Source organism: Rhamphochromis sp. 'chilingali' (assembly GCF_963969265.1).
Source record: "Rhamphochromis sp. 'chilingali' genome assembly, chromosome: 10".
Lineage (NCBI taxonomy): Eukaryota > Metazoa > Chordata > Actinopteri > Cichliformes > Cichlidae > Rhamphochromis > Rhamphochromis sp. 'chilingali'.
In genome coordinates, this window is record NC_137937.1 from 5811454 (window position 1) to 6099811 (window position 288358).

The 288358-nt window shown below is 42.6% G+C and overlaps 7 protein-coding genes and 1 long non-coding RNA gene across 18 annotated transcripts; 5 read left to right on the top strand and 3 right to left on the bottom strand.

Annotated features, from left to right (window-relative positions):
* Positions 1-9944: 9944 nt before the first annotated feature.
* Positions 9945-124170, top strand: sema4c (sema domain, immunoglobulin domain (Ig), transmembrane domain (TM) and short cytoplasmic domain, (semaphorin) 4C). Of its 2 annotated transcripts, XM_080893068.1 has the most exons (18): positions 9945-10569; positions 20981-21136; positions 45867-46001; positions 64442-64645; positions 88212-88366; positions 97373-97435; positions 100227-100325; positions 100672-100768; positions 101278-101397; positions 102946-103097; positions 106767-106942; positions 109373-109517; positions 109938-110151; positions 113675-113790; positions 116282-116439; positions 117583-117674; positions 117925-120501; positions 122931-124170. In XM_080893068.1, the coding sequence occupies exons 4-17, from the start codon at positions 64522-64524 to the stop codon at positions 118818-118820; spliced, it is 2607 nt and encodes an 868-aa protein (XP_080749194.1). In that variant the 5' UTR covers positions 9945-10569; positions 20981-21136; positions 45867-46001; positions 64442-64521; the 3' UTR covers positions 118821-120501; positions 122931-124170. The 2 variants fall into 2 exon arrangements, with proteins under 2 accessions (XP_080749194.1, XP_080749193.1); XM_080893067.1 differs by lacking the exon at positions 20981-21136.
* Positions 74738-81077, bottom strand: LOC308403895 (uncharacterized protein; the record flags this gene model as incomplete). Its single annotated transcript, XM_080893692.1, has 2 exons — positions 79915-81077; positions 74738-79845 (listed from the first exon to the last, which is right to left on the bottom strand). Exons 1-2 carry the CDS (start codon positions 80570-80572, stop codon positions 74738-74740), a joined length of 5766 nt encoding a protein of 1921 aa, XP_080749818.1. The 5' UTR covers positions 80573-81077.
* An 871-nt stretch (positions 124171-125041) lies between the features above and the next one.
* LOC308404656 lies at positions 125042-130354 on the bottom strand. The gene is made up of 3 exons (XR_013973171.1): positions 130162-130354; positions 126351-126461; positions 125042-125245 (listed from the first exon to the last, which is right to left on the bottom strand). It is a non-coding gene; the product is annotated as an uncharacterized lncRNA (long non-coding RNA).
* A 123-nt stretch (positions 130355-130477) lies between these two features.
* Positions 130478-163370, top strand: cdca2 (cell division cycle associated 2). Of its 2 annotated transcripts, none has more exons than XM_080893229.1 (14): positions 130478-130840; positions 131320-131512; positions 131654-131790; positions 140621-140786; positions 141218-141372; positions 145508-145637; positions 149103-149425; positions 150299-150350; positions 150457-150531; positions 150950-151086; positions 151231-151293; positions 151573-151644; positions 158153-158318; positions 158500-163370. In XM_080893229.1, the coding sequence occupies exons 2-14, from the start codon at positions 131320-131322 to the stop codon at positions 159381-159383; spliced, it is 2553 nt and encodes an 850-aa protein (XP_080749355.1). In that variant the 5' UTR covers positions 130478-130840; the 3' UTR covers positions 159384-163370. The 2 variants fall into 2 exon arrangements, with proteins under 2 accessions (XP_080749355.1, XP_080749356.1); XM_080893230.1 differs by having other exon boundaries at positions 130480-130840; positions 158153-158312; positions 158500-163365.
* Positions 163371-173569: 10199 nt separating this feature from the next.
* Positions 173570-179231, bottom strand: LOC308404087 (uncharacterized protein). Of its 3 annotated transcripts, XM_080893933.1 has the most exons (6): positions 178144-179231; positions 178019-178063; positions 177342-177445; positions 177001-177153; positions 175224-175316; positions 173570-175089 (listed from the first exon to the last, which is right to left on the bottom strand). In XM_080893933.1, the coding sequence occupies exons 3-6, from the start codon at positions 177396-177398 to the stop codon at positions 175057-175059; spliced, it is 336 nt and encodes a 111-aa protein (XP_080750059.1). In that variant the 5' UTR covers positions 177399-177445; positions 178019-178063; positions 178144-179231; the 3' UTR covers positions 173570-175056. The 3 variants fall into 3 exon arrangements, 1 of the variants encoding a protein (XP_080750059.1); XR_013973059.1 differs by lacking the exon at positions 178144-179231 and having other exon boundaries at positions 173570-175076; positions 178019-178067; XR_013973060.1 differs by lacking the exon at positions 178144-179231 and having other exon boundaries at positions 173570-175080; positions 178019-178067.
* Positions 179232-182696: 3465 nt separating this feature from the next.
* Positions 182697-222220, top strand: kat6a (K(lysine) acetyltransferase 6A). Of its 4 annotated transcripts, none has more exons than XM_080893926.1 (17): positions 182697-182849; positions 184251-185714; positions 199800-199908; positions 201405-201520; positions 201964-202045; positions 202330-202444; positions 203157-203470; positions 205140-205252; positions 207747-207862; positions 208415-208556; positions 211043-211204; positions 211905-211998; positions 212167-212398; positions 214403-214613; positions 214704-215375; positions 215517-215778; positions 216465-222220. In XM_080893926.1, exons 2-17 carry the CDS (start codon positions 185016-185018, stop codon positions 219785-219787), a joined length of 6762 nt encoding a protein of 2253 aa, XP_080750052.1. In that variant the 5' UTR covers positions 182697-182849; positions 184251-185015; the 3' UTR covers positions 219788-222220. The 4 variants fall into 4 exon arrangements, with proteins under 4 accessions (XP_080750052.1, XP_080750055.1, XP_080750054.1 ...); XM_080893929.1 differs by having other exon boundaries at positions 215520-215778; XM_080893928.1 differs by lacking the exon at positions 182697-182849 and adding an exon at positions 182876-182968.
* Positions 222221-225437: 3217 nt separating this feature from the next.
* On the top strand, positions 225438-231954 carry ap3m2 (adaptor related protein complex 3 subunit mu 2). Its single transcript, XM_080893932.1, has 9 exons — positions 225438-225587; positions 226285-226569; positions 226665-226836; positions 227050-227187; positions 227605-227690; positions 229435-229568; positions 229885-230092; positions 230250-230394; positions 231025-231954. The coding sequence occupies exons 2-9, from the start codon at positions 226297-226299 to the stop codon at positions 231123-231125; spliced, it is 1257 nt and encodes a 418-aa protein (XP_080750058.1). The 5' UTR covers positions 225438-225587; positions 226285-226296; the 3' UTR covers positions 231126-231954.
* Positions 231955-233594: 1640 nt separating this feature from the next.
* tet3 (tet methylcytosine dioxygenase 3) lies at positions 233595-283909 on the top strand. 4 transcript variants are annotated; one of them, XM_080892888.1, is made up of 12 exons: positions 233595-233819; positions 236193-236987; positions 249498-249557; positions 264914-267848; positions 270604-270694; positions 273902-273995; positions 275329-275537; positions 276484-276634; positions 276827-276916; positions 277160-277297; positions 277418-277772; positions 277917-283909. In XM_080892888.1, exons 2-12 carry the CDS (start codon positions 236613-236615, stop codon positions 279713-279715), a joined length of 6297 nt encoding a protein of 2098 aa, XP_080749014.1. In that variant the 5' UTR covers positions 233595-233819; positions 236193-236612; the 3' UTR covers positions 279716-283909. The 4 variants fall into 4 exon arrangements, with proteins under 4 accessions (XP_080749014.1, XP_080749015.1, XP_080749016.1 ...); XM_080892889.1 differs by lacking the exon at positions 249498-249557; XM_080892890.1 differs by lacking the exons at positions 233595-233819; positions 236193-236987 and adding an exon at positions 243299-248718.
* Positions 283910-288358: the final 4449 nt, after the last annotated feature.

The window sequence follows — 288358 nt, forward strand, 5'->3', positions numbered from 1 at the left end:
AAAACGATTCCTTTCTACTTAAGATGATAAATCCCATAAAGAGAGAAAGAAAAGCGGCGAGGTGATCTATGCAGATATCTGAATTAAGCTGAGATCCAGTGCTGATTTATAGGCTCGGAGACTTTGCGAAATTAAGTGAAAGAAACTCAGGGCTGAACCAGTGGTTTATCTCTGCCATCGAGCTGATCTATCACCCCCCTGACATTAAAGAAAATTAAGCTCCTTTCTTGTGTGGAGAAAAACCCACTCCTGAACTGAAAAACTTTTCTTTAAGGAAAACAGAGCCCAGTTCTTTTCTAATCAAATGCCACGGTTGTTACTCAAGGTTCGATCAAAAAAGATGATGCGCGTTTATAAGCTAATGAAAAGCAATTTGTGGGCCGATTTTTTTTCTTTCCATTCTAAAAATGCCGAGATTAAAACCTCGCTTGTCGCTTCGTATCTCCACTTAATGAATATACAAGTTGAATGAAATGATGTTATGTTGAGCTGTAATTTCCTTATTCTGTCAGGGGGAAAGGAGGGAGCTTCTCATCATATAGGGCATGCTTTAATACACTCATCTCAATAGATATTAACCACCGGGCGACTACCAAAGGCAATGAAACATTTGGGGCCATCCATTTCAGATGAAGACGGGAGATTTCTCCACTTGGTTCCACAAATGTTTACCCATGAAATTGTAATGAGATGAAATGTGACAGATCAGCAGCGGCTGAAAGCGGTTTTCTGTCAAAAAGCTAACGTTGCGAAAAGATCTTTAGATTGATTATGACAACTCTGGCTCTCTGTCGTTTAGAATCAAGCCGCCACCGCCCGGTGTTAAACCCATTCATTACTTTTCATTTCAATCTCTTTATGATCTACCTGATAGTCTAACACCCTAATCCTAATCTGAGGTCAATATCCATCATTTCATTTGAAGTATAAAGTACCGAGACTTGAACAAGCCCACAGTGGGGTTCTACATTTACACCTTGCGTCTTTCGGCGTCTATTTGCAAGCGAGAGAGAGAAAGGACACTGAAAAGTTGCGACTACCTCTGTCCTACAGAAAAGCTTGTACTAGTGAGACCAAAAGGTTACTCGCGGTAATTGAGGTAGCTGCTCAAAATTACTGTTTCCCAGCTCTAAATTTAAGCCAAAGTAAACCTAATGTCTTACTGTGATGAAAAAGTCCAAGCAGAGCAAAGAGAGGAAAAAAAGAGAGCAGAGGCTCATGGGACCTGACCTGTGCTCTGCCTCGTAATGAGACTTTACCCCACTTTCTCACTGCCGGGACCCGCTTTCTACTTTTGCCAGACAGTATTCCTGTTGCTTGCGTGTCACTCATATTACCTCTGTACCAACAGCGCTAGGACGTGTAAGGTCTAGAAGTGGAGCAACAGTGATTTAGCATTTTGAATCCATCGGTTAACAATACAAAGGAAGCTGTTTTTTTCTTGTTCTTTTGGCCCTGCCTCGAAGCTGAAGCTCTTTAGGGTTTAGTTTCCATCAATACCGGTAAAATCTCTTCTCTGTTGTTGCCGGGGAAAGATTGACCTGAATTGTGAATCACTAGAGTTAATCCCTCCTACGTTTACTATATGAAGAGCTGGATTTCATGAGCCAGGCCCATACACACCGTCCTGTGCGGATTAAGCTACACTCTCCTTTTGATTCACGTCTGAGTGTCAAGTGTAGATATTCCATGTCTTTCTTTTGAATCAGTTCTTCAGGCTAGCAAGAAAATTCGCACAAAAGGATCAATTTAATGATAAGTAACAAAGAAATTGTAAAGCGTAACCAGATGAAGAAAGGCAAAACACAATGACGATGCATTAAAAATGTACAGAGTAAATTAGAAAGGTAACAGGAGCAAGTGTTGGGATAAGACACCGATGTGCAGTAGCAAATCTTGAAGTATGAGAAGCCACAGAAGGAGCTGGTTATGGATGTAGGTGGTAGGAGGAGTTGCTCATGAGGGCCATCACTGAATTTACCCATTACCTCTCTTTTATGGAGCTGAACAGTTCTGACTGTTGCTGAAATGGTGCTGCCCCAGCGAGACCACAACATCCTAGAAAAGTATCAAGAGTCCCCCTGTAATTTCCAGAAGACCTTTGGGTGCTTTAACACTTAATCTATTTGGTTCGGCTGGGTTAGTGTGAAAGCTATAATTTGTACTCCTGTGCAAAGCAAACAACAGGAATCCACTGGCCAGACAGCTTTATATCTTTTTGGGCAGATTTTTTCTCATTTCCTGACTGATCCACACTGTTGTTGTGATATCGGTGCTGTTTTATTATCTTTCCCCCATAAAGACAACATTTGACGTTCTCCCCTGGACCATTAATGTTGATTTTTGTGACACCTCAGTCTGATTGTTGTTTCACAACCATTAGAATAGTTTCTGGGGGTTTTCCGAGGGTCGCTGCGTGGATGGAAACCGCCCTCACTAACTTCTGATGCAAACCCAGTCATTTTGTTCTGTTGTCCTCAACAGCTCTCCTACAGTAACTGCCTGTCTCCTGAAACTGTGCTGGGAGACACAGCAAACATGGCAATAGCACATTTTGATGTTCCATCCTTCAGGAGTTGGAGTACCTGTGCAACCTCTGTAGGGTCCAGGTATCACGTCATGCTACCAGTAGTGACACTGACACTGGTCAAATGCAAAACTGTAAAACCATTCCTGTTTCAGGGGTTGTTTTATTGTTGCCTCTCTAGTGCACCTGTTGTTAATTGCATTAACACCAAAGCAGCTGAAACTGATTAACAACCCCCTCTGCTACTTAACCAACCAGATCAATATCCCGCAGGTTTAACTGACTTGATGCTGTACTCCGATTAAGGAGCATTACTTCCAATTTTTCTGTCCCTTATACAATGTAAGCCTGGAAGCAATACGCCAAAACGTTGCCTGAGTAGACGTCCAGCAAATCAAATTCTAGTTAACATGCCTGTAGTAATATTATCCAGTGAAAAATTCAACGTAGCCCAGAAAGAAGCAGCGATCCCCAACTCCCGGGCCACGGATCGGTACCAGTCCGTGAATCATTTTCCCTTGATCTTTTCAAGTGTGTTATGAATAAATCTTCTTTTTTTGGTACCGGTACTGGTTTTATTTTGTTGTATTCATCCACGACACCTTAAAGGCCACTCTGTGAAAATATTGTCGGACATAAACTGGTCCATGGCACAAAAAAGGTTGGGGACACTTTTTTTTACTTTGGAAGGAGAAAGTCCTACATTAGCACTCTTCTCCACTAAGCAATGACCTCAGGATTTATTCTCTAAATGGAAGCCACTGTGTTGTGGAAGATGGGGGGAAAAAACATAAAGCCTAGATATCCCCTTGTGCTGTAAATAATCATGTCTGGCCCACAGCCCTGTAGTCTTAGATGCTCTACTGTGGTCTGTAGTCTGCAGTACTCAGTCATCCATATAGAGGGTTAACTCTCTGGAGTGTGAGGCGCACACATTTAACAAACCTTTGATTTATTTCCAGACTTTTATGGCTGAGATGAGCTATTGAAGCTATTCTGAATGATAGTACAAATCTGCATCTTTTTATCATCTCATATTAATTTCTCTGAAGAAGAAAAAAAAACACATGCCACTGCAGTGCGGCAGTTACTTGCACATCCTTGTTATTGTTTATCAGATGCTGTGAAAATCAGAGTAAGCGAGAGCTCCTGACTCGCTATCAGCCGCTATCTTTCTTTGCCGCTCTGTCAGCCATTAGCTTGTAATTTATGCTTTCACACTCTCGGGGCCGTATGCTTAAAGCGATGGCATTGGCATACGCGAGAAAGTTTTTGCTTTCATTATGTTGACGGCTGTACATTGATAAACAGAAACGCAGCCAAATTGAGTGCTCCTCCACGCCCACCACAGGTGTTCGAACAAAAAAAGAGGGAATAAAAGGCTCCCATTGGGGTGGAGGTGTGAATTAAACTCCGGCACAGTTTAGCTTGAAATGTGATACATTTTTAAAGGTTGGAGAAAAAGAAAGAATGAAAGCAAGAAAGAGAGAGCCAGACAGGCTCTGAACGTGCTCCCGTGACAGACAGCTCAGACACCTATATCTGACCATGTAAGTGCAAAAACTAAAGCTAGAGAATGAATATAACAGTAATATATGATCAAACACTAAAGCCGGAGCTGCTGCTTTGACACATTTAAAGATTTTAAGCGTAGCAGAAATTCCTCAGCATTGTCAGAGCAGAAGCATGGGCTTCTAAAGTAAGATATGAATGGCTTTTGCAGGCCCGGAGGGTCATAAAACTGGCTCAGCATATAGGAAATTGAATAAGAGAACAAGTAAAAACTCACATGAAGTTGTTCACTATACTGAAACTCCCAGAGAGTGGAGAGAACACCGGCAACAAATTGAACTCGAGGTCAGCGCAGGGAACTTCATACTTGACTGCCTCTTCACATAATACATCTGAAGTCTATTTAATCCAACTTTGGGTCCAAATAATCCGTGCAAATTCATTTTCATCACAGTCCCTTTTTTTCATTTTGAAGTGTTATTGACTGGCGGAGGCGTAAAAAATACAGTGGAAGGTCAAGGTCTGCTTGGGATTGCTTGTTTGCGAGTGGCTTCTCTTTTCATTTAAATTCCTTGAAGGCCACGCTCGCCATCCCAAGAACAACTTCCCTGCACAAAACCCACATTTTTTTTCTTTTCCAAGAGTCTCTTGATGTGGCCTGAGGCCGTGCTACTTCTCCTTTTCATCAGCGTGCTGTTTTTAACACACTTGCCGTACGAGAGTCTGACTCCAAATTAGTGTCCTAAATCCAAACTCATTAACTCTCAAGCCAAACAAATGTGTGCCAGATCGTCTGCAACCCGATGTGTGTTTGAGATTACGAGCACTATAATTCAGCCCTGTTTATTTGGTAATCTGTCTGCGCGAGGATTTGGGCAAAACGGTGCAGGACGTGGAACCATCTGTAGAAGTTGCAGAGGGGTTAGCATGGCCGAGAGGTTTACAGTTTTTACAGTAAGGCAAATATATTCCTGCAGTAATGGAACGATGGTTTTCTAGCAGCCTAGTCTTTGTTTACTTATTTATGCTGGGGTCAAAAGGACCCACGGTGTCTTGAACAGGTAGGAAAAACACAGAGATAAAAAATAATATGCAATACTTTCTGTGCTAATCCTCAGAGATTATCATTCTAATATTCGCCTTTTAATCTCCTTTTAAGTCTTTTTTTAGATTATTGTCCAGTCTTGTGTGTTTGTTCATGCTGCTCAGGATCATTTTCCTAATATCAGATATTTTATATCTTAAAAAGCGTGGCTGAAATTAGCAGCCTATGTGTATTTGTACCAGAACATCTGGATTTAGGCATAAAGGGGAACCTGCAGGACACAGGTCTCATTGGCTGTGATTCTGCATGGTTACTGGTGTTTGCATGCTCTGCATCACAACTGTTTCTCTGATCTAAGTGCTGCTTGTTTTATTCATTCAGTTCAGTCTGCAATAATGTGATTTTCTATCAACAAATTTGCAATAGGCGGCAAGAGATTGGCATTTTCCACTGATTTACCGCAGTTAATGGCTGTATTATTACTAACAATTTCCACAAAAGTGACAGTTTGACCTCACTCAGTTGCAGACCAATTGCAGACTCACTTTCTTATCTTCACCTTGATGCATCGTAGGTGCTTGGAACTTGCAACTTCAAAGCAGTCTTTTCAGAGGCAACGAGATCGCAAGTTCATTGTTCGTCACTGCAATAACAAACAATTGGAGTAGGTAAGTTATTTCATAGTAATTATATTAACCAACATGCTAAAATTCATCAGATTGCTTAAAAAATACAATGAATGCAACAGAAGGGTAAAGCCTTATCCGAAAACAGTGATTATTAAAAAAAAAAAAAAAAAGAACAGACAGGAAGAAAGGAAATGTCAGCATGCTCAACTAGATGAAATATTTGTAGCAGTATTTCCCAATGGCTTTGACTCCATCCATTCGCTTCCGCTTCAGGGTCGCGGGGGGCGCTGGAGCCTATCCCAGCTGTCATAGGGCGAAAGGCGGGGTACACCCTGGACAGGTCGCCAGTCTGTCGCAGGGCTAACACATAGGGACAGACAACCATTCGCACTCACATTCACACCTAGTGGCAATTTGGCTTTGACTCATTCAGAGTAATTTCTTCTTATCAGTTGTTAAGTGATGATCAACACTGTTTCTGGGTCCTGCGTTGGCAGAGGCTCTTATTTTTCAATGTGCTGCAGTGCTGTATTTCTTGTTTTTGGATTAGGCTTCAGACCTAAAAGAAGCTTAAAAACTATTCAATTGTCATTCTACTTTTGTACAGCTTTTTATTAATGCTATTCGCATAAACTTAAATTCATAGTACAGTGATTCATGCTTTTAAATTTCGCTAATCTTACCAATACAACAAACCCTAAAAATCTAATTAGAGTAGCAGCCAACACAACAGACCAAAGCCAACCAAGTGCACAACATCACATATTGGATATGGCTCAGAAAAATGTGCAATTCATCTGTAGTCTCACATTTATGAACAGAAATGTCATGAAAACTTGCACAAAACAGGGTCAAGTAGATGCGACAACAAAAACCAAACCAGCCTCCAAAAAGACATAACCAAAAAAAAAAACTGATGGGAAAATATCAAGAAATAGTTTTCCTCCCAATCTGAAGGTAACTCTGCATTTCCCCTGTTGTCAAACAAAATGGCCCCAGCTTCGGCTCCAGTATGATGATAGATGTACATGCGTGCAAGTCCTCTCAGTCCTTTGTCAGTCATCGTACTCCTGAGATATGCATTCAAGCATCAAACAAGGGAAGAGTGCTCAGCACCGGCAGTAGATATGGGCAGATGTCACTAATGACAGCCCCCATGGCTCAAGCTACACATCCTGACACTAGCAGCCCTGCAACTTTTGCAGACTCTCAGCAGAATCTTAACCGCTCAGTGATAGCTGTCATTTCTTTAAAAAGCCTGAAAAACTAAAATAAATCAAAGAGTGTCATTTTTCTACCGTATGATGAGACCCTGTCCCAAAAACTCATTGTACTGTCAAATAAAAGAATTCAATTTGTTGAATATGTCACCTGTGCTGCTGTCTTCGTATTAGCCTAAAGCTAAAATACCTATGTAGCTAGCTGCAACGTCACATAAAGTACTTCAACTAGCCTAACTTCACGATGCCTCCAAAAACCTACGATTATATAGCTTTTTATCTTTATGTCTGAAATTACAGTCGAAGTGTATTTTTTTTGTTTTTTAGAGATACTTCTAGCACAGTGGTTAGCACTGTTGCCTCACAGTGGTAACTATGTGGAGTTTGCATATTCTCCCCGTGTTTGCGTGGTTTCTCTCCAGGTACTCCGGCTTCCTCCTACAGTCCAAAAACATGCATTTAGTGGTTTTAGGTTAATTGGGAACTCTAAATTGCCCAAAGGTGTGAATGTGAGTGTGAATGTTTGTCTGTGTCTATGTGTTAGCCCTGCGACAGACTGACCTGTCGCCCTAAGATAGCTGGGATAGGATAGGTTCAAGCCCACCCGCAAACCTGACAGGGATAAGCAATAGAGGATGGATGGATGGATAGAAATGCTTCAGCCAGAATATCACATCATTTTCAGATGTCAGCTAGCTAGCGTGCTTACTGCTAACTTCTACCTCTGCCCATTCTCATAAATCCTGTTTCCCATAGGCGATCTTGATTGTAAGACCTGTGAGAACAAAAACATGATGATTACTTTAGTATTGTTGCAAAAAATCTGGACTATTTTTAAGCCTAAGTGTATGTTTCCGTTTAGAAGTTAAAGATTATTTCTGCCCTAAAATCACCAATTACATCAACTGATACTATTTGATAGAAACTCCTTTGTATTTGAAAGACATGGCTTCAGATTTTCATTACGAAAAATGTAGGATTCTGTTTTGGGAGCGCCACTCACACAGCAGAGACTGCTGCTTTGATTAAAGTGATTCAGAGTAGTTTTGTTTTTCAAGAGCTGTACGGTGGAGCGTGCTGGCACTTTTGCCCCACATATAGCACATGCACCTCGTGGTCGGCTTTCTGTGTAGAGTTTTGATTGTTCTCCCGTGGGTTTCTTCTATAACTCTGGCTTTCACCCACATTGAAAGGACATGCTTGTTAAAGGGCATCCACACGTGAAGAGATTTGCTCATCATATATTGCTTTCTAGCTGATAGCTGGCTGTCAGAACATTCAAGGCTATGGTTGCCTAGGTAACCCTCTTCTGTATTTTCTACATTGCCACATGTCAATCAACAGCATTGTTCACTCTTGTTTGTAGTTACTTCAGTCGCTCGCTTCAAAGTTGAGAAAAGTTTATCTTGGGACCTGTTTGTTTCACATCGCCAAGTGGTTATTTCGCTTTGTTGTTTGAAATTGCTAATTTATTACAGCTACTGTGTGGACGCCGCTTTAGAACACCTGTTGATTGCAAATTGCTCATAGGTATGGATGTGAGAGTGTGTGGTCGCTAGCCTCGCTGTGATAATCAGCATAGTGACACCAGATTTACCAGTACGTCACAGGACAGAAATGGACTTGTGACCTTAGCAGTCCACCAAATGGACTACCAACCTAAACCTAAATTGCCCATATTGTAAATGTGAGTGTGAATGGTTGTCTGTCTCTCTGTGTTAGCCCTGCGACAGACTGGAGATCTGTCCAAGGTGTACCCCACATCTCACCCAATGGCACCTGGGATAGGTTCCAGCCCTCAGTGACCCTAAACTGGGTAAGTGAGGGTAAGGCTTTCAAATTAGCTAAACATGAATGACGAAGGACTTTAACTCATATCGGAGGGAATAATGTTGCGTTTACTAGTAAAAGAATCCAAGACTTACCCCACTTAATATCATACTTAATATATCTGTCTTCTTCTGCTGAGACTGAGCATTTATTATAACGGCAGCAGATGAGCAGCATTTTGAGTTTTGAGAGCAATCAATAAGCGCATCATTAAAATGTGCAGAGGAGATGCAGACTACAAAATCTTAGAAAACTAAGATTAATGTTTCTTTATTTTCATGAGACGATTAGAGAATGAATACAAAAAAATAAACATTTGTTACAGACTTCATCTGACAACAAGTTTAGTAACTTTATTAAAGGAAATAATAATTATAATGCCGCATTAACATCTGCTTAAGAGATGTTAAACAGTGCCGTGCGATACTGCAAATTTTGTTTGATTTAGGATTCATCAACAATTTGCAAATTCTGAAAAAAAATTTTAATGACCATAGTTTAATAACTATGATTTTTACTTTCCACAATACTTAGTTAACACAACAAAACAAACCTTTCAGCTTTTCATGTTTTGAAACTGGGATTTTTTTTTTTTTTGAGACCTGGAATGTTTCTAAAACACTTTGGGTTGTTTTCATTTGCGCTGTTCACTTTTAATAAAGTAGATGTGACAGTCAACACAAAAAGGTTCAGACCTTTTTCATTGTTTATTATTGAGATGTATTTTTTAATTCCCGGAAAGTAATAATTAACACAACTGTGCACAACGTATCCTAGTACCAGTCCGATTCCAAGACCAGTGTTGATATCACTGCTATCATATTTGGATCCCACCTCTTATGCTAAGCTTGGTGGTCAGTGGCGTACCACCACCCAAGTCCTGGGTGTCAGATGTATGGAGTCGGAGGTATAAAGGGACTTTGACCTCAGGTTGGGGCAGACTTATTTTAAAAAGAAAGAAAGAAAGAAAGAAAGAAAGAAAGAAAGAAAGAAAGAAAGAAAGAAACGTGCATGTTCTACAGTAAATCTAATGACTGCCGGGGGGTCCTCTGCTGTTGACCCTTGTTCTGAGGGGCTAATGGGCGGAGACCTGTTTGTGTGCTTCTTTGGGTTTTTTATTTTTTATTTTTTTAAATCCTCTCAGGTCCCTGCTGTGATGCGTACTGCAGAAGTAGGCTGGGGGCGCACACACGCTGCAGCGCCACGCACCCCTCACACACACTCCCATATACATCATTTCCATTGGACATTGGCACAGAGACGCAGCGCGACGACCACTCTGACATATCTGCTTGGTACGGACTGCCGAAACTTCTGAGACAGGGAGGCGGGTAGATCCTTTTAGCTGGTCCCAGATAGTGGATTCAATCCACGCTCTCGTTTCTTTCTTTGCTTTTTCCCCTTTCCTCCTCATTTTCTCCTCCTCCTCCTCCTCGTCTTCGCCTGGTTTCGTGTTACAAAGCCCAGGGAGGGAGTTGCGCGGAGAGCCAGTTCTGTGTGAAAAACTGAATGACAGGATCATATGGCTTGATTTGCCTTATAGTCCAAACATTTTTAGGAGGAAAAAAAGGCATAGGGGACACGAGAGGAACTGCGAGAGAGAGCATCAGAAATTGATGAGGATGTGGAATAATTTATAACTCAAATTCAAAAACAAACGTGAGATAACGGAGAAAGCAGAGAGAGAGAGAAACAGAGAGGCAGAAACGGATACTGGCTCCAGTCGTCAGAGAAGGACGGAGAGCGGGGAGGAAAAGCGCAGGACGCATTGCCCGTGATCATCAGCACCATCACCGTAATAATAAGGTAAGTGTGCGCTCGTTATTTCTCGGCAATATTGCTTCCAGCGCTGTGAGGCGGCTGGATTTTAACACACTAACGAAGCAAGCAGAGGCAGAAAACATCCCAAACCCCGGAGCGTCCGAATCTCCAACTGTTGCCAAGAAGCCCACGTTTTTTTTTAATTTCTTCCTAAAACAGCACCATCTAAGGTGCAGTGCGTTTGTATAGACAGATGATTTGGGGTGTTTTGGGTTGCCAGTTTTGGGGCTCAATGCGATGCAACTTTATCCCCTTTTCGCGCTGTGTAAACACAGCGCACTGCGGTCAGGGGCAGTTGGAAGGGAATCAACTCCGGGCTTTTTTCTACTGTATTTCTGTGCATCTACTGTAATGTGCTGCCGCTGCACCTCCACAATCACAGCCCGGCAATGCTACCGTGCAGCAAAAACGCACAACGTGAAGCTGACCTCTCGGTGTATACTGGTGCAGCAGTCTGAGAATGATCTCTTTTGTGTCTGCCTGTATTTCAGGCTCTTAAGTTCTGAGCGAGTCTGGTGCCTGACAAGACAAACTTTTAGGCACCTTCTTTTGCTTGGTAGTGCTTTTTTCCGCCTCTAATAACATCAATACAGATCCCCCTCGTAATCCTCACTCACTGTGGCCGCTGTCGTCTTCCTGCGAAGGGAAACTGCTTTGTAGATTTCAAAGTTTTCTGCACTTGTGCACATGTGTGGATTTTAGATTTGTGAAGAGGTTTTAAGTTTCAGATGCCAAGAAAGAAAGAAAGAAAGAAAGAAAGAAAGAAAGAAAGAAAGAAAGAAAGAAAGAAAGAAAGAAAGAAAGAAAGAAAGAACGGAGTCCCTTTAACTGCTGCCTGTATCCCTCAGTTAATACTCAAAAATGAAGCTCTTATGGTGACAATAATCCACTGGTTTGAGATATTACTTTGGAGTGGTTTCCTCCTTGTTCTTCTTTCCCTCTCTTTCTTTTTTCCTTTGCCTTAATGAAGTAAGTATTAGCTTCACTTGAGTGATTATTGTAATTACTGAGGAGGAGGAGGGTTGGAAGGTGGAAGGAGGGGCGTGTGTCCACACTGGACAGTGAGGAAGTGAGGGTTGGTGTAAAGAGGTGGTAGTTTAGAAGAAGGAAGGAAGGGTGTTGGATTGGGGGTCCCTGCAAAGGGCTGTTGCCATGTGGGACAGAGGAGATAGGTTTTTAGTAGTGATATCATACTTGAGGATCTGTTTTCTGACTGTGATATTTGTGTAACTGTCACAGGAGACTCCCTTTCCCTGTACCACAGGTGGGCGGGTGGCTTCTGCAGGTCTCTGTGCGTCCGCTTGTGTCACTGTGTCATTTGCAAAGATTAATGGAAGCAATAAGCGAGTAGAAATCAGAGTTAGCAAGTTGACATTTGCCGTGCAGAGGGATGTAGCAGTGGATAAGCCTGCCAAAATTCAATTCACCCACCTTTTAATTTGGTATAAATCAAGTTCACAGACTTTGAGGGGGAAAAAAGAAAAGTAGACACATAATCCTCACTAAAGGCACGCGCAGTATTGCACAGATTATTCGGCAGTGAAGCGGGTTACAAGGAGAGATCTTTCAAAACCAATTTAGTTGTTGAAGGATTCCTCCTGACATCTGCATTATTCCCAGGCTAAAAAAACAAACTTAAAAATCCACTTTTATCCAGGGTGTTCGCAACAATGACACACACTCTGTCGCTCTCTCTCTCTCTCTCTCACACACACACACACACACACACACACACACACACACACACACACACACACACACACACACACACTGTAGCCCTCTCGCCCCAGATGTTAATGCCTCTATTGAGAGAGCCACAGGACTCCTGCCGACTCAATCTCTTCATTGTTGGACAGACAATGGACTCCACATCCTGACAGCCAGCCTCCTTCCTATATCCCCCTCATGCACTCCTAAAGCTGCTCCTCATACACATGCAGTGAAATGGCACACAGTCATCCAGGCTGATAGCGCACACATGTAAATGGCAATGCCTCTACAGGCACGTGCCCAGCTTCATTTTATGTTTTCATAAAAGCTTGACTGATGTGGAAAGTCTCCTACTGTTTGTGTGTGTGTTCCCGTCTTGTCTGGGTTTCATGCCATCCATGCTGGTCCCCTCTATTCCAAGGTTTTGCAACTGATTCGCTTTGACTGATGTGAGTGTTTTGTTTACAGAATGAAAAAAATGCTTGTTAAAGTTTCTTAAGAGGCGCATTGCAGCATTAGCCCCAAAGTTCTTAAATGTCCCATCGGAAAACTGCAACAAAGAACAAATCACAGGCAGTTTCCACACGTGGGGGTCAACACTGCGTCATAGACCATACGTCGTGACAGAGGCAGATGCCTCCTGTCTGCTCTGTGCCCGCCCGTTTGCGTGCGTTTAATCGTCACCCCAGTGTCACATGCATCACGTCAGCGCGACATGTACTGCAGCCCACAACCAAGCAGCTGAACACAGTAAAATGCAACAATGATGGGATCATTGCTGATTATGTAACTCATTTTGCATACGGGAACACACAGAGCCTGTGTTCACGCCGGCTGTGGTGTATCACGAAGGTATGGATCTGAATCCGCTCATCATAATTTCCTTGGAGGCTCTGTGTCTTTTGCAGAGCAACAGTTGATGTGCCAGCTTCCCACAGTAGGCTTTTTTCTTTCTTTTTTTTCAAAACGTCCTTTCATCCCAGGACCGATTTAGTCTATCTGCTTTTCTTTGCTTAAAAAAAAAAAGGATCTCACAGAAACAGATTTTGTTTTGTTTCTTCTGTTTCACACTGGTCTGTATTTCCTGCTGAGGTGCAAAGAGTTCACATTTCGAGCTATGCCCTCTGTGTTCTAATGCAGCTCAAACATAATCGCACTGATTCTGTGGGGGGTTTTTAGAGCTCCTCGGTGTATGTGTGTGTGTTAAACAGAGATATGGTTCATGGGAGGCCAGATGCAAGGTCCGGAGAGCTGAAGCAGATGGGTCGTGTGTGTGTGAGGGGAACAACGTGTTGCAAGTATGGGCTGGAAAGGCTGATGTTTAGAGAAGGTGTTTAAAGGAACACTGTGGCAAATGTGTCAGGGTTCAGGTTCAAAGTGATATAAACCTTATGCTGTATGGATAAGACAGTGTGTGTGTGTGTGTGTGTGTGTGTGTGTGTGTGTGTGTGTGTGTGTGTGTGTGTGTGTGTGTGTGTGTGTGTGTGTGTGTGTGTGTGTGTGTGTGCGCGCGCAAGATGTGCCTTCATGTTCCTAAGAGTAACATCACACACATGAAACTCAAACATTAACATAGTGTTACACATTAGCATGTCATTAGCACATTAATCACAAACGCTGAGCGCCTTTAATTAAACCCGGTCACATTTTATGCATTTTTTGTTGTTGTCTAATGCATATGTCTAAAATTATTTACTTCTGCTCTTACACCCTGCCTTTCCCCTGTTTTGAGTCTATAAGTACTGCTAGATGAAGTGCACTACAAGTGCCCAGCTGGTGCACTCATTACAACTAAAAAACTGAAAGAACAACGCTATGTTCCTCTTTGGCATCCATTCTGGACATTTGGAGGAAGGGAGGGGACTACTATAAAATAATGAATTGCCTATATAATAAATTGAATGTGTTGCAAAAACTTGTTTTGTTGTTCCATTTCTAAACTAAATACTAGATTAAATATTCAAATCCCATAAAGCACCTCATTGGTTTTTGCAGTTAAGCATGCCGTGTGAAAACCAAACAGAACTTTGGATTTCTTTACTTTGCACATTTGCATTTCTTCCTAATGTGAATGCATTACCGTTGAAAGACACTAAGAAAACACACAAGCATGTTAGTTGTCTCAGCAAATTCTGACGTTTCTTAAAACTGACGTGGTCGTCATTTATTGTCCAAGTACTACAGATGGCACTCTTCCTGTAACGCAGAGCACAAATTGTGCTCATGCTGAATGGTACACACACCACTGCACAACCTCCAGCCTCCGTCTCAGTTGCTTTAAGGCCTGCTGAGAAGTTTCCGTTAGGCAGCAAGGACGGATCCGGGGGGGTTTTGGCTGCGGCTGTGATTGCAGTTGTTCCGAGAGGAGAAGCTTTTTCTGTTCTGCAACTTACCCTTCCCTTTGAGCTTTTTCTTTTTCTCTCTCGCTCTCATCCTCTATCTCTCTTGCCCACTTACGCTCACATACACCCCCTCCACTCGTTTCGGCTCAACTCGAGTTGCATGATGAGGTCATTTTTGCATTGCCAAAGTGTAAACCCTTACCACTTATATAGCTCGACTTTAATTGAACAGACAAGTGCACATTCAGTCTACTGTGAATGAAAACTATGCTAGGATACTAGGGTAATCCTTTTTTGTGGCTCTAATAGTTGTGCCAGTACCTTGAATGCCCCGGGAGCAGCTGTTATAGATGTTCCTTTCATCTCTCCAAATCAATTCAGGTAAATTAAATGAAGTCTTACTGACATTATTGTCAAAAAATTAACAATATTGCCAAAAATTCACTACGCTCAGAATACAGAGTACAAAGGAGTAATAAATACATGTCACCCTCTGTGAATGATGCAGCCAGCCCCCCTCCCCCCATCATCCTTTGGGGCAATCAATAAATAAATAAGCCCTAAGGGACGAAAAGTGTTTCCAGGAAAGTCAGACTAGTGGAAAATCCAATATGGAGCAGAATGTTGGTCCTGGAGGCAAATATGTGCAGCTAGTATAGCTGTCTGCACCAGATTTTCATTATTTTTACAATATAGAAGTTTTGTTTATCAAAGCTTTTCATCCTGACCTGAAATCACACCCCCCCCCCCCCCCCCCCCCCCCCGGCTTTGATCAATGCAGTTTTAAAGATGTCAGAATGCAGTGCAGTCATCACGCAGATCTAATTACTGTTGTCTGACACAAATGAATGAACAGAACCTTTGTGTCGTAGCTCCCTGCTATGACACAAAGGTTTGCCCCTTCTTTTTTTCTTTCACCACAAGTAAACACCCCTTTTCAGGACTTGCTCGGAGAGTTACTCGAGGCTTTTAGAGGAGTTCGGTGGAGTTTCTCTTGGTAGCTCGAGTCCTCTGCATTATTTATGCTGGGCAGAATGGAGGTGGAGGAGAGCCCTGACCTGCTTGTTTGTTACCAGCTGACCACTACTGGCCATCTGGTGCCTGCTAGCTACGCTATTTGTGTTTGTATCTAACAATAACTGGGTCCAAGTTTTTATGTAAAACAGGACACTTGGAGTTAGAAGGTTAAATTGAGTTTTGCTTACTTGAGATACAGAACAAATACATATGCATATATATAACATAGTACGTTTGGCGGACAGCAACAGAGGAGTGTGCATCTCTCTTTTAAAGATTATTTAAAAGAATAGTGTGAAAGTTGTGAGGCTGAATTCAGCAGATATTTCTGCAAGTTCGATCACTTTCTTGCTGAGATTTGATAGGATGCAGACCTAAAAGATCATATAGTGATGACAAGGTGGTACACATTTGAAAAGAATAAAACAAAATCTACTTCTGTAGCTCAATAGAGTCGCCAAACGTTTCACAAATCCATTTTTACGGTGAAACTTGTCGTAATATATCAGCGCACTTTCCCCCCGCTTCCTTAATGAGGGGCTACAGGAACAACAGCCCGGAGTTCACAGATAAAAACTGAACAGCTGATATTTTTTATGACAGCTTGAAGCTACAGTTGTTGATGCAGTGCCGCAACGTGCTACACAAACACATTTAATCAACAGCCGCAATCCCGAGAACAGCTGTATTTCTCAGATGGTCACAGGAAATAGTCGAGCCATGGCCAAGAGTGGCACCACTGAGTGTGGAAACGTCTTTCTCCTGCCTTTCGTTGGGAACGTCTTCAAATCAGGTTGTTTTGCTACGTCACATTTGAAGAGGAAGATTATTCAACTAATGGTAAATTCCTCTCTTGTTACTTATCTAATCATATAGTGTGCACACATTCATTTTACCCTCAGCTTTACTGATAAAACAAGAACATTTGGAGATTAAATGTTGAGAATAATCTCAGCCTAATGACTTCACAGAAATAAAGACAAATGTGTTATTGTGTGTGTTGCACTAGAATATTTAAGGACAGTGAATAAAAGGGTACCATGAGCTCCTGTAGCGGGGTTATCTGTTCCCTGTCTTCATCCATCTCTTCATCCCTTCTTCCCTCTCCGATTTTGTCCTTTCTCTTTTTGATTTATGCTCGTCTTCCTCCCTCACACTTTCTTTTACTTCTTCTTCTCATTCTCTCAGGCCTCATTTCTAGCCTCTGTGGTTTTGTCCTGCTTGGTCTCTCCTGCCTACTCTCCTTTCTGTATCTCTTCAGTCCTCTCCATATCTTCGGCCTGTCAAGACTCAGGATTCGCTTGCTGAAAAAGCTGGAAATATCACAACTGTTGAAATTCCTTTTCATCTTTGGTTTGCAGTGCAGGCCACTCAGTATAAATGTGAAAGCATCTGATTTACAAACATAGCTGCGGCACAGTTTAACTATGATCAGAGAAGAATGAACACTTGCTATTTAGACTTAAACTCATCATGGCTGATATACAATCACAGACACTTTATTAGGTACGCCTTGCTAGTATTGAGTTAGACCCATTTAACTGCTGTAACTGTTCGTAGCATTGATTCAACAAGGCTCTGGAAACATTCCTCAGAGATTGTGATCCGCATTGACGTGATAGCATCACACAGTTGCTGCAGATTTGTTGGCTGCACATCCTTGATGCGAATCATCCATTCCACCACATTCCAAAGTATTTGATACTAAGGGGCCCAAAGTTGGCCAAGAAAATATCCCCCACACCATTACACCATCACCAGTAGCCTGAATCATTGATACAAGGCGGGATGGAGCCACACTTTAATGGTGTTTACACCAAATTCTGACCTCTTTTTTTGGACCATTCTCTGTAATCCCTACAGATGTTTGTATGGAAAAAAACAGATCAATCAGCACTTTCTGAAATACTTTGGCACCAACACCCATGCTACTTAAAGCACTTAAATCAACCTTTCTTCCCTATTCTGATGCTAAGCTTGAACTCATCAGGTGGCCTGGACCATAGCCACATGACGTGCTGGTTGTGATTGGATGGTAAGATATTTGCATCAGCAAGCAGTTGAACGTGTGTACCAAATTTCACTTTACAAGCAACTGTACAATGACAATAAAAGTTCTAAAAGTTCTAAGTTCTAATGAAGTGGCCTGTGAATGTATATTTATCGGTACATTAGTAAAGTGTGTAGCCTAAATTGCATAAAGAAAAATCTGAAATTACAAAAATACAATTTTCAGTCAGTCAATTTCACACAGTTTTATAAAGCCATAGATTGTGAGCAGAATCACTTGCTAAAGTGCTGTGGAACAGTAAAACTACAGCTGTTGATGTTTGACCTGAGTAAATAACAAAAACCACAGAGTCCACCTCTCTAATCCTGAACTGAACTCTTAGCTTAGATTAGATGAAAATCTAGAAACTAACGCAATTAGCCTGGTCTAGTCCGAAAGTTAAACAATGCTTTGTTTTACCTTTATAGCTTTGTTATAATTTATATATTAGCTTTTTGTTCAGAGCAAAACACAGAAAGCTGATGGGATTTGGAGGCTTCTGACTAAGCTAGGCTAACTGTTTCCTGCTAAGCTAAGTTTACGGACTTCTTGACTCTTTTACTACTTTCTATAAAATATGCATTGAAGATTAAAGTGAGAAACCACAAATCAGCTTGATAAAATAATTTAGCTAATAATTTATCATCATTTTCACAACTATTAAAGTGCCCTATAGCAAGTTTCAAACCGCACAACAGATACCATCTTGGCAGCCATTTTGTTTGTGTTTGAGTGCTGAACTTCCTTTTCCTGTTCTGTAGCTTATCTAGCAATGTAGACTATATTTTCGAAACAGCAACGCTTGTTGTTTAGGACAAAACTACAGCAAGTCCAGCTGAAGTAAGAAATGTTATGACACTTTGTTGTTATAGCAGTTGGCAAAGACGATAACCACTGGGTCAAGAACTGTGATTCTGACATGAGAGTGGAGTGGTTGTTTCTGATCTTCTCAGCTAACTCTTGGCATGAAAGCAAACACTTCTTTTGCCTCATGTTGATGTATTTCTTTAATTGCTGTTCGCATCTATAATTATAGTAGGCTACATAAATCAATACCAATCCATTTGCACTGCTTCTGGGTTTCCTATTTGTTTTTTTCATCTCCCGAGTCGAAGAGGGGCTCAGGGTAAGAAATCTCCATTATATTTGATACTTATTTAGTAATTTCCTTTTCAGATAGCAGATGGACCCATCTATCCTATCTGATGCTGCTTATTGGGTCTGCCCATGCTTGGCTGAGGCTGAAATTGTAAAGCTGGATTGGGGAAGAGATAGTAATATGCTCAGCCAAAACAAAAACCTTGTCCGTAAGCCAACTGTGTTTCGGGGGCACCGTGTAGATTGTTTTGCATGTTTCCTGAGGCCCCCAACTTGCACGTTAGTCAGCCGTTTGTTATTTTGCTTGTTCCAAGTCAGCAAATGCATTCTGGCTCAGTTGACTGGGCGATGTGTTGTGCAGAGAGGACCACTGGAGTTGTTCCCTTCTTTTGTTATTCAGGTCTTGGTGATACGTCAGTCCTGCTCTGAGCCATTGTGTATACGGAGGTTCCCATTGTTTACTGTCAGTTGCAGCATTGCTATGTGTGTGTGCATGGAGTATGCATATTCAGCTGCTTCTTGCCGTTTTCATTCATTATTTTGTCCTGGATAGTCTATGTAAATGTGTCCAGGCCAGCAGCAGAAGATAACAGTTAAAGTACTGGCTCAAACCCTGCATAACTAAGACTGTGTGTATGGGAATAATGATCCAGATGCAGTGCAGTAGGGGGTGTGTAAAGGAAAGTAGGCCCCTACCCTCCTCTTCCCCCGTGCTAACCAGAGCATGGTAGTTTGTTTTTATGACAGCCTTTTTTTGGCATTGTTCTGGTCGGATAGAGCTCGCCTTTCCTACCGTGGGACCGGCCGTTAGTGCAGGAAGTGCTGGGAGGGCACAACTTGAATGCACACACACACATGCTGGATTGCAGGCTACAGCACTCGCAACCCCTCCCAAGCTATCGCCCCACACTCACGCATAAAGTTTTGAAAGGACAATAAAAAAAGTTGCCCTGCGGCTCGTCGGCTGGTAAGCTGCAGCTTATCCAGGAAGGAGCTGCAGCCAGGCTAATGGCCTCTCTCCAGGGTAGGCTCTACAGAAGGGCCAGTGGAGGCTTATCGGCAGCAGGAGGGCCCCTACATGACTGCTCTCTGAGATCTCCACTGAGCTTGTGTGTGGGAGTAGCTTAGCTTTCGTAGCTAGAAGGAGGGTGAGCGCTATTCTGCTTTATTTCCTCCTGTGATTGTCTTGGGTTAGCTCGGCCTGTAGGAAAATTAGTTACTTATTACCATTCTCAGGTGAAAATACAGGTGTTTACCCAGTGTAGCACTTCTAAATTCAAAGATAACTATCCAACCTTATTGAAAAGTCAAGGTAGACTTCTACTAACCAAGCATTTCTTTCACATACTACAGGAAACTTTTGGTCAGTGCAAAGAGGATGGAAGGCAGTGTGTGCGCCATACTGTTCAAATGCCTACACATCTGTGGTTTATATCTTTGCCTTAATTGGAGACGTCTCAGTAAGGAGTCAGCGTGATTTGTAGAAAACAATGTAATGTGCGATGAAGAGGAGTGAGATGACTTGCCCCCTGTCTGACTAATCACATTTTGCCTCATGGATCTCAGCGTGACGTATCTACCTTGATCCACGTCCATGAATCACCGATCTCTTTCTTCATCTGTTGTGACTGAAATTAGACAACGGCACAGTCTTCATACCAGCTGCTAATACTGCAACAGAGAGGTATCATGTCACAAGTACCATCTAAAAGATTTATTAAACAAGAGCCGTGAAGAAAGAGGCAATGCAGGGAGTGAATCATTCATGCATATGCTAAACTCACTGTTTAACCAGTAAATGCAATGATATCTAACACTGTTCCACATGCAGTTAGCTTAAAAACCGGGACACATCCTCATAACGTTTGCTGATCATGAAGACGGCTTCAGTCTTCTCCTCTTAAGACTCCTGTTGAGCTTCTTTCATTCACTTTTTCCACACTTAGCTTATCTCAGGCCATGCTATGGTTCTTGTTAGCACCTTAATGGTCTCACCTGAAATCTAGCACTAAATCCTCCTTTGAGTCTGTCTGTATGAGCAGCTGCAGACACAATAGCCCCTATTGTTGAGGGGCAATTCTGGACTGGCCCCTCTCGCCTACCCCCTGTCCTGCTGCAGACTCACCTCTGACCCGCAGGCTGGTTGCGCTCTCACCCATCTCCCGCTGCTCTTTTCCAGTCCACTGCTCTCTGCATGAAGCCTGACTCGTTTGAAGAAAGAGATGGAAAGAAAGGAAGATGCTCAGTGGGACGAGGCCTCAATAATACGACAGAAAGAAGATAAGAGGAGAGGGATTTCGACTGGGATGAATACAAGAGGAAAGGTTGGCAAGAGGTAAAAAAAAATAGAGAAATGTGTTCAGGTTGCCAGGTTTGGTCAACTCTTAGAGAGAGACGGCAATTGGAAAAGCAAAAAGGAAGCCGGCTTGCCCAGACAACGGCCCTGAGAAACCAAGATAAGAGCTGACCAGCAGTCAACAATTACACTATCAATTTCCAGTCTGGCTTTTGCCTTCTCACTCTCTTTTTCAAGCTTACCACTCTTTTTTTTATTTCTCGGTACTGTCTCCTATTCTCTTCCCGCCCCTGTTGTCTCCACTCTTTGTGTGTTTTTCAACGATCTCTCTATGAGGATCCATTCATTATCACAGAGATAAACTCTTTTATCTTGTGTTTGGAGAAATAAATAAAAACTCTTTCTTGAAATATTTAATCAACTACTGAAGTTATGGATAGTTTTGAGGCATTTATAGCACATATCAAGTAGTTCAGCATGTGAAGCTATATAAGTTTAGCTGAACAATTAGCTACAGTTTAGAAAAACAGTGGTTGGAGACCGTGGCCCGGCCAAAATTATTGCGACTGTGTGAAATCTTACTGCCTCTGAAATAGCTGCTTTGAAAGCGGACGCCAGGTCTGTGATGACTCGTAGTCAATTACCGTCTTCAAACTGACGTTAGTGTGTCAGAGATAACGGTAAAATGGCGATAAGATGGAGTCGGTCTCCAATCAGTCTGTGATTAAATGGGGTCGGGCGGGCAATTACATGCTATCTGTTTATGATAATACGCTAGTTAACTGTGGTAAATTAGCAAAAGTCTCAAATCTGTTGTGTCTTCAGATTTGTCATTGTCTACATACACAGAAATTCACATTAAAGAGACTTTCATATTAACTACTGACAGACAAACAGAAACTCATCCACAGATATCGCGCTGTAGTTTTCCCAGACAAGAGGAGTTTGCTGTCTTATTGTTATTCTAGTGTGACTGACTCTAAAATTTGAGAGGTGCTACTTTACATAAAACAGGACTTTTACTTTTGGTAATTAACATAAATTGCGTCTCTTCAAATGTTATGTTGGAACGATCAAAGCTTTGTGACCCTGTAATTTCTTAATAATCCCTGACTGTATAAAACACTATTCAGAGCTAATACAACACTAAATTTTCACCCACCAGAACCTCTTGACCTCTTGACTTCTCGGATCAGCTTCACCTCAAAACAGACCATTTTATTTTTCAGAGGCTCAAAAATGCACCAACATCCCAAATAGGGTCCAAAAGTCCAGTTAAATTAATTAAATTAGCAGAAATAAGCCCTAGTGACAGTAATCAACTACAGCTACCCCTGTCAGCACAGCCATCAATCAGAGTCATGTCTAACTTAAGCTTTAACAAAATCCAAAAGGGTAACTTATAAATAGGTTATACCCTGTTCAGCCTTTATCAAGGCAGAATTAAGCTACAAATATCAAAGTAGTTTTTTTGGACTAGACTGTAACACATGTTCTGACTATGGCCATTTTAACATGGGAGCCCAGAGGGAGTGACGGCCTCCTGTGGCTGTTTGCAGAACTGATTTTTTTGCCACTTATGTTTGATCGGCTTTTCAGAGGTTGCTGCCTGATAAAAAATGTTGTTTTTTAATTGTTGTTGTTAAATAAGTGTTTGATGTTGTGGAAAATTAGAAGCAGTTTGTTATCTGAACATTGCACGAGGCTTCAACAGTAACATTATCAAAATCAAGCAAGCCTCTTCCTAGTTTTGTGTTTCCTCCTTGAGGCGCATTGCAGAGACACATCCTGGTAGTCTTGCATACGATGTTTACCAAGATAAACCTTAAAGGAAATCTATTCTGATAGTTATTACTTGCTACTTTTATTTGAGGGAAGAAGGTGAATACTATACTACTTGTGCTTTCAGCGCTCCTTCAAACAGTCCGTCGAGTACCGAAGGCCAGGTGTTTTCTGTCAATTGCTCACAATCTCACCTTCGCCAGCACATTCACACATTAACTGCCAAATGTGCGCATTTGCTCGCACACTTTTGCATGCTCAGTTTATCTTCCAGTGTTATTTTCTTTTCTTTCCCGTACCTATTAGGCAAAGTCTTTTTTAGGAACGCCAGGGAGGAGAGAACAGCTAACTCTTTATTATGATTTTTTTGCCTGAGGTTAGACCAGCCAGGGTGCACACGCACCCTCTCACGCACACACAAATCACGCAGAGGCGCACACACAGATAAACGCGGCAGCCCTCTGATTCAACACTTCAAAAAATCAATAATGTCTGTTTTGAAAAAGCCTTAAAGCTAATGCAAAGAGACGGCGAGGGAGTGAAGGGGGGTGCTGATGAACCCCAACAACAGGCACTTACAGCAGGCTTACTCTGCCTCTGTCTTGCTTGCTTTCTCTGCTGATTCTCGATAGATAGATAGATAGATAGATAGATAGATAGATAGATAGATAGATAGATAGATAGATAGATAGATAGATAGATAGATAGATAGATAGATAGATAGATAGATAGATAGATAGATAGATAGATAGATTGACAGTCCATCCCTCTATCCATCCTGTCCTCTCATATCTTTGTGGCCGAACAGCTCTGATTTGTGTACCAGGATTAAAATCCTCAAATTTGTCTTTCACTCCCTGTGGGAGAGGACTGTGCTTTTTAATTAATTGATTTTGAAATGAAGTTAGCTGCTGTGTCTGTCTGTGTGTGCGTGCACTGACGTGTCTGTCTGCGCGGCGGGTCTCTGTGTGGTTTCGGCTGAGTGTGTCAGAGTGTGTCCCCGATGCTTAGCTTGGTAAAGGAGGGGTGGGGTTGTGGGTTTTGCTGAGCGTGTGTCTGTATTTTTCTCGTTGCCTTTGTTGGAGAAGCTGCCGTAATAGATATCTAAATCTCCATCCGAAAGTGCAAAAACTATAATTTGTGTTTCTGTAGGCCTCATGTGTGTGTTTAGTTTAGTTTCTTTACAATTTGTTTTTCAAATTAATTGACAGCATGTGTGGATTGCTGTGGTTTGGCCGTTAGGTAAGGCAGATTCTCCTTGTCTTTCACATGTGTTTATGCTATCCTCAGGTGCTGGCTATAGCCTATGAATTATATATAAGAGCTTCAGTTGTACTCTTGGTTCTCAATCATACACTGAGGACCTTACCATAAAAGCTCAGTGGTTCCCTTTGCTTATTGGTCTGACTGCATCCATATGAGCACAAGCTCAAGTACTGAAAAGCGTCTTTCCTGCTGCAGTAGGTGTCATCGGGTCCGCACTATGGCATGACACATGACAGACTCACAAGGCTGGTAAACAGCCTCATCGCAGTGACTCAGAAAAGTCTACTTCTGATCAATCTGTTCTGCAGATTCTTCACCAAAACCAGATTCAGAATTAATGCTACACCCATTTTACTCATGGCTGCGGCCCTCTGGTTACTCATGAGCAGGAACTGCTTATGAGCCCCTTTTAACGTGAGCGCCTTTGCATTTGTTCACACTTTTTCATGAACGACAACCTGTGTGAGAGCCGTCACGGTGCTCTGTGTGTTTCTGACTTTTGTCACGCGCAGCTGGGCGGACGCGCTCGAATGCTTTGTCCATGAGCTGCTGCAGCGTTGTACGCCTGCCGTATTATGCGGCGCACACAAAGGTGCGTTCACCGTCGCAGCATGTTGCCACTGCGCTGGCAGCACATGGGGATTGTGCCGCTGATCAGTGGGGTTGCTTTGTGCATCACAGTGGCAGTGGTGGATCTGCTGCTTGCTGTCAAACCCACACCGTCTGTCGCAGTGTGTGCGTGTCTGTGTGTATTTCTGGTAATGTTTTTGTCAGCTTGTCTGCGTGTGGGTCTTTGTGTCTGAATATATGTGAGTGTGCATCTTTGTCTCTTTGTGAGCGGATGTGTGGATGTTTGTCTCTGATCCTGTGTATGTGCGTAAAGGCTGTAATTTTAGTGTTACTATTTATTATTATTATTATTATTACTATTAATTATACTAGCGCTATCTCCATATCATGTGTCTGTATTTGTGTATGTGTTAGCACAGTTACATGCATGATAGACAGATCTCCTGCTAGACTTTATTAACAGCATTTACTACAATCTCTGCTGGGTTTGTCTGAGTGAGATTAAGATGTGGGCACATGCTCACACATGCACACGGGGGGCTGGGGGCATCCATTGTAAAATCTTTGAAAACATGGGTTGCAGCATTCCAACACATTCACACGCACTCATCACACTGATCTCACATATTCTTGTTCTGTCATAATGTGCCACACTTCCCACACTTTAAAAAACCCATCACAAACAGGCAGTTTGTAATTAGTATGAAGGCTTTTTGAAGCATGCTGTGTGCTTCTCTTTTGTGGGCTGTTTCATTCACTATGAAATACCTTTGACTCAGAAACTCAAACACCTGGGAAAGTGCGCCTTAGTGTTGATACCAGACTACAAAGACATCAGGGTGTATCGCTGTCACTGTGAGTGGGTGAGTGTGTTTGCTGCATTTTGCAGTACCAGCAGCTGGAACCAATCGATTCGTCTTGCAGAAGGAATTGTTTGATTCTTTATCATTTAATTTATGTGAATAGTCTGCATTCAGTCATGAAACAAGCACTTCACTAGTAAATGATAAAATTAGCTTTTTTTTATATATACTTAAACTAACAGAAAAATCATGATGCAAAAGGAATCACCACAACAGCTGCCAGCACCAGGCGTCAATAGACCAAATAGGCAATATTAAAGTTCAGTGCAACAGCTCAGAAGCTTAATTAAAAAGACAAACTCAGGTTAAATTACTAGCTTCTGGAATGGCCTCAGGCACACAGGCCTAGACACCAATCAGCAATCACCTGGCAAACTCAGGCAACCAAAGGAAACCCATTCAAAAACCAACCCGCCAACCAAACGCCAATCCAAGCGGTTGGTGAGATGATGATGGAGGATGCTGGCTGCTGCTGGGTGAAACGTGGGTGCTGCACCAAAAACCTAGTTAACAGTGGACACCAGCAGATTGACTTGCCTGCAATAATCAATATTTACTCTCCAAGCTTTAGTGCAACTGGGAAAAAAACTGGAGTCAAACTGGAAACAGAGAAATTTCACCTTCAAAGTAAAAGTCGTGGCTTTTGAAATGTGTTGGCTTCTGTATTAAGATACTACTTTTACTTTGAAGGTAGACATTCTTTGTTTCCAGTTTGTGATGCACTTGTTACAGTTTTAGTATTTATTGGCAAGTAGTTTTCAAATTTTTACAAAGAATCCAGCATCTGCCATACAATCTACTGTAAACTGTGGCAACCTGCTAGGGTCCAAAGCAATAGCAAGATGGTTTTCAGTACAGGACTGTGCAGATCTATGCAACCAGTTACATGCTAGCAACTGTAACCTCCAGAAATCACTCACACTCAGTTGGGGAATACCATTTTCCCCTCATGACTGATCATTATGTCATAGCCATATGTTAGCCTAGTTTTGTTAGTGTCATTTAACTGGGCATTTCTTTAAATTCTTTTTTCTCAGAGCACATTTGTGTTGGTGTGAACAACATGTGTGCAAACATGAGGTGAATAATAGCAGTTAAGAACCTTTATGTGCAGTGTGTATTGATATGCTAAGTATGTACTTGTGTTGCTTAATGCTAGTTAATGCTGAGTTTGTTTATTGAAAGATGAATTTTCAAATAAAGAGTGAACTGAACATAAATCATTTTAATAAAGCTTTTCATTCAATCATTAAATAATGCTATTCATCAGTTCTTTAAAAAAATTATAGGAATTAAATCCTTTCCTGTAAGGTCAATATAGAGACATTACTGTGGCTTTAGAAACACACCCTAACTAAATAAATAATCCAACTCAAGTACAAGCATATGCAAAGGTTGCCATTCTTATGATAACTAAGAATGTGTTGAGGTGTGATCTTTTCTGAAGCTTGTAAAACTGAAGCGTATTGTTTTTTTAGTAAGATACAAACTAATATATATTACCATCATATCTTTACTCTAAAATCTTTTTCTCTTGGTGGATAAAAAATGATCAAGAAGTACTTCTCAGTTTGTAAAATAACTGCTAGCTAAAACTAGCTAATTTTTCAGCCATTGTAGATGTTGTTTTTTTTTATTCAGTATGCTAAGCTAGGTGAAAGGCTACATGCTAAACAAATTTGTACTTTTTAGTTTGGGAAAACAATAAACAAAAATGTTGAACCATTTTTACTTTGACATGGCTCATCATTTTTTAATTGCGACTCTTACTCTTCACAAAATAAAAACATCCATCTAAAAGGAAACCTGTGGTTTAATTGCATGAACATGAACACTGATAATTACAGATATTTAGAGATAGGTGGACTAATCAACCAGTATATGTGTTTTGTCTTTTGTTTTTTCATCTTTAAAGCAGAGCCACGTGTTTCCTTATTTTCTATCTTTATGTTAAGTTTACCTAGCTTGTCGTCTGGCTTTAGCTTCGTATTTAGCATGCAGACATGAGAGCGGTATCAATCTCAAGATTCTGGCAAGAATGCAAATAACTGTGTTTCCCAGAGTGTGGAATTATGACTTCAAAGAAAAGTGGCCCAACAGAGACAGAGATGCAGTGGCAGGCAGCTAAATAGATTGGAAAAGAGGAGGCTGAGAGAAAGTCAGAATATGGGAGAGGGAGGAAAAAAGACAATGGAGGTTGAAATGAAGAAAGGTTATAGAGGGAGAACAGGAGCCTGAGAAGTGTCTGAGATGATGAAAGACAGTCAGAAAAAGTGTGATAGAGTGATGGAGACAAAAATAGGAAAGCAACGAATACGGCAGATAAAAAATGGAGTGGCAGAATGTGTGATTGTTGTGGCCAGAAAGTCTCTGACTTCTGCTTGGTGACCACAGTCCTCGTCTGCACTTCATTTATTGTTAGTCTTTATTTGATTTTTTTTATACTGCTGTCATTTTCCCCACTCCCTGTTTGCCACCCAGACACCCTGCCGCTTTTGTTTTTCCATTGCAGCAATAAAATGGCCTAGTTCTCGTCTCTTGCCTTGACTTGTAGCACCAGTGAATGCTTTTTTTCGAGGGCTTGCTGAACTGTACTTTCTAGTAATTTTGTAATCTGTGTTTATTTTGTAAGAGCAGTTGATTGAAGTGCTGTGGTTTGTTGTTTAGATTTTACTGTTGCAACTATTTACCTCAGTGGCCTTCATGTTTTAAATGAGGAGAATGCAGACAGTGCTTTTGAATTTCTCAGCATGGGCCTAAATTATCATAAAAACAGAATGACAGATTTCTCTTAAATTTGACGCATCCTTTTAAGCAGGCCAGTTTGTATTTACATGCTGCCAGTCTGTCTCAACATGCTGCCCGACACTGGCGTTGGTTGTGTGGAGATGTGGCTTCCATTGCAGACTGAGAACATTTTTTCCCCCCATTTTAAATTGACTGCTGAGCCTTTGATTCGAGGGCTGACAGCATGTTTCAGGCTACCAATGAGCTTCACATTTCTCCGCATAAAGGTTTGTTTATGTTGATATTATTCAAAATGGTCTGCAATTTGTGACAGTTGATGGAAAGTTGAAAAAGCTTCCCAGTGACAAAGCCGCATGCGATGACAGTTTGCATGAATAAATTACAGGTTCTAGATCCTGAACTTTATGTCTGGGTTAGAATTAGATGAAGACGATTTTATTGAGCCTCATCTGTTATTGTGATGTAGGTGAAGTAATGATCTATTTTCTACAGCTTCTAGGCTGTCAGCCTGTTAAACCCAAGCTGCAGTTCCTCTAGTGGCCACACGAAGCTGGATCCAAAGCGAGTCAGTTTCTATAAATTCCCAACTATACAGCAAAAGCAAACAGTCTCTGGGATTGTGTTACACTTTTCAACAGTTTCACTCTTATAAATAGAGAGTGTTTGGTAAGTGTTTGCAGAGTGTTTGACTCAGTTTCCAGGGTATTCGGTTGTAGTATCTGGTACCAGGTACTTTTTGGTACCTACTTCAGTGTGTGAATGTGTGTTTGAAAATGTGGATGACTGAATGTAGTGTAAAGCGCTTTTGGGTCCATAGGGACTAAGTAAAGCGTTATACAAATACAGGCCATTTACATATAGGCGATCCATAAATGTGTCGTCAGCAGACTTCATGCTACCAATTGGTTAGTCAGTGGCGCCCCTGACTCAAGTCATGAGAGGGACTCAGTTACGAAAGCCAAAACCACCATTGGGGCAATTTTGCAGATCAATTTTTCATGGCTACCAGTGGTTGCAAGATAAAAACTGACCAGGCTTTGAGGCTTTTGTGACCAAGGCCTGAGTTAAAGTTAAGTGCAAAGCCGCTTTGATTGCTAGGCTAGGTAAGAAGCACTAGCCAGTTGCTATTAGTAGGCCTTACTTGGTGCTAATTCATATCACTGAACTAGCCTGAATGCCTTTACATGTTGGTAGTTGATGAATTAGCACTAATTAACAAATATGTTTGTCTGCACCTTGCACTCAAACTGTAAGGTTTGCTAACCAAATTAGCTAGCTCCACCCTCGCTTCCCAAAACGGCCATTCCTGACTCCAGAAAATGAATGCGGCAACAGCCAGAATATGTTGAGCCTCCATAACGTGGTGTTGTGCTGTATGCAGTAAAACCCTATAGTCAAACTTCCCATAAGGCATTGCAAACCCACCTTAAAAAATGTGGTTTGTATGATCTTTCCTTATCACACATCTAAAGGCCACGTCTCAAAGTTGATGAGAACAAATTGAATCCTGGTTGTTCTTTTGTAGTCTAACTCAAAAATCCATGAACCACAATTATCTGGCAAAAGTACCGACTAACACAATAAACATCCAAATTTACGAATTCAAATCAAACGTTGTCTTCCTTTCCCTTACCCTAATCAACTGAAGAGATTTAATCTTACAGTGTTACAGGCAATGCATTCAGCATTCAGCATCGAACGGCAAGCATTTAACAGGTTGCATTACATTTTAACGCAGTTTCTCGCTTTCCATTACCGCACCATTGATTCCGGTTAGGTTCGCATTCGAAATGGATCAAATGTGAGTGAGTCAAGGGTTTGGGTGGAGAGTTTCATCTCGACTCCCCCTGCTCCTGACAGTTTAAAGCACATCGAGCAATCGGCTCCGGGCTCTGTGATCTCATGACGAGGTCATATAATCCTCATTGGTCACGGTGTCTGGGCCTGCAGTTGTTTACTGTTTAGCGACTGTGAATGTTGTTTAGCATGATACACCTACAAGCCTCCCTCAACAGCATCAACTACTTTATCCTGTCAGAGCGCACCAGAAAGTGAGCCCTCGTTGTAGAAACGCGGACGTCTCTGTGCTTTTAAAAGGGTTGAGCGATGTAACTCATACCAACAGCTCAGCTTGCTTTGGACCAGCTGGCAGCATTCGTGTTTGTACCCTCCCTGTCTTTGCCATGTCTCCACTCCGTTGCATCCAAAAGAAGCACAAATACCATAAAACAGCTTTGCTGAGGTGGAAAAAGAAATTGCTTTTGAACCGAACGTTAAATGCAGCCTAACCAGAGCGAATGGTGAAATTTGCCAGCTGTTCTGAATTTACAGAGCAAGACGATCTGCTGAGGTTGAAATGTGTCACATGCTCCGTTCCCAAGCTCCCTTGACGATCTAGTGTGACTTATAATTTATCTTGTCACAGAGTGTACATCTTGTAACGGTTTTTTTCACTCTAGCAAAATGATACAGCTCACCAGTGAATAAACATATACCCAGTTCATAAAGCTTTCATGCGTTTGTTTTTCCTGAGCTTCGCTGTAGTAAACACGCTGTTATATAAGTCACTCCTTGTGAAAGATGTTCTGGAACGAGCACAGTCATTATTTTAGTGGAGGGGTGGGGGGGCTTTTTACCACAGGCATGATCACTTGTTCATAATTGCATCGTGGACAACAAAAAAATATTATTTGTTTGTATATACAGTTCACATTTACAGAGTAAAGCTGTCACTAGACTACCAAGCATTACAACCAGTCATTTACCTCACAGAACACCTCCACGTCCCTATTAGTTGAAACTGATTACATGGCTAATTAACATGTTATTACAGGTGCACAAACACACACACATATATATATACACACAAGCTGTTTACACCAACATAAAATCTGCTTTTATTTTGACAAAAATGGGCAAAACAGACAGTTTCCCCACAAAGCAAACATATCATTAGCATTCCTGCACTTAGCTACAGTGCTGGAACAGATTGCACATAAATTGTACTCGGGTCAAACTAGTAAGGCTGCATTTAGATGCAGCTGACATCTTCATATGCTGTCAGTTTAATGGAACGCAGTGCATGTCTTAAAGGGGCTTTGCTAATGCCGAGAGCTCAATAACATTTCCTAGTGTGTTGTACACGGAGAAGACAGAACCACGACTTGATCTCAGAACCGTCACACCCCAAATTGTGACCACAACTGTGGATAGAAAGCCATCAAACAAGCATCCATGTGCGCTATGTTTAGAGTGGCCTCAGCACTCCATGCCAAACAAGATCCCTGCTGTTGCAGAGTCGGCCTCTACATGACGTATAAATGATGGATGCATCTACCATCACATAGTGTTTTGGTTAATGAAGGCCATTGTGAAGCTCAGACAGACTTTGTCTCAGCAAATCATCATAATCTTTATAATGATGATTCACAAAATAACATGAATTACATCAAAAAAGTAGAGAATGAAACCATAAACGTATCAGGAAGTGCACAGACATTTACCCAAGATTTCTGTGTAATTAGACATTTTTTAAACCATCTTTTGTATACAGTCTACAGGGAGTGCAGAATTATTAGGCAAGTTGTATTTTTGAGGAATAATTTTATTATTGAACAACAACCATGTTCTCAATGAACCCAAAAAACTCATTAATATCAAAGCTGAATGTTTTTGGAAGTAGTTTTTAGTTTGTTTTTAGTTTTAGCTATTTTAGGGGGATATCTGTGTGTGCAGGTGACTATTACTGTGCATAATTATTAGGCAACTTAACAAAAAACAAATATATACCCATTACAATTATTTATTTTTACCAGTGACACCAATATAACATCTCCACATTCACAGATATACATTTCTGACATTCAAAAACAAAACAAAAACAAATCAGCGACCAATATAGCCACCTTTCTTTGCAAGGACACTCAAAAGCCTGCCATCCATGGATTCTGTCAGTGTTTTGATCTGTTCACCATCAACATTGCGTGCAGCAGCAACCACAGCCTCCCAGACACTGTTCAGAGAGGTGTACTGTTTTCCCTCCTTGTAAATCTCACATTTGATGATGGACCACAGGTTCTCAATGGGGTTCAGATCAGGTGAACAAGGAGGCCATGTCATTAGTTTTTCTTCTTTTATACCCTTTCTTGCCAGCCACGCTGTGGAGTACTTGGACGTGTGTGATGGAGCATTGTCCTGCATGAAAATCATGTTTTTCTTGAAGGATGCAGACTTCTTCCTGTACAACTGCTTGAAGGTGTCTTCCAGAAACTGGCAGTAGGACTGGGAGTTGAGCTTGACTCCATCCTCAACCCGAAAAGGCCCCACAAGCTCATCTTTGATGATACCAGCCCAAACCAGTACTCCACCTCCACCTTGCTGGCGTCTGAGTCGGACTGGAGCTCTCTGCCCTTTACCAATCCAGCCACGGGCCCATCCATCTGGCCCATCAAGACTCACTCTCATTTCATCAGTCCATAAAACCTTAGAAAAACCAGTCTTGAGATATTTCTTGGCCCAGTCTTGACGTTTCAGCTTGTGTGTCTTGTTCAGTGGTGGTCGTCTTTCAGCCTTTCTTACCTTGGCCATGTCTCTGAGTATTGCACACCTTGTGCTTTTGGGCACTCCAGTGATGTTGCAGCTCTGAAATATGGCCAAACTGGTGGCAAGTGGCATCTTGGCAGCTGCACGCTTGACTTTTCTCAGTTCATGGGCAGTTATTTTGCGCCTTGGTTTTTCCACACGCTTCTTGCGACCCTGTTGACTATTTTGAATGAAACGCTTGATTTTTCGATGATCACGCTTCAGAAGCTTTACAATTTTGAGACTGCTGCATCCCTCTGCAAGATATCTCACTATTTTTGACTTTTCTGAGCCCGTCAAGTCCTTCTTTTGACCCATTTTGCCAAAGGAAAGGACGTTGCCTAATAATTATGCACACCTGATATAGGGTGTTGATGTCATTAGACCACACCCTTTCTCATTACAGAGATGCACATCACCTAATATGCTTAATTGGTAGTAGGCTTTCGAGCCTATACAGCTTGGAGTAAGACAACATGCATGAAGAGGATGATGTGGACAAAATACTCATTTGCCTAATAATTCTGCACTCCCTGTATAACCCAGGGTCACAGAGCACTCCAGTAAATTGAGTAAAATCTCAAGGTGAGTGAATAAATGTTTCAGACATCACCTATGCTCACCGGCATTCTGCAAATATAGACAACTGAAAGTTATTGAATACGAATTTCTAAGGGAAGTGAGCTTGATTCTGTTTATATAAAAGTTACAAATTTTGATCTGCAGTTGGATAGTTCAAAGAATTTGGGCCCAACTAATTGAACTACTGCTTCTTTGGATTTAAAGCTTCTAGATGAGCCGGCTCAGGGATGTGATTATGAGCTGCAATGGTTGCCACCCTTCAAGAAGTATCCTGTGCAAGGTGTGGTCCTGCCTGCTGAGACCACAGAGCCGATACAAGGAACTGACATCCCTCATGGCCTTGTAACAACTAAGAATGGGAAACCTGTCTTGACTGTATTTCGTGCTTTCACGTGTTCCTGCAGCAGCACGCTTGCTCCTGCTTTGAATTCCTGCTAACAAACAAAAGATATACACCTGCTTTGATGCTATTACCCAGAATTCTTATGCTCAGAGTTGCAGCCTTTATTCTCCCATCAAGAGCCCCGCAGAGCACAGGACTCACTACACACAAAGACGGGGATACGCAGATACATACGCGTAGAAAACATATTCTTGGCTTTGTTCACCTGCTTTCCTCATTCCCTCCAAGCTACGTGAAATATCGCAGTTTTATCAGAGCCCATGGCTCGTTGGCATCAGGATAGGAGTTTTAGGGAACAAAAGCACTTGGTCAGGGTTAGGAAAAGTTAAGGGTATGGTCTAGAATACACCTTTTCCACAATTTTAACCCTACATGTGGAAGTCGAATGCTAAAAGGGTACCATTGTGGTGTCAAGGAAATTCTCAACAAGCACCCAAATGCAAGACTGGAGTGACACTGGGCTGCTCCTCCTCCCTCAGGCACGTCTTGCAGAGAACCATCCCTCTCCTCTCCTGTCAGGGGGAACAAATGAGCCGGGGCATGTTTCTTATGTGTGTGTTTGTGTGCGTGTGTGTAAGGCTAAACTTCCTGTCTGTTTGGTCTTCCTCTCTGTAGTTGCTTCCTCCCCAAAACATATACACACAAACACACACACACCTGCTCCGCACTGTTACCCCCTGACAGATCACTGACATGCTGCCTCTAGGCCATCCTGCAGTGTGTATGCGTGTGTGTGTGTGTGTGTGTGTGTGTGTGTGTGTGTGTGTGTGTGTGTGTGTGTGTGTGTGTGTGTGTGTGTGCGTGCATCTGTGTGCATGCGTGTGTGGTTACAGACACCCTCCCACTGAGCCAGTCTGGCAATTGCCATTTCTCAAGGAGCTAAGGAAGGGAGGGAGCATGGAGTAAGGATGGAGGGAGGGCGAAGGCCTTGATGTGAGTGTGTTTGTTGTCAGAGGGTTTATTAATAAAGATGACCTCAGCCTGTGCTGCACAGAGGGTGTGTGTGTGTGTTTTTTCTTTTCTTTCCGTCTTTCGTTCCTCCTTCTTTGTGACTCTTAAAATAATTATTATTTTGAGGGGGGAAAAAAAGGATTCATGTGTTTATGTATGTGTTTCTGCACCTTCTCGTGCCAGCTTTATCCCTCCTCTTTGTGATCCCGCGGTGGTTGCACTCTGCTTATTTGGACTCATAATGCGTCTTTGCCATCTTTTGCGTGCATGCTAGCTCATCTGTGTACGTCTGTGTGTGGGTGTCTGTGTGTGGGTGGGCATAACAGGGATAATCCTTCTTGATATGACTCCTTTGTGTCTCAGCGTCCGTGGATGTGATTACGTGCTTCATTATGTCGGGCTAACAGGTTGAGTCCTCTGCGTGTGCGCGCGCGCGTGTGCAGACGTCAGTCACCTGCTGTGTGTGCAAGGAAGAACAGATGTCCTCGAAAGAATAGAAGGATGAGTAACTTCCTTCAAAGTGCAGGGCATTCCTGGCTGAAATCACTCTGTAAATCGAGCTCTGTAAGTCAGTTAAGGTTCAGTTCACTCAAATTGCAAAAGCACGTCTCTCCTGGTTGCAACAGACCATTCTGACTGGAGTCATTGTGCCTGTTATTTTGGATATTTCTTAGTCCTAACTACTTTCTAGCAATGAAATAGTCTCTATGTAAAGCCTGTTGGCTTTTGACAGTGTTTCTGTTGCGTTCTGTTGAACACTGTATTTCGGTGGGGGGGTGCAGAGTTTTATCTGTCAGCTAAACCTGTCTCCATTCCTATCTTTAGCTTTCTTGATGTTTTCTGACAGTCCCCTCTAGGTTTAGCTCCAGCATCCACACAGTGATACAGAAGTGTGTACAACTGCTGCCGTCTGACCTAATTGGCTCCAACAAGCACTCAAAAACTTTTAAACAGAGACCACTGCAGAAAGTGCGAAACATCCTCTGCACGTATTTTAGTTTTATGATATCTTTTTAAGGTAACAGAATGACTCCCACTGAGCATTCCCAGGCATGCGTTCAACGCGTTTATTTTAGTTTGTCTGCAAGGCCTGCCAAGCTGAGCAAAACTTGGAATTGCAGCATGGAAGAAGGAAGAACTTTGTAAATGTTAGTCTGGATCTCTATCTTTAAAATTGCAAAATTGGGCACTGGCCTTGCAGGGGGATGCACCGTTCTAGTTGATTGTGTCTTCCTGTGTTGATGTGGTGTGGCTGCTTCGTTTGGACAGGATTCAAACCAAGTCTGGCGTGGACTAACGTACGGCTGCACTGCAGGAGCAGTTGTAAACTGCTCAAAAGAAACTTTTACTCAAGGTAAATGACAAAATTGGTTCCTTTATGATCAGTTTAAGATACCATTAAAGATTAATACAGAACTCTAAGAAATGTATGAAGTCAGGTTAGGTTGAGTTGGTGTTTTCAGTGGTTGAGGGTGATCTAATTTGTTTAGCTGTCGAGCCAGCCCATGTGTCTCTCCCAGAGGGCTGAAGCCGGCGCTTGAGTGGGACAGCCTGGCAAGCAGTGGGTCCTTTGGGGCAATGTGGTTACCAAGGAGGGAGATGGCGGAGCTCATTTTGCCCTCTGTCTGCCCTGCCACAATGAACACTGGGGCCATTAGGGACGGCGTTGTCCTGCAGCCCGGGAGAGCCACCAAATGAGATAATGCTCTGAGCTCACGCTTTTACTACCACCTACACACTACACATGCAGGTATGCACATGTGCACAAATTAGGCAAGCACAAACAAATAAGATCCAGTGGGATGCACTGCACGTAGGACCATATAGACACACACACACACATATGAGTAGATGCATGAATTGATCCTCGCTCACATATATTACTCTTTGACCTCCCTCTCTGTCAATAATCCTCCACCCATGTAGGCAGCCCCGGCTATTTGCTATTTCAGCTGCAGCAGCCAGTTACATTTTGTTGGACAGACGGCGGCAGAAGCAGTGAGAGGAAAGCTAATGAAACAGGATATCCCTACCTCTGGTTATTCCACAGGAGAAGAACAAGGAAAATCACACATGCTTTGACCTTGAATGAGTCTATAAAATCACAGAGTGTGCTGAAGACCACTGCGTGTTTACCCAGTTTACTTATTCAGTGCCAGGCGCCGTTTTTCTGCCCTGTACTCCCCCGTAATAGGTCCCCGTCAGTAATTCAGGCATTGAGACATAACACTAAGTCATCCAGCGAGGTTTCAAGCGCACATAAACTCAGTGAAATTACATAGGGGGGATAAAACTTTGCTTTTAATGGATGCCTCTCTTCTTATCGACACCCATGCATGTCTGATTATAAAGACGCTTTTCTCGAAATGTTGACGTAAAAGGTTGTGAAACTTTGCATAAATGAGCCACAGCTGAGGAGGCAGTGTGTGTGTGTGTAGGTATCTAATGATTGCAGAGGACTACAAAGGGAAATGATGGGATCAAAGCGAGAACAAGAAAAAAAGAGTCTCTTTATTTTTTCTGTTTTCTCCTTCTAACCCCTATTTTTATTTATTCATTAATTATCCAAACTACTTTGCATTAATCTTGGTAAATTGGGCTCATTCAAAAAAAAAAAAAACGTTTTATTACACAGTGATCCAGTGAATCAGGCTACTCAGTGACCCCCCTCTCTCACTAAGGAGGCAAGTGGAACAAAACCAAGCCAGCAAAAAGCTCCATACAGTGGAGGCCATCACTGAACTGATAACTCTCCTCCACATTCCTGAGAGCTGCAACACAAAAGGGGGAATCTGATTACTCTAAACACTAAAATATGTCTAAAACTGAAAGTTAGTTTTGATTTAAAGGTCGTGAATATCTTTTAAACTATATATCACCATATATACTGTCAGCAAATGATCACGTTTCTGCACAGCTATAACAACAACAGCTGGTTAGAAGCTCGCTTCATGACAGCTAACGTTAGACTCGAGTGCTCTTAAAATCCCAGCTTCCTTGCGCTAAACAGTTTGATGACATTCTTACATTATATGAGATTTTATTTACTAATTGCCCAAGTTTGACAATGTCAAACAATGACATTTTAAAGAAAGTTTCAGTGAAAGCAGCATAAATAGCACCTAACTGAGGCTAACAGCAGTTTACAGAGGTTAACAGTAACTAATTGGGGCTAACAACCACTAACAAAGGCTAACAGAGGCAGCAGGAAAAACAGCAGAGTTTGGTGCCAGAAAGTTCAGGATAGCCTCTAAAAGTCACCTCAGTTTGGATGCTTTACACCGGGCATGCTGAGGTAAACAATGGACTCACAGGCTTCACTTGTTAAGTTACATACAGGCATGTAACATGTGGAATTGTCGTGTTTATTAACTTACAGATGGTAAAAATCGCTCTATGTGTGACAATGTTCGCACTATGTTACATAAGCTACAACTATCATAATAAGATTTTCAACTACCTTAAATTGTAGTACATATAAAACGACGAAGTCATTGTTAGCTCCTACCTGTCATGTTTCATGTCTGTGTGGGTCGGTTATCAAGTTCGTGTCATGTCTGCGTCTTGTCATGTTTATATGTTACGTTTTTGGGTTGGTATTATTAGTTAGGATTCAGTTGAGTTTCATTCTAGTTTCGTTTCTACTATAACTTCTAATTTAGAAGTATCTCTTTGTGCTCCATGTTTCATCTCCAAATTCCCTTTTCCCTCTATATGTTCTACAGTGTTCGCGCTCCTCGTGAGTTCACCGTGTCCACATGTTAGTCTGTCATATGTTTCATGTTGTCAAGCCGGTGTTGTCAGGTCTGCGCCTCTCCATATTTCCCGTTTTATTTTGAAATGCTTGTTTCCGTGTTCCTTGTGCTTAGTATTACTTTTCCCTGTCGTGGCATGATGTTCAATTGTGTCAGCTGTTTCCCCATGTGTTCCCACTTTCCCTAATCTCCTCTGTGTGTATTTAGTTTGTGTGCTTTCTTGCAGTCTTCGTCAGGTCGTCTGTGTTACCTCCCTCCACGTCATGTCATGTCATAGTAGTCATAGTCATCTTAGTCATCATAATCATCATAGTTATCACGGTTGTCATAGCTGATTCATAGTTTTTCGTAGTTCCCACAGTTAGCTCTCGCCCCTATCAGCCAGAATAAACGGCTCGCTTTTTGTTTAACCCCAATTTCATCTCCTTCTGTGTCCACACTTGGTTTCTCCGTTTCAAACTCTCGCACAGTCAGCTCCCGCTAACCGTGACACATACTGAGTAGTACTTAAATGAAAGTATTAAGGTACTCATGGTACTGTAACTATTCAAAACACCTGACTAGTTACTGTCACTGAGTGACTGCCATGACTTCTTATCATTATATAATGTAGTCGTTTCCAAACCTTCAGAAAACATGTAGGAACAACATTGGACTGATGAAAAGAAGCTTCCACCGTGGTTTTTAGCTGCTAAATGCTCCACAATGTCCCCCCATTAGTTGCTAAGTGTCTAGATACCTGCTGTGCTGAAAGGGCACATTTGGATTTATTAAAGCTCTTTCATTTTTTCCTAAAATCTTACTAATGTATGAATGAATCAAAACAGTGACATTACAGGCTGTCAAACCAAAGCAAATGGCTGATTGATGCTAAAACGTTATAACTCTCTAAAATATGAATTAATGCAGCATAGCATTTAAGACAAGTTAGGGATATTTAAAAAAAAACGTGACTTTTAAGAGGCAGTATTTAGGAAAGATTGGTCTTGGCATCAAGATAACCTTTTTACTTGCTGTTTTTTCTATTATGGCTCTTTTTTTTAGCATTTCCATTCAGATAGAGCATTTAATGAGATGGAAAAGCTGACTTGCGACTTGACACCCGTAAACTGTGCTCAGTGAGGAAAGAAGAGATCTTGGAGTCAGAGTGGTCCAGGGAAAAGCTGTGCATGGAACGTTGCAAGTTTTATCAGAGGGCGCCTTAGCAGGACAGATTTGTTTGGCTTTACTCCTTAGTGAGACAAATATTGGGATGAATCTCCTCTCTGCTCTGGGCCCTGTTGTGAAAAGGCCAGGGCCCAAGCCAGGGCTTTACCATCACATCCTCCCACTTATGTAAACAGATGTCTCATACACACACAAACATGCATGCTCGCACTCAGAAACCTCTCACCCAACACACTCACCCCAGTCATTTTAAAGGGCTTTCCCAGAAATACAGTTATACTAATTCCAGTGAATGAAATCCTTTGCCTAAAAGGATGAGTTCATCCCTTTTATTTGTGTGGGAATACGAAGCGCTGCGTTGTGGAATACATCGACAAATGGGGGCATTTTTCTCTCTCAGTGTGTCTCTTCTTCAGTTTTGCTCGCACACCAGGTGCTGCTCAGTATTTTGTGTCCACTGTGGCTCTTGTGGGTTCTGGCACAGTGAGAATAACAATCACAGCTCCTCGGTTCAAACCGATATCAGTTGCCAAAAGCACCGACGCAGATGCCGCTCTTCACACAGGAAATGAGAGGATGATAGTGGAAGGGTCCCACTTCACTGGAAAAAGAAAATCACAATTACCATCACTTTATCTGTCAACACCAACAAATGTGGGGAGGGGGTGTCACAATGCAGAGACAACAGGAGGTGGAGCCGCTCGTTTGGGCACCGGGCTGATGCGTTCTGGTCGACTGCAGAGCGAAAGCCTTTGATAGCATCTGCGCTGTGGGCTGCAGTTACAAAGTTCAGAGCTGGCAGAGCTTTATTTTTTCTGAAAAGTTAGAGCAGTCATGAAATATAAATAGCAGAAATATGGTTTGGTTTCCACAACAATGGGCACGGTCGTTTTCCATTTCTTATCTCTGAGAGTGTAGAGAAATGAGATGCTTTAAATTTCAATTATTGTTGCTTTCTAGTGCTTAGCAATCTGTTGCATGTTTTTAACCAGTATGTGTGGAATGCTGAACGCTTCTCACCCTGCATCCTGAGCTTGATTCTGCCAGAAGTTCCTTCATGTTAAAAGGGAGTTTTTCCTTCCCACTGTCACCACATGCTTGCTCACAGGAGGTCATTTCATTGTTTTCTTGGTCTGTACCTTAAAATATTTGGCACTGTCATTGTCATTTGCAGCTATATAAATGAACTATAATTGAATTACATGGTAGCCAACTTACAGAAACGGTGTGAAGCAGTGGGCAGCAGTGTGTAGGGACGGTATCTTGCTGAGGGGTACCTCAGGTTAGCTGTTCAGTGGATTCAAACCCCCAACCCTCCGATCATGGGGCCACCATTCGACCTACTGAGCTATTCCTGCCCCTAAAATAAGCCTGTGCTCCAGGTGAGGCTCGAACTCACAACCTCAGCATCTCTCTGCAGGTTACTGTCTTATAAGTACCACGCGCTGACCGATTGCGCCACTGGAGCTTACGTAAATACCCACTAATCAGTGCTAAGAGCAGAAATATATTTCAACATCTTGGATATCCGCTGTACCACAAAGCAATTCCCCCAAAAGGCACCAGCAACACAGTCAAATACAGTCAAAAAGTCCAGATCAGTAAGTCAAAGTACAGGAAGTGAGGCCTTGGTAGTCCTATCAGTCAAAGCGACCATGACCCTAATTTTTAAACCTCAGCAAAATCCAAATGGGCGAGTTATTATATACTAAAATTACTCACCGAAGAGTTGTTGTGACCATGGAGACAAGGCTTTAAATGTGCCTTTTGTTGCTGTAAAATCGAGCACCAGCCTTAAGTGGAACTGCAGCTCCACATAGGCTTAATTTTTTAGCCCTCCAGGTCGTCGCTTCATTGAGACACTATGATTACCTGGTATTTTGAAAGCATTAGGAATCCATTAAGTATTCGTCTCTGATGACCTTTACCTAAATGTAAGTGGCATCGTGATCCAGCTAAAGGGATTTTTCACACTTTATGAACCCACAAAATGTTTCTAATAATTGCTTATAACCGATCTCTATAGCCATAAGATACATCTTACAAGACTGATATCAATTTCAAAATGCTACATTAGCCACCTATGCAAAGATGCCATTATTACTCTTTAAAGCCACGTGTCTGTTAAACCTTGTAACGGGAATAGTAAGACAGAGCAGACGCAATATTTCACATAAAGGACGAAGCACGGGGAAGATAAATGCAGTGTCTGCTGTATCAGTCATTTCTATGGTACTCTGAATAATCAATGCTTCAGTTGAGTATGGAGGAATGACTCTCACGAGAGATCTCTGTATGAATTGACCGCCGTGTAGTGATGCTGATAATGGCTTCGGCGAATTGCGTCCATCTTTAATTTTAGCTTGTAAATCACAACCTGCAAGTAATGGGCTGCACTTAGAGAGGTCAGAGTTTATGTGTAAATCATTCTGGAGGACAAAGCTTGTGGTGTGAAGCTTTGCAGCTCTTTTTTTCCCCCGAAGGATATTTTTTTCTGATAGTGGGGGTTGGCAGTAGGCGTTCACAGCTCAGATCTAGCTCTGACCTTGGCCAGATGTCCACCAACACCGATACGTATGTGCGTGCACGCGTTTGTGTGTACGCCCTTCGTCTGCCAGGTTTTCGGAGAGTGCTTGCATCTAATAGGGAATGGCAGGCATTTTGTTGGGCTTTATTGCCACATGCCTCTTCCAATCCTGCCACTGATTAGAGCTGCCATTACTGGCACACCAACGTGAACGCGCGCTCTTACAAGGCAGACGTTGGCACACGCTCAAAGCTCTGGCCTTTGCATGTGATTAGCATCCCATTGCGTTGTCTTGTGCGGCGATCAAACGGAGCACGGAGTTGTGCTCTTGTCGAGGCCGATCGGGGGAAGTGACGGGTACGATGTCGCTCCACTTTTATTCAACTCATCAGGGTGCTGCCAGCTTAGACAATGTCAAATTTGCAGCTAAGCAATTAGAGGCCCAGGCTGTCACAATTGAGCTTGATGGGGAAAACTCATTGTGGTGGCATGCAGGCAAACACGTGAACACAGATACAGGTGCTGGCACACACAGACGCGATACATCCACCCACATGCGCACAAGTACATAGTGTATGTATATTTACAATAAGCATGCAGGCGATTAGCAGGTGTAAACTGTTAGTCATTGCTGATTCACAAGCAGCTGGCTGGCTTCCACACAGCCACTCACTGTGCTGCCTGTCAAATACACAGGCAGCCAGCGGCTTGAGGTGTGTGTCCATGTGTATGCGTGTGCAGATGTTCTTGAAATCCTGCTATTTAGCCAGACCTCCTCCTCCACTCCTCTTCCTCCTAGTTTTTGGCCTCACGTGTGCATATGTGTGTGTGAGTGTGCTTTAGTTAATGTGTAGATGTTTTTGCACATTTATGTCTGTGTGGACTTGCAGGGATTTGGCTGCTGCTTTCTCCTGGATGAAGCCAGTGGAAAGCTGAGGTCTGGATGACTTACTTATTTAGGAAAAATACACCAGAGATGGACAGCGTGCTGCTGTGCTGTCACATAATCACATGTGCATGGGTTTGAATTCATCCTGCTCTGTAGGTAACAGAGCCAGTGACCTTAGTAGCAATGCTATATTTCATTTTGGAGATTTTTTTCTCCCCCCAATAACAGCTAAAGTGATTCTGCTGCTGTTACGGTTTCAACAGACTGGTTCAGTCCCAGGTGGAGGCGCTCACCAGAGGGTTAAATGCTCTACCAGAAGCAGTCGACACACATATACGCACAGAAATGCTCATATGGCGGATTACTCAGTGGCGTGAGGTTTCCGATTAAGTCTAAATTTGCACATTCAATCAACCTAACTTGATTTTAAAGGACCTGCCATCAAACAGAGTTTTGGACTTATCCCTAACTTGCTTCTTTACTTCCTTGAAACCATCAGAAGAGTTTCATCCTGTCTTTGGGTGTTCTCCTCCTTAACAAAGTCATGTCAGTAGCAGGTTTCATATCTTCACCGGCCAACAAAAAAACATGAAGGATTCCATTCATCTTTATGGTTTAAGAAGATTCTCCTACTTATTATACGTATAATAATCAACTGGGTAGCTTTAAAAGTGTCTTTGAACGAAGATTACAACACGGTTGATTTTTTGGTCATGAAAGGTTTTAGAGTTCTGCTTTTACATAAGAGCATTCACAGTCTCAAGGTTGTCACAATATTACCATAAATTTGCCAAAAAGTTTAAATTTGAGAAGTTTCTCGAAGATTGACTTTTTCCCTTTTGGGGGAGTTATGCCAAGGTTCTGTGCAGTTTAATTTTTGTATGTGTGTGTGTGTGTTTGGTTCAATAAAGTTTGATGAACATCACAACTTTTCCAGTCGATACAGTGGAGCACAGTATTCATCGAGTGTAGCAGAGTTTTCAGTTTCTAGTTTATTGACAGTAGGGAATGAAGTATGATGGTGTCAGAGGTTTGGGCCTTGGCTTTGTGTGCTCCCTCTTTGTAACACTAGCCGGCCCATACGCTACTGACAGCATCTGCTTGGCCCTTGGCGCCCTCATTGTGATTAGTGAGCCATTGATGTTGACATGAATCTCAGCTTCTGCTCACACACACACACACAAATCGCGGCACGCACTGGCGAAGGCGCTGTAGTCAGTTATGTGATCTGCACTATGAACTATGGGAACCTGTGAATGTGAGCCTCGAGGGATCAGGGGCGTGTGTGTGTGTGTGTGGCTTTATTTTTCATGTCTAAGATCTTGTGATCAAAACCAGAAAAGCCTTGCAATAAAATTGAGTCAAGCAATTATCTCTGTGCATGGAACTTAGCTCCAAGCCTAATCTTCATACTCACTTCATACTGTTCATATGAAGGAGCATTCAGTGGTACAGTGTAAAGCAGACTGCTCAAATTTATTCTGTTTCTTGCAAAGCTCGCTGTTGTGAGCTCACGTCTGGGCTCAGCTTCTGTTAAGTTATTTATTACTCTATATCTCTTTCAGCATTTTCTATTTGTGTATGTGAAACCTGTATGTTTGTGATAATGACTGCTTAAAGTAAAGGTAAAGTTAGAGATGCTTAGCATTTGCCTCTTTTTGTAGCATATTTGCTTGTTTGGAACATTCATTTGTAAAATCTTTTAATAGAAAACTGCAAGAGACTTTATTTGTTTTGGAAAATTTACCTGTTTAGGATGTGGCCAGTGGAGCCCAACCATTTTACCAGTGGACTGATATTATTGGCTCATTTTAGTTACTTGCTGACCTGTCAGTATCATCACTTGTAAGTGCCAAATAATTAAACATTTAAAAAGTACAGAAGAGATCAAAGAAACACCCTTCAACTATGTTGTGAGTTTCAACGTTGCCTAATTTGTCCACCAGGGGGCAGTCTGCAACTTCCCTGGTGGCAACATATGTCACACAACAATGAATAAATAAGTAACTATACACATGTCAGAAAAATCTGTTAGTGTTGTGTATGTCTGAAAGAAAAAGAAATATTGGATATTATATACTAAGATTGAATATTTTGAATATTAATGTTATCACATTATTGTCACTATCAGTCTTAAAAATCCTATATTTGAAGCCTAAATCTGGTGATTAAAACAAAACCCTTACAGGAAGTTACAGAGTAAGTTACGGTTACGAAGGATAGTGTGTAAAATGTACTACATTGTCATGCTGGCTCTCTGTTGTGGTTTACTAGCATGTTTCCGCTTGTGTTAGCTTGTCTTCAAGAGTAGGTAACTAACTAGGCCTAAACTTCAGTTTCCAAAACCACAAATTTCACACACAAAAACCACCAAGTGGCACATATTTGTTTGATCAGGATTTTCATGTTTCATGTACGTGGATGTGCAGGTAGGAAGTATATTTACAGTTTTGAATGTGTGTGTGTGTGTGTGTGTGTGTGTGTGTGTGTGTGTGTGTGTGTGTGTGTGTGTGTGTGTGTGTGTGTGTGTGTGTGTGTGTGTGTGGAGACCTCTAATTATGTGCAGTAGCAGGTCTTGTCTGACAGAGACATTAAAATTATTAAAGCTGACCTGTCAGTCTCACATATCCACCCCCAACATCCAGCACTGCCACTCATTACATCTCTCCTCTTCTTCTCCTTTAGCCCAATGTGACCTTCATGTGCGACGTCTGTCTCTAGTCAACATTCACAACGAAGACAAGACAGAGCAAAAAAAACATCTGAAGGAGAGATTACGACGAGAGCACACGGACGCGCGAGGGAGGAGAAGAAAAACAAGTAAGAAAGTAAAAACAGAACAAAGGGTGGAGAAGAAAAACACAGTGGCATCTTTTTCTATCTCTCACTGACAGCATGAATCAGAGAATAGAACAGGAGGAGGAATGGGGGGCATGTAAAATGAGCGAGGAATCAAAAGAAATAAGAAAGTGAATATAAGCAGAAAAAGCAAAACCATGCGGGGGGGAGGGTAGCAGTTGTCAAAACAGGACGTGGAAATTACAACCATTTTCAGGAACTCCCAGAAAGAAATTATTCTGCAGCGAGACAAAGAAAATGGAGAAAATGTATGACAGAGGAGAAAAAGAAAGGTGACCAAAAAAGAAAGAAAAAGGTGAATTTAGGCAGGATATTGGATTTCAGATTTCAAAGCATTTTGTTAAGAAAGACACTGAAGGTCACGTCTGTAACAAAGTGTATCTGTGTACGTGTGCGCGTAGCGTTTGCAGCTTGTCCTGACTGTGTATGTGCAAGTGGAAGGAAAGACGGCCATATTTATCTGAAAGTCGAAAAGTGGAAAACAAAGGGAGAAAAGAAAGAGAAGGAGAAAAGAGAAATGGATGATTGAATCTGACAAGCTGTGCACAGATTTTAAAGGTTAAGTTTACTGAAGATAGCTTTTATCGTTATTTCCGTCTTCTGAGGCTGAATGCAACAAAGCACAAGGTTGGAATTTCTGCCTTAGTAATTTTAGTTTGTTTTGCTCTGAAATCTGAGTGTTCCAGCATTTTAAAATCAGATGAGAGAAGTTGATGAAACTTCACAGATCTTTGTTGGGTTTCAATTTTTAAAATGTAAAGTTGTTTTAAAGCGCTCACAACAATCGTAGAGGTACAATCGCATACTAATACGATCGCTTCGGTATCACTTCTCAGGCTACAAACGGGCTGCCATGATCATCTGATTAGTGGAAGTTTTGTTGGGGGTGTTAGACGGCATGGGCCAAAAGATTTAGCTGTGTGCTCCACTGGGAACATCTTTAGGGAAAAGTAAGCAAGCAATAACGTAAATATACTGGGAACAGGACAATTGAAGTAATTGGACCCAGATGACCACAATAAGGCCACTCTTTTGGCTCTTAGTTCAGAATAAAGTGATGGATTAATAAAGAAATATATTAGCTTATCTTAGCATACAAGACAAAAACAGTAGCAGTTGGTAGCCTAGCAAAAATATTTCCTAATTGTAGCTGTAAAGCATGTTAAATAACTAAGCAGTTCTCTTTGGCTCGTTTGCATATTATGGTGCTGCAGTTGAGTATCATCAGTGTAATCAGGGTATGAACATTAGATGGCTGCTCTTCCATTCATAGAACCCAGGGTTATTTCTGTAACCACCTCACTGTGCTCTGTTTACTTCTGAAAGCAAAACCCGTGCCCTTGTCATAGAACACTGGATGTCACTATGTGCGTGTGTTTGTGTTTCAGTGGGTGGCCACCTCTTGTCTGATGTGTGTAAGATGAAGGGCTCTCTCATTTACAATCAGTTGTCAGCTTGATCGAGCGAGTGAGAGGCACAGCAGACTCGAGTAAATTGCCTCCGATAAAAAAAGTAATTTGTATCCCAACTTGCTCTTCCCAGAATTTAGACACGCACTAGCCAAAGAGGGAACTTGTTTAAACATGCACATATGCACTTGTATACCTTGATATCAACCAGGTAATGTGTACTCATAAACACAGAGCTGTGAGTAATCAGCCCAGGGCAACGTTCCTCTTTTCTTTTTTTTTTGTCTTCTGCAGGTTTCTTTCCTGCACTGTCGCGTCTCGCTTATCCCTTGTTCTCTCTAATAATTCTGGTGCTCCCTCTCTTTCTACCTATCACTCTCACAGTGTGTGTTTATCTCTGTGAGGATATTGGTTGCCGATCATAAATAGCTTTTTCTCTGACAGCGTGCCATCACAGGCCGAGTGAGCTGGGGGGAGTAGGGGGGTAGCAGAGGTGGGGAGAAGAGAGATTGAAAGAGCGATAGAAGGAGGAAGAGGAGAAAAATGCATGCAACGTGCAGGCAGAGGTTATGCACATCATGCCAGCCTGACAGGTGTCGGGTATGCACAGATAAATGTGTTGTGCTTAAATGCAAACACCCACAACACAAACCTGCTCCCTGAGCCACGTGTAGGACACCACAATAAATTCAATGAACACTGAACTGATTTTTTTTAATACAACAAAGCCGGCCTTTACCGAAAAACAGGCCTACGTTCGGCTACCTCCTCTTTAATTTGCTGCTCATGCTATTTGCAATTAACGCAGACTCAGCACTTTTCTGTGTTAAACTGTTACACCGATAAATTTGCTGTAATGACATTTCCTCCCTACGAATTCCATCAGTACGGCAAGAGTCATGTCGTACTCATTTCTCTTTGCTTACAGAAATCCCCTTTTGATTCGCTTGTTTTGTCCAATCCTTTCCAATTTCCAGCTCAACACTTCCTGCAGAAATGTTTCACGTTGATAGCCCTCCAGCATTTACTGTAAAGACATGTAATCCTTTCTTGGTATGCTTTTAATGAGAAGGATCTGCAGGAAATCTTAGGTCCTTAATGGGACTAAAGAAAACAAAATAGAAAGCATTGGAATTCATTAGTGGATAGTTAAAGGAATAGCTTGACATTTTGAGCAATAAGCTAAATAAAGCCACTGTCCTTAGCACAGGAGAAATACATAGAAATGGGGAAAGGGTTATTCTGGCTTTGTCCACTGTTAATAAAAATCACATACTCGTGCTTAGCATGACTTAGAATGGCGCCCGTCAGCTGCAAAGCGATGCATCATATTATACAATACACTTTACATAATGAGGAGGTTCGGCCTCATTATATAAAGGCGAATGTGTCTTTTTTCACACACAGCTTAAAGTAAAACGCTAACTACTAATTAATTCCAACTGCTTCTGCTTTTATGTTACTTTCTTTTTTATCTCGACACTTTTCACAACAAAGCTTCACGTTAAAAGCTTTTGCACTAGCCTAAAGAGTGTTGGCTTTTGAACGGCTCTGTTGGTTTTTAATATGAGAACAATCTTTGAAGTGGACCCGTTTTGCTTTGTCTCTTTTTCTGTCACATGCGTCCTATTACACTGGCAGATGCTCATGTGGACAAAATTTTAAACAGTGAGGTAAGTTCAGACTGCTCTAAACATTCGATTTCCGACAGTTTTTTTCTGTTTTTGGCTCTGTTTTATGTCACAGAGAGAGGATAGCCTAGACGTGCTATTCAAACCTTCTGTTTGCAAGGGACAGCCAGTCAGAGGGGTGCAGGATGTAGGATAACTGAGGGTCTAAAGCAAACACAAATTTGCAAATGTACAAGAATAAAAATACAGAGCCTCTTTAAGAAGTGTTGAGTTTAACTGCAGTGTATATGCAACTGCATTTTTACTGCAACTGCAGAATTTAGTAGGAAATTTCTCATTATTTATCCAAACTTTACTTTTGTCCTTCATTTATGCCAGCCACAACTATGATCTACCCATCTATTTTCGTAACTGCTTGTCCAACCTTTCAAACACACATATACACCTGCAGCGATTTTGGAATCAATTAACGGACGCAGGAAGGACATGCAAATGCAGACAGCCGCAGCTGATAAGCAGGATTAAAATTCAAACCTTCTTTCTGTGAGGCCATGCTGGTAGCCTCCGCACAATCACGCCGACCCCGCCGTGCTTGTTATTTGGACGTTTATATGACGCGGTCATTGGTTATATTCAGACAGGCGAGAGATGAATCTTGCCCAAATGCCCTGTCACACACACTTTTACACACACTCGCACGCAGGTTCCCCTCCATCAAGTTTGATGAGTGTGAACCCGCTGCATCTGGCATTCCTCTGTCCTCTCTCTCCACGCCGCAGCAGTCCGTGTCTCTCTATTGATCCCAGCTTATCTTCCCGTAAACCTGGACCTCGTTTCTCCCCTCCTCCCATCTCCTCGCTTCACCACCTCCTACCCCTCCTTCCTCCTCATTGCTATCGATCAGCCCGTGTGTTCAACAAAATAGAGAGCAGGCTGTGGTTAATGCAGTGCTGGGCCGGAGGGGCTCTGCACGAGACTCGTGTATCGCCTTTCTCTCCTAATGGTTCCAATCAGGCTCTAATAGACCCTGGATTAGCCCATCAAGGCCCACTACTCTCTTCTCACTCTTCTCACCTTTCACTCATCCTTCCTTCTCATAAATAAATCTCTGTCTCCGCTACATGTCTGCCAGGTGCATTTTTAGCTGATGACTGTTGATTTCGCTAACCGATCCGATAGCTTTTGCTTCTGCTGAGTGTGCACACGCTTCTTCCAAAATGTCCTGCTTTGCATTTTTTACAGTAATGCTCATTCATTCCTGGGAGCTGCCCGGAAGAACCACAGTTTGCTAAGTTTAGCCATTGGGAACTGCCCAGTACCAAAAGCTGCCTTTCATTATCCCTTCTTTCAGTCGCTGAACATACTGTGTCTCTAGCTGGGTTAAGTGCATTTCTCAAGGGTACCTTCATTGTTGTGGATTCGGGGAAAAGAGTCTCTTAACATTTGTTGTTTTTCAGTCAGCAATTTAAATGGAATGACAAGTAGAACTAAAGTATGACACACTAGATGCTAGCATTACCTTTAACTAGCAGAGAGTTTGATAGTTTTTGACATTTGTTGTGGCAGGTATGTAAGAAAAACAAAGACTTCTAGGAACAGCTTTAAGCTCCTGTTAATTTTGTTTTGTAAAAACTTGGATTATGTCATTAAATTGTCATTTAAATCAGTCCTGACTAGGGATGGGTACCGGTGTCCGGTGCCATGATGGCACCGGTTCTGACATAAACGGTAGTAACCAGACCGAAAAGCAGCGCACATTTCGGTGCTTTATTTCGGTGCTTTTTTTTCCTGAGCTGTGATACACTTCTAGCCAATCATTTTACGTTTCCGAGGATAGTAGGCGGGCCCAGGTACGTATGTTCTTTTAGAGCAGAGATACAGATTAAAAATGCCCAAGGCGAAGCGGTCAAAGTCTGGCTGTACTTCACAGCAAAATATGCAAACTCAGCAGCCTGCAACAAGTGCTTTAAGCTGATACTGTGATACTGTCAAAGGAGGTAACTCCTCAAATCCGATGAAACACCTGGCGACGCATAGCGTTTTTTTAAAAGCCGAGAAATGCGCCGTATTTGATAGCTTGCTGCGAGACCTCACACCGAGCGCATCTACTGCGGGTGGGTTGCCTGTTATCGGACCCCGGAGTTAGCAACATCCCCCAAAAACACGAAGAGGAGAGTCCTGGCCCCTAGCCCTGCCAGTGTAGCAGAAATGATGAGGATGATGATGCAGCAGCAGCCGTTCTTCTCTGCGTGAGTAGCTTAATGTTGTTCGTGTGTAATTTACGTTGAGTAGGCTAACCACGTTATTACATTAATGCAGGTAAGGTGAACTAGCAAACATCATCATAGCTACATGCGGCTGTCTTCTTGTTTGATGGCAGATACTCCCTTCACCCTGGCCAAAAAGGCTCAAATGACCAAAGAAAAAGTGGAAAACAGCTGAACATGAGAGGTTTTTGGACAAAGTTTGTGTTTTTTCCATTGATTAAGCACTGCTTCCAGCCAAGAGTGATACCATATATGCCCCATAGCTGCAGAAAAGGCTAACATTGTTACCTTTTTACAAAAAACCAGCTGAACATGAGAGGTTTTTGGACCAATTTTGTGTTCTCCATTCTTTAAGCACCGGTTTGAGCACCGTTTGAGCACCGGCACCGTTTCAAAAGTACCGATTTGGCACCGGTATCGGATAAAACCTAAACGATACCCATCCCTAGTCCTGACAGTCAGTCAGACCATATATTGGCTGATATTAGCTATTTACTGATATATCAGAATTAACATTTATAAAAACCAAGTACAATATAGAAAAGATGGGAGATACACCCTTCAACCAGTGTTAATGTTACACAGTTTTTACAACATTTGGAGCTGGCTGTGACAGATGACTGCCCCTCCCTGAGCCTGGTTCTGCTGGAGGTTTCTTCTTCTTTACCATATAATATAAAGCCCCTTGAGGCAACTGTTGTTGTAATTTGGCCCTAAAAATACAATTGAATTGAATTGATTTGAATTGAATTGAACTCGACAAAGGTCATGTGTTTTCATGCCTCCATCAACTAAAAGCAATGTAAACTGTGTATTTTCCTCTCTCTGTGATGTTTATGGACCAGTTTTGGTGCTGAAATCTGTAAAAGGTCTGATGTTTGTCCTGTGTGCTATAAAAAGCCTGTTTGACATTTATAACCATTTTTCTAGAGAAGCAGCTTTGTGGCTTTGGTGAGAAAGAGGCTAAAAGATGACATCTCATGACAAATGTTTTTTTTCCCCTCTCTCTGCTGTTTAGGACATTCTCCAATCATGTATTTGTTTATTAGGGCAACTCAATAAAGAGTAGACATGCACCCAGTAGTGGTCTTGTGTATGCCTATCTATGCCATGCATTCAGACTTCTGACATAAATTCTAGAAAAAGTAGCTATACAGAAAAATGACCACAGTTAGCGTTTGACATGCAGCTGGCAATTTTAGATGTCAACAACAAAAAAAGAAAAACAAATTTAAATCCCAGAGAAGAGAACTTATCATAAACCTAAACGTTTACACAACAGTCGTGTCTCACCCGTTCAGTCCTAGACAAATATCGTCTGTCATTCCACTTATCTCTCCGTCAGTGTCCACCCTCCCCACCTCCCACCACCGCAGAGATGTGTGAGCCGCTCGTATAGGAGTCCAGCTAGGTGCAACCTTTATGCCCTATGGCACCTCACTGGGATCCAGGGCTCTGGGCTCAGCATGAACTGCTGAACTCTTCCCGAAAGTACAGACCTGAGGAGAAGGGAGAGGACAGAGAGAGTGGGAGGGAAAGCAAAGGAGTGCTACTGGACAATTAGCCCCCCTAGGAGCATAGTAGGTGGTTCCCCCAAGCTAGAATACACTGAGAGTATTTCAGCAAGTGGCAGCCAGAGAGAAGGGGAGACAGTGTGTGTGTGTGTGTTTCTGTGTGTGTGTCATGCACGTAGTGTAGTTTGCATTCATATGCCCCGCAGTTGTTGTTCTGAAATGAGACAGAACATCGGGTGCCCACAGGCATAAATACGACCATTTCTATTATTCAGAGCTGATTACAGCGCGGAATCATACAGCGGTGAATACTTTTTAATGAGCTCTGAAATACAACAGAGAAAGTTTATCAGATTTTTTGTTTGTCTGAATCTGGCTGGCAGGGAACAACGAGCCTATTTGCCTGAGTGATTTGATTAGTGCGCTGGTGTGTGAGGAGCAGGTTGCAACATATGTGAGTGGTAACTCTGAAATAAATGAATGTGCGCAACTGCGGGAGTACTTAACGACACGTGATAAATCATCCCTGTTATTGTTTTGTATGTGCGTACAGCACCTGTGTTTATTGGGCACATGAATTCATGCGTTGGAATACACGTGTGCTTTCCATTTCAAGAAGTACGTAGATATATACAAAAAAAAAACAAGTCCTAAATTGTTTCTTTGTGTCCACGTTTGTTTCAGCCTTCTATTCACAAACCAGTCCACCACCTTGAGCAAGGCGGATTGACCTGTGACCAAACAGTAATCGTGGACGAGTGTGCTCACACTTTTGTATGACAGGTCAGACTGCACTATCCCAGCATCCCCTGGGCCTGCACACAGGGCAGGCAGGTCACGGCAGGGCAGAGTGCACGTGGATTTTACCGTTTCCTCGCTGCAGTCATGTGTGCTCGTCAGAAACAACACAGCCGGGCTGTCAGCACAAGGTCATCCAGAGAAAAAAAGGAGAGAGAGAGAGTTAGATGGAGAGGCTGGGAGAGAGAAAAACAGACAGTGTGTCTGCCCGTGCATAAATAACCTGGTTATTGTTGACTAATCACATTTCTTAAATGTCATGTAAATTAAAAACCTAGTTTCAGGTTAAAGGATTACAATAAATCTCTTACCGACCTAGTTGCACACTGAAAATAGCTAGAGCACGCAGTGCTACTTAAACAGACAGCCAACAGATCAATACACCCACAACCGAGGCAAACGGTAGATAAACTTTAAACTGTCGTTTTAGATTTCAAGTTCATGTTTAGTTGACCATTTTTGATATAATTTTCTTAATCGATGGGTTGACCAGAAAGCTGGAGGAGCAAAGAGCCTTCAGCTTAACAATAGACTATATAAATGTGCTAATATATTCAATTGAATTCAGTTTTATTTATATAGTGCCAAATCAGAACAACAATCACTTCAATGTCCTAAAGACCCTACAATCGAGAGACAAAACCTCAACAGTCATATGACTCCCTTATGAGACAACGCTTAGCGACAGCGGGAAGGAAAAACTCCCTTTTAACAGGAAGAAACCTCTGGTAGAACCAGACTCAGTGAGGGGCAGCTAGGTGTTCTGTAAATGGAATAAGTGTTGTCAGTCTTATTTATGCCTGGCATGAGCATTTTGGTGGACCAGCAGATTTAGCTTCATTTAGCCAGCAGGGCCCGCCTCCTCTAGTCCTTGAATAAGTCAGGTGACACTGGAGCTGGATGGGAAAAGGTCCCATTTGCCATACTCTATGACCTCAATAAACACTTAGTGGTTTATTGAATAGAACATGATGTTCGTTTGGTAAATAATGGCCCAGGTGGGAGTCGAGAAAAAGAAGAAAAAACAGTATACGCTTTGTGACACGCCCGGATGGCTACAGCAAAACTGATCTAACCAGGTTTCACACCAGGGCTTCTTCCATTAGTGTAACATTCAACACGTCTTTTATGTACAGTCTATGCGAGGGGTAGGCAACTCCAGGCCTCGAGTGGCGGTGTCCGGCAGGTTTCAGATGTGTCCTTCATCCAACACAGCTGATTCAAATGGCTAAATGACCTCCTCAACATGTCTTGTAGTTCTCCAGAGGCCTGGTAATGAACTAATCATTTGATTCAGGTGTGTTGACCCAGGGTGATATATAAAACCTGCAGGATACCGGCACCTGAGGCCTGGAGTTGCCCATCCCTGTTCTATGCCATCAGTTTTCCTGTAGCACATCTTTGTCAACCCCAGCTGGATTGTTTTTCCTTATCTTTGCATTCACCCGGATTAATATATCACTTTTAAAGTGTAGTCCAGCTGTGCTATACAAGTACATACATTTTTTTTCTTGAATTTTATGATCTTGACAAGGTTTGCTCATTTTATGGATTTTACCACAGAAGCTGACGCAGTGATGCAATTAACTGTTTTAGTGATTGGTCGGGATTAAACTCTGGACCTCAAGGGCACAGGGTGGAGTACCGGTGATTAAAGACATTTATATGCAGTGAAAACTCCCCACTATAATTTAAACTTGAGATGTTGTCTTAGGTTGGTTGCCATCTCCTTGAGGGAGATAATGATTGCTGCAAAGGGATTTCATAGATTCAGTCAGATACCCCTCAAAATATATTTGATACAGCTACTGTGTTAGCATACAATTGCCTATTTAAACATCCTGCAGACACGGAGGAGCATTAGCATTCATTTGAAGTTGTAGCTGTCACTTCATGAATATCCAATATTCACTTTCCTTCTAGCTGTTGTTTATTTTCTATCTTCTTCAGTGAAATATCTGAAGCCGTAGCTGCTAAATCATTCACTGCTACCTGCTGTGGATGGCAACAAAGCTGATAAGACGGGTGAGCCTCAATTAAAACATTAAAGCTGCAAGCCCTGAAAGCAAAACAATTAGCTAAAAGATGCTAAAATGCCTCCAAAGCTGAGGGGGGAACTGCAGCTCCTGTGACAGGTCTCCATGAGTTCATTAGGATGGTAATCCCTTCCAAATGCATGTATCTGTTTGAGCCATTGTTGATCTAAAATATTTAGTCTTGCAGCTTTAATTTGTGATCGGGAGCTTTTCCAGCATGTTAAAATGATTGAGCTCAATTTACCTTTGATTTTTTTTTTTTTTATATTTGCAACAGTTACATCACGTGACCGACTCGAATCAGGGTTCAGGTGTTGTCACGGCTTGCACTGAGAAATCTGTAGGTGTTAAATGGCCACGCTCAATCCCCAAGTCTTTCGTCCACAGTCTGCTTCCATCAACCGTGTATACGCTGTCGCAGACCAAAGGCACAGATGGTCCTGCTGTCGTCAGCGTCTGCACGTCAGCGCATCTGGTTTCATCTCGCCTTGTCCTCCTCTTCTATCAGTTCCTCGGGTCTGAGCAGGTGTTTGGCCCGCAGTCAGAGTCCAAATCAGATCCATTTCATCTGTAATCAGCTGGAGCCCCTGGCACTGATGGAAGAGATCAGAGGGCCGATTAAAAAATTATAAGCCGACCACGCCTGACCAGCCGACCATGACACGGACAAGGCGGCAAAACAGAACGGGGGGGGCAAGTTTGTGCCAATGAGGGGGAGCTACAGGAGGGATGAAAGGAAAGATAGAGTTTTGAAGGCTGGCAAAATCTCCCAGGGGAGGGACATGAAAGAGCAGGGCTCTGGGGGAAGTAAGCAGTGATGGAGGCTAAGATGTTACTCTGTGATCTCACAGGATTCGTGTGTGTTTGTGTGTTTTTTTTATTCCATCAAGTGGAAAGAGGTCATTTAAAGTCAAATGCGTTGCTCAGTTCTGCTTCAAATTGGGGTAATTACAATGGGAAGTAAATTCCAATCACCATGTGAAAAGAAAGTTAATGACATTAACTTGATGTTTTTGAACTGCTTGATGCCCCAACGCTGTTTAGCAAATCATTAATTGTGAGAAAATTGTGGCAAATCATGTTCTCAGGTGCATGAAAACTGATGGGTGGCTCACATACGGATGACAGCTGCTTTAAAGGAGCTCAAATAGCGTTTAGGAGCCGTTCACAAGGTATTGGATGTATCAGAAAGACCATCACCATTCAGATACACACACACACACACACACACACACACACACACATTAAGTCACTATGTGGAGCTGATCAAATCCCCATTTGATTATCTTTCATCTGTGCCAGCTCGACAACAGCAGTCTGCCTAGGCTGTCAGCACACACACACACACACACACACACACACACAACTGAAAACACACAGCTGTTTATTGTGCGCTGGTCAGCATAAAGAGACTCAGCACACTTATTTGTTTACACCTATTCACTGATATGCTAGTTATTCTGTCACTTAAATGAAGGCTTGCTCATGCTTGATATTGCTTTAAAGCGTATATGCAAACCAGAAGGGCTCTCATACACACATACACACGCACACACACTCTACCTGCTTTAAGTGACCACCTGCGTCTGTGTACTCTCAGATGGAGAGTGCACATGGAGTGGGAATGTGTGTGTGTGTTTTACAGTCAGTGTCTACTCCATTAGTGCCACACTCTGAGTGAAATCACTGCATCAGATGTGTTAGGTCCAGCTCTCTGGACTGGATCTAGCTTCTCACCGTACTTCCATAGAGCAGTGGGGTCTCCCACCCCCTTCCTCCAAAGTCCGGTTGCACACATGGCTCTAGAGGACTGAGATAAAATAGCAAACAAGTCCATGACTTCCTTCCCCACAAGTCATCAATTTTGCAGGTTCACTGAAACATGATATATTTCTTTTTTGCTTTGTTTTTATAACCGTTTTGCTCAGGACTTAAGCTCCATACTTTAAAATCTTTCCTTTGATGTATCACCACAACATTTAAACTCCAGGCATTTAACTAAAGCTTTACTTTAAGAAATGATTTTAGACCATTAAAAAAATGTTTTTAATCGACCTGTGTTTTTAAAGGCTGGTGTTTAATCAAAAGGTTTTAGCAGAAAAAAATAATTTATGACAGCTTCCTCTAAGGCTCCCTGTTGTATTCACAGAGTTTAAAACACCATTATGAACCCTTTAGAATGCTTTTTAAATCATAAAAATGAAATAAGGTGATCTCATGTAAAAAACTAAATCATGTCCAAAAAAAAAGTTATTTTGGGGAAAAAAATATTTTAATTTGATGTCTTTGGGAGCTCGATCTGAACATAACTGAAGCTGAACTGACCCATAAATGAAATTATTCCTCTTTTAGGAAACATCTGCCAGCTGTTAGAAATAGAAATTCCTTCTTTGAATAGTCCGAGCCACAACATCAATGAACGTTTAAAGTCTATTACTTGAATCTGTTTGCCATAAAATAATTTTATTGCCAAGCATTTTCTCACATTCAGCTAAATGATATAGCACCAGTTCAAAGTGGCCCTAAAATGTTAAGAGAGCTCTCCAATGATTGGCTGTTTCCCAGTCAGAAAACGCAGTGAACAGGAAGAACTCTCTTTTAACCTCCAGCAGAACCAGGTAGGCGTAGCCATCAGATCAGTTGGGGCTTTGAAGGGAAAGAGAAGAGAGAGATAGCGAACAACACACAGGACAAACAGAGTCTATAAGAGAATAAAGAAGGGAGTGCAGGAAATGTGCAAAGTGCATCAATAAATTGTGTTTTTCTATATTCAGGTGTGGTGCACTGCCTGATACTCCCCTGTTTAAAGACACTGGCAGTCTATGTTATGTTCCATAATGACTGGAAGTGATAATTCCCAGTCATTATGCAACATAACATAGATGCCATTTTCAATAAAATTGTGTTTATGCAAGTAGCACTTAATGTCATTGTCAGCTTGCTATCACGTCAACAGCGGCACTATAAACATGTGGAGCTCTGAAGGTGTTTATTTTGTGTTTGCTGGTTAGCTCTAATCACAAGCAATAGCTGAGACTTATAGAAATGTAATTGTTTTTGCTGGTATTCATTCATACAAGCTGCACATCAAGGAAGCACTTCCTCCCTACTGTGACAGAGCACTTCCTCACAGGGGATCATCTGATCTGTCCCTTATGTTGTAGGTCCTTTACTATGAAGTATCTTGAGATGACTGTTTGTGTGACCTGGCGCTACATAAAAAACTGAAATAAAACTGTAAAAAAAAAATCTTAAAACCTGATATAAAGCAAATTATTTGTTTGCAGAATAATTTCAGGTATTATTTTGTTATTTCTAGTAATCATTGCTATAGCCAAATTAACTCTAAGGTATTGTTTTATGTTGGTTTCGTTACTGGATTTCATTGTTTCAGTGTTCTCGTGCTCTTGATGTTTTAAAGACCAACCTACTAAGACTGTTTTGGTACCAGGAAACATCCTTTTTGAATGTTGATAAGCCTTTGCAGGCACAAAAAAACGAAAAAGAAGCCCACACATCTGACCATTAATGCATCAGCACTGCTCCAGCTTCCTGCTATGATGATTTCAAAGTGAAGAGAACGTAGCATAAAAGTCCTTGAGTCGGTCTTAACTCCCTTCGTCCATGAGGTGTGAAATCGTTTGATCCAGCTTGTTACCATTTTGGTGAAAAAGCCTTTATGTAGCTGTGAGAATTTTCATTTGTGTGTGTGTTTTTTTAAATGCTGTTGGAGCAATAAAAAGTGCAGACAAAGGGGAGGGTACAAGGTTGGAGTTGAGAAGCAGGAAGGAAGGAAGGAAGGAAGGAAGGAAGGAAGGGAGCTGACGGTAGCTTCTGCGATAGTTTTGAATGAAGGCAGAATGAAGGATGGGGGCTGTCCTATAGTATATCCTGTCTGTGTGAGTCTGTGTGTACTTGTCTGTGTTTGCGCATGGGTGGGGTAGTGGGGGTTAAATAACATTAAGTGTGTGCTTGTGTCTGGATGGAGGGCGGTGGGCGATGTTGGCTTTAAGTAGCGTGCAAAAAGGTCAGAGGTTGGGGTTAAAAGTCAAACAATGCCTGGAAAGACTAGCAATCAGTTGGGGCAGGAAAAAGCTGCCAGGAAAGGGTAGGTGGGTAAAATGAAGGGCAGGAAGAGGAAAATGGGGAAAAGAGATAAAGTGTTCTAAGAGGACGGAGGAGGGCTGACGTTCACACACTTCGAAGTATCAGAGCTATGTAGCTTCTCCCTACAGGGGCTCATCTTACCTCTAAGCACACTCGAAAAACACACAGAAACAAAAATACAGACACGAAGATAAAACAGACCCATGCAGGAGCTCTGTAACCTAATCAGAACATGTGGCCTATTTCTCTGTATGTTTTAATGAGCCCTCCATTGTGGAGCGCTGACTGATATTATTAAGCTGCCGTGTCTCAGCTCATTAGCTAAACCAGGCTCAACAACAACACCAGCAGCTAAAAGATGATTTGATACCGCCTGCAGAGTTATGCGACACCACAGGACCTTAAAGAGGTCGTGGGGAGAGGCAGAGCAAGTGAGTTAATTCGGTCACTGGGAATGAGTCGGACTAAATCTTGCTTCCTATGACACAAAAAATAAGAACAGCACAGAACAGGCAGAGTTCAACCACCCCTTTTGTAAAGCTTCCCACAAATTAGCCTGGAATATTCAGTGTTTCTTCAGTCGTCATCAATACTGTATAGACAACACTGCTGCAGGTGCATATTTTACCATTTGTTCTCACTTATGAGAATGCTTTGGTTTTCTTTGTATTATATGGTTTTTATTAGAGCACTTAAATCATTCAAATACATTGATGTGTGGGATAGATTAGTATGACTTGATGATATCTCACTTAACTAAGTAAACTGGAAGAAAAGACCAAGGTGTCTATTCATTACATAAAACCTGTTACATCCAATGAAACGTCCCAGATATCTTGTTTGATAAGGCGTCTCTAAAGCTTCCCACAGCCTCGAGCAAACACGCACGAAACCCCAAACTAAACATAATGCTAAGCTTTGCCATAGAACCAAGTCCCCACAATCAAACAATCCCGTGTGTTGGTGTACATTGAGGTTAAAGCACCCATCTAACACAATAAACATGACCACACACACAGAGACACACTTCTCAAAAGCATGTCTGACCTTTTGCGAGCAATTTTTAGAGATGTATTATGGGTATTGTAGTATCAGTTAATGCTATATTGTACATTCCACTTTAAAGATGTTTGCACTTGACTGCTCTTGAAACTAGTTCTTCAAAGTGACTGTTATAAGTTCACACAAAGGGTGATATAAATATATTATATTTTACTTTTTTATATTATTATATGATATATATATATATATACTTTTACAAGTCAATAATGACAAAGTCTGTGTGATGCCGTTTTAAAATTTGAATAAAAATATTAGAATGGATGGTATGTATTTATTAAGTTGATAATGATTATTTTTCACTATAATATAATATAATAACAACAAATTTGGACAAAAAAGTTCTCCAGGAAGATGTTTTGACCATGAGAATTTGAGAAAATTAATCTGTGATAGTATAAATGCAAAAATTAGGCATTACCATTAAAAAAATTATTGGTAAATTTATGCTCAAATTTTTGTAACTGTACAGGCACTCTGCATGTCTGCACTCACCGAAGCCGAGCTGCTTACCCGACACAGGGGCCGGGAGAGTGCAAACACTGCTGGGATACAGTTCAGAGATTCTTTGCTGGGCCAGCTCTGAAAAACAACAATACAAGATGAGACGGTTTATTTTGATATATGAAAATTGAAATCTCTTTACTTCTCTGGTGTTGACTTGACTTAATGCTGTCACGTGTTCCAAAACTAGAAAAGAACACATGTGACGTAAATAATTAGTTACATTTGACCTTTTTAGCTTTATTTGATAGACTTAGTGAAGAATAGACAGGAAATCGAGGGCAGACATGCGCAAAGGGCTGTGGCTCGAGTTCAAACCCAGGCCGGCCGCTCTTGGTCATAGGCCACGTGGTCGCCCGCTCAACTCACTGAGCTAAACCAGCATCCTGTTAGATTTTCTTTTTGAAGATTCCAAAATATTGAGTTGTTTTTTGTTCATCTTTTTTAGGGACACTGAACTGTTACGACTCCATGTTGTTAGTTTGTCAGACAATCATGTGATCATATTTGCACTGATTGCCTTGGAAGCTTAACCATGTGACAAGTTCTTCCTTCGAGGATGAATTGCAGTGTGCACTTCTGCTTTCTACTGCAAACACTACACAAGCTAAAAGACGGTTTTACCTTACTGGCAATATTTTCTATGCTAAACAGTTCCGTTGTTGAAATAGCAGAGAAGATTAAAGAGGAGATGATCAAAAAAAGACGTGACAGACAAAGGGGGAGGGAAAAGAGAGTAAGGTATACAGAAATTTTAAGCTTTTCTGCAGACAGACGAGACAGCTTTGAATCCCTCTTCATCATCTCGCTCTGTTCCTCCTCGTTCCCCCTCTGTAGTATTTACATGCTGCTTCTTCGCTTAATCCAGCCTTCGGGATGTCTACTTCACTTCGTTACCTCTCAGCCTGGAGATGAGGGAGATTTTTTTTTTGTCTTCTTCTTTCTCCATTTCTCTACCGCCATCTCAATCTCTTCTCTGCTCACTCAAGCGTTGGCTACACCAAAGCCTCCAGCATCGATCCAATAAATCTGGTAGCCCTGCCATGGCAAAGCTCGGAGAGCCCGCACCCCAACCTAGCATTTGAGCACGCTCAATTAAAGGCGTGTTAATTGAGAAGGCTGGTGTGGGGGTATCTCTTTTTTATACTTTTAAAAAGTGTAATCAATAACTGTCACACTGGGCAGACGTGAGCTTACACACTCAAACCGCACACACACATACAAACACACACACAGATCTCTAAATCTTAATTACCTCCCCTGCCAATCCCCTAAATAGACCAAATATTTGTTTGCCAGCACTGGAATGTATTATTCACACGTGGGAATAGATGTGGGCAAAGGAGTAAAACTGCGTGCTAAGCACACTAAGGTGGTTTCTGCCTTTGTGCTGGGTTAAAGTTTGACATTTTGCACCTGTTTAAAAGTCAATTGGATCCCTTCTCCAATAAGCACGCATCATCAAAAGCACCATTTTGCTCGCTGATGCACAGCTGCAGCAGGTGCAGAGGGGGAAGCTTACAGATGGTTTGCGCGCATTTGTCTGTGTGTGGAAGTTCTGTATATTTCAGCTGCTGTCCAGCACATAAAAATGACATTTAGAGTTGTTCCCAAGAGTCTCCCAAATAATCACAAACAGGTAAAGAAATAGTAAACAAGAGAAAAAAATGTTAACGAATACTGTGAAGAGAGTATTTTGTACGCTTTTCTTGAGACCTTTGTGTGTTTCAAAGAGGTTGTGCAACCCAGTTTCCAGCTTCATAATTGGTATCTGATGCTTTAGAAAATTTTGTAACCTTTTAAAACACGTTCCCCTTTTGTCAGTTTTCTTTTTCCTGCCAGCTTCTTCTGCTGCTTATTGTGTGTACAACCTTATGAACAAAATCAATGTACTAGTTTTCAACCTCAGCAGAGCCACAGAGATCAGGGTGCAGCCAACCTGAAGCTATTGCAGGTTTTGGCCTAAGACGTGGCAGGAAGACACAATGTGCAGCCTTTTCTGAGAAGAAATGTTTCTATTTCTTATATATACATGCTTTTTTCTTTTCTTAATAATTTCCATTCACTCTGTTTTATTCTGCAAAATACCCACACAAAGATCACACAACTTTAATAAAGTATAAGTGTGACCAGATCGAGTAGTGAGATTTTCTTTCTTCCAAAAGTTGATTAATTGTTTGAACTCTAAGCCAACAAATCAGTCAAAAAGAGCTTGTCTCTTAATCTTTAGCTTCCTGAGTTTGTGTATTATTTAATAATTTGGTGCTAGACCGATTTACACATTCATTTGGTATTACCGTGGGTTTAACACCCTCCAGGCATACAAAACCAGAGTTTGAAGTGTGTGGTGTTAATGTGAAATAGCTCATGTATCAATCCTACCTGCAGCATCATAACAAGTCAATCACCAGGCACCATTATTGGACTGTAATGCTACGTCCTAGCCGCACACTCGATGTTCATTATGTATAAGCCAATTCATTTACAACACAGTGCTATTGGATTGTCCTTGTCTCGACATTCATTTCCCACCACATTGGCGTTTGATGCGTTGCCAGCACCAGTTAACTTTGATAACTCAGCCCCGGCTTAATATACTGCCGCTGAATTGGCTTGACAAGAGTTTAGCGATAAGCTTTTTCTGAGCTTTCTGAGTGGCGATAGCTGGATTATCACTCGGAGCGAGGGAGAGGCAGGAAAAAACTTTGCTGCTAACCTTCCTGGCCAAAAGTCATTAAAATGTTTAGTTTGTTTATGTTGGCAGACAGGCACAAACAGGGGCACGTACAGCGATTAAAACTATGTCCTTGTAGGCTTTAACGATTTGCATAACTCACTCCTCTTTTGCATTATTGTGGATTTTGATGACAGTGTTCAAATATATTCTGCATCTTTTCAAAATGAGACATTTATCTTTCAGAGCGGCTTGAGTGTGTGAACTCTTTTGTGTGGCTTTTTGAAAAATGCACATGTTGTAAATACTGCTCTGACAAAATTGTTTCTGATAAGCAGCTAAGCCAATAAAATGAAGTGAATTGCTGCCTCCAGCTGATGTGATTTTTTTCTTTTGCTCCAGGCACGCTGCCAGGAGCTGGGCCGTTCTCTCAAGTTGCTCTGATCGACTGATTGATCCCTCGATCCATCGCTCAGCGCCAAATGGGAGCTCCCATAGGAGGTATGTGGGGGACGAAGGTCCTCCTCCTGGTGTTTCTGGTCGGATGGGAGAAATCGCTGGGCCTCAACTGGAACCCGATCCCGCGCAAGACTGTTCGAAATCAAGGTGAGCGATCAGTGAATTAAGAGCTGATAGTTTGTAATAGGGATGGAGTACCGTAAGTTATAATTTTGGGATGACATACTGACATATTGTCTTCAGGCCAAGGAGGGACCCATGGGTGGGCCCAGTGAGAGAGTACTAAAGCTTATGTGCCTCCAAGTGGAAACAATCACATGTACTGGGATTTTTTATTTACTTTTTTTTTTCAGTTTTACAATCAAGCTTTAGCATAGGTTGTTTTTTTCACCTGATATCTTCACACACACAAGTGATAGTGTTGATAAACTATATACTGTGAATACTAAAGCCTCGACCTGGGTGTTTTCACCATTTTCATCTTTGTATTTTGAAACTGTATGTGATGAACAAGGCGTGGATCTGACCCTAAGGACACAACAGACGTCACAGACATCTAGTCACAGATCACCTCCTGCTTGCTTTTAGAAAGAATTCAGGTTTAAGACAAATCAACCTGACTTTTCGGATTCATCTACACTTTTATACAAAGTTGCTGACAGTATGCACTCACAGATACCATAAATATCCCTGCCCTACAGGCACTATAAGTTCCTCCAAATTGAATTCTCTGCATTCCTTCAAAGATCAGCCCTGTTAAGACAAGCCATTACTAGGGATGGGTACCAGTATCTGGTGCTATTATGGCACCGGTTCTGACATAATCGGTAGTAACCAGACCGAAAAGCAGCACACATTTCGGTGCTTTATTTCGGTGCTTTTTTTTCCTGAGATGTCATACACTTTGGATTCTAGCCAATCATTTTACCTTTCCGAGGATAGTAGGTGGGCCCAGGTACGTACGTTCTTTCAAAGCAGAGATACAGATTAAAAATGCCCAAGGCGAAGCGGTCAAATTCTGGCTATATTTCACAGCAAAAGATGCAAACTCAGCAGCCTGCAACAAGTGCTTTAAGGTGATACTGTGCAAAGGAGGTAACTCCTCGAATCCGATGAAACACCTGGCGACGCATAGTGTTTTTTTTAAAAGCCGAGAAATGCACCGTATTTGATAGCTTGCTGCGAGACCTCACACCGTGCACATCTACTGCGGGTGTGGTGCCTGTTATCGGACACGGAGCAACATCCCCCAAAAACCCGAAGAGGAGAGTCCTGGCCCCTAGCCCTGCCAGTGTTGCAGAAATGATGACGGATGATGGCAGCAGCAGCCGTTCTTCTCTGCGTGAGTCGCTTAATGTTGTTCGTGTGTAATTTACGTTCAGTAGGCTAACCACGTTATTACATTAATGCATGTAAGGTGAACTAGCAAACATCATCATAGCTACATGCGGCTGTCTTCTTGTTTGATGGCAGATACTCCCTTCACCCTGGCCAAAAAGGCTAAAATGACCAAAGAAAAAGTGGAAAACAGCTAAACATGAGAGGTTTTTGGACAAAATTGGTGTTTTTTCCATTGATTAAGCACTGCTTCCAGCCAAGAGTGATACCATAAATCCCCTATAGCTGCAGAAAAGGCTAACATTGTTATCTTTTTACAAAAAAACAGCCAAGAGGTTTGTGGGCCAATTTTGTGTTCTCCATTCTTTAAGCACCGGCATCGTTTCAAAAGTACCGATTTGGTACTGGTATCGGATAAATCCTAAATGATACCCATCCCTAGCCACTTCTGGCCAGTGTTACAGAAGGTGATACATTTACACATCCCTGATATTATATCCACTGACTGAATCCTCTAAAAGAAATGTTTCATTTTTATGCGGTCTTCTGACCGAGCCAATAAGGTCGATTTATTAGACTGATAGATCAGTCACTGAAATGACTTATTTGGTCAGGCATCGGATACAAAACCAATAATTGGACAGATGTATTCCATAACAACAATCAGGAGGATTTCTCCGTTATATCAGAGGTGGAGGTTTTCTGAGATAAGGCCCACATCGACCCTCAGTGAAACAATGCATCAGTATAATCCTAGCGCTCAGCTGAATTTGCACCATTTATCTCAGCTCTCCTCTGCAGCCAAACCCAGCTTTCTTCACTGAACAATGCCAATTGTTGCGAGCTAAGAAATAGTCTTTTTTTTTTATCCCTCCAGGGAGAAGAGCTGCCTCACTCTCTTGGGGATTAGGGAAATACTATAAAGAGAAGTGGGGGGGAAAAAAGCTGTGAAAAAGTATATTTTCTCACCTCTCTGTTCCACCTATCCCACCTTTCATCCCATATCTCTCGCTCCCTTTCTCTCTCTTCCTGCTCTTTCTTTTTTGCCTTTTATCCCTCCCCTCCCCTCTTTTGCTTTGTGTGCCGCGGCTCATCGTATGAACCTGAAATGCTCTTATGGCGTTTTCACAAACAGCTTCGATTTCAGCCGCTCTCGAGGAGAATGGTGCGCACGGCGGTAGCGGCAGCGGCGAAGGAGCGTGGGGATATTTCAAAAGCTTCTTTCACAGCCGCTATCACTCCCATTCTCCTTTTCTTTTTTTTTCTATATCCTTACAACAGCTCATCACTGGCGTTTTTGGTGTAATGTAAGGACAGAGAAGATGGGGGGAAAAAACAATCAGCAGGGTGTTGATAGTTTGTGGTGAAATGCTCCGTTTTGACAAAGTGAAGCCAGCGCTGGCACAGAGCAGCACAGATCTCTGCTGCTGCACTCTAGCCGGCACACACGAAGACACACCAGACAGGGGAAACGGGGACAAGGAATAAATAACCCTTTTTTTGCATTTTTCCTTTTTAGAAAAAAAGTGTGTTGAAAGACAACTCCCGTGGTTTCTCGTGCAGCTTCGCTTTCATATCGGGAGTGCCTCTGTCATAAAAGTCATCATAAAAATCTCATCATGAAACATAGGAGAAAGGCAGATCGCGTCACGTCATCTCTGATTTGAGTGTGGCTCTCACGTGCAGTGAGATTCTTGATGCAAAATGAGTTGCATTGGAAACAAGCAGGATTATCATACCTGTTGACAGATTTCTTCGCTTGGCAAGAGAGGGGAAGGAAAAAAATGAGATTTTCAGGCCCTGCTACTGGGTTAAATGACTTATATGGATGGATTCTTGCTACAGTGCTGAGAAGGAGATAGGAGAGAAATGGGGGGGGGATACAGCTGCAGAAAGAGGGAACGATGGATTGGAGTGGAGAGACAAAATGAAAAGAGAGGGAGAGAGAGGGGAGGTATAATGGAAAGAAAGCAGGAAAGTGAGCGAGAGACTGGGGAGAGAGGCCAGTCAGTAACTGCCTTAAAAGGGCAGAAAGTAGCTTCAGAGGATAGACAGAGAGAGAGGAAAACACAGACGCAAACTGCCGGCCGTTCACCCAGCAATTCACATTGCACCTAACCATCTCTGCGAAGCATCCATGTGAGCGCGTGTGCGTGTTAGACAGACACAAGAAGACGGGCGATGATAAAAGAAGACGGAAGGAAAATATAGAGCGACGGAGGGCCGTTCTGTTTATACGTATTTGTTTGGAGGGAGATGTCCGTGTGTGTGTGTGTGTGTGTGTGTGTGTGTGTGTGTGTGTGTGTGTGTGTGTGTGTGTGTGTGTGTGTGTGTGTGTGTGTGTAGTTGTGAATCTGCCTATCTAATCTCCCCTTGTTTATACGTGTGTGTATACTGCTTGGTTGACAGTCTGAGGGATTTGGAGCTTTTAGGTGGTATAGGAGGGGTGTGTGTGTGTGTGTGTGTGTGTGTGTGTGTGTGTGTGTGTGTGTGTGTGTGTGTGTGTGTGTGTGTGTGTGTGTGTGTGCTGCTGAGTGAGTTGGGTTATGGTAGGGGAGAGATGGTTGAAGAGATAATATTTACCCCCACCCCCCTCACACACCCTGCAATTAAACGAGGCTTACACGGGGTTGCAGGAGAAGAAAAGCAAACATCCTCTCTCTGTGTCTCGCTATCTCCCCTCTTCTTCTTCTATTTTTTCTTCCCCTCTTATATTTTTTTTTAAAGTCACATGTTGACATTTGAAATTTTAGGCCTGTTGTTATTCCTCACCAGCCACTCGCCACATTAGTGGAGGGGGGGAAAAGAAATCACTGTTGGCTTCTAATGAGACATTTTATGTACACACATTATGTATGGCCCTCGTGGAGCTGCTAATGAGTGCTGAAAATTTACATACTTTACATTTTTCGCTCATATTTTCTCATTCTGCACCCTGATGTAGTGCATGTGTCTTGATTTCTTTTTCCCTTTTATACGGATAATATTTCACATTTATGTTCATATTGTACAAGTTGCTCATTCATCCTTTTTCGCAAAAGGTTTTCTTACCCATGAATACTGAGATGCTGTCTGCTTTTTCTACTTTTTGACTTACCCATTAGGCACTAGAAGCCCGCTGGTTCCCGGAGGACCTAATTTGTTAACAATGGGTCAAACTAATTCTCTAGTAGTAGTTTGTAGCAAACTAGGGGTAAAATAAAATAGGGTTAGATTGTGCATTTTTGGGATGGAGGGGGACATCTAATTGTTTGGGGGTGGGGGGTCTAATATAATAGGGTCTTTTCCTTTAAAATATAAGTGTGTCTCAGGGTGTATGCTCTTGTGATTTGGTGCAATTAAAATTGAAATTGACCCTGCTGTTGCCAGAGGTGTTTAACAAATTTAAATGAAAGACTCCTACAAACAGCTGGAAGGAACAAACACAGTTTTAGCTCATGATATATTGTCAGTTTTAATAAAGAGCTTAATGGAATACAGTTCAACAATAGCACTGGAGTCTGTGAACAGGGCAGCTTAATTTAGCTGCACTGGTGCACTGCACTAGCCTATATGAATAATGAAAAGTAGCAGCTTTTTCCTCTCTGCTACAGTTCCCTGTCACTCTGTGCTCACGCTGGGCTTAAATGTGGTGATGAAAAAAAGGTTTGGGGAACACAGCAAGTCTTTCCAAGTGCAACAACTTTTGCACAGGTGTCTCACTGTAGGTGGCATTTGTACAAATAACGGTAAAGAGCGAAATGATGTGCGGTGGTAGTGCAAATGGCAGAAAAGCCAGAAACCAAATATAGGGTTTATTTTAAATTAACCTTCCCGTAGCGTCTATAAGGTAGTGGAAGTATATTGAAATGAATGTGCTGTTCTCTTAATTCAAAACAAGCAACTGTTTTTTGATTTTGTCAAGTTGACATTAACCCAGGTCTACACATCTGTTAGGGTCATGTCACCAGGCGAGCGTTTTTTGTGGGATTTCTTGGCAACATTCTGCCCGCCTTGCTACTTAATCTTACAAGTGGAACAGATTTCAGATATCTGTTGTCTGTGCGCCTCAAATCTGACCTTGTCCTTCTTTTTGCACCTGCTTTTTTGGATTCGATTGGATTGTAGTATCCATTATGTTGCTTTAAGCTACTACTTTCACACACTTAACCTGACCAATTTCCATTGACCACAGAAAATGCTTTAGCTGAAAACACCACCGTCTGTCCCAGTCCTTACTGACTTTCTCTGCTGAACACCATATTTTATTCCATGGCTTTAGCTTTCACATACGCTCATACACAACCACACATAAACTTCTCAGCCCCAGCCCAATGACAGAGGCCGGTAAGCCAGAAATCTGACAAAACACAGCTGTACAGAAAGAAAGAAGGAAAGAAAGAAAGAAGTTGTAGAATCTAAGCCCTTACAAATTTGATATTATGCTTGAAAACCTAGCGAGCTTTGATGCTGAAAATGAGCCCTGCATCTTTAAAGAAAGGCCAAAGCAAATGTACGCCTCTTGATTTAAGAAAAGAAAGATTGGGAAAAAACACACATACACTCTGTAGAAGCAGATTGGAAAAGGGCTGGGCCTCTGACCTCCAGAAACCTCTCTCTTCTCTCTCTCAACCTTCTTTCTTCTTTACCCTCCTTCTTTCTGTTTCTCTGCCTTATCTCCTCAAACCCTCCAATTACAGTAATGAGTGGTTGAGAGCGAGGGAGAGGAGGAGGCAGAGAGAGGCTGTGCGTGACTGGGAGGATAGATGGTGGGGGGACAAAAGTGGGAGGGAATGGAAGGAGGAGATTCATCATAGCTTTTTATCTGCTTGAGTGCCAGTCATCCACTGACCCTGTGCTGATTGGTCGGTGAAGATTAACAGCCGGGACCAAATGTCGAGACCTGCGCTGCTCTCTGTTGTCGTTCTGACTTCGTGAGGGCTGATGTGGGGGCAAGTGGGCATGTGCATTAAAATGAAAATGCCAGTCTGAGGGTACTCTTATCCAAAGGACCTTTTTTTTGCAGCAGTGAGGGACGCAAACTGTATGCAACGGTTTTAGATTATGAAGAATGACGCACAACACCTCACGGGTTGTTTAAGCAGTCGATTTGATTGCTTTCTTCTTTCATGGCCTGCCAACTGATGGGGTTAAAGTGGCACATGCTCATATTAAATATTCCTATTGTGTTTCACACAATGAGGTCAGTGTATGTACAGATAATGCGTTTGAGGTCAAGTTTTCTGAAAATCTTGTGGATGTAATGACTCAAGAAGAAACATCAAGTAGGAGGCTGAGGGAGGACAACGACTAGTATTTTTTTCTATTTTTGCATCTATATGATGTCACTGAGAACAGATATCGCTAATATGGTCATCTCTGGCACCTCTAGCTCCCCCGTCCTTATCCTCAGATCTTTATTTTGCGATTATCACTTAGTAAGAAAGTTGTAGGGAAGGGGAGAGCAGATAAAATGCTTCTCTCAGACTGTGGATGAACTGATGGGAAGGTTCACTGAAACCCAACGTAAGACACATAAGGAATATTTTGAACTGTAAAATCAAGCGAGGCTGTTCAAGCACAGTCCATTAATAAAAATATGGAGCATAGAAGGTCCACTTCTACACAGCTGCACTGTGATTAAATGAGTAGAAAAATGCTTGAACTAAGTACTACATAATGATACTCGTCAGAAATGTCAGAACTGGAATGTGCTGTCACTGAGGTGGCTGAATGTTAATACTACAGTCAGCAAGACTCTGAGCAGCAAATTCCTGAATAGAATTTGCCACTGAATTGAAAATGAATAGACACAAGAGGACAAACGCATACACTCAGACCACTGGTGTCTGTCTAAACCAGATTTAACTGCATACAGCAGCGGCCCCCAACCCCCGGGCCTCGGACCGGTACCGGGCCGCGAGAGTTGAGGCTCAGGTTTGAAATGTATGGTTTTCAGGGTTTTTATCGGTTTTCAGCGTTTTTCCTGGGTCTTTTCACGTGTGTTAGGAATAAATCTTCTTTTTTTCGGTTCCGCGACACCTTAAAGGCCCGTACGTGAAAATATTGTCGGGCATAAACCGGTCTGTGGCGCAAAAAAGGTTGGGGACCGCTGGCGTACAGCATGAGGACACATTTTCACTGTAGTTCTCCATAGTCTTTGTGTCTTTTGTTGTGAAATCACTGCAGGTTGTGGCCTTTAAAATCCCGAATTCCATTCCACTCCACAGGCTCCCTTGTATCTCTCTGTGTGTGTCATCAACACAGCATTGTGCACAAAGCGGCCCGGCTCACCACAGCTGGTGCCCGTCACTCTAAGGCTCATACATGCTGAACCATGACGCATGGAAAAACTGTACTCTTGACTTCAACCGGTTCTTGATTTGTTCTGCTTGTTGTGGATTGCAGTGGCGACACCCCACCGAGCTAGGCTGTTCACCACCACCGCCGTCGCCCCCACCTCTTCCTTTCATCTTGCCTCGTCATCCCCCCTGAAAACCAACCCCCACCCCCAATGGGCTCACTTCTTCTTGTGTTAATCCACTTTTACCACTTCCTCCCCTCCCACTCCATCACGCTCTCTTCCAATTCTCCTGAATTGAGCGCTCTATAGGCGTGACTGTTTATCAAAAGCGGCAACAATAAAGCTTTTACAGAAAACAGATGCTACAAACAAGGATTTACACGTGGAAACAAGAAATGTATCACCTTAAAACCTGTCCCTTTATTTGGTATTATTTTGCTTTGTTCAGCATCGAGTCGGTCCTGACATGAATTCCAATGAAACTCGCTCAGTGTTAATGAGCCCTAAATAACAATAGGTAGATTCAGCTAGTAAGGGTATGCATATCTTTCCCTTTAATGTCTCTGTCTTTCTTCATGCTCTCATTCTGTCGTACACCTGCCTTCCTTGTGAACTTCTGTTGAGCAGACGAAGCTTTGCTGTGTGCGTGCGTGCATGTGTGTGTGTCTTTGTCAGAGCAGTGTTGTTTTTATTCTTTCAAAAAGGGTGCCTGCTCTTATGGAGGTCTGTGCACACGCTAGGGTCTATCTGGATGATTGTGTGGGGGCGCTGAGCGGCGTCTCTCCCTCCTCTGTCTGTCTTGTCTCTGCCTCTCATTCGCCGTTTTGTCGCTGCTTCAAAGCGCCCCCTAAAATAGGCCTTTAATCACAGTTTAGTGTGCAAGTGGCTAGGCGGTTGGAAGCTATAAGAAGAGGCTGGGTGTATTTATAGCAGACAGTGAGAGGAAGGCTGGAAGGCTGGTGGAAGCTGACCGCAGTGGCGAGTCCCGGACTGAGAGCTTTTCACCCGGCCATGAAGCAACAGGCGCTCCCCGTGTCCCGCCTCTTCAATGGAGCTCTGTTTGGACTAACTTGGCTTGATTTAGATTAGGGAGGGTGGTGAAGCTTTGACCTGACCGTGACATGTCCTAGTGAGTCGTGCACATTCATACACACATATGATGGGTCTAAATGAAAGCAAGTACACACACAGCTCACATTTGCATACAGAATGAAATGCAGTCACATCTTGATTTCTTTCAGCATTTGGTTTAAGTTCATCTGTGTTACTTGATCAAAGAAGACATTTTTGTCCTTGTTTTTGTATCCAAAGAAACAATAACATGCTATGTTTAAGAGATGGCTTTTGATCTGCTAAACTTTTATGACGTGAAAGTAAACAAATGAAAGCGTTTCATCCTTGACAAGGTTTTCCTCTCGCACGCTGCACTGTGCCATCCACTTGATAGTTTTGCAGAACACTCCAGTCGTTTTATGTGGGTTGTGTGAAATGCCTCTGTTTCGGTGCATTCAAGGACACGCTGACACATCTGTGCAACACAGCTCAACGTTGTGGCGTTGTACTGATCCGGGTAGGCTTATTTAAACGCACAAACATTCGTTTCTTGAGTTGTACGTACGTGTAATGCGCCGATTGGTCACATGTAAAAGAGAGCTGCAACGAGATCAGTTTAATGTCTTTTCTTTGTAAACTTGGCTCAGGTCCAAAAGTAAGCAAATCAATATAGATTGACTAATATTTGTTAATATATTAGTGTCAGGATATGTAACGATAAATCAATAAACTGTGGAGGTAAACACAGACGACACGAGAGCTCTCACTTCTCACGCCAACTTTGTTCTTGACCTAACAACAACTGACTACATCGCGCCACAAAACTCAGCAACACACTTCCTGTACACTGGGTATGAGTGGAGCCCTCCAGTGGTCCACCACGAAACCAATGAATCATTTAAAAATTAAAGATGATTTGAAGAGAGAAATACACTAGAATGTGTCCACTAGAGGGCACTCTGCAACTTGCTGGTTGTTGTATTTGTGGTTTGTTTGGAAAACCACATGTAATGGGCTAAGTTTCCATTCAGCTTAAACACTCCCAAGAAAATCTCCAGGACTCAGACGATTGGATTCCAGAAGTTTTTACTGGGCACTTTTTGTGAAACTGTAAACACAATACAATGAAATATACTGTAAACACAATACAATGAAATATATGAAATGTATTATAGATGCAATAAGCTCAAAGCATCTGGCTAATTATCACAGCTTGACAGCCTAGCCGCATAGCTTATATGAGACACAATAAAGTTAACCGAATAACAGACAACGGTTCAAAACGCTTCACCGCTTAATTGTACAAAATGAATTATACTCACAGACTATGCCTTAGCGAAGAGAAAAGGATTAATCCTGTAACGGCGGTTGAATGAGCCCACACGCTAATATCCCGAGTCACACAGTAGATTCACTTTCTGACTCTCAGCGTAAACTGCTCTCGTGTTGTCATGGTTACGAAAATACACACACCGCTCTAAGCTACGATAGCGAGATAAAGAGAACACAAAGAACACATTTCTGGGGGCATAACACTCCCCGCTTGGGGTCTTTAAGAGCCCACATCAATTGGCAGAGTCAGACTTTGGAGAAAGAAGCAGAACTACTTCTGTAATGGGACGAGAGAATCCTCTTCTATTTCCATCTTTAACGACCTCCACTTCGACTCTCCGGACCAGACCGTCCTTCCCTGGAAAGGCTTTCGTGATGATGCCCATGGGCCACTCATTTCTCTCTGCCCGATCATCCTTTAAGAGAACTACGTCCCCTTCTTGAAGATTCGGCTGTTTCCCTTGCCACTTGTGTCGAAGTTGCAGTGTTTTGAGGTATTCACGCCTCCATCTGTTCCAAAACATGTCTGCCAGGCCCTGAACTTGTTTCCACTCCTCCCTGAAGAGATCTGCTTCCTCGAACTTGCCTGACGGCAAAGGAGGCGCGGAGCCTGTTTTGAGAGTCAGGAGCATGGCTGGTGTGAGGATGCAGGGCGACTCGGGGTCGGATGACACTGGAATGATCGGCCTTGCGTTCATAATTGCTGCTACCTCGGCCATAAGCGTGGTCAGAACCTCGTGCGTCAGGCGAGACTTTCTCTGTTCAAGCAGCATGCAGTCCAAGATACGGCGGGCAATGCCGATCATCCTCTCCCATGCGCCACCCATATGGGATGCATGGGGTGGGTTAAACACCCAGGTGCAGCTCTGTTTACTGAGGTACTTCTCCACCCTGTCGAACCCTGAGTTTTCCTTGTCCATCCACAGCTCACGGGAAGCGCCGACGAAGTTAGTTCCGCAGTCCGAGCGTATCTGCTTCGCGGGGCCCCTGACCGCAAAGAATCTCCTCAAGGCGTTAATAAAGCTGCTGGCACTCATGGCTTCGATCACCTCAATGTGCACTGCCCTGGAACACATACACGAGAACATCACCGCCCATCGCTTGGAGTTTGAAACTCCTCCTCTTGTGCGGCGTGAAACGATGCCCCACGGTCCAAAGACATCGACACCTATGTAGGTGAAGGGAGGTGCTACTTGTAACCGTTCTGCCGGCAGGGCTGCCATCCGTTGATGTTCGGCCTTCCCTCGCAGCTTCTTACAAGTGATGCATCCGTAGAGCAGACTGCTGATACAGCGTTTGGCTCCCACGAGCCAAAAACCTGCGGCCCGAACGGCACCTTCAGTAAGATGTCTCCCCTGGTGTTTTACTGCTTCGTGATAGTGGGACACAAGCAGAGTTGCGAGGTGATGCCGGCCAGGAATGATGATGGGATGAGTCTCGTTCATGCCTAAGCCTGACTGCTCGATCCGACCTCCTACCCTGAGTAGTCGATCCTGGTCCATAATGGGATGCAATCTCCACAAGCTGCTGGAAGATGGTATGTCGACTCCAGAACCGATACACTTGAGCTCTTCCGCGTAGCACTCACCCTGGACACTCTTTACGATGCACACTTTGGCTTTCAGCAGCTCCTCTTCTGTAGGACGACAGATGTGCCAGCCTCGACATTCGCCCTGCGTCGAGCGAGCGAAGGAGCTAGCTACGTGGATCAAATGTGCGATGGCTGCATGGAGTGTGCTGAACTTGGAGAAGAGTTCAAAGCGTTGAGGGCGTACCACGCCTTTAGCAACATGGGTGAGTTTCGTTGTCACCTGTGGACGCACTTCGGCATCGATGTCGGGGTCGACAAGATTGTACGTCTCTTGAAGCTCGGATGGATGCCCTGATGCGTCGCAAAGAAAGGCTGGTCCTTTGAGCCATGGTGTACTGCTGAGCAGGGCTGATGCTACAGCTCTTGACCCAACGTCAGCTGGGTTAAGATGCGTTGGAACGTACTTCCACTGGCCGGGACAGGGTGACTGAAGGATACGTTGGACCCTATTGTGTACGTAGACATAAAATCTCCTTGACTGGTTATGGATGTATCCCAGTACGACCTTACTGTCTGTGTAGTAGGTGATGTTGTCATACGTTGTGTCCATCTCTGCGACTATCATCTCGGCGATCTCGACGGCGAGCACAGCAGCACAAAGTTCAAGTCTAGGGACAGTTAGGCTAGGTTGGGGAGCCAACTTCGATTTCCCAAAGACAAACCCAATCTCAGTTTGTCCCTGCTTGCCAGTTACCCTGATGTAGGCTACGGCCGCTATTGCTCTGACGGATGCGTCGGCAAAGACGCAGAGTTCTCTCCTTAGGGCTCCTGTGGTGGAGAGGGACGTATAAGGCCGTGGTATTTGGAGCCCCTCCAGGTCTTGAAGAGACTGTTTCCATCTAGTCCACTCGGTCTCCATGTCTTTGGGAAGGGGTGCGTCCCAATCTTCCGCTTGCAAGGTGAGTTCTCTTAGGATCCGTCTTCCATCAACTGTGATGGGTGCTAGAAACCCTAGGGGGTCGTATAGACTGTTCACGGTCGAGAGTACCCCTCTGCGGGTGAACGGCTTCTGATCGATCTCGATCTGGAACGTGAAAGTGTCCGTGCGCATGTTCCAGAACAGTCCCAGGCTACGCTGGATAGGCAGATCATCGATGGAGAGATCCAGGCCATTGAAATCCTGAGAGCGATCCTGGGAGGGGAATGCTCTGATGACCGCGGAACAATTTGATGCAACCTTGTGCAGCCTGAGGTTGGAAGCCGCGAGCATCTTCTGCGCTCGCTGGAGAACTGCGATGCCTTCTTCCTCTGTACTGAAAGACTTTAAGGCATCGTCGACGTAGAAATCGCGGTCGACGAATCTCCTAGCATCGCTGCCGTAGTCGGCCTCTGCTGCCTTAGCCGCCCGCCGCAGGCAATACACTGCGACGGCAGGCGAGGGGCTGTTACCAAAGAGATGCACCCGCATCCTGTAATCCACGACGTCAGAGGTAGGGTCATTGTCTCTATACCACAGGAAGCGGAGAAAATCCCGGTGGTCTTCTTTCACGATGAAGCAGTGGAACATGTGCTCGATGTCGGCGGTGATCGCAACCTGTTCCTTCCTAAACCTCATAAGAACACCTAGTAGGCTGTTATTAAGATCGGGACCACTGAGTAAGACATCGTTGAGCGATACTCCCTCATAGGATGCACTGCTGTCGAAGACCACGCGGATCTTGTCCGGCTTCCGGGGGTGGTACACGCCGAACAGGGGCAAGTACCAACGCTCCTGACCGGGTTGCAAGGGAGGGGCAGCTTCTGCGTGCGCCTTCTTGAGCGTCTTCTCCATAAACTCTAGGAAGTCGGCTTTCATCCGTGGTCGTTTTTCCAGTGAGCGCCGAAGTGAGACGAGGCGTTCGAGAGCCTGTTTCCTGTTGTTAGGGAGTCGCTGCCTCGGTGACCTAAACGGCAAAGGTGCGACCCAACTGTTGGAGCTGTCTTGGCAACACTCGGCTTCCATTATCCTTAGAAACTCCAAATCTTCCCTGGATGGAGCAAGTTTGTGGTCGTTGGGAGTGCGAGCGAAGACGGTTTGCCCCAAATTGTCTCCGATTAGCGTCGTCGGGGTTCGCGCTGGATGTTGTTGATAGTCACGTGCTTGTTCAAACACCTCTGTTACTTTCATCTGGTTGTTACATGGCTGGAGATGGCTTGTACGACCGTTCCCTAGAACGGCTGTTTTGTAGCTTCTCACCTCCGGTGGTCTGTGAGCACCTCCGAGGCACACGTCTCCGACGATGACCCATCCCAGGTCAAGCCTTTGGGCGAAGGGAGCATCTCCTGGGCCGCTTATTTGCTCTCGGACCTTGTGGACCCGTAAGATATCTCTGCCCAGTAAGAGAAGAATGCTGGCGTCTGGGTCCGGAGGTGGTATCTTGTCAGCGATGCGTTTTAGGTGGGTATGATGATAGGCCACACCGGGGGTGGGAATCTCCGCGCGGATGTTGGGAATTTGGTTACACTCGAGGAGTGTAGGCAGAGAGATACTCAGTTTCTCGTCCAACGGCTCTACGGTGTAGCCGCTGGCTCTCCTTCCTGATGTCTCCGTACGTCCCGCGCAGGTCTTTAGTGTGTATGAGTACGAGCGCCCGGGGATCTTGAAGGCTTCGAAGAACTCTGACCGCGCGAGGGAGCGATTACTCTGCTCATCCAATATAGCGTACATTCTCTTGGCTTCCTCTCTTCGTCCGTTTGGGAACACCCTGACGAGACAGATCTTAGCACACGCTCTAGCACTCAGACCTTCCCCACATACCTGTGTGCACGTTGCGTTGACCTCCTGGTTATCAGCTTTGTCCTCCTCCCCGCTATCCTCTGAGATGGAGGGGAACGATTTAGATTTCCAGGTAGGTGGGTGAGGGTGGAGGGCTGTCACGTGGGCAGCGCTACCACACTCGGTGCATGTTATCTTGGCTGTGCAGTTCTTTGCAAAGTGTTCTGTTGACGAGCAACAGCGAAAGCAGACGTAGTGTTCTTTCAGAAGCTGTTTGCGATCATCTAAGCTCTTCTCGCGGAAACCTCTGCATTTCCTCAGAGGATGGGGTTTTTTGTGCAGGGGGCAATGTTTATTCGGGTCAATACGTTCCCTGCTTTCCTTAGACTCGAACTTGGCAGTGCCTGAGACTTGTGTTTTGTGGGTGTGAACGGACGTCTTCGTGGGCCTCTCCCATTTATTCATTCTCTCGTTTGGGGGGCTTGGCGTGAAGAGGTTGAAACTTGGGTCCGTACGTGCTTTCGCCTCGGTGCGGATGAAGTTCACCAACACGGAGAAAGGTGGGAAGCTGACGAAATGTTCTTGTTTGTATCTCGTCCCGTGGTATAGCCACTTTTCTTGTATGCTGTATGGAAGTTTCTCGATGATGGGCTTAATTCCTCTGGAGGTATCCAAGTACGACATGCCCGCGAGGTAGCCATCTTCTTTAGCGGCTTGTAGCTCTGACAACAGGTCGGCTAGATCCCGGAGTCTCCGTGGATCTTTTGTCGTGAGCTTTGGGAAGCTTTCTAGTTTGCTGAACAGAGCTTGTTCGACGGCTTCTGGGGAGCCATATAGTTCGTCGAGGCGCCCCCATGCTGAGCACAGTCCAATAGTTGGATTCCTGATGTTGACCGTTTTTATTCTTCTTACCTGCTCTGTTGACTCCTTTCCCAGGTGTCTGGTTAGGAGGTCGAGTTCTTCTGCAGCAGACAGGTCTAGATTGGCAATGGCGTTCTGGAATGATGTTTTCCAGGCCCAATAGTTTATTGGCTGGTCGTCATATGCGGTGAGACCTGAAGTCACCAAGTGGTTACGAGCGAGATATTTGATGAGGTCAGTGGTTGTAGAATGGTCGTAATCACCTCCGTAGAGTGTCCCGTGGATGGGCTGATGCGTGGGAAACGTAGAATCTCGTTTGGGGTTCTGCTGTAGGAGTGGAGTTGGAGGGGGGTAGAAGGGTGACTTGGAGCTCTGTCGTGTTGGTGCGTCGCTTCTCCAGGGGCCCTGAAGAGCTTGGTGTGGCGTAATAGCAGCAGGAGCGGCAGCTTGGGTCTGAGCCGCGTTATGCGGGTGAGTGACTGGCTGAGAAGGGGGAAGGTTATTTTCTGTAGCCGATAGACCCTTGGCGCTCAGGCTGGCCTGTTCGGAGACAAAGGCGGCTACGCGCTGGTCTTTGACAGACTGGCGGACCAGGCTGTTAACTTCGCTGCGTACTTCGAGACCCATATCCTGCAGACCAGCTACTAGGGAGTTCGCCTCAGCAACGGCGGCATCCCTTTCTTTTTCATCGATTAGTGCGTCGAGGCTGGCTTGAATACGTGCTTGCTCCACTTTAAGCTCGATTTCTCTTTTTGAATGTGCCGCTCTAGCTTGCGCGGCTTCAGCCTTTGCTTTTGCCATGGCAATGGCTATGCTGATTTTTGAGCCAGACGATGTACCAGATGAGCGACTGCTCCTTGAGCGCACACACTCTGACTGGTTGTCTCCATTTCCTTTGTCAGCATTGCTACGTTGTGACATTGCGTGTCGTTGGGTCTCCAGTATCGGGAGATGTCGGCTGCGGCGAAGTTTTCCGAGGCTATATTGGAGGCTGCTTATCTCTCGATAATGAGTAGCTCCGTACAGCGGCGATCCTCGTATCCCTATTAGCTGCGTTGCAGTCTTTTCACTGTAATGGGCTAAGTTTCCATTCAGCTTAAACACTCCCAAGAAAATCTCCAGGACTCAGACGATTGGATTCCAGAAGTTTTTACTGGGCACTTTTTGTGAAACTGTAAACACAATACAATGAAATATACTGTAAACACAATACAATGAAATATATGAAATGTATTATAGATGCAATAAGCTCAAAGCATCTGGCTAATTATCACAGCTTGACAGCCTAGCCGCATAGCTTATATGAGACACAATAAAGTTAACCGAATAACAGACAACGGTTCAAAACGCTTCACCGCTTAATTGTACAAAATGAATTATACTCACAGACTATGCCTTAGCGAAGAGAAAAGGATTAATCCTGTAACGGCGGTTGAATGAGCCCACACGCTAATATCCCGAGTCACACAGTAGATTCACTTTCTGACTCTCAGCGTAAACTGCTCTCGTGTTGTCATGGTTACGAAAATACACACACCGCTCTAAGCTACGATAGCGAGATAAAGAGAACACAAAGAACACATTTCTGGGGGCATAACACCACAAACACAACAATCAGCTGATCCCAGTAAGGTCAAGTGATCCATGACATAACTTTTAACTGCATTGTTACATGATATTAGTAAGGTCTCAAAAATAACTGCACATAAATGTTTGAGAACTCTGTTTATGTTTTCTGTGTCTGAAAGACGAAAAATATCCGCTGATATATCAGGTTTTAAATCACCAAATATCGGTCTTAAATTTCCTCGTTCGATCAGGCACTAGTCTAAAAACTGCAAAACCTTTGTTTGACATCTAAAGTCATCAAATCACTGTTTTGCAGATTTTGTTTTCAGATGATTTTTCATCAACTGAATTGATTTCAAGGTTCAAGATCTTTCGAAGTTCAGTTTCTAGCAGCACTGTTCAGGCTCTCTGGCTTTCTGTTTGTTCTTTTGTTTGTATTGCTCCCCTGCCTGTTAAACTCATTACACCTCCCCTCATGTTTGCTCCTCATTTCTTATTTGCACTCTTTTATTTTCACTTCTCTTCTGCTCCCTGTGATTGTTTTATCCAGGCATCAAAGGCCTTGTAATTTAACCCAAACCGCCCTCAGACATACACACAATCACCAGGTCCTTAAAATGATGGAAAAATCTGAAAATAGTCTAAGTGTCAGGCTTTAAATAACATTCAGTCTAAAGAACAGTGAGTTCTTTTCAGAGAAGAAAGACGCCTTTCTGTATGCCGTGTGTACAAAATACTTCCTTCAGGATTTTTCTGATCGTGTAGATGGAGTTTTTTTTCCCGTCCCATTGACACACACAGAGATGAACCATACCACCTGTGGACAAGTCTTGTGTTTGTTGTCAACAAACCCTCTCTCTTATGAGGTTGCGACCTCCAGCCACACACGCACCCCACAGGTAGCCTCAGGGTGCCACAGTGCAGTGTAAGGTGGAAAGCGCACGTGCCCACATCGCCTCTTAATGACAGAGCCGCTGATCACTTCAAACAGGCCACTCGGAGCAAAACTTTCCATCTGTTGGTGGAGGGATGTTGAAGTCACTGAGCAGGTACCCTGGAGAGCTGTTTGGGACTTTGAACGCATGTGTGTGTGTGCAAGTGCAATGTCTTTTACTGTGTTTATTCACTGTGGGTGCATGTTTACGCGCGCACTGATTTGTGTTGCCAAGAACCTTCACACAAATGTGTGTGTGTATGTGTACCTCAGTACACATGTCAGCTCTGGAGTTTTTTTGCCCAGCCGTGTGGAACACAGCAGATGTGTTCAGCTCTCCCCCGAGAAAGCCTCCTCCGCTCTCTCCCTCTCTCTCCTCTCACTCTCATCTAGCCCGTTCATCCGCACATACCCCCCAATGTTTATACGCCACTGCTCTTCAGATAATAAGCTGACTTCACTACTTATCCCCTTCCTTCCTTTGGTTATATCTTCACTCCTCCCTTCCATCTCTCTGTACCCTTCAAAACATGTTACGACTTGGGATTTCTTTAAGCTGAACTTGTCCAAATTAAAGGCTTTCAGTGGTCTAAGATGGTCCAAATGCTGCTTTAAAATTGGTTTGTTAGACCTTGGAGGTTTAAAAACCTGGTATATTTGCTATGTTTTTGCATCTGTTTTGCCCCTACAGCAAATAAAGACATACATAACTTAATTCAAGGGTCTGAAGCTCACACTCAAAGTACTTTAACTATGATCAATGGACAATAATCTATTTTGTCTTTTAGAAATCTGTTGCAGGTGTGTGCACCAGTTATTAGAGTGCATTTTTGCCCCAGAGCCCCTCAATGATCAAATCATACTTTTTTGTGCATTACCAAAATGGGTTTTCAAGCAATGGATTTGCTGTTCAGTAAGCAGGGACATGCAGACAAATCTAACTCTTCCATGCAAACCGCATCAATCAATGCAACCAAAGCAATCACAAGGAAGTTCTTGGTGCAGCTCCTTTGGCAGCCAGGTTCACCTAGTGATAGGCGGTTACCCGGAGATCACTGACTGCCCTCTAGGTCACGTGTGAATGGGGCCTTAGCAATTGATTTTACAGCAACTACCTGCAGCTAATTGCAAGCAGTCAGGGAGTAGCGCCCAGTAGTTACCAGGCCGTCACTTTCTAGTTCATATAATCTGGTGATGGTAATGGTAGAAACTGATGTGCTGGGGTTCATTGAATTAGCTTTAACCAAAAGAAAAACCCCAGACACATGGTTCCTTACATAAATGCTAGTTAGATAGTTAAGAAATCTAGAATAGTTGAGGTGTAATGAGACTATTTTCAATCACTGTGCCAGATTTCACAACGTTCCTGTCTAGGATGTAGCTGCAGGATGACTATATCCCAACAACAACAGTGACATGTTGAGCAAAGTGTGCAGTTGTCAGTATGTATTCCTTATTACTGTCACGGCAGCTGTTAAACCATTAATTCAGCTGCTCTCCTGTCTTCAATCATCACTGGGTTTCAGCAGGGATGCATTCACAGGTCAGCACATCTCCTTTTAGAGCAACACATTTCTTGTGAAACTCACAGAATCAGAGCCAACCAAGATGTGGAACACTGCCTCAATATGTTTGAGATGAAGGAGAAGAGATCAAAGTCTGTGCAAAGCAGGACAATGTGTCACCAGTTGGCTGTAACAATGCATTTTTTGGAAATTGTCTTAGGTAACAAAGCAATCTTGGGCCAGGGGCGAGGTTAAATGGTTGTTAGGGATGTTCCCTTGTCCTTGTTCTGCTTAACTGTAGTGCCAGCATTATTGTGTTTTTGGTATCAAGTGGTCATAGAGAATAGAAAAAAGGCTTTGAACCTTAAAAGCAAGGGCATTGTAAGGATTAAATAGTTTACACTCTCAAGCTTACAAAATGTCTCCTTTTTTTTTCTTTTTTAACTTCGCTTTCTCGTCTCGCACACACAAACCCGCTCACACATGGCGTGCTCCTTCAACCAGAACAGGCTTCTCCTTGTATATAAGTCTATTTAGTCCCAAGTAGGCCACAGCATCACATGAGCAGTTAGTCACACCATAAATCACACACCGGTTTCTGATGCTCCCTCCCTGGATTTCAGCTGCTATTTTCAGTTGAAGCGGGGGGGGAAAGGCGAAAATGTGAAAATACTGGTGGCATAGAAAACAAAAAAAAAGAAATATCCTTATTCAGTATATGAGATCACATTACGTGCGGGCGCTGGCTGTCGTCGCCTCGCATTTTGCACACATTCTATCAGCCTGGATAAAGCGAGAGAGGGGAGGAGCAGGAGAACAAGGTGACACTACAAGCAACACGAGTGTGGATAATGAAAACTAAACACCATCCTTTTTCTCTTTCCTCTCGTCTCTGTCTCAGCTTTCCCTTCTGCTCTGCACCACTAGTTTGTCTGTATGCTTGTCGGGGGATTTGAATGGTGTGCGCGCGCATGTGTGTGTGTATATGTGGGTGCGTGTATGTAGGCATGTGTGTGTGTGCGTCTGAGAGCGAACAGCAAAACAGTAGCTGTGCCTTTTTAAAAATTTTATGGAAAAAAAGTCGACTGTAGCTATTTCTCCGCAGATGGGAGCTCGGAGAGAACATTTTGTGATTTTTGTCATAATCTTTCTGTGATTGTTTGTGTCAGCCTGTGAGCAGCAAAAAAAGACAAACAACCCCAAATTGCAAGTAATCCACAACAAATTAAACAATCCTGGAATGAATCAAATCAGTTCAGCTATTTCATGTCAAAGGATGATAGCTTGAGTTGACAAGAGCTAAGTAATATTTTGTCATTTTAATCAAATTACAGCAGTAGTTGCAGGAACAGCTGAGAAAGAAAACCAGCCTTGTGTTGTAGAAGGGATTCTAATGGCCAGCAGGGGGTGACTTGTATAGAAGAATAGAAGAAAAAGAGTCTGACTTGAGACGTTATTTCCTGATTAGTTATGTTTTCAGTCGCTAGTTTTGTGTCTTCAATACAGATTTAATGCAGAATAAAAGGTGGTTAACCTCTGATGACTTGGACGCACTTAACGGTTAGGATCACGGCGATGACGTAGACCTGAGAGGGTTAATGACAAGTCCAAGCACTCACCTACGTCTTTTATTTTCAAAGAACCACGAGCAAAATGTTCAATGCGAGGCTTCAAGACAGTAGTCCACAATGACGCTTTTTTCACATACAGTCCATGAACTAAGTATGAAGAACATATAAGCACATTAGACCAGCGGTCTCCAACCTTTTTTGCAGGACGGACCAGTTTAATGTCAGACAATATTTTCACGGACAGGCCTTTATGGTGTTGCAGATAAATACAACAAAATAAAATGATACGACCAAGACAAAAACTGTGGTATTTTGTAAATATAATAGTAAACACAAATTCACTGTGTGTAACTTTATTAGCAGCGTCCTCGTGAAATGCGCCAACAACATTGAGCGTAACGTCCTCCTTTCTGCCCCTTAATGCTCTCTGGTCGCTATGGTAACGCGTAAATATTTCTTTCAAAATAAGACACACAACTACAACACGGTAAAAGACCCAGGGAAACCGAGCCAACGATAAAATCCCTGAAAACCTTAAATTTCACACCCGAGCCTCAACTCTCGCGGCCCGGTACCAAACAACTCACGGACCGGTATCGGTCTGTGGCCCGGGGGTTGGGGACTGCTGCATTAGATTGATTATATAACCATGTAGCGCTACTTTCAGCTGCTCTTTTATTTACAAGGGGCACCACAGCAGGTGCCTCCACATGTTTGACACAATCCCAAAAGCTTTTACGTCTCCTCCCCAGATCAAACCAGGCAAATGCGTAAACCACTACACTATGGAGCCACTTCACAGAGTGTGCTACAAGGACCATAACTAGAATTCCCATATTATGCGTTCGTACAGTTTCCTCTGACTGACAGGTTGTACTCTATTTCTTTGATTATAGGTGCAGCACTCAATTTACAAAAGCCCTTTGTGTTTAGACCAGAACTGAGTTCAGAACAAGGGCAGAGTCCTGCAAAAGCAACTTAGTAACAGTACTGTTTACCAAACTTCTTGTGTCAGACCATTTATTTCTCCTATTTCCAAGGTAATGGTAAAAGCAGAGCGCCGTTTGTCAGAAAGATTATTCAAAAATGTCATTAGGCTTTCTGGAGAGATGAGCTGTGCAAATATTAGATGCATATCCGAATCTCTTTCTTTACAGCAATATTTCATTAGTCTGTTAGATTGCGCTCTCCAAGTCGCCTTTTCACACATGTGGATGGTTGGGGTACACTACCAACACTGCCAGCTCGGCATGGAGTGCACTGTAGCACAAAAGTCAATGTGAAAAGTTTCTAATTGTCCCTCAGCATCATAATGTCGAGATGTAGCTCTGTTAAAGCAATGTTATAATAATGTAAGGTTCTGCCATCAAAAATAAATAAGCCACTGCGTCTTCACTTCCTCAAGTTCTAGGAGTGAATGTTCTCTCTAGCAGCTGACAGCAAAACTTTTGTTGTGCTGTGCAAAGTTAGACGTATGGCTTTGGCAAGTATATAAAAAGCAGACTGCTTTGAGGGGTTTGCAGACCTTTTACACGTGCAAAAAGCTGTATAAACAAAGCATTATATGGGCTCGTAAAGCCTTGCATTAAAATGTGATCTACGTGTGGGAGTGCAAGAGTCCAATCGCGCTTTCATTTGCATTTTCCATTTGAAATAATAATGCCAACAGGTCCAACTTTAAATCCCTGTATTGTTGTGTACTGCTGCTCTGTATAGCCTGGATTACTCTGCTCCTTTTCAAAGAATGAGGATTTTTTTTTCTTCTTCTTCTTGTAATACTGCAATGCTGAGTTTATAAGTGCTTTAACAATCTCTGGCCTAAAAGCTGTGTTAAATTGAGGCTAAACACAATTTAAGTTGTTTTCCAAAACAAGATTAGTCGATTTTCTCAATTTGAAAACTACCTCTCCTAATGGAATTTTTATTGAACAAGTGTATGAATACAAACATCTCGGCTTCTGGCTCATAGCAAACGCACTTTTAAAACTTGCATTAAAGCGCCGGCTGATTGAAGCCGTTGAAAGTTAGTTGCGATTCTGCAGATTGTGCACTCTTTCAGTCTTTATATCAGCCCTAGATCAATCATCTGCATTCATTGATATGCTCCCTTTAAAAGCTCTAGATTTTGGAAAACTGTGCTATTAGATTCATAATGTTTGGGTGTAATGGTACACACCCATGCACTCTTCATCAAAACAAGGGCTGGTCTGAGAGAGCATCATTGCCTCTTGTTTATTTGCACAGCTTTTCTAAATAGACGCCGGCCTTATCTCGCTGCTGACATGTAGATCTGGAACTTATCAGCCTTTCCCCGAAGACACGGCTTCTGCTCCAGGTTCTCAAAGTAAATACAGAGCTTGGGAAGCTTTCTGTGCAGTGCTCCATCGTGCAGGAATAATTTACAGGAGATCTTCGAGCTAGATATTGTGGGTAGTCTCAGCAAACTCTTCAAGACCTGACGTGTCTGACCTCCTTCCTAACTTCAGCTGTGTTGTTTTAATTAAAATCTTTGTCAGTTAAACTAAATCTTGGGGGGGGGGGGGGGGGGGGGGGGGTATTTTTATGATGCCACAAAAACAGAGCCCAGACCAGTCGACGTGCAGTTCATTCTCAGACCATTTTAATGAATATAAACCGAAAAGTATGTATCAACTTTTTGTTTAGTGACACCAAAAAAACCTCTCATGGCACAGGCAGCACTCTGTTGGGTAGCATTTAATGGCTGTGTGCTGGCACAACACGAAATCTTAGCAAAAGGATGTGGGAGAGATGAATCGTGGTGGATGACACTAATCTATAGGCGGTGGAGTGGGTGAGGCTTGGAGGTGCGAATGAGCTGAGACATCAACAAATTTCACGAAGGAGAGTGTGAAATGTTCCTCTCAGGTGTTATTCATCTGTCAACAGATCAGCCAAAAGAAATGCAGCTATGCGTTATCATGTGATGTAATGCACCGATGTCTCTGTGTCCCCTGATCCAGATGTGTTGGACAGCATGGCCAGGTTTAGCGTGCCGGGAGTGTTCAACTACAGCATGCTGACTCTGTCTGACCACGAGAGGGTCTTGTACGTCGGAGCACGGGAGGCTTTGTTCGCCTTGGACCCCAATGACATTAGCAGACAGCTAAGGCCACAGGTAAAGCGCACATAAGCACATGAACGCACTTTAAAAGCTTTTTTTCTGACAGTGAAAGAGATACAAATACATTACAGTTCAATAAGGACAAGGAAGGATTTCAAGAAAAATAATTACCACCCGACTGCCACTGCAAACACCCACGCATTCTCAAACTCTTTTGTAGAAATGCAACAAATTAAATGATAACACATAAGATTTAATATCACACTGCTTCATGATGGACAGTTCAGGAACAAAAAACATCCTCCGCACGACTTGGTACAGAGTGCCGCAGAGATAAACACACATTTCAAATACTTAATTTAAACAGACCAAATTCAATTATGATATCATGTGTGATAGAATTATTATAGAAAGTCTTTAAAAATTATGAAGGTTCAGCTTGGATGAACAGGGAAGAAAACATTAAACATAATCTCTGCCTGTGCCACACTTTTTTGAAGTCTGTTAACTAACAGAATGACCTTATTCTATTCTTTTTTCCTTTTGGACTCAATGACATTTGAGAGCACATACTCTGGACATACTCTGGCAGGCAATCAAAGGACTTTATAGTACAATAACAAAGTCGACTGAGTAATACTAGTTGTTGGGTCTTTTGTCAGTCTGGCCTGTATTTTTTCTTAACACTGCAGGCCACATTGAAGCTTAGATTGTAAAAATTGCCACGCAAATGAATACATTCTCAAAATGTAATAATCCTCGAAGGGCCAAGAATATAATAAAATATATTAAGAGCTGTGTGCTTCCAGTGTGTCAACATTTCAATAAAGAAACTGTGTTGCCTTAGTATTGGCCCACATGTATTTTTTAAGCTTTTTTTTTTTTTTTTTTGAAAGAGCAGGAAACAGCATACCATTGTATTAGCATCAGTCAGTTCCATTTATGGACCAGTTCACCTTGTTCTGGCAATTTAGAGCCCACTTCCACACAGTAAACTTATTACACTGCTCTTAATTTGTGAATAACTGATCCCATTGGCTATGTAGAGCCAAAGACCGAATTTATACTAAAACATAAGCATGCAAGATAAGTACAAGGAGATTTTAAAAAGCATGATCCTAATTCAAACAGGAACTTGAACATAATGCTGTACAGATAAAAGTATGATAGATTATAAAGTTGTAAGACTCTTGCTGCTCTTTGCTAATGCTAGCTTATCAGGTAGCATAGCTATCCTTACCAAAGTATATTGATGCTACAGCATTGCACTTCACATTGTACAGAGTAGGTGGTTAACAAAAAGTGTATTAATGGTAACTTTGTCATAAAAATGATTTTATGACAAAGTTAGCTTTAATATTGGCTGAAGGTCTGGTGATATGTGTGTTTAGCTAGCAGTTATTTTAGTTAAGCTAGCTAGCTAGAAAAAAAGAAGAATTTTAGCTCTATAGATCCCTCAGCTGAGTTAAGCCTTAAAAAATACAATAAAATATCTTCAGACTGGTACAGTCATAAATAAGAGCCATCTTGGCAAATTTTAAAAATGGTCTTTATAAAATTAAAGCTCTAATTATTTTGTAATCATGATTTACAGTTGTTTTGCAAGGTTATTCAACTAGTCTTATTTTGAAATTTGCACACAGCAATGCTGTAAGTAAGCTGCCAGATATTAAGATGATAATGTGTGCAGCTATTGCCTCCAATATTTCACTTCTATCAGCACAAACATATCCACTGTGAATTTGTGGGAGTAGACAGGCACTCGCACACATCCTTGCCCAGGCTTTGGTCCTGTTCCTCAGAGTTCGTGGTGCACTCATTCAGTCTTGTTTTTTTTTACCATCCTCGTTTTAATTTGTGGATCTTGTTTTTCTGCAAAGCACTCTGGGGTAAACCTGTTTCTTTAAAGCGCTCTATAAATACCCTTGACTTGACCTGACACGCAAACACTTGCACACAGAGAGATGCTAAACCCTCAAAGGCTCAATCTGGGTTTGCTTTGTTCCCTCAATAATTGGTCCATATTGCGATCAATACAATTACAGCAATGCAATGAAGGTGTAGTGAGCAGCCTGCAGCGGTTTGGGGATTGCTATCTGATTTACTGCTGTAATGAGCAATTATTGGATGCGCACACATACCCACACAGACTGACAGACCCTGGCTCAGCCGCAGGCTGTTTGAGTGAGGGTTATGAGTCTTACAGTAATGATAAGATCACCTGTTGTCATCCCCCAGTGTGCAATGTAGACGGAAGAAGCCAAGTCAGAAAAATAACTGAACAGGGACGAGGGAATAGTCCAGCCCCTCTGTCACCACCTGCCCATCACTCTCTCACCCCCTCCTTTCTTTGCTTTAACTGCTTCTCTTTTATTTCTTTGCTGCTGTCTGTCTTTCTTCCCTGGATATTTTCTAGGGATGTTTTTCTCAGCATTTAGACTTTCTCAAGACAAGCAGCTCCCATCTGTGTTTGAAGTGCTTTCTTCTGCATTATTTAGTTATTTTCTTTTCCCGTGATGACTGTGGATTATTTCATTGAATAATTTTCTTTCATGAATTTCAGTCAGTTCCATTTATGGACCAGTTCACCTTGTTCTGGCAATTTAGAGCCCACTTCCACACAGTAAACTTATTACACTGCTCTTAATTTGTGAATAACTGACCCCATTGGTACGTTACATGATGTGACATTTGCAGATCCACACGCCTTTGCTCAAAATAGTTTAACCAATATTTTTCTGTTACTTGCGAACCACTTCTGTTTTCGCGGGTTTGCTAATGGCCAAAGCACCGGTAGCGTTATTTGTGCTGACGTAATGGCCGATAACTACCAGAGCATTTCAAAATGCTGAAACTAAGTGGCCCTGTAATAGTGCTATTTCCCAAAATAAATGGGTTTTTTTGTTGTATTATAACCACACTGTAAAAAAAACTGTAGGATCTTTCGAAAGAAACTTTTTTTTAAGTTGATAAACTTGTCTAAGGCTCTGCTCATATGGTGTGTGTCTTGGACTGTAAAACAGAGCAGGTACTCTGTCATTAAATAGTCTATGATAAACTGCCAGAAATTGCGGCATACAGGATTTTGACTGAATTGGCACAATTTCAAAGGCTATGTGAAAGGAAACCTCGTTGTTCAATTGAATAGAAAGCAGTCTGGTATATTTTTGAATTATGTCTTGAGATCATTATGAGGTGCTTCCACGTGTCATTTAGCCAGTCTTTTGCACCCATGTGATACAGTCAGAATGGACAAACCTAAGCAGTGCATCCAATATTCAATGAGACCACACCTCTCAGACCACATTCAGAGCATGTGGCCAAATTCTTTCTGCACTGTGTACATCAGCGATCCCCAACCTTTTTTGCACCACGGACTGGTTTATGTCCGGCCTTAAAGGTGTCGTGGATAAATACAACAAAATAAAACCAGTACTGGTACAAAAAAATAGAATATTTATTCATAACACACAGGAAAAGACCCAGGGAAACTGAGTTAACGATAAAAATGAGGATGCTAAAAACCGATAAAAATCCTGTAAACCATAAATTTGACACCCGAGCCTCAACTGTCACGCCCCGGTACCAAAGGACTCACGAACCGGTACGGTTGGGGAACGCTGGTCTACATGGATGTGTCCTGGCCAATGTTCCCTCTAATTTTTCATGTGTCTGAGCGAACACACAAACTCCCTGAGCGATCCCTTGGACCACTGTGAGCGACATCAGACGTGTGCACTGTGGTCACGTCACCATCTAATCCATCCAAGTTACATGGTTTATTAAAATAATCAAATTACAGCATTTACATTTCTGTTAGTCTACTTTTAATTAACTGCTTTAGCCCACTTACAATGAAAATGTAAAAAAACCTAGTCATTGACCTGTGCAGTACGTTAACACTATTGGAAGTAAAAATAACTTGAACTTTTGAGCCTAAAATGATGACAGAGGTCAGTAATTTGCACCAGAGGTACACTTCAACTGTGAGAGACAGAATGTGAAAGAAAAATCCATGAATCCACATGGTAGGATTTGTAAAGAATTTATTCGTAAATCAGGGTGGAAAATAAGTATTTGGTCAATAACAAAAATACAACTCAATACTTTGTAACATAACCTTTGTTGGCAATAACAGAGGTCAAACGTTTACTATAGGTCTTTACCAGGTTTGCACACACACAGTAGCTGGTATTTTGGCCCATTCCTCCATGCAGATCTTTTCGAGAGCAGTGATGTTTTGGGGCTGTCGCCGAGCAACACGGACTTTCAACTCCCGCCACAGATTTTCTATGGGGTTGAGGTCTGGAGACTGGCTAGGCCACTCCAGGACTTTCAAATGCTTCTTACGGAGCCACTCCTTTGTTGCCCGGGCGGTGTGTTTTGGATCATTGTCATGTTAGAAGACCCAGCCTCGTTTCATCTTCAAAGTTCTCACTGATGGAAGGAGGTTTTGGCTCAAAATCTCACGATACATGGCCCCATTCATTCTGTCCTTAACACGGATCAGTCGTCCTGTCCCCTTGGCAGAAAAACAGCCCCATAGCATGATGTTTCCACCCCCATGCTTCACAGTAGGTATGGTGTTCTTGGGATGCAACTCAGTATTCTTCTTCCTCCAAACACGACGAGTTGAGTTTATACCAAAAAGTTCTACTTTGGTTTCATCTGACCACATGACATTCTCCCAATCCTCTGCTGTATCATCCATGTGCTCTCTGGCAAACTTCAGACGGGCCTGGACATGCACTGGCTTCAGCAGCGGAACACGTCTGGCACTGCGGGATTTGATTCCCTGCCGTTGTAGTGTGTTACTGATGGTGACCTTTGTTACTTTGGTCCCAGCTCTCTGCAGGTCATTCACCAGGTCCCCCCGTGTGGTTCTGGGATCTTTGCTCACCGTTCTCATCATCATTTTGACCCCACGGGATGAGATCTTGCGTGGAGCCCCAGATCGAGAGAGATTATCAGTGGTCTTGTATGTCTTCCATTTTCTGATGATTGCTCCCACAGTTGATTTTTTCACACCAAGCTGCTTGCCTATTGTAGATTCACTCTTCCCAGTCTGGTGCAGGTCTACAATACTTTTCCTGGTGTCCTTCGAAAGCTCTTTGGTCTTGGCCATGGCGGAGTTTGGAGTCTGACTGTTTGAGGCTGTGGACAGGTGTCTTTTATACAGATGATGAGTTCAAACAGGTGCCATTCATACAGGTAACGAGTGGGGGACAGAAAAGCTTCTTACAGAAGACGTTACAGGTCTGTGAGAGCCAGAGATTTTCCTTGTTTGAGGTGACCAAATACTTATTTTCCACCCTAATTTACGAATAAATTCTTTACAAATCCTACCATGTGGATTCATGGATTTTTTTTTCACATTCTGTCTCTCACAGTTGAAGTGTACCTCTGGTGCAAATTACTGACCTCTGTCATCATTTTAAGTGGGGGAACTTGCACAATCGGTGGCTGACTAAATACTTTTTTGCCCCACTGTATACATATATATATCTATATATATATATATATATATATATATATATATATATATATATATATATATATATATATATATATATATATATAAGCTCTGACTTGTATTATGAGTATGAGGTCTGGTAGCTGCAAAGTTGTTGATTTTTTTAATGTAGCCAATGCGCTTTTAAACAAACATTTCAAACTATTTACAGAACAATCAGCTGTTCTGCATTAAATTTGATGCCACACAAATTATTTGTGCCACTCCAAAAGATAATTTCTGTCCACTATGAGATAAAGGAGAACAACAGCCTGATACCTGCAGTCCTGACAACAGGAGATGTATCACTCCTGTAACACCTGTAACATTCAGCAGTCGCCTCATTGTTCTGACACACACAACAAAACTATTGACTACAATACACACTCACTTCACAAGATTTGCGCTAAATGTCTCAAATCTCTCACATCTCAAAACACCACCGTCACTCCTAAAACTTCCCCCCGTTTCTTAACAACTAGATGCCACGTTGCCATATAATTTTTTCATTGGTCGACATGGACGAATATGAAAGGGTGGGTTTTTGGTTTTGTTTTTGCTCACAGGCGGAGAGTGCTTTCGAGCATTTTCCTTATAAAACGCTGTTTTTACCGTTTCTTCCCGCAGTAAATATAAACAACGATAAAATTCAGGAAGAAAACCAAACATTGCATATATTTTTATCATAACTCTGGTTTTACGTGGCCTATCAACACAAAATCAAAACTGGTATAAAGTCCACACTTTTTCCATCAATTGTTCCGTCTCTCCTGCTCACATCTCCAATGGTTGTACACGTTGTCATTAACTTTGCTTCACTCCACATCAGCCACGCCGCTTTGCTAGCTAAAACACCAGTGTCGGCACAAACGGACGCTGTCATAGCCTGTCAACCACGTTGATTAGCTGCGTTGATACGAATGTGAATCGCATTATTGGCTGGACTATGGGATAAGGTGGCATCGTTCTAATCCCATACGGGAGCAGCCAGTCACTTACTGACTAACACCGCAAAACAGAATTGTTAAAGTATTAATTTTAATTTCAATTCAGGTTAGATTTTTTTTTTTTGTGCGCAACGCAGATTTTCTGTGCGCAGAGACGTGCACAGCTTAGAGGGAACATTGGTCCTGGCCAAACTGAAGGTTGGTCCTACACAACTCAAACTGTTGACATTGAATCAAAAGCAGGGGCGACAGGATAGGAACAAAAGCTGTTTTGTTTTCTGCAGAAATAATGGCTGTACCACAGCATTAACATATAGATGACTTTACTGATAACAGATCATTAAAAGCACCCAAATCAACTGCCAGATTTTTTTTTATTATTTTCAATTATGAAACATCACATCCTTCCACCGCTCAGTTCACAGCTGGTCATGTTTTTGCTGGACATCACCGATTTACATGTTTTTGTTATAGTCAGTAAGGCTGTTATAGTTAATGACAGTTATTAACTGACCTTATATCCAAATATCGCCGTTTGTATGCAGCTATTCAACCAAATCTTTAGTTGTCCAATTTTTTTAAATGACTCTCTTGAAGCTGTATCATAGTTTTAAATAAACCAATTCATATTTTAGGATATTATTAGACATTCATTTTGCATAAGGCTGCCGGCCAGCTGTGCAAGGCAAAATAAAACGCTTTGAAGGGAATGATTGTGTAGCCCGCGTGCATATTCACCGACACAGGTTGTAGGACTTATAATAGCACGTCGGTGTGGGCCCGCATCTTAAATGGAGGTAACAGGTCAGTTCCAGTAATGTGCTATGCAGTTGCGGGGGAGGACAGGTTTGGAAAATTTGACCCATGCAGGACACAAGTATTTGGTCTTTGCAGACTGAAATGATGTAAGTTCTACATTTATTTGCATATAGAGTGGGGAAATGAAATCCAATCAAAAGTGGCCACTCAAGACACATGTGGAGATGCATTCTAATGCCAGGTGTGAACTGGTGTGCTTGGAGCTGTCCGCTTTGATCAGATCTCCCAAGATGCATGTTAATGCCAATTCTGAACAGGGTTTTAAAAGCTGCTGCACATCATTAAGGCAGTGCATTAATGTGATTTAGATAGGGTTTGTCTTTATAAGCCATTAGGTATTGGTGCTGAGGGTAGCTAGTACTACCATCTGAATGTATAGTTATTCTAATATTTAATGTGTTAGGGGGAATTGCAAAAAATTCTTGGGATGACTGGTGACTAATGAGGACTGGATAGGAAGCAACACTAAGCTGCTGGACTGGTTCATTTTAGTTGGTCTTTCTTTAGTTAAAGCTGCAGATCCTACAGGTGATATTTCATAGTCACTGATCTTGATGATTATTCACTTATTAAACCTTGACCACTGGAGCTCTATCATCTGCCTAGTGAACACAGAATATTCAATAAGGGCTACTAACACCAAAGTACATTTGTGAAACCAATAAAGAAACATACTTTTTTACCATTAAAAGCCACTATTGCTTTAACTTGTATCTCATTTTTAAACAGCAGTCTATCTATGCGTGTGTTTATATGGCAAAAACCCAGTTTGACTGCTGTTGGTTCAAATCCAGTCGAGTAAATCAGTTTAATTTTGAATATGCTGCTGCTCTCTGCCTGTAATGACTGGTATAATTATTTTTAATGGTGTGGAAACCTCTTAGTAAACAGAGTTCATACTCTGGATTTGTGTCCACAAAGCAAAGTTCAGCCACGTGTTACAGTTTCAAAAAAGTAGCTACTGTAAATAATTACCGACATTTATTTGTTAAACAGTAAGTATGGACGTATAAAGTGTGAAAGAATGTGCATGTTTCCTTTTTTTATTTGCTTCCCCCCTACATTTTTACCAAAAAAATGTACCTTTTGGAGGATAAAAGCCCACAGCTAGACAGGTAGTTTGTACAAGTGCATTAAATTTGAACCTTTTTCAGTCTGTCTTTGATCCTTTAAACAATGCTACAATCATCAGAGAATTGTTCCGCAGTAAGGACCTCACGGCTTCCTACCTAACACAAATCGCGTGTTTGATCGGGCAGGAACACGACTGCCAGGGAAAGAACCCCGTGGCTTTTCTCTGCACCGCCTGGGCAGCTCAGTTGGTGGATTGTTTTAATTAACTTTACTGTATCTTTAGCTCAGAACTAGTGTAATACATCTTTCTGAACTAGGCCTTTCTTAGCATCCAAGTGCATCTACTCTCATTAGTTCTTGGTAGAGATCATCTTTGAGATTTGTACATTTTGAACTATACTGTATTTGTCAAATATACTGCTTTTGTGAGATGGTGGTTGTTGCTATAGTTACTGCAGCTAGTGGTTAAGAATACAGAGCCCAGTGGCTGAGTTAGACAAAATGGCAAAAAAGGAAAGGACTGTTTTTTGCGGTACTGTGTCTCGGTGTGCACCTTATTAGAGACAAGTGAGGCAATTTCTTTCCCTATTTACAGCATGCAGTATGTACACAGTATATTACATACAGATAGACAGCACACTTACAGCTATATTACTTGTGGGCAAAAGGCAAATAACATCATTCCATCTGTTTCTTTCCTTTCTCCAGATTGACTGGCCAGCTCCGCAGGACAAGAAGAGGGAATGTGTTGCCAAGGGCAAAAACAACCAGGTAATGTAGAACTCAGTTGACGTGGCTGTTGGGGTTACCTGCCTTGCTCAAGGGCAGCGCAGCAGTAGTTTCTAAGACAATCATTTCTAAGAGCATGAAAACATTACTCACTCCTCTACTCACTCAATTACAGTTTATCAAACCGGTCTGGGATTTCAGACTGGAAAGCTTCCAGTCATTACATTAGCACACAGAGAACGTGCATCTTCCAGACAGGGTCAGCAACTTTTAAGGTGGTTCAGTGTGTGTGTTTTACGTTAAGCAACAAAAGAGATACTGAAGTCTTTCTCCAACAATGATGGAATGTTATGAAAAATTGGTTGCACTGCAAGGCAACCTGCTTTTATATAACCCATTTTACAATTATGTTATAACAAACACAAGTAAATAAAACACATTTTGTTTTTTGTCAAGGGTTGAATAAAAAGATTAACAGTAATCCTGTATCTGTGTGGGAAAGTTACAGTACATGTAAACAGCAGCTGTTTAGCTTAGCCTAACACTAACAGAGGAAGTGGAGGGAAACAGCTGACATGATGCTATCTACTATTGTGTAACTGTGATTTTACATGGGTTATTTCTTACGTTACTAAGCAACCCAGTATATAACATGTCTGTGGTTTATTTCATATGAATTAAGTAGGCAACAAACAGCTAGCGTGTTGGCTAGCTAGCTGTAGAGGAGCTAACAGGTTGTTTCCAGGCTATAAATATGACAAGCTATGCTCACCTCTGGCTGGCCATACCTTTATATTGATGAAGACAGACAGACTGCAAACCACTGTAAAGCAATTTTTGTTGTTCTTGTTGTTGTTTTCAAGAGGGTGGAGTGCTAGCAAGGTAAATTCATCAACTCTATAATTGTACTGCACAGATCCCAGCAAGTGCCTAATAGCCTAGCACACAAAAAATACTAGATTTTCCATTCACCACAACTGGAGCACAGGCAGATCATTTCAATTAAAAATGTAGGAAGGTCATGCTGAAGGGTGCAGCCACCTTTGTCAGCATCCACCTGTTTGTAAAACTGTCCAGACACCTTAAAATGTAAACATTTAAGGCTTTTAGACAACTTAAAAAGGTGTATTAAAAAACAATACTATGTACAGTTGTTATGCAGAAGGAATTACTTTAAAAAGAGCATCAATTTTTGTACCAAACTGAAAGATTGTAAGTATTTTTCCATCTGTTATAAAACTGGGCAACCTTGGAGCTATGGAGAAACTTCCAAGTGGCCACTAAAGGAACTGCAGTTTGGGGTTTTTTTTACTTTTCTTTTTTATTTGCTTCTTCAGTCCCCAAGGTTTTCCATTATAGCGTTGTCTTCTTACCTATTTCTTAGCAAAAAGCTATTTTTAATACATGTATTTTTTCTTGATATGACATATAAAAGATGTAACACAGTAATCCCAAACAAACCTCAATAGGTCTTTTGGTTTTGAAAATTTTGTTACAATTATATTCAGCACTGTAATAATACTAAAATTCAGCATCCTCCAGTTCTCACCACCAGTTATGGTACATTTGTAAACTGTGTAAATTGGTCCCTGCTAGCTCTGCACTTTAGTCTCAGCAAAAACCTCTCACTGCTTAGGAAGCATGATCTGCAAGAAGTCATGTTAAATATTTTATAGAAGCACACAGCGCTTTTTGAAATAAAGCTAAAGCTTCTCTTGATCATTCGTAACTTTTGATGGGGTTTAAAGGAGTAAGGGCGTAATAGTTCACTGGAGTGCAATAGCAGCAGCAGTAGCACTTCTTTAACTAAAACGGCCTCCAACTGAAGTAAAAAAAAAAAAAGAAGAAAAAAAGATATTTTTATATGCTTAGAAATTAGTGCAACTGGAGATTTAAAAAGACTCAAGCAATTTTAAATATTCATTAGAACCTAATGCATACTCAAACTTTACCTTCTGAAGATCGAAAACTCCTCTTTCCATAGTATGCTGTGCTGTGATGGGGAGAGCTGTAAACATTCCTTTTGTTCTTCATCTTTTATTCTGCTGATCTACTATCTACTATAAAAATATCTCACAGTGCTTTCATGTGTTAATTTACTTACTACGTAGGAATCACCATATGGCATTTAAAAATGCCTGTTGTTACATTTAATTGGTTTTCTTTTTATGTAGCATTGTAGTTTGATGGAGGACTATCTGCCAGACACATCTCATGCTACATCAGCGACCGCATTGAGCTGAAAACCTAAATTTAAAAACATCACATTGCTCATATTACTGCCTCGAGACAGAGATATTGTTTTGAAGCTCGTTGGAGGGCAAGATAAACTTGGTGTACTGATTTATTTACTACAGTAGAATGACTCATGTGTGAGCGTCTGTTTCCATTTCCATTCAAAGAGCTTTATTCTTCGTCACAGTGCAGACAATAACGGGCACTTCCCATGAATGATTCTGATATTTAGACACATATTTTTTAAATGTATCGGCATCTTTCTCATTTACTTTAATGATTCTGTTGTTTCACCACCTTGAGTGTATCCTAAATTGGGCACTGGACTGTCACGTTTATATTGACTGATATCAAAGTAAATCATCAAAGTAAATGTAGGCTGATTTTGCACCTTCTTAATACATGAATTTATCTGGAAGCATTTTCAAGTTTGGTGAGGATCCAGAAGAATTCACAGCAAAGCTTTGGAGTAAAGCTAAATCTCAGAGGATGTGTTAAGTATTCTGAAAGTCTTTGTGGTGGAATAGGTTTCTCCCCTTAGCCGAGGATAAAACTGCTCCGATTGCCTTGAAAATAACTCCTCGTCACTCTCTCACAGACCGAGTGTTTCAACTACATCCGTTTCCTCCAGAGCTACAACCACACGCTCCTCTACACCTGCGGCACCTACGCCTTCCAGCCCAAATGCACTTACGTGGTAAGTACACGTGTAGCTCCGTAGATAGCAAGTCACAGCGAGCCTGTGCTGACAGGTGTCTACTTGAGATTTCTGCCACCTGACCTGAGGCAAAGACCACTGTGTGACAAAATAAAAATAAATGCAATGGAAAATAAGCATCTCAGGCAAAGGTTAGCCCAACGTGTGAAGGCCCGTGCGCGTACACGTGCACGCATATCGTGTGACATTGATGCAACAAGACAACATGGCGAGCTGTGAAGATCTGGTCCTTGCAACGGACAGACAGACCTTGCAGCTGTGCAATGTAGGTCAATACGTACTGATGATCCTCATTATGTGCGTGTGAATCTTTGCACGTTTGCAGAATGCAGATTCTTTTACCCTCAACGCTGCAGCCCTGGAAGATGGGAAGGGAAAATGCCCGTATGATCCCGCCAAGGGGCACACTGGCCTTATAGTGGGTAAGTATAGCCATGTATATATTCATGTGTGAGGAATAGTAGTAAAAGTTTTTGGATCTTTCTGAACGGATTTAGGATTGTTAAAGAATCACTTTATGCCAAAAAGCAAGACAAATCCCTAGGTGGAAATTCATTGACTTCTATTATCAACAAAAACACACAGTCAGCTTCTGTTGTTCCATCTCAGCAGTTTGTATACTGAAGGTAACAGCCCCGCAGTTTTTACAGCTCTAAAAGAAGCATTAAATGTCCATCAAATCTCGACAAACTGCTCATGCAGAATTTCCCATCTGTTTTCTCGCCATACTGTTGCTCTGAGAGTCCAAAAGTCCAGTTTAACTTGCACGCTGCATTCCCTTCACTCCGGACAGCTTCAGTGAACCTACAGGCGCCCATTCACCGTCCTGCATTTGTGTTTCCCAGCTGAACCACTGACCCTCTCCCATTGTAAGCCGGTACAATAGTCACTAAAAAAGAATGAAACTAAAGCTTGCATTTTGTTGGTACAGATAAGGAGCTGTACTCGGCAACACTCAACAACTTCCTGGGTACAGAGCCAGTCATTCTGAGAAACCTGGGCCAACAGCATTACAGCATGAAGAGCGAATACTTGCCTGCTTGGCTCAATGGTAAGATTTTCTTTTTTTTTAATGAACACATAAGGCAAAGAAGAAAGAAATTATGAGCCCAAAGCTGAAGAGGAAAGACAGGGTGGGACGAAAAAGAGAATAGCAGGAGCAAAAGTCTTTTGTCCTGGGAGATTCTCACATGGATCCGGCTGCTGAACGATGCTTCAGATATTTAGCAAATTCTAAATAAATTCTAATATACCAGAAAATATTACATTTTCTGTTAAAAGTCAAGCCATAATCTGTAAATTAAGGCTGTAAATAAAAATGTGGAACAACTGAGGCCAAATATAAAACACAATAAAGATGAACTACACAACAGGTTTCTGCACACTGTTAGTCTGTTAGTCTTGTAGGTAGTTATTTATATATGTGTAAGAAACCCGCTTTTCATCCTGTGTGAATCAATCCCAGCTGCTGTGTTCAGAAGAAAGATGAAGAAAAATGTCAAGTCATGCATACTTTTGTTTGAATTAAACTATAATATTCAGTCTTTTTCCCCCAAGTTACAACATTACTGACAAATTAAACTTGTATTCCATTTTTTAAAAATCACAATAGAGGGAGATAACATTCACTTCCTTTTAACAGAGTTTCATAAAAAAAAGAGCAGGAAACATGCAAAAGAACAAGAGAAAGAGAACTGAGTTGCAGGAAATGAAGACCGCGCCTGGGCTGCAGCGAAGGACGTTATCTCTTGAGGGGGGGCTGAGTGGGGGGAGAGGAGCCAGGCACTTGGACAGAATTGAAGAAGAGAGGAGAGGATGAAATCACAGCAGGAAAAAATATGTGATGGAAAGACAGATATGAGGATTGCTGATGAAAAGATTGAGGGACTGATGAGGGGAACGGAGGAGGGAGAGAGGGAAGAGGAACATACAGCTGAGGCAGGCCTTTGGACTGATATGTCCATTCATTATTCATGCTAATACAGAGCTTTTATTAAAAAGCCGACCTGCAAGGAAGCAAGCCTCATCTTAATTTAAGCAATTCTGACCAGCCTAAAAGCATTTAATTGGCCTGGGTTTCAGCTGAGAGTTGTAGTGCACTGTGATGATTTAAAAGGCGGCTTCAGAGGCTTTAATACTGAAAACACCAGTCCATCTGGGGAACCACGGTGTCCTTGCAATTTAAAAAAATACACGTTTGCATAAAAATTGTAGAATTGAAAGCCTCCAGCAGCTCGAGTCCAAAACTGTCTGTATCTGCTGTTGCACATTCAGAACCTAATGAGGAGTACAATCTGAGAAACAGAACGGTGTCTAGAGAAAGTAAAAACACGCATGCACGCAAACACACACACACACAGAAAATGGACCATTAACAAAAAGGTAGAGACACAGAGAGTAAAAATGGCCAAGAAGAAGAAGAGCGATGACAGAAAATGACAGAAGACAAAGAGGTGAGAAAGGGTGTCAGGGAATGAAATAGAGGTGTCAAGCTTTTGTGCTTACACCTGTTTTTGTTGTGATTCAGTCCTGCAGGGCGAGGCTGTCTCCGTGTTTCCATGTAAATATCTGATTCTGATTGTGTGTGTTGCATGTGCAGAGCCTGACTTTGTGGGCTCAGCCCTGGTGAGGGAGAGCAGCGGCAGTAAAGAGGGCGACGACGACAAGATCTACTTCTTCTTTACCGAGCGAGCCATGGAGCTGGATTGCGACACCGAGCCCAACGTGGCCAGGGTGGCTCGCGTCTGCAAGGTAACGCCTGACGCAGCGGATAATCAAAACGGATCCCAGAACAGATTCAATTAAGAATCTCCTAGTAGCGCCTTAACCTGGCACCTGTGGGCGTTTATTAATTGGGAAAAACACAAACTCATTCAAACAGTAATCAATCTGTAAGTGCACAGGGACGGATTTGACTGCAGAATTGTAGTTTCATGCACACTTGACTGGAAATCAGCTGTTTTCCATTTTCTCCAGCTGTTTTGGCAGCTGTTTCTGAGCACTTAATAATGTGAGGCAGCACTTGCTAACAGTTACAGGCTTCAGCTGGAGGCGCCCATATAAGGAAGCAACCAACAGAATTGATTGAAATGATAAACAGCATATAGAGTAAATACATCGACTATGCAGAGTTTTCCTTATAGGTACAAATTGGAAAGTAAGTCTCTCCTGGTTGTTCACTCAGATGCATTAGCAACTCGCCACTCCTCCTAGCAAAGCAGTGATGAAAGATTTATACCTCCACAATACCCTTAACCCAACCTTGTCAAATAAAGAGTAGTGGTCAAATCTCATCAATGACTCCACAGCAGCTCATGTTGTCATTGGTGCAGCATTTAAACTGATAATTAATTATGATTAAATTTATGTAATAAAACCTGTTCACATTGATTTTGTCATTAGTTGCCTTTACCAAGGACTATACTCACAAACTACAATGAGCCTGAAGGTAACAGCGCATGGATCAGTGTTAGATATATTGCTAACATTAGCTAATTAGCGCTTGTCTTTGCTTTGATAATGAAGAATTTCTTGTCACAGTGTCACAGAATTAGTGACTCAGATAGACCACTTTCTCGGGTATATATCTGCAATTGCTCATTAATGACAATTATCTAGTCAGCTAGTCACATTGGAGCAATTCAGCGCATTCAGGCATGTTGGCATGGCCGAGACGACCTGCTGAAGTTCAATTTGAGCATCAGAATGGAGAAGAAGGATGATTTAGGTAACTCTAAGCATGGCGTGGTTGCTGCAGCGAGACCGGGTGGTCTGAGCATGTCCATCCCTTTACGACCACAGTGTCTCAAAATCCAAATGGCCACCTTTGGGATGTGGTGGAGATTCTCATCATGGATGTGCAGCCGAAAACTTTGCAGCAACTGTGTGATGCTGTCGTGTCAACAAAGAATGTTTCCAGTATCTTGTCGTTGAAGAGTTAGGGCAGTTCTGAGTGCAGAAGGGGCTCCAACCAAGTACTACTAAGGTATAACTAATAGAGTATCTGGAGAATAAGTATTTGGCTGCCTGTTTTTTTTTTATATGCTTTCATCCCGATGGCGCTGTGTTTGTATCACAAGACCTAAACATTATAAAAGAAGAAGTGAGTCAGAACTGCCTTTGTAATGACTAAAAACCAGAGTGGATGCTGTATGAAGATCACAAGTGCCCAGATTTTGCAGTTTGTTCACATATCTGTTTATCTTCTAGAACTGCTTTCACAACACAAAACTGAGCGCACACAAATGAGTAGCGAGATAACGTGGGAACCACATCTGTTCACTTAAATGAACTTTTTCTTTAGAGGCTTAAAAGCTCAGTAGCAATCATAAAACCTCCAGCTCAAGCATCAAGAGCACATTTAGTCAATGCCAAACCTCCCAAGCAACCGGCATACAAGTTTGAATTAAACAGCATTGCTCTGTTCATGTGCATTTGAAGTTTTCATGATCATATGAACATGTTCTGCTATAAAAATACTGAAAAAACCCACAACGTCTGCACAAAGCCAGCTGTCGCGTGTTTTTGTAACAAGAGCAACAGAACTTCAGCTCACTGCCAGTTTACTAACAATGTGCTACACCGAGACAGTTGCACTGACATAGATGTATTTGGTAATTAATGCATTAATTTGCTTAATGAATGGCCTCATTAGGACAACTGATTAGGTTTGATACACCACAGTGATTATGGCCAGACACAGACAGAGGTGATTTCTGCTATGAGGCGAGTCGACGAGAGTTGAGACGTTCAGTTACCGTTACAGAAGTAGAGTGTCACGTTACACTTACTTATGCTGCCATGTAATCTTAGCATCTTTTAAACCAGGCAAACTATAAAAGCTGGAGACAGATTGCTAATAGTCGATGGAGATGTATGTAATTTAGTGTTGAATATATGCTCTGGTTTATGGGAAGCGCCCTTTAATGTCTGCGAGGATGAACAATAAAGCTCTCTGAATGAAATTAGAAACAGATGCTGTTACATGATGTGTACTACAGCAATGAATAATTCAGCACATTCTGCTTATACCCCTATTACAGCAGGAGCACAATATCTATGTCTCATTGCTATAAAATGAGCATTTTTGTGTTTTCCTTTTTCTTTTTTTCACATCTGCAATCACTGAGGACAATAAAAATGAGAGGAATGAGGCAAATGCGTCTCTTTTGTGCCCACAGAGCAATACAGAAATAGACCGCTCGTCAATATAGATTCCATTTTTATTGTAAAAGTTAATATTGTTAGTGCCTTTATCTTCAATTTTCTCGGGTAGACCTGAACGTCTCAGGCTATAAAAGCTCTTTCAGATCCTTTTTTCAACATGACAGAAGCTCAGTCAGCCAACTGATGCGAAAAAAATTTCGTATGTATATTCAGAGTAATTACAGTGTATTTACCCGGATGATATTTGGCTTTTGTGGGGTGAAGGCGAGGCCAATGAAATGCAGAATTCGTGGCAGCCTAACAGGAAGGAGAGAGAGAGGCCAGCCAGCTCAAAGCGAGCCACACAATACTTTGTCACGGTAGAGTTTTGGTGTGTCTAAGAACTAAAACGTATTCAGTGTTGTGTGTGTAACAGTGGGCACCATTTGGTAACCATGGCGATACTTCTACATTCAGCATGTGACTGTGGGGCTTTTACCCGGATAAGAAAGCAGAGGGCTGCTGTGTTGGTATCCTCTGTTAAGATCGTTAAATAGACACAGTAATCATCCCACAGTATTTCCACTGCTTCTGCAGACTTGTTATTAATTATCATGTACAATCGCTTAATAACAATCAATAGGAGTCGTTTCTTGATAAGCTGCTGGAGCCATCAGAGAACCTGCGTACATACAGGGAGTGCTATACTAAAGTAAAGAAGTAAAGTTTAGTATTTAAAACTAAAATTCAAGAATATATATATTTTTTATTTCAAACAGTTAAAAAAAACAACTCTTTGGTTTTAATCAGCTACTTGATTAAATATCAAGTGGAAACTGAAAAATCCTCTCTGAACATGTTTTAAAACGATTAAAAATAAAGTACTCTCTTTCATCGGATCAGGTCAGATCGAGTCTTTTAATCTTTGAATCTTTGAATTTCTATTAAGAAAAGAAATGCCATTGTCGGTGTACGTGCACTGAAGTTTTCACATCACATCAGCTGGATCTGAACTAGGCAAAGCAAGTATGCTGTCACAAAGTGACTGCAGTGCTTAGTCTTCTTAAAACGAGATTAAATGTTTCTTGCTTCAGAAAACGAATATGAAATCCGTCCACTGGTCCCAAACCTTGCTGTTATTCGTATTAAGTCGTATTTATGTTTATATTAAAGTGTTACTGAATGCAAACGGTGGGTTAAAAAAATAAGCATTAAAAAAATCCTAAAATAATAATCGTTAGTCATAAATAAGATTTGATTTGTGCTCTCTCTCAGGGCGATCTGGGTGGAACCAGGACCCTGCAGAAGAAGTGGACCACCTTCCAGAAAGCCCGGCTGGAGTGCTCCCTCCCAGAGCGTCACGTCTATTTCAACAACCTGAGAGCCGTCTTCACCCTGCCGGGGCAGGACTGGCGGGGGACCACCTTCTACGGCATCTTCCACGCTCAGTGGTAAGTCGGAACGACAGCGGTGCAAAAGAGACCGCAGACATCACTTTGTTTCAAACTAAAACCCAAATAGATGTAAGTTAATTGCCACATATGCTATCAGCTGTCATCTGCCAACCTGTCAGCCTCTTACTCAAACCAATGGTCACTCTGAGAGGATGGCTCTAATTATGTACTTTGCGTGATTAGGTATTTCCTGCGTAATGAGGCCTTTAGCTGACATTAATGTGAGTTACTTTGAGAGAATACGAGTTGAGTGTCCCTGAAAATGTTTTACTGCTTTTATTAGAGATTAAACGTCTCGTGGTTTTAATTTAGCTTTGAACAATGGTGGGTGCATTTTCCAAACATATTACATCAGCTTGTCGAGCATTCATTTTCACGGCAAGACAAAGGTCTTTAAAATCATGCATGACTCCAAAGTGATCGGTCCAATCAAAGTATTTATATATCTTGTTTTAGCAACTGCTTTATTTTATAGGAGCAGAAATCCACCCTGAGTAAATCAGATGTCTCGTGAACACACCGTGCTGTTGTCCACTCGCTGCTGTTCCATTTCAAACACAGTGGGATGAAAATTAAGTCATTTTGAGCGCAATAATTAAACTACAAACTGTTAATTAAAAGGGTGTTGACAGTCATGATTCAGCTGTGAGAAGTTACTCCAGCATTATTAGCGGAGTAAAGACGGCTGTTTGTTGGGCATCACGGCAGCGTGTTAATGAGCTACTAATCAACAAAGAAACTGGAGCGAGGGCGGAAGGTTGTCCTCAGAAAGTTGGAAACGTTCTCTGTCTCCAGGCAGCGCCCTTAGATGTGAGTCTTTTGTGCTCTTCAGTAAGATATCATATCGCAAACTGAACCGGCTTTGAACTTCCAGCTTTGTTTCTTGCTCGGAGTTCCTTCTGCTGCTTGAAAAGAAAAAAAGAGCCTAATCCCCTCGTTCTTTCTGTGTGTGACTTGCTGGGGTTTCCTTAAAGCCCCCTGGCTTTGATAGAGATAACATTAAGATAATTGGACATTATGTAAATGATGACTCGGGAGCTCAAGCCATAATGTGACTGAATAGGGCTGCGTTTTAACTCGCTAAGACATCGGCGCTGTCCTTTGGTTGTGACGTTGACCTTATAAACCCGCAGCTCTGTCACACATTAACAGGAGGAGCACTGTTCTGAAATGGAAGAGGACATCATATGACTTCATGAACTCGGCCTTTCAGAAAACAAAACACACATTGCAAAGAAAAAATGGAGAGAGCGTTTAAAGCTAAATAGCAATAGCTGTAAATTCGGACTTTGCTACTTTTCTGACTTGCTCAAACTTGCTCTGCATCTAAAGGTCAAAGGTCACTCTTTCGAGGATGCCGATGTTCACATTTTGGACAGAGACGACAGATGGTTTGAAAGAGGAGTGAAAGAAGCCGTCTATGTCCACTGTGAACGACCATCTTTGAACAGAGGGCGGGGCTTACAACACCAACTGTCTGCCATCTATAATCCAGTTTTGAGATCCCTTCTCTGGCGCCTTAACGCCCACTCGCACCCTGGGTCATTTGACCTCAGTAAATCGCATCATAGGGTGGGGCCAGGTTTCACAGCGGGTTCACCCAAAACCTTTGATTGTGGCCATGTCCACACTAATACGTTTTTGTTTGGAAACGCATGTTTTTCGCTCCGTTTTTGCCTTCCGTCCACACTGAGACGGCGTTTTTGGTCAAAGAAAACGCAGCGTTTTGAAAAACCTCTCCACAGCGGATACATTTGAAAACGCCGTTTTCACGTCGCAGTGTGGACCGCGACACCCGGAGCCTTTTTGAAAACGATGACGTATTCTAGTCAAATGATGCAGTCATGTGACCAATTTTGAGAGTTTGAGAGTGGAATTAAAAAACGAGTGGAGGGGGTAGTTTCATTCCGGTGAATGAGCATGGAAATTAAAGATATTCGTGAGATATCAAGTAAAAGTATAATTTAATGTGTCTGTGTCAGACGTCAATACCCAATTTGAGTCCCACTTGGATGTCTGAAAATGTGTTGGGGAAAAAAAAAATTTTGAAGAGCTCCCGAATCCCCGACCTCACCATTAAATGAAATGCATTTCCTGAGTCACGGCACTAATTGATGGATTTCACTGGCGTATGAAGGAACCCTCGTACATGTGCATCAATTTGTGCCTCACCATGGAAACAGTGGAGATGTGTCAACAAATCAGTTTTAGACCATACATTTAATATCTATTTACTACATTGTGATTACCGGGAGGGTCGTTTAAAAGCAGCACGCTTCACTGCCTGGTATTTTTGGATTCTGCTATTTTTAAACGTACATGTTCACATCCTGTTGAGTGTGTCTCGCTGACTTGTACGACAGGTAATTTGTCTCGATTATTACTGCCACACATCACCGATTCCCCCATGTTGCTGCCATGTTCCAGGGGTGACGTGGACGTGTCAGCTGTGTGTCAGTACCAGATAAGTAACGTGAAGGAGGTGTTCAAAGGGTCCTACAAGGAGTACAGAGAGGCGTCCCAGAGGTGGGGACGCTACACGGGTTCTGTCCCCACACCGCGGCCGGGATCGGTAAGAAACTGCCCATGTCAATGTTTAAATTTTTGATCAAGTTGTAGACAGCTTCACAGAGCAGGAAAATAGTCCCTATGGGATAGTTAAGGAGGGAGGGAAAATGGGTGATGTGGCGTAGCTTGGAGGCCAAGGACATAATGATCCAGCGCCACAGGAAAGGAAGGAGAGGAAGGGGTGTTAGCAGGCGGAGGTGAGAGCCAGTGCGAAGCAAAACTGAAGAAGAGGAAGGGGTGGAGGGAGGGCACTGGTTTGTAAGCCAGTTAACCGTGCCAACCTGTATCAGCTGCAGCTAAGAAGTTTCCTCCTCTTCCTCTTTCTCCTTCCTGGCCCTCTTACTTTCTCCTCATATCCTTCTCCCTTCCTTTCCCCGCTTCATTTCCCTCCCCTGTCCCTCCTTCTTTTCTCTCTTTACTGCAGTGTATAACCAACTCAGACAGGGAGAACGGCTACAACAGCTCCCTGCAGCTGCCTGACGCCACGCTCAACTTTGCCAAGAAGCACCCTCTGATGGAGGACAAAGCTCTGGGCCGCCTCCTGCTGCTCACCAAGGGCGTCAACTTCACGAGGCTGGCGGTGGATCGTGTCAGCGCCCTGGACCAGAGGCCGTACAACATGCTCTTCATCGGCACAGGTAATGAATCATGATGCTGGCATGGGTGTTTGGCTAAAACACTGATGTTTTTATTGGGGGGAAAACGCATCACCAATCGTGTACACTCCCTCCTCAGAGCCTATTCCCACTGCTCAACTGTTTACACTGCACACACTTCTCCCATCCCTGGCACTTCAACATGAAAACTCTGATTGCTTCCATTGCTACACTTAAACTGAAGCAATAATTCAAGTCTTTTAATGCCCCCTACCCCTCCAGCGACTTCTCGGCTGCTTTCAGCGCTTCCACTTCAACTGTCACTTCAGCTAATTTTTGCTCTTTAACTAACGGCCCGAATGCTGTGACATTTCAACTGCAGTCGCTGCTTCCATTCCCACTGACACGACTATTCACAGCTCGCCGCCCGTCTCCGCTCACTGCGGCGCTAGAGACCAAGAGAGCATCTTGCTCTGGAGCTTCAAAAAGAAAAAAGGCGATAAAGTTGAATCATCGTCTTTAAGCAGACTGCACAGTGTTCATGATTTATGATGTTTCTGTTATTTTTTTGACCCCCATCTGTAGAGATGGGGTGTTCTCAGCGGGCCGGTGAAAATATATGACATGTATAGAGTGTTTGTCATAGAGATAAGAGCTTACGGGCCGTGGCAGCACAGAGGAACAGGTACTGGCATAAGGTACGGTAGCACGAAAACAACATGCCATCTGGCCAGACTTTAGCTGAGTTTCAATTAGGGGCTAGATTTGCATGCTGAGATCCGTCTTCATGCATCAAAGGAAACGTCTACACACCCGCGACTTAATTAATATCTCCAGTCAGTAGCCATTGGGCCCATACGCAGGTGTCCTGTTTTGGATCAGAAATCAGCCCGCCCTCCCGGAGCCTTAATCCTGGATAATACACATCTAATAGCGGATTCCAGGGAATGTGAATTTGAATGCAGCCCATCTCATGAATGGAAAGACTCCCCTACTTATCATTCAGATCACTGCAGAGACAGAGTGACTGGGACAACACTGACAGTGTGACAACAGCGGACTCGGGGCTTCTCTGCTGGCAGGCGGTGAGGCCAGCCCGGACACACACATGGCCGCTGCTGCTGCGACACAAACACACACACGCGCGGGCGCTAGCACCTTACTAATGGACACACACAGATATGCACACTCACACTCTCTGAGGCAAGTGCAGTCATCCCCGCTTGTCGTGCTTCACGGCACAAACTCAACGGGGCCCTTGGCAGACGTGCGCTCGCAGTGCCAATTGGGCTGCGGGCTTGATTAGCTATTAGCGACGGCATAGCGACAGCTGATGTGAAAAAAAAGAGACAGAGAGAGAGAGAGAGGAGGAGAAGTGCTTGACAACACTGTTTTTAAACGGGGGGGAAAACAGGCTGTGGGATTGAGGGATTAGCCGACACTGGTCTGTGACGGCGTGAGAGGCGAGTGCGGTGATATGCCTTCTGCTTGCTATGCCTGTATGTGTATTTCCATCTCTCAAGCCCCCCTCTGGCTGCTGGGTTAGCTTTTCGCATTATCTGTGACAGTCTCGTAATCAAGAGGACCACAGAAGAAAGCGCATGTCAGCACGTAACACACACACGCACGCACACACACACACACACACACACACATCAAGGTCACCCCACCAGCTGTGCCTGAAATACCTTTCATCACCAGGGATCTAAACTTGTTCACAATGCCCTACATGAAAGGAGCACAGGATCTCCTCTTCCTCTTCCTCCAGCATCAGCTCCCCACACACCACTTAAAAAAAATAAAATAAAACCTCTTCAAATGCTGTTACCCGAGGTGTTGAAGGGCCAGGAGCACCTCCAGTCTTTTAAATTCATCTGTAGTTTGTTGCTGAGCTGGAGCTCAGTACGGCAGATGGATGTTCCAGCAAGAAGATTTCCTTTTCGTGACCTTTTCAATCACAAATTGATGTCGATGAAAACGATTGATGACACTCTGGCTTTGCGCATTAGTGATGCACGTTTTTCTGTTAGAGGGAACTTTCTACTCGTCTTCTGTTGCTTTTTTTTCCAGCCAATATTTTTAAATTTAAAATTTAAAGCCTGCATATATCTTAAGGTTTTCAAAAAAAATGTTCTGCACAGCCTTTGCACCAAACACCAAACCAAACAGATTTGCACGACAGCTTTGCACCTGCAGGTTCACATGCTAGCTAACACCAAATTGGACCAAACTGAAAGCTGATGCTGAAGGCAGGCAATCTCGTGAGGGAGAGGTGTGGGACTGAGAACTTCATTACTGAGTGAAAAGAGAGGCCCGTGTATCCATTTGCTGCGAGACAGTATCAGTTCTCAAAGAATATATTTGTGTCAGGTTTTTTCTTACACAGTCTACACAATAGCAGACAGGAAACAGGCAGAAAGTTACTCAACTGGAAAGAAGCATACCTCAGAATCGAAGTGTTTAAACCAGAACTACAGGAGGCTGTAAAAGCAGCCGAAACAATTATGATACTTCCAACATCTCCATGAAAAAAATAAAAAGGGGACGTTGCAATATAACAGCCTTATGATCGCGTACTTTGTAGTTAAAAGTGTAGTTAAAGTGCACAATTTTGTTGACTGGTCAACAAAACCTTCACATGCGCAAAGTTACACTTGAAGATAATGCAGGCCTTGCATTTTGTATTCAGTTAAAGCATGTCGGTATTGTATACATGTCTGACCCTTGGCGTGATGCTGATGTGTGGCCCGTAGCGAAGCTGGCCTTGTTTTGAGTCACACCAGGAAAAGCCCAGGTGTAATTAATAACACCACTTAGAGCTGCACTGAGGTCAGCTGCTCCATTTACGGCCTCTCTCCATTTGTATACCGGCTCTTCAGCACATCATAGGGGCAAGGACATATGATCAGTGGTGTTAGTTTAGTTTTACCTGTTTTGGGGGGGGGGGTTTCTTGCCACAGCAAGAAAAAAAATGCCATAAAACCTTAACTGTTGCCTTGCTAGCTTTTCAGACACTCAGCATGAACCAGGAGCAGTTGAGCAACACACTCACTGTGTCTTTGGCAATCAATAGTTCATGAAAAAAGTGTTTGCTGCATAGGTTATATTTTTGCAGCTTGTGCTTTAATATTTAAATTGTTGGCACCAAAGGAGTGCCTGTACATTATCATATTTCATCATTAATATTTAAATGAGCTCCTGTGCGTGTATGTGTGTGTGTGAATATATTAGGATGTCAAATGTTGTGCAGTCACAGGTGATTGTGTGCTGATCATTAATATTTAAACTGATGGCTATGCAGTGACAGGTGCATGGGGTAATTTACTGTAACATATCGCTATGGTACAAATGAACTGGAGCGCTGGCGCAGGTTTATTTTTGTAAATATTTGCCAAAATTGTATGATTTATATTTAAATTCCCTGCTTTGCTGTCAAAGGTGTGCTGGGTGTTCTGTGTTGCAACAAAAGTGCACCAAAGTAAACTCGATTGAAAACTGCCATGTGAATAGGACAGAAGTAAAGTGAGCTCAAATCTTCTTCGTCTTCTTCCTCTCTGTGCTGCAGCGGAGGGCTGGCTGCAGAGGGTGGTGATCCTGGGTTCAGAGGCCCACGTGATAGAGGAGATCCAGCTGTTTGAAACGGCCCAGCCAGTCGACAGCCTGACCATCTCCCACGCCAAGGTAAGAAAACAACAACAGGATGTGTTTCAGTTGTTGCTGTTTTTACACGTGAACGTCCATTCACACAGCCCAGAGAGACCGCTGACATGTGAAGTGAAGAAAAGGGATGAACTCACGCCAAATCACAACAACAGTTTCCTCAATGTGCTTTATATTGTAAGATAAAGACCCTACAATCACACAGAGAAAACAGGGAAAATCCCAACAACCATGGCAACTGTTTGTGGGTGAGATATATTAACAAGGGAACACTTTGTCTTCTAAGTTAACGTGTTAGAAGCAGGAAAAAAGGTGCAAGTTTAAAGATTTGAGTTTGACAAGGGTCAGACTGTGATGGCTGCCCGACTGGGATGAAACATCTCCAGAACTGCAGCTTTTGTGAGGTATCTATCCAAATGGCTCACTGATAGACACGGGGAGCAAAGGCCGGCGCCTGTGGTCCAATCCAACAGACGAGCTACTGCAATTCAAGTTGCAGAAAACTGATGGAAAGACATCAGTATGCACAATGCACCACACTTTGTTGTGTATGGGGCTGCATGGCCAAAGAGCAGTCACGGTGCCCATGAAACCCAAACTAGGAATAAAACAGCACATCTTGACCATCTCTGGCTTAGCTGTGTCCAGTCCTACTTAAACCCTTAAAAATAAAAGAGTTACTAAATGCTGTGCAGTCATATTTATGTTAGCGATAGCCGCTCACACTGTGAAACTGTGTTTCCTGCAAGGCATTCACAGTACTACACTCGTGTTGCACGCATGAAACATGCTGGTAGTTTGAGTGTTGCTCGAAGCATCTGACACCTTCCTCAGCCCCAAGCCGTTAACTCATCGGTATGTGAAGTGGGCGTTAATATTAATGTAGGATACAGCCCCTTAATTGGAAAGGTGTGGAGGAAAAATGTTTTTAGGTGTTGCCACATGCCGCGCGCTCGCTGGAACACGCTGACACCTCGAATCGCTCCGGTGCCCCTTTAAAACACTCGGCTTTCATTTAGTTCAGACTCAGATTTAGATTAAAAACATGCCTTCAAGGACCAGTGTGTTGGATGCAGTAGCACAAATGAAAGACAGTATTCACAGTTAGTATTCAGTCCACCTGTAGCTTCCTTTTCTGTCTCTTTAGAATCTCTTCATATCGTATCAATTAGCATCTCTGAATTAAAATGGAAAAAGCAAAAAAATAAATTCTAAATTTTGCCGATACAGCAGCAACCAAAATGAGGACACGACCTATGCAAACTACTCTTTGATCATTATCCTTGTTTATGGAGTTGTTCTCTAAGCCTGCCTTATGATGTCCTTCAACAAGGCAACAACTTCATAACAAGCATTTGAATAAAGTCGTATAATGGCCCTATTTTTTAAATAGCTTATTGGTAAGCTGTTGTATAAAGTAGAAAACACTCCAGCAATTTACACAATATATGTTGTCACTTTGATTTGTGGGACAGCGTTCCCAAAGGAGGGGAAAAAAGGATGCACAGAAGCATCTTTCCATAGCATTGATAGATTTCAACCTGCTCTAACTGTGGCTCCCATGCACATATTTCTGTGTTTCACCACAACCAGGGAGTGTGTCCTCTGCTTCAGAGCAGGCTGCTATGTCTTCACAGTATCCCCGAATGGACCAAGCAGAAAGACTCTAGCAGCGCCTTTAGCGAAGTGACGTCTACATTTGGTTCTGTTGCACACTTGGAAAGCAGGTGTCTCGATACATAAAGAAAGTCAGAACAGACCACATTTAATTCACCTCATCTTTTACTCTACTATTTGAATTTGAACTTTCATCTGTTTCCATGGCACCACACACTCCTAGGTGTATTGTTTTCTGTCTTTGCGAGAGATGAGAAATCTTAATGGTCTCTTGGGGATGGGGGCTACAAAGTTCCTTTTTGTTTTGGGAATCTCCTGTCTGGTTGCTCTCTCTTCGTGTGATCACATTCCTTCAGTGTGCTTTTTGAATCTGCTTTCCCTCTTTGTTGTCTCATCATTTGCTCATTGGTATCCAGTGGAGGCAGTGCTGCTTTGTCTTGTGATGATTTGTTGCCTGATGAATCTGAAAGTCTCTTCCCAAATAACAGTCATTCCAATCCTTCACCACAGCGGGGAATTGAACCCTTGGCCCTTCTGTTTTCTCGGCTTCTCTGAGCTGTCATCGGAGCCTGTGTGCTGACGGCTGCTGTGTCCCCGCAGCTCTACAGCAGCGCGTCCGTCGATCGATGGCCTTCCGACAGGGCGTTCCCTAAAGCTTCGTGCTTATCTCATTAATGCTGGCTTAGCTGCGATCAGACATTTTATAACAGCATTTTGCGAAAAGAGTGCAAACCAGATTGGATTTGGAGGGGGGGGGTCAGTGTTATTGTAATTGAGAGTGATTATCCCATTATCTCCTCTAACCCCTAACTGAGTCACTCTCTCCCTCTCTCTCTGTTTATCTTTCTTCTGGATCTGGACTTTGTCTTCTTCTTCTCTTTCTGCCTCTCTGTAGAAGTACTTGTACATCGGATCTCGTTCTGAGGTTCTCCAGCTGCCCTTGGCCAACTGCAGCCGCTATCAGTCTCAGCCAGACTGTCTGCTCGCCCGGGATCCCTACTGCGCCTGGGACAGCGAGGGTAGGGCCTGCGTCCGCATCGACCTCCACCGAGGGTGAGACTAGTACCTATGTACACCCATCCATCCACACTATACTGAAAAAATTATTTGCTTTAAAGGAATCTGCTGATGTACAAATGTTAGACAAGCATCTGAATCACCCCTGAAACAAAATGTACCCCTTTAACTGTTTCACTAATTGGAATATTCCAGTGCCTGATTTCATTTATCCAATCATCATTATCTAATGATGATTGGATCTATCTTCCACTTCACTGCTCTAAATTATAATTAATAAGGAAAACTATCATATCTTTTTTCCACTGATTCATCTCAACAGCACCGCCAGTCCAGTCAACTAGTGACATGGCTCTAATTTACGCTCTTAAGAAAAGTTCAAGCTGGTTATATCCCTTTGTGACGAGTCGGTACGGCATCTGACACCAGCCAGTTACACTTCCTCTCATCTCAGCTCGCCTCGGGTACTCGTGTCGTGTTAAGTCTGTGTTTGTCCCAGATTTGCAAGTGTGTCTCTGCGCACCTTGCAAATCATCTCCTCTCATCAGGAATCTGTCAAGGAACCGGCAGCTAAAAAGTCTCCAGAGACTCAAAAACTGCTTAGTAATCATGCATCACAGTAACTGTGAGTCGGCAAAAGAACTCAGTGTATATGAACTCAACAGAACTATAAAGAACTTTGTTTTTATGATGTGGTTGAGTTTGCTTGCACTGATTTCTTTTATTTAATCATCACGTCTTTAGTTAAAGAAACTTGGAAATAACGATACAGGGCTCTAATGACTGCTGCCTTTTTACATCCTTTAGTGTTTTTGACACTGATCGATCTAGAAATAAAAAAAATAAAAATAAAAACTACTACGAATCCTATTACTACAGAGATTCCTTCATTTGCCAGTGAAATGCATAAATCCTATAAAGTAAAATTTTTAGACTTTCAGCCTGAAGCTGTGAGGTAACCTTGGCTTTCTGTACTGTTACAGTTTTATTTTATTTCTACTGAAATATCTGTCTGATTAAATGCATTTTGTTGTTAAAGTGTTGGAAAAACTATTTTTCTGTGCATTTTTTATTGATTCCCCTTATTCTGTGCATGTTTCTTCCGCTACTAAAATGTTCTCGGTTCCTTATTGCAACATTATTAATCTTCCTCTCTGCTTTCTGCCCTCTTCTCTCCAGGTCCACCTCCTCCCTCTCACAGGACCTCATGCTGGAGAGGTTCAACCGGGGAAAAGCCAAGTTTGATAAGCCGGTTTCCATCCCCAGCCCTGGTGAGTGTGGCGCTGACACCTCTCTAGTGGCCCCTTGTGGGAATTGATTGTCAGTGTAGGAGCAAATCAGCAGCAAGTAAAGGGAATGGACTCAGCGAGTACATTTGAACTGAGCTGAATAAATTGAATTAAGCACAGGAGAGCTGGCTAGTGCAGAATATGAAATGGATTTATTATGGACGACACTTAACCCCCACTCTTGTCTCCTCTTCCCTGCACCCTCTGCCCCTCCTCCACCTCTCCTACGCAGAGCACTCCCGTCTCAGGAACGTCACCGTTGTGGTGGGCTCTGACATGGTGCTGCCCTGCCAGCTGGTCTCCAACTTGGCTCAGCCTTGTTGGGTTCTCAACGACCGTGAGCTTCAGCTGGGTGATCCGGAGGCAGGAGGGCCGCGCTTCGACCGGACCCTCAAAGCTCTCATCATCCCTGAAGCGGGCCAGTTGCAAGCGGGCCGCTACATCTGCTACTCTGAGGAGCAGGGAGTCAAGTTTCAGACAGAACGCTACCAGGTGGCAGTGGTAGCCAGCGCTCCAGTCTTCATGGAAGCACGGGCTCCGGACAGCAGCATGGGCCTCTTCTGGGTGCTGGTCATCACGCTCGGAGCAGCGTGCCTGCTGCTTCTCGTCGTAGCTCTGTACCTGCGCAGGAGGCTGAAGCTGGCCCTGGGAAAGGGAGTAGACATGAAGCCTCTCGAGAGCACCCTCGTATACCCCATCACCCTGCCTAAGGAGCCGCCCACCTTTGTGCCTAGCAAGATGCCCACGGATGAAGACCGCTTCTGGGAGACAGGTGCCAACTACTATTATTCAGACGGCTCCCTGAAGATCGTTCCCGGTCATGCCCTGGGGCCCAACAGTGTCAGCAGCACGGCGTCGCCCAGCGCCATACCCGGCCAGCCCATCCACTCCCCCAGCCGTCTCAGCCTCACAAACATCAGAGGCTCCGGTAGCAACGGCTACATCCGCCTCAACCTGAGCACAGCAGGGGAGGAAAGGGCTAGCGGGACTGGTGCTGGGGGAGGTGGGCTGGGAGGCCTCGGCATGGGTGGGAACGACTACTCCAGCCCCTTCAAGGAAGAGCTGAGACGCACCCTGCAGCAGAGAAGCGTGCTACCCGACGCCAACCCGGAGGAGTCGTCGGTGTAGGCCCGTCCTCCTCCGTCTCCGTTCCCCGAGTTTGAAAAAAAAACAACAACCAACCTACCTCTGTCCTTTCGAGGATGCCTGCTCTCTCTCTCTCTCTCTCTCTCTCTCTTGCAACAACATGCTGTCAATTCCCCCGCGCTCTCTCTCACTCCCTCTTTCTCGCTCCACCAATGGCTGTTTGGCTCACTGTAGACATTTATAGCACACAGCATGTTAAATATACACACTCATACACTGTGTTCGAGCGACATGAACTCTTCTAATTATTGTGTTTTGGACAACATGCAGTCATGGTTGTGGCTTTTTCTGCTTCCACTGTGAAACCGCCACTTGTGTACATTGTGTATTTAAGAAGAAAAAAAAAAGACGAACGCAGGGGAGAACACCTCGAGCACGGAAATCAAACAAATGGCGTTACCTGTTCTCAGAAGGGCACATTTCTTCTACAAAGAGCGGACCAAGCGAAGCGTTTTGCCCCAGTTCTCAAACCACTTGACAAACGACAAGGACAACTAACTGGAAATATTGAACTGATTCTCTGTCTTTCTGCTCCTTTGAGACTTTTACAGCTTACTGCACTTAAAGACTGGAAGCGTGTCTTCCCTTTTTTTGTATTAGTGAGCCGAGAGTGTGCGAGCAGTTGAAAAAAAGCCTAATCTCTAAGCAAGACGACAATCATGTCCCCGAGCTTTGTACGGGATGGAAAGGAGAGAGGAGAGAGAGAGAAAGACAAAGAGAAGAAATTCAATGGAAAAAGACGTTTTTTAAATATTTTTTGTTGAATGAAGGACAGTCTCTCGAGACAGTTTGTATTTTCGCCCCTTCCACACCTTGTATTTACCACCCGAGAAAGACTTCGATCTCTTCCTTTTTGATTTGATGTGATGACCGTTGCTTTGAATTAAGACATTTCTCGTTATTCGTTTGCTCTGGAAATACGGCAGTGTTCAAATAGTCATCGGCGACTAACGGCTCCCCACTTTTGAATGACAATGCGAGGAAAAGCTCCTGGCGTTACATTACTCCTCGCACGGCCCTGCATGGCGACCTTCAAACACACCTTCAAGTCCACTATACTTCAAGTGCACTCCATATGACATTTATTAAGAGTCACAGAGTGTGACAGATAGGTGTTTTGGTTGCACTTTTTTTTTCTGTGGAAGCTTGTGCAAAGGCTATTTGCATTCAGCTCATAGCAGCTGAGCAGTAATTGCACACTTGATTTCAAATCGAAGTTGACGTGAAGACATTTGGCACGGAGAATGTAGCTGAGCCCTCGCTGTTGCGACCGCTGTGGATGTCTCAATAAGTGCTTTATATTCGATGTATTTGGTGAGGGTGGTAACTTGCACTGCCAAGAAAGAAACTACCCCTCCCACACACACTTTTACACACACACACACAGACACACTCACAGTCCTCTGAATCCCAACCATCCTGGACTACAGTGTGTTTGTGATGGATCCTTAAACCCCCTTGAAACCCCTCTCCCTGTTACCGACGCCCAGAGACGGACCCGGAGCTACTGTGGACTTATACAGACGGAGAATAATGTAAAACATGACGACATGAAGAGAACACACACACACACTCATACATACAGTGTTGATGGACAGACTGAATGAACCTGTACCGACAAACACGTGGCTCCAGACAGAAAGTGGCCAGAAACCAGTGAAAGGTATTGTTGCACTTAATTAAATCCATGAAAGCAGATTTAAGAAATGTCATAGCCATAAACGATTTCCAGTTCAGAGTTTTAGCACTTGCTGCTGCTCAGTGTAGTGTTGCAAATTATTTAGTTTATTTATTTGGCTTCTCTGACACTTCGGTTGCCCAGAGTGTCTCTTAAAGGAGTAATTCAACATTTTGGGAAATTCACTTAAGGTGCTTTCAAACATGCTCTCCTTACTATTAAAGAAGCCCTGTTATACTGTTTTCCCAAAGCAGTGCTTATATTCATGAATTCTACTGAAGTAACTTTTGATGATTCACAGTTCAAAGTCCTTATTTATCTCAAACTGCTTTATACTCCTTCACATTTTCCCAAACAGTCATGTAGGCTGGTTTGGAGATGGGCCAGTTCTGGCCCCCGGGCTTTACGTTTGACACCCGTGTCTTTTATATACACTGACTAAGTGTGGACGTGTTTAACATGAGCACCCACCATAGTAACAGTATTCCTGTGACCAAAAACACTGAAAAGTACAGTAATCTTCACTGTTTACTTATGGTGAAAGTCTAAACACACAAGATCACCTCACAACCGTGTACCAATCTAAGAGATTGATGAACCCAATATGGTCACTGTCTGAAAAGGGTTTTATTAAATAACTGAGATACCGCTTTCACATCTGTCTGTTAATTATGATGCTGAAAGCAGGCCAACTGTAAATACACAAATGCCAAGTGCAGCCCAAAAATATGAAACTGGAACATCTTGAGCTTGAATCTGTTTTACACTTTCTTTGACAGAAAGTTAATAATGCATTAAAGGCCAAACTAGTTATTTCTTTACTGAACTGATGGATCTAGCTACCATGATGGTTCTCACCAGTTTGCAAACACATTTTGCTAACTTTTTTAAGAAATGTGATTAGCTGTTAAATTTTTGGAAAGTGCTAACAATGCTAATGCTGACTAATGCTAATCAAGCTACATTTGTAGATTTTATATCCAAGCACAGGCACACAGACTCCTGTACTACACAGTAGACCAATACGTGGCACCAACACCACAAACTCATTTAAGAGGTTTGGTGACTCGAATTAGCAGAAGTGAGGCCTAGAAAACAGCAGCTAGCTACAGGCCTTAACAAAATCCCAATAGATGAGTTATGAATAGCTTTAGACCCTCTACAGTTGTTGTCATGGGAGAGTCTATACTCAGAGGTCAAAAACTTTTTTTATATCCTTAGAGGAAATGCACTTTAGCACTGGCTTTGTTTTTCCAGTGCAAAGTTTGCCACTTAGCCTTTGAGATAAACAAAACTGACCAAAAAGTTGGGAAATTCTTGTAAGCATGAGCGCAGTCAGTCTGCTTTGTGATAAATAAAGCACAACTTCTGTTATGGGTTTCATAATTGCCTCAAAGCAAACAACTGAACTTCCACTGCTAAAGTTGTAAACAGTAATAGTCCATTAGCAAAGACCATTTTAACAGACGTCACAGGTGTTACTGGCCACATTAATTAACAACCCGTACCCGAATAGAACAGATCCTTTAATTAGTTTAATTAGTAACAACTGTACTTAGTTTCTATTTCATGCCAAATATTTCAAGACCAATGTCATAGTATGACTACAGTATAAGAATAGTTACCGACCTGAGGCCCGGCCTGGTTTAGCCCAATAAGCAGCTATTCATCATTTATCATGAGATTTGGTTCTCATGTAGTGACTTTTCTTTAACTTTACTGGACGCCACTAGCGCCATCATCATGTAAAAATTTGCATATGTCCAATGTCAAAAAGGTCTATCCATCCCATTTTACCAGCTTGTGTGTTTTTTTCCCATCAAAGCTGTCCTTGTGTGCTCTTTTATGCAAGTCTTGAAGTGCAGGTGCACCTGAAAAGCTTTCTCCCTGGCAAAAGATAAGAAAGGGGGCCACACACAGCCTGAAGCTTGTGGCAAGAGCATTTTATTAAAGAGAAAATCCTCCAGTGTGACAGCCATCAAAATAAGCTGACCCAAGGAAGGTCTTCCTGCCTAAAATCTCTGTTTCAAAACCTCTGCTGTACTTGCAAGTTTGAGGGTCTTTTCATTTCAGCCTCCTGCTCAGAATAGACAACTAACTACATAACTACATATCATTAATCGTTGGAAGTTTTCATATCCCATAAGTTTTAGCACGAAGCCAAAGCTCATATTATCATATTATTGAATTTTCCAAAAGATCGCGTTGCCCAAAATACGATGTGTTCCACGCTGATGTAATGATGTCCAAAAAAAATATTCTGACATACTTTCTGTTCCACTTCCAAGCAAACTTTGAAGCATAGCCAACAATAGATCAGATCGTGGCAAAGTCATATTGTGCATAACTTTTTTAGCTGTTTGCTGTTACTCACTCTACATGTTTTTGTCCTCCCTTTGTGCTCTGTCCATCAGGGGGTGGCTTTTATTTTTGGGACATGTCTGTCGGGACCAGCGGAGCACAGCAAGAAAGAAGGGGACGGACAAAAAAATGTGTTTTTGCCCCTCTGTGTACAGAGCCTTGAGAGAGATGTAGAATATTAATATGATCCCAAGGTTGAAGAGGTAGTCGACCATCAGCACTCCATCCTAGTGTTGCATGATTCTCTGCAAGTGGACTGTACATCTTTGATATGATCATCCTTGTACATCATTTTGTTTGATCATTTTTGGACTTTTACAGACACTAATATTGTGCAACACTAATGCTCTCTTTGAAAAAAGAAAAGAAAAAATATTTCTGGTTTTATGGCTCAAGAGTTGTACAGGATTTCATTGCTGCATTTCAACATGTTTACCTTTTCTAAGCCTCTTCACCTTTTGGAAAAGCCAAAGTAGACTGCAATTGCTTTTGTTCTTGTTGAAATATTGATTTAATTCAATTGCAGATTGATATTTAAGTATCAGCAGTCCGTCCAGTTTGCTGAATTGAGCTGATATCTGCGACCTTTCATATTTTATCTACAGCTTAATTTCCCCCGGAGCAAAATGAAAAAGAAGACTTGAGACTGATGAACTTCCTGTTTACATGTCAGTCATTTATCTGCTGAATTTCTTATCTCCTAACTTAATGAAAGACTGAATGATGTACCAAAACTATTATTTAATTTTTTAGCTCCTGAAAGCCAAATAAATAGTGGTGGATCAGGAGCAGATCTGTGATTAAAAACAATATGTCAACATTATAGTATTAAATTCCCAAAAGCCAAAAGCTAAGAACACATTATCTCTTTACACTGGTACTTGGTTATGTCTTAATATTTCTCCTTTTTTTTAACAATTAGAATTTTATTTAATATAACATGTTGCAAAAACTAAAAAGATAACAGGTCTCAGGCTTGGAAAAAAATGCATGTGTAGTGTATTTTATGTACATTTCTTCACTTCCAGTGCATTTGTCTGCTTGTAATATTTTCTCTCACACGAGGCTTTAAGTTCTGCTGTTTTCATGCTTTATCATTTGGATTATTCTGTTACCACCCAAGGTTTAGTTTGTCCCATTTTTGCTTTTCTGTTATTGGTTTATTATGTTTGTTTTTAAAGTATGTTAAGTAACTTATTTCATTTGTAAAAACATGTTGATATTTATTACCATTGTACATATGTCCTTATTTTTTATATGTGTATAGACATACACAAATAAAGATAGAGATCTACTGGAGGTGTGCGAGCTGGTTTGTTGGGTGGGGAGGGTCAATTACAAAAACCTTTATTAAGTAGCATCTAATGTACATTTTCTGTTTTCTTACGCTTTTTTTATGAACATATCCTACATCAGCCATTCCCAGACTTGAGAGTGCTTTGGCCCATTTAAAAACCAGGAAATCCCATGTGGCCCACCCAATCTTTAATCTTCACTCTTATCAACATAAAACAGAGTGAGAGAGTGATTCCACGAACATTTTGATTAAAAAAACATATCACAAGCTGTTGACTATAAATTGCTAATGATACCCAGTTATATGCAAAGTGTGAAGGCCAATGTGTGGCCCACCTGCCACTGGGACACTTACATACATAAACAGTTGCATAAATAAATGCATAACTGTACATACTTGTGAGTAATTTCAATCTGAATTTCTGTTATTACTGCAGCCTACCTATAATACTTTCAACCCACATTTTGGGGATCACTGCACTGGATAATCCTCGTTTCTAAGAGAGACTGACCAGTTTTTCCAACCTGAACAGCATGATCCAGAATAAATAACTGGATCAATAAAGCTCTCAAGGAAGTGAAGTGTTTAAAGAGGTTGTTTTGCCTGCAGATGCATGACAGGAAGTCTTTTGTGAGTACAGATATCCCCTGCCAGTGACCATTAGAAAAATGCAGGTTTAAGGGTCTTCCATGTTAACTTTACTTGTCAGACCCAGGAGCTATGCTCATACAGTCTATAGTTGGATTTAAAAAGTAACTGTAGTTGGAAGAAGGTGCAACAAACCCCATCAAGAGGAATATTAGACCATGTTTACAATTCAATTCAATTTTATTTATATAGCGCCAAATCACAACAACATTAGCCTCGTAAGGAAGACCCTACAATAATACATACAGAGAAATATAACCAACAATCATATGACCCCCTATGAGGAAGCACTATGGCGACAGTGGGAAGGGAAAACTCCCTTTTATCAGGAAGAAACCTCCAGCGGAACCAGGCTCAGGGAGGGGCGGGGCCATCTGCTGCGACTGGTTGGGGTGAGAGAAGGAAAACAGGATAAAAGACATGCTGTGGAAGAGAGACAGAGAAGAGATTAATAACAAGTGTGATTCAGCAGAGAGGTCGACTGACACATGTTGAGTGAGAAAGGTGACTGAAAGGAAATGACAAGCTGCAACATACAGCAGAAGTACTGAGTATCACAGTAAGCGTATATAGCAACACATCCTACCAGAAATGTATGGTTTAGTTATTATTTAACTACTGAGTAACTATTGTATTACTACAATCTAAAGTATGACTACAAAACTGAGTGGAAAATCTGAACATTTCAACAAGATGGGGTAATTGTTTATGCACCAGATAAGGAATCGGACTACTTCTTTAATACACCATCCGTACACTGAGTCTGTCATCCCAGCACCATGCTGTGAAATTATATGAATGAAGAAGAAAAAGATGGAGGGCCAAGAACATGTTTGCATAGAAAAGTTCCTGTCTTAGGTTTGTTATTTTGGACAAGGAATAACAGTAGACTGTCAGAGACATAAAATAAAAAGGAATGGGGACGAGAAGGTTTAAGGCAGCAAGCAGTTAGTTTATGAGCACTGGCACAGTCACTTACTTTACTTACAAATTTGGATGCGATCCTGTGAGTAGCAAAGTACACCCCAAAATTCAAATGCTTGTAGAACTTTAGCAGCAGAGTTGGCAAAAGTACACATCAGTAATTAAGTAGAAGTACAATAAAATTATATTAGTACATGGGAATACAAACTTAATTTTAGTCTACATTTTATTTCTAATACATGTACTCAACTTGAATCACTTAATAAGAACTTGAGCAGAGAAAAAGAAGAATTTTTAAAAGGAGCTATATTTTCTGTGGATACACTGTAGAGAGTCATTTGGCTCCACACCTAAACCAAGAACTGGGTACAGTCAGGGGTTAAAGTGGGATTCAATAGTTAGGGAAACCCTAAAGTCGCTTACAGAGTGGAGAAAAGAGTCACATCTCACAATGATTTTTATTGAGGGTCCTAGAAGATTTTCTTAATGTACAGGTCATGATCAGCTGACCTGTGCAGACACAGTGTGCAACAAACTGCACACAAACAGTTTGTGTGTTTGCTGATATTTGTTGAGTTAAAAAGAAAATTGCATTTGAAATTACCTTCCACGTTACTCCTTTCATGCTTGCTCCTATTCTGTAGGGCCAGCTAGATGCAGAAGTACCATAGACTTGACATCATCGTCCTGTTGCATGACCTAATTTGGGCTTTAGCTGTTGAACAGATGACCTCACATTAGACTCACATTAGGAGTTCACGGTCAACTCAATGACTGCAAGTTGCACATATCGTGTGGTTGCAAAACAAGCCCAACTCTTTGCCCCTCCACCATCATGCTTGACAGTTGGTATGAGGTGTTTTATTTTGATATGCACTGTTTGGTTTTCTTCAGATGTGGGGGTATGCACTGTGGCTAATCATCTTGATTTTGGTCTTGTCCCCTCAAAGGACATTGCTTCAGAAATCTAGTGGTTTGTTCAACTTTCAAACCTATGCTGTGCTGCTATGTCATTTCTCTTGCTAAGCATTCCAAACAAGCCATAGTTTAGTCTTTTTGTAATTGCACTGGCGTCCACTCCTGGGAAGATTGTGGCATTGTGTTAATAAACAACTGAAACCTCCAGATCTGCAAACTGCTCAAATATCTGCTTTTGTAGAGATGCTCACACTTGCTGAAGATCAGTTAATCAAATGCATTTGTACCTAGATGCTATTTAACCTCTTAAGCAATAAGAATGTACTTAGTTTTCCACAGAGCTGTGAAAACATTCTTCTTGACATGACATTTATTATACTAAAAAACACAAAATGCATAGATTGTTGCTGAATTTGCATAAAAGATCAATTTAGATTCTTTGACAGCCAAAATTCTGTGTTGTGTCTTTACTGCTCTTATTTGGGGTTTTTGTGCGTATCCTGATTTTTCAGTTGACACTGAATTTGCAACTAAAACAGCTTTAACTCTTCTAGGAAGGCTTTCCACAATGTTTAGGAGTGTGTTTATGGGAATTTCTGACCATTCTTGCAGAAGCAAATTTGTGAGGTGAGAAACTGGACAAGTAGGCCTGGCTCCACTCTAATTCATTGCATAGTTCTCGCAGTTTTGACCTCAGTCAAGTTTTTAAAGACCTTGCTTTGTACACAGGTGTGATGTTGGAACCGGAAGGAGCCGTTCCCCAAACTGTTCCCACAATCAGGAAAATGAAATTGTCAAAAAATGTCTTGGTACAGTGGGGCAAAAAAGTATTTAGTCAGCCACCGATTGTGCAAGTTCCCCCACTTAAAATGATGACAGAGGTCAGTAATTTGCACCAGAGGTACACTTCAACTGTGAGAGACAGAATGTGAAAGAAAAATCCATGAATTCACATGGTAGGATTTGTAAAGAATTTATTCGTAAATCAGGGTGGAAAATAAGTATTTGGTCAATAACAAAAATACAACTCAATACTTTGTAACATAACCTTTGTTGGCAATAACAGAGGTCAAACGTTTACTATAGGTCTTTACCAGGTTTGCACACACAGTAGCTGGTATTTTGGCCCATTCCTCCATGCAGATCTTCTCGAGAGCAGTGATTTTTTAGGGCTGTCGCCGAGCAACACGGACTTTCAACTCCCACCACAGATTTTCTATGGGGTTGAGGTCTGGAGACTGGCTAGGCCACTCCAGGACTTTCAAATGCTTCTTACGGAGCCACTCCTTTGTTGCCCGGGCGGTGTGTTTTGGATCATTGTCATGTTGGAAGACCCAGCCTCGTTTCATCTTCAAAGTTCTCACTGATGGAAGGAGGTTTTGGCTCAAAATCTCACGATACATGGCCCCATTCATTCTGTCCTTAACACGGATCAGTCGTCCTGTCCCCTTGGCAGAAAAACAGCCCCATAGCATGATGTTTCCACCCCCATGCTTCACAGTAGGTATGGTGTTCTTGGGATGCAACTCAGTATTCTTCTTCCTCCAAACACGACGAGTTGAGTTTATACCAAAAAGTTCTACTTTGGTTTCATCTGACCACATGACATTCTCCCAATCCTCTGCTGTATCATCCATGTGCTCTCTGGCAAACTTCAGACGGGCCTGGACATGCACTGGCTTCAGCAGCGGAACACGTCTGGCACTGCGGGATTTGATTCCCTGCCGTTGTAGTGTGTTACTGATGGTGACCTTTGTTACTTTGGTCCCAGCTCTCTGCAGGTCATTCACCAGGTCCCCCCGTGTGGTTCTGGGATCTTTGCTCACCGTTCTCATGATCATTTTGACCCCACGGGATGAGATCTTGCGTGGAGCCCCAGATCGAGGGAGATTATCAGTGGTCTTGTATGTCTTCCATTTTCTGATGATTGCTCCCACAGTTGATTTTTTCACACCAAGCTGCTTGCCTATTGTAGATTCACTCTTCCCAGTCTGGTGCAGGTCTACAATACTTTTCCTGGTGTCCTTCGAAAGCTCTTTGGTCTTGGCCATGGCGGAGTTTGGAGTCTGACTGTTTGAGGCTGTGGACAGGTGTCTTTTATACAGATGATGAGTTCAAACAGGTGCCATTCATACAGGTAACGAGTGGGGGACAGAAAAGCTTCTTACAGAAGACGTTACAGGTCTGTGAGAGCCAGAGATTTTCCTTGTTTGAGGTGACCAAATACTTATTTTCCACCCTGATTTACGAATAAATTCTTTACAAATCCTACCATGTGAATTCATGGATTTTTTTTACACATTCTGTCTCTCACAGTTGAAGTGTACCTCTGGTGCAAATTACTGACCTCTGTCATCATTTTAAGTGGGGGAACTTGCACAATCGGTGGCTGACTAAATACTTTTTTGCCCCACTGTATGCTGAAGCATTAAGGGCTCCTTTCACTGCCACTAAGCCCATCTCCCGATAAACAACCGCACATCATAAAACCCCATCCACCAAATTTTACACCAAACCCAGACTCTTTCATCGTAGTGCAAAAGAAAGACATAATTTGTCGCTCCAGAGAACACTTTTCCACTGCCTTAGAGTCCATTGATGTCGTGCTTTACACCATGGCATCCAACGCTTTGCAGTGCACTTGGTGATGTAAGGTTTGGGTGCAGCTGCTTGGTCATGGAAACCCATTCCATGAAGCTTTCCACACACTGTTCTTGAGCTTATCTGAGGGCCACATTTACTTTGGAGGCCAGTAGTGACTGACTCTGCAGAAAGGCGGTGACCTGTGCGCAATATGTGCTTTAGCATCCGCTAAAGTGTTTGGAACACCTGAATTCAGTTTGGATGGATGACTGAATGCTTTTGGAAATATAGTGTGGTTCTTGCCCTATCCTGTGCTGCACAAAAACAACAGTGAAGCTTCCCTCTGACTTGTACAGCCTTTCCTGGTGTCAGCAGAAGAAGGCACATGCTTCATGTGGTCGGCAGTCCCAGCTGTAGAAAGAGGCTCAAAGTTCCATCTGATCTCAGTGTACTCAGCTGCACCACAGACTCTCAAACCTCACAAAAGGAGGAGCCCTGTGTGTGTTTGAGATTGTTTGTGTGTGGGTAGGGTTTACAGAGCTTTTCAGCAGTAGACCACTGTTCACCCACCTGTTTGGGGTTATATATTTGTTTAGGCTTACCGAGCCTTCTTTTAAACCATTATAAAACACAAAAAATGTGTTAATATATAAAAAAAAATGCATTAAATATTGCTTTTCCCACTGTGGCATTCATTTTGGGGTTTTGTTTTAATTTTTTGGTGGAGTGTAAATGTAAATGAAAGCTTTGTGGTCAATTTACTACAATTTTACAATTTAACTGTGAAAAGATGAGCAGCCTGTGTACCGTGCTTCATTTTCTGACTCAAAGCCCACATCTTTATCACATGTGTGACAATAAATAAGCAATTTTCAAGAAGAAAATGCTAAAAGCACAGGAGCCTGTCTACTTACAGAGTGGATATTTAAATTTGAGAGAGATCCAGTTAAGTTCCAGCAGCTGGGCTTCAGAGCACCCAACAGCAGATGTGGCCTTGCAGAGTTGAGGGAGTACAGCAAGAACGCTGTTAAAAAAATAAATAAAATGAAAATGAATAATAAAAAAACAAGTTCTTTTTTCCTAGGCAACAAACAAGTGTTTGCTTCGTAAAATAAACGTTTTTAATAGCAACCCTATTTTCTCTGTTGACGTTAGACAGTCACGTGGTATCTCTCTTTCATTTCAATTGGCCAATTCATATTAAACGAGTTCCGGCCGCTTTCAAAGTGCTTGAAAATACGGAAGTTAGTTAGGCCTCTACACTTTGTCAGTTGTTACCAATATTTTTTCTATATTTTTTTTAACTGAGTCATTTTTATTCATATTTTAAATTTCCCAGCAATATACTTAAAAATAAAATATATAACTGCAGTCACGAACGTTGCTGACAATTTCGCGGAGGGATCTATACGCGGTCTCTGGCTCTGGTGTGGAGGGGGATTTGAATCACCTTCTGCTCTTTTTTTTGAAAGTCTTTTTATATTGTTATAAACGTCCGTTAAGACTGTTGTGTTCTTTTTATAACATAAAAGACCCGAGTGTTCTTTTATATATTTTTTAACGAGAGACAACCAAAGTATCTAAATCCACAAGGTAAGATTTTAAACTTGTTGTCACTGTAGTGACACCGCCGCTGCTACTACTGTTAGCCAGCGACGAGTAAAGTCTTCACAAACTAACGTTTTTCGTGTGGGTTTAATATTTTGTTGCCCGTTGCTAGTGCTAAACCAGGGAGATAGGAATGTAAGCGCAGCTACCCGCCGCTCCTGACCGTTTCTAGTTCTTTACTCATTACACGCTGTTACTGTGGAGCGTGTGCAAATGCTCCTGAGTAAATCTTCATGTGTTTGTCTGTGTTAGCATGCCCCTGGAGGGATTTCTTTTTGTAACGGGTGAAATCCTGTTCTCAGCACTCGTCTAAAAGCACGCGTTCCATCAGAAATCATTTGTTATGGAAATGCATGCGACTTAGTCGCGTGCTTTTGTTATCCATGTTTCCTCTAGGACCTTCTACCTGTCCTTGTGGTTCTCTTGCACTTCATTTATAAGTCGTGCTTATGTTCTCATTGCAGATGGCTACAGCAGAGCTCAGCACTGTCTCCTGTGAGGGTGATCAGGAGGGAGCTGTGTCGCCTCCCTCAGTAGAGGACACCCCCTCAGTTTTAAATCAAACCTCAGCCCCCCTGAATTTTTCTGAGCTCACCCCAAGTCAGTTTGGCATCTCTGTGCAGAGTTTTACCCCAGCAGCATCATCAAATCGCAAAGGTGAGAGAGGACGGTTCGTTATTTGGCTGCAGCTGCTGTTGCTTTTAAACTGGTGGAGAGCAAGTAAAGGTGTCCAGAGCAGGTTATATGGACTTGATTGAGTGTTAGTCTAGCACCAAGCCTCTCTCTCTCTCCTGACAGATAAGTCTCGTCTAGCACAGCTGAAAGCCAGGCGGAGGTCCAGTGTTGGCGTCCGGGGCTCCCCAGAGACAAATTCTCTCATCTGCTTCATGGCACAACAGAAGAGGAAGACTCCACCGGCATCCCAAACTCCAGAGGTGAGATGCTTCTCGGGTTGCAAATCTGGCATCTGTCATATCCTATTAGAGTGCCAGACAGTTGTTCAGACTGCTCTGGCTTTCAGTTGGCTGGGATCAGTATGGAAACTGACATAGATTACTGGTACAGTGCACAACTGTACAACATGCTTTGTCTGTCGTCCTTTATGAGACGCACATGAAAATTGTCACAGCCGCTGCTGCATACATACTGACGTACCTATAAAAGCTGGAATAGCAGCACAGTTGTGTTATTTTGCCTCTGTACATAATCACATTTTCAGATTTCAGTGTTGGTGAGCCTGTCCCAGCTGTCACAGGGTAAGAGCCAGGGTACACCCTGCACACTGTGGACTAACTCACGGATAACCATTCAGGGCTCGCAAAATTTCAAAATCCCTGGTAGCCCTTCGGGCAGGGACTCTTCAGTTTTTTGTAGCCCAAAATAAATTTAAGTAGCCCGAATAAAAAAGAGAGCAATTTTTTTGATTGATGTTTTGTTTCCTGTTTTGTTTCCTTTACAATATTATACATTAAAGAATAATATTGTAACAGAAAACAAAACATTAATCAAAAAATTGTTGAAACACAAATTACAACATTGTATAAAAATTACAGTCATCAACTCAAATACTTGGTTCTAATTGAACAGAAATTTCTATGAACTTGTAAGAACTGTGTAGGACATGAATCAGTCTGTGTCAGATCCTGAATTTGAAATTTCCACTGAAGTCACGGGTAAGAGGCAAGTGGAACCAAGATCGAGGCCATTTGCTTTTTGAAGTTTGCAAAGACTGCCAAATTGTGCCAGTGGTAGTTCACTCTTTGCAACATAGTACGCTGTTCTAAACAGATTTTTCAGGTTTATTTTTAGTATGTTTTTTGCAATTGGTGTTTGTTCTGGGAAAGATATTGCAGACTGAGCAATAATGCATTTCTTGCATTTCTCATGGGTTCTAATGGGGGCCTTTCTTAAAATGACTGGTCCCAGTAACAAAGGCGCTTGTCGACTCAGAAATCGAGGGAAAACCAACAACACACCCGGAAGAACATTATGTTATTTACACGGGTGCACATAAGTGGTCCGCATGTGCGCATTCGCTGTCAAAATAAAAGACGCGCACCAGATAAGAAGTTGCAACGCGCGTTTGCGTCCATATAAAAGGCACTGTTGTTGTCCGCTAGAGTGGGATTTTCACGGCACATTCCACACCACATCTCTGTGCGTTCATCATTTGTTTGAAGCCAGCTCACCTCCTGCAACCACTTTCCCGAGAATACGTGCTTCTTTTGTGGTTCGGACTCCTTCTGACATTTGTTTGGAGGTGGAGGAACACCAAAGTAATTGCTTAAAGGAGCTTCTTTGACATCTTTAAGAGTTCTAAACAAATGTCTGTCCTCCTCCTGAAAATCTTATGTATGCAAACACGCTTTGCAACTTCTTATCTTGTGCGTGCTTTTTATTTTGACAGCGAATGCGCACCTGCGGACCACTTATGTTCAGCCCTGGTTATTTAGCTCGTCATATTGCAGCCACAGAAATTCTTTTGTCCATGAAACCATAAAGCTGCACTTTCTTTTTGCCTTATAGTCTGATTTGTCATAACTTTTCCGTTTTGCGGTCACTTCTTCACCCTGACCTGTCTTATTTGGCTCAGCAGAACTGAAATGTATATCCTGCTGCTTTTACACACACACTCACATAACACTCAGCGATTCTCTGCGCGATCAACCTCTCACATGTTTAAGCTGCGGGAGATTTCACTTGTCATGTTTGCATAGTAAGCTAATGATCGATAAGACGATGTCAGAGGAATTGGTGCGCAAATTATCATCACTCACAGATCAGTGCTGTCGCTCTCTATACACAGTTCGCACGATTGCAAAGTGAAAGCAAAAAACAAGCGCAAATTCAAACGCGATTTCAATATGTCACATATTGACAGTGGCTCACCGATGCCAATGACATAATTACCCAGCTACATTTTCGAAAGAATGCAAAAGCATTGACATATATTTTTCCTTCCTATGACAGCCCGACGGGCAGGGCAGAGATGGATTTTGGTAGCCCGACTGGAAAAATTGCTAGCCCCAGGACGTCGGGTTAGCGATTTTGCAAGCCCTGCCATTCATACTGACTAGAGATGGCACGATACCACTTTTTTATGTCCGATACCGAAATCATAAATTTGGATATCTGCCGATACCGATATGAATCCGATATAGTGTGTTGTTGTTTTTTGTTTTGTTTTTTTATCAACAAAACATTTTTGTTTAATATATTGCTGCATTTTGTATACGTTCATACTCAAGTTTAAATAAACAAAAACACTAAAGCTATTCTGTTATACCTGTATGTATAAAAAAAAAAAAAAAAAATACACTGCACCCAAAATGTTTCATAGTTCAGCAAAACTGATCAATCTAATGAACTTAAACTTACTCAATCCTTCCTATTCTGGTGTTTTAAAGAGTACTTAGCAGAAATATCAAGCAACCTAACTAATAGGGTTGCAAACTCCCAGCAAAAAAAAAAAATGGGGAACCACCCCCCATCCTCCACCTCATGATGCTTAATCAACATAATCAACTTTAATTTGATGCAGTGTGAAAACAAAATGCACAGAAATAAATTATTTTTCAAGAATAATTAAATAGATTCAACTAGGGCTGCACGATTTTGCATAAAATGAGAATCACGATTTTTTTGGCTTAGAATTGAGGTCACGATTCTCTCACGATTCTCTTTTCCAATATAAATATTTATTGCACTTATTAACTGCACATCAACTTCGTAACAGTTGAGACTGAACATAAAAACAATAAATAAACATAAAAACAACAAATGTCTCACGTTTTGTGGTTGCCGCAAAATGTTGTACTGCTTGAAATTCCGTCTCCACCGTTGCTCGACACTGCGTGTATAGAGCAGGTAGTGCAACAATAGAAAAATAGTTGCGGGACAGCACTGTGTAGCATTTGTCTAGGGTGTTGATCATTTTCCTAAATCCCTCGTTTTGCACAGTGTTGATGGGAGCCATATCTTTGGTCAGGTGATAAGTAATAGCCTCTGTAATTTCTTTGTGCCTGCGGAAGTTCAGCGTGTATAGGGAAGCGCTGTATAAGGTTCCCGTTATTGATGTTTGGGTGGTTGACCAAGACGGATTTTCTCCTGTCACTTTCTCGTCATCCCTGACGTGCTCTCCGTTGTTTTTTCCCTGCTAATTTTAGCATCACACGGCACAGCTTCTATATCACGTGGTATAAGGCTCCGCCCTTGTCATTTGTTGAGCAGGAAGAGTGAGCGCTTGTTTTCATGCAGATTACATCCCGGATCAAAATGCGGTACAATCGTCGTCATCTTTTTTTCTTTTTTTTTTTTTTTTAATTTATTTTTTTAAATCGTTGTCATTTGGAAATGAGATCGCACATAAGTATGAATCGAGATCGCGATTTTCTAACGATTAATCGTGCAGCCCTAGATTCAACATCTTTCTTCAACAGAACTGCAGACTGCACAGGTGGTACCTTCCCAAAGGAGAAAGTATTATAGCTTACTAGGGTATATTAGACTTAACAGTTACTATATACAGTAATGGACTTCTATATATTTTACATCAGATTAAAACTTTGGGTGTAAGATTCAGATAATTATTTATTAAAAGCTCGACATTTTAAATGAGAATAAGAAAGAAAAGTATGTCTTTGTGCCCCCTTTTCCCTGTTCATGCCCTATCAGCCCCCCTGGCTAAACTTTGCTAGATCCGCCCCTGCAAAGTTACCAGCCGTCAGCTACATAGAAAAGGATCCTGGTGTAGAAAGTAATATTAAATAAATCCTAACAACAGCTTATCAAGCTTAAACGTGCTGCTGTTGTTCATCCACTGGTTTCCTCTTTCTGGCGCGAAGTGGGCCAAAAACAAACAAGAGAGACGGACTCGCGACAGAAAAGCCGATCAGCTGATCATTAATCAGTTTCACGATTGAAGTAGCAGCAAGAAGAGGCAGTCGCTCCATATATCGGTTGTTAAGCTTAACGTGGGAATGCTTTACAAACATTCAGAGATGAACTTACACACTTGCTTTACTTCTCTCTGAGATAACTTCATTGGAGATGAAATGCTGGTTTGGAAGCGAGGCTACAAATACACACAGCCGCTCTATCACGTGAGCACACTGCTCCGACGTGCTACGGTTATGAGCCGAGTTACGCCGTGTCACAAGTTTTGTGAGGTGCTTTCGTGATATTTAATGGATCGGATTACATTTTTTATTTCTCTCCGATATCCAATCCAGTAATTTACATCAGTATCGGACCGATATGTAATATTGGATCGGTCCATCTATCACACTGACATGGACAGAACCAACAAAGGTAGAACCTGCAGACTCTACACAGAGAGCCTCCCAGTTGGAAGATTCTTGCTCTGAGAGTGCTCACAAGTGCATTTGGTCTTTCTGAGAATGTAGCAAACTGCTGATTTGCTGCTCATAAAGTTTCTTCTCTCTCCCTGTTAAGTGTGTTCTGGTTTTTGCTTTCTACCTCGTTCACTTGCGTTGACAACTGTTTGATTACATATTGGAATTTCCAATGAACAGTTGCCAAATTCAGATTCAATGAACTCTAGACTTTGTTAACATAAAATGATCCTGTCAGTTGTTTGCCTTGTAAATCTCATAGCCTGAGTAAAAGGATGGATTATGTTAAATTGTTATTAAACCTCTAATGTAAACATTTAGTTTAACTAAAGCATTAAGGTCTGCGCTTCAGTCAGCTCTAGACTGCTCCATTTTAAATCCACCGTGGGGATGTCCAGAAGCAAAATTATGAAACCTGTGTCCTTGTCCAAAAATATGTAGGCCTGACTGCATGTGAACGCTTACATCTGGATTATGCCTACTGTTGTCTCCTGCATGAATAGCAGTGCGTTTTTTAAAAGTGCTGCCAGTGCATGCCAGCCTTTGGTGTCATTTCAGCTTGTCGTGCACCTCTTCATTACCTCCTCAACTTAGGTTTCCCATTTGGAGCAGTCCCAGCAACCCTGAATTAACAGTCCAAGATGGCAGTAGTGACTTTAAACCCTAGGAAAGCTGTAAAACTCTTAGTTTCATAAGATAACATCAAACGGATAGTTTCGCAAACTTGACAGTGTGATAATGAGATACATAAAGCCTTTTAAGCTTTACAGTTGCTAAACATTTACTTTACAGCTTACACTTGTTCCTCTTTTATCTGTAATTCATGTTTTATTTTAATTATTGAAATTGTTAACAAATCCTATCTGAGCCCCTTTAAACACACATTGTTAAACTTCGCATAAGCTTCAGTTAAAATAAATCAGTGACCTGCGGGAATACAGGCAGACAACACAAGAAGTACAGTTGCTTATGTAGGTGTTTGTATACTTTTTTTTTTTTTGTGCTGCACTAAGCTGCTGTATGCAGCGATGATCAGCTTTTGAAGTACCCTGAAAGTTAATATTGACAGTAGCTTTGTGCATCAACGTTAGCTTAATGCAGTAAATGAACAGAGCAGAACATAAACATGACAGAGCTCCTGCTGTGAGAGTGCCGTTTGAATGACAGAATGACTTCTGGCAAAAGGTGTTAAATAAAGCAGAGTTTCGTACAAGATATTACTGTCACAGTGAAAAGCTCCGCAGCCCGCCAGATGTGAATGATTGACACAGAAACTGTACCGCATTTGTAGTTCTACCTCCCTGTGTTGTACACTATAGAGCGTGAAAACTTCAATCTAAACACAAGTTGAGGAAATCTCTGAACTCTGATTAACAGCATGTGTCTTTGTGGCAGCATCTTTACTTATGTTTGACCTTTAAAAATGTTTAAGGTAATACGGTGAGCAGTATTATTCAGTCAGTCATACATCACATTTATCACATTTCTTTGCTTGTGTAATAAAAATAGCAGTGTGATGAAAAACAGTGAATAATAAGCCCTTTTCAGAAGATATTTAAATAGCATTGCTGGTTTGAGCTGTCAAGAGACGTTTGTGTCATTGAGACATATGTAGAAAACCAAACATTACTCATGCTTTTATTTAAGCAGTCTATGACTGTTTTAGCATCATATCATGCTGTAGAGAGTACAATTTGCAGAAAGGGCCAGATTTTCTTACTGCATCAGCTGTCTGTGCAGTGCCAGAGCTTGGGCTCTTCTGTTCTGTAGTTCTGCATATTTCTGGCCCTCATTACATTTAAATATGAAGCTTTGAAGAGAGGGGAAGAATCATTGCCCGCTATATGGCGCATGCAAGCCGTGGATACATAACAGACAGAAAACACAATTTTGAGTGTTTCGGGGCTCCTTTAATATGACTATACTACAAGGATGTGGTCCATAATGAAAACTGCAGAGAGCACAAAAGCTGCTTTTCTTTATGTGTTTGTTTGGATTTTAACTGTCTCTCATGCCTGATCTGTTACATAAAGTGCATCAAAATACTGCTATTTGACCTGAAGCATGTTAAAGAAAGTGACTCTTCAGGTCTCACTGGATGTAACTCAGCCGCCTGAGATTCATATTCCTTGGGGGGTTTTTTTGTTTTTTTAATGCTTAGCTACTGCCAGACAGAGTATGCAGAAACAACAAACAAAAGCCTCCCACTGGATATTACTGTTCATAACTATCAGAAATGGGTTATAGCTGCAGACCTGTTGAGCATCAAGTCATGTCAGTAATGCCACAGAACAAAACTGAGACAGAATGTTCGAGGAGGAGTATTAGTGTCACTAACATAGAAGTTCATGTGTATTCAGCTAGCTTGGCAGAACATCTGAAAACATGTTGTTTTGGTCCTTTTTACACTGTTGGGATTGTAACTAATTGAAGATGGATTACAAAAATATTGATTCTGTTGGTGGTTATACAGTCAATCAAATAAACACAAGGTGATTTCCACTTGTCCTTGGTTATGGGACAGTGTGTGATCTGTGTGCATTTCTTGGGGATAAAGTTTAGTTTCAAAGCAATATGTTAGTGAGGCTGATGAATTACAGATGAATGGCATCACTGAAAATAAATACGTTCACTATGAATTTAAATTATTTTCTGCAGCTTTCCTCGGGCATCAGTCTCTCTCTTTGTGTATTTTATATTGTTTATCCTTCTCCACGACCTGTTGCTCCTGACTGAAGTAGGCAGCGTTTGATTGGTCCATTTTATCCCCCCCCCAAAAAAACCATTAGATGCCTGCAAAGCAGAAAGCCTGGGTTAAAAAGGAAAGTTAATAGATGCCGTTATGATACGGATTATCTCTGTATCATAACATATTGGGATTCTAGGTTTTGTCGAGCCGCCTAATGCATTGAAATCCCAACTTTGGCAAGCTCACTTTGTTGTATGCGCTTCTGTGTTTTCAAAACTCCTGTTAACATCGACTGACACGTCTACAAAATAAGGATTTTTCTCCGGCGTGGATCATTCTTCTCAGCATGATCTGAACCACAGTCTGCCATGTCTCAGCTTTTTGGAGCGTTTTTCAGTTTAGTAGACAGCAGACACCCTCCGAGTGTGACTTAGTTGTATATAGTATTTGTATTTGTATTCTATTTTTATCTTATTGTATATTTATTTTATTTTATTCTACTGTATATAGTATTTTATTTTATTCTATTCTGTACAGCTGTGTACTGTATTTATTCTTATTGTATTCTAATTTTTGCCTCATAACTTTTGCACTGTCCACTTCCTGCTGTGACAAAACAAATTTCCCACGTGTGGGACTAATAAAGGTTATCTTATCTTATCTTATCTTACTCATGTTTAGTTACGTTTGTTGCAGTTTGGTTGCAAAAATGTTGCTTGTCAACAACACAACTGTAGATCAGCCTGTTACTCTAATTATTAAAAGCTGAGAAATACACAAAGGGTTTTGAATAATGCACATTTATATGGAAAGGGCTTTTAAATGCAACACTTCTGTCTCAGCTCACCTGTCTTTAAAGTCAGCTTTTAAGAAATGTTCATAAATGCAGTAAATGACAAATTAAATGGAAAAAATGGCACAGAGTGTCTTAGTAATGTTGGTATTCCTCCAAAAGAGCTTCAGTCCACATTGGCATTGATTGTACAAGTGTTCATCAAACCATTCAGTGAGCCTTCATCCCCTGTGGACGGAGGCACTATCGGTGTAAAAAAACGCCACTCTCAGGAAAGAAATGTTTCATCATCACGCTGAACAACTTTGTACTGATTGGCATTGATCTTTCCTCTGAGGGCAGCAATGGACTCAAACTATGTCAACAAAATACCCCCTACAGGATAACATCTCACTGTTCAGGACTCCCCTTTAATTTATTTAGTTTACTTAACTTTTACATTTGGATGTAGCTTATTTGCTCGTTTGTGCATCGCTTTGTACCTGATAGTTGGTCAGTAATCGGCATTAAAGGCTCCAGTTGCCTAGGTAACGCTCCAAATTATTTACCACCCTTGCATATGTTAGTTAATGGTATCATTCACTCTCACTGGGAGGCACTTGGATCGATTACTTCAAAATGCTGAAGGTTTAACTTGCGGCCCATCCAGTTTACATCACCAGCAATTCTTTCACCGACCACTGCTTACAGTTTCACGTTCAGTGGTCTCTGGTTGCACCGTTGCTGTTGTGGATGCCCCTTCATTGTGACTTCCCTGTGAGATTATGTTCGGTGAAGTAAACCGTAACACTTGCGGATTGTGTAGATAAAAAATCTGCATGATAGATGTGCTGCCACTCTGTAATACCACTTTTGTAATTTCAGAAGTCTCTGGCCTGTCAATGCACATCACTGAGCAGATATGTTTATTTTGCTGTATCAACTCTCAGCTTGTCAGAAGTAGCCCCTTCCTTCCCCGGGTCGCCTCCACGCTGAGGCAGAAGATGGCTTCCTTCCAGAGCCTGATGGATGTGGAGGAGAATGATGCCTGTGATCCGGTGCCAGCGCAGGACAGCAACACTGGAGGATGCATCAAGACAAGAGATTATCTGTCTGGTGAGGCTGCCTCATTGCCACAGGATTAATAGTTTCATTTTTCATTGAGGATCCATGCCAGAAGGATTTCTTTATGATGTCTAGAGGCATCGTTCATAAAGCAGTGGATTAATGCGCTGCACCGTATAAGCCTGACTGTGACAACATCTTACAGCAGGGATCTCCTCTGAGCTTGGTCATCTTCTTAAATGGGCCCAGTTTCTAAGCTGTTTGTTACTGAAGTGAGACTTTATCTCTATTCCTCTGATCAAAGGTGTTTGTTTGTTTTTTCCTTTTTTGTACCCCAAGCTGTGTTTTTATCATATATTATTTGAAATTTGATATTTTCTTTTCATTTAACTTAGATGCTCCCAAGTCCCATTTGTTTTTCTGTTTATGTAATATGCCTTTTTTGATTGATGTTTTTTTTTTTTTTTTTTTTTCACTCTCAGATGGGAACAGCCATGATGGAGGGAAGGAGAACGACCCTCCAATGATGCCTACACCCAGCAAGAGGAGGCGCACCAGCAGCCCCCCCGAAGGCTGCAGTGTGGAGATTAGAGAGGCCAGCATGCCTACCCTCTCCTCCACTTTGATGGAGCAGGAGGTACACCGACTCACTCTGACTCACTCACTTAACTGACTGCTGTAAATAATTTAGCTAAAAGGTTTTTACCTCTGTGTGCCTGGCTCCCATTGAAGCCGTCGATTATTTTTAACGCCTTTATGAACGGTAGATCTCAGGGCCAAACAGGATTTTTTTTTTTTCCTTTTTTGACTACAAGCTTCCAAAAGGAGAAATAAACCAAAGAGCACTTTGATGCGAAATATGTTTGAGAAAACACTGCCAGTTAAAAAAATTTTCTCCCTACACTAGACAAAACACTTCACAACTCCACAACTTTATTAGTGCAAAAAAAAAAAAAGACATCAATGTATTTTCACTTAAACAAGCAGCTGTTTTTTATGTGCATTAAAGTTATATAAAAATGTAACAGTGCAAATTTCTTGCTGACAGTTTAACCGAAAGGCATTTCCAGCTGAAACTGGCCGACATATCCTCAGCATAACCATGTATAATATCCACAAAACTTAAAAAGAGGTTATACACACACAACACGGTAATATTATGTTGAAGCACAGTACGTATCACTCCGCGAGGCTCCTGCCTACGATAGCCGTTATGCTTCGACAATTCATCAAGCGGTGCGGCTTCTTAGCTTAGCAAAGTCGCACTAAAACATTTGACAGATTTTCGAGTGCCGTGTACATAAAATTGTTTCGAGGTCAGTAAACACAACCAGAATTCATACATAAGGCACACGGGATTATAAGGCGCACTGTCGATTTTCAGAAAAATCAAAGGATTGATTTTAAGTGTGCCGTATTTTCCAAAAAACACGGTAATAACGACGGCCCGCTAGCATGCTCTACCAAAAATAGTGCTTTGTTGTATATCTGACGGACGAACGCTAAACCAGTTCCACACTAGAGCAGGGCGATATGGCCAAAAATATTTATCACGATATATATTTGAAAATTTGCGATAACGATATAACCGACGATATAATTGATGCGAGACAAAATACAACTCCACAACATTACTAGCGCAAAAAGACAACCTTCCATTTATTTTCACTTAAACAAGAAGCTGGTTTTTATGTACATTAAAGCTTTATAAAAATGTAACAGTGCAAATGCAAATTCCTTGCTGAAAGTTTAACCAAAAGGCATTTCCAGTAGAAATGGGCTGACATATCCTGAGCATAACCATGTATAATATCCACTGAAGTTAAAAAGAGGTGCTTTGCAACATTAAACTGCAGTGTGCAGTACGCATTTTTCGGACCATAAGGTGCACGGGATTATAAGGCACATTAAGCGAAACAAAGCAGTCAGATAAATCAAACTTTATTAAACTCATTCTTCTTGCTTCCTCCACTTCTGTACCATTGATTCATTAATGTTGAATTCTCTGGCAGCTGCTCTATTCCCATGTTGTTGCAGTATATTAATGACTAACCTCGTATTGTGGATGGATTATCTCAGTTGTTCTCCTGACTGAAGTTTGGTCCGTTTACAGCATCCTGCCATGCGATTGCATTTGTCTCTAACCATGAAGAACCTTCACGTTAACTTTTATAAGTGGAAAAGTGTTAGTGTTCGTCCTCCAGCTTCACTGTTTATGTTATGCTAACATAGCTGTGTCGCTAGCGATCACGTAGCACATCATTATATACCAGCTAGCCCAACTTCAGTAACCCTACAAACGTCAATGCTGTTTAGTTTCCTGTCTTCATTTATGTTGGAAGTGATAGCAGAGCTGCACGTTTGATTTTTTTCAGAAATCTCTCCGTCAGAACGTGCTATATCATGCTTAGGTAACTAGCGAAACTAGCGAGCTAACTTCCGCTAGCTTCCTGCTAACTTCTAACTCCGTTAAATGTAATAACTTTTGTTTTCATGGATGCCTGGAAGTTAAACTTCATAGTTACACCTGGTAAAGCAGCAATGCTGATCGTTTTATTAAAGATGAAAGAATTTAGACAGTTTTTAACTCTAAGTGATGCTGCAGTGTTGTTTGACCTGAAGAATACGGAGTTTAGGACCCAGATTACTCCCAGATTTAAGAGCATCTTAGTCCGACAAATATGACAATAACAACGGCCGCTTGCATGTTCTGCAAAAAAATGTGCTTTGTCGTGTATCTGACGGACAAACACCAAACCAGTTCCACATCACTGAAGTTGCACCATTTTTACAAACCAATTCTGGTTCATCTGTTTCACTCAACAATCGGCCATGTGCGTATGAAAACAAAGGCACTGCGCATGCGCGTTTTACTCCCATTCTATCGCAATATTTCATTTTCCTATCGTTGCCTAACATTATACCGGTATTACCGTGAACGGTATAATATGGCCCAGCCCTATTCCACACCACTGAAGTTGCAGCATTTTTACAAACCAATTCTGGTTCATCCGTTTTATTCAACTATCCGCTTTTGCTCTTCTCATTCTCTGCTATGCTTTTCCCGCCATGTGCGTATGTAAACAAAGGCACTGCGCATGCACGTTTTACCCATATTCTATCGCGAGATTTCATTTTCTTATCGTTGCCCAACATACCGGTATTACCGTGAACGGTATGATATGGCCCAGCCATAGCTGCAGTCACACAGATGACTGTACCACAAAACAAGATTAATGGGTTAGCGAGATATGTCAAGCTTAAAGTTAGTTTTCAGTGTCACCAAGACACAGACTTTGTTGTGGTACCCTTGATTTCCCACTGGGATTTCAGGTTTTGTAGAGCCAGCTAAAACAAGGAAAGTCTGAATATATCAAAGTTGCTTTATAGCACACCCCTCTGGTGATAACTGGGCAGATGAATTCGGTATACACTGGTCCATCTAACAGCCCAGCACTGTGCAGCTCATTTGGCTTTCTGAAGAAAACTGCACAACTAGCAGCCTTGCTATCAGTGGCTTGTTCTATTAACAGATGAAAGCAGGTTCTTAATGAGGTCAGTTGACAAAGTATGAAAGAGTCTGGAGGTACTGTGGTGAACATTACACTGACTACAACATCATCCAGCATGTACAGTTTGGCAGTGGGCCAGTGATGGTCTGTAACTGTTTAGAATGAAAGTTAAATCCTCAGGCTTTATGAGTCAGTCGCTACAGAACTCCAAACTTCATGTGGGAGGCCTTCAGATTGGCTCAAGAACAGTTCATAGAGAGCTTCATGGAATAAGTTTCCATGTCTGCATTGACCCAAGTGTAAAGTTTGGACGGGGGGGGGAATCATCGTGTGGGGCTGTTTTTCAGGAGCTGAGCTCGGCAGCTTACTTCTAGTTAAACTCTTAATGCTTCAGCATACCAAGACATTTTGGATGATTTCATGCTGTGCGAACAGTTTGGGCGTGTCCTGTTCCAACTTGACTGTGCACCAGCACAATGACACAACATGGATAAGTGAGTTTGGTGTGGAAGAACTTGGCTGGCCTGCACAGAACCCAACCTTAACCCAACAGAACACCTTGGGGTGAATTAGAGCTGAGACTGTGAGCCAGACCTTCAGTGTTTGACGTGCTTCTGGAAGAATGGTCAAAATTCCCATAAACACACTCATAAACCTTGTGAAACGCCTTCACAGAAGAGTCGAAGCTGTTATAGCTGCAAAAGGTTGACCAACATCAAATTAAGTCGTATGGATTAGGAATGGGATGTTACTGAAGTTAATATGCATATCAAGGCAGACTAGTGAATGCTTTTGGCAATATAGTATGTGTCAGTATTTCAGCTTAAATATTTTGATCTGATGTGTTGATGGTTGTTGTCAAGCTAGGAAACAGAAAATAAGCCCAGTTTTTAGAAATGTTACTATTCTGTTGTTCGGAGTCCTTTTCACACTCGTGTCCTCTTGTTTGTGCTTTCATATAAGGTAGAACATTCTCGGTTATGCCTTCTGATCTTTTCCAAGTGATTTTTGGGGCTATTCATGATAACTGAGCAATTCCTGCTCTCATCAGAAGTGTCTGCAAAAAAAGATATTTAAAGGATGCCTGCTGTGAACTGATTAGATGAAATGATTATGGTTGTTCTGTGCTCCAGTGTCCTTCTGGATTTTATGTACAAAAAATTATGCTAGTCTTGGCTAAAATGCAAATATCTGTTCTCTGTGTTCTGTCCTTGTCCTTGAACTACAGAATGAAAGCTCTCATGTGTGCTCTCTTAATAGGATGAGGTCTTTGAACTCCAAAGCCTCAGCCGACCACCTCCTGATGATCCTGCAGCCGTTTCGCCACCGCAGCGTTCCTCCCCCTTCCGCATCCCCTCACTCCCTTTGTTGCCGGAGATGAAGCCCACAGGTGAGCACATGTCGCTCTCTGTGGCCTTGTTAGAGTAACTGACCTTTTATCTTGGTTTAGCCTTTGAGGCTCGATGCACAGTGGCTTGCTCCAGTGTAGCCAAAGGTTCCGCTTGGCTGAATTGGTGCATATTCAGCGAAGAAGTCGATGTTCGTTTGAGTTGCCGTAGTGAAGAACATCATGCATGTATTTAGCAATAAGCAGTTTAGAGCGTTGGTGAATTAATTTTTTTAAAAAAAGAGAAAAAAAAGGCCAATATGGTCTGATATAAGGCTGCCACGATTAGTCGATTAAAATCGTCGACGCGTCGTTTGAAGCTTTGTAAGATCCCAAATGACGCAGGAATAAGTAGCAGGATTTAAGAGTGTAATAACGGACTGAAACAGAAGATGGCAGCACTGCATGTACAAGGATGCCAACTGCCGTTAAACCCCGAAGAAGAAGCAGCTGTGTCCCAGAATTCATAGCGCAGCCCAGCTCAGTTTCCAACAATGGCGGCAGCTAGTTAGTTTTAATATTACTCTTATTATTCTTTCTGGGTCACAAAATAAATGTTTAACATATTTTCAGGCAAGAATGTAGCTGTGGAAACCTCAAATATCTGCTCAGTTTATCAAGACACCACATATTTTCAAAAGCGCTCCGACGTTTTCGGAGACGTCTGTTACCCACTAGCTCGATATCTAGCCGGGGTTTAACGCTCACTAGAGCCGGTGAGAACACCGGACTCCCGGCAAATCGTTTTCAAACCCACCGCCGTCTTTCGCTACTCAGGTTAAGCATGATATATAAGTCACTTAGATAACTTCAAAATGTTATTGTTTGGCTTTTTTTAGTATTTTATTTGTTCCTGAGTAAATCGGTTTGGCTGAGAAATAAAGTTATAGTTTTTACACAGCTGAATAAACGTCAAGCAGACAGCTGATTATCAAAAGTGTGAGATGCTCGAGAATATACTCCGGTGTCCTGTTATATTTTAGATAGCAGACGGCTGAGTTTATTAAACTTCACTGAAACAACCTGCATATTTCATTAAAATGTAATAAACTATCATCTTGTCTTTATTTTTAGTTAGCACATACCGTAAAAACACTTCAAGCTAGAGCTGGGCGATATAAGATTTTTTTTCATATCACGATATGTTTTTTTTTTTTCATTTCAGGCGATAACGATATCTATCACGATATAAGCCAAATAACTATATTTGTAAGATTTAAATGTGCCGTTGCTCACAAGTAAAATGTGAAATAATCAGCAGCTTGTTTTTATTTAAATATTTATTTCCCATAATAAGTTCAACAGGGTAGATGTACTTAAGGAACATGAGACTTTTTCAGATAAATAAAGGCAAATATTGCAAACTACACAAAAGGCAGCCGCTAAAGCGTTTAAGTTTCAAAATAGAACAAATGAAACAGACTAAATTGTCAATTCCACTTAGAAACAAAATATTAATTCTAAAAATAAATCTTAGTTTGTTTTACAGAAGAACAGACAAAACTGACTAACTTTTGTCAATATCAAATAAACTGAGAACTAAAAGGAAATTCTCAATCTCTCCTTGTTGTATAGCTTAGCTTTTCAAACAGTTTTAACAGTTACTTTAGTCTGACAAAAGCCGAATGACGAATTAGCGCTTCCAGTCAGAGACTGAGGCTACGTCCACACGTACACGGGTGTTTTTGAAAACTGAGATTTTCCGTTTTCGTTTTAAAAAATAATCCCGTCCACACATAAAGGGAGAAATGAAGGAAAACGCTGCTATGAACATGCCAAAGCAGCAGGTGGCGCTAGATTCCTAACCGTGCAGAAATGTTGGCCAATCAGAAGTCTAGAAGCCTCGGTGGGAAAAAGTAAACAAAGCTGGGGCATAGAAGCAGAACCGAGTCATATGTGTGGAGGGACAGTAACTGTGTGTATATGTAAGCATTTAAACACTGCAGAGAGTAGAATTAACAGTAACAGTATTGTAGAAATTCATTTCACCGAAACAATAACGTGGCGCACAGTGTGACGTCAAACAAATGCGCACACCTTGGACGCTGCGTTTTCTCCGTTTTTCTAGTCCACACGTAAATGCAAAAACGAAGTTTTCAAAAATATCCACCCTGGCCGGAGTTTTTAAAAATCTTTGTTTTCAGTGACCAAAAACGCCGTTTACGTGTGGACGAAAGGTGCAAACGCATAGAAAAATCTGCGTTTTCAAAATACCCGGGTACGTGTGGACGTAGCGCATGCACCAGTTTATTGTATTTCCAGACTTGCTTTCGGCACAATTTACAGTGCACGCTACTCTGTTTTTTGTCAGACTTGAAATAGCCGAAATACCTTCACACTACGGAACTTCTATGGCTCTTCCGTTCGACAATCTCTCCGGCGTTGGAACCATCATCTGTTTTCTCTTCGGTCACGCTCGGTTGATTTTTCTAGTCGGCACACTCATTTCCTCCATTACCCGCTGGCTGCTTCCCAAACAAACACACGTGCGGCTTGGCACTTGTGCTGTACGTAACAAGTCACGCGACGTGACGCTGCGGCTGTGATTGGTTCGGCTCTGCGTTACTTAATTTGGATTGGCTGTTCTTTTTTTTTTTCTTTTTTTTTTTTTAAAGAGGACTAGCGGCAAGGTCTATCGCGATAGCTTAATTTTTCTATCGAGGAAAAGTTATATCGCGATACATATCGTTATCGTTCTATCGCCCAGCTCTACTTCAAGCTGTAAGCTAATGATAGTTATATAAGAGCAGATGCTGCTGGTGCAATAAGCTGTACGTTTTACGTCCAATAGATGCACGTTCTGATTAGTCGACTATCAGAATAATCGTTTGTGGCAGCCCTAGTCTGATAACAGTTGTGTGATGTGTCTTGCTGCACCAAACACCCACTTCTATTTGTAAATACCAGATCAGAATGTACTGATTCCAAATACACAACTTTAAAAAAATGTTTTCTCATTTTGTCATCATGCACATCTTTTTTTTTTTTTTTTTTTTCTTCTTCTTCTTCTTTAAACAGTAACTTCGACAGTCTTATACCGACACTGGCTACGTACACGCACGCACGCACGCACGTCTGGTTTGCTATCCTTGTGGGGACATCCCATTGACATAATGCTTTCCCTACCTGCTTAGCCTAACCCTAACATCAAAAATGAATGCCTAACCCTTACCCTAAACCTAACAATAACCTAATTGTAACTCTGACACGAAGACCTGGATTTTGGTGGATTGGATTGTCATGTTGATAAACAAATTTTCAGCCCTACAAATATACAAACTATGCCGGTCTGACTTTTTTCCTCTATCAAAAACCTTAATTCAGTGTTTATTCACGTTTCAGATGATGTTTAGACAAAACAAGGCTAATCTATAATATCTCAAAGTCTCTCTTGGTGTTTATTACACAATGACTCCTGGAGAAAAGAAAGTACATTTTTGTGCATTGTATGGATTTTCTATCTTGCAGGAGAGGAAGAGTCCAACGGGACACCCACAACGATGACAAAGAAGAAGAAACGTGTGCGTTTTGGAGGTCCCCTCTCTCCTGAGTTTTTCGATAAGAACCTGCCTCCGAGCACCCCGTTACAAAAGGGAGGCACACCGGCCCGACCACAAACTCCTGGTGGGAGCTTACACCTTCGTTCAGTGCTGAAGACACCGCAGAGTGAATCCAAGACACCCGAATGTCGGCCCGACTTCAGCAGCCCGACTGCGTTTGGTGCTTCTCCTACACTCACAATGCCTTGCAAGTCCAGAATGCACTCTGAGGGAGACGAAGAGGAGGGAAAGGTAGATGAGATTAAACTGTGTTGCCAGTATGATGATTACACTTTACATGTAATAAAATCTTAGTTACAAAACATTAACATTTTCCAATGACATCAGCTACAAACAGGCTTTCCACAAGATAATTTGTTCGTCTGTTTGTAACCGCCCTGTTATCTATTATTGTTACATCCTGTGAGGACGTGGGAGTGTGTGGGCGTGGTGTTGTCCTCTCCTCTTCCTCCTTTCTTGTCCCTCCCCTTGTCTCTCTCTACCCCACCTGCTGCTCATCTGCCCTCGTTTACCACCAATTACCTTCCAGAGGTGAAATAAGCTGGAGGAGAGCAGTGTGGGTGTGAGTGAGTGAGTGACCGACCCACCCACCCACCCACCGTGCGTGGCTTGTTGCGAGTAACTCAACTGGGCAGTGGTTTTGCTTAAGTGACGGCGGCCTCCATTTCTTGGTTTGGCCTGCCTGGTTATTGCTAATAGCAGCGTTGCTGTCTTTTTCTGTTGAAGCCTTATAGTTGTTTTCTTAGTTGAAGCGGTCACCATCTCTTTGGGTTGGCCTGTCTGATTTATCATTAAAGCAGCGTTGCGGTCTCCTTCTTTTGTTACTGCTTATATGATTATTGGGTTAATTAATTATAATAGATTTATTTTGTGTTAAACACCTCTGCCTGGTGTCCTTTTCATTTCAACCCGGATCCAACTGTTACTGTCCCCCACCCTCTTCGCCTTGCTTTCATGTGGGGGCGTAACAATTATTGTCTGCTACCTGCTGCTGTTAGCTCTTGTCTGTTCTCTGCAAGGCTCAGGATATGACCCACGATCTGGTCTTGATTATAAATATTAGTCATCAGTAAATAATACTGCTTTTCTATTTTCTGGTCCTAGATTGTTTTCCCTTCGGTGGAGGAGATTGGCTCTGCTGTGGCGAGTGATACAGGTTGATTACAGTTTATTGACCCTGAGAGAGATGGCTTATTGTCTCCAGTGGAATGCAATTCAGCTCTGATACGATAACAGCTTTCTTTCATTTGTTTCATTTTCAGAATGGGCGTGGGATGCCCAGCCATTGAATTTAAACAGTGCCTTCTACGAGGAGTCTCTCTCTCAGCTTCTGACAGGTAAACAGCTGTCATAGCTTTTTTTCTTTTAATTGTCACTTAGCTTCCTGTCCTCATCGATCTACTTCTGTAACCTCTATTTCTCCAGCAAATCTGAGTACACCAGCGTAAAAGACCTTGTTGTGTGGAGCTGAATCACGTCAGGATTTTTATTTTTACATCATATTAAGAAATTAAGCCGCCTTCTGCCTCTCTAATTATAAAAGAAAGATTAAAACAATCAGAGAAGTCAGAATGAGAGGCATCCTTAAACCTCCTCCTGTTGGTTTAAAAGCTGCACAGTTCCTTTTGTCAGTTGGACTGTATTAATTTGTGTGAATCATTTTTCCACGCTAATCAGCCGAGTTGTTATAATCAGTTATTGCTATAATCTCAAACAGAAGTCTTTTCAGCTGTAATACTGTAGGTTTTCCCCCAGAGTCTGACACCAACCCCAGCACAACCTCCCAGATGGATGACCAGTCTGAGCCTGACTCCCTGCCAGAGAAGGAGAAGCAACCAGACGCTGGAGTTGGAGGTCCAACTGCAGCCCGATCCAGCAACAGAAGGAGAAAGGTCTGCCACATTTAAGAATTTTTTTTCCTTCAAATTCTAGGATACATCTCTGTGAGCTCATGGGAATGTTAAACAAAATACTCTACCAAAATAATTTATTACCATCCTCTAGAGAATTTTATTCTGTGCAATTTTCTCTTGCAGTCAGCACCAAAACAAGGACTTGGAAGCGAACCTCAAGCTTGCTCCAGCAGCCGAAAGAGGAAGGTATGCTGTTCCCATAAACTGCATGATTCACGTGTACAAATGTCCATTTAGAAGCAAAGATGGCCTTTTTTTTCTTTTCTTAATCATTTGGAGGTCATAACATGTTCCAATCTAATCTACTGTTTAATTCTGCTGGATGTGAGCTTAATCACATTTAAGGACTTGTGTGTGTGTGTGTGTGTGTGTGTGTGTGTGTGTGTGTGTGTGTGTGTGTGTGAGAGAGAGAGAGAGTGTGTGTCTATATAATATATCCTGGGGTAAACGTTTCTGTTCCCCCAGCTGCCAGAAGAGAGTGAACCTGTGAAGAGGTCGGCACGGTCTGCTGCCAAGTTGGCCTCTGGGAAGATGAAGGTGAGTTGGATGAGTGTGCTTGTTTGATTTCTCCTTCCATCACTTCACTGAGGGCTTTGCAGAATTGTCTTTTTACAAGCTGTCATGTAGAAGATGGCTACACAATCTGACTATGACTTAAGGTCATAGTGAGTATGTATTCATGTTAATATGGCCCATATAGAGCTGCAAATAGCACATCTGTGATATCATGTATAGTGGTAATGCTGATCCTTATTCATAAAGTTGTGCATGAGTGGAGAGTCAACACTGCTGTCACAGATAATTACACAAAGAAGTTTGATGAGACAAAGTGAGATTGTTTGTGCTTTATATCGTAGTGGTGAGGTGTATATTGTGGCACAGAACCAGAGGAGACGTTACGGTTTGATCTGACTATGCAAATTTCCACACCATGAAGGTACTTTAATAATGGGTTCTACAAGGACCTGTTATAGCATATTGTTAGGTTTGGATTTTAAAGCTGGCAGCAAAGCAACTTACACAGGGTGAAATGTTTCTGCTGATTAATAGAAGTGGAATACCATGAAACCATATGGATCCATTTATGTAGTATTCGGCTACACACAGTGAAGGGTTTTGCTTATGCAGCCCACACGGACATACATGTACAGTGTATACTGGTGGGAATAACACTCCATAGGTCAAATCTGGATTGGTGTAAAGGTTTGCATGAACAACACTTTTTATGTTATGCCATCCTCCAGTTACCTCGGGAGTGGGATGTTAGAATTCCAAGTTGGTGTGTACCAATAGGAAAATTGGAAAAGCATGAAAAAAAGGAATTCATCTATATCAAGCAATACAGCATAATACTTAATGTAAGAACAACGCTGAGGACATTCATGGATAGACTCTTATCCATGAATCCAAGATACTGCCGCCCTTTTGGATCGTTAACTCTGGGTTTTTGGGATTGTTCCGACTTCCAGATCAGGACATTCAAATTGGGGCAGCGTTCCAGATGAAAATTCTGTCTAGGACCTTTGTGTGATATGTCATCCTAATCCTGTATTGTTAGCATCGGTAAACTGATAAGCTTTTATCACTTTTTCAGCATCCGGGTTCCTTAACTGTTACATTAAGATTAATGTTATTGGGTTTATATTCTTATTTCACTATTGTACTGAGAACCTACTGAACCATGACCTCGCATCTGAGATAGGGCTGGGTGATATATCGATATATTTTTATACGAGATAAGATGTGACAATATCCTTAATATCGATATAGTATATGTTACGTTATAATTATACTTGTGGAGCCACAAGTTTGCCTCTCTTTTGTCCACTTTTGTCTCTACGCAACATTACTCCGCCTCGCCTCTCTCCTTCACTGAACACAACTCCTCCCCCATCGCTTCACCTGCAGGCAGCGACAAAATGGACGCGGCAAATCTCTGCTAACGAGTTACTGCGCATCGCCCCGTGCGTGAGGCTGGACGGTGTCAACGAGCTAACCAAGCTAATGACCTAACCACTCTGGGCTGCACGGCCTAAAATTCTTTCATTTTCTCAAAAGTTGACAGCGCGCCTTATGTATGAATTTTGGTTGTGCTTGATGACCGCGAACCGATTTTAGTACGACTTTGCTAAGCTACGGAGCTGCACCGCTTGATGGATTGTCGGAGCATTACGGCTACCGAGGAGCCTCGCGGAGTGATACGTACTGTGCTTCAACGTAATATTACCGTATTGTGTGTATAAGGACCATAAATGGCACCTGTTCAGAGTCATGGTTACGAAGCGGATTTCAAACTCCAGGCTGTCAGTCACGCAGTAAAACTCGGGAACAGAGCAGCTGTGAAATCTGTCTCTTTGTTATTATGCTCAGCGTCTTTGTTTACATTTTGACTGCACAATTGTGAGCTTTTTGTTATACACAAAAACAACATTGTTTTAGTTTATTTATGGAGCATAATTTATTTTTGAGTAATTTTTTTTCATGTACATCTATGCTGTATGTTAATAAAAGTGCCTGTGTGACATCTGGGAAACAGCTTTAACTAAGAACTCTTTTTGTTCTTACTTTATGGCTTAAAAAAATATCGAGATATATATCTTATATCGCCATCCAGCTAAAAATTATAGAGATATGAATTTTGGGTCATCGCCCAGCCCTAATCTGAGATATGTATCAAGCGTGACTAGGGCTGCTCAATTAATCGAATTTTAATCACGATTACGATCTGGGCTTTCAACGATCATTAAAAATGACTGAGCAGATTATTAGCCCCTCCCTCGTGCTTTACTCTCGCGCTGCTCCGTGTGGCAAATCCAGCACACCTCTCTGCATTTCGAACACGTTTCACAACAATTAAGAGCAGCCAGTGTTGCCAACTTAGCGACTTTGTCGCTATATTTAGCGAGTTTTCAGACCCCCTTAGCGACTTTTTTTCTAAAAAGCGACTAGCGACAAATCTGGCGACTTTTTCTGGTATTATTGGAGACTTATTTATGACGACTTTTTGACGTGAAAACGCGTATCGCTCTCTCAACAAGCAGCGGGTGCTGCCGTGGGCACCTCACCCGTGCCAAAGCTCTCCCAGGCGGAGGATAGTCCTCCCCCGCTGTTATCAGGGCAGGAGATGTTCACACCTATGCGTCCAAAGGGCAAATGAATCACGCATGAGTGAAGCCGCTGCTCCCGCACTGACTGTAACGCAGTCAGTTCTTCTTTTACTGTTATGCTGTTTTGTGGATCACAAGGTTTAAAACTACTTATAAACAAACACTCTCACACACAAAGTAACTCCACCAGAGCGCCAATTTCGGGTCACTTTTGCCAGTCCAGGCCCAGATAAAGGAGCAGGGTTGGAATTGTGACATTAAAAAACAATAATTGCTAAAAGAAATTTAATTTGTAGTTCTAAATAAATTCTAACTGCATTTAGGACGTTTTTTACTCACTTTATGTCTCTTCCACGATGTTATTTCTCTCTCCAACAACGTAGGTTACAATTACATTAGCATGACCAATTATACAAATTAGGCGGTGACGTCATTTGGCGACTTCTAGCGACTTTTAGGACAGCCAATAGCGATTTTCCTTACTGAGGAGTTGGCAACACGGAGAGCAGCGGTCCCCAACCTTTTTTGCGCCACGGACCGGTTTATGCCCGACAATATTTTCATGGACCGGCCTTTAAGGTGTCGCGGATAAATACAACAAAATAAAACTAGTACCAGTACCGAAAAAAAGAAAATTTATTCATAACACGTGAAAAGACCAAGGAAAACTGAGTAAACGATAACAAAATAACGCTGAAAACCGATAAAAACCCTGAAAACTATACATTTCACACCTGAGCCTCAACTCTCGCGGCCCGGTACCAAACGACTCACGGACCGGTACCGGTCCGAGGCCCGGGGGTTGGGGACCGCTGATTAAGAGGACCCGAGGGAAGCTCGGAAAGCTAAGCAGAAGTTATTTGGAGAGGAGAGTGACTGCTGTTGGTTGAAAAGAGAGGTAAAAAACTTCAGTGGTGTGGAAACATTATGGGTTCGCGGAGTCAGACGTGGATCAAGTAGACATAGTGTGTAAACTTTGCTACAGTGTCGTAGCTGCACCACAGAGCAACACTGCAACGTTCACTAAACAGATGTTTACATTTTTCATTTATTTTTTATATTGCAAACATTTGCACTGTTATCAGTATTTGCACACTATTTTATGACAATCTTTAAAGTCATTATTCAATACATTGTTATTGTTAAATAAATATCGTCAAATAATCGAGATCTCAATTTCAGTGAAAATAATCGTGATTATTATTTTTGCCATAATCGAGCAGCCCTAAGCGTGACTTTTGTGTACTGTTGGGGATAGACCAGATGAATAGACAGATCACAACCTTTTTAGTCTTTCAATCATAGAAAAATTTGGAGATGATCTGTGTTTTTGTTGTCAAGAGATCCTGTTTTAAAACAAACAAAAAAACAACACAATAGTTGATCCATCCAGTTTTTTTTTTATCCACTCAACTGTAAAACGATGGTGAGTGTACTGTCGTCACCCTGCCGGGCGGGCAGGCAGGCAGCATAGACACGCAAATTTGTTAATGCAATAACTTAAGAATGAGGCAACATAGAAGTTTCACATTTGGGACAGGTTTGATTCCTGGTAACCTCAAGGTTAGAGCTTTCTGAAAATCATGTGAATGCGATAACTGAAATGAGGCAACATACAATTTTGAAATTGGTACTATTGACTAGTTTCACACTTAGTCAATAGTACTAGGAGGCTGAGGGGTAACACTGCCAGCCACCGGTAATTTCTGGCATGTCTGTACACAGCAGACCCAAACTAATTTCCACGATTATTAAATACCTACCTCATTAAACAGCTCACAAACATATACATCACTACCTTTTTCTTTTTTTTTTCTTTTTTTAATTCAAGGAAATGTGATGGTATTTACAACATCCATGTATTCACAGTGAGTAGGGTAGGAAGTCACAATAGGGCAGAAGGAAAAGGAAACAAAGCACAGAATAAGATAAAACATTGACAAAACCACTGTAATCATGTGTTTGCCGACTGGACACGTACTGCAGTTGACTATGTGGAAGCATTTGTGTGACAGTGATTTATTTTTAAACATACATGCTCTTACTAGACTTTTTCCCCAACACACTATGATCACCTAACATCCACATGTCACTTTTCTATTTTCTTTTCCCTATTCTTCCCATTTTCAGTACTTTAGTTGAATGTGCATTACATTTTCATGTGTCAACACTTCACTAGTGCAAAGCATAAAAAAGGTAGGATAAGTGAAATGGGTTTAGCCCAGGGCAGGTCAAGCACACAGGGTCCTGATAGCTGTCTAGACTGAAGCTCACATTACTGCAGTCCACTTACTGAGTGTGCAGTGCCCAGCTCATGTCCACGGGATCCATCATTTCCACACTTCCTGTTCATCGTCTGTGTAACGGGTCTAGTATTCTGGCAGCATCGTGTCAGATCGGATGCTTGAAGTAAAATATCTGTGTTTGGTTTAAACCAGCCGGTGGAACTAAAATGAGGACAGATTAAGCAACTCAATGTCTTCTTTCTCACCTCGCATGTTTTCACAAACATATCCCAAAGAAAGTTGGCAAACAAGCCATCATGTTGTTTTCAGTTTGAAAGCCCACGTGAGGCGTTCGCCCAGTCAGATGCAGCCCAGTGTTTACACGGTTATGAGAGAGAGAGCTGCTGTCGAACACTGAATGGCTGCAAAGTGTCCAGTCCTGGGAAGCGGGGAGAACCCTCACAGGCAAAATAAAAAATTTCCCCCTTAGACACAAACTGTAGCCGTACTTTAGGTTTGTTTTTTTCTTCATAGATTAATGCTCCCAGTCAGGACTGTATTTAAAGCTCTGTGTTCAGATCTGTCAAACAACTTCTTCAGTTACACTCTCAGGCTGTGCGATATGATGAAATATATCGGATGACAGAATTAGAACATCTATCGTTTCATATTATACGCTATAATTTGTCTCGTGGTGTCGCAAAATACAGTTTATTTTTTTCATTGTTTCGATGGTCACAATGTGGATGCAGCCACGAAGAATACCAGCATGGCCAGTGAAGATTATACAGAACCAGTTAGCACCAAACAGAGGGACCTGGTTAATTATGAAAGGTCTGACAAGGACCAGAAAAATGTATCATGCAAATTATGCTCAAACCGGTTCCCACCACAGACTCAAACACACACAAACCTCGTCTACCACCTACGCAAGAATCACGTGAAAGAGTATGGAGAGAGTTTACGGATGAGAAGCAAAAAAGAGCCGTCAGGTGCTCAAAATAAAACTTAGACTCAAATGTTAGAACGGGCTTTTCTCCGCAGCACGCCGTGTAATGAATACAAAGAAAAGGGCAGCTGTTATAACTTATATCTAAAAATATATAGCTTCATGCATTGGTCAAAACACTCGACTCCAGGTACACGACGCCCAGCTGAAAACACTTCACACAAGTTTAGTTGCCTGAGATTCACAGAATTTACACACATTGCACTTTTTTGTGATATATATCGTTATCGGGATGTGAGATTTTGGTCATATCGGGCAGCCCTATTACACTCCATGAAATGCAGACAGCTGATGAAAATGAAAGTGCTGTCTGACTACAAGACACACTGATGAGCACAAAGTGTCACCGAAGCAGAATCGTAAGAATCGGAGGATGAAGCAGATTATTACTCCTGCAGGGATTCAGTTTTCCATCTTAAAGGTTTTATATCCATAACACACATTTGCCCAAGAGCATGAGTGAACATTCTCCAGCAGTTTCTTTAACTTTGAGCTAATTGATAAAATATTTTCAGCTTTTTTTCAATTTTATGTTTGTGTTTATAAAATATGTTTGTGCATTAGATAATCATTGTATTATTAATGAAATGTGCAAGATCGAAACACTCTGCATACCATATCAGAGGTGGATACTTGCCAGCTTTAACGCTTCTGCAGGCTTGTCAATGCAGAAATTTCTAACACTGCAGTTTGTTGGTCCCCAGATGACCTCCAGCACAACGCGTCGATGGAACAAGGACGTAGACCGCTCGCTGTACGGCTCACGTGAATATGCCTCCAAGAACCCCGCCCTGAGTCCCATCACCGAGAGGCTGTCCTTCATCAGTCAGTCTCCAACAGCACAGGAGACTCCTTCAATCAGCTGTAAGGGTAAAAAAAAGGAAAAGAAAGTTGCCAGTGTGTGATTTAACCTGTGGTTGGAGACGGTATCAATGTCTGGATGTCAAACTTTATTTTAGTTCCTAAAAAATGAGAACCTTTGGATTCAGGGGAAACCAGTGGAAACATTTTTTTCCTGAGATTTTTCTTTTGTCCTCATTTTTCTTCACAGCTCCAGATCAGGAAACCCAGCTGAATCCTGAAGTAACTAATGAAACTCAAGTGATACACGACCTCGCTGTGACAAATGCCTCAGAAACCACTGTAGAAGTTTCTGTCACATCGCCCAGCTTGAGTGAAAAAAGTGCCGGGCAGGACAGCAGGCTGTTGGGGGTGAGGGTCAGAGGAAGACGACTGAAGAAAAGGAAGGTCAGTGTCGCTGACAGTGACCTGACCAGAGGAGAGACAGAGCAGCAGCTCTATGAAGAGCAAACCACTACAAGCCTTGAGCTATCAACGAGAACCCCTTCTGTACATGAAGAGAGACAAGAAGACACTGTTGAACTTTGTGCCCAGACCTCTGCAGATACACCCTGCACAGAGTCAGAATATCCCGTGAGTGCACATGTACCTACTTTAGACTGCCTGAACAGCACAGAGCCAGCACACGGGAAAGCCAAGCATGGCAGGAGGAGCTCTGTAAGCAGCTCAGTGACAGCGGAGCAGGAGAACTATGTAAAGAAGCACCAAACCAGCTGTGAAGAGGAGGAGGAAAGACAGGGAGACCGAGCAGCAAGCTCACAGGAAAACATCCAGTCAAGCTCTGATAGCCAGGAAGAGGGGGAAACGGCTCATGTGGACCTTGCTCCCTGGCAAGCTGACTTTAATTTTGAGGATGTGTTTAAACCAGTTTGCACTAGAGGGCAGCGCTCAGTGCGGCGCAGCCTGAGAAACCAGAGCAACGCTGAGAACAGCAGCAGTGCAGGACTCACCTGGCTGCCTCGTACCTCTCCCGAGTCCAGCAAAGAGACCCGCAGGAGGACCCGGGGCCGTCGGCTCAGTGCTGCTCTGCCCAGCCAACCGTCACTCCCTGAGGAGGCAGGAGATGCCTCCTGAGATCATTTACCTAACTTAATGAACTGAGATTACACTTAGCTAAAACATTGATTTTTTTTTTTTCTTTTGTTTCTTTCTCTGTGAATTATTAGAGATGACCAGCAATTTGTGAGTGGTTTCCCTCCAGTAACTAAGCTAGTCAATATGCTGAGAGCTCAATCATCTCTGCTGACCACCTAATCAATATCGTGGCACTCGGCTGGTAATCACAGTGCATCTTCAGTCTGCCTCTACAAAGTCACTGGATCAGGAAATGAAGTCAATATCTGCTCCTGAGGCTGGATGAAGATGGCTGTGTCGCATTCACCAAATGTGTCAGCCAAAGGCAGGCGGGCTTTACACAGAGAACTTAAATGAATGTGCTCAAGTAATTCTGCTTAATTGTGATTGGTGGTTGTTGTTGTTTGTTTTTTAATAATCTAAACAGTTGTGGTTATTGAAAAGCAGATGCTTGTAAGGTACAGTTTGAACCTTACAAGCATCTGCTTCTAACTAAATATATTGCCTCCATGTAAAGATGGCACATTAGAACAAACTGTGTTCATTTAAAAGGATGCTTTAGATTCATTTAGAGCAAATTAATCCAGATAATAAAGCAGCCGCTTGTCTCCACAAACGTGACGTTCCAGCTGTGTGTGGTCACTCGAGTTCAAGTGCAGCAGCTTTCCCTTTAGCATAAACCGTCCTGTTCTGTATTTTAAACATGGCCAAATGCCTGAAAGTAAATTGACCTCTAACCTCCACCCAAGTTCCAGCGGTTATTGATTTTTAAAATCTGTTGCTCAGTACCGGCTCCATCCATCTGTCACAGAGGGCAGTAACAAATTGAGTTTCAGATTCAGTTCACATAGGAAAATTGGCTCGCAGAATGATGCATGACTGTAATCTATCCATCACTGAGTAATTGACTGCCTCCTTTTACATCAAGTCAGTCACTTGGCTGAAGGACGACAGAGGTTTTTGGCCCCACTAGTGATCTGCCAAGGCCTTTTTCTGCTCTCTATTCCCACCGGAAGACAGATGGACAAAATCATAAACCCACTAATGTGATGTTGTGTGGCTGCAGTGGGGCCACACTGCCATCTGGTGGCACTCTTGCAGAATTGCTGCTTATTGATGTGCCGCTCCTGGGAGGGTGCGTCAGGAAATGATGCTACTGTCAAGAGTGGGAATAATATAAATGTGTGGAAGTTCAACTTTATGGATGGCTGCTACTGCTTGGAGAGAGAAAAAACACACAGACTAGGCTCGTGTGTGTGTGTGCGTTTTTCTGCTCGACTGTGACACTGTGTGTTTGTCTGCTCTTGTCTCTTTTAAAACTTGTATCATCTTTGTAAATGTGCAGTTTATAGAGTTGAAGCCAAACTGCTGCACCTCTATAATATGAGTGGGTGTTGGGTGTGTTGTCTGTGAGAGAGAGCGCGGGAGAGTGTGTGTACGTGAAGGGTGTGAAGCCCCTGTCCCTGGCAGACGGGCATACTGAAGGCGGCTTAACACAAGAACAATGGGGTCCTTTGACCAAAACGACACCCCCAAGACATGTGGCCTCCTGTCACCGTGGCAACCCCCCATGGGACAGAGCAGGATGACAGCTGGAGAGGAGGACTTACAAAAATGGAGTCCATTTCTTTCCACTGAAGCTCTCCCGGCTCTATATCTTTTCCCCTCTTCCCCGGGCCTCCTCTACACTTTGGCCCTGGTCAATGCAGGATACATCTCATTTTACAGCTCCGTGTGATTGACCTTACAGGCTTCACTTGCCACCTACAAATCCTCCAGAGGGAAAAATAAATAAATTAAGAATCAGCGCCAACAATAAATCAGCTCTTTATTGGCTCTCATTACTGTCCGTAATAAGAGCGCATTGAGCGTCGCAGACAAATACGCGGCTGAGCCACAAGATTTCACACTCGCTCTGCTCTTGATTTTACGCCTCATTTTAAAACGGATGATCACTTTCTGTACGAGCACAAAGAGACATAATCAGTTATTTGTACTTCCAGATTTAGAGACCTTGGTCTTTCAATTAGTTAATTAGTAACTGAATGGTATTAAGTTGTCCCGCTGCCTGTGGCCTTTCTGCGCTCTGTGCTGCGAGCCTTCTATTATTGATGTTCAGAGGCACGATCTGTAAGCCATACACAGCTCTCCTATGGAGCTGAAGACAGCAGGAGGAGGGCGACAAAACAAAAGGCAGGACAACAGCAAGAGACCCTCGAGCTACTCTGTTTGGTTTGCTGTCCCAGTGTGTCTGCATGCTGCGACTGGCTCAAACCTGTTTAAGAAAGCTGCCTCTACACACAGACGAGAGGGCGGGCGTAGTATAAATTCTTCATGCCTAATCTAGGAATCCAATACTGGGAACATACTAGGACATCGTAATCGGTCATTTAGTGCTGCTACTTTAAAGCAGCCTTGGATTAAAGTTGGGCTCAGAAATTTTAACAGTGGAGCTTTCAATTTAATTTCCCTTTTAGTCTTAAGACTAGGGTTAATCCATGTGTGGGAAAGTGTCTGCACAATTACAGCTGTGACTAACAATTGGGTAATCTGTCTCATCCCCCCCAAAAGTGTCCATAATCATAAAGAGAGCGTTTACTTTTTTCATAATTCCTGTTTCCATAATGGTTGATCCAACGTTATGGACAGCTATTTTTAATGCAAATATACATTTGTAGTGTTCATATTTACAGAAAGCAGGGAAAGAAACATTAAAACTATTTTTCCATTAAGATGCCAAATGCATTTCTTTATTTTCATTCCTGAACAGAAACATTAGTTGTTGAATGTTATGCTTGATTCATTTCTGACTTCTAAGAGAAGTCCATAGTGTTTTTTTTCTGGTATAAAAAATGTGATTTAAGTCATTTTTAGTTTTAATGTTTTTGACAGATTTCTCAAATAGTTTTGTTTTCTTGTTTTTATGACAAGTGGTCTAATAAATCAGTTAAGCACATATATACACATGCATATAGTGCTTTTCTACTCTAATCTGGTTAGAAACACAGCTAAGCTGCAAGAGTTGCTAATCCTTAATCTTTCTCAAATTGGAGAAGCTCGCAACTTCCTGCAGTCTACTCTGGCTGCCCAACCAAGCTGGCCACAGCCTCGGGCAGAGAGGTAACCAATGCGTAATAGCCAATATAAATGGGGTGCAGGTGTGCATTTTAGTACCGGTTAAGTTAATTAAAAAGAATCTTTGCACATGTGAATGCTTGGGGAAAAAAAACGCTCAAATCTACAAACAACATCAGCAATGTTATCTGTGTCGTTCTAACTGTTTGTAGTCGAGTCTGATGTCTTTATTTTCTTCCAGAAGCCTGCTGTGTGTTAGGGGTGTGATGGGGAATACCCAATTAGACAGCAAACGTGGGTGCCCGTGTCATTGTTTCCAAACGTGTTTCTATTCATTCACACTAAAATGCAGTAAATTCTCCTGTAGTGCTTCTCACACACTGGAGTTGTCTGGATGTTAGGCATGAATGTAGGAAAGATCTGAGTTCTAAAAGAAATATGCACGGCCCTGTGGAGGTCTTTCACATAGATGAGAGACGGGGAGAGCACCCCAGCAGTCAGGTCACTGACATGTATGACAGCCCACTAAGTTTGTCTAAAGGCACCTGAACAACTCGGACCATGAGAAAGCTCTATTGGAACAGATGTGAGTGGTAATGCACGTGTAAGCAAAGCTGTGTAACTAGTTAAAGATTCAAAACTACACGCAATGAAACGGCGAGCAAGGGAAGAGTACCAAAGCAGCATTAGAGAGGTTGCCGTTGTGCCAGGAGAAATTAAAGGAGAGGAAGTAAACGATGCGTCCAGCATTATGTGTGTTGACGAAACAGAGCTCTGCCGTCGCATACCTGCGCAAATCCTGACTGTCTGAACTCGATTTATTCTCGAGTGCTACAAACGAGAAAAACCCCGGGTGTTCAGATGAAGAACAGAGGCGCTCACTCGAATGTTAATTCTTCAAACGCGCTTTAAAAAAAATCTAACAGGCTCCATTTGATTGATGTTTGATGATCTTTGTGTTGTAATCAGAAAGATTTCATCATCTTGTAGGGAAGATGATTAAATTCATTTTTCACCTCAAAATTCTACACACAATACCTCATGATGACAAGGTGAAAAGTTCTTGTAAGTTTATTAAACAAAACTACAATATTTCCATTGATCATCTATCAGATGCTTCTGCTACTTAAGTGAAGTCCACCTGTGGTAAATTCAGTTGACTGGATGTGAGCCCAATAAGCACACAACTGTCTACATAAGGGCCCATCGTTAACGGTGCATGTCAGAGTACAAACCAAGCTGTGCAGTCCAAGGAACTGTCTGTAGACCTATGAGACAGGATTGTATCAAGGCACGGATTTGAGGAAGGGTACAGGAAAAGTTTCTGCATAATTGAGGGTCCCAGTGAGCACAGTGGTCTCCATCATCTGCAAATAGAAGAGGTTTGAAGCCACCAGGACTCTTCTTAAAGTCTCTAGACTCTTCTGAGCTAACGGGGTAGAGTGGGCTTAATCGAGATGCTTGGCCTGAATGCCAAGCGTCGGATCTGCGGGAAACGAGGCATCGCTCATCTCCTGGCCTGCTACAATGAAGCATGGTGGGATGCAGGGACTGAGAGACTAGTCAGGGTCAAGGGAAAGATGAATGCAGCAGAGACATCCTTAATGATAACCTGCCCTAGAGCACTATGGACCCCTGACTTGAACAGGAACCTGAACATCTCTGGAAAGTTCCATGGGTTCCACAACTCACGACAACACTTACATCATTAGTTCTTTCTTTTTTTTTTTTATACTGTAGTTATGTTTGAAGTGTTTTTAGGTAAGGAAAATTATACCTAATAAATTAAATTATACCTTAAATTATAAAATGTTATAAAGCACTATCCAAAGACATGTGTTTAGCAGACTGTGTTTTTCAACAGGTGTTTTGAAATATAATCATTTAAAAAACAGGAAAACAGTTTTCCAGGGAGAATTTCACACATGCTGTAACACACAGTGGCAGACGCTTGGAAACCTTAAAATAACTAGTGTACAAATTGCCTGCTCAGGTGTGTTACTCCTTAACAGAGCACATTCAAGACCATTTCTTTTTTTGTTTGTTTTTTTTGGCTTGCTAACATCCACACTCACACTTTGGCAGTGTCCAGCATTTTACAACAAAATGTAAGTCATAGTACAAGGATAGGTGTGTATAGCTATTTGCACTTAGCCCCCTCTGTGTACTAATCTACTCACTAAAGCCCTTCTCAGTGCAGGAGGCGACCCAGATCAAGATCTGCTGTGGCTGGCTCCTCTGTGAGAAATGGGCATGGCTGACACATGTCAGCCGTGATAAATGAGCAGGTGTTTAGGTCAGTGTTAAGTAAATGGAGTCATTATTGATGACCTCAGAGCCCCCCTGTGTGTTGCCAGTATCAGTGATGACTTCCAGGCGCCACGCTGCAGTACAAGGGGACACTGTGTTGTGATTCTGGGGGTCAGGTGAGGACTCGCTGCCTCGGGGAACACACTGCACTGTCTACCACAGTAGCCTGGACCGATGACCTCAAAGAAGGAAGCTCACCAGAACTGGAGCACTCGGGCGGCCTCTGTGCAGACTGTTTGTGACTTGAACCTGCGATGGTTGTCTCAAAACTTACTTTCTTCTTCTGTTGTCCCGTGGGAGCGGGCAACTGGGTTTGTGTCACCACTCAGTGGAGCTCCAGTGCCACAAGTCACTGATCTGTCATAGTGTTACATGAAGTGCATGAAACACATACATGGTATTATCAGCAGGCAGCTGCCCTCAAAGAGACAATCTGGAGATGACTGTATGTCAATAAAACCCAATTTTCATCACCTTACTCAACTTCAAACCCATTAAAAATCTATTAACTATGGTTAAAATCCAGGTCTGTGCAGGAAACCAACCTTTTTTAAGTCAGTAAATATGTATAATGTACAATCATTCCACCCTGGAAAAAGACAAGTTCAGAGAAATCATTTTAAAAAATGACCATGAAACTTAAGCCCATGATGAGTGGATGGACAATTTTGACCACAACTGTATATCAGCACCTTCTATGCTGCCAAATAGCAACAACCATAACCGTCCTTTTTTGAGTCATGATAAAGGCTTTTTCCATGTTTTCATGGATTATTTTTAGTGGGTTGCTGGTGCTGCAGCAATCCACATTCACTTCCATCTTGACCAATAACCGCACATATCTACACTGAAGTAGAAGCTTAAAAAAAGATGCACAAAATGACGTTGTAGGAGGTTTGGTCCCTAGTTCCTGCAGTCAAGGCAAGGCAAGTTTATTTGTATAGCACAATTCAACAACAAGGTGATTCAAAGTGCTTTACAGAGACATTAGAAACAAGAACAAATAAAAAGCATGATTTAAAATTGAATAAAACAAGCAAATAAACTAACTAACTAATTAACAAACAAACAAACAAACAACAGTATATAAACTGTTCAGACTGCTTCCATCAGGAAGGAGGTTCTGCAGCATCCGGTCCCGTACCAGCAGACTGAGAGACAGCTTTTTCCATCAGGCCATCAGACTGCTGAACACGTCATAGACACCTCAGCTTCACTACTGGAACTTTAACATTATGCACTCCATACTGTATATAAATGCCACTTGTTTTGCACATATTCAACTCTGTATATTTTATATATTTTATTATTATTATTATTATTATTATTATTTTATTTTATTTTTTTACTATTTAATTTGTAAAAATGTGTATACACACACACACACACACACGTAGGAAAATATTTAGTATACACATCCAGAAATGCATACACTATTATATATTGTACATATATTTATTAGTTTCAGGTTGGCCATTCTTGTATTTTGCTCGTTTGTGTTGTTGTGTTTGCACATCTCTGTTGCTTGTGGGGCTCGCACACAAGAATTTCACTCGCATGTGCTGTGCCAGTGTGCCTGCACATGTGATGTGACAATAAAAAGTGATTTGTGATTTGATTTGTATATAAAATCAAAACAGATAAAATCAGAACAGTAGATAAAATCAGTAGTTAAATGTAAGTTTTGAAATTTAAGCTTAAAGTGTGGATTTGGTGCTTTATTCAAATGCAGCTGAGAACAGGTGAGTCTTCAACCTGGATTTAAATAAACTGAGTGTTTCAGCTGATCTGAGGCTTTCTGGGAGTTTGTTCCAGATATAAGGAGCATAAAAGCTGAATGCAGCTTCTCCGTGTCTGGTTCTGACTCTGGGAACTGATAAAAGACCGGATCCAGATGACCTGAGGGATCTGGATGGTTCATACTGGGTCAGGAGGTCATTGATGTATGTGAAGACGCACAGAAATACAATGTTTTCCTTCAAAAGTTACAAGAACTTCAGAAGTTCCATATCCACTAATTAGCACGGACACCTTCATTTAGTGATGCCACATGATGAAAAAGTAGTGACATTAAAAAAATGTTTGATTAATTCTAAGCTGTCCAACCCAAATTTCATGGCCATCTATCCTCAAGTTATTGAAATATTCCACTGTCAGCACAAGTTGAAACATGAGAGGATCAAAGGCAGTCTAATTTGCAATAAATTGTAATAAGACTAAATTAAAAGAAATGTGACAGTGGATTGACTGGTCCAGACTAATAAGATTTAATCGTTGTCATCAACAGGGCCTTGATGCTAGCATAACAGTATCATAGACTCCATGTAGCCATCATGACATAAGCCACTGCTATGAAAAGTCCCATTGTGATGTTTCAGTATTTGCCGATGCAATCATGGACTAAATGTTGGGTCTAGCTACTTACCATTCACACCAATATGCTTCTATGCAATCTGACTTCTTTTTTCTTTTTTTTTAATCAGACGAGTCGCCCCCTGCTGGCCATCAATAAGAATATACACTGGAAGAGTCCAGTTTTGCAGTCTGCGTGCAACAATCTATAACGAAGCCAAGAACCTTCGAACTCCGAAAAGCCACTTGAAACGCATCCCACATTAAGTATCCCGAAAACCTGTTCAACACGAGTTTGCACGCTGCTCTGTCGCTGCCGATACTGCGGGCAGGAAACGTGCATGTGGAAAACCTGGATGGATGAGACACGATATTATCATCACTCTCCACTGCTGTCTCTCTCCATATGAAAAACACAGCAAGCCCTCTGTCACTGTCACCTGCGTGAGATACCGCCATCCAGAAGGACTCAGAGTATTTATCAGCTCCGGCACGATGAGTGTAAGCACGCCACGTTATTATACGTCTCTCAGGATAATCTGTGACTTTCATTTACATCGATATGATTACATAACACGCTCCATCTGTTGCTTGTTGCTAGCACATGGGGGAGACAAACATGCATAGCTTTACACAGAGAGGAATCTAATTATTCAATTAGGGACTGTATTGAATGACTAACTGATTCACTGCAGTTTACATAATGACAACACAGATCACTACTGCCTCTGTAATGCAATTTAGTACTACTGTGGAGGGCTCATCATTCATGGGAATGTAGTCTTCTTCTTCTTCTTTTTTTTCCTGGCTTCCATTACCGTGCAGTAATCTGAGAGTGGCAATATATACTGCATTGATTAAATCAAGAAATCACACATCGTTAGCGTTCACTCGCCCATTAACCAACGTATGCCTTTTGACATAAATCTCAGCCCTGGCTCTTAATGAAATTGATTGAAAAGGCTCTTCATGTTCCGGTGTGAGAAAAAGCTTGTTGTGCAAGTAAACGATCAAAAAAGAAGGAAAAAGTGGGGGCGGCGTGGAGGTGGGGGGGAAGTAGACAAAGCCTGCTGAGCTCCTGAGGTTAGGACCCCCCCACCCACCAGGCCCACAGGAATGCATGTGCGTGTGAGAGTCCTGGAGGCTGTATTGTTGTCTGTGGTGCATCTTGCTCTGCAAACACTGTGGCTCCGACTTGGGAAGGAGCCTATAATGTGGGAGGTCTGGATACCAAACGGCCAAACATGGCATCATGTGATATCATTTCTTTTTGTTGTGTGCAAGCGGAGAAACCCTCTGTGGTGCAGTTATTTAGTTACAAATGAACTTCTCTCCTAGGAAGAAATGGCTTTGATGCTGTCATAAAAACCTCTCGAACAAACAGACACTAAGGCTGGACCGGCGCTATCACCCGTCTTTTAATTATCTTTGTTCCGATCTTCACCGTTTCCACTTTTATTGCCTTTTGATTGCATTTACACAGATTTCTATTTGCTTTGCTGTCGAGACCTGTGTGCCGTGTTGGGGTTTTTCTGTTTGCCAAAGTCTGAGAATTAGGCTGCCGTACTGCCATCCAGAGCATTAGGGTATAATAAAGCAACACAATGGCTCATGTTACCAGAGATGTAATCAGGATGGAAAATAAAAACTTTTTAAAAAAAAAACACAATAACACTGGGGTTGAATAGAAGTCAAAAAATACAAAATGGAATAAGCTTGAAAACCCTGAAATGGAAAATGAGCAAAGCCATTTAAAAGAGAAGTTTTGACACTTGCAGAAATATTGTTATGTTTCCAAAACATTACATTTATCTCATGTGTTCAGGATGAAGCCGCAGCATGTCGTAGATGGTTACATGCTTAAATATTTCCAGGATTCTCAGAGGCTTTCTTTTACTTTTAGATTCTGTTTTGTTTTTGCAAAAGCAACACATAGTCTTTTAAATAGTGAGCTGTTTTTTGATTGGTTAAGGCACTGGTAGCTGTTTGCCTCTGTTTTCAGTCAGCATCATATAAACAACATACACATCAGTGTTCCCAAGTGAACAGTGTGTTTCCCGAAATGTTGAAATGGCCCATTAACAAACCAGAGTCTTTAGGCCTAGATGATCTCCGATAATAAGTAAGTCTGCTCTTAGTCCATTTATTTTTATTTTTCAAAAGCTGTATGTAAAAGATGGACAGGGCTTTGGGGTCTAAGTGTTTTAAACTGCAGTCTTACTAATGGCCAGCAGGGAGGGTGACTCCTCTTGTTGCAAAAGCAGTCAGAATGTACTGTACATGCAATAAACACTTGAGTTGAACTGTTGGTCTCAGTTGCTTGGTTTCAGGTCTTACTATTAAGCTGTGGTTATTTTGGTATCTGCAATCCCAACTTGGAATAAAACGAACATTAAAGGTTTGCCATTCTTGTGGCCGGGCTCCTTGTTGATTGAAAAGTTGCTCCTGCGTGAGATGTGTTGGTGGTCTGTCACAGCAAACCATACATTCATCTTTTATATACAGTCTATGCTTCTGTTGTTGACCCTGGTTCTACTTCAACCCACGCACATTTTTAGCCTGCATAAGATGCTTTCCAGCATACAAGACCAAACACAAACAATCCTGCCGTTATAACTTTATCTGATATATTTGCTAGATGACAGAAAAAGGAATTTCACGTAACAGCCTCTCGAGATTTATCTACAATATTTAAATAGACTTCCTTTTTGCATTTGGAATATCCTGCAAAGCAATTTTTAGCACATAAAAAAAGTTTATCTTGTCTTCTGATGAACCACAAACTAACCCAGACTACATTTTTATTCCACTGAGTGTGAGATATTTGAAAGTTTGACTCTGTTTTTGAGACTGTGCTGGTTTTAATAATCACATTTTGTCACTTGCTTGTCAGTTGTCTCGCTTGAGATTCTTTATGACACACCTTGATGAAGTCAGCACTGTCTCCCCTGTCTGAAAAACAGCTTCAAGAAAAGTTTTGACTTTGGCTTTTGACTCCTGCCTCTAAAAGTAAGAAACTGCTACCGTGACTGGATCCTCCTCTGCTCTATTTAACAGTGGTAAAGTGAGAGCTATTTGTGCATGTTAATGGCCTTGTCAGAAGCCCGTTCCTCACATCTACATGCACTTAAAACGACAGTTAACCACAGCAGAACAATTGATTTCTCAAACAGCGTAGTCCTCTACATTTTCCTCCCTGTCTCTCTGCTGCTTATGTCTGACATACAAGTGTACTTTTCGGCACTCTCGGGCACTTCTGAGTTTGAGTGAAGGAGATGGGGTTTGTGGGAGATTTCAGACAGCAAGAGTTGGAGTTAGGGGAGTTGGGGGGTGGGTGTCTGGCTTAACTTTGAGCTCAGCGCTCACAAGCTGTACTTCACCTTCCAGCTGCTCTCCGAGCCTTTGGATTCAAGGGAGAAAGCAGGGGAAAAGGGGGAGGGCGGGAGGAAAGAGGAGGGGTTTTGGGCTGGGTGGCGATGTTGGTGGGGGTTAGTTGGACGGGTGGGGGCACGCTCTTGGGCGTACAGGCCCTGGAAATTTCCGTTGTATGTTTCACTTCTTTTCAGGATGGGAGGGGTTTGGAATTAGACTTTGGGTGTGGGGGGGGGGGGGGGGGGGGGGGTGAAATGGTTGCATTGGGGTCTGGGGACTTGGCAACCAGCCAGCCACAGCAGGAAGCTTTTGCTAGTTTCACACAGACAAAAAAAAAAAAAAGTGGTCCTGGACACTGGCCGGCTATCTGAGCACAGCGCTCCAGTCATCACCCGAAAAACAGGAACTCATAAATGCAGCCTGCTCGGATGGTGGCACAGGCTGACTGCTGTTTAACGCCACAATCCACATTCAAATTTCTTATTATATACAGTAAAAGGCACGAGCACAGGGACGAGAGAAGAGTGAGCAACTAACTCAAGCCATCGTTTGATAATGTCCAGGTTTGTTGGGTTCATTCATTTGCCTTAAACACACCTGACTTTTCCATGACTTTTAAATACTTACACATCAAGAGGCCTTGATTAGTTGGAAAAAATGTAATTCAAGCTGGACTCGATATGTAAACATCCTTATTTACCCAAACTAAACAGGCTTTTAATCAGAGAAACTATTTTAATTGGATTTCTCCATAATGGTTCTGACATGTAACTGCAAGAGTATTTCAAATAAAGAAAAAAAAATACTCACAGGCTGCGTGGACGACACACAGTTCAAAATCTGATAACAAAAACAGCAGCAGCAATAAAACAAGCGCTGTAGCTGTACCACGAGTTTTTTTTCATAACCACGGGGATGCCGTCGGTTTATTTGGCTTGGCAAATGTCCAGCTTTTAAACCAGAGGCAGGAAGAAGTGAAGCAGAGCAAAGAGCCAGCAGGCCCGACAGCAGGCATTCAGAGCAGAAGGTGCTGCTGTGCATCAGGTGGAGGAGATGTGCACGTTTCTCTGTGTGTGTGTGTATGTGTGTGAGAGAGAGAGAGGACAGGGAAGGGGAGGGTTGCAGGGGGCAGGTGGACACTGGTTCGGCTTGCTGGGGGCTCAGGCCTCACTAGCAGGTGGATGCTCGGAGAATAGAATTTTTTTTTAAGGGAGGGATTAGGGGGATGAAAGGAAGCTAAGGATTACTGGCCTCCTTTTCTGCACCAAAGATGGAAAACGAGCCAAGGGTGTCATACTACAACATCCATTTGCTGGTCGGAGCAAAAGCTGCTACACAGTGCCAAATGTCCACTATAGAAATGACGGTTGCTGCATCCACAAACACCAGATAAAACTGCACAATACATGAATAGATAACCACGATCATGAAATGCTGCTTTTATGGGGTTTGTGTGAAAAACCCTTTCTAGATGGGAAGCAGTGATTTTGTCCCAGACAATCCCAGATGCTCACTTGTGGAAGTTGTTGGCTCCTAGATTAAATGGGAGATGTTACGTTCTATATTTTTATCTCTTTGCATGATCTGCAGTTTAAAATATTCCTCATTCCAGCTTTCTTCTGAATGGCTACTCTTTGTGAACAAGCGATAGGATGTAGAGGCTTCTGTGATCACGGAGAACGTGACCATATAAGGACATCCACGCTTATCAACGTCACAAAGATTTAAGAGTAGAAAAAAACGTCTGAATTCTGAGCTTTTGGCACACAGTACGGTGGCCGTGAGAGGTCAAACGTACTCCAATTTAAAAAAAAAACACCAGCAAAAAAATAAATGCTATGCTAAATGCTAGATAAAAAGCACACAAAACACAACAGATGTTGAATAAAACAAAACAGAAAGAGGAGGAAAAGACATCAGCAAGCACGAGAGCAGAAGTGATGAGCTAACAGTGAACAGCTAATAGCAGTTAGCAACACGTTAATAAAGTGTCTGCAGTATTACGTGAAATGTGTATTTTAAAAAGAATATTTACTTGCATCTTTTTCTCCCTCACAACACTAAAGAATCCTCAGCTGATTTTAAGCGCGTCTCGGTGCAATTTTTTACATGTTTTGGTTTTAGGTCACTTCATCAGCTGTTCCGTCACCTTAATAGAATAGAATAGAATAGAATTCAACTTTATTGTCATTGCACATGCACAGGTACAGGGCAACAAAATGCAGTTTGCATCCATCCAGAAGTGCTTTAGTGATATAGATATATTACAATATATATTAGCAATAGTATAGATATGTAAGTATATTACAGAAATGGGTCTATTATGGTATGTTATAATGTACACGGTATGAAGTATGTTGTGAATGTTCTTTAACTATAAGTATGTACAGGCTGTAGTGAGTACAAGCTATGTACAGGATATGAGCAGGATATAAATATGAAAAACTATACAGAATATGAAATAAATAACTTTACAGAAATCTGAGATATACAGTTATACAGAAATGGGAACTATGCAAGTTGTAAACAGTTGTAGGATTAAAGATTATCGAATGTACAGAATGATTATTTACACAGAGCTATACAGTAGTGCAGTTAAGATAAGTGAGGGTGTGGATAGTTTCTACAGAGGCTATATAAAGTGCTAGTGGTTGTGAGTGGTGGTTCAGTCCATGTTATTATTGTGTGTTTGAGGGTACACTTGTCCATTGTGGGTGTGTGTATGTTCAGTCCATGTGTTAACGTGGGTCAGATGTCAGGAGGCAGAGTTCAGGAGTCTGACAGCTGTGGGGAAGAAGCTGTTCCGGTACCTGGTGGTCTTAGTCCGGAGGCTCCTGTAGCGCCTCCCAGAGGGCAGGAGGGTGAAGAGTCCATGTGATGGGTGACTGGGGTCTTTGATGATCTTCCCAGCCCTTTTCAGACACCGCTTCCTGTAGATGTAGGTGTAGGTGCTCCCTTCCTTCCCCATCTCCAGCTGCCTCCCTCTTCCCGCTCCTCCACAACCACCCACACATGCAGGACCTTGGAGTAGGGGTATGTCACCAGGGTGCAGAGGAGGCCACCCCCCCTGTCCCCTTCTGGCTGCCTCTGCCTCAATTTTATCCCACAACTTAGACATTCACATTACTCACACTCTCATTACACATACATATAGGATCTTGGGGGTGGGCACGATACACGGAATCCAAAGTACCATCAGGGTGTACACCTCACCCCTGGCGTCGTTGCCCACCTCTCAATGTTAAATACACTCTAAGAAATAAAATGTTGTATTTACTCCACCCAGTTATGTCAACCGGTTCCACACAACTGGGTTAGTGAAATATAAAATGTATGATATATTTAATTTGAACAAGAAATTTTAAGTAGATCTGATAACATTTGGATAATTAAATGCAAATCAAAAGAATCATGTTGTATTAGCTGAATATCATAATGTTGATCTAACTAACCTTGTTGATTTAAATTGAGAAGACTAAATAAAACCTACTCAACCAAAACAAGCTCTACTTACTTTAAGAAATAACATGTTGTATTTACTCCACCCAGTTATGTCAACCGGTTCCACACAACTGGGTTAGTGAAATATAAAATGTATGATATATTTAATTTGAACAACAAATTTTAAGTAAATCTGATAAATCTACTCACCCAAAACACGCTCTACTGAAACTATAGGATTAAATCACTTTAACAGAATTGCAACTTATTCTATTTAAGTTTGTAAATTAAAAAAATTGAACACCAGTTTATTCAGTTAACCTAACTTTAATAACACTTTGTGTAAAACTTGTTGAAGCACACTTTGAGCAATTCAAATGCTTCTAGATCTTTTTTCCTAAACAATCTTTACATATATTCAAGTGCATTTTAAGTGCAGGAAGACAAGATAAAGAATGTCATGTTAAACTGAAATGATTAAAACTGGAAAGTGTTGTGATTCCAACATTTTTAACATTAACATGACTTAATGTAAACTTGATTGGGCTACAATGAAAAGCCCACAATACAGCCCTGCAAACAGCTGGTAGAAATTACTTTAGTGTCATTTTTGTCCATATTTACAAAAATAACCTTTGCTTCAAAACTTAAACTGAAGTCCAAAGTTAGGAGCAGTCTTTTTCAGTGTAGTTGGATGTTGGTAAAGGTTCAAGAACAAAGAACGCAGAAAAGTGAAAGGCCTTGCAGAAGTTCTTGTGGCAATTCAAACTGAACAGTTTATGAAGTGCAAGGAGAAGGGTTCGAGAACCTTAAAGTTCAGTGTCCTCTATAGTTCAGTGCAGGCTGTTTCACTCAAGCAGTTTGTTTTTCAGAACCTGCACCTTCATGGATAGGTTGTTCCCATCCAACTCCATCAGCACCTTCTGAAGAAATTCAAATGTGTATTTCAGGTGCTTTGGGTAGCTCAGATTTAGACTGTAGATTAATCCAAGCAGGAGGGCACAACCCTTTGCCACATCACTAAGAGCTTGCAGCACAGTGCATCCTTTACGATGACACCAATGTCCTCAGGTGTATCTGCAGAGTTTGCTCCTTCATGTCTGAACAACATAGACTCCCAAAGTCAGCTTCTCTGTTTCTCTGCTTGCTCCAAGATCCACATAAATAAAAATAAAAGAAAAAGATAAGTTAATTGCGTACATATACATATGGACAAGTAAGTCCACCTTCCATTTCCAATCCCAAATTAAAAAAAGGAAAATAGCTGATAATTTTCCTTTTTTAACTTACCAAGAATTCCTTGAACAGGTCATCTGGCTTTTCATTTAAGTAGAGACAGACAGCTTTCAGAATGCATTCCCGTCGAACATCAATGCTGGGATTCTGGTGGAGATAAGAACTCAATATGAGGGAAGTTTCCTATTTTGGTTCCTTTCAACCTCTTTACAAAACAAAGTCAAAAATATTAACACATAATCCAGATAAGTGATTAAGCAATGTTTCATAACTCACATCAGTGACGTGCAGTGAGGTTCATGATTGGTAAGGCACTGACTCCTCTGAGTCAGATAAACAAATATATGAACTCAAAAATCGAAGCTTTTCAATTTTGACATTACGTGAAAGCTTTCATTTTTGCTTTAATAAATTCTAGATTGTTCAACAATATATTTAATAATTGTGCCCCTAAAAATATTCAAATTAAATAGAAGATTAGAACTGGGCAATATGGACTTAAAATCCTATCATGACATTTTGTGGTATTTTTTGCGATAACAATAAGTCTGTGAAGGTTCTCAGTCATCCAGGTCATCGTAGTCTAAGGCGCTTGGAAAGAAAAGTGAAGCTTCTTCAGTGAAGAAGCTTCTCGGATGAGAGATGAAACGTCTTCAAGCAACTTAAAGAAGTCCAGACGCTTTTCTTTCCAAGCTTCTTAACAATAAGAGTTACAATAAAAGATCATAATAGTATTTTTGCCTATAAATCTATCAATGCAGCCTCACAAATACAAATACTGCAAATTAAACTTAGCAAATGTGCTATTTAGACAAACCAGCAGTTATTTATCTTGTTGAATTGATAATAAGTTTGACATTAATGGAAGTAATAGTCTCAACTAAATTATCATATATTTTTTTAGAGGTTTGAAAGCAGTCTATCATTTTAATCACATAGGACGTGTTTTATCACAATATTGATAAGCGATGCAATAAGTGCCCAGCCCTACAGAAGATGCATTAAAATTTATTTAGGTTTGGTGTGTCTCATTTTTTGTGTGTAGTAAATAAATTGGTCAAATGACCTGGAAACAATTATATAAAAATCATTCATTTTACATCAATTTATTAATTTATAAATAGGAGATGCATTAAAATAAAATTGGTGCGTCTCATTGCTTAGGACTGATTTGGTGTCAATTTGTCCTTTGTGAAATTTACTGATGCTCCCTAAGAGTGCTGCTTTATCCACTGTGTCAATGGCGCTCTCAGTGTAATGTGATTACACTGTGAATCCTTATACATGTTGCCTTTAGGGTTCAGCACTGCCCTCCATCAGCCTTACTCCATGCATTTTTGCAGCACATTTATGACCAATAACATTAAACATGTAACACAGATTCGTCAAATACATTAGGTAGTCTGCAAGTCATCATCTGTATTACATGTGTAATCAAACATGTACGTTGGCAATTTAGAGAAACAGCAGTGGGATTGCGCATGTGTGTGTCTGTGGTGAGACACAGCATCATCATTGCCTCCTCTCAGCGTTTTACCTTGTATTTGAACAGAAAATCCGTAATGACAGCAATTTTGACCATAAAAATATTGAAATCACACAGAAAGCAAATTAAAAATCTAGTGTACAAATTGAATTTCTCTTTTGTTAGTATTTTACTTCTCATTAAGGTGCCTCACTTGACTGCATGTCACTGATTCACATGTATCTACAAAATATTCAAATTTACACATATTCAGTTGAAAAAAAATTCTGATTAATGACAGACACAGAAGTTGAAGAAGCATTCAAATAATTTCAGAGCTCAATCAAGGTCAACTAAAATACATACCCTATCCATGGCTGCCATGATTAAGTTGATATTGCGTTTAGCTGTTCCCCCCTTCTTTTTGAACACTCTAAGGTGGTCAGCGTAGTGGTCCAGCTTGGCCATGAAAGTCGACAACAAAGGGACCATGGTGATGCGGGCGAACTCCGCAACAACCTGAAACATATTAAAAATTACAACTAGAGAGTATTCTCTATTAATTTGATTAGAGGCCACATGCAAGAATGTTACAACTTTCAGTCAAACATTTTGTATCTTTTAAAATTAACAATTTACAGTACTTTGTTCTTCAAATACAAGTTCTTATGAAAATGACTTCCAATAACAAAGTTAGTAAGAATTACCTCAGTCTCTGAAAACAGGGCAGGCCATCTGTTTTTGACCTCTGCAATGAATGGCATGTCTTTGATGATTTCCTGTCTTCGGTAGCGATGATAGCCAATGGAAACTGATACAAGGAGTTAAATGGATTATATATAACAGTATTACACATTATTCTGCACTTCAATGACAACAGATGAACGCATGTCTTATACTTTACAAATCAAAATGTTAATCGCTTAAATCCCTGCGTTTGACACTAAACCAGAAATCAACATGGAGTCGAATTCTTTCAAACAATGTAGCAAGTTAATTGAGGCACATTTCTAAAATACACTATACATTCATTTCATTCTTCAAACTACAGGATCGCTGGCGCTCCCGGTGGTCATTACTGATGTCAGGGAGCAGGTGCGGTAGATGTTGGGAGTAATTTTAAAACTGTCGGTCTTAGTAGGCAAGTCTCACCTTAACAGGAATCGCAAAAGATTTTGGAAAATTACACCGAAGCAGGTTCAACAATATTTGTTAAATGTCTTCATACTTCTAACACGTGAGAGAGGTATACAAACTAGAGTGTTAAAAAATTTACCAGGCATCATTTGTTTAAAAAAAATGCAAAAGTATTCCCGAAAGTGTCAGATGTTTATCAGTTAGTATACATTAATCAAATTTGTCATCCTTAAATTGTTGTACTTACCAAATAATCCTCAGATGGCGATGGATTCTATCCAGGATACTAAGCATATCGTTAGCTTCATAGCATAATTGCCTAAGTCATTTGACTAAGTCAATGACTTAGGCACTTATGCTATGAAGCTAACGATATGCAAGTCTCAGTTGAAAATGGCGGATGATCAAACTTCCACACTGCACATGTGCAAACTTAGAAGTATGGAGAGCCTATTAGGACAATCCTCTTTAAATTAAAGTGCTCTTCATTTTAAATGAACTTTTTACGTTGGATTTAATTTACTGCATTTTGTTGTATTGAAATCTTATGTTGTTAATTAAATTCAAAACAACATACTTGTGTTTAAAGTTAAAAATCAATTGGTGGCATTAGTTTTAACATAAAACATTTACATAATGCTACCAACATCAGTGTGTCATTTCTTAGAGTGTACACGTAGACATTGAGGGCTAGCAGGAGGGACCATGCGCTTACCTGCTGCTCTCTGGCAGGTAGCTCCATGCCCTCCTGGGTTTTAAATGCACCTTAGAACACATATGCATCAACACTACAATGAGCGGGTGGAGGGAGGTTTGGAGTCTTCTCTCACCCCCGTTCTCTGCGACCTGCTGGAGCGGGGGGGCTAGGAGGAGGAGTTGGCCGTCCGACTGCGGTCTGGAGTGTGGGGCCTCCCTGCTGCTGCGGAGTCGGGGCAGTCTGCCTCCCCCCACCGCAGGGAAAAGGGTAACACCACCTGGGTCTGGGTGCAGTTTCCCCCTCCAGGGGTAAGGGCACCTAGACCCGGTTTGTAGAGTACGCTTGGGGAGTGTGATCGTGTGTACAGCGTCTCTTTATGTCTGTCTCCACGTTGGTTGAGTGTGGAGTAAGTGCATATGAGAGCATTGGGGGGGGGGGGGGATGGATGTTTGTATATGTGTGTGCCTGTATTTCTGTGTCTATATGTCAGGTTGGGTGTCAGGCGCCACCTCTCTGGGGACATCTCAGGCCCTCCAAGGTTTGGAGGCCTATCTCCCCCTACCACCACTTCCCTGCCAGTGGCGGACTCCCTCAGACATCGGTGCGTTGGTGGTTCTTTGTGTCCGGGGATGGGCGTCCAGGTACACACCGGCTCACTCCTTGGCGGCCGCTTATCGGGGCCTGGAGCCTGGGGCTCGCTCGGGCCACTTCGGAGGTGGGGTGCCCCCGGCCTCTCGGCCTGGGGCTCGGTCACTCAGGCACGGCTGGCTGCCGGCGGAGCTCACGGGCGCGTCACTGCAACTCCCCCTGGCTTCTGCTCCGCGGCTGCTGAGTGAGCCCTCATCTGGGACTCTCCTCAGCTCTTTCTGGGACAGTGGCGCGGCTGCCCCTCTGTTGGTCTTCCTTGGTCTCTTGTGTTCTGGGGGCCTCTGGATGTCTGGAGTTTTGATCTCCTCCATACCTGCTTCATGCCCTGGAGGACGGGGCTGTGGCCCCCCCACACCCTCTAGCAGATCATTACATGAAGGAACCTTTTAAAAAAAACAAAAACAAGCGCGTCCATGCTCACAGGTGTACACATGGGTGATCACACCCACAAACTACACCCTTTTTGGCTCCTACCTCAAAGCACACTGTGTTCTGTTGATCTTATGTGCTGCACAATAATGTTTAACATTTAGTATTTACTGTCATATTCCCATATATCATTGTGATGTTGTTTATTCTATTACTCTTGTTCTCTTCTGCTTGTTTTCTTTTTTCTTTCTCAGCAGGTGAACCAGGTGATCGATATATGCATTTTTTTTCTTTTTTTTTTTTTCTGCTCATTCTGTTGGTTTTTGTCTTTTGCCCTTCTCCCCCGTCCCTCTTCTCAGCTGTTTCTCTTTCCCTCTTTCTTTCTCCCCTTCTTTCCCCCAGTCAAGTCTGTCCCGTATTCAGCAAGTGAAAATAAAATAAACAATAAAAGGTGAATCAAATGGACCATTACGGCAAGGCTGGGATGGTCAATTTGGTAAAGTAAATCCGTTGGGCATCTTTCTTTGCCTTTAGACAACAATTCTGATGGCAAAAGAGCCAAACGGGACAGGCAAAAAAAATAAATAAAGGTGTAGGTGCTCCGGCGATGCGCTGGGCAGTTTTCACGACCCTCTGCAACGCCTTCCGGTCCGAGGCAGAGCAGTTCCTGTACCAGACTGTTATACAGTTGGTCAGGTTGCTCTCGATGGTGCAACGATAGAAGTTCACCAGGATGTCTGAGGACAGGTGGTTCTTCCTCAGAGTCCACAAGAAGAATAGGCGCTGGTGAGCCTTCTTGACCAGCTTGGAGCAGTTGGTCGTCCAGGTGAGATCCTCGGAGATGTGGACTCCCAGGAACTTGAAGCTGCTCACACGCTCCACAGCCGTCCCCTTAATGTGGATGGGTGGATGTGGGTCAGCATTCCTCCTGTAGTCCACGATGAGCTCCTTGGTCTTCTCGGTGTTAAGCAGCAGGTTGTTTCTGTCACACCACTCAGCCAGACGATCCACCTTAATGTCTCCCCAAAAACATTTCTGCTCTGTCTCTATGTCTCTTGAGTTTTTTTTCTCCTACTTAAGTTGTGTTTTATTGTTTCTATTTCTTTTTTCTTTTTTTTATTCAGCTTCCGTACTGTTTTGTGTGCTTTTGCAGCATTTTTCAGTTTTTGCTGGAGTTTTCTGAAGTTGCCGTGCATTCGAGCTCTCGGGGCCACCATCAACCTAATTCAATTTTGTTTATATAGCACCGAATCACAACAACAGTTGCCTCAAGGCGCTTTATATTGTCAGGTAAAGACCTTACAATAATACACTGTAGGCATAATAGGTCCACTTTAAACACTGCGTTTAATTAATTATCTAAGTCAATTTGCAATAATTTTCTGCCCTACTTCTTGTCTGTTAGCTGGTCAATCCACTACTAATCTAATAAAGATGAGTATATGCCAACAAAAATGTGTGTAAATACAGTTTTAGATCCTTTAAATATCCCGTCTCGCACTCCTCCACTTCCCCCAGATGACAGTTATAAAATAGGTAAAACTTCAGCTCAGTTTATGTAACTGAATCAATTATGATCTTACCAAAATTACAATAGGGTGGCTCCCTACTCCTCCACTCCGTGCCCCACCCTGATTAGTTTTCTCCTGTTGCTGTGTGTTGGTGAACATGGCCTCTGCTGTGGATCATGGTACACAACATTATTTATTCATGGCTGGGAACGATAGATGCAGTGCAGGCTCCTCCTGAGTATTGTCCATCTGTTAGCTGGCCTACTGTACACAGTAATATAATGTGAGTCCTCAGGAGGCACGTGCTAATAGCAGCTCATGTGTTAACGCATCACACTATTTATCTTTGCAATAACACTACTGTTAATTACAATTAGTTGGTGATTTATTTGTCCCTGAAGGAGTGCGGGGAAAACAGCCAGTAAAATGTGACCTTACTGGGTTTTATTTGATCACCGCTGCACTGCTGGGGGTTCGCTCTCTCGCAGGACACCTCTAACATGGGAAAACATCAGGTCTAATTGCTCCCCTATAAGACACTGTCTCTGAGGACTGCTGTACACATCATTTTACACAAAGCTGCAGATAATTTAATTTCCACCCAGGGAGCTCTCGGCATTAGACTGCTGCCAGATTTCAAACACAAGTAACCTCCCGTGTCATGATGGTTGTGAAATTGAAGCAGCAAAAATCCGATTTCATCTACTGACTGATTTTCTTATGAATAAGGAAAGGGTTCTGCTTAGATTGTTCAAACTTCCCCGTGGCGCATTTAGAAATTATTATTACATGATTAGTAGTCTCTCTCTCCTGTCATTTTCTGCAACATACTATAAGTTTAAACACCCATGACTCGCACACATTCGCTTTAAAATTAAGCACAGTGTGGATTCGAGCACACAGAGAGCGATACCTTTAGACAAAGTTGCTTCCACCTGTCACCAGATGCCATAGTTGATGTGACTCTGAGAGCTGCACAAGCCCTGCTTTGGCCAAACGTGGATATAAAATAAAGGTGTTAGACTCGGTGTGTCATTTAATCAAACGTAACAAAGTGGGATGGCCGCAGAGACTTTACATTAACCGCTTCCTTTGCTGGAGAGATAATTCTGTGTTTCACAGTCTGATGAGCGATGCATCACTAAGACTACACTGCACAGGCAGATAATAACATGCTTTATCATGTACTGTAATACTCCAGATAGCTCCACACGGCAACATCTGATCACCTCTGGGGGGAGAAAAAAAATCTGGCTCAATTTCCATCTTCAGTTTAAAACACACACGGCTTCCACAATAGACTGCAATGTGGAGGAGTGTCTCACTTTGATCTTTAAATACCCTCTAACGTTAAGACACGCTCATTGGCTTTGATTTTTTTTTTTTTTTTTTTACAACTGCCAGGCAAAATACAGACGCTCCCTTGAATCTCCTCCTGTGTAGCTGTAGTACAGCAGAGAATGCGTGAACACCTATCCTCTTTTTATTTTTTTCCCTCCTCCAACACAACCACCACCATCTGTCCCTTTCTTCCATTTCATGTGCTCAAGCAATATCCACACCCCTCTCATAGCAACAGCACGCCGCCGCCGCCCCCGCACCTTGCAGTGAATTTTTCTTTTTTTCTTTTTGCTCCGTCCCCTGGATCTTCGCCTCGCACCATGCAGACGGTCCCTGGGCCCTGCCTGACTGTTCAGTCTTCCCCCCTCCCCCACCAGCCGTGCTCCTGTTTCACTCAAAGATGGCGTCGGCTCTAGAGCCCCTGGTCTCTGGCTGCATTTTTTGGGCTTGTTGTTGTCTTCGTTTCGCACGGTTTTGGCACCTTCTCCTCGGCGGCTCGATACCAAATTCCGGTGAGTAGCAGCGGAAGCCGGATGGGAGGATACGAGATTTTCTCCGCGGTCCGCTTTGCCCGAGCTTCCCTCCGAAACCAGAACCGGACCATCTCTGGCTTTCTGGGGAACCGCGAGAGGTAGAAGGGGAGAGGGGTACGGAGGGGATGGTGATCGCGGATGTGGGTGGGGGGTATAGAGGGGAGGGAGGGGGGCGAACAGAGGCCTAGCTTTACTCCGTTTTAGCGGCCTTGTCTTCACGGCACCGCAGGCTGTAGCGTTACGTGGGAGGGCGGTTAGCGGAGGGAGAAAGTCAGCGAGGTGCGGACCACTGGTAGGGATGCGTCTACGCGGGCAGAGCCTGCTCGCCCATGCCGAAGATTGAGAGCTAGGCCGCGGAACCAGCACTGCTGCAGAACCACCCGCTAAGACCATCTTAAATATTGCACTTGCCCGCTAGCCGAGATGGCCGTCTGCAAGTTGCATTGTGCCTCATACAAGGCCGCGATCTCACGTTAGTATCTGAGTGACATTCATGGGGAGAATATTCGCAGTGTTTGCTGTGGTGTGATGCTTTGTATTGTCAGAAATCCCAGGTCCATGCGGAAATGTTTGGTTTTTCTCTCGCTCTTCTGTGGTGGAGCGCTGGCTACCCCCCCAGTTTCACGCTGTTTACGTTTCAGGTTAGCGAGTAACATTAGTAACAGAGATCGTAACGCTAGCTTGTTGGCTAGCTTCTCACGTTAGCTTGCTACACAACAGCAGTAAGCGGGAAGGCTTGTTGTCAGATACTTTGCAGCCTGACATAATATGTGAGTAAACAGAACGACAGGAAACGGTTTGGCCATGCGACTGTTAATCTGGCTTTGATTATTAGCTAGCCTCGCGGCTAATGTTTGCTAACAGCTTTGACTGTAACATGTTTACGTTAGCAACCCAGCTAGCCAAGCTGTCAACTCTGTAGTGCACTTTTGAGGATGGGGTTGTTTACAATGTTTGTAACACACAGTTTTTAAACAGTTGCGTGAGGTATGAGTACGGTTCTTAATGTTTTTTCATTTTTAGAAGTTCTGGTCTTGTCACTGGCTGTGCGTTTCTTAGTGATAGTTGTTTAGTGGTACAATCGCATGGTGGTTTATTTAAAAACAGAAATCTGGGAAGTTGGCTAGGGATAATAAATATTATTACTTTTCCCCCCTTTTTTTTACCAGTTTCGTGTCTAGTATACGGAGTAATATAGTGATTCAGAAGGAAGGTATGGCTTTGTTTATATGAATGCCACCAGATGATGTGCCTGGGTTGTTTTGAAAAGATGAACCTTCTTGTTCTCTAAAATTGTAAAATTAGGTGCCCCATCTTTGCAGCCATGTGCTATAACCTCTTTCTTTGTGTCTGTGTTTTTTATTTTTCCCCCTCCTACAGTTTTCATCAGCTACTGAAGTGCAATAGGCATGAAGGTGATCGGTCCTGGCTGCTCCCTGTGGTGAGATATCTGTTCCGTCCCAGAGCTGAGAAGCTCAGACTGCTGGAAGAGAAAAAGGGAGCAAATGAGAACAAGCGAAAATAAGGAGATGTGGATGGAGAGGAAAACTCACAATCTTCTGGAGTGATATAATTATCAGAAACCTTTGTGCAATTGTCCTCGCGTTTATCACTGAAACACAATTTTCATGCCCCCGAGAGTCTGAGCAGAGGAGACTGCTGTTATTGGCAGTCCTTGTTTTTGTTTTTTCTTTTTTTTTTTCCGGGGGCCGTCTAAACAGGAAACGCCTACATTTTGTGAAAAGCCAAACCAAAATCTGCCCTGCCCAACCTTGGGTACTGTGGGAGTATAAGTTGGTAATAGATCTGAAGCTTCTTCTGCTCCCCCTGCCTCTTGCCAGGGATCTTCACCTGGCTGGAAGTGGGTGGTGGGTGGACCAGATTTTCACCAGGTGCAGGGTTGGCTCAGTTGGGTTGTGCTATGATCAGCTGCTCCTTTTCGTGCTGCTTATACTCAGCTTCTGAGGGACTCTCTGTGCGACCCCAGGACAAGGGATAGTAAGCTGGTAGAGGGCAAAAGGGAGGAGGAGGCGGCGGCGCTACGGCGCAAGCCAAGTGTTTACTTGGCTTACAGTCTCTACTTTTTTGTGTGTGTGGTCCTCGCGGTAAGGCCCCAGTGCTGCTGCACCCACCCAGACAGCAGCCATGGTGAAACTGGCAAACCCATTGTACACCCAATGGATTCTAGAGGCCATCAAGAAGGTAAAGAAGCAGAAGCAGCGACCATCAGAGGAGCGCATTTGCAATGCGGTCTCTATGTCCCATGGCCTGGACCGCAAAACAGTTCTGGAGCAGTTAGAGCTTAGTGTCAAGGATGGTACCATACTCAAGGTTACCAACAAAGGTCTCAACTCCTACAAGGACCCAGATAACCCTGGGCGCTTGGCCCTGCCCAAGCCCAAAGGTGTTGGCAGCTCCAGTGGCAGCGGAGGCGGCAGCTCCGGTGGAGGAGGTGGAGGAGCAGGTGGTGGCAGCAGCAGTGGAGGGAGCAGCTCTCACTCGCATTCGGGGAAGAAACCGGGTCTCGACTGGAACAAATTAATTAAGCGGGCACTGGAGGGGCTCCACGAGCCGGGTGGCTCCACCTTAAAGAACATCGAACGCTTCCTCAAGTGTCAGGCTGATGTGGCGGCGTACCTGTCGGGTAGCGGCTCCATGGGCCCGGGCCTCTTCCACCAGCAGCTGAGGGTAGCCCTCAAGAGAGCCGTGGCCCACGGGCGCGTGGCCAAACAGGGTCCACTGTTCCAGCTCCTCAGCCGTAGCAGCAACCAGGATGATGGGACTGGCACGGTGTCTCTGGAATCGCTGCCCCCGGTCCGGTTGCTGCCACACGAGAAAGACAAGGTAAAGTCTCTGCACACATGTAAAACCGCATGCATGCATTCTCAGACATGGACATACAAAATAAAATACACTTAAAGTAAAAATACAGCCACGTTTATTATGCTTTGTATGTCTGCGTTGGTTTGTCACATGGATTTGTTGCGCAGTGTTTGGATGATTTCGATTTTTTTTGTTATATGGCCTGTAAATGAGTGTCAATGATTACAGACCTGTTTGAGATCAAGATAGAACTGATCTCTAGTGAAAAAGTGATTGTGAAGCGCTGTTGCCTGTTGGCATCTGAAGGTCCTGATTAAAATCGCAGATATGCTTAAGACCGTATTTGAGATTGTTGTGGGAAGAAATCTAAAAGTCTGATGTGTTTATCAGTGAACTTTTTGGACCAACAGAGGGCAAGTGAGCATGATTTGTGAAAGTGAAAGCAACACATTCTTGTTGCTGATCTTTTACCTAAGACTCTGGTGCTGCATTTTCCCTGCTGCTCCAAATTTGTCATCCCCTGCAACCCTGTACTTTGCTACAGAGTAGTAAGCTTTCACTTTGTGTCACTTTTTAAGTTTTCAAATGGCATCTAAAGGAGTGGCTTAATGTTATAGTATCAGAGTTATTTGAAAAGTATCAGAGTGGCAGTGCAACAGGTTTGAGAGCAAGCACGATCCAACGTTCTGCCTCAAACTGAAGTATGACTTTGTGTTATCATCAGAGGAGAAAAAGAATAGATGCATCTTAGAAAGCTGGAGCAAGTCAGCTAGTCTGCCAGAGTGATGCTAGGTGAGTGGCTGGTGGGCTAGCAACACAGGATGAGAAGTTAAGGGGGAGTCACATGGCATCCAGCCTCCTGCAGGGACTGTGGACCAGCTGTGGGGCTGTTGCCTGTCAGGTGCTGTCGGGAGATGGGACAAAGAAAGAAAGGAAGCAAGGCAAGGGAAGGAACATAGACAAGTGAGAGAATAAGAGAGCAGGAGAGAGGTGGTCTGTAGCGTTGCCAGACGGAGAGGCTTGGATGACGCAAACTTTCAGGCTCCTCTAACCAGAAAGGGAGAGACGTAGCGGGAGGAGAAACTGAGGGAGACAGAATGAGTTGGAGAGAGGGCGAGGGAGAGGCAGACATGCAGGCGACAGAGGAGAGAGGGAACACACCCACTTTTGTAACCTGATCAGGGAGAGCAGCCGGCTGCTAACCTCTAGTTCTAAGGGCCAGAGATTTGTACACATACACACAGACTTGAACCCATTCTATTGCATGTTAAGACAAAAAAAAAGCAAGCAGACTGAGAGTGATGCCATCCTGGAAAAGAAACCACTCCCAGCAGGATGGAAAGGGTTCATCACAGGATGGAGGCGATCACTCAGATCAACTTTGGTTTGAATTGCAGTGACACGTCCTTCCAAATAAACCAAAACAATATCCGAAAGTCACCCTCCATGGCATAACGGGACTCACTGTAGGGGTCAGGCATTCAGGTTTTTCTTTTAACTCGACAGCCATCAGATTTGGAGAAGACTAGACTGATCATAAGCACTGTTTTGGCTGTCTTCTGGCTTTGTCTGGCCTCTGTGTGTACATGTCTGCAGCCACAGGGGCTCCTGCTTAAGGATGCCCATAGTCGTGCATGTGCACACACACAGAATAGGATTAGCCTAGAGAGCTGGCTGCAATCACATGGGCTCTGCCTAACACAGTGACCTGCTTGGCTGCAGATGATCCACCTCTTAAGACAAACAGAAATCAACCACCTCCTCTCTGACTCAGTGAGTGATCAGCCTGCTTTGCTGCCTCAGAGGCAAAATACAAACAGAATAAAGCATGCCTCAGTTTGAATGCATTGGTTCTACATAGATGAATGCATTGGTTTTTGCTTTCTTACCGTATGATCTGCCATGGTTCTTTTATTAGATTTGTTAGTTCACAGTAAATATTGGCAGAAGAGTCAATTGTAACACAAATGATTTCACTGAAAATGCCACCCTGTTGCATCAGTGAAATTTCATAATCAGCCTAAGAATATGAATTCAGTGGGCATGGACAGGGAGATTACTGCAGTTTCTTTTTGAAGCTTTGAGCTAAATGGTGCATGGAGAAGCTGCGGCAGCAGTGAGGAAATTGACATTTGTGTCTGGTAGTCACACAATATTCTGTTTTTCCTTTTTTGCCTGGTTTTTTTTTTTCCCCCCTCCCTCTTCTCAGCGCTTCTTCTTGTGCTGTGCCTTGATGAATCTCTCCAGGAGAAGGAACCACTCTGCCGCTCAATCATGTGTGTTTTGTGCGCCCCACGTTGCCGTGTTCTTGATGTATTTGTTAGTTTGTGTCTGTGTGAGTGGCACATGCGTCAAAGAGATAAAACTGTGCGCACGGAAGACCGAGAGACGGCGATGGTGCACGATCGCTCTGCTCCACTCGCTACTTTTCTACCCGCGCATCATTGCCATATTGCCCCGCATCATTGCTAACAGTTATGATTTCCCAAGGAAAGGAGGAGGGAGAGTGTGAGTAAAGGCAGCGGAGGGGGGAGGAAAATCAAAACAAATGGCTAAGCACTAGCATTGACCCCATTTGCAGGGAGATTTGTGTACTTAACTCGCTGATGTTTGCATCGGGGTGCTCCATTCAAACGGATCCCAGACCCTATTTCTGTCTCTCTGTCTCCCCCCTCTCTCACCCTAATAGGGTGCCATTGCCAGGTCATGCAGGGGGAGGTAAATGGGGGAGAAAAGTCAACCAGGGGTCATGGATATATAGATGGCAAACCTCATTGCCTCCCTGAGCACCCGTTAGCAGTATGAGGCTATGGCCATTAGGTGGGATGGGCTTGATGCTGGGCCTTTGTGTGTGTGTGTGTGTGTGTGTGTGTATGTGTGTGTGTATATATATATATATATATATATATATATATATATATATATATATATATATATATATATATATATATATATATATATATATATATATATATATATATCTGTGTGGGTATACTTGTGTGTGTCAGTGTGTGATGTTCTTCCAGTTATAATAGGAAAGAGCAATCTTCTTGCCCTGCATTTGCCCTCCGCTCAACAGCTGGAGCGGGGTTAACCAGAGTTCTCAATGTCGTCGTGCAGTGTCACGGCGAGGACGTGTGAAAAAAGCGACTTGTGAACAGCAACACAGTTGCAGAGCTATGTTTTTACACTTGTACCCCTTATTGCAGTGATTTCCCTCCAAAATGTCCCACTGACCTTTAACAGATTTGGCTGATGTTAGCGTCAAGCAAGTGAACTGTTTTGCATGGTCCAATATACTCCTAACGTTGGGCACTGCATGTTATTATTAAAGATGCCCTAATGTGTCGCTATCAGCTGATATTTTACTGATAACAAATTAGCAAATAAAATGACATTTATGTATCATTGTCACTGCGCAGCACCAGCAATACATAAATATATACATAGGCATCAGCTATGAACCACATGGATATTTAAACAATAATATTGGCCCAGAACCTTAAAATTGGTGCACAGTTTCATAAAACTTGCCTGATATGGTTAACCTTCACATGCTTCGTTGTGCTGCTTCATGTCTTGCTGTTACAGGAGAGAACTTTTGTGCTTTTTCCCTGGATGCATGGAAGCATTTTCCAGAGTTAGCGCTGCACCACAAAAATGCTGGGAAAATGACTAAGTTGGGTGCAATGAAGTGGTTTCCACCCCAAACCCCCAGTCTGGTGTTAGCTCGTCTTGAATTACAGATTTTTGACTGATCCAAAAAAAATTTTCAACAAGTGAAATAATTTGCCCCGCTTTCCCTTTGACAAGCACCAATTGTTTCCATTTTGACAGAAACCCGGCCTCGGCTGACCCCCCCATTAGTGTCCAAAGTTTAAAAAAAAAAGAAAAAAAAAGTCTCATTCTGTACAGCTTTAAGCTCACGCTTCGCTGTAACCACAAGCACAATTCTTGTTTGACACTTGGTGGTACCCGCCAGCAGAGAGATGGGAAAACTGTTTTTAGCGTTCACTTATTTAAAGGGCCACTTTACTCAAAACACAATGGAGGCTCTTGATGGATTGAAAATTAATTGCACGCTATTTTGGTAATGGGATAATATGAGGATTTGCTGCTCTTCTCTGTTCTATTTATTGTGTTTTGTCAAATTAAAGCAGCCACCGGAGGATAACTGGTTGGTATTTGACACCATTTTCTACTTATTTGGATCAAACAATTAATTAGTTAATTGGGGGAAAATGAGCCAGCATTGACTATGATCAGTTACAGCCCTAAAGCACAACACTACACTGTCTTGGTTTGGCAACAGTTCCTAACTAATATGGCTTGGGTGGACTTGAACCCGGGACACTGAAGTAAGGACTCTAGCCTTTGGGTCATGGGTCACCTGCTCAAGCAGCTGAGCTATAGTGGTATACAGAGCTAGGGCTGTTCGATATAACGATATATATCGGATGACGATATAAAAACGTCTATCGTTTCATTTTACGCTGTCGTTTGTTTCGTGGTGTCGCAAAATAAACTGTTTACGGCAATATTTTTTTTCATCGTTTTGATGGTCACTGTAGTGGCTATATTAATTTCTTAAAGTTCTCTCTTTCTCTTATATTTTATATAACCACACTACAGACAGACAAGCGCCTGTTTTTATGCATTGTCGTTAGCAACAATGACGGTAACACCATCAAGTGTCCGCTTGTTTATGTTGCACATAAACCTTTCACAATAAAGCTCAAGATCCTGTTGAGACTTTTCAAAATAAACTGAATCACGTGAAAGAGCAGATTATTTACAGATGAGAAGTCAAAAAGAGCCGCCAGGTGCTAAAAAATAAACCTTATACTCAAGCGTTAGAACAGGCTTTTCCCCGCAGCACGCCGTGTAATAAATACTCACAAAGAAAACAGCGGCTGTTACAACTTATGTCTAAAAATGTATAGTTTCATGCATCGGTTAAAACACTCGACTCCAGCTACATGACGCGCAGCCGGAAACACTTCCCGCAAGTCGAGCTGCCTGAGATTCACAGAATTTACAGAAAATGTTACATTTTTGTGATTTATATCGTTATCGGACGATAGAATTCTTATATCAGGATATGAGATTTTGGTCATATCGCACAGCCCTATACAGAGGTAACAAAAGTTGTTTTCCTATGAGGTTTCATGCTATAGCCTTCCCTGAAGCACACAGACTGTACATGCTTGAACTTTTGCACGTTTGAAATAAGCGTGCATATGGGGCGCAGCTGCATTGATCCATCCCAAAGACACGTCAGATGATGGCTACCTCTGTCAGTGTGAATTGGAATTGTCACTTAGTGTAACCGTGTCATGCAGAGACATGAGCTTTCCCTTCTCTGCTCTCTGTTTTACCTGTCTGTAGACGCAGAGTGGAGTGACAAGTGGTGAAGATGAGTTTACTCAAACTGACACCTTGTTGTATTATTGTATGTCCTGTAAGAGCTTGACTAAGATGGACAGATATTTAAATGTCTGAAAGTCATGCTAAAATATCTGAATCTGGCTGGTCATTATGTTGAAATTTAGTTTTCATTTTTCAAGTTTTGATCACTTGCAGTTGGTGTTCATACACCTAAAATGTTTTTAGCAGTGTTCAGCTTTGGCACCAGCCAGGTTTCACTTGCCGTCTTGCAGTGAGACTCTGCGAGCCACATATTAACTGCTACGAACAGATGCAACTGGCCAAGAGTCTATAGAAGCTACATTAGCAGTAGTGGCAGTGCCCAAAGGGGAGCAGTAACCTCGAGCTCACCAGTGAGTGATGTGAATGGCATTTGGCACGGGAACCTTAGCTGTGTGAGGCCTCGCGTACGGCTAACCTCACCATCCCCACAAATGGAGCCAATGTGTTGAGCAGCTGTGGAAGTGACGGCTGGAGCATGGCCAGTCCCGCTTCGTTTGATGCCGTGATTTAGCTCCGTGCACCCTGGCTAACCTCGATGATTTTTTTTCTTCCTTTTTTAAATGGAGGGCGATGGCTCGGCTGAAGGGAGGGGACGCACTGCACATCGCAGGGTCTTCCGCAAGCTGTCGCTGGATAACGCAGCCCGGTTATTTTCACGTCACTACCCGGCCAATGGAGCTACAGGGATTTGAGATTTCAGATGCTTTATTTACTTTTACATGCCAGCTATTGTCACAAGAGCATCCGTGCGTGTAAGCCAACCGACAGCACGTCAAGGTGTGTCTCATGACTACCAGTGTTCAGACCATCTAATGATTCTCGGAGTGAGTGTTTGTGTGTTGTCTGGCTGCGCAGCGTGCCCTGTAACAGTGATCAATGAGTTTGTGTTGGAGGTTGGGGGGGGGGAACATAAGGGAAGTGTGGTGGTAGTGTTGGGGGGCCAGCTGAGATCAGGCTCCCATGTTAATGAGATCCTTGACTTGAGACAAGGACAACAGCAACGCTTTTCTCTCTTTTTCTCCCATTGCCTTTTATTCCAACACCCCCCACCACCACCTCCTTCATTTCTCCTTTCGTCCTTCCCTCCATTGTGCTCCCCTTCCTGTCTCCCTCCCCTGTCCTCTGTCTTTGAGAGAGCTGTGCATATGGAGGGGAAACCAGGTCACCACCATTTTTTTTAAAAATGTATTTTTGTTAATAACCTATTATCCCTCTGAACACGGCATTCATGTTAACACACAGGAGGAGAGTTGACTGTTCTGTGGTTAATGGATCCATAAAACATCAGTGGGTGTGTCAGCTGGATCAGACTAGGCTGTCTTCAACTGTTGTACAACTGTTGTTCTAGGTGACTTTTTTTTTTTTTAAGGGGAAACCTTTTACTTGTATGACAGGTTTTTATGGGGTTTTCTTTTTAATGCCGTCTTGTAAAAGCAGGTAGCTAATAACAGTTACAGTAAGGTGTGTCTTTTTTGTGGCTTCCAAATAATCCTCGGAGCCAAAATGTGTAAACGCCAGCTCAACGTAGATCCGCACAAACACGCACGCCTCAAGTTAAATGTCGAAGAAGTCTGAGAGGTTTCTGGAATATCGCCGTGGCGCAACAAGGGCTCTGGCAACTAGCGCTTTAAAAGGAAAGGTTGAAACTGGGAAGACGGCTGTTCCTGGGAAGAATTTGAGATTCACACTTCCAAGAGGATTGGCTTTTCCTTTTCATTTGTAGTGGCAGTCAGTAACTGAAGCCTCGCTGTAGCGCGCGTCTCTAAACAAGGTGTCTGCGTGAAAGGCAGCACGCCCTCTCCCTCTCACTCTTTCTCAGCTCTTGTTTACTCGAGCGCTCAGAGGCCGAGTGGGAGCAGTTGACCTCCTCCGGCATGGAAGGGGTTAAAGCGCCAGGAATGATTGAGGTGTTGGTAGCACGCAGGCTGCTCCGAGGACTGGTGCACATTCTTTCTTTCTCCCTCGCTCATTGCTTTCCCTTCCCTCTCCTGCCCTCTGGATTGTTATTTTTGTCCTCGCTGTCTTTTTTTTTTTTCCACACAGCGCTCCTCCTTTTTTTTTTTTTTTTTTTTCCTCCTTGTTGTTGCTGACTTCCATTTCTTTTTAGTGAAATTGTCGACTTGTTTTGTAGCTCAGTTATTTTCATAATACTGATGGAGATTGGTAATGACTTGTTTTTCATTTTCGCAGTATAAACTAGTGCACGATCACCATTTATAGAAGTTTTGCCTGTAAAGTTGTAAAACCTTTTCACAGATAGAGCCGGCGCGTATATGTTTCTCCACAGCTAAGCCTCTGTCCTCCTCCTGTGCTCTCTGCATGTCTCTGCTTATCTGCCTCTTCTTTGCCTGCTCCATTCCTCTCTCCATTTACCTCTCACTTCCCTTAACTTTCTTATTGTATCCCCTTTTCTCTCTCAGTCCCTGCACTGTTTAGGGTGGGGGGTGCTGAAGCAGCCTGAGTTAGAAGGAAATGAACCCAATAAATCAAGCTCTTGTCCTCGTCTCCTCCCTGCCAGAGCAAGCGGCCTACCTAGCTCGGCGCAGCTACGTGCATTTACCCTGCTGTGCTGTAAAAACCTTAACACCAGCTTCACTCACTGCCATGTTGGTGTTTCCTTTGTACTTCTTGTGTCGTTAATAAAGGAGAGTACCTTTATTGTTAGGGTTGTGTTGATTAAAAAGTGTCCTTGAGACAGATGATGTTTAGAGTTTCCAATAAAGGTCAAATTTGTCCTGTTTTTCTGTGTCTGTCTCGGTTTGGTTTTAAATTACAAACTAACATAACTGTGCCTTCTGGGAGACATTAAGGGTTTTTTTATCTTCTTTTTGTACCCCTCTGCTTTCTGTTAAGCCGTGCATGTGTCGGTGAAACTGCACAAGCACATGGCAGGTGACAACAAGCATTTATCCATCTAAGAGATCGACAGAGAGCCAGCTCAGGTTGTCACTTTGTGGATTCACAGTATGTTTAGTGTGTTAAGAGGCCCCATCTGATTAAAGATGAAGGTTTCAAAGTCATGATGACAGAGTGCCAGTTTCAGGGTGATCGAGGGCGGCACAGGAAGAAAGATGCACACATCACGTACTCTTGGTTTCTGTAGGCAGTGTAAAAGATACCACGATGAAAGTAGACCTGCTGATGTGACTGAAAGCACATGCCAATAAGCACCCACTGGATAGTTTTGCTTTCTGACACTTAAAACGACCTAACATTTATAAAATGGTCTGAATGTGGCATTCACTATGACTCAAAATAAGTGACTGAGCCCTGAAACCCAACAGAGAAGTGATTACACAGGTCTTTAAGTGCAGTTTTCCCAGAAACTACTGTTTATCGCCCCCGGTTGACATTAAATGTGGGTTTAAGGCACTTCAGTGTTGCTTTACTTTGCAGACCAGGAAGTAAAATCCTTTTATTTTTTTATATATACCGTATTTCCCGGACTACAAAGCACACCTGAATATTAGCCGCACAAGCTAAAATCAGGGGAAAATCCTGTTTTGTACATACATTAGCCGCACCTGACTAAAAGCCGCAGGTGTTTCCATGTTGACTTATCATATGTAAGAGAATATGCACAAAGCGAATTGTCAGGAAAGAGATGGCTGTTTGGAGACACATCCCTTTTATTAATATTTTGAAAAACAAGTTATGGGTACATATTTGCATAACTTTTTAGGTATATGTACAAGTAGCGGTAATTACAAGTAGGAAACATGTACTGTGCTTCATAAATGAGTAACAAATGTAGTACATAACAATAACCTAGGGCACACCAGAAAAATAGATTGGACTACCTTTTAGGCTCAGGTGCAGTGACACGGCTTTAACAAGAAGAAAAGTCAGTCATTCACCACAATCTTTCTCTTCTTCCTGCGCACTAAAACCACCAAAGTCCTCTTCTCCAGTGTCGGATACGAACAGGCTCAGGATGGCTACGTCATCCACTGTCAGCTTCTTTCCTTTGTTGTCAGTGTCAGAGTCGAACACCCTCTGAAGGGCCGTGGCGGTGTCCTCCTCTCCATCATGCAGCAGTCCAGCCCTTCGAAATCCGTTGGTGATCATGGATGTTTTTACACTTTTCCACGCTGTCAGATTCCACCGGTGGAGTTGGGCATAACTTGCTTTTCGCACGTTTATCGCCGCACATCATCCACGACTCCCGCTGAACGCATAGCACTACTTTGAAGTTTGTTTTTCGCGCTACTTTTACGGCACTATGTTGCCTGGCGGATGGACATGTGACCAACATACCACTCTTGAACCCGATACTGTGTGTCTGATCACATGCCCTTCCGCCAGGCAATGTAGTGCCGTACAACACCGGAACAAACAAAACAAATCGTCTTACGATATGACAAAAATCATGGACAATCCATAGAAAAGCCGCACCTGACTAAAAGCCGCAGGGTTCAAAGCTGGTGCAAAAAGTAGCGGCTTATAGCCTGACAATTACGGTATATTTTATATTTATATATATATATATATATATATATATATATATATATATATATATATATATATATATATATATATATATATATATATATATATATTAAAAAAAAAAACAAAACACCCAGCACGCCCCTGTGGCCGGTTTATCCTTCAAGCTCGGGTCCTCTACCAGAGGCCTGGGAGCTTGAGGGTCCTGCGCAGTATCTTAGCTGTTCCCAGGACTGCAGAGATCTCCGACATCGGACATATATATATATATATGTATATATATATATATATATATATATATATATATATTATAGGGGTGCAACGATACACAAAATTCACGGTTCGGTTCGATACTTTGGTGTCACGGTTCGATATTTTTTCGATACAAAAAAAATGTTCATGCCTTTTTAATTTGTCATTTATTAAAATTATAAATATATATTTTAACTCAAAAGTACAGTTTTTAAATTTAACCCTAACCCTTGTGCGTGTTTTTTATTTTGACAGCGAATGCGCACCTGCGGACCACTTATGTGCAGCCCCGGTTATTTAGCTCGTCATATTGCAGCCACAGAAATTCTTTTGTCCATGAAACCATAAAGCTGCACTTTCTTTTTGCCTTATAGTCTGATTTGTCATAACTTCTCCGTTTTGTGGTAAGCTTTTCTTTGGCTGTCACTTCTTCACCCTGACCTGTCTTATTTGGCTCAGCAGAACTAAAATATATATCCTGCTGCTTTTACACACGCACTCACATAAGCTCAGCGATTCTCTGCGCGATCAACCTCTCACATGTTTAAGCTTGCTGCGGGAGATTTCACTTGTCATGTTTGCATAGTAAGCTAACGATTAATAAGACGATGTCAGAGGAATTGGTGCGCAAATTATCATCACTCACAGATCAGTGCTGTCGCTCTTTATACACAGTTCGCACGATTGCAAAGTGAAAGCAAAAAAACAAGCGCAAATTCAAACGCGACTTCAATATGTCACATATTGACAGTGGCTCACCGATGCCAATGACATAATTACCCAGCTACATTTCTGAAAGAATGCAAAAGCATTGACATATATTTTTCCTACAATAGCCCGACGGGCAGGGAAGAGATAGATTTTGGTAGCCCGACTGAAAAAATCGTTAGCCCCAGGACGTCAGGCTAGCGATATTGCAAGCCCTGTATCTGATTGAGGAATCACTCATCTTTGGAAAAGAGAGTTTATTACAGAGAAATGGCTCTTTCCAAAATAAAAGCTATACTATACGCTTCTTCTGGGCTATATTCTCAGCAGCATAAGGAGAATCATGTGCTAACAGCTGTCTAAATGACTCGGCTAAAGTTAGTAGCATGCTTGTTGTTTTTGTCTTTGCACTAGGATGATGTCGGTGTAAATGTGCAGTCATATTCGTTGTGTTCCCACTAGTGCTTTCAGGTTAATCTCGTTGAAATGACCTTAACGCCACAACACAGCAAATCTCCGTTAACGAGCTACCGCCGATCGCTCCGTGCATGGGGCTAGACGGCTAACACGTTAACGAGCTAACTGCGCTAACACACTAGTTCCCACCCATGTAATTGAGCATTGCATGGCACATCCAACATACTGTTTTACTTTAGTCCATGACTCGCTTACCTTCAGGGTCATACGTCACATGAAAACCAAAATAATTCCAAACGCCAGATCTGAATGAGGGTGGGGGAGGTGCCCTGCGCTCTTCCTTCTGACTATGCTGTCTGTGTTGAGCGCTCAGTGGATCTGCGCTCGACAGTGCAGCCTAGGCGGAGTAGTCGAACGCAGATTCACTGAGCGCTCAACACAGACAGCATCGTCAGAAGGAAAATTGATAAAATAAATTACAAATGTTGTATTGTTCGATACATATGCGTACCGAACCGAAAGCACTGTATCGAACGGTTCAATATCGATACGAATATCGTTGCACCCCTAATATATATATATATATATATATATATATATATATATATATATTTTATTTATTTATTTATTACTGTCTCCATGCTAGAAGCAGTTGATGCTTGCTACTGTTGTGCCTTTTCCATTTTTTCTTTGTTCCCCTTCCTGAGCAATGACACCTTTCGTTTGAAGAAGACTTCAGTGAGCTGCAGTATGAATGCTAATGTGTTTGTGTTGATATCACATTTGCGTACCCGTGACATTAGTCGTTATAATGCATCTGTGTGATATCTGATATAAACGATAACTGGTCTGGGTAGCACCAAAGTGTAGTGGGTTGCACATTTGCTTAATGTCTAAAAGGTCCCCAGTTTGAGACCAGCAGAGGACACTCTGTGTCAGGAAGGGCATCTAGAGTAAAAATCTTCCAAATCAAATATGTGGTGCTGTCTGCTGTTGCGACCCACTGTGAGTAGAACAGAGGGTACAGCTGAGAGAGGATTGTTCAAGACGGTTTGGTCTTTGAGAGCCCAGCAATCAAAGCATGTGCTCTTGAAAAGTTATCACAGGTCCAAGACTTGGGTCCTGTTTTCAGTAGCGGAGACGCAGAGAAGCGTCTCTGCTGCATCGGATGTTTGGGCTGATATTCAGTGCAGGATTCAGACTGAATGTAAGAGCTCAGGGTGGTTTACAAATGCTCCACATTGTCTCAGCTTGCAGAAGAGTCTTTTTCCTCTGTGACTGCTGGCACGCACTGGACCAGATATCATGCAGAATCGTTTTCACCAGTGGGTTTTCCTTTACTCTTCTGCCACAGAGCTGAGAACATGGAAGCAGTCAGGCAACAGATGTCGTTAGGACAGTGTTTCCCATCTCAGCCACAGAGCTCTGTAGCTCCTCCAGAGTGTTCATCACAAGTGTTTTTCTCACAGTCAGTGGCTGTGCCACAGTTGCATCTTATTTTCTTCTAATAAACACGCTGTAGTTGAGCTTTGATTTTCGTGCCTTGGAGAAGCCTCTAGTTCTCTTCTTGTTTGGTGCGTTTTCAGGCCTTTTTTTGTGTTTATGTTTCTTGTCCTAATGAAGTTCTAAACAGGCATTGGCTGAACCTCAGAACATGTGGAAGTTATTTTTAACTCAGAATTGCTTGGCACACCTTTACAGCTAGCAATCATGTGGGCTAAGCTGTTCATTATTCAGCATTTTCTTCTTCTTCTTCTTCTTCTTTTTTTTAAAGCAGGCTAGCATCCAAGTTGATTTTAGCAGGACGACAGGTCACCATGCAAGACTAACAATTTTAAAGTCATAGCACAAGTTCTCCTGGCATTTATTTGTATCTGTTTGCATACAGTAACATTTATGCAGGCTGTAAGTAAGAAAACCAAAGTATAAATTATTATGGCTGCATTTTAACGTTAGGCTTAGTCATTCTGTTTGAAGCTGCTTAACAGATAAAAGAAAATTACTGGTTGCGTACGAGTAAACTGTCACTTCCCCTCGGGGCTTCCAGGATCCAGAAACTTTGAAGGAGAGTCACCTCATGTCCTTCCTCCTCCCCACCCCCTGTTGTGCTTGTTTCTGTGAAGTGCACCTGCAGTGCTTAAGGGATGTGATTTTTCAGCTTTATTGGACACACAAGTCTTATTTGATGTCTAACAAAACGTTATCCAGCCTTTTGTTTTCATGGACACAAACCTGGCTTAGGTTTGTGCGTGCGCGCATATGAGATATCGGGCTTGTTTTGTGCCTGAGCACACACCTGCTGCTGCCACGGATTGTGCTTTCAGGGGACCCGCTAAAAGATTCATGCAGTCGCAGAACTGAATATCTAATGGTATGTTTCAGGGAGAAAAACGTGTCAAAATGGGACACGCTGCAGTGGAACTACGCGCCTGAGCCAGTACGAGCTAAGGAGCCCAGTCCCAGCTTTTGATCAAACAGCAGAGGAGTCAGCAGAGACGGTGACACATGATGGCAGTCTCTAACGTGACACGCCACATAAATTATACAAAGCCGCTAATCATAGTGGCTCTCGTGTTCTTCATCATCTTAAAACTCTTTGTTCAGAAATCCACATGTGCTCCAGAGGTGTTGTTGTAGCGTTCATTCAGTTCACTGTTAGCGTCTTAATACACACAGCAGCAGTCATCCGCTGTGGCGGGACACACAAGGCCACTTTGTTTGTTTTCATTTGTACAATGAAGCTGTTAAGTTGACTGACAGTCTCGACTCTTTTTTTTTTTTTTTTTTTTCCCCCTTCCCCTTTCTTCTCTCCCGCGTCCCCCCCTCTTCCTGTCTGCTCTGTCCCTCTGCCAGCCGGTGGCGGAGCCCATCCCCATCTGCAGCTTCTGTTTGGGGACCAAGGAGCAGAATCGCGACAAGAAGCCAGAGGAGCTCATCTCCTGCGCCGACTGTGGCAACAGCGGTGAGTGCCGCCTACAAGACTCTGCACTATTCAGGTTTTGTAGAGAGAACAGATACAGCACAAGAGGAGCCAATCAGCTGTCTGCAAAAAAACATCCATGTAACTGGTGGTGACACATTAAAGAAGTTATTTTAAAAAAGCATGCATTCAGACTCATAGACTGTGGCTTTAAAATATGATGGGATCTTAGGAAGATGTAAACTTCACAGTGTGTGCATGCACACACGCGCAGCTGTCTCTGGTGCTTCATCTTTTATGTTGCTACTTAATTGATACTTCAACTGCATTTATGTACAAACGCAGCTGCTGTCAGACATTTAAAGGCAGCTTACACTTCACTGCTTTCACCCTTTGATGGCAGTTCAATAAGTCCATAATAATCATAAGGATTTTGGTCAGCATAGTAATCTTGATCATTTAACACTGTTATTCATTAAGTCGACAGATATCGTACAGTTTGGACCTAAACACACGTCTTCTTTTCAAATAAGGGATTTCCTTGAACATGAATTCAAATGGAAAAAAAAAAAACAGATTATCACACAAGGTGGCAAACAGGCTCGTGATATATGGACCCAGACTAGCAGGTGTTGACCATCTTGCAGTGGCAGGACCCTGCACACTTCAGCTGACTCCCACATCCAACAAACAAACACGTGATAGACCCTAAGCAGTGTGGAGACAGAGGCCCTCTTTTGATTATCTTGGCTGATATGTAGTAAACTAAGAATGAGTTGGAGCTGTTGGGGACAAAAACATACCTACGAGTACACATTGGTATTAACAAAAGGCCTGCAGGTGATTTATTTATAGTGAAAATTAATGCAAAAGTTATTTATGTATTCAGATTATTTTGTTTTCACAGTTGTTTGGAGCCAATTTCGTAACTGAAATTGATACTTAATTAACCGCCCAGACCTCCAGTTGATTCGGTCTAAGTGGCTACTGACACTCAGCAGCTCATCAGTCTATTAAACTGTCCAGTCATGTTCTTCACTCTTCTCAGTAATACTTTACACTTCAACTTCATTTAGTATCTGAACATAACATTGTTTAATTATGAACGGGTGTGGTTCTTAAACTTGAACCCAGTTGATATTCCTGGTTCAATTTTTGGTTTTATTGGCATGCAAGTTGTAGTACTCCTGCTAAGGACATCTCTTATCGGAAGCAGACAAGCGTGTTCCTCTTCTTCCCTCAGAGGGGTTTCGTCCCAGACAAGGCCGTCTTGTTTGCCGCTCTTCAAACATTGCAAAAGCACGGCTCTGACAGATTGTCATTTATGTTTTAACACACTCTTTGCAGCCAGGTTTGATTCAGTGAGGGCTTCCAGTTCCAAAAGGACTTTCTTTCTTTTCTTTTTTCCTTCAATGATGCAAGTGGGTCACAACTGTCAGTCAGCAGCAAACATAAAAAAAAATAGAGTGAGAGTGTGAGAGAAAAGTGTGTGTGATGTTGACGTGCTTGTTTGTGTATGTGTGTCTGTCTACCTGCAGGCCACCCGTCCTGTCTCAAATTCTCCCCGGAGCTCACAGTGCGAGTCAAGGCTCTGTGGTGGCAGTGCATCGAATGCAAGACTTGCAGCAGCTGTCAGGATCAAGGAAAGAATGCGGTGAGTGGATGAAGGAATATGGCGTCCTGGCAGCCTGACAGTCGCTGTGAACGCTCGATCTTCAGCTTAAGTGCCAGATAGAGATGCTGATAGACATCAGCGTCTCTATCCAGGGATTGATCCTGGGAATGAGCTATTTTAGTCAGCATCGGCATGATTTCACTCTTTTCTCTTACTTGTCAGGCGAGGTATGATTGTTATTCAAATGTTTGCGGAGAGGTTAAGAGGAAAATTCACAACATGCTGCCAGTTGCACAATGATGAAACAGGCTATGAGGATGGAGGGAAGGCAAAGTATGCAAAACTCTCATCACAATATGGAATTAAAATGAGCTCAGCAGCTTTGATCAGCGGTGTCACCTGTATTTACTTAGTGGATTATATGTTGTTCTACTACTCGTGTGACCTGAAGACGATTGTCATTATTTTGTGTCTCTCTGCAGGACAACATGTTGTTCTGCGACTCCTGTGACCGGGGCTTCCACATGGAGTGCTGCGATCCTCCTCTCACGCGGATGCCAAAAGGTAATTAAACAAGACTCGTATCCCGTCTCCATTATCTGCTCCGAGCCAAACTCGTACCTGTTATTCCTCCGATTGACCACACAGCGCTCCTACATTGCTCTTCTGCATCGCCGTTATGATGGCAGTTAATGATTAAACCATCTCCTGAGCTGATGGCTCTCACTCTAATGCATCACTGTTAAGCACTAATGCATTACAAGCTTCCCAGAGCCTGTTTGTATGTGCACCGAAGCCGGTACTGTCTCAGTGTGTGAACACTTCCATTTTTCCTCTTCGTCTCCTAGGCATGTGGATTTGTCAAATCTGCCAACCAAGGAAAAAGGGAAAGAAGCTTTTACACGAAAAGGCTGCGCAAATCAAACGGCGCTACAACGCACCGCTGGGACGGCCCAAGAACAGGTACACAAACGTCTTCAACTAATTCTGTCTGAGGCGGTGTCACTGCGATGGAGAGCACCTGTGTCTGCTTCATCACAGACCCAAGGTGTTTGAGAGTATGGAGGACTTAGAAACCACTTAGTAATCAGATGTTTTCTAAGGGGTATATAATGGTGTCTGTCATAATTAACATAAAAAACATGTATAGAATGAGATCAAATAATCAGATAAATGGTTAAATTAATGGTGAAATGACTAAAAGCAAATGAATACTAGAATCAACACAAAGACAGATTTACAGCAGTAGTAAACCTACTAGTGCTGTATTTTATTTAAAATGAAATAAAATGCATTTAATGGGATTAATAGTGATTAATCACCTTAAGGTGCCATTCACGACACTTTTATTATTATTATCATTATTTTCTTATGTTTAATATTGACTGTTTTGGTCCTCCATACTAACGAATGCCATGCAGAAATTTGAGACACTGACAGTAATGAGATCTTACCCTTAAAGAGTAATGCCAAAGGTTTTTTTTTTTTTTTTTGGTATATATAATAATGCAGTAAGGTGGTTCCAAGTATGTTGGAGATTGTACTGCACACCAACCACTGTGTGCACACTGTGGCATACACAGATAAATGCATGTTTAGGTGGTTTTTGCACTGCAGAGTGATTACAATGTGTGACCGATTGTGACTTTGACCCTAACACTTTTGTCTTCTGCAGGCCGGGGCGGCCCTTTAAGAAGCTGGGAGGGCGCGGTCGGCGGAAGCGCTCGGCCTCAGCAAACTCTTCCTCCAGCTCCTCCTGCGAAGGTTACCCCGGAGACGACAGGCTGCTTTTTTCCATGCGGGAGGACGGCGACCTGTCACACAGCAGCCTGCGCTTCAACAACAAGACCAAGGGCCTCATCGATGCCCTCACAAAGTTCTTCACGCCATCTCCCGAGGGCCGCAAGGCACGGCAGGAAGTGGTGGACTACTCACAGCAGTGCCGCATCCGAAAGAAAGCCAGTCGCAAAGGCGAAGGAGATGACAGAGGTGGGAAAGATCAGCTTGTTTTTTTGTTTTTTGCTCATACCATCAGACAGTTTAGATTCACATTTGCCATGAAAACAAAACTTTGAGATAAAGTAACGCACATAAAGACATGTTAATGATCTGTTATGTTTAATGAGAGAGCAACAGCACAGAAATGAAACACAAACGGTAAAAAAAAAAAAGTTAATATCTGAATCAATTACATAAATTGACCTTTTTAAAAAAACGTGCTCTATTTTCATGAGTCCTTTGCAGGTGCTTTGCTTACAGACTCTGTAGGTATCAGCTGTTACTGTGAAGCATTCACATTGCTTTTGTGTTCTTTGTCCCTCTTTTATAGACGATTCAGCCGTGATGTTACTTATTTTGAAATTGTAGGTCAAGGCTAAAAATCGTGTGGAATTGCTTTATTTTTTTTCCTCAGCTGGAGAAAATGATTGCTTATGCATTTAAAGAAATTGCTTTTGTAATTTGAAGTGTCCGCCTGCAGGTCTGTTTCCATTGAAATCTCTTAGAGTAAAAGCAGAGAGTTATAAGTAAAGAATAAATGTGACAGAGCAGCAGCGCTTCCTTCAGGTTTCTGCGGCACCCATGTGTGTTTTAGAAAGAATGAAGAACACCCTCATCATCCATTATCACAAGTCTCTTCCACTCTTGCCTGTGTTGCTAATGTGTGTTTACTGCCTGCAGCAAGCAAAACAAATAAGACTGTCTTAGCTATCAGCTAACTTAATAAATATGTGGAAAGTAAACTGGCAGCTTTAATTTAGCTGATAATATTTCACGTCACGGGGTTTAGCGTGAGTAAAGTGCTGCTTTTGTGGAAAACTGCAAACTTGTTGAACAGCTGGTGTGATGTTTTTGATCGCTCTTAAAGTCAGAAGTGAGGTTGTTGTCAAGTGTAGAAAAACGGTGTCTTTCGCTTTAACCAGGCTTTGCTGTGTGTCACGCTGAGATTACAGACCGTAGCTCGAGCACAAATGACGCCAAACTGCGGCAAAGAACAAGCAGCGGTTTTGTTCCCGTTCATTCAACCGATGTATTGTGAAAAAACGCCTTAAAAACAGATCATATGCCAAATTGGACGTATAATTTGCGCTTCGCTGCGTCATTAAATCAGAAACGGCGCGGCCCGTACGTTCGTTCTCCACACAAGCTGAGGGAGCATGATTTGTTGTGAAGCAATTAGAGCAGCGATCACTGGGCGCAGCGTGCATGTCGGCGATGTGACTTATTTTGGAGACGGAGGAAAGCGTGGCCAGATGAAGAATGGCAGCGACGGGAGCAACGTCCTAAAAGTGGTGGAGATACGAACGTCCGCTTCCTGTCAGAACTTTCAGAATAAAATGGGACTGATTATGGATGAAGAGATTTGTGAGTTGTGGCTTCAGCCTTGAGTTGAAGTAACAGGCTTTGTATCCACGCCAACATACGCACAACTAATCATGTGATTCACATGAATTCAGCTACTTCTCTTGGGGTAATTTTGATTGCATTTAGGGATGCTGCTCACCTAAATGTTACTCTTTCTAACATCCTGTGATTGCAGGCTTTAATATAAGAAAGTGACCTGTTATAAGAGCCTCACAGCTGTTTGTTGTGAAGCGCCCTGAAAGTCTGCAGACATCTTGGGATTCGAAATAACTTCTGATTGTCTTTCAATCCCCAGACAATCAGGAAGGCAGCGACTGGCGTGACGAAGATGACAAACTGCCCGGCCACGAGAACCTGACGGAAAAAGACATCGAGCTGTTCAGACACATCCAGGAGCTGGCGCTACAGGTACGTGTGATTATTACGAGACAACAGTGGGGAAGGGAGACGCTGAACACTGGCCAAATTGGACAATGAGATTGCATCAGCATGGGAATCTGAGAGCTGTGAGTCTGGGACTGCGGCTGCCAGACTGGAGGGTATACACGTAAATCTCAATCGTGGTGAGAATGTGGTCAGAAAGAGCCAAGTCAACAGCTGGCTGGTTGTAAGAGATGAAGCTGCTGGCTCACAGAGGGCTGCAGGCCCTGTGTGTGTGTCAAAGAAGTGCAGGAAAGAAATTAGGAACAGCTGCCAGATTCAATATGGATATTAAAATGATCCATTACCATAGATGCAGCACACACAGGCCGTGACCTCAAGATGCAAATAAAATGGATTGAATTTAGGACAGCAGCTTTACAACAAGCTGATTAGTCTTTACTGTTGTTGTTGGACATTTGCTTGAATTTCACATTCTGCTTGTGATTGATGCCAAACTGTGCTCCATAATAGGGCTGAACGATTATGGAAAATAATCTAATTGCGATTTTTTGCCCCAATATTGCGATTGCGATGCGATATGCGATTATTTTTTAAGGTATTTGTCTTCTGTATTATTAAACAAAGACAAGCAATACATCATATAGTATGGCCAATACTATATTACATTAATTTTAAACTGTTCTTTCCTGGAAGACAGACCTCTGTTATGATGACATGAGGTGATGCATGAATTGATGACTGACATTTTTATTTAACTTCTTCAATCACAACAGTATATTTGAACATACACAATAGTTTATTTTTAGCTTACAAACATCTGAGCATAAAGTGCTGACAAGGAACCCTGGTGTAAACATTAAAATGAAAGTCAGTACAATGTGCAGATTGCAGAAATATACATAAAAAAAAAATCAGTGGCTTTACCACACTCAATTTTTCGACATCTGTGAACTACTAGACAGTCATTCAATTAAAAAATAATATTAAATAAATAAAACTAATAAATAAAAAATACACACATCTTACTGATCTCTGCAGTCAGTAACATTACACATAAAGTGCAAACATAATAGCAATTGTATAAACACACACACAAACACGCCTTTAAAATTTAAAGGCGTGAAATTGGACGGTCTAGTTCTGATTAGCGTCACCGCTGTCTCGGTGGAGTTTAATAAACTCGGCCGTCTGCTTCTTGCTATCTAAAATATAACCAGACACTGGCGTAAATTCTCGACTGTCTCATACTTCTGTTTAATAAGTTTTCTGTTTGACGTTTAGTCAGCTGTGTGAAAACCAAGGAGGAACCCACCCGGGGGATTAATAAAGTTTTATTTTATCTAATCTAATAACTTTAATCTCAGCCAAACCGATTTACTCACGAACAAACAAAACACTGAAAAAAGCCCAACAATAACATTTTTAGGTTGTCTAAGTGACTACGTTTAACCCGAGCAGCGAAACTCCGCGGTGATCTGAAAATGATGTGCCGGGAGTTGTGCCGTTCTCGGCCGCATCAGTAACCCTCGAGCTCCCGGCTAGCTGTCGAGCTGGTGGGTAGCAGACGCCTCTGAAAACGTCGAAGCACTTTTGCAAATATGGGATATCTTGATAAACCGAGCAGATATTTGATGTTTACACAACTACTTTCTCGCCTGAAAATATGTTAAAAGTTTATTTTGTGACCCAGAAAGATTAGTATGAGTAATTTTAAAACTTAGTAGCGGCCGCCATTGTTGGAAACTGGAGTTTGGCTGGGCCGCGCTATGAATTCTGGGATATGGTAGTAATTTGGACAGCCTTCGGCGCGTCGCTGTGACGTAATCGGTCTACAAATGCGGCCTCAGGAGGATGCAGCCCATGAATTGTATAATATAATCGCAGCCTTTGCGGTTAGAAAATTGCACTTGATCATGTCGCGATATTATCGCAAATGCGATATATCGTTCAGCCCTACTCCATAAACAGCCCGGCTAGAGTAAAACTACCCATGAATGTTTAAGACTGGGTCTTGATAAAGCACGTAAAACGAGTCTTGTGTTTGATGGTGCGATGACTGAGCGGGGCATCTTTAACGACAGTGTTCTGATACGTTAGTCAGAGAGGAAGTGTAAATTAGCCACATTAATGGCTTGTTTTAAGGGAATAGTGCAGCAGTAAACTGACCAGAGAGTGGGTGTGGGGTTAACACCATGGGAGTCGTATTAAAACGCTGTTGTGGATGTGGAATAGCCACAGTGGTGTGTAAGTGTGTGAGTTAATGAGCAGAACTGTTCCAGGCTGGGTGACAGTGAATATCGTGTACGGTGAGTACATGATGTAAATGGCTGGGAAGGGCAAACCAGGAAGATCCACGTAAGAGTAATGTAAACCTGGTGCCCTCTCCTGCTGTAACAGTCTGAGATACTCTGCTGATGATTTCTGGTGTCTCTGCTTGGCTCATGGCCTGCTAATCCCCCGCCAGTTGTAAACCTGTAGCTAACCATAAACATCTCTGCCTTTTCCCTTCTCCCAACAGAAAGTTGGCGTGACGGGTCCGCCAGACCCTCAAATGCGTTGCCCGTCAGTCATTGAATTTGGCAAGTATGAAATCCAGACGTGGTATTCGTCTCCATACCCGCAGGAGTACAGCAGGTAAGCTAACGCACCATAATGTAACGCAACAGCATGAGGTACTTAGCTCACAATCCTGCTCGTAGGTGTAGAAATTACCACCCGAATAATGGAGCTCGTCATAAGCCGTTTACACTGCCACCCTCTGTGACAGGGATCCGTAGTCGGAGGTGTTTTTAAATGGGCATTTCTGCAGTTTGTTGCTGTTCACTAAAATTCATCCCACTGTGTGTATGTTTCTGTCTCAGCAATTTAAAATACCTGATGGATGCAAACTGGAAAAGTGCGCAGAGAAAAAAGGCGTGAGAGCAAAGATATCAGTGTTTATTCTAAAAAATTAATCAGAAGTTCTTAAAGCCTTCACATTTAATTGTTCAGCAAATGTCATTTGGAGGAAAAATAAACCCAGTTTGACATTTGCCTTTGTTGCATCACCAGAAAACTAGCCGATTGTTATAAAAGACCAGTAAATATTCCAGCTGAAGAAGAAAAATGTTGGGATTTGTTTGTTTGTGTAGCAAAACCGTTAAAACCATTCCTTTTGTCCTTTTGTCTTTGTGCTCCCGTTTCCAGACTACCTAAACTCTACCTGTGTGAGTTCTGCCTGCGCTACATGAAAAGTCGCAGCATCCTCTACCAGCACATGAAGAAGTGCAACTGGTTCCACCCTCCTGCCAATGAGATCTACAGGAAGGACGACATCTCTGTATTCGAGGTGAGGAAGTTGCAGATGTGGCTTTGTGTTGTTTTGTTTTTAAATTTTGTTGTTGTTTTTTTAAACTGGAGATAACTCGCTGGGAATGAAGTCTTTCAAAAACCACTAAAGAGCTTCTAAAAACACCCGCAACTTCCAGATGGCACAATAAAAAAGGAAAAGTCACACAAAGTATTTTCTGCATCCAGGCGCTTAAGAATTATTTTAATTCACGCTGTGCTTCTTACAGGAGGATCCTCTCTAACATGTCTTTGAAACACACTAAAGCAGGCACAGTTAACAGACCTGCAAATGCATTCATGTATCCAGTGAAACAGTACAGTAGCCATTATTGTGATATTGTAAAAAGGCTTCTACGTAATACGCAGTACGTCGTATAGCTTCGTCTTATATTTTACAACCTCAGTCAGCTGAGGACAGTGGGGGGAAACTAAGACCACAGCTCAGTGAATTCCTTTTTCCTTTTTGGTCCTTTTCCTCTTCGGTTAAGCAGATGTAGTGATGGGTGAGTGTCACCTGAAAACACTTTTGGCTGCTTCCTCGTCACAAGCGGTCACCACAGCGGGCAGCTCAACGAGTTTAACCTGGCAGTGTTTACACTGGATGTATTTCCCGAGCAGCCCCAAAGGAGATTTGTGTTTCCGTCTGGAATTGAACTGAGTGACTGTTTTAACAATTTCACCATTTGAGGCACATTCATCAAATATTGCTGCACTGTGATGCTATTGTTAGGTTTAGTTGTGTATAATGAGAGTACTGTGTGTTACTCCCAAGGCTGTTGTGCAGAATTGGTCAAATGATGGTTGAATACAGAAACTCTGAGTTATGAATAGGTGTAGTTACAAATCAGGATCTGGAGAAGCTCATTTGAGTGTTTTTCTGCTGTTTTTGGTTTATCTCAGACATCAGGGAGGTGATGGATTGACTGAAAGACTGCCTGGGTGTCAGTGATCTTTGATAAATTCAAAGTGCAGAAGGTGTAACAGCTAAGTAACGGTGGCCAGCGCTGTAACAAAGAGAGACGACTTCTGTTCATTTTCTGTCGCTGATGACGGAAAATCTGACGTCATTTTGACAGTTTGGGAAATGAGAGCGATTTACTGCAACATAAATAGTTGCTCTAAAGGGCTTTTGTTTTCTACACATGACATAAAGCATTACGCTGGCCAATCCTCCCTCGAGGTATTGGATTGTGTCTGTGTGACCGCACTCCAAGACCTCGTGGCCCTACAGAGGAATGCAGCTGCTTCCTGCTGTAGAAGTGCATTCCAGTGCATTCTGACTTCCCTGAGAGAAGTGAGAAGTGATTCGCTAACTGAAAAAAATAAATAAATGAATAAAGGTACTTTTGGTTGCTCCCTTCATCACCGGACTCGGCACAGTCTTTATGCTCGGCGCCCTAACTGATGCAACCCTCGCTTAGGACCAGCACTGTGACGACCTCAGGCCGGGTTTGTGTAGACTCCCAGTTTGAGGTTTCTTACATATAAGGTGAATGTGTTAAGTGTTAGTACTGGATATAGATAGATATCGGTGCAAAATAAAATAACGATCACTTGCCGTGATCTCCTAACGGTGTTTTGAGTTTAGTTTATATTTTCCTGTTTGGCTGCATTGTTTTAGTGTCTTGGCTGTGCCAGCAGAAGAAAAGCAAATAAAATCATCAGCTTAGTGTGTTTTTAACTTGATGATCATCTTGCCTGTTCACGTCCTCATAAAATAAACACTTTGCTCTGTGTGTTGGGCTTGAAAAATTGCCTGCTGTTAGATGTATCTCATTGTAAATTAAAAAAGAAAATTAAAAAGGCAATTAATGATGGCTTACTTGCCACTAGATGAACTTTTATCTAGTCTTCTTGCCACCTCAGACCTGCACACAGTTGCACAGTACAAACCCACAAGTCCTTTCAAATGTTTCCCACGCTGCCTGTCCAATTTTACCCTTTATTGGAGAAAGTTTCTGCATAGCATAATGCTTTCCCACCAACTATATAAATATATCTTAGTCAAAAACCCTTAAAGTGATTGTGACATCCTCACCCGCCTTAGTGGAATATCCTGTTCTTTGTATCAAAGTTATAATGAGACGAATTTGCAGTTAAGCACAGCGGCCACTGAATTGAGTGGATTGTTGTCTGCAGGACACGGCCGTCGAAGCTTCTGTTTTCCTCCACTCTGCAGTCCTTTCCTCTCTCCGAGGAGAGCACAGATAACTGGCCGTCTGCCAACCTGAGCCTCCCTCCGTCTCTTTACCACTCGTCGTTTCTCTCCAGCCTCTGTGTATTTCGGAGTCTACAGGGACACAGGGGAGATCATAGCCTAACACTAACTTCTAATCCATTCACCTTCACTCTGCTCCACAGCTCCCTAACAGCAGCCTGGAGATTTAACTCAGCACTTTAGTGTTTCAGGGATGAGAAAGTAGCTATTTAGGAAGTCCTGTGCTTTGCACTGATTTGTGTTTTCTTACCAACGTCTTTCAACAGGTTGATGGGAATGTTAGCACAATCTACTGTCAGAACCTGTGTCTACTCGCTAAACTGTTCCTGGACCACAAGACCCTCTACTACGATGTGGAGCCCTTCCTTTTCTACGTCCTCACCCAGAATGACAGTAAAGGCTGTCACCTTGTTGGCTACTTCTCTAAGGTAGTATGGCTTTCAGTTCATCTTCCCCCACTCAACTTCTCTGCAAAGATCTATTTTGTCTGGATTTTGTGTTTTCTTGACTCTCCCACAATTTTTAAGCAAAATACAGCTCTGTTGTGGGATTATATAAACACTTACTCATATATATATATATATATATATATATATATATATAGATATATATAGATATATATATATATATAGATATATAGATATATATAGATATATAGATATATATAGATATATATATATATATATATATATATATATATATATATATATATATATATATATATATATATATATATAGATATATAGATATATATATATATATATAGATATATAGATATATATATATATATATATATATAGATATATAGATATATAAATTTATTTATTTTTTATTTTTTTTATTTAGATTAAATGAAGCTGAAATAACTTCCTAAAACATACAAATGCTCATGTGGTGTCCCAGATAAATAGTGGCTGCTGTGAGCACCATTGTCCCTCTGTGGAGTTTGCCTCTGCAGGTGCTCCCATTAACATGCAACCTCACTGCCAAAGCACAGCAGTTAGGGAGCAGACACAGCACCATTAACACCCAGCTCACACACACACAGACTTGCTTTATAATGTGGTTCCATTATTATTTTTCTTTTTTCCTCTAATGGTTAAATGTGTCTGTCTTTTTTCTTTTCAGGAGAAGCACTGTCAACAGAAATACAACGTATCATGCATCATGATTCTTCCACAGTACCAGCGCAAGGGCTATGGGCGTTTTCTCATCGACTTCAGTAAGTGCTGCTTATTTTCTAAAAACGAATAGAATGATCACAGTTTGAAATGAGAATATTGGGATCACTTTAACTAAACACTGATGGTTCCTCTTTTCATAGACATAATGACTAAATTCAAACATTTGGCTCATGATGCCCTTATCTCCGGTTCCTCCTTCCCTGCAGGCTACTTGCTGTCAAAGCGAGAGGGACAGCCAGGATCTCCGGAGAAGCCTCTGTCGGACTTAGGTCGGCTGTCTTACATGGCCTACTGGCGTAGCGTGGTGCTGGAGTGTCTCCACGAGCTCCGCGACCGGCAGATCACCATACGACAGCTCAGCAAACTGACGGGGATCTGCCCCCAGGACATCACCACCACCCTGCATAGCCTCAACATGCTGGAGCAGCGGGGAGACCGGTCAGAAATATACTCCATGTTTTCTTTTATATGGCCCAAATATAAACAAAGTCGTTCTGCTTGTGCTACTATTGCCTTTTTTTTTTTTTTATTGAAATGCTGAATTTGCTGGTTTTCGGTCTAAGCAGCCAAAACGTTTTACTAAGGTGACCCAGTGTAATTTGAGAAAGACCAAGCGAAAATATGCAGTAAATGCGGTTACAGTAGATTCAGATTTTTGATGTGGAACAAGTATTTCAGTGGCAGCACCAAGAAAGCAAAACAGAAAAGCCTTCTTATGGAGGTACACAGACATGTCAGTGTGAAGTTTTAAAAGATTAGAATTGAGATTTCAAAAACAGCCATACAAATTTCGTGACACTGAAACTTAACATTCAAACGATGTTTGAACAAACAGTACATAAACCTATATTTTCACATGCATTGCATAAGCTGGTTAAGCTCCATTACTTTGGCTGCTCCCCAGACACGCAGCTATGATGCTAGTGGTAATGGGATCTCACATGCTGTCCGGAGTCACACGGACAGCCACTTGTGCTTTTAATCAGTTAATCGTCCAGAGCCAGGTTGCACTGCACTCTCCTGGTGTTTGTAGTGGTACCACCAGAGTCAGGCTGTGCAGCTGTTAGGATGTTAGCTAGTGGATCAGTGGCATCGTTCACCTTCACTGTTCCCAAAATAAATTTTCAGCAAAACAAAGATTTGTTTTTTCTTATGTTATTAGGCCTCATAGACCTACAAAACAACAACATAAAAGTTGACTTGCATCTAACTGCAAAGTACACTATGTGCAGAAATGTCACAGTTTGTAAACTGAGGTGTCCTGGCAGCTTACCAAGCACATGTGTATTGTGCCAGATGTTAAAAAAGCAGCTTCTTGGTACTCTAAACTTTTAACTGTGTTGTCAAAAAAGATCTATTTTATTTATCCTGAATATTTGGATGACTGTATCACAGATGTGTCTCAAATAATGCAGCGAAGACTCTGTGTCTTTACTGTATGTGGGCTTACTGCACTTACTGTCAGTTATTTTTAGGTGCACCACAAAAAACACATGCGTGCAGGGTTTTTCCTGACTGAGAATAGATCTTTGGGGGCTGCGCATGTAAGCATCAGTGCTCTGCACGGTGTAAAGATTATAGTGCAGTAGATAAGTGAAATGATCTTTCAGAAGTGCATATATGCACTAAGTCTGTCTGTCCCTCTGCAGCCAGTTAAAAGTTTTGCCATTTGTCCATTGTTTATTTTAGAAGGTTTTACTCTTGATTTGGGCTTGTGAGTATAAAAGTAAGTCAAATTTGTAACTTAAAAACTTCTTGGTCTCATGAAAAGCAAAGTAAGCTCAATGAGATGTTGCTCCAATGGCAATGCTGTGCAGGTCAAGGTTTTTTACCTCTTTGAAAGCACCATGATGCATGCAGCTAAGTAATGTATTCCATGCGTGAAGACTTTTCTTTTATTCTAAAATTTGGCTGACACAACTTGTCTTCACTTTGTTTTGTGTAAACAAAAGAAACAATCAGTCAAATGTGTACGTTTTGACATTTAGATCATTCGAAAATGCAAGACTTTGTCCTTCTACTTTATCCTTACTCGTTATTTTAAACATAAGAGTTTATGTACCAATTTTGGTCCTTGTATCCACCTGTGAATGATTTATCTGCTGCACTGGAGGTGCTCTGTTACAGCTTTGTCGGTTTTATAGACAAACATGTCTGTTGTGGCTGAGTAAATAGAAGCCCAGTTGACGTAATTGGTTAAAAAATAGTTTAACTGCAGTGCTCGTTATTTTCCTTTGGCCCGTGCTAATACCTCTATGGGGAAAGCAAAATGTTTCTATCCAAGGAAAAAACAAAAAATCCCTGAACAGTTGGCATAGCTGCACGTATCTGCACATTTACCTGCACAGCCATATTTGTCTGTAATGTATCGATGCTTCAATGTAGAAAAATGTGCGTCCGGAGGGCTCATGCTCCCGTCTGGTTTTGCTTTGACTTTGTTAGACTCATCCTGATGCGAAGGGAGAAGCTGGTGGCCAACCACATGGCTCGTCTAAAGGCCCGGCCACGACAGCTGGAGGTCGACCCCGAGTGTCTCCGCTGGACTCCTGTCATAGTAACCAACACCGTGGTCTCTGATGCTGATGGAGATGACGACGACGATGATGATGAGGAGGAGGAGGATGAGGAACCAAAGGAAGGGACTCGCAAGGAGGTAAAGATTGCCATTGCATTTGTGAAGATAATAAATTTAGTCAGACTTGCTTTCTGGTGTAATTAATTTAATTGTAAATTTTCTAAACAGATTAAGCCGAGTCACAAGGTCCCACAGATGTCCTGGCATGTACGGCAAGGGAAGAAGGATGAAGAAGAGGAGGAGGAAAGGAAGACCTTTCTAGGATTTCCGATTGGCCAAAGCTCTCCAATTCCCCCTCCAGTCCGATGCCCACCGCCTGTACCAGAACCACCACGACCCCCTCCACCAACAAACGGCGAACGCAGGCCACGAGGGCGCCCGCCCAAAAACTGGCCTTGGGGTAAGGTGAAGGACAGCGCGCGGGTGGGACGGCCACCCAAAATCCGTCCAGTAGAGGATGAAGATGATGAGGACGAGGACAGGTCAGAGGGGGTAAAAACCACAGGCACTGTCAACAGCCCGCCCTCCCTTTTCTCCTTGGACAGACAAGCAGACACGACAGCCTTTCACACACTCGACATGAGCAGGCACCCTTCCATAACCCCCACGAGACGAGGCCGGCCACCGAGGAAAAAGAGAGGCCCGAAGCCCAGACTGATAGAAGGTCCCGGAGAGGGTCACCCACAGCTTCCTGTGATTCCCAGGCTGAGCGAGTCTTCTCCAGTCAGGAAGAGCCGCTTCAGTGACAGCAGCGAAGAAGAGGAGGATGATGATGATGAAGATGACGACGAGAGGGGATGCTCCCCTCCTATGCTCACCAAATCAGGGCTCAAATGCAAGGTTAGACATGAACAGTTTTCTATTTTCAGCTATCATAATGATGATAATGATAATCGCAAAAGTAGCTTCCTGCTTGTGAAGTTGTCAGTTTGCTCTAAAGCTCCTTAGCACATCTTAATCCCTTGTCCCGTTTCTACCCAGAAGCCCATGAGGAAGCGCCGCTTTCGCCCGCGCAGCCACCCTCACAGCAGCGTGGTGACTGAGACCATTTCGGAGACCACGGAGGTGTTGGATGAGCCTTTTGTAGACTCTGACTCAGAGAGGCCTATGCCCAGGCTGGAGGAGGAGACTCCACTGGGTCACCCGCTGCGCCGCTACCCCCAACCGCAGTCTGCTCTGAGGTTGTCTGACCCTGCGCCAAAGAGGGGCCGTCTCTCCAACCTCACAGATTCGGAGGAAGATGGTGAGCAGTGATGAAATGTGCAGGACCACCCATGTATGGACTAATCGTACATACATGGGTAGGACTTTGGCATGGCAATTCCAAAACCTTTGTGTTAGCCTGCTTTTTTTTCCATTCCACAACCAGTTTTAATGTGTGTTTCTGGTTATTGCTTTGATGCTGGCATAGTTGTGTCCAAGTTTAAGGTTGTCCTGGAGATTACTGAGGTAGTCTGCCTCCTCCGTTATTCCAGCCGCTCTGTTAAGCGTGCCAGTGCTCTGAAATAAACTGCAAATTTTAGTTGAGTTTTAACAGAGGCTTCTGTCTTGGATTGCAGCCTCTCAGTCCATGTCAATGTAAAACTCACCTAATGTTGGACAATGATAAAAATATTCCAGTAACTTCCCATTTATGAGAGATGACAATCCTAACAATGTCTGCATGGGGAGGGTGAAAGCTTGGGTCTTCTTCCTGGCCTTATGATAGTGGTGACATCTCCAAGTAACTTCTACTCTGATGTACAGTTGTTTGAACTGATGATTTTGGGTGAGTTACGGGCACCTACTGACATTCACTGGTTAAGATGGAGTTTAGTTATTTAGTCTGTTCAGAGGAATAGTTGGAAAGCCATCACATTTATTTTCACAGTCTGGCCAGAACTTTGTGCAGTAGCTGTATCTAACCACTTCATCTTCTTTGCTTTGCAGAGCTAACAACTATGCCGAAGTCTGTAGCTGCTTTGACAGCAACCCCATCAGAGACCCTTGGAGCCAACCCTGAAGTCCCAGTCAAAAAGAAGAAAGGCTGGCCCAAAGGAAAGAGCCGCAAACCACAGCACTGGAAGAAAAGAGGCAAGCCACCTGGCACAGGACCCAACCAGAGAGCAGCTGCAGACGGCCAGGCCCAAAGTGGGAATCCTCAGCAACCCAAAATCAAGATGAAGCCTGGTCGCAAGCCACGGAGCTGGTACTTGCAGCGGGCCCAGGAGGAGGCGGACAGGCAGGAGCAGGAAAGACAAAGGTTGCTAGAGCAGCAGCAGATGGACAAAGTTCCTCAGCTGCTGCAGACGGATGACCGGAACAGCAAGCAAGTCTGCAGAACTAACACGGACAGAGACGTCAAACAAAAAGACTCTGACGAAGAAGATGACTATCTCCCTAAGCCTGTTGAACAAAAGATGCCCAGAAAGCGGGGGAGACCGCCCAAGAACCGCCAGCCACCACAGCCTACCCCCAAACCACCTCCCACCTCTGACCCGGAAGAAGAGGATGAAGATGATGAGGAGGACATCGAGCGAGCCTGGGAAGAAGACAAACCTAGCCGGCCACCATCCCGTCCACTGCTTTCCCCTTCTTCCTCTTCTTCCACCTCAGGGCCCCGGGCCCCGCAGTCCCGGCCTCAGGACACAGATATGGGTGACAGAGAGGAAGACGATGATGATGAGGAAAGGGAGGAAGAGGAGTGTGGCAGCATGGGCAGTGGTGGTGGCAGCGTGAACAGGCGAGCGGCGGTCACGCCGGGTTCAGGAAGCCGGCGAAGTGACGACCACGATGCAGACGATGAGGGTGACGGACACTTAGAAGACAAGAGCAGCAGCAGTAAAAAGAGAAAAAGTCCGGACCCTGAAGACGAAGACGACGATGAAGACGAGGAGGAGGAGTCTGCCTCACACGCAAACTCGCCTCCAGTCAAAGAAGAACCCCCAGGTGTAGAGCCTTTTTTAGGCATGGAGAACAGCGTGGCCCAGGAGTACGTCAGCAAACAGGAGGAGGAAGAGGAGGAGGAGGAGGCTGAGGAAAGGGTGCAGGAGACCAAGTGCCGGCCCCCCTCTGCAGACCCTCAGCAGGAGGAGAGGAGGCGCAGAGAGCAGGAGGAGTCTGCTGCAGCGGCGGCGGCGGTGGAAACGGTCACGGCCATGTCTGTTCCTTCTGAGCCAATGGAGCTGCAGCCCCTGCACCCGGATGATAAAGACGTCACACTCTTGATGGAACCCCAGCATCCGCACTCCCACCCTCACCAGCACCCTGACTTCAAGGAGGAGCTTGGCCACCATCACTCGCACCACTCACATCACCACTCCAATGAGCTGGACCTGGAGACTATGCAGGCTGTTCAGTCCCTGACGCAGGGGGAAGCCCAGGACGAGGAAACTGAGCCCCAGCCACACCACGGCGCTTACCAGGACTGTGAAGAGACCCTAGCCGCCTGCCGGACCCTGCAGAGCTACAGTCACACGGGCGAGCCTGAAGAGGAGACCCTAGCCTTAGTAGAGGAATGTGGAGCCTCCCAGCACAGCAGCCCCCTCCCTAATCCACCAGTGCCCCCGCTGCCCAGTCAGTCTGTGCGCTCTGTGAACAGCCCGGGGCTGCAATCGGGCATCGTGGATACGACACCAGCAGGGCAAAGGGGTGGAACTCCTGGCCCCACCGGAGCAGGGAGCAGTGGCGGTGGCGCTGGAGGTGGCTACACACAGATCACTCCAGAGCATCCCAGTTCGCTTTCTGCCCCCTCTCAGCAGAACATGGAGACATCGCCGATGATGGATGTGCCGTCTGTGTCGGACCACTCGCAGCAGGTGGTGGACAGTGGCTTCAGTGACCTGGGCAGCATTGAAAGCACTACAGAGAATTATGACAACCCCAGCAGCTACGACTCCACCATGGGTGGAGGGGGCAATGGAACAGGAAACGGGGGCAATGGAGGAGGAATGTCTGCTGCCGTGGTCGCCGGGGCTTCAACGGCTTCAGCGTCCTCGGCGTCCTCTTCTTCCAGCTCTGCCACCCCTTCTTCCTCCTCTCAGTCCAACAGCTGCTCCTTCGTGCCAGCCCCCAGCCTCACATCTTCCACAGGAAATGCCGCATCCCAGCTAGCGATGGGCAGCTGTAGCCTCATTCAGCAAACAGGACCAGGGCCCAACAGTGGACCAGGTGCCAGCAACGTGGGCAGTGCTGTGCCCCAGCCCCCGCCTCCCCCACCGCCATCCAACACCCCCAACTGTGGCATTAAGTCTCCTCAGAGCTGTGGTGTGATTGAGAGGCCTCCCAGCACCAACCAGCAGCAGCAATCAACAAAAAAGGTTCCTCAACAGCAGCAACAAGCGCCCAACCCTCAGCCTCCACCCTCGGCCCCGCCACCGCCACCACAGCAGGCCTTGTCCCAGTGCAGCATGGGCAATGGCTTTGCCTCCACGCCCATGATCATGGAGATTCCAGAGAGTGGAGGTGGAGGAGGGGGCCGCACCCTGTATGAGCGCATGGGTCAGGACTTTGGTACAGGGGGCTACCCCCAGCCCTCGGCAACATTCAGCCTGGCCAAACTCCAGCAGCTCACCAACACCATCATGGAGCCCCACGGCATGCCCTACTCTCACTCCGCCGCTGTTACCTCCTATGCCACTAGTGTTTCTCTCTCCAATCCTGGGCTGGCCCCTTCACCCCACACTGCCCTTCCACAGGGGCAGCCCACTATGACCCCACCTCCTAACCTTAGCTCTGGCTCCATGAACCTGGGCTCTCTGCAGCTGCAATGCAACATGCCCACGACCAACATTGGCCTAGGACCTCCACCGCACACACAGCGGCTGCAGGGCCAGATGACTACCGTCAAAGGCCACATTTCCATTCGGTCCAAAGCCACTCAGCAGCTGGCCCCGGCCCCGCACCAGCAGCAGCTCTATAGCCGCAGCTCGGGGACTGTGGCCATGCAGGGTACGCCGCGCACCTTGGCCGTGCAGCGCGGCATGATGCCAAACCTCATGCCCACGGCACCGTATAATTCTATGAACATGACGACTCTGAACCCCATGTCAGCCAGCTACCGAATGGCTCAGCCTATGATGAACAGTGGCTATCACAGCAACCCCGCATACATGAATCAGCCAGCTCAGTACCCCATGCAGATGCAGGTGGGCATGATGGGAGGGCAGGGCTACCCACAGCAGCCTATGCAGCCCAATCACCATGGGAACATGATGTACACTGGCCCCTCCCATCACAGCTATCCAAAACAGCCACATTACATGAGCAGATGAGCAGCCAAGAAGTGAAAAAAGGAGACAGAAAGGGGCCAGAGCGTATGCTCGCTGTACTCTAAATGTCCATTAGTCCTGTTCACCCTCTCCAGTGCCTCAGAGGCACCAGTGGAGTGAAGGTGATGGGGACAGAGAGGGTCTTTGGGTTTCCTGTTTTTTGTTTTTGTTTTTTCTGTGTTGTCATTTTGTCCCTTTTTTTATTTGGGCTCGTCTCCCCCTCCCCTCCCAGCTGGCTGTGTATGGGAGTATTTGGGCAGGATTTGGTGTGTACGTGGACCTCGGCCGTGCCGTGGAGCTTCAGGCCAGGCCAGCACACAGGCCCAGGAGTCCACTCCTCCTCTCGACACTGAGGAGGACAGTAAGGAACGACGAAGTATGACGAGGAAAAGTCCACAGAAAAGTCCACAGGGTACAGGAGTACCTGGCCTGGTCAGACTGTGAACGGTGGTTACTGAGTATATTCAACCATGCACACAATCTTTTAATATAGGAAGCCTTACCTTGAAAAAAGAGACGATGAAACATTGCAGGCGGACTGTTGTTTTATGTTAAACATACCGTTGACCTTATTTTTGTTGTTGTTTTTGTTTGTTTGTTTGTTTGTTTGTTTTTTTAAATACGTGTGTGCAGTCCGACCTCCTTACATGCTTTGATCTTTATACGCGTGGCATTCTGAAATGGTGATTACACCCTCTTGCTCTCTCAGAAATGCCCAAACATCTCCGGTGCCGCTCGGCCCCACGGCTTTTCGTGAGTTCCAGAAGAGCACAGTGGAGCAGGGCCTCGGGTGTTTGAGGTGTTTGACTGTTTTCCAGAGTCTCTGTCTTCCTGGATGGACAGTGTTGTACCAAAAACACAGCAAAGACACAGAAGAGACTAGCGTGTTACTGTCATATTATATATCCATAAATGAAACAAGTAGCATTATTTTCCAGTTTGCCGCGACTCTGAAACATTTCGATGTAAATATTCTGGTACTTCCCAATATTCAGCACACGCACACATACAAACACACGCACACACACACACGCACACACACACACACACACATATATACATATATATATATAAATACAAACACACACTGACTAGCTGTCTCCAGTTGATGGCTAGCTCAGGAAACATTCAACTGTTTTTGTCCACACTCCACTGACAGATGGTATACAATGTCAGCCTTTTTTCTTTTTTTTCTTTTTTTTTTAGCAGCTTAGGGAATGCAGAACAAACGGTGGGATTTCCATGTAACTACTTTAAGGAAAGTCGGTTAACTATAGGTGACCTCGCATCCTTAAGTGTTAGTGACCCAAAGAGGTCGAGGAGTCTGCTTCTGAATGGTGTGTTTTTTGTAAAATTTGTTTTTTCTTTTGGTTTTTTTTTGTAATCTTGTTTTTGTTATTGTTGTTTCTGTGCTCCCATTGGCTAAAAATGTGGCAGCGGACGGTTAGCCTTTGTGAAGGTGTGCCTGAATGCTCGATCTAGCGCGAGGTTTGGCCCTGGGATTGTAGCTCGATTATAGAAGCAGGGTCGGAGGCAAGGATCGGAGGTCCCGTAGGGTCGTGGTTGACTTTGTTGGGCCGCGTATCGGTATTCTTAGTCAAAAGAGGAGTTTTCATTTGTCACACAGACCTGGCATACAAACTTTCTTTGTGTGTATTCTGTTCTGTATTTACTTTTTTTTGTTTCATTTCTTTTCTGAATTTTGTCAGACTGGGCAGCTTTCTTTTATGACACAAGCTGACTCTTTTTGACTTTAGAAACCTATTGTAGAGAAAATGTTTTTTCTATAATATAAAAGGAAATTCTGACATTGATATTGGTACTGTCATTTTTTTCACTTCTGTTTCAGGAAACGACAAAAAAAAACATATTTTTTAGCTCGCCTCTTGGGTAATAATTACTAAGAAACTCAAAATTTAAAAAAATTACCACTCACTTTTAGTGACTTTAAGATGCCTTTAACCTCTCCATTCCATCTCATCTCTAGAGTTTTTCTATCTTTGTGTAGTATATTAATGCTATTTTAAACAAAAGGACTACAAATATCTAAAGGTTACTCGGCATTCTTTTTGTTTTCTTTTTGTTTTAATTTTTTTTACTTCTGTGTGTGCATAGGATGACTTCCTTACATTTAAGAGGCATGTAAAAATGAGCTCAGTATATTTCTGTCTGTTTATATTGCTTCCCTTTTTGTATCCTTTGTAATTGTACATGTTGCGTTGTATGCTAAGAGAGAGCGCAAAATAAAAAGAGGGTGGGGGGACGGGACAGCTGGGCACACAGTGAAGGTTGATTTGAGCTCAGCTGCCTCAACTCTCGACTCTGTCCCTGTATGTATTTCCATTTTTTTCCATTTTGTTTTTCTTTCTTAGCAAGTACTTTCAAAGAACTCTGTACATTTTAACATAAAATGAAAATAAATTATGTTGAGCCATTCATGTATCCTTTGAGTTTAGCCTGATTCAGTGCTACGTCACCTCAACCCCCTCACATTTTCCCAAAAAGTGCAGGGAAAAGTTACACATTCAGCTTTTCTTTTTTTTTAAATTAAGTATGACGGCCTTGTGCAGGTTGTGTACAGAGCAACTTTTGACAATCAACTTTGAGCAAAACAAGTCTGAATTTAAAAAATAATATATAAAAAATCACACACAACATGAGCTGAACTATCAACTAGATGTTAGTCACTGCTACTTTCCACATTTTTATAACTTCTAGGTTTACTAAATTTGTCCAAAGGAAAAAAATGTTCTCAATAACTTCTATTTTTTTTTTTTTTTCTTGAAAGACCCTTTGTCAAAATCTAGATTAGATTATAAACTAAAGGTCACATTTCATTTAAAAATGGTTAAATTATCCATGTTATGTCAAACCTAATCTTAAACCTAAAACTCATTTTAATGAAGAAAAGTAATTGCCTGAAAGCATCTTTAGTTAGTTTGGAAGTCAAAATCTGATCGTGAAGGTGAGTGGGTGTTGTTAGTGACCAGTTTTTGGCTCAAGTGGAAATTGGACGACCTGGCAGTTCTCGTCTGATTGAAATACTACTCTGATGATAATTAAATGCTCTCTGAATAATTAATTTTACCCCATAATTGGGAAGCATTGATCTAATGCTTCAGCTACAAATTACAAATGGAAGTGCTTTGAACATGTATGGCCACTAGATGTCAATGTAGAATTAATGTTTTCTCATTGCCCAAACTGCCCAATGGGGGCAAAGCTTACTGTCTGACATGAATACAGTTGGTGAACCTCTCGTCAGCAGATGTAGCTGATAACATTTACCAAGCACTGTACTTTTCATATACTTAAAGTTTGAGATACAACTTTTAATACAGAACTTTTACTAGTGATGTTCTGTCTACGGATTCTCTGTTCAGGTGTCACAATACTCAATGCTATATCTCTTGTAAATGGCTTCAAATTCTTCATGCTAGTTTTCCTGTTCTGATGGCACTATAAGCACATGAGTAGTTTATGCTTGAAATGACACTTGCAATATGTTATGACCCCATCTTGTGGCTTTTTCTTTAAAGGGACAAAGAAATACTCTCTTCTGGAGAACTTTAAAATTAGTCTGATCAATAATTTAAGCATTCAGCTGGAATTTAATAGACTCAACTCATCGTTTTTGTATTCTGAAAAGTCTGGACACGTCATCAGTGATGCTCCTGCGGTCATTCATTTTGGATCTTTCAACGTCACAAATCCTCCCGTCAGATGGGTACCAACTATCTGCACCATAACATCCTCCTGCTGGCAGTCAGCAGCAGTGGCCAGCCACTACTCACTTGGTCTGCCTGCCAGCTCAACCTTTCCTTCCTACTTCATATCCAATAGGAGGCTCTTTCTGCTCTCTCCCCCAGTCTTCCCAATTTCCTCCTTATTTTCTCTCCGTTAGTCAACAGCTTCCACACTCATTGGACAGGGTGACCTCTGTACTTGTCTGCCCATCTTTATCCCTACAGTCCTGCACCAGCTCTTTGTAGTGCTTCTTCTCAAATGCCTCCTTCCAGCCACCTTCTTAGGTACTTTTTAATTTTCCCTCCACCACTGTAAGTGGGACTTTATACACTTTCGTCCGCTACGTCGCTACGAGCAGGCCCTGTTGGTACAGCCATGTCTTACACTTCCCCAGGTATCCAGATTTTTCAGTACTCTTCAGCTTTGCTTCCCCCTCAGTGCTGTGGACATGGTTGTCCCTTAGCACCTTGTCATACCACTTTCCCAGATAATTTACGAGATTGTCCTTGATACTTGGATGATTTTGCCGTGCATAAGCAGATGGCACTTGTCAGTAATGTTGAGTTTCATAATGATCATCCTCCCTTATTTCTTTGGGATGTATGTAATCTTAGGCAATGTTACCACCTTATCAAGTCTGGCTAGAACCAGTCTTGTCTGCACAATGTCTGGGAAGATGTTGTGATTGTGACGTCATCCATGAAGCCCCTTTTGACCTATTGTTGCACCCCTGTATCCATTGCTGGACCTCTGGGTACCTTTTCAGTTGCTGTAATGATAAAGTTCATGTTCAAGATGGGGGAGACTTTTAGGGTATAGTGCTGGGTCTTGGGGCTAAAACAGCTCAAGCATTTTTGTCACTTCATGTACTTCTTTCCATGTTGGTTTGTTGGTGTTGAGAATGGAAGGGGGGGGGTTCTGCCATGCCCGTTTCTGGGTGGTTGCCAAGGGGTAGGTTTTATCAGGCTCAGTATGTGTCCTTGAATTGAAGGGAAGTTGTAGGGATCTTTAATGAAATGGGCTTTACTCGTCTTCTTTTCCTTGTTCAATTTCTTTCTTCTTAGTCGGTTGAGGCATTCCTGAAGGCTGCTTCTGAGTTTATTTATGCCTTCCCTTTCCCCGGGGCTGCTTATTTTGTACCTCCTTTTAACACTCTTGATCCCTTTGCTTAAGTTGTTAATCTCCTTTCTTCTGTTTGGTTGTTTTAATGCCTTCGTGTAGAGCTGTACAAAAGCAGCTCAAAAACTTTACTGAAATTTGGAATATTGACTCAATATTGACTCATCTGAAACATGATAAAGAGTTAGGACAGTTATGTGTTACAGTTATACAGTTATATGTCTTTGCTGTGGCAAAGATGAGTGTTAGTTTTTTAAATCTGTGTATTCACTGCACTGTGTACACAACTTGTAATTGACATGTTATTAAGAATGAGCACGAGCCCAAAGTTGCTCTTGTGCATGGGTTCTTTGTTTGTCTAAATCACATTTGATAATCTTTACGGTGAACGTTAGTATAAGGCATCGCTAAGTCTCACTTTATTATGGATAAAGTATGCCTAACCCCCCCTAATGGATATCAGATTGTGGGCTATTATGTGCATTTTGTCTTTGCCTTTGCAATTTCACGGTGGGTTTTTTTTTAATACACGTAAAAATGAATAATAAGAGGCAGACTATGTAAATATTCCTATATTTGTTTGAATCGAAAAAGAGCTCCACAAGATGAAATCTGATCCCGCAAACAAAATGTCAGACCAGGTACATCTTAAAACCAATCAGCGGGTGATTTTTACTGGTGTTTACCGTCGTTCTCCCGCTATAAACCAATCACAGCCAAGTCACGAGCCACCAGTTTCCGCACTGTTGGCCTATGCCTCTATTAAGAAGGTGGGATTTTACGCTTGGTCTTTCTTCTGATTGGTTCGCTCTGCTCTGCCATCCTTCCTCACTCAGGATCTGCTGCTCCACCTAACGGGAAGCAACGTCGGCTTAATCTTTCATTGAGAGGAAAAAAAGGTGAAAGGCGAGACGAAAACGTCAGAAAATTGTCTTCGGTGAGTCACTTGCAATTTTAGAAATGGTTCCAGCGGCAACTTACAATTTTATTCGTCAAACAAAAGCATCGTTATTTTAACGTATTTTAACCCCCTGGACCCAGTGACGGAGCTTTCTGTCATAAGACTGAAGCAGGAGGAGGGACGGAGGTAGCATCTCGTACAGAGAGATGGAGGCCTTCATCTACAATCTAATAGAAACAGCTAGCTAGCTAGCTAGTTACACGCTTGTTTTTCTTAAACTTGATAGTTTAGCAGTTGCAATTATTTTAGTTGTAAAGTTATATCCGGTTAAAACTTGATAGCTTTGCCGCATGTATAATTTATATTCTGGAGTCACATTTCTCAGCCATCGTAAGTTAGTTTCTTAATTTCTGAAACCCTGAACTTCAGTCTCAGCTCAGTAGACCTACTCTGTTACTTGAGCCGTTCTCATATATAAACTAAGCACAGTGTATAGACAGTATTATCCGGAGAGCAGAGCATGGTACTCCCAGTGTCATGTGAGAATAGGGTCTGTCTTCGGGTAAAATTCTCCATTGCGCCTGCTACCTCACTGTCACACTTGATGGTTTAATGCGACACTTAAACAACCTTCTTATTCTGTTCTTTATGTTAACAGAAGGCATGGTGTTTTGGTCTTAGCATTTTCTCATTTAAAAACCTCTGGTGGTCCCTTGTTTTTCCCTCCCAACAGCCTTTAGCCACAATGATCCACAGCTTGTTCCTAATTAACGCTTCAGGGGATATTTTCCTGGAGAAGCACTGGAAAAGTGTGGTCAGCCGCTCCGTGTGCGACTACTTCTTTGAGGCCCAGGAGCGAGCTACTGAGCCAGAGAATGTCCCACCAGTTATCCCCACGCCTCATCACTACCTTATCAGTGTGCTCAGGCATCACATCTACTTTGTGGCGGTCATCCAGAGTGAGGTCCCGCCGCTCTTTGTCATCGAGTTCCTGCACAGAGTCGTAGACACCTTTCAGGTTGTTCCTCCCCTCTCATGTCTGTTTCTGTCTACTTTTATCATTATTTGTAGTTAACTAAAAGTGCATATCCTGCTTGTGTGCTTTGTTCTCAGGACTATTTTGGAGTGTGTACAGAGGCGGCCATCAAGGACAATGTGGTAGTGGTCTATGAACTACTGGAGGAGATGCTGGATAACGGGTTTCCTCTGGCCACAGAGTCCAACATTCTTAAAGAGCTCATTAAGCCTCCTACCATCCTCCGCACCATGGTCAACACCATCACAGGTCTTTCAGTCTTTTATTTGTGCTGCTTTTACTTCCTGATTTCAGGCAACATTAATGCTTTGTTCATACACAGCTGAAACTTCTTTCAGTAACAATTACAGTTCATCTAAATAGCATTGAATGAATTCAATTGACAGTGTGAGCCATGGATATTACAGCAGCTGTTTGACTCTGTGTGCATGATCCTATACTGTTGTTAATTTCTGCTTCCAGGCAGCACCAATGTGGGTGAACAGCTCCCTACAGGCCAGCTGTCTGTAGTCCCCTGGCGGCGCACTGGGGTCAAGTACACAAACAATGAAGCTTATTTCGACGTGGTGGAGGAGATCGATGCGATCATCGATAAATCTGGTATTTCTTTTCAACTGTTTGTTGTGAAACATGTCACTGTTTGCTTGCATTATAATGCATGGGAGACATAGTAATTATTAATCCGCATTTAATCGGAAAGGCAGTAGCTCCATAGTGTAGTAGTTTGCACATTTGCTTAACAAGTGAAAGATCTCTGGTTCATTCCTTTTGGGGCTGCATCAGGATGGGTGTAAAATCTCTGCCAAATCACACACGCAGAGCTACCTGCTGTGGTGACCCCTTGTGAATCAGGAAGAACCTGAAAGGAGTTTCTAGTCAATCAGTCAAAAAATAAAGAAAATGGCCAATACAATACATAAAATGTCAGCTTTACAACACAATTATTTGTACTTGCCTTCTCTTCTAACATGTTTTTTTGCTTTCTATTGTTGTTTCTAATCAACTCCACCCCCATAGGCTCCACCATCACAGCAGAAATACAGGGAGTCATCGATGCCTGCGTTAAATTGACGGGCATGCCTGATCTCACCCTCTCATTCATGGTGAGTTTCTTTTTTTTCACCAACTCTATATTGTTATATTTTAAGCCTGTGAACTCTCCAGACAAATAACAGATGATTACAAATGGTCATAACTGTGTAGCAAGCAGGGGGTTCTCCAAGGTGCAGCTTGGAAACATTTAAATCAGTGTGCTGTACATTACAATTAATATTCACAGTAAAAGTCAAACATACAGTAACATTTACTTCGAAATATGTCACACCCACACTGTGCACATTTTGGACCAGAGTACTGAGAGGAGCTCAGCTGCCAGAGAATGTATTTATTTTCTCTTATACCGCAGCATGCAGGGAGCTGATTTTCCAGAGTATCTGCACTTTGCTTCACAGTTTTGATGATAAAACTTCCTGATAAAAGCTTCCTGTAATATGCAAGTAGGGCAGCACAAGTAATCACATTTTAATCTTGATTACAATTTTGGCTTCCCACAATTGGGAGTAAAAACACAGCTGTCCAACACTGAAAATGTGTGCTCTGCCAAAAGAACACAAAGCCAAAGCAAATCAAGCTCTCCAAAAATCACTGCCTGACGATTTGCCTACATGAGCCCGTCATAGCTATTTCCTGCACCACGCCATGTGACGTTTCCTCGACTAGTCTGGACAAGTAAATGTATGTTACAGTGATGTTAACAAGAGCAAATTGCTTGTGCTAAAAGCTGACATCGTTACCATGCACTTATTTTTTTTCTCATTCTCTGATGGCATATTTATTTCTTTAGTTATACTCTATTTTGGGCAAAACCTTTTTTAGTACAAAGTCAAAAATTTAATCGTGCAGTTCTCCAATGCAAGACAGAAACACACTTCAGTAATCAAACTTCAGCTCAAGTGATCAGCTTCTCTCTCTCTCTCCCCCTGCATTGCCTCTTTCTTCCTGTCTCTTTGTTCTTTCTGACTCTTGCCTGGAGGTCCTTGTTGAAGTCTCTAGCAAGAGTTTGTGATCATGATGTGGTTTTTGTTATCCTTTAGAACAGGAAAAAAATGAAACTAAGGAGGTCAAGAAAAAACATGCCCCATAAGGGCAACTGAAACGCTCTCTGAGACTTTGACGTCTGCTGACTCGAGGTCTGCTTCTCAGAGAGGCAACCATCCAGATGTGGTAGTTCACTGTGCAGCAGATAAGACTGATTTCATAGGTAGATTATATGGTAGAAATATGTTGAAAGAAATAGGCTTTGCTATGTGGAGGATCATTCCATTATGGATTTAATAAAAACAACGACGTGCACATTTGATTATTTCATTGCAACAATCTGATCGATATTATGACTGGACCTCTATTGGACTTTAAAACAACAGTCAACCTGTCTGTTTATAGTGTAGCTCTGCTATAACAGCCAGTTTTGACTAGAGGAAAGATCAGTGTAAGTCAGACTAACTGAGTTTTTGTTTCAGATTACTCTCCTGCCTACTTTATTTACAAGGTTTAATTGTTGCATCCAACAGTTATGGTGTCCAACAGTTTGAAATATTCAGTGCAAATTCCTTTGAAGTGTGTCTAATCTGAACGTCCACAAAAATTTACAGTGAAACTTGCTGACGAAAATCCCACGTTTCATGCAGTAACATCACAACTGTGTAAAGTGTTGCTGGAATAAGTGCTGTGTGTTCTTACAGGGTACACTGGGTAAATACCAAAAAGAAATGGAAAGATATTAAAAGTATTTTAATGTTTTTGAAACTTCACCACTAATCTTCCTGACCCACTGCATTTCTTTCGCAGAATCCACGGCTGCTGGATGATGTCAGTTTCCACCCATGTGTTCGGTTCAAGCGCTGGGAAGCCGAGCGGATCCTCTCCTTCATCCCACCCGATGGAAACTTCCGGTTGCTCTCCTACCACGTCAGCTCTCAGAAGTTAGTACTTTGCTGTGACACAGGCAACATACAACCGTTCATTTTCTAGTTCAGAATCCTGCTTTAGTTTGTGGAATCTGTCTTACTTTCCTGTTCACCAGAGAGGAGTGTTGCAGCCCCAGCCAGTGATAGATGGACAAAACTATTAACTATAGTCAGTGTCCTAAAATATGAATAATTAGTTTAACTGGCTAGTAGCAACATTTAATCACATAGTTGACTCATTACATGTATCTAATCAGGATATAAACAGAAATGCTAATCCATAAAGTAGGATTCCACTGTCTAATAGCTGATGTTGTTTTATCACCTTCAGTTTGGTAGCCATCCCAGTGTACGTGAAACACAACATCACCTTCCGGGAGGGAAGTTCCCAGGGGCGTTTTGATTTGACCCTGGGCCCCAAACAGACAATGGGCAAGGCCGTGGAGTCGGTCCTAGTCAGCAGCCAGCTTCCTCGGGGCGTCCTCAATGCCAACCTGAACCCCTCCCAGGGAACATACACCTTTGACCCAGTCACAAAGGTAACTGTGCAGCAATCTTTATATCACAAAAACACAGATGAAGGGAAGTGTAAATAATAGAATGAATAAATATATAAACCCGAATTATCTGAATATGTTTAAGAGACAAAATATTTAATTCTGTCATCTTGGTGCATTTTTTTTCTTTTTAAACCAGTTGTTGACATGGGATGTTGGCAAGATCAACCCACAGAAGCTTCCCAGTCTGAAGGGCACCATGAGCCTGCAGGCTGGAGCATCCAAACCTGATGAGAACCCCACCATCAATATTCAGTTCAAGATCCAACAGATGGCCATCTCAGGTACACACACACCATCTGAACCTCATGTTCATGTACATGTGACTGTTGCCTTTCAAGAATTCCTTCATTTCTTATTTGTGATCCTCTCTCTTCTTGCACTTAGTGACCAAGCTGAACATTGAATGAGATTGACAATTTCACTGTAATAGTGAAAATGAGCTCCACTTTGCCTTTTAAACCACAGAAAAGTTAATTCAACCCCCACACAGTTAGGCTCAGTCTGGTCAGCTGACAACCACCTGACAGTCCCATTGTAGGGGAACAGTGAGATGGTGACCACTAGATGGCGCTACACCCATAAATAAACCTTGCATGACACCAGGAAATAGATTTTATTTTCAGTGAAGTATAAAACAACCATCTTAGTTTTTCAAGTTTCACCAAGGGTTGACACATTTATGAAAATATGTTTTACAGTGTGACACAGAATGTAACGGTAATACTAAACTCAGAGCAAACAAAGCCTTTGGAGCTTTAGGAATCTCTTGTTGAAATCTCTGTAGAGGTTTTAGTTGAAACATCTCTAGAAGAGCCCTCCACCATCAAGCCAGATAGTTAACCCTGGTATTTGTTCTGTTCCAGTAACACATAAGTCTAATAAATTCTTGATGTTTTTCTCTCCTTCATCAGGACTGAAAGTGAATCGGCTGGACATGTATGGTGAGAAGTATAAACCTTTCAAAGGCATCAAGTACATGACCAAGGCTGGTAAGTTCCAGGTCCGGACTTAAAGACTGCTTCTCTGTGACAACCGGACTGAGCCACCATGAGACTAAGGGGTGATGTGATGGGAAAGAGGAGTTGGTACATTCCTTGTGCTTATGCATTTACCCATGAAGGCTTACCAATACAAACTGGAGGCTCCTTGTAGCAGTTCTGAGTGGACTATTACACATAGACATGAAACCTCTGTTGTAGAACTTTGCCTAAATCAGGCAAGTTTGAAGCAAGTGTCCGAAAAAATTTCCAACACTGTCCTTGCTGAACTCAGACAAACCACACTAACCCAATAAAGATTTGTCCATATAATACACCGTTTACAGGATTTTCACTGACGGTGTTAACAAACCAAATCCATGTATTTAGATAAGGCTGGATTACTGGATAAATGGACCCTAGAGTATATTAAAAGAGAGCTTCTACACAAAGAAATTAGAATTAATTATGAAGTAGTGACCTGTACATTATGCCAGGAATCTACGATTCTAGGTTCAGATGACACTGCAAGGTAAAAAGTATTGTTTGACAGTGCTGTAGCACATTTAAGCAGTTAAATTCAAATGAAATGGCACGGACCTACAATAACTGTTTGAGCTCCAAAGAGTTGTTACTGCCAGTGAAAATCCACACTATACTTCTTATCCTGCTGTCCAGGTTTTCTTTTTTTTCCCAGCACCCTGGGCCTTCTTTTTTCTGTTTATTCTGTTCTTTGTTTCTTCTTTGCTGCAGTTTGATGATATTGTCTGCAACACTGGAGTCAGCATGCTGATGTATTAGACGTGTCTCTGAAACGGTCCTCAATCTTTGAAGTTTTTTGTTTGTTTGTTTGTTTGCAAATAAGAATGATACAGTGACTTTTTTTTTTTTTTTTTTAGCTATTTATTACCAGAAAGCCACGCATCTTCCTCTTTTTATTCAGCTGTAATTGTGATTAATTACAGAATGTTGTCATTAAATTTCTTGGAAAATAAGGTTGATCCTGACAGTTTGGTGCTTAACCCTATGGTCCAAATGCTCCATAAAGGTTATCTCAGCCTTTATAGTATGATGTGCATTTTTGTTTTAAGTTTGTCTTTGCATACATTGTATAAACATAAGATTATGATTGTCGCCATGGAAACTGGTGAGCTGGATGAATCAATAAGAGTGTAATAAAGTGATGCATCTGTGCCTCAGGGTCTCGGCTGGAATCAGCCCACCATCACATTGTGGTCTCATAAAGCTGGCTTGGAGAGTCATGGTTGCTACAGATACAGTTTGGTGTTATCAGCTAAGAGTAGAACGAAAACAAAAGTGTGTTAAGATATAACAGCGCGGTACCTCAGAAGAAATGCTTTGTGATTACAGCAAAATGTTTGTGTTTCTTACACAGCCTCCAATGGAGTGTAAAAACAGTGAAAAAAAAAATAAAGAATTTGATGTGTTATAACCGAGCAATAGCACTGATTACTCAATGTGTATAATGTGGTGTTTTCCACATATGATATTGTGTTACAAGAGTCAAACTGTCCTTTGAAGTTATGATTACATCCATCAATGAAGCAATTGGTTTAAGGTTGTCTCTTTGCTTGTACGTGTGCGATTACTGGAGCTATTATGAGCAACCCTATATGAAATTGTTCACAGAGGAGGGGCTTAGCCCAGGATGATTGGCAGCCAAAAACAGATGCCAGTTTCTGTATTCAGTGGCTTCACTTGTATAGAACAAGAAAATAACATTTGGCATCATATCTTCAAAGTAAATTAAGAGAAATTAGAAGACACTGGCTTAATGTCACAAGCTAATACAGATTCACACATCCTTCTGGATCCCTACAAACAATGGATTAAATAAAATCCATTGTTTGTAGAGAATATCAAGTTTTTTGGTGAAGGATTGCAGTCTTGGAGTGCAGTTTTTTTATGACAAAGTGAAATTAAAAAAATAAATGAAAGATTCTCTTGACTGCATATACAGAAAATGCGTCCAGTTTTGAAGTTAACCAACATTAAATGTTGCACAATACACCCAGCGTAACTATCAGACGTGCTCAGCTGTAGGTGAGTTGTGGCTGTAGGTTTCTAAAATATGTAAATATTTAAAAACACATTTCCATTTAAGCAAAGATAGGAGTGCCAATTTGTTAGATAAGATGGCAATGTTTTGTTGATCAGAAATTACTGATAAGTAATAATAAGTCCTGTTTTTTTTCTAAATGGGATTAAAGTGTTGTTGGGTTTTTTCATGATGTCAAAACATCTGGTTTGAAACACACTAACTGCTTCTCAAGATCTTATATAAAACATCATTTTTAAAGGTAAGACTCATTGGATTATCTTATGGTAACTTCCACTTCCAGATGTGTGACATCAGCCCTGTGTCTTTGCTCCATCTGGCTGGACTCCAGTCCATAATTTACTTTAACCCCTCCAAAAGACAATCTACTACCTTTTCCTCCCTCCCCCCCCCCCCCCCCCCCCATCGACCAGACTGAGCCGTTTAAAGTCAGTTATGTCATTTGGGTCCAACTTTGTCCTCACTCTTCTCCTTCGTGCATCGCTTTTTTTTAGCACATTTCTAAACTTCTTTCTAAACCTTTTTTTTCCTTTTCTTTTTTTATCATTTCGAATATTCACATTTTTATTTTTTTCGTTCGCTTAACTTTATGTCCATTTTCAAACACTTTAAAGGCTGTCGCGACAGAGGAATATCGCGGCATTTAGTGGTAAGTTATCGCTCGCCATTATAATAATGTGGATGTTTTTTTCCCTCACAGCAGCGATTTTGTTTGTTTGTTTTAACAACCGAGAAACGAAAAATTCTGAGCAGCACACGTTATATGTTATATACCAATATAACGCTTTCCAAAAAAAAAAAAAAAAAAAAATTAAAAATAAATGTGCAGCTTCGCATTAATTCCCCACAGCAGGTAAGTTTTAAACATGAATATAAATCAAAAATGTGTATTGAAGCTCGGCTAACGTGCCGTTTTTGGCACCCGGGGCAATTAACCGCGTGCCCTCGCTTACAGCCCAATCTGCTCTTTGTGTATTGAAGGCCAGATAATGGGCATTATCGTAATGTAAATCTAAGGATGGCTGTTAAGTGTTTATCTGATTGCTTTGATCGGTGTTGGGCGGCCGGGCGCCCTGCAGTGGTCCCTGTCGGTAAGCACGTGGACAGTAACAGTAATAACAGCAGTCTGGGTGGGGAGGGGTGCTCATGCAGACTTGACACTGGCCGCAGCACATTAAAGAGACGACACAACTGCTGATTAACCACGTGCTTCTTGAGTAGTTCCCGGAGCGCGTGCTGCGGCTGTGCAGCGCAGTGTTTGTAGTTTAATATCCTAGCTATGAGTCAGAGTTTATTTACACTGTTGCATGTTTACACAGATAATGGCACTTCAATAAAACTCTTCTGCAACATTGTCACCGCTTATCAACTTCCAGCTGTTGCTTATCAGCTAACTGACAGCTACGTGAGCGACTGCTATTGTGTCCTTAAAAAGTAGTGCCACTGTAATGACATTAGCTGTCATTCCAGCTTACTTTAATGTTAACTCTACGCTGCCTTGCTGCAGAGGACATCTATAGGTTTGTCTTTACACCAAATGTTATATAAGTAATTGCTAAAATTTTTACTGGAATAAATCTGTTTGGTAGCTTAAGGGTGCTATCTAGTTAAGGTTAGCTAGGAAACAAAGCTGCCAACTAGCAAAACTTCAAATATAAGGGTACTATAAATGCCTCATAGACCTAGATTTACAGGTTGTAAGTAGTTTGTTTGTCTTCCATAAACTCCACATTTTGCAAATTGATGTTAGTTTTTGGCCATACTTGGATGAGGGGCAGTATTTAGTCATCAGCTAATGCTAGCTAGTTCGGTTAGCAAGCTCTGCTCATTAACTGTACTGGTGCAATGGACAGACTCACATGTTTACTTATAGGTGCTTAGTAACAGACTAATAAAATAACAGAATTTCACTTACCACAAGGGAAACACCACCTTTGTGAACCGTTTGTAGGACTGCTACACAGCCAGTAATATTATTTCTCAAATAAGTGGATTAAAATGTTCCAAAAGGCACAAACAGCACAGGATCCTGGAATGCCACAGTTCAGTGAACCTCCAATTAGAGGAGGTCATGCCCCTAATCCAAGTACCCAGATGGACGATTGTCCAGTTATAAAATAACAGCGTTACTATAGATTATTTATTAAAGGGGGAACTGTCCATAAGAGGCAAACAAATGTTTGTTGTATCAGGTTGTATAAAAGCTCCTTTTTAAAGCTCCGAAGGTTGCTTTTTAGCATGGAGTCTATGGGGAATGACTTGCTTTTGAGGCAATTCATCTAATGGTCTCAAGTGGCCATTAGATGAACTGCAGTTTTTTAGCATCTCCACTTTACTTCTCAGTCTCAGAGGTTGTCACTTTATATCTCCCCAGAAAATCATTGTGACCTCTTTTTAAATTTCCCCACCCTTGAAGGCACTTGTATATATTAGAGATCATCTAAAAGTTACAATAAACAGCATGTTCATTGGAGGTAAAGTGGTTTAGGTTGCCTTTGATATGTGCTAAAAGCACCTTGTGAGCAGGCTGTGAAACCAGGCAGTAGCAAAGAAACCGTGGGTTTTCTCAGCACAATTCACTTTACTGATGGTTGACTGGAGCATGCGACTACAAGACAAAGAAGACTGTCCCTGGCTTCAACTTATCACCCCCCTCCTTTCATTCAGGGAGACCTAAGCCCCCCTGTCCATGTGGGGCCTGCCATTATAACACAGTATCTTCTCAAACTGCTCACGTAGGCTTGTATGGCTATGAGCCAACTGGATGCACAGCACCGACAGCTGTGTTCAGAAACCAGACGATATCCAGACAGCAGTCAGGCTGAACTCTAATGTTGGGCATTTAATGTGAAGCTGCCAGTTGTATATAAATAAATGTGTAAGAGTAGGCAATAACACATTGAGACTTTTGGGCCCCACGCTTTAAACCTCGCAATGACAAATAACTTCTTTTTGTGTTTTGATGTTGATTTTAAATGTTTTGTCCTCTCCCTCTTTGCCTTTGTTGTCTCTGCACACTTAGACAGAGCCTGGCTTCCGTACACAAAGCCATGAGCGGGCTGCCGGCCATACCACAGGGAAGCTGGGATAGATGGACTCCAGACTGGAAGTTACCACACAGATTCTCCAGGGCCATTCCTGTGACCAGCAGCACAAGCATTACATTGATAATGCCATCTTACCTGTAGACAAAATGAGCATCAATCTAACTTGTGTAGCAGCAGCTGGTTTAACATCCAAGTTAAGTTATCTTCAAAGACTAATCCAAGACAAGTTATCCATCTCCCAATCTGTTTTTAAGAGCAGCCAGATGATTATGCCATATTGAGATTTTAGCAGATGTTGCTTTTAAACTCTACTTTTTAAACTTAACTGCATGTATGTCGACTGTTTTCAGTCTTTTTAAATAATAGAACTGAACAAAAAAAGCAGGACATTCATTATGCCCAGGCCGAAGGGAGGAACGAGTCTGGCACCTGAGAATGTTTACGAGTTCCCCGCGGACATGGGGGAGGCTCAGTCTCTTCAGTTGCAAAGGAAATGCATAGAAACAACATCCCCATTGAGCAAATATATCGAAGCTGAGCACCAGGAAGCAGGGCTCTTCTCTCTGTCTCCATTGGACGCCTCGCTGGAAGCCACGCTTGACCTCCAGAAGAAAAGAAGAAAGAAATGTGGAGCCTGCACTCCTTGTCTCCGCAAAGAGAATTGCGGTACCTGCGCAAACTGTTTGAACCGTAAGACGGGCAAACAGATTTGCAAGCTGCGCAAATGTGAACAGCTGAAGAAGAGGCGGGACGAGTGGGAAGTGGTTGAGGTACTGAAACGCTTGCAATCTCATACAAACCGTTAGCACTTCCAACCCATCAAATTCTGATGCTTGGTCAGGACCTATAGGATTAGCTTAGTGTGCAAGGACTGTCTGAAAAGGTAGCTGAAAGCCAGTGTCATTACTGTTGTAGGTAACTAAAGAAATGGAAGGATGGTAAATGTGTTGATGGGAAGGAATGTTTAAACCCAAACCAAGAGTTTTTTTCTTAACCTAACTTAACCTAACTGACAGAAAGAGCCAAGTCAGGGCAGAATTTGACTTCCTGCCTTCTGGTTGGAAGTCATTTGATGATGCAATTAGATGAATGACCGTTGTTATTCACCATCATCTTTCAAAACTGCATTCTGAAGCCTTACCCAGCATGTAAATAAAAGATTTTACAGGAGTAAATAGTAAGGAAAAAGGATTCCTAATCAAGCATCAGTATATGACAAGTTGGGAGTGAAAACATCTTGTCTCTTAACTTGAGTTATCGTAATACTGCTTATACTGTAGATTTAGAATACCAGAAGTATCAACGTGCTTTGTGTAAAATGTTTTTTTTTTCTTCCTAAAGGCAGGCTGAAAAAACCTGACCACAACAGTAAAATTATGGGCAAATTATCATACAAATATTATCATATCGATTAACATCCATCCATTTCAGTGCATTTCATGGGAACGTTCGTTCATAGGACATCAAGTAAAGCACAAAAACTGTTTTTCTTTTGTTTGCCTGAGAGTGTTTGCTGATTGTCTGCCTAAAATACACCAACATCATTAGATTGCAAACTTGTTCTGCTTTTTAGCCAGAGAAGCACGAAAGAGCGAGCATTTATTACAGATCATTACATGATCACAAATGTCTTCTTAGTGATGTTCGTTCAGATGGATAGAAGGAACTTTTGCTGGACTATAAAGGGACGGACAGTTGCATGCGTCATATATGGAGAGTTCATGTTAAATTAGTTACTTTAGAGGAAAAATTCCTCACAATGTGAGTCACAATGTGCAAATCAACCTCAAATGGCCCAGATATCTCGATGTACTACATTTTATAAAGTGATGCAATGCTCTGTATTGTAACAAACAAAACAAACTGCTTGGTAGAAAAAATTCCAAAGCATTTATTTGCAAAAATTTGGACAAATTATATATATATTGTTAATTTTAGAAGTAAAAAGAACAACTCCTGGACAACAGCCCCACTGGAAACTATTCTATTGGAACTAAATTGTTCACTCTGTTTTGAGTAGTCAGAAAAGTAGATAGATCTTTATCTACTTTAAATGTAGTTCCACAGTGGGAGTGTATATATGTTGTGTGTGATACTGATGGGTAATGTTGAAACCATCAAGGTTTTGCAAGTGTTGCAGTTTACATGAATATTCTCAGTAAGATAAGCAGAGGTGGGACCAAGTCATTGTTTTGCAAGTCTCAAGTAAGTCTCAAGTCTTTATCCTCAAGTCTCAAGTCAAGTCTCAAGTAATGTCAGGCAAGTCAGAGTCGAGTCTCAAGTCACTGGTGTAAAAGTCCGAGTCAAGTCACAAGTCTGAAACTTTGAATTTCAAGTCCTTTCGAGTCTTTAAAAAAAAAACAACGAAAAAATAATGTTGCAGTTATGCTAAATGTAAATATTAGACCATGTAATTTTAAAATCTGTGTTTTTCTCAACACATGACAAAATAGTGAACTTAGAAAATATACACAAATTGTGAAATTGCACCTCTTTAAAATGCAGCTCAATTAAACCTAGCTCCAAGAATAATTTTCACCGACAGTTCTGAGATAAGCTGCATGTTATTCTTGGATGCGGTTGTAGGACCAGCTTTAAAATCACATGACAAAAATATCATACACATTAAAAAAAACTGCATCACCAACGTAGCCTGGACAACATTTGCTAGTTAGATGAAGTCAGCTATCTCATCGTAGCATATTTATATGCATATTTATAATCATACGGTTCTTGGAGTGAGTGCATACACTCATGAAGTTTAGTAACTTCCGGTCACTGCAACAAGCCCAGGTACAGTTTACCGACGGATGGGTGCAGGACCTTGAAATGCACCGTGTAGAACGAAAGACCATCGTACGTATCATAAGTTTACCAGTCTCACAAATCGTCTTCATAAATACACATTCCTTAACCGTTTATTAATAGGACCTTTGAGCTCAATGGTAATTAATTAGTAGTGGAAATAATTTCTGTTAGCATCACAGAAATGTAGCAGTGACAATAATATTGTATGCTGTAATCGTACTGGGCAATTAGTGATACAAAAAACCTGTTTTATCCTGTGAATAAAAGTATATGTTTTTGTCAATGTACCATAATAACAGAAGCGAAACGCAATATTGTGTCAGGACAATTCACTATTTATGCACAATAAATAAAGGAGCATAGCGCGACAATTTCTGTTCAGCGCCAGACTTGCTTGTAACCTATATCACTAATTATGTTATGAAAATGACGTATTAAGTACTAAAAAACACTGACCTTCGTGTAAATGCTTGGAGCAGACTAACCTGTGAGCTGGAGTGTTCTGGGATGTTATATTTGATCTTTGAATGGCTGCAATCCAGGCCATCCGTCGCGTCTTTGTTACTTCGGAAACATGGCTTGAACAATTTCTCTTCAACGACGTAATCCGATAACAACCGATCTCTTTACCCGTCGGCTTCCCGTGGCTGTCATGCGACCGGCTATTGCAGTTAATCATACAACGGCTTCTTGACATTTTTGTGTTTCTTTTTATTGCTGTATAACTGATTTTAATTGAAAGCCTGCGTGCGCTAGTACCGCTTGCCACGAGTTCCCAGAATCCTTTGCGGTTCTACCCGTGAATGACGTCACATTTTCAATCTCTATATAATATGCATGTTAGATTTTATATTTGGGGTAAAATATCAAGTCTTTTCAAGTAAACCGGTTCAAGTCCAATTCAAGTCCCAAGTCATTGGTGTAAAAGTCCAAGTCAAGTCACAAGTCTGAGAACATTTTTTCAAGTCAAGTCTAAAGTCATAAAATTAATGACTCGAGTCTGACTCGAGTCCAAGTCATGTGACTCGAGTCCACACCTCTGAAGATAAGGCAGTGAAAAAGTCAACAAGACAGTTGAGCAGACCGAGTGGACTAACTGTGACGGTTACCCAAGATTCCGGCAGTTGCCTGTGCTTTGTCCTTTGACCTCTTGAGGTTTTCAAATGAGGGTGGGGGTTAACCTTGGGTCGTTTTTTCTATTTGTGTGTGCGTGGGGGTGCATGTGTGTGTAAAGAAAGAGAGAGACAGAGTGCAGGGTTTTAAAAGTGCTCACTTGTGTGTGTTAATGGAAGTGCGCGCGTGGGACTATGTGTGTTTTTACATGCACCAGCATCTTAACCCAGGGGGATGGGCCGTAAAGTCAAGTAAGAGGAGGACGGGAAGATGCAGTAAATGGTCAGCAGTATTGGAGGGGGAGAAGCAGGCTGCAAAAGCATGACCAAGGAAGGAAAACACACTGCGTCAAAACAAGCACCTTGAATTTTTGGAATTTTTCCCAACAAATATGCCTAGAAAGACAATTGGATTTGTTTTCATATGCTTTAAGATCATTATGAGAGAGAAGAATTTGCACACTAAAATAATAGAATTAAAAATTATCATATATTGCACAAGCAACAGTTTTGGAATGATAGCACCCCACTGATAATAACCAGGTTCCTATAGACTGTAATCTGCTTGACATGCTTCCATTTGCGCATACAAAACTCTCTGTGATGGGATTTTTGCTGTTGTTTTGGCTCATACTATTCTATCAGTCTCTTATATGTGTCAATATAAAAGTAATGTAAATAACACACCGCAGACAGTTTGTCTAGGAGTTTAAACTGACAATCAAAATCTAGAGGAAAAGGTATGATGTTTGCTTAGCCACAAACACAAAATAATGGTTACTATCAGCACTCTTCTGGCCTGTCCTGTCTTGTCTGTTAAATGGCTTCTGAAGTAGCAGCAACAACCCATGAACAAAAACCATGCAACACAGCAGCTGAGCATGAAAACAGACAAATGACTCAGTGTTTTATGATGCCACTGTTTGGAGAAAAAAGTGCATGCCTTTGAGACAAAGATATGACGGGAAACTTTTTAAACTTTATATCTGAGCATAGCATCATGGTCAGATACGATCTTACTACAGGCAGACAACAAAGTCATGATCATCCCACAATTCCAGCAGAACAGCTGAGCTAAAGCTTAGCTGAGATCCTTATGCATTCTACTAGAAAATATTACATAGGGTGCACAATTTAATTTAGCTGACCTCCTGTTACTGTGCACTGTGGAAAAGTCATACTACAAAAGTGTCTCATACCATCCACATCCTTGCTAACAATGAACTTTACCATGTATGTTAAACTGACAGAGAATTAACTTTGGTTGAGAAGTTTATCTATTTGTCTTTTAGGGCAATAGAAGTCTATATGTGCCATTTCTCTAAATTCTCTCACACTTATTGTTCACTAATTTACTCTGCCTGTATTTTCTGAGCCACACTAGTGACTGAAAACATGCATATATTGATCTGTGCTTTGGTCAGTCCATTTTGGTCCAGACTGATGGATTTCAGCAGCCAGTGGATGGATTGTTAAGTTTTTAGTGCGCACTTATTAGGTCATATAAGTACTGTTTCAATGTTGAATTAAACATCACTATTTGAAACCTGTTAATACAAGTTCAAGTAGTGAGATCAGTCTGTGTAAACGTAATCCCTGGCAGCTAAAAGCTCAGACTTCAGACAGTTTTTCTGCTTACTGGAGCACCACCTCCATGCTGCTCCACTACAGTTGCACATACAGTTGTGGTCATGATTTTGCATACATACACTTTGCATGCACTCATCATGGTAACTAATGTCTTGGTATTTTTTTTTAATGATTTCTTTCAACTGTTCTTTCTCCAGGGTGGAATCATTATACAGCACACATCTTTACTGACCTTAAATAATAAAAATTGGGCACACAAGTTTGGATTTATTTGGGATTTTTTCTAATCCACACAGGACATACAAGCTTACCCTTATGGAAAAGAAATAGTAAAAACATATATGATTTACTCATGAAAGTGGCCACTTTCTCATTACTTTCATATATTTTTTTTTAGTAAGTATAGAAAACATACAAGTTTCATTATAAAATTTTTCAAGGGATCTTATATCTGTTTTCACTCTTGTATGCTTTTCATACAAGTTTCATACAAGACAGATAAAAACTTTATAAGATTTATATATATCTTTTCCATATGGGTAAATATATAAATTTAATGTTTCTGGCATAATTCTGGCTGTATATTTGACCTCTTTTCCTTGAAGAACTGCTAGGGTTCCTTTAAATTGTTTGGTTTCCTTGCACAGACTTAACTTTTTAGAACAAAACACAAATTTTTCAGTTGTGTTGAGGTTGGGGCTTTAGGAAGGGGTTCCACAAGCTTAATTTTAGCATGTTTTAATGTGTGTTTGGGATGATTGTCCCATGACGTTCAAGTATGTTCAACTTTCAGCCATCCAGCTGTGCATTTGAGGCAAAGTATTTGGAGATAGTCCTCCTTCTTTATTATTCCAACCACTTTGTGCAGTACCACTGGCAGAAAAATAGCGGCTGAGCATGATGCTACCACCACCATACCTGACGTTGGTACGGTGTTCTTAGTTTTGAAAGCTTTACTTTTACTCCTCTAAACATTAGTGTTGTCATTATGATCTTTGCCTCATCTGACCCTAAAACCTTTCTCCAGAAGGCGTTTGGCGTTTGGCAAATTTGCAGGTGTCCACATGGGCAATGTGGACACCTGCAAATTTTAGTTAAGCCTTGAAGATGTAGATTTTGGAGCATTGCCTTCTTTCTTGGTCAGCTTCCTCTCAGTCCATGATGAATGTAAAACTCGCTTCACTATGAACAGTCTTGAGTTAATGGCAGGCTTGTGCCTTGATTAATGTTTCCTGGGTTGTTGATAAACATCCTTACTAGTTTCCTGTCAGAGTGACAGTTTGGGTCTTCTTTCAGACCTTGGCAAAGTGACAGGTTCACTGATCCATGTCTTTAGCCAGTAGTGTAGTTCAAAAAATACTTTTGTGCACCCACAAAATTCAAGATAGAGTAAATAAATAAAATCAATAAATTCTTGTCTTTCTTTAAATCATTAAAAATGTATGCTGGACATTTTCCACCCTGGAAAATGAACAGTTTAGAAATCATTAAAAGCCACAAAAATCTTGATGTTGTGGTGTAATCATTTGCATATTTCTTTCCTAGTCACTGCATTGTAAAACTGTGACTTTCCCTCTAAAGATCAGCGTGTCGGCATTAGCATTGCAACTCAAAGCTCAGCCTAACAGAGCTGCTAGAAGGACTAGACTCGTTAAAAAATGCATGTGTGTAAAACTGGAACCAGATCTTATTGATCGTGGGGGTATGCATTATTGAAAGTGTCAAATGTCAGCGAGTAAACAAAGTGTATATGTAGCATGAATTAGGAGGTACTACCAGTTTATGTTTACATTTTTCAGTACTTTTAGCTACTCCTTTATTTCTGCATGTTGGCACAGATTTGCTACCAGATGCCATTCCTGGCATAATCCTCCCATTATCCAGGATTGGGACCAGTACAAGGGTTACACTAGGTGGTGACCAGAGATGGGCAGTAACGCGTTCTGTAATCTGATTACTTTTTTCAAGTAACGAGTAAAGTAATGGATTACTATTGCAAAAACGGTAATTAGATTACCGTTACTTTCCCGTAGTAACGCTGCGTTACTGCGTTACTAAAACCGTGATTTTTTTGCGAGAATGTCTCACGACTAGGGATGGGTACCGGTGTCCGGTGCCATGATGGCACCGGTTCTGACATAAACGGTAGTAACCAGACCGAAAAGCAGCGCACATTTCGGTGCTTTATTTCGGTGCTTTTTTTTCCTGAGCTGTGATACACTTCTAACCAATCATTTTACGTTTCCGAGGATAGTAGGCGGGCCCAGGTACGTACGTTCTTTTAGAGCAGAGCTACAGATTAAAAATGCCCAAGGCAAAGCGGTCAAAAGTCTGGCTGTACTTCACAGCAAAATATGCAAACTCAGCAGCCTGCAACAAGTGCTTTAAGCTGATACTGTGATACTGTCAAAGGAGGTAACTCCTCAAATCCGATGAAACACCTGGCGACGCATAGCGTTTTTTTAAAAGCCGAGAAATGCACCGTATTTGATAGCTTGCTGCGAGACCTCACACCGAGCGCATCTATTGCGGGTGTGGTGCCAGTTATCGGACCTGGAGCAACATCCCCCAAAAACCCGAAGAATAGAGTCCTGGCCCCTAGCCCTGCCAGCGTAGCAGAAATGATGACGGATGATGATGGCAGCAGCAGCCGTTCTTCTCTGCGTGAGTAGCTTAATGTTGTTCGTGTGTAATTTACGTTGAGAAGGCTAACCACGTTATTACATTAATGCATATAAGGTGAACTAGCAAACATCATCATAGCTACATGCGGCTGTCTTCTTGTTTGATGGCAGATACTCCCTTCACCCTGGCCAAAAAGGCTAAAATGACCAAAGAAAAAGAGGGAAACAGCTGAACATGAGAGGTTTTTGGACCAATTTTGTGTTCTCCATTCTTTAAGCACCGGTTTGAGCACCGGCACCGTTTCAAAAGTACAGATTTGGCACCGGTATCGGATAAAACCTAAACGATACCCATCCCTACTCACGACAGTGACGTAAGCGAGTGTGCCGTTAGTGACAACAGCTGTGTGCAGATCAACAATGGATCACATATCGATTGTGGGAGAGAGTATGAGCGTGCAGCGTTTAAAGCGTGGAAGTACTGACCTTACTTTGAGTTTGATTCCATAAAAAGTGACAAAAACATTAGCGTCCATCGTGCGTGGGAAGAAAACTTCTTTTTACAGCGAAAAAAACCCCCCTAAACTTCCAAGCAAGCACCGAGTGCGCAACGACGTAATGGGAAATTCACAGAGAAACTCGCGGATTCTTCAACTGACCGCGGCACACCTGCACCAGGGTAAACCTCCGCCTACTGCAGTCCTGCTTTACAGGTGAAAATAGAGCAACAGGACCGCTAGTCTTTGATGTGATTTATTTTCTGCTGTGTTTTACTTGCATCTATTTGAAAGAGTGAGTGTAAACACAAAAAATATTTTATTTTATTTTATGTGCTGGAATGTGTAGAAAATAGGTTTAAATGTTAAACTAATTTATTCAAGTCAGAGAATGTTGCATATAATTAAACTTTTGCTTGATGCATAAAGTTAAAAGATTCAAACTGATAAAACAAGTTAAAAAAAGAGACTTTTCCATTTGATTACATTTTGTATGATGGATTATGTAGAAAAAGTAGAATTGGGCTGAAAGATCTATCGCTTTATCACCTGCTCAGGTTGTAAATCGTGTTTTTAAAAAGTAACTAAGTAACTAAGTAATTAATTACTTTTGAAAATAAATAATCAGTAAAGTAATGGGATTACTTTTGGGGGGAAGTAATCAGTAATTAGTTACTGATTACTTCTTTCAAGTAACTTGACCAACACTGGTGGTGACCCCTTGACACTAAAGATACACTAGCTTGTGACCCTGTGTGTAAGGATAATGTGTTGACTGCTACATAGAAGAGCCACAGTTATATGGTTTATATTTCTTCATTTTTCGCCAAGACAGCAACACGGCAAGGGCCAAGATTCCATGTAGCCTTCAAAGCTATAAGGATATGCAGTGTTTTCCACAGATTCATTCAAAAATGATCTCTTCTGGAGGCTCAGAAGATGTGCAAAAGATGTGGCCATCCATTCATCATTCATTCGTCAGTATCCCTCCCCCGCAGTCCCTCTATCTCTGCCCTCTATCCTCTGTATGGATGCAGCAGCTGAGTTCCTGACTGGCTGCAAACCGCATCCTTCATTCTCTCCCGCGAAACTGCAGCTCACTGTTGCATGTGGATAATGTGCTTTAAAGGCTTTCTTTCCCTTTTAAACCCCTCGAGACAGGTGACTGTTATTGTTCATGTGAATGAAGTAGAGGATTAGGGTTCATAGAAGGATGTGGAGCATACAGAGCTGGGGTGGCTAGCCCAATCAATGCTATTAATTAGACTTTGTCTAATTGCAGGCCAGCTCTGCCCTCCACCTGCAACCTCGTGAAATTTAGACAACACACAACCAGAGGAGCTTTAATGAGCCTCTCTGTGGTCTGTCTGTGAAATAAGTGTGTTTGTGTGAGTTGGTCCAAGTCTGGGAAGACTCTAATTGCAGGTGGCAGCGAGAGGCAGGACCTGTGTGAATGAAGCAAAGTTAAATGAAGGCATGTATAGTTTGGGATTATGGCACTGTCTGGGGCTGTGATTATGCTCTGTCAGCGACTACCAGGTGTCTGCTGGAGGATGGTAAAAAAGACTAAAGGGGGGAGGAAGGTTTGGTGTTTGGAGAGATGTGGTGGATTATCTTCTTCCTCTTCATTGTTTAAGGAAACATCCATCCAATTCAGTCAAAGCTTGGCACCATATAGCAGAGGATGAACTTCTTTACAGCTCTGCTAATATTTCTACTTTTACTATAATCAATGCTTTTGCTTTGTTCTCTATAGGCGTTTTCTTTATTCCAACCCACAGAAACAGATTCCATCATCTACTATCTGTCTCACCACGCTTACTCGTATTCCTGCCTTTACTAATACACCTTGTGCTACCTACTGCTGGCTAAAGTGCGTCTCCTATGCTGGCCTACCTGTAACGAAGCAAATTAAAGCCAAGCAGCCACTCGCGCTGTCCAGCTTGCGACCAACACCACTCTGCTCTGACATAAACACACACATTCATCCACACACGTGGCCCCCCATCTGACGTAAGCAGAGGGGATTTCCCGTGCCATACGAGTGCGCAAACACTACAAAATGCTGTGTCACCGTGTGGCTGCCTCGCCTCGCCTCGCCTCGCCTCGCCGCGCCGCCCTTCAGCTCCCTCTCTGCCTTTTTCTCTCGACTCTCCCTCCATCTCTGCCCACCTCTTGCTGTCTGTCCATTTTCACCAGGCTGCCTGAACATTCGCTCGCTTTGTCGCGTCTTTGCAGAGTTTTCTAATCCATCAGCTGCCTTTTTTCTTTCCCCCTCACTTTCTCATATCATTGCCTATTTGCAGAAATACATCGCTGCCCTCTTCTTCTTTTTAATCGTTGCTTAACTTCCCGTTTCATATAAAGTTGATTGGTGAAAGTGCATTCTGGTTGCGGTATCCGATCGCTGATTTAGACCGAACAGTTCCCACACACGCACTCTCCGATCCTGTTGGTTTTCGGAGATGATGTTCAGGACTCGTGCTGATGTCGAGTTTAAAAAGATCCAATCCAGAGATGATCTTTCATACTCAGAATATAAACATTATGAGCGCAGGCCTTCGAAATATGCTCGGCGTGTCTTTTACACAGAGACCGTAAAAAGGAAACGCAAGTTCCTGGCAGCCCTTTAAGCTCATGTTTGCATGCGAACACAGTTGCAGGTGATGATTTGCGATGCTGTTACAGGAGCGCACAACAGCATCGCTTTTAACAACAGCACTTCTCTTGCTTTGAGTCAGCACACTGGGCTTTGCTGTGTAATTTTGCCCATCAGAGCGGGGGTGTCTGCTGTCTCCGAGAGTGTTTGTGTGTGTGAGAGTGTGTGTGGGTGCATGCATGCGTGCACTGTGCAGTCCAGTCCACTTATTGCAGGCAGCCCTGACACAGATGGTGCTCGGCAATACCACATACCAGAGGCATTGTTTAGGGAAGGCCAGTTTCAGGAGATAATTGACAGGCATAGAGAGGACCCATCCCCCCCACATCACACACACACACACACACACACACACACACACACACACACACCTCCCGCCCACCTTCACTTTGTTTCTTTATGTCGGCCATTCTTATATGGTGCTGCACACACACAAACACACACATGAAAATGGAGACCCTTTCTTTTTTTTTGACCTGCTCTTATTTTTTCTCTCTCACTCCGATCTCTCCCCTCTCTCCCTCTCTCACCACCCTCACATGCTCTCCTTCGGTTTCACCCTAGCAGCAGCCCAGCCGGGCCTCTGATTGGTGGACGTGCTGCCTTTGTGTGCTATCTCTAGTGTGACGTCTCTCCGGCGAGCTGTGTATATGTGTGTGTGTGCATTTATCACGAGTGTATATGTTTGTATAGAAATAGAGAGGGGGGAGGGGGTGGTCGAGGGGACATTCACAGAAAGAGAAGAGAGAGAGAGAAATATCAGCAGGAAGGAAAGAGCGATAGCGATCGTTTAGAAAAAAAAATCCCTCTTGTATGTGTGTGTATGTGTGTATGCATATGAACGTGTGTGTGTGCGGTAGACCTATTGGCATACGAGCAGGAGCGAGAGAGAGAGGGAGGGAGGACGGGGGTAGAGCAAGAGAATAAGTGAGAGAGAACGTGCGTACGAGGGCTCATGTAAAGCCAGAATAAAAACACAAGATGGCTTCCTGAATGGGCTGCTGCAACACAGACGGGAGAGAGAGAGACCGAGAGACCGAGAAAGAGGAGTGGAGCGATAGAGAACGAGAGAAAGAGAGAGAGAAGAAAGAGAGCGAGAGAGAGAGATAGGGCTGAAGGAGAGAGAGAGAGAGAGGGAGCCGGAGTCTTCTGATGGGGATTCGGCCAGCGGACGGAGGAGTACAAACCGAGGCAGCTCAGAGGCTTGGAGGGTAAATATTCATCACTCCAGACTATTTTAGGATTGATAGGTGGGTGGGTGGGGGCGTGGAGTGGTGTGGTGGGGGTGGTGGGGATTTGGGGTGGGGGTGGGGGTGGGGTGGGGGGGTATCGGAGGTTGGCGGGACTCAACTCGAGACACAACACACAATTTAACATTGGGGTCGCGTAGACAAGAAGGTTTTTTCTTTGAGGGGGGGGGGGGGGGGGGTTGCTATTGTTTTCCATTAATAATAAAGATCAGCCCTGCTTTGATCTACCATTTCCATCTATTCCATGCCTCTCTCACTTAACCCGTCCACTTTGGATTCTTTCCCCCTAAGATTAAAGGGGGGGGGGGGGGGGGGTATGCTGACATCAGATGATCAGACATATATATATTAGAAAGGTTGCACCAAGTCGGGATACAGACATTACATAATTCTATAACTGAAATCGAATCTATTTTGCGTCTCTCATTCGCTGTCCCGGCAGCAGAGGGAAGTGCCGGCTCACTGTTTGAGCAGAAATCAAAGAAAACAGATTTGCGCTTTTTGATGGTCGCTGAGGTTGACAGGAATGGGATGAAGAGACTGCGGATGGCAGAGCCCGTGTGCCGTTGTGCAAAGCTGTAAAGGTGGCACATTAATGCTCAATGATGAGTCTTTTTGAACAGGCCCTTGTCGCATTATTCTATTGATTCTTATTCTTCCCCTCCCTCCCTCCCTCTCTCTCTCTCTCTCTCTCTCTCTCTCTGCCCCCCCAATCCCTGTTCTGTTGAATGACTGTAAAGGTGGAATATTTGGACGACAACGGTCAAGGCTGCTTGGGAAGCCCAGAACTGGCAGCTGAGGTAAGAGATGACACTTGATGGGTGGGTTTGAAATAGTGTTTGTGCCCATGTCTGTCGTCTGCGTCTATGCATAATCTCTGCCCGTTTGCTGCTGTTGGATGAGGTGTTAATGTCATGGTTAGTCAGCCCAGTGATCACTTCCTCTTCTCAGTCGGTCTGTATCTGTTTGCCTGTTCTTTAAAAAACAACAACAACAAAAAACTTGATTACGCATGTGTGTAAGAATTGCTTTAACCAGTGTAACTGTTACACAGCTGTGACTGTCCTCGCTCTGTCGCTGGTATGTCATACGCTCCTCTCCCCGGTGGATGCCGCGTTATCCCTCGTATCATCTCTAAGTGGAATATAGTTGTGCCAGATCCCTGGTCTCGTCTTCACACCCGGTCTTTGCCGCCTGGGAACTGACTCTGTTTAATACAGTTGCTCCGAGTTTATGTCTGAGGCGCGCCAAGTTAAAGCGCCCTTACTGATGAAGTGGCAGCATCCTCAGTTTAAAGCGTCCCACGCTGCCCGCTGATTGGTGCCAGAGCAAGGCATGTGTAGATACAAGAGGCCCTGGAAAGGAGGAGGGGAGGAGGAGGAGGAGGAGGAGGAACTCTGCACGTTGGCTCATGAGCTGGGGAGGCCGTCCTGCTTCTCCTAGGTTCTGGAGTCAAATGAGGTAAAGGGAGTAAAAGTTAGTGGGTCACGCATGCGTATACGTAGTTGATTGTCGGGCGTAGTAACCTGTGGCGTGTCGCTGCTGAGTGCTGCTGTTGCCTCAGCTCGCCGGTCCGGGGCACACTCGTCTGTTTATGTGGAAAGGCATGTGGACGGGCGGCGTGCGAAGTTTCATAAAGGAATTTACTGAACATCAAACAATTGTCTGAGTTCTAAGAATCTTGTGAAGTCCTCTCCCAAAAGGGGAAAAAAACAGCTTTGATCTGACTTCTGTCACGTGCACCGAGAGCGACCTGAAATCCTAGATGAGCGAAATAGATTCACCTCCACATCTGCAGTGATATATGTCAGTGAGTTTCAAATGTCATAAATAGGGTTAGCATGGTTCTATGGTCTACTTTATCTTACCTCTAAGCTGCTTTAATCCCAATCCATATGTGGGCAAGCTCTTTATCTGCAAGGTATATACGACCATCTGGTTTAAAGGGGGAATATAATCTTTTTTGTGTTTAACAAGTTTCTCTGCCTTTATAGTTGTCCTGAGCTCCTGTTTGCAGAGGGTCATGGTTGCCGTGCGGATCCTGGGTGGAGTGTTTATCTCGACCAAGATCTGTTTCCTTGTCAAACATTTCCCTGGTCGCACACAGGCAAACACAGTCTACACCCAACAGACCGAGGGCACCATTTTAGAAAACTAAAATAAGCAGTTACAGAGTATCATTAGGCATGTACAGCCCCAAGAACATTAAACAAAATGGTTTAAAGTGAGTTTGAAAGCAAGTTTGTTTTTCTGCTGCTCAGGAAGCAAAGCTGAATTGAGAGGTGTACCACAGTGGGTTACAGACAGACAGACTGCGCTCGTGTGATTTCTTTCTTTTCTTTTTCTTTTTTTTTTCCACGCCTATGCACAGGATTTCCTCTTTATGCACGAGGTGAACTTCACACAGGTGGGAAACGAGTCAGAGACAGAGTAGAAACCCTGACGCTGCTGTGTACGTGATGGCACATGGAATGTTTATTAATCACTCGTCGAGCTTTGGAATCCCCGGCCTCATCGGCAAAGGGTTAATACTGACCTAGTTTCCGTGGCAACACTGAATGTCTGATGACATCATTGCTTTAATTTTAGCTGGCGTTCGGCGTCCAAAGTTGGTCACGTGACCAGCTAGCCGGCACCACATGTGCGTATTGTGTGTGTGTTTGTGTAGTAAGTGGTTTGGTGTATAGTACAAACTCAGGAAGTGGAGGGTTTGACATCACCTCTTCCATTCAGTGTTAGCTTTCGATGTATTTACTGTTCTGTGAGGTTTCCACTCAGTCAGTAAAGAAGTGCAGCTAATGGTTTATTCAAATTTGTGTAAACTGTGACTGTGAAGAATTCCCGTAGTTGGTAGACTGGCCTACTTTGAACAGATCTTTCTTGTTGATGCTTTATTTTGGGCATTTGTTATGTTATGTAACAATATTAGTTTTTTTTTCCAAGAAATGAAAGATGCATCTTTACTTCCTGAAAATACAAACTGTATTATGGGAAGTAAAGACTATTTAAACAAAACTACCAAATGGGTTAATAATAACATAGCTTCTGCAATCAAATGCATGTTATTGTAAAACAAGCCACTCCTTCTTTCTTTGTGTTTTGCCAGACTTTGTAGTATTTTTTTTTTTAAAGCGGTCTTTAAAAATGCAATAGTTCTCCAGAATTTCAGAAAGGGTTTGTTTGGACAGAGGCTGCTTTTTCACTTATTTTTTCAGCATAGAAAAGGTTGAACCAGTATTATATCTAGTTAGAAAGAGCAAATTTTAAATTGTTTGTAGGCGGTTTGTTACAAGCAGCCTGTCACAATATGACCCAATTTGTTCACATTTTGTGAGTTGAATCTATAAAAAATGTCGAGGATAGCACAGTTTGACAGGGAAAAAATAGTATTTTTGTACCAATAGCAGATTCCCAAGAGCCATCAGCCAAAGGCAAGGAAAAAAATCCAGCAAAGACCTGATACAAGACCTGAGAGATGCATCTAGTCCTGAAATATCTTGTAAAATAATAAATCCAACTTTTTCACACCGTCAATATGGATACAGGAGGTCAGGAGAAAGGTACAGCAGTGAGCGTCTACTATATCTGTAAAACACGTTAGAGGCTCTGTCATGGTTTGAGGCTGCATTTCAGTCAGCAGTGTTAGGGATCTTGTCAAAATTGATCATAATATGAACACAGAAAAGTACGTTTTATTTTTAATCCACCATGCAATACTCTCTGCAGACAATTACAATGATCCCAAACACACAAAAGCATACCTGGATAGAAAGACACATAATGGAAGTAGAACACAAAAAGTAGAAACATCCATAAAAGTGATGTGAATGTCATTCAAGAAACCTGGAGAACTATTCCTGAAGACTACTTAAAGAAATGATAAGAAAGCTAGAAGCAAGAAAGAATAAAGATGGCCATACCAAATATTGACTGTTAAGCTTTTAACAACCTCAGTTTTAGGGAACTTTTGAGATGGATACCTCATGAGTAAAACCTCTTTCTGAATGTTCTGAATTAGACAGCGAGCTTGAAGCAAGTTTTCATCAAAACAAGCTGGACACATAGCACTGTGCAGCACATAGACTGTCTACAAAAAGACAGATAAATAATTACCCAGTGTACCCGCATAATCACTTGACACACCTCTGGTCTTACACTGAGGACAGCCTGCTTCAGAAGTCACTTTAGATTAGGGCTGGACCATATCATACCGTTCACGGTAATACGGTATAATGTTGGGCAACGATAAGAAAATGAAATATCGTGATAGAATATGGGTAAAACGTGCATGTGCAGTGCCTTTGTTTTCATACGTACATGGTGGAAAAAGCATGACGGCGACGGAGAACGAGAAGGGAGAAAGCGGACCGTTGAATGAAACAGATGAACCAGAATTGGTTTGTAAAAATGCTGCAACTTCAGTGGTGTGCAACTGGTTTAGCTTTCGTCCGTCAGATACACAACAAAACACTATTTTCGGTAGCGCATGCTAGCGGGCCGTCGTTATTACCGTGTTGTTTGGAAAATACGGCACACTTAAAATCAATCCTTTGATTTTTCTGAAAATCGACAGTGCCCCTTATAATCCCGTGTGCCTTATGTACAAATTCTGGTTGTGTTTACTGACCTCGAAACTATTTTATGTACACGGCGCTCGAAAATCTGTCAAATGTTTTAGTACGACTTTGCTAAGCTACGAAGCCGCACCGCTTGATGGATTGTCGGATCATTACGGCTATCGTAGGCAGGAGCCTCGCGGAGTGATACATACTGTGCTTCAACATAATATTACCGTATTGTGTGTGTATAACCTCTTTTTAAGTTTTGTGGATATTATACATGGTTATGCTGAATATATGTCGGCCAGTTTCCACTGGAAATGCCTTTTGGTTAAACTGTCAGCAAGAAATTTGCACTGTTAAATTTTATATAATTCTAATGCACATAAAAAACAGCTGCTTGTTTAAGTGAAAATCATTGATGGGTTTTTTTTTTGTTTTGTTTTTTTTTGCACTAATAAAGTTGTGGAGTTTTAAAGTGTTTTGTCTAGTGTCAATTATATCGTCAGTTATATTGTTATCGCAAATTTTCAAATGTATATCGTGATAAATATTTTTGGTCATATCGCCCTGCTCTACTTTAGATGCACTGGTTGAAAAGTAAATGTTCGCCGAGATTGTAAAAGAAAAAGCACTCCCAGGATTTCAAAACATCACATCTCATAGGTCCTTGTGGAATTTGATGTGACATTTTAATTTATACAGTCACCAATAATTGCCTCACTTGTATGCAGTCATTAAGGACTTGCAAAACCCTGAACTATTGTCATGTTTCATTTCTAATTAATGACAATTAGCAGACATTTCTTTCGGCACTGCCTCGCTGGGCTGCTTTGGGTTTCTGTTACTAGTGACCAAACCTGGCGGGGGCCTGGTTTGGTATCCTGCGAGCGCGATGAGTTGCGGTCGGTGGCATCGTTGGTGGTGTCTGATGTTAGAGCGAGGTCGTCAGCCGCACCGTGCCGCAGTTAATAAAAAATGAATGGAGGGAGAAGGGCAGGAGTCATCAGCTGTTGCTTGAGCTCGAACTCTCGCCTCTCTGGCGGCTGCTCTGCTGCTCCCACTGGGCATCCAGTTTAAACAATCCTGAATCCCACTGCTGCCAGACGCTGCCAGGTTTTATGTAATACAGCCCAACAGCTGTGGGAGTTTTCATGCCATAGTATCAAAACACACACACGAAAAAGGACGATATTAAAGAACAAAGTCTATAACTGGAAGCATACAAGAAAAGCACCGCATCTTATCAGTTTCCAGTAGTTATCTGTTATGAGCCCAGCTTTCACTGGAATGATTAAAAATGCACGCTGAACCTTCACATGTGTGTTGATGTAGACCATCAGCAAACACAGTGAAGGCTTCCTTGTTTTGCCACGGTCGAGCACTGGCCCTTTAAGTCTGGCTACGCCTGACTTGAACATATGGGAAGCTAATCTTAGCCCGAGTCCTGAGAGAGAGACAAGGCTGGCAACCAGCCACCGTGCAGGGGCTGAGGCAGGTTTCTGTTGCTTTATGTCTTTCTCGCTCTCGAGTCTTAAAAATTAATATTGCAACCCAAAAGTCATTACCAAGCCTCTCAGTCAGTGTTTCACCTGTCAGAACACACTCTGCCCATCTTTACTGCTGCGTTCTGTTAACGATTACATCACTGTCCAAACAAATCTGACCACTCAGCTCTTTTTCAGCACTTGGCATACAAAAGGCGAGCAGGTAGCGGCACGCAGTGTTCTTTCACAGGTTCAAACCGTTCTGAACTCACTTGTTTTTCATTCATTTCCCTTCACCCTGTTTGTCTCAGGTCCAAAAACTTTCTGATAACACATTCTGTTCTGCTCATTGATCCTGCTGTTGTTCAAATCCTGAAGCACAAAGAGCTGTCTCTTAAAAACAGCCCCCCCTTCCCCTTCCTCTTCTTTTTGTGGCTCCACCCTGCTTAACAGCCTCTTACCCGGCACCACCTTTCCCATTTTTTTCCTCCTCTCCTCCTTCGCAAGCCACTCCTCCATTTCTCTTTGTGAGGAATAGCGAGGGGTGGGGTTTGACGGGGGATAGGCGGGTAGGCCTTCCCCCAGCTGGGCAATCCGTGCTGACTTACACGTGCCAAATGTCAGGAGGTATGACTCAGACTTGATATACACTACGCTGTGGTGCAATCTACACCTAAACATACCCTGAACTTAACACCGTCCTGGCTGAGTGGGGGTTTGGCACGAGTGTGTTTGGACACCAAGCTGAAACAAAGAGAGAAAAACGGCCAAACAGACAGGTGCACAGATGAAATTAGGTGATGCCTGAAAATGAACAATAGGTAAAGAGTCTTGTTGCTCAAGTTACAGTTACAGATGCAGTTACACTTACTCAAACAGGCAGTTTTCTCATTACTGTTTTTATGTGTTTTTCAGAAAACCAGTTATGACTAAAATAAAACCTAAACCCACACGCTCACGCACACACATGCACACACACACACACACACACACACACACACACACACGCACACACGCATTTTGTAGATTGTATTGTAAAAAATGACTAAACTATACGGAAAATAGTGTAGTGTTCTGAATCATAAGAGAAGCATTAGAATATACATACAGGACTTATTATGCAAATAAAAGTTCACATAAATTCTCCATATGTTGCTGTATCTGTTCTCTGTCTCTAGATAGAAAGGATACAGAACACATTTAAAAGTCTCCCCTCCAAAATATGTTATGATTACGACCTTGGTGCTAAATATAATGTGCCCTATGGTCTCTGGCCCCTCCCCACCAATAAACCCAGTGACCCTCAGTGGACTGTGTGCATACTAGTGTGTACTCTGTGTGTGTGTGTGTGTGTGTGTGTGTGTGTGTGTGTGTGTGTGTGTGTGTGTGTGTGTGTGTGTGTGTGGAGAGAGTGGAGAGAGCTCATTAAAGCATGCCTCTGCATTTGTTGACAGTTGGTGTGCATGCACTGGAGCGTCTGCGTGCATGTGAGCAGTTTGGAGGGGGGGCAGGAAGTGAAAGATAAAGAGATGTGGAGCAAAAAAAAAAGAGAAAGGGAAGGAGGGGGGTGCACACAGTGTGTCAGATCCGATGACCTTGATGCCATTAGAATGCGGGACAATGTGTGCTGGGGATGGGGGCGCACAGAGGTGGATAGAGGAAATGGAATCAGCTGACAGGAAGTGATGTTAGGAGAGGCAAAGGACCCTTGTGTCATGCTCCTGTGAGTTTGGTCACTGCTGGAAACAAATGTTTTTTTAAAGCACGTCTAACAGTGAAATCGCAAGAATTCAACTCCCGGACTGCCTGAAAAGCAAACATTTTGTTCTCTGTCGGTATGCTTCATTCACGTACACCTCCCACTAGCGAGGTGCTGGCAAAAAAAAAAGCAAATTGAAAAGCTTGTTTCACTGTTTGAGGGTTCTGTGTCAGGACTTCGTTGAAAAGAAGAGGATGACTCAAGCTTTACTCATAAGCGAGCACACACACTGCTGCGGATGGACTTTTGTTGTCAGTCATCCCTCCTACAACCTAGACCTTTCCTCCGTGCTGCTGAGAAAAAGAGCGAGAGCCTGAGAATTGAGAGGGGGAGAGAGATGAGGGCGTGCAGTAACTCATCTTGGATGATAAATGTGACTACACCGTGAAATGAAGTGATCGATGAGGAGTCTTTGTTACCTCTCCTGTGTGTCTCTCAATGCCGAATTACAGGTTTACCGTAAGTGCGATTTCATTTTCACTTAAATGTCAAGCTGCGTGGATTGTTGTTGTCATTTCAAATATCAGGTAACCTCGATGACTCAAAAGTTTGCTAAAGGCACGACTGCCCTGCACTTCTAACGTTCTCTTTCACCGCGCTACAGTTGTGCTCACGAGGTGACTTCACACCAGCTCTGTTGAACAAACCTGAATGGCAGCATTGGAATCCACGAAACGCACGCCAGCATCTTAAAGCGACAACGCGCTTTTCTGCCATTGCTGCCTCGCTTCGGTAGATTTCTATTCCTTTTGTCAGAGATGGCCAGTCCGATGGTGGTGAAGAAATTTTGAGCAATGTCTTATGTGAAATGACACCGATGTAAGCTGATATGAGTCATCAAAGAAGACGTGCTTGAATCAAGAGCACTCTTACTGTAAATTACTCGTGCCTTCTGACATGGAGCAAACTGTGTCAGCTTACATGCTGTATTTACAGTGTGGGCACATCATGTGTCGGAAACAGCTGAATCCCTTCCCTCATGTTGGTGTTTTGGTCAAACAGCGTTTCTTTGTTTTACTCAGCTGTGGACAGTGACAGAGTCAGGCAGAGTTCATGTTTATTAAGTTCTCTTTCATCCTCTTTGCCTCGCTCTCCAAATTTTGGATATAAACTATGGAAGTGCTAACTTCACATAAGATGGGACTGTTTAAGGAGCCTGTTGTGTTCAGGAGATGTCTAAAATGAGGAAGTGTGCGTACAGAACAGATTCAGGGGTTAAGCCAAATGCTGAGCGAGAAACGCTGTGTCACTACAGTCGGGGGAGTGAGCGAGTGAACACCAGCCAGCCGGGTGAATAAAAAGAGCGTGCTTTCTGAGCTTCAGTTTTTTTGGTGTGGTTTTGGTGATGGTGGGCATGTGCTTGGGATGACACGCGCCCACCCAGTGGTGGAGGCAAGCGTCCTGGTGGGAGACACTGATGACGATGACGGTGACGGTACAGCTACGTCACCGCCACATGTGTTTCCTACCTCTCTCGCTCACTATACTCTCCCTTCCCACTCATTGGCCCTCCCTGGTCACGTGACCTTAATGCTCTACTTCTCCTTCCCCTTCCTTTTTAGACGGCTCGGGCTGTGTTTCTCTTTGGGATTGACGCTCATCTGTGTGTGTACATATGAAATTGTGCGGCAACAACGAGACAGACAGTGTGTGCAATTTTATAGCGCCAGAGAGCGAGCGCGTGAGAAAAGTGTTGGAACGGTAATGCAATAAGCTATGCTGGATGGAGGCAAAAAGCTCGGGAAACAAAAAAGTAGAGACGAATTGAGAAAGAGAGAGAGAGAGAGAGACAGGCAAAGGCAGATTGAAGATGCCAGAGAAAATGAGAGACCAGGAGAGACAGGGAAAGCCAAAGGAAGTGAAGCAGGGAAGGGCTACAGAAGTTAATCCAGCCACAGTGCAGTGTAGCTCACACATGCTCAGTAATATAAGAGAAAAACACTACGCAGGAGCTGACAGCGATCTGCATGAGGGAGACGGCCATAATACCCAACCTCCTCCTCCTCTTCCTGGTTAAATCTTCTCCAAAACTCCAGCAATGTAGGAGCGAAGAGAGGACCGCAGAGCCGGTCACCCAGAGGCGATGACGGCGTTCATAATGATAATGCCAGTGACAGCAAGGAAAGGCGACAATGGTGAGGAATGGGAGAACGTTGTCACACGCTGGCGGACGGGTAGGACAGAAGCCATCGATGAACTGTGATTAGTCGGCTCCTCGCGGTCTTCATTCGGCAGCAACCTCCTGACCCTTTTTCTGTTTGTGCCACTCTCGTACCTCTGGTTACAGAATCAGTATCACACGAACAGCTGATCAACTCTGCACGTTTCAACAGTGTACTCCACAGATTTCCCTCTTCCTATCTCCACTCTGTTCCTCTTGCTCACCGATGTTGAAGAGTCGTGCCCCTCTCACTCTCCATTGCCCAATTCAGCCGCCTTGCTGCTTTACTCCTGAGCATATAGGTCTTCTTTCGTTTGCTTCCCGACATCTGCAGGAGTGAGTTGACATCATAGAGTGTTGGTGATTTCTTTTAAACCAAGTGACCCTGAGCTTCCTGCAGTCGGAAGCCTTCTACTTTGCGTTTGCGTCCTTTGGATCTTGGATTAAAGGGCCGGCAACAGCGCCAGCAATCCTCTCCCTCTCTTGCGAGAGCATCCTAGAGGATCTGTTATCAGTCACAGGTGTAGGTCTGAAGCTTTTCCTGTCACACGAGGAACAGGGAAGCGATGTGAATGCGGACAGGAATGAAAATGGAGATGGAACAACCATCATCGGTGGTTTCTCCTTCGGCCCGCGGTGGAGCCCAATCTAGATGGAGCAAAAATGTCCGCGAGGAAAAAAAACGGATGTCGTTTACAAAAGGCATAAACAAGGAGTGTAATGATGCTTTTCTCTGCTCCCTTTTCTCTCTTTCTTTTTTTCCCTGTGTTGATGCCATTGCGCGATGAGATTGCGTTTTCGTTTGCAAGCCGCTGGTTTGCCTCTGCGGTCGAAAGCAGAGAAGCTCTGTCACACTCAGAATTGCCAGTATGGGGCTTATGGCGATAAACAAAACACACACACAGACAGAGATAGAGCCTTATATATAACATAATCTAATGCAGCAGAGCACATAATGTGGAATGGGTGTGGATAGAGACCGAGAGGGGTTTTCTCACTGGTAAGGAGCTCTGCTGCACTGTGCTGTTTCCAAGGCTGCTGCTGCTGCTGCTAGCAACTATCCCCCCACCGCTCTCTGTGTTTCTGCTCACTGCGCACTCCTCCATTCCATTCGTACGTGCCCGCTGTGGCTTAGATAATGGCCTCTCGCTCTAAACACACACTGAAAAGCGCGAGAGAGAGAGAGGGGAGAGGAGATGGAGGGAGAGGCTGCGCGAGAGGGAGGGCAATGGAAGGAGGGAAAGAGAGAGGGGAGGAGGAGGAGGGGAGGTGAAGGTGGGGGCTGCGAGGAGAAGCCGACTGCATCTGTAGTGAAGAGAAAGAAAGAGGATATTGAAAAAGGGAAGGGAGGAGCAGACAGAGATAATGAGAAAGGAAAAAGCAGAGAACAGAAAGCGCTGGTCATAAGAATAGGCAAGAGAATGAGAAACGTGTGCGGTGTGCTGGGGGGAGGTGTGCGCTGTGCGTGCGGCTGGCCGTGTGTGAGTGCATTTATGTGTGTGTCACCGCGCCGCCCGGGCTGGGAGAAATAGAAAAAAAAAAAAAACGAGGAATACAACCCCCCAACAAGGCCAGATCGCTCGTGGACTGCTGCTGCACCGGCGAGCAATTCTCATGCTACTCTCTGTTTCCTCTTCTGCTCCCCACTCTTCGACCGGCAGCCCCGTCTGGACGTCTAGGACGACGTAAGTACGCGTTTGCTGTGTCCTAGAGGCTCTCAGCCAGCTTCATATTGTCAGGGTCTCTGCTTAATGTTCGGCACGACAGCAAAAAGGGGAAGGGGAGGGGGTGGGAGAAGAGGGAGGAGGATAAGAGGGAGGATGAGTTGGTGTTGGATTTAGGTTCAGCTGTCTACTCACAGGCTCTCGCCACTGCCGCCGCCACCTCTACTATCCTCACATATTCTGTCTCCTCCCTCCAGTGTCAGGGTTAAAGAGCACTCTCACAAACAAAACTGCACAGGCTTGTCTCGTTTAAAGGGCTCCCAGACTCAAGTGTCTGGTCTACCAGGTTCTACAAGGTCTAAGCCAGTTGGGCTGGTTGGTGTTTTTGGATACACTTTGTGCCGTTTTTGTGTGTCAAGTCTGCACAAGTGTGTTTGTGTGCGACACAGAGAGAATACAACAGGCTATGTCGTAGTGTAAATATTTGCAAAAGCACGTGGTTTGTGCAGTTTGGGCAGCCGGGTAGGTGTGAAGCGGTGCAGGTGTCAGCACAACATTTCACAATTTGGACTGGTTTTAGATCGACTAAGTTTTGTCAAAAGAGCCTTTAATGTGTGTGTGTGTGTGTGTGTGTGTGTGTGTGTGTGTGTGTGTGTGTGTGTGTGTGTGCGGTGGAGGAGGGTTTGGGTTTGTTTGGCGTCAAAGCTCAGCGAAGTCCATTTGTTCCGGGTGTTCAGCTTCGAACCCCTCTGACCTTTCTTTTGCTGCGTTTTGTGTGCACAACTGTGAAAAAAGGAGGAAAAGAGAGTGTCAGTGTGTGACTGTGCGTGATTGTGGGTTCGTAGGTTATGCAGTCTTGCAGTCGCTCTGTTTCAACACACTGCAGTTTTCATAACTGCACGCAGCTACCTCCACCCCCCCTTCCTCTTTCCCATCTGATGCTACTGATAGTAAAAACATGGGGCCTCTCACGTATTGCATGCCGGCTGTTCGCTGCACCCTCCTCTAAAACTCTCCGGTTTCCAAACCAGCTTCACCTCTCACCCATAACACCAGCAACCCCCCCTGGGAGTCCCCTGCTAGACACCCAGTACAGAAAGTGAATTCAGAAGGCTTACAGAATGTCCAGTAATTAGCCACTTCAAAGGCTCATTTCAATAATATTCAAATGATGGGGAAGCTGGACATCAGGCTCACTTCTGCTACCGCACACTAATGGAGCTACAAACTGAAGCCCTTTTCTTTCTTTCTTTTCTTCTGGTGGGGATGATCTAATACTGAGTGATTCAGATCTACATACATTATATATTTAAAAGTGTATGCATAAAACAAATAACGTCTTCCTCTGCAACATGATCTTCAAGCATCTTCTAGTTTTTTGGGCTCTTTAAACTGAACACAACTGCACAAAGCATGCAGCAGGTGCGAATTGAAGCATCTCAACTATTTACTGTAATACAGCCTGCAGACTTCCCTCTGTGTTGCTAGCACATCTAATGTAGTCATATAGTGCCACTGTTTCACTCTCCTGTGAACCTCTGAGCAAGTTCAAATGCAACAACATGAACTCTGTCAATGATTTCTGAAGCTGCCCTTGGATTATCTTTGTTTGCTTTTCTTCTCTGATGGATTCATTATAATATAATCTACAAGGAACCAACCTGAAGACTGAATGGCTTGTACACTCACTGGTTTTATTTGCAAACCACATCTGGACTTAATGTATTAAGATCACTGAGATTTAGACAAATTTAACAACATAACTTTTGAAAGATCGACACCACTTTACATTTTGTTCCATTGTTCAAGCAGACTAAAATAAAAAGTTTGAAAATGTATTTCAAGATGACCAGGTTGGCATTTTGACTTGGAGGAAAAGAGATAATAGTATAGAGCTGCAATCTCCGAAAAAAGGAAGTCAAACTATGAAAAGCCTCACAGCCTACAGTCATTTTAGATATGGAGAAACCAGAAATCAGAAATGAAAACTAGTGAATCAAATTCCTGAACTGCTACACTAATGTTTGAAAAGCACATGGTTTATAGCACAAGCCACTGTCACTACATATATATACATGCTCAGTGATCACGTTTCAACAATGTGGAAACACTGAAAGCTTAAAATGAGTAATCATCACACAAAATGTCCCTAAAAATGGCTTGCTTTGACTTGAGATGGATGTCATAGTAACTAATGACGCAGAAACAATAAAGCACAGATTTAAAACTGCAGCAGTGTTTTAATTGTCCTGTATGAGTCGACCCTCTGTACTGTATCAAGCTGAGAGGGGCAGTCACTTGGGATTCTGGACAGTTTTGTGTCAGAGAAAGCAAAGACTCATGGGACTGTTAATGTTATTGAATTAAAAAAGTGCTATCATCGGTCAATTTCTGTGCAGTGTTATGTGCAATATGTGTCCATTAGTAATGCGCTTTTACTGTATAAATGATAACTTAAGCTATCCTCCTATAGCTGTGGGGTGCTTGATGCTTGGGAGTGTCTGTAAATTATTGAATTAAACTAGTGAATTTGCTTTTTCAACCACTTCCCATGCAAGCCCAGCATCAAATCAACTGTGAAACCTGACTTGGGAAGTATTGTGCCTGCTGAATCTACTGCGTGATCAAGCCAAAAGACCACATGATAACAATCTATAATCTGAATCGTAGAACTAATCAATAATCACATGATTAATGTTGCATGTGGTCACTCAGATGGAAAACCTCTTACTTTAAGTGAAGGCTTAAAGTCTGACTCACCAATGTATGAGTTGTTTTTTTGCAGCCTGTTTTCATGAGACCTCTTTGCATCACATTTAAACACAACAGGCAGACTTCACTTTTTGATGTGCAGGGTTTCTGTTGTGAAGTGTGTCTTTTAACACAAATCACATTCTTTTCCTAAATGTTAACAAGGACTTTTGTTACACTTATCCAATAAGTGGAAGCAAAGATGAAAAGAGAGCGCAACGAAACGAATTAAAGGGACAACAAAGCAGCACACAGTATGAAAGATTCAAATAAGATGCAAAACATGGTCTCCTGATATTCCTGTTCCTGTACATCTCTAGGTGTAGGACATAGGACTGCCACCAAAAGATATAACCAGCCACTGGTGTCCCACATAACAGTGTTGCTTAAATCACAAAAACAGAAAGGTTTTTGGTCTTATTTTATACTGAAAATTCTGGTTCAGAAGTGGTGACATGGAAGCAGATTGTTTTCAGTTTGCTTCTGCTTTCACTATTTGACCTTCCCCAACTTCCTAAAAATAGAATGGGTCTTTAAATAAGCATTAATCATATGATACATAATCTGCTGGGGGGTTATATCCAGTATGTATTCAAACTAAACACCAGTGCATACATACAGGGGTTAAAACCCTCTGTGTTGGTGTCATGACAAAATAACTGTATTGTTCAATCATGAGGCTGTGTTAAAATGTCCCTTCACTCTTGAACAAAGGACACCAGTATTTTGTAAATCCACACTTGGTCAGCAGTTCTCTCAGATAAATCTCATGACTGTACTTTCAACATCCATAGCAGTTTGATCTTTGCTCAGCTTGATTTATATCTACTGATGAGTAGCTGTTAGACAGGAGATTATCTTTAGATATTCAGGCCAATTTGGGTTTACCATTTAAGGTCTTGTTTCAGAGGAAATGAATTTTGGTCTTGTAAAAAATGAGTCTACAAACCCAGTAAACAGAGCTGTGCTGCTCACATCCAGACACTTAGTATATAAAAGAACTGAAGACATTTCTTGATTCTATACACTTTGGTAAAATGGCATAGGCCATAATGAATCCACTTCTTCACTATCCGATTTGATTTATTATTTTATAATTTACATTTAGAAATTATAAACATTTACACGTTCTAATCAAGTAATTGTGTTTCTGAAAAGCTACATTAAGCATTTGACTTGTTTCCCTTATTGGTTTCTTGAGATAAGAGTAAAATGCTGATAAGTCCTCAGTGTTTTTTTTTTTTTTAATATTTCCAGTAATAAATTATGAAAACAGAGTCCAAGGATGTGGATTTGTACTGCATTTTCTTTTCTCTGTGCTTCCCACATCTGGCTCACAATGTCTCCTAACACCACTGCCTGCTTTGTATAGCCCAGCGGATCTCAAGTAGAACGTCCATTTATAAACAACTGTGGAATTTTGTCACGTGACCTGTGACTTACCAGTTGTAAAATAAGCCCACTGAATATGAGAAGAGTTTACACCAGCCTTACTGGTGTGACCCGGAGAAACTTTATGCTATGCATGTGTGAGAGGTGGGTGGCAAACTCTGGATAAGAGCTGGAAAGAAGGGAATGGAGTCCTGGATTACTGGGTTGATACTCATCCAAGGAATGCTGTAATAGTAACTACTGAATGCCATGAGTACATTTAGTATAGCATAATCTAGTTTAGCACAATTACTATTTTAAAGCCATACCTAATGTGTACGATGTGCATCTGAATCCATTGTTTTTCACATCCTCATTACCTGTGCTCTGTGTTTGTCTTTTAGACTGTTCACAAAGTTACTTCAGTGGATGGCCCCAGAAGTGGAGGCCAGATGGAAATTGGGTCACATGACCGCCTCCAGGAAGGCGCGCTGAGCCTGGAACTGGCCAATGGGGTGAATCAGTACCCTAATGATGGTGAGCCATCTATAGAAACAGAGCAGCAGTGTGCAGAAAGCGTGCTGCCAAGGCAGTGCTGGGTGCCTGGACATGGCAAGGTCAGCGACACCCAACAACAGCAAACGTGTGGTGCAACCCCTGCTGAACCTGTACACCATGCAGACATGGAGGATGCTCACAATCTGGTGGCTTTTTCTGCTATTGCTGGCTCACTGCCTCATTCTTCCTCCTCTTCCTGCCACCTCTTGCAGGCTACTACAGCCTATTTGTATGAGAAGTTTACCCAGGAAACAGGCGCTGGGAAGGCTCAAGCTAGAATCTCTGCAGGGGCTCCTGAGGGTAGCTGCCCACCTTCAGAAGACCTGGAGACCTTACAGAAAGCACTGAGCCAAGCAAAACATGGACACAAGCCTCCCAATTGCGACTGTGATGGGCCTGACTGTCCAGACTACCTTGAATGGCTGGAAAAGAAGATAAAATTAGCAACCAATGAGGATCAAGGCTCCCACAAACTGGTTGATACTCCCTCACATTTACAACCTCACATAGAGCAACCCCATTTGCTGCATCACTCTCAGACCTACCAACAAGTAAATGGTGGCCACCATCTGTCTATTTCATGCTCCCAGCAGCAACAGGAAAGCCAAGGCACTCACCCAGATCAAGTGCCCTGCTCCAAACCACCGATTCCTTGCTCGCCACAGGTGCTCTCCATAGCCAAGGAGAAGAACATCAGTCTTCAGACAGCCATCGCCATAGATGCTCTGACACAGTTATCTGGTACTAGCCCACAAACTGCCTCTTCCCCAGGTCAAACCCCCTACACAAATAACCTCCATCACCATCAACACAACCAAAACACCGCATCTCAGCCTCTTAATGGCATTGGCATGATCCCATCCTCTTCTGGCACCTACTCATCTTCTTCACGCTCTCAGTCTGTCCCTCCAGGACTACAAACTAGCCAGCAGGCCCTAGAGTCATGTGAGCACCACAGACCCCAATCCCAGGGCCATCCGCCCCATGTTACCCCTGTCCAGTCCTCTACCTCTCCCTTCCCGTGTCAGGGAAAACCACCAGGCTTCAACCCGAATCCCCTGCAGTGGCAGCAAGCCTCAGGCACAGGATCTGAACACAGAAATCCATGGATGTGTGTGAAGTCTGAGCCTCAGTCTCACCTTGCCACTGCACCTCATAGTAGCTCAGACCCCATGTCAGAGCTCAAACAGCTGCTTGGTGACACCAGTAGCAAGTTTAGCAAAATTCCTTTTAAGCTTCCAGCTTCGCAACAACTTAGCTTGAACCAGAATGGGACTGTCCAGGCCCAGGATAACCCGGCATTGGTCAGGATAAAACAAGAGTCAGACTCTGCTGACCACTATCATCACCCTGCCTCCATGGGACATTATGGTATGGCTAATGGTCAGCACCAGGGTCAGCACTACCCTGGCACTCCCCTCTCTCCTGGCCAAGCAGCCATTAGCCACTCCACTCAGGCAGCTCTACAACAGCACCTTCACTACAAGAGGAATCTTTTCTCAAACCACCCCTCTGGCTTTGGAGGCGTTGGCCCACGTGGGCCTCTGGCTTGCCAAAATTTGAAAAAATGGTGGCCACAGATGGATGCAGAGGCCCTGTCACATCTGGCCATCAAACAGGAACCCAAGAGGAAAAAAATCAGCCAAGGATCTCCTGGTCTTAAAGCTATGACTGAGACGTTTTTGGGTCCTCCCCTTCCCAAACCCAAACAGATAATCATCAAGAAGCCCAAACAGAAAGCCTCCATGCCAACCTTTCTGCCTCAGACTCAGATCACCACACAGAAACCACCAGTCCACATGATGGACAGATCCGCACCCCTGGCCAAACTGCAACTAGGTCCACTCGACCAACTGCCCCTCCACAGTAACTTCACTCAGGCTGCTGCTGCTGCAGGCCTCCCTGCCCCAGCCCAATCTCAGGTATCCATTTTCAATTCCTCAATGACACCCACTTCCACTGTTTCTGTTCCATCAGAAAACACTCCAGACCAGCTGGGCCCTCTACTCCCACCTGTGGGCCTTGCAGCTCACAATAAGTCAGAAGAGATGGGCAGCCTGGCCTCCAGTAATACCAGCACCATGACACCTATGACCTCCACATCCTCACCCAGCACCTCAAATGTACCAAGCGTCTTTAACTTGGACCCGAAGTACGAAGAGTTGATCCGCCAGTTTGAGGCTGAATTTGGGGACTCAGTTCCAGACGTATCTGCCAGTCAGCCCGTGGAGGAGACTGCTACAGCCCCAAAGTCAGGGAATGAATCCCTGAGTAGTCCTCAGGACCTCAGTCCTGCATCATCATCCACCTCCCAGCCACTTCCCTTAATTTCCACAAGTCAACCCACCCCCACACCTCATCGAGATCATCAGATGGGAATGAGCAAAGATGAGTCCAGGACCCAAAGTGAGGCATCCTTGAGCCAGGCATCTACAGAACGGCCTATTGAGATGCAGCACAGGGAGTCTGTTCAAGTTCCTCTGAAACAGGAAGATATAGTGGAGAGGCAGCAGCAGTCCAGAGTGGTGCAGGATACTTTTAGCATGCCAGCTTCTCCGCTGTCAAAACGAATGAAAATTGAATCCTCGGGTGATATAACAGTATTGTCCACCACCTGCTTTTCTGAGGAGGACACACCAACTAAGGAAGGTGTGCCCTCTTCACCATCTCTCAAAGGCTTCTTGGACTCTCCTTTACGCTATCTTGACACACCCACTAAGAGCTTGCTAAGTACTCCTTCCAAGGATCTTCAGGCAGAGTTTCCCACCTGCACCTGTGTGGGTAAGTTTTTGCATCTCAGCCTCTGCTTATGGTCACACAGCTTACTTTCCATCCACAAAGTGCATTTCAGACACAAATTAGAAATAGTCTAACAATAATCAGTCTTCTGAAAACATTACTTATTAATCTCTGACTAGAGATCAATTTGAGTCTTTGTCAATTTGAGCACATTTCGTTATCTTTGGAAATGTTTTATTCCTCCACTAAAATAATCAGCCTATTATGTGGCCATTGTAAGCATTTCACTTTGCTTATTGATGTAAACAGATTGACTTTTAGATTTTTTCACCCCATTCCCACCCCAGTTCTTTCTGGTTTTCTGGTTGGTTGCAGCTAAGAAAGAATGTGCAAGTTGCCAGGGTGCGTGGTAGTGACCATCTAGACTGTGACAGTGAGGGCCAATAAAGGCAACATGCAGGAACAATAGCAGTGGTGGCAGAAGGACTCTTTTGTGTGGGTTTGGGTCTTGCAAGCAAGCAGAACAGAGCCTTTGTTAGACAGAATGGAGTTCAGTCCCATAGTTTGGGTAGCACCCTGTTTAGGGAAGCCTATTTATTTACAACCAAGTAGGTGGTCCTACAGTTGAAATGTTTCATTTAAAGACATTATATGCTGGAGATTTAATTTGTTAGACTACACTCACGTTATTCTAATGCATAGTGTCTCAGTAAGTCATTAATTAATAACTCAGTAAATCTGAATATTGCTGCGTTAGCTAATGTGGATAATAGTTTATTAACTCGACACACAAACCAAATAACGAGAGACTGTGTTCTCAGGCAGGCTACTAAGAAATGACAACCTGTTTCTTGGAGTTACTGTGTACCAGTTGCCCACATTGATTTTATCTCCCAGTCAACACTTGTCACTGTATGATGACAAAACTATACCATAAACAGATAGATGTTGTCACTGTGTCCACCTACAACAGCATTTCCAGTCAGTCTCTCTGACAAGGCAAAAATCCTTTTTGTGATATAAGTATAATACAGAAAGCTTTTTTTACTGCAACATTTGATTGACAACTTTGATTAAAAATCGATTGTGATCTAACAGCCACACAACAGCCACTCGATGTACACGGACTAGTTTTAGGACTCCCATTTTTCAAACAAATATAAATATGTTTATGTTATTTACGCATATGCATGTGTAATTTATGGAATCTTTTGTATTGCATGTACATTGTATTCCATGCATTGCACAGCCTTTTAAGCCTGTTGTGTGACTGACTCAGAAAGCCCAAGAAGTGTATCCAGGGGTTAGGTTGGCTGGTCGGACGAGTTGTTTTACAACCAAGACTAGACGTGGAGAAAACGGGTAAACTGACAGTTTGCTGGGTGTGGATTTGGGATGGATTAAGGCCTGGTCCATAAAATTGTGTTGCATCTGAGCACTAAAAGGAGTGCACAGCAGTGGGAAGAGCAGTGTCAATGACACACACTTGCTAACCATGTGGTGTTACTAGGGGTAAAGACCAACAAACAACAAGCCTTCATAATTATGTTACACATTTCCTTTTCTAAGCAGTATAGCATAACACTGCATAGGAATTTGTTGTTTTTAACACAGACAGGATACAGTATATACATATACACACATATTTTTTTTCTTTGCACATAAATGGACTATGACTACTCCATTTCCTGCCATGAACCACGCCCTGGAGCCTCCTTTCACCAGCAGCAGAATGTGACCTCATGTTGCCTCTGGACACAACCACACACACATACAAACACAACACACACACAGAGTGGAAGACCGCATTTTAATCATCTGATAGTGTGGAGCGCATTAAGGGCATTTTTGGTAATGTTGGCATCCACAGTTGTACTTTAGAAATGATACAAGAGCAAGAACAACACAATGTTAGTTTAACAACACACAGTTAGCTGATACAGCTGGGCAATGCGAAATTCCTCGAGGCCATCATACCATTAATCTGCACAGTATCTCATAGAAAATGTAACACTGAAGTCATAGGGTGTGGTTTAAAACCATAGGTTTTGTGCAGGGGAATGGTCAAATGCTCACACATACTCATGCACAACATCACCTCAGATGTACACAAAACACACACACTAACACTCCCTCTAAACATCCCTACATACTGAGTCACACACTACCTCAAAAAGCTTCTGCTTCACCATGTTTTGCTCCCCACACCACTCCCTGTGTGTGTGCGTTCATGTGTGTGAACGTGTGTTTGAACTGGATGTCGCAATGAGCTCTACTTTCACATGCTTCTCATAGAAGATCTGGCTTTACCTACAAAGAAAATATCTTTGAGTTTGGCCAGAAATACATCAAAGCACATCCGCTGTACCTTTGTCCTTTTACAAAACACTACAACATGTGAGAACATGCAAAGCCAAGCTGTACTTTTCAAGTCTTCTTTGTGTGCAATTTAAGTGACACTCAGATCCAAGAGTTGGTTTGTTAGGAATTGGGGCTTAGATGTAAAATTTTTGGTCAATGTGAAAGGCAAAAATGTTTTTAAAACCAAAGATTCAAATTCAAAAGAGAAACTGTTTTAAATAGGCTGGTGTTAGGGGACATTACCACCAAAGCTATAGATTTGAACAGCAGTGACTATATTACCCAATCTTGTTCTGATTCTGTGTTGAATTCATGCTGTAGTGGAATCACTGATACACTGTAAAAATCCAGTGTTTATTGTCAATTGCTGCTACAGTTTGTATTCGTTTTTCAGATAAAATGTTGTGTTCTTACTCTGTACTGTCCCCCCCCTCAGAGCACATAATTGAAAAAGATGAAGGGCCCTACTACAATCACTTGGGATCTGGACCTACTGTGGCCTCCATACGAACCCTGATGGAGACAAGGTATATTCTCTTCTCTTCTCTTCTCTTCTCTTCTCTTCTCTTCTCTTCTCTTCTCTTCTCTTCTCTTCTCTTCTCTTCTCTTCTCTTCTCTTCTCTTCTCATGAGTCCTCCTCCTCACATTTTGTCCTTAGGGAATCTGTGACCTAGAATCTAGTAGGAGGAACAGGAAATATCAGCATCATCAGCATATCACAGGCAGAGCAAAAAGCACAGGATTAGCAGCAGATGACAGCTGATAATGGGAAGAACACAGAAGGAAGAACAACTGATGACAAAATACAATAAAATATGGAGGAAAAAATTAACATTGAAGCAGTGAGGGGAGACAGAGAGATGGGTAACCTTATTTATGAATAATGTAGATGTAAAAATGAGTTTGGTTTGTGTGAAACTTAAAATTTCACAAGAAATGTCACAAATTAAAGATAAAAAAAATGTGTTGTCACATGTGCATCTATATAAATAGATTGTATATGTGTAGATGTGCATATAAATTAGGTAAATAACATTATTAAAGATCTTTTTTTCTAAATGCTTTTATTTTTAAAGGGCATTTTAGAGAGCAAAGTAACGTAATTTTAAATACTCTTATTCCCTTTATAAATGCAGGGAGGATGGGAAGGTAGAACACCTTTATGGGCCCATTATGCTCCACGTATTGGCAGTATTGCACACAAACAGCAAAGTATCCAGACATACCATTTGTACCAGTACTGAGGGTGCGAGTACTCGCTACAGTGTTCTCCTGAGCGATAGCGACACCCATACTAAACCTCTACGTCAGGTGTATGGGTAGAAGAAGTGAAAACTGGAAGCAAATGTAAAGTTTTTCCAGAAAGCGTCAGACTGTATAATCTCTGTAACTCTCCTGTACTGATAGATCAGTGAATTGGAGGTCAAAACGAACATGATCGTGCACTCGTGTCTTCAACTTGGGGAATATTGCAAAAGCTGACGAGTGCTTGACCAGCTGAAACCAAAATGACACTAAAGTGCAGCTTGTGCCAGAGGACTTGATGGCGCTTTTTGTCTTTGGTACCATTCGCAAGAGGCTGGGTGGACGCGCATAATGAGCCCATTAGAGGGAGGGGGAATCATGTGCAGCCAGACCGGCTACCTAACCACTGAAAAGAGAAGCTCAAATTGCAACACACGGAGGAAGTGTGACTTCCTTTTCTGATAGAAACACCATAACTCCACTTGATCTTTACACCACAAATAATTGCTTGCTCCTGTAATCTCATGTATAGAACCCTTAATAAACAAACTGCAGCTGCAGCCTCAGTAATGAAATTGCTGTTGGGTTATCTTGCAGAAGCATGCCACGAAACAACTCTTTTCAAGGTTGAATTAACGAATATCTTTCTCTGCAGAATGTAAACACACTTTAACCTTTTTTTTTTTTTTTTTTTTACCACATCTTTCACTTGTGTTAAGCTTCATTTTCACAATGCTGAATGCTGTAGTAGTTGCTATTCATTGAGAGGCTGGATTTCTGTAGGGCCAATGAGTCATTAGCTCCCAGAGAGCGCAGCTTGAGTAAGTGAGGGGAGGGAGTGTTCAACCAGAGTCCACTTTTTGCTATTTGAGAGATGACGCAAGATGTTAAGCCCCTATAGTCCCTGGCTGACCTTTGACCTACCCCTCACCCTAGCCAGCCACCCCTGTGGTGACAGAGTCTAATCCCCTCCCACTTTCTCAGCCACCTCAGGGTGATTCCTATTCAGGAGGTGCACGGCGTATTCACTGCCATGCCAAATCTGCTCAAGGCTGAGGTTTTCACAATGGCAGGTATCTGGCTGACAGGAGACCTGATATGATCTGTGAACAAACATCTGACAAGGCCCAGTGACATACCCGCGCCCCGGTGCAACCTCTGACCCCCCTCTCCTCCTGTGCAACTACAAACAGACCTGCAGAAATACACACCACGCACCATTAGGACACAAAAACAAACAGAAATGTTTGTGTACAATTGCTAATGCATTCAAGCTACTATCAGCACAGAAATATGTCCAAGAGAAGTCCTTTTGGCCCGAGTTGTTTTGGAAGCTAAGGGATCAGATTTACTCTGCCATGCTTGTGTGAATCTCAGCAGAGGACTGTGAACATGCACTCCTAATCAAGTTGACTTGTTTTTGTCAGGATTGACATATAATGCTACTCCCTCAGACTACTTAGAGGTGGAGAAAAATGAGAAAGGCAAAACGAACATTTGGAATAAAGACTAAGAACCACTGCTGATGAGGTCACTTGTGGCAATAAGAAACCTTTGATTAATATCCCTCAGTGGAAATCTGAAATCTCCTGTTACTGATCAGGTGCTGCTGGAACTGCTACTGAGTAGCCGTTCATTGTCCATAGTTATTGTGTTTTGGTACCAATAGCATTTGGCCAGCATATTTTTCTGCTCTCTTAATCAGTAATGTCACACTTTTCCATGGTTTTTGAACACATGGACAAACTGGAAAGTTTTCCCAGTTTTACAACATTTTTTGAAACACAGTACCTTTAGAAACTGTACCTGCACCTAACTACATGTGTGTAGTCTTTTGGAGGGTTTGAGTATAGCTCTTAAAGGTGACCTTCCTTGGTTGCTGTTACAGTCAGTTCTGTAAAATTCAAAGAATAAGGTCAGAATATGCAGTTTCTTTTTGAAGGTTCAGGCTTTCACGCTTCTGTGAATGCTCCTTTTCACACCATTTTTCTACTTTTGGATCTGTGTGATGTCAGTGAGAGTGGATATCCTGAATATGACCATCTCACAGGTACAGAGAACTGGCTGCATGAACGCCACACCTACCTGAGATTTAGGCCTTCTGTTTGTGAGACGGTAGCTATTCAGAATAAAGCTGGCTTAAAGGAAGCTGAACACTTTGTTCTACACAGTGAATGAATTTAGGAGTCTTCATCAAGTCTGACTTGAGATAAACAAGGAATATTTTGAAATGTGCAAAACTTCATGTAACTTTTCTAGTTACATGGAGCTGGAAATGAGCATAACAAGTCCCCTGCAGCAAAACATGAAGGTTCAGTATTTAAATGCCCCAGTTCCTTGTGGTTGGTTTGGTTTCTCTACGGAGACAAAACATAGAAATGACTGCAGTGTGTTTTTATATGTAGGACATTGAGAGTGTCAGGTTTTTGTGTCACAACACTAAAGTCAGACATGCAGTAAAACAGTGAATTGCGTCTCTCTGTATGCAGGTTTGGAGAGAAGGGGGAAGCCATCCGGATTGAGAAGGTGGTTTACACAGGCAAAGAGGGAAAGAGTTCCCACGGATGTCCTATTGCTAAGTGGGTAAGTAGCATCACAGCACATCCAAAATGCGGTTTTGAAAGATGCTGGATAACTTCCAACACACATGCCTACAACAGACAGTGAGCAATAGTGTTGAGAAACATGTCCCTACACTGTATATAAAGGAGGGACATGTCATAGCTTTTGGGTCTGAAAAGTGAAACCAGTGCTAAGTGCCTTTCTAACAGCCAGGGGAGTAATATCTTGAGCTGAAGTCTATAAGAAGTTTACTGCTCGTTTGATTCATGCATCAGTAAAAATTATGTTCATTTTATAAATGAATGTTCCACTAAAGAGCCTGTTATACCCTCCGACTGGTATGTGGTGAACAGCACCGGTCAAAAAGAGTTGACGCCCTAGCTGCTGTTGTGCACCTCTTGTTACATGGTGCTACAGCTGCAATCAGGTTGAAGACACGCATGTACAATCGTGTCATTTTTACCTTGGTTTTAATGATGAATACAGAAGCTCAGCGGTACATAGATTATACCGTGGGATATGCTGCAGCAGTTTGAAAAGATGAGGCTTTGCTTCCAGTTTTGCCTTCGTCTTCTCCTGTATCAGCGCTGATGTGGAGCGACGCCTATTGTTCAGGAGAATACTGCAGCAGGTACCTGTGACGCTTTCCGATGGTATCTCCAGGAGTGCACAAAGCGACCAATGGGCTTTGACCAACCAAGGCCCTAAGAGTAAAGAGAGGCTGACCGGGTGCTAACATTTGTGTCAGTTCAAGTGAAAGATAAAAAAGTGAGAGTGAGAGTTTTTTTCAGTGTTTATCCCACCTGCCAACACTGACAGCCTGTCAACAAGCAATTTATGTGACATGTGAGTGTGTGTGCATGTTTGTATAGTGAGGGGTCCTGGGGAGACACACAGGCGAGTTGCCATCCACAGTGAGCAAATCAGTAGGAGGTCTCACTCTGTGACAACTGCCTGGCCTCCTCTCCTGTGTCACCCCTGACACATCCTGCTAATGACTTTATGGATTCAAAACAACCACCCTGCTGAGGGAGGGTGACTGTTTGGGTGTGTTTTAAGACAGAAAGATTAGGAAGCTAGGGGAACTGACTTAAAGAAGTGGTATTCAGTCACAGAAGTGGGTCAGACTTTAGTTCAAGGAGTAAATATCCTTCTTAAATAAAATGTAACCCTCAACTATGTCTGGTTTGTCACTATATCAAAATGTATGGGTGTGCTGGACATCTGCTGGCCAAATGCAGGAACTACAAGGAGCTCTTGGAACATCCTATCAACTGACTGAAATTGTATTTGGCTTTATTAGCATTGGATTTTTGTGTGCGAGTAAAAGCTCACAAGCTTTGTTTCCTGTCAGGTGATCCGTAGAGGCAACGAGAAAGAGAAGCTGCTGTGTCTGGTGAGGCAACGTGCAGGCCATCGCTGTGACAATGCTGTCATCATCGTCGTCATTATAGCCTGGGAAGGTGTACCGAGGGCCCTGGCTGACCAACTGTACAGAGAGGTCACAGACACGCTCACCAAACATGGCAACCCCACCAGCCGACGCTGTGGCCTCAATGAGGAGTGAGTAGGGGATGGCTAGTTTTTCATTCTGGATGTCTGTCAGGAAATGGATGGACTTTTGAATATATTGATTTTTGAAGCAGATGGTGTTTAAACTCTGGGTATCTTTTTCACACATGCCACACATGGTTGTCCTGAACATTTATAAACATCCTTAGACAGAAGTGCGTGTGACAACAGTAATGTCTGACTCAGTCCGGTTAGACATTAGCCTGTCTTAAACCTGCCGACTCTCTAGTACAAAGGCAGAGTGGTGTTTCACCCATGTGTGAAAGCACAGGTTATTGTTCATCACATTCACTGCTAGTCAGTCATGTGTCCAGCCTCTTTGCATGTTCACAATGCTTCCTCACTTTAACAACACTATTGTTGTATTTATATTTCCAGTAGTGGGAATAAGTCAGAAGCAGTGGAGAAGTGTGGAAAATATCCTGACCGGATCAAATTTGTCCAAAGTTCATATTCATGACATAAAAGTGAATTTTAAGACAAGAATTACGACAAAAATGAAATGTGTACATTTTGTTCTCTGTTACACTGTTCACCTAGTACCCAGCCCTTCAGCTAACCATGAGTAAATGTTAACACACCCCCGTGTCTGGTGGCTTAGATATGTGAACCACTCACCATCTGGGATGGAGAAATAAGTCTTGCTTCTATCTTCTGTGTAGGCACTGAAGCTGCCTTTGTGTTTCCCTCCAATATGTGTGTAACATATAGTAACTTTGACATATAAAGCAATTTTAATAAAACCGGACATTATTAAAATGTGTGGCTTAAGTCTAAGATGATCTGCTGTAACACCATTCAACATTGATTGCTTCAAATGAAACCAACTGTCTCGCTAACACTCTCAATTACAGTGGTGCACACGAGGTAGTAAAACATGCCAGACTGCACGTCTTCTATGAATGAAGCTCAGTGTGCTCTCTGTCTCCCCCTACAGCCGTACTTGTGCCTGTCAAGGCAAGGATCCTGAAACTTGTGGTGCTTCCTTCTCTTTTGGTTGCTCATGGAGTATGTACTTTAACGGCTGCAAGTACGCACGAAGCAAAATGCCGCGAAAGTTCAGGTTACAGGGAGAACACCCTGAAGAGGTACTCATCACGCGAAAGCTGCCTTTTTACAAGCATTGTATGAGTACATATGTATGCAAATGAGAAGATTAATATTATTTTTTTTATTTTAAAATTCTTTTCTCTTCTTGTTCTTTTCAGAATAGCATCTGTAAATTTTAAGATACCACTTTATAGTTTTGTCTGACCTGTGATTCATGTTTTCATCATCAGGAGGAAAAACTCAGGGATAACTTCCAGCATCTGGCAACTGAGGTGGCTCCTGTGTACAAGCAACTAGCACCACAAGCCTACAGTAACCAGGTGTGTTGTACAGGCACATGTCTATTAGCAAACCAGCATAGGAAAGAAGATCTCAGCAGGAGATGTTTCTAAAGACGCAAAACCAACTCGCACGCATTATTACCTTATGATTTAGTACACCTGTGAGGACTTGGCTTTGAGAAAGGAAGCAATCTTAAGTGTTGTGTTTCTGTGTATTTTAAGAATGCAGAAATGAGTCCCTTCCTATAGCTGGTTTAATGCTATCTCTGTCCTTTACTTCAGTGCCAGACAGAGTCCAAAGCTCCTGAATGCAGGCTGGGCTTGAAGGAAGGCCGTCCATTCTCTGGAATCACTGCTTGCATGGACTTTTGTGCTCACGCTCATAAGGACCAGCACAACCTGTACAATGGATGCACAGTGGTAAGATCATTAAACCTTTCTCTTTTTTGCACTGAATAATGGCTACATTGTTAATGAGCTGAAAATGCTACATAAAAAGTGCGGCTGTTTTATCACACACTCTGTGCCACGCTCTACCAGGTGTGTACTTTGACAAAGGAGGACAACCGAACAGTGGGAGAAGTCCCAGAGGACGAGCAGCTCCACGTGTTGCCTCTTTACACGTTATCCCCGACAGATGAGTTTGGCAGCGAGGAGGCCCAGAACCGCAAGATGGAGACAGGAGCTATCCAGGTGCTTAACGCTTTCCGCCGTGAGGTGCGCAAGTTGCCCGAACCTGCCAAGTCATGCCGACAGCGCCGACTAGAGGCAAAGAAGGCTGCCTCAGAGAAGAAGAAAAATAAACTCATCCAGCAAGCAGGAGAGACGCCGGAGAAGACGGGGATCAAAGCCGAGGTCTGCATTAGCAGTTTCCCTCAACCCCAAGGCAATAAAGGTTAGTTTCTGTTTTAGATCTAAGTAACTTAAAATGTCCTTTGTGTTTACCTGTTATCACCGGATTGTAAAAGCTGAAATACTTTAAGATTTTGACTTGTTTGTAACCCATTTTCCTTACTTTTCTTTTGTGTCAAACAAACAGCAATTATAAAACAAGAGGTGAAGCCCAACATCAAAAAGGAACCCTTAAACGGATCGATAGATGGATATTCTGTGCAAGCAGTAGACCCAGTAAATCCCATGTATACAAACCCCGTCTTCTATGCAAGGGGAGGCCTCCCCACAACTGGCCAGCCCTCTGCACCTGATACAGTAAATGGTTTCCACACCAGTTTGCCCCCAATGGATTATGCCTACTACAGGTGCTCACCCAATACACTTTTCCCCCCTGTACTGAGGACCTATGAGGGTCGAAATGGCTCTTCGCCCAGAGCTGGCTGTAAAGCTGTCCAGGTAGATCAGAAGCCTGACATTCAAAACTTTCAGTCCAGGGTGGCTCTTTCCTGCTCCAGCCAAGCAGAGCAAACCAACCAACCAAATCACACGACTTACACCCAGGCACCAGTTTATAGCCAATCCCGTCCTTCCTCTGCCTCCTCTGAGTCCTCCAACAGAGGCACGCCGGTCATCAAACAGGAGCCTATGGATGTGCCAGTCTATGAAGGCACGCTTCCGAACCAGGTCGGAGCCAACACATCAAGAAGCCCCTCGCAACCTGTGACCTGGCCTGGGCACAAGCTTAATGGAAGTTTTATTCCCACCACTTGGGATGCCCATCAGAAGCATAAACAAAGTTCCGAGGCCTCATCGGAGAAACAGCAGCAGTTTCACCAGCATCTCCAGCAGCGGCAGGCCTCTCCTTACCCGCAGCAGTGGTCATCCTTCCTTGGCTTAAACACTATGAGGGCTTCCCCTGCCCCATCACCGTCACTCCAGGTACCTCCCTCTCCATCTCCATCCCCTCAGCTAGGCACAGTGGTCCAAGGTAACATACATCAATCTTCCCCACGCCCTGGCACTCCACGCCCAAGCACCCCTCACCCAGTAACCCCACAGCCCGGTGTCTCTCACGCAGGCCCACTTACACCACGGCCAAGTACCCCACATCCAGGCACCCCCAGGCACTGGGCGAGCCCCGTTGCTAGCCCACAGCCGCAAACATGGGGCATGGGGCCTTATAGTCCTGGTATGAAGCACAGCAATCCTGCAGGGGCCTATCCCGACAAGATCTGGTCCAAGACTGGAGAAAGTCGGTGTTCCACTCCGGTTGGGCCCCAGGAAAAGGCCTGGAAGTCTTTTGGAGGTTCTGTGGCAAGTAACACCCCTTCCCCTGCTCCAGAGGGTCGCCTCTTCCCCGATGCCCTGCAGCAATCAGATCAGGCCTGCTACACGCCCAGCCGAGCAGAGAGCGACGTCGAGAGCACCAAGAATTGCGAAGAGGACGGGGATGAGGTCTGGTCTGATAGTGAGCACAACTTCCTGGACCCTTACATAGGCGGGGTAGCAGTGGCACCAGCCCACGGCTCCATCCTAATCGAATGTGCTCGTCGGGAACTACATGCTACCACTCCACTCAAAAAGCCTGACCGCTCCCACCCCTCCCGCATCTCCCTGGTCTTCTACCAGCACAAGAACCTCAACCAGCCCATGCATGGCCTGGCTCTTTGGGAGGCCAAAATGAAGCTGCTGGCAGAGCGAGCACTGCAGAGGCAGCAGGAAGCAGCTCTCCTTGGCCTCTCCCAGGAGGATATCAAGACACTCGGGAAGAAACGCAAGTGGGGCGCTACGGCGGCAGGCGCTAGTCCAGGACCTGGACAATCTAAAGACAAGAAGGAGGGGCCGGTGACGCGGTTATCCCCCTCGTTCTACACCACCTCTACGGTTACTGTGTCTCCCTATGCCTCCACCGTCGTCACGGGGCCCTACAGCCACTTTGTGTGAGGACACATAGACACAGAGTGACTGATAGCTACAGAGTGGTGCAGTGGAGGGCTGGAGAGAGAGCACTGAGCAGAATCAATGTCTCTCAGCCGTCCCGCAGTCTGGCATCCCTCCATCCTGCCTCCCTCTACAGTCCACTTGGAGGAGGGGGACATTTTTATTGTTTTTTACCTCATGTCAGGCAGTGGTTTGGGCTTCAGACACACTGCCTGTGGTGCTCTTCCTCTCTTTTCCCCGGAGAGGAACTCCATTGCTTTTTCTTGTTTATAGAATTTTAATGATTCTAATTATTGCTATTATTATCAATATTATTATGATTGTTACTGTCAATGTTGTTATTACAGGTATTATTATGATGAAGACTTGTTTTTTTTTTATTATTGCTCTTTTCATTAATGTTATTATTAATAAGGTGACCTGTTTTGTTTTGTTTTTATATTTTTGTTAAATCAATCAGTCTGAGTTTGACAGACTTGGACACTTGCTTTTTCCATGTTTGGAAAACATGCACCCTTCCCCCCCACTTGACTTTGTTCTTATCAATCTTAAAGCTGTACTTAGATAAGGAGGAGCCATTATCTCCCTGATACGGCAGAAAAATCAACAATATAGTCACCACAATCATTTCTTTTAGTTTATAAAGCCATTTCTGGGCCTTTTTAAAGAATAATCACAATAATCACCATTATGAAGATCCTGATCAAAAGCATTGATTTTTAATGAATCAGTACCAGCATCACCACTGTCAAATACGCCACTGACAGTATGTTTTTTCATTATAGCAAACAACCATCTACACAAATATTACAAAAGATAAGAGTAAGGAGGGAAATCACCAAAGCCCTTTTGCTCCAGGCACCTAGAAAAAGCGCAGCGATTGGTTTCAAGTGTCATGCTGAAGGAAGAAAATGGTCCCCGGGCTCAGAATAACTCTTAACCATTACTGCGAGAAACCTTTGCAGCTTGCCTTGTCGTGATGATGAGATGATGCGCTCCTCCTACTCTCCCTTCTAGCTTCTGACTGGTGCTCAGCTTCCTGCTCTGATCGATTTCCATTCCGCTACTCTTCATGGCACTCGATGCTGTATTTAGGTGCTCTAACTCAAATTTGGCTCAAGTAGTATTTGCAACTAAAAAGTTTGTGTTTCGGCCCAGGTGGGATACCAGAACACTGGGATTTACTGCTTTTAACACAAAGGTGCAGAACTTGTGTCGTGCTAGGGAAAGGTCCTAACGAGTTATCTCACAGAAGCTTTCCTGTGCTCTGTGCGGAGAACTGAAGTTCTCACACCCGGTGCTCCACAGAGGCCAAAACAAGCGATACTACTTGTGTAAGCCATTTAACCCAGATCTGCTATTCCCACAGGTGGCACTCTTTTATCTTCCTATAACATTCAAGTAGGAGTGAGCACTTCCCAGTGTAAACTCTAGAGGGCAGCGTCGACTGCTGTTTCAAAGTGGTGTGTACAAACAAACCTATAAGCACTTGGGATTCATTTAGATGGCAGCCTTGTCTCATTGTTGCTTTAACCATCCATGGCCACTAGAGGGGGCTATCCACCCTGCTCGCTGACCATAGATTGGACTTGATAAAACAGCTGAAGGCAAAGCTGACATTAAAAATGTGCCACAGATGTGAACCGGAAACCCATCGTGGGTTGGAGCAGCAGGAAACAGTGTTGGGACAGCAGTGCTTTTGGTGCTCACACACACACTCTGGTGCTCTCCTATTACACTTGATTTACTGTGAAGGGCCCACTCCTTTCTCTGCATGGTGCTGTCATCTTTGAGCAGAGTGAGGCGTGTCCTTCTGCAGGCACCTTGTCACCGCAGAGCCAGCCAATCAAAATGGCCACCGTGTGGTTCAGCTCCACATTGGGCTCAAAAACTGGTTTCCTTTAGAGGAGTTATTATTTTATTTTATTTTTTGCAGTTTGTTGTGGCATGTAGTGATTTTTGTCTCAAACAAAAAGAAAAGTACACTGTACAGGGCAGAGAAAGCACAGTCATTCACTGCATTTCTTGGTAACCCATTTAGCAGTGCTTTTCACAGAGAAAATAGTACTGAGAGATAAAAGGGAAACCGTAGAAAATTTCTGTAGCTTCCAGGGTTTGGCGCCGAACGTGAGCGCAACAGATCGATGAATCTCTCACTTTGCGTGCGTGTGTGTCTGAAAAGAGCCAAAGAGAGAGACTATTTGATAGCCTGGTGAGAGTCCTGTAAATCGCTCGTTTTTATTTTCCTTTGTGGTCACATGGTTCACCTGCAACATGTGTCAGAAATGAAAATGAGAGACTGCTGATGCAAGCCGACTCCCAGCTGCTGGGCGGTCGTTTGGGCCAAGGCCCTGGTCATCTGTGAAAGACCCTGTTACCTCTCCCGATTTTCTCCAGCTCTCTACCTCACGCTGTAGAGACACTGGTCACAATCACGACTTGCTACTGAGGGCAGAGAATCATGCATGTCCCTTTGTGTGCTCTAGATCTCCACACTCATTTTAACCTGCTTTTTTTTTTTTTTACTCTTATTTATTACTACATGGTGATAATGATAATGATTGTCTTTGATGTTATTGTTTTTTTTTTCATCATTTTTTATATAGCTAATACAAATTGTACATAAAGAAGAAAAGATTTATAAAAGCACTTTTAATCTTGATTTTAATGACACAGAAAGAGCCGATTATTGACAACTTGAAGCTTCTTTTTTTTTTAAAATTTCCTCAAGAGAGAGATAAAAAATGTAAATATCAAACTATTTAGGTAAGATTATTTAACTTGTGAGGAAAGTAACAAAACCACGAATGACATGGGGGTATTTTTGAAGTCTCTGACAGCCCTGAACATCAGTAAACAACACTTGGCCCCAATGTGTTGTGTGCAAATCTGTGCTTAGTCACTCTGCTGTTTTTGCTTTCCTAATACTGTACCCCCTGTCGGCATGCGACTGACAGAGCCCCAGAAATTTCTGAAAACGATTTAGTCAGCCCAATTCTGTAACATGAAACCACACTCAGCTGACTCACTGGCAACAGTAAAGCAAAAATAAGAGATCCCCCGTGTTGCAGTTGTGCTAATGTATGAATTTAGAGTTTTAGCTTGACAGCTTTCAGTTGTTGTTATTTTCAATTTTGTTGACATTCTCAAACTCTGTGACAGATTCATGACAGCATCGTATTTTAAAAAACCCCCCAAACAAATGCCAAAATCTGAATAATGTGATTCCCACATTCCCACGAGCGTGATAAGAGTTACCTCTTGGCTAGTTTACTAGCTTGACTTAAGCAGCTGATTAGCTTAGCTTAGCATATTGGCTGAAAACATGGGGAAACAGCTAGCCTAACTAAAATCAAACTGCCAGCACTTTAAACCTCTTTAACACACGTTAAGTAAGGTTTGTCAACACCATTGTCACATTGGTTTTACAGGGGGTTACATCCCAGGCTAACAAGACCACCAGCAGATATTTCATAAAAAATAAAAAAGAATCACTGCTTCCAGCCTGGAAACAGTCTGGTACAAAGTCCTCTGAAAAGAAAAAAAAATAACAAAAAGGAAACAGAGAAAACAGAGTGAGCTTTAAAGCTGCTGGCGGGCAGATTTTGTTACCTATGTTGCTTCCTGTGTGCCCGGTCTTTATGCTGATCTCAGCTGTCTGATAGCTGCGGCTTCATATTTATCATACAGACGTTAGAACAGTACAGAGTTTTTCTTCTGAGTGTCAACAGGAGAGAGAATGGGAAGTTTTTCAATGATGAACTATTATTTACTATCAAACACCCCCCTATAACTATACTGACTGCCACGGAGCCAGTCTGAGGTGAAACATTGGGCGACGCTTTAATGAGTTACTGCCCAGCAGTCTTTGTCAGTTGTGTTACCACCGCCCTGCTTGCTTAGATGTGTCATCATTATTATTCGCTTCAGCTTTTGTAATAGCCAAGTATGCACGTGGCAGAAAAATCACAGCTCCCCCGCGGAAGACTGCAGATCTTTCATTTGCCATGATAATTAGGTGACCCACGCCATGTCTAACAGTAGTTTGATAGTGCAGTAACAAGACCCATTTTACGTATTGAGCTTAAGACTTGCCCATATATTAGTCACACACACACACACACACACACACACACACACACACACACACACACACACACACACACACACACACACACACACACACAACACAAACAATTACCGAAACAACAAAAGGGTGCTGAGGATATGGTGCATATGATATCTTGGTGACTTTGTACATTTCTAAATGCTTCATAACTTTGGTGGATGGTTCTCATGAGAGGCACCACCTCCCAAGCGGACAAGTACTGAGATCCTGGGGGGTGAGTCGGTTCAGTCGGTGCTATGATGCTATACCTTAAAAATTCACTGTGTTAAAAAAAATACAAAAAAGGAAAAAAAAGCGAGGGATAAATAATTACCACAAATATTTTTCTGAGCTCTTCGAATGTCAAGAGAACTATACTTTTGATTAAAGCAGTTTCACAGGAAGGGAAGCTGCCCTGGTGCTGACTTTATGAAAAGTCTTTTGTTACAACGCTACAAATTTACATCTCTTTTTGAGGGCAGGTGGTGCACTCAAACTGTTGATTACATTCTCTATTAATCTTCATTCCATACTGTACTTGAATTCATTTAAAATAGGACGAGATATAGAATCATATTATATGAAGACTGTTAGCTGGGTTTTACATTTGGTACTGTGCAAGTACCAGAGGCTATTCAAATGATCTTTTGAGTATGTTGTACATGTTCATGTTAACTGAATGCTAAGATATTTGAACGACACAAAAAAAAAAATAATTGCGTACTGCCTCCCTGTTCCTCTCCCAAGTGATGCACTTCCTTTACTCACTCCCTCTCTTTCTTCTAAATTTTGTATAGTTTTTGACACACATAGATAAACACACATAGATTTGCATCTAACTGTGTATGGCCCACAGTCCTAATTTAACGAACACTTGAAATTTGGGATAGAGACTTGGACCCTGACCCATAAAATTTAATAAAAGGAAAAGAAAGAAAAAGAAAGTGAACCAACACAACTGGCAGCTACATTCCGTTAAGTTTGAGGATTGTTCTTGGTTCTTTATTTTTCATGTCAAGGATGCAGTATGTAAAAAAAAAAAAAAAAAGGAAAAAAAAGTGTTTTTGTTCAGTCTCTCTCTCTCTTTGTAGCTGTATGGTGTATTATGTGAATACATAGTGTATGTGGTTAAAAAAGAAAAAAAGAATAAAAAACCAACCCACAATATTGTTTTATGTTGCGCGATAAATAATAAAATTGAAGTGAAACACGTGTTCTTCTTAGTGACTTCATTTCTTGGTCAAGTTGTATTTGATTCTGTTTCCAAGTGCAGTGAGGATCACTGAGTCCTGGCCTCTGTTTTGATCAGCCTGCTCAGTGAAGGCTCATCTCATCCACTCCAATCCAATTCAACTTTATTTATATAGCACTTTAAAACAACAAAGTTGACCAGAGTGCTCATGGATCTAAGCACTCCATGGATCATGGATCTAAAAAGGGAAAATTGTAAATATTCAGTGTGTTCTAGTCTTTCAGCCATTGAAAGTGCAGCTGGGGAAAAAATGTGAGGGCATCATAGAGTGGACAAGGGTTAAGAGAGAAAATGGTAACCATTTTCTTTCAATTCAATAAAAACATATTGGCTAGCCCCTGTGTGGCCCTTTAAAAATGCACCCCTTCCGAGCCCTGGGGACCATAAATGGTCCCGCCCCAAAAGTGCAATAAAAAGATTATATATTCATATTTTTTTCCACTTTAAATTGGTCAGTCTTTTAAAACTACTTCTCCCTGAAATATTCATATAAAGTTTTAATTATATTTTCGTTGTTTTAACCCTTTAAATCCCAGTTTTATTACGAGCGCCGTTTTTTAGCCCCAAAAAACAAAAAACTAAATATTTTCCAAAAAAAACATTTGAAGTAATATTTCTTTGTTATTATAATTAGGCCTTTAGATGGACTAAAGATTGGCACCAACAGTCATTTCGATCGCCTTTTTTTTTTTTTTTCAGGACCAGAAAATGGTCTCCAGGCGGCAAATGCTCCTCCTCTAGGCCGAAATAAGTGCATGTTGCCGGGGTAAGTCGCGACGATCACCGGGGCACGATCACCGGGGACTGCTTTTTCCAGCCCACACGTCCGATACCACGTGACAACAAATATGTCATTTCCTGTTGACTAAAAAAAAAATGCACCCTCTCATGGTCCTAGGGACCAAAGAATGGTCCCGCCCGATCAGCGGGCGAAGCCGCTGCTGCACGCCGGAAATGAGGCTTCATTTCCCGCAGGTCTGTCCAAGAAGCCCGCTGTTTTCCAGCAGGGATCAAATGTGGAGCAAGGGCGCCACCCGGTGGACAAATAAAAAAATTACAACTCTAAGGCTCATAGACCAAAACGAAGCGGAAACATAAGTAATCACCAAGACATTAACGGTAATAATTCTGCAGTGAAAAATAGCGTTTATAATGGAAGTCAATGGGGACCAAAAATGGTCCCCAGGGCTCTAAGAGGATGTGTATTGTTAGCTTAGCCACTGAAGCTAATTTAAGGAAGTCAGACTTGAATTTTGAAATGAAATTATGCCAAACTTTTTTTTAGAGAATTTGGCTATATTCCATTCAACACAGTGCAAATGGCTTGTAACTGAAAACCTAAAGGGACCATTTATGGTCCCAGGGCCACACAGGGGCTAGGTTCTCAAAAAATGTCTTTGTGGGGGTGAGAATAGTCCTGCTTTTGAGGGGTCCAAGGCAGCTTTTTTCAGCTTATATTGGTATGTCTGGTCTCCTTTTGTGCATTAACGCCTCTATAACTTCAGACCAATGAATTGAAAGGTTTACATGTTTTTTTTCAAGGCTGTAATTTTTTTCTAATGGTGCCCTATGAGAGTCGTACAGCCGGGCAGGGGGGAGAACACGTCTGCAAAACCCTGCAGCAACAGCCGCTCTCTGGGCCTGTGTGAGATGGTTATCACAATGGAAGGAGGCGGGAATTGTGGAATTTGGCCCTTGCAACTTGGTGAGTCACTTTTGGCTGGAAGCACTTTGTATCCTAGTGAAAATTGCTTGAGTCTAGCCCCTCTGTTGTGCAGGCACTGTTGATGTTCCTGTGCCTGGAGCAAATTTTCTCATGAAAAGGTACTTTTGGGATGGCTGGCTGGTAAACCAGCTGACAATCCAGGCAGTACGCGCACCGTCGGCGCACATCCGCTCAGATGCAAGACCAATAAAATCAGGCCATTATTCGCTCCAGAGTTTTATCAGTACCCTCATGCAATGCCATTGGATTATAATGGCAGGGCAGAGTTCATCAGGCTAATTCCCTCCACCTGGACCTCAGCCTCTCTGACACTGCCCCTCAAGCCCGATGCACCACCCCTCCTCTGCAGTGGAGCCAATGACCACACCTCCCTGCCACAAATTAATTTATCGTTGAGCCACAAGTGGGGTCTTTAGCTCAAACAACACATTTGTTTTGCATTCAAACACAGAAGCTTGAAATGTTGTTTATTTTAAGGATGGTTTGCTTCCAGTCCTGGCATTACTGTCCGAATCCAAATGCAATGGCCTGAAGAAAGTCTTTAGCATTGTTGCAACTTTCCTTTGTCACAACCCAGTGGATCTGGGTTCGGAATACAATGACCTTGAACCTGCAGGTGACCACACCACCTCCTGGCATCCTGCAAGAAAACAATCATATTCTTTAGAATACCAACTTATTTGCTTTCTTAAAACATTTTTTCTTGCATTTGCTATAGAACAGATCTCAAGATAGACAAGCTAGCTGCAATATTACACTAATACCAAAAAACACTGCAAATTTCATATAAACAATTATGCTGTCCATCCATCCACCCATCCATTCAGTGTCTTCAGGGGAAAATGGGAGTGATAAGATTTAAAGTACACGGAGTGGAGGCTGACTGGTAGGGATGGGTATTGAAAAGATTTTCACGATTCCGATTTCATTTTCGATTCTGTTTAACGATATAATACTTTATTGATTCTCTTATCGATTCTTATTTTTTAAAAAGGAGAACACTAAGGTCGATTAGCTTAGAACTTTGTTTTATATCTTCTCTTTAAACAAGATAGAAATTTAGGAGTAACATTGCCTTACAAACCCAACAGTGAGATCTTAAGAAATCAATGGGTCACAGGGTCCCCACGAAAAAAAATGTAAATGTAAAATAATAAAATAAATATTCTTCTGCAGCAATAACAAAGTATAACATAAATTATTCTGTAGCAATTCCACAAGAATATCCAGTAATGTCCCTGCCTACAATTAAACACATTCACTTATCGTAAATCGGGGGCATCTGCTGTGGCAAATAGGTGCAAGCCTTTTACCATAAACTCAGTCACTGCTCTGTGACATTCGTCTATCCTGGCCTGAAAGGAGACGCTACCGGTAGACTGCAGCGAGAACTGGCAGCATCTGAGCCAGCCAGACTCTGTCTGTCTCTCTCATCATGGTCACCTCAATGCACAGTAATGGCAGGTTTTGTAATAAGGCAGATCGCGCTAACATAATATGCACTGTTAGTTGATTATTTACCTGCCACATTAACGGGAGAGGACGTGCAAATGTTACCGC

Bases quoted from the DNA above. Each gene is read 5' to 3' on its own strand.
- sema4c (XM_080893068.1), top strand. From the start codon at position 64,522: ATGGGAGCTCCCATAGGAGGTATGTGGGGGACGAAGGTCCTCCTCCTG. The intron at 109,518-109,937 runs GTAAGAAACTGC...TCTTTACTGCAG, and splicing joins CCACACCGCGGCCGGGATCG to TGTATAACCAACTCAGACAG. The intron at 113,791-116,281 runs GTAAGAAAACAA...GCCTCTCTGTAG, and splicing joins TGACCATCTCCCACGCCAAG to AAGTACTTGTACATCGGATC.
- cdca2 (XM_080893229.1), top strand. From the start codon at position 131,320: ATGGCTACAGCAGAGCTCAGCACTGTCTCCTGTGAGGGTGATCAGGAG. The intron at 131,791-140,620 runs GTGAGATGCTTC...ATCAACTCTCAG, and splicing joins CGGCATCCCAAACTCCAGAG to CTTGTCAGAAGTAGCCCCTT. The intron at 150,532-150,949 runs GTAAACAGCTGT...GTTTTCCCCCAG, and splicing joins TCTCTCTCAGCTTCTGACAG to AGTCTGACACCAACCCCAGC.
- LOC308404087 (XM_080893933.1), bottom strand. From the start codon at position 177,398: ATGCCATTCATTGCAGAGGTCAAAAACAGATGGCCTGCCCTGTTTTCA. The intron at 177,154-177,341 runs GTAATTCTTACT...AATATGTTTCAG, and splicing joins CCCTGTTTTCAGAGACTGAG to GTTGTTGCGGAGTTCGCCCG. The intron at 175,090-175,223 runs GTAAGTTAAAAA...TTATTTATGTGG, and splicing joins ACCTGTTCAAGGAATTCTTG to ATCTTGGAGCAAGCAGAGAA.
- kat6a (XM_080893926.1), top strand. From the start codon at position 185,016: ATGGTGAAACTGGCAAACCCATTGTACACCCAATGGATTCTAGAGGCC. The intron at 212,399-214,402 runs GTCAGAAATATA...TGACTTTGTTAG, and splicing joins CTGGAGCAGCGGGGAGACCG to ACTCATCCTGATGCGAAGGG. The intron at 214,614-214,703 runs GTAAAGATTGCC...TTTTCTAAACAG, and splicing joins AGGAAGGGACTCGCAAGGAG to ATTAAGCCGAGTCACAAGGT.
- ap3m2 (XM_080893932.1), top strand. From the start codon at position 226,297: ATGATCCACAGCTTGTTCCTAATTAACGCTTCAGGGGATATTTTCCTG. The intron at 226,570-226,664 runs GTTGTTCCTCCC...CTTTGTTCTCAG, and splicing joins GAGTCGTAGACACCTTTCAG to GACTATTTTGGAGTGTGTAC. The intron at 230,093-230,249 runs GTAACTGTGCAG...TTTTTAAACCAG, and splicing joins CCTTTGACCCAGTCACAAAG to TTGTTGACATGGGATGTTGG.
- tet3 (XM_080892888.1), top strand. From the start codon at position 236,613: ATGCCCAGGCCGAAGGGAGGAACGAGTCTGGCACCTGAGAATGTTTAC. The intron at 249,558-264,913 runs GTAAGAGATGAC...TTTGTCTTTTAG, and splicing joins GCCCAGAACTGGCAGCTGAG to ACTGTTCACAAAGTTACTTC. The intron at 270,695-273,901 runs GTATATTCTCTT...CTCTGTATGCAG, and splicing joins CGAACCCTGATGGAGACAAG to GTTTGGAGAGAAGGGGGAAG.